General features: G+C 39.7%; 5 protein-coding genes across 8 annotated transcripts in view; 3 read left to right on the forward strand and 2 right to left on the reverse strand.

The window, feature by feature from the left end:
• The first annotated feature begins 6418 nt into the window (after positions 1-6418).
• Positions 6419-53988, forward strand: ptpn23a (protein tyrosine phosphatase, non-receptor type 23, a). Its single transcript, XM_052023984.1, has 25 exons — positions 6419-6561; positions 16204-16278; positions 19314-19441; positions 23429-23505; positions 24313-24362; positions 24456-24587; positions 28114-28194; positions 28925-29056; positions 31071-31118; positions 31246-31302; positions 33501-33559; positions 35368-35447; positions 35793-35907; positions 36102-36161; positions 37426-37571; positions 37948-38244; positions 38382-38536; positions 41251-41402; positions 43308-43487; positions 44188-46705; positions 47735-47919; positions 48412-48516; positions 49567-49705; positions 52392-52505; positions 53362-53988. The coding sequence occupies exons 1-25, from the start codon at positions 6478-6480 to the stop codon at positions 53986-53988; spliced, it is 5796 nt and encodes a 1931-aa protein (XP_051879944.1). The 5' UTR covers positions 6419-6477.
• Positions 53989-73123: 19135 nt separating this feature from the next.
• On the reverse strand, positions 73124-175426 carry scap (SREBF chaperone). The gene is made up of 23 exons (XM_052022768.1): positions 174578-175426; positions 145301-145504; positions 125528-125657; positions 122246-122403; positions 120584-120804; positions 119193-119298; positions 117064-117236; positions 115591-115717; positions 114414-114526; positions 107495-107589; positions 102449-102547; positions 100792-101034; positions 95597-96042; positions 94884-95099; positions 92653-92854; positions 87734-87849; positions 85627-86188; positions 84805-84890; positions 83846-83928; positions 82885-83051; positions 80583-80663; positions 78964-79166; positions 73124-76676 (listed from the first exon to the last, which is right to left on the reverse strand). The coding sequence occupies exons 2-23, from the start codon at positions 145420-145422 to the stop codon at positions 76427-76429; spliced, it is 3999 nt and encodes a 1332-aa protein (XP_051878728.1). The 5' UTR covers positions 145423-145504; positions 174578-175426; the 3' UTR covers positions 73124-76426.
• A 4-nt stretch (positions 175427-175430) lies between these two features.
• elp6 (elongator acetyltransferase complex subunit 6) lies at positions 175431-205940 on the reverse strand. Of its 2 annotated transcripts, XM_052022766.1 has the most exons (7): positions 205795-205940; positions 197909-197987; positions 192350-192420; positions 190542-190675; positions 186648-186840; positions 180783-180929; positions 175431-180474 (listed from the first exon to the last, which is right to left on the reverse strand). In XM_052022766.1, the coding sequence occupies exons 1-7, from the start codon at positions 205846-205848 to the stop codon at positions 180346-180348; spliced, it is 807 nt and encodes a 268-aa protein (XP_051878726.1). In that variant the 5' UTR covers positions 205849-205940; the 3' UTR covers positions 175431-180345. The 2 variants fall into 2 exon arrangements, with proteins under 2 accessions (XP_051878726.1, XP_051878727.1); XM_052022767.1 differs by lacking the exons at positions 192350-192420; positions 197909-197987 and having other exon boundaries at positions 205795-205932.
• A 7321-nt stretch (positions 205941-213261) lies between these two features.
• On the forward strand, positions 213262-219654 carry LOC127574375 (cathelicidin-related antimicrobial peptide Na_CRAMP-like). Of its 2 annotated transcripts, none has more exons than XM_052023347.1 (4): positions 213262-213515; positions 215505-215612; positions 216510-216571; positions 219390-219654. In XM_052023347.1, exons 1-4 carry the CDS (start codon positions 213339-213341, stop codon positions 219391-219393), a joined length of 351 nt encoding a protein of 116 aa, XP_051879307.1. In that variant the 5' UTR covers positions 213262-213338; the 3' UTR covers positions 219394-219654. The 2 variants fall into 2 exon arrangements, with proteins under 2 accessions (XP_051879307.1, XP_051879306.1); XM_052023346.1 differs by having other exon boundaries at positions 213263-213515; positions 216510-216596.
• Positions 219655-246201: 26547 nt separating this feature from the next.
• The window catches only part of LOC127574434 (ALS2 C-terminal-like protein), a 75333-nt gene continuing 33176 nt past the window's right edge, over positions 246202-288358 (forward strand). The window contains exons 1-13 of one of the 2 annotated variants that reach the window (XM_052023442.1): positions 246202-246337; positions 266500-266707; positions 267669-267774; positions 268134-268320; positions 269303-269368; positions 272205-272361; positions 274037-274165; positions 278739-278849; positions 280320-280390; positions 281018-281084; positions 282784-282986; positions 283873-283938; positions 286083-286178. In XM_052023442.1, the coding sequence (XP_051879402.1) occupies positions 266567-266707; positions 267669-267774; positions 268134-268320; positions 269303-269368; positions 272205-272361; positions 274037-274165; positions 278739-278849; positions 280320-280390; positions 281018-281084; positions 282784-282986; positions 283873-283938; positions 286083-286178 (1400 nt within the window). In that variant the 5' untranslated portion in view covers positions 246202-246337; positions 266500-266566. The other variant, XM_052023443.1, reaches the window with a different exon arrangement.

Consider the following 288358-nt stretch of genomic DNA (forward strand, 5'->3'; position numbering starts at 1 on the left):
AACCTTGCAGGATGTCTATTTATCTTAACAGTGACCAGTTAATCACTACCATGTTACAAGTCTGCATTTACAGCCCTGGATCTACCATTGCTTTCTAGGAATGGCCTGTGTGCATGCAGTCCCCAGACCCACACTTGTCATTGCCTTTCCTGTCTTTAGGCACATGTGACCTCAGAATTTCCCTCTAAAGTCACTTATTTTGACCACATGTTACAATGTCATGGATATAGAAGGAGGCAAGGGCATTTCTGATCTCTGCCATGTGAAGTTTCTTGTCACACACACTGGGCTATCCACAGTCAATCTTTAATTCAGCTGCTGTGTTCCACAGTCCTGAGATCTCAGCTTTTACTCTCTCAGCAGTTTCTTTTCAATATGGCATTATTTTGGAGAAATTGGTTTCACGGCCAATGTTTATCCCTCAATCAACATCACTGAAATACATTAGCACATTGCTGATTGTGACAGTTTGCTGTGCATAAATTTGTTGCCAAGTTTCCTGTAGCATACTATAACATACTTTAGGGAGCACTTTACTATCTGTAAAGAACTTTGAATGTGCTGAGATTGTGAAAGGTGATATAAAAATGCAAATTATTCTCTTTTCAATGGGAATGAAAATCATTAGAGAAATATGAATGACTGAATTGATATCTTTTGTTGTACACCGAAGGGGCTGTTTTGTGCTGTATGGTTCTATGGTACACCAAAGTTACAATTACTCCCATTGGCCTTCTGCAATAATAGCCATTGCAAGCCAAAATCCAAAAATGCTCACCAAGTTTTCAACATTTGCTGAATGCTGCTGAAACCTGTCCCAGGTATACCATCATCCCCATGTAATCATGTCACAAATCATTTCTCTTTCTAAGAACATCCCTGCTTCCTACTTCTTTAGTCATCCCTGGTATAACCATTTATTCACCCTTTATAAGTGGAACCCTTTGATGACATTTCACATAAAATGTCTGCCTTGGGTTCTACATAACTAACAACTATGTAGCTTACAGAGACAGAGCAAGATCAATAATAATTGAGAAGCTCTAATAGAAAGGAAGGGCACCTTGGAATTTGAGGCTGGTATGGGCAGAGTCTTAGATTAGGACATTTGCCCTATAAGCATAGCAAATGAAATACAGAGAAGAACATTGAAAATGAAAAAAGTACTTATTTATAATGAAAATGTGATGGAATATCATATTTTTTACAAAACAAAATGCAGAGATAGTCATATTGTCCGGTATATATAGCTATTATTATCATTGAAACCAGAAGCTGATATTGCTCAATGGACCATGTTTCATGGACAGAATCCTGGTACCAAACCAGCATTCATTCTTCATAATTGTGCAAAGACAGAAGTGTCATCACACAGTTCAATTATCTGTGGTATTAGAATCTGATGTTCCACCCTGCTTCATCCTATGTGAACCAAAATTTCATTCAAGTCATCCAAGTTCTGTTTATCCATGCTTGCTGCCTACATTGACTGATAAGCTATTAAAGTCTAAATGTTAAAATTCTCAGCTTTTTCCCTCTTTATATTGATAACCTCAGATATCTATATAACTTTCCAAGAACACTGCTTTCCTGCAATTCTGTCACATGTGTCTGCCTCAGTTCCCTTGCTATCTTACTTCTTAATTGCTGCAGTGGCAGGTGAAGGCTGTAATGAAGATGACCTTCTGATTATCTTTGTGTATCCTTGCCAGTGGATTTGAAATTATTCTTCACCAAGGGTTATTGGTTGTTGCTGCACAACTGCTTCTCCGTGCTATATGAAGTCCCATGTAGATTTCCTGCATACTGCCAAATCACCTTTCCCTTCTACTCCCTTCAAACTACCATTGGCAGCCATTCTTTCAGCTGCCAACATCCTAAGTTCTGGAATTTCCTTCCTTACTACCTCTTTGTATTTCTCTTCCCTATCTCCTGAAAACCTAACTCTTTCAGCCAGCTATGATCACCCAATCCAAAGTTTCTTTACTTTGGATTTCCAATCCAATTCAAAGTTGGCATGAATTTTTGTCTGATTGTACTTCTGTGAAGTGCCTTGGCACATTTTCCTGGGTTATAAGTGCAATATAAATACAAGTTATGTTTTTGGTTAAAAAAGCTGAATCATCCCGGTCCTCACCCTAATTCCACACCTGACCATTTGATAAAAACAAAACAGTAGAACTGTTTTGGAATTTTGTTTTATTCTTCACTGTAGCATTTGGTATTTTTAGCAGCCAACTGCAACCCTGATTGAGAGCAGCTAATTCAGTGAAGCCTAGAACTGCAAAGCCCTATCTTCAAATCAAATTTTAATATTTTTTCTTTCCTTTCAGACTATGGAACAAAATGGTGGCATTTAAGGCGATTCCTACACACTATCAATTGTGATGTCAAGCAGAAATGTGAAATGTATGCTTGATTTATTTTAATCTTAACTTGTCAATAAAAATGGTTTTAGCTGATTTAATCTGCACTTACTTCATTTTGTTTCTCTACTACTGCTTTGCTTTTGTGATATTAATCAGCTTAAAAACAACTCACATGTGGGATTCTATTCCAACTATGCGGCAATGCTGTCTTAAGAAACTGGCTTCTATAGGGCTGTGGGAATATATGACTCAGTTCTGGGCTAAATTACAGGCAAGGGTCATTTGTTCAATTATGACATTGCCCATTGACACCAGCTGCATTAAGGTAATGCAGTACAGAGTATACAGCAAACAAAAGGACTTTTGTAAGGCCCTGTCACACTGCACAGTAATTTATCCATTAAACAGGGGGATCTCACTATTGGCTGCTAGCAACACCCTCAGTTCCACATTTGTCAATTTAGGTTTCTGCTGTCTTTTATTAATTTTGGTCATAACAAAAAAGTAAATCTAATTTTGAGAAAACTTGTGCAATGCTTAGGCTCCCAACTAAAGATTCCTCAATAGAAAAGTAATAATTATTATTGCCTCAAAATGTCCTGTTTTGATGATTTTCTTTTTAGTTATTCCTGGTATGTGGGTTTAATTGAGAACTGGCATTTATTGCACATCATTATTTGCTCTGGGCCTTTTCCTCAAACCACTTATGGTTGTAAAATCTAGATGACTCTTAACTGCCCTGTGAAATGGCCTAGGAAGCCATTCAGTTCCGCTAAAGTAGCCAAACTGAAACATAATAAGATTAAAACATAAAGATCACTCAGCATTGAGCTAGGCACCAGATTCAGATATGGGAATGTTGCTCCCAAACCCATCAATCTCACAAAATTCTCCTCACAAACATCAAGGAACCGGCATTTAAATAGGGAGAACTGCCTGGCAGATTAGTCCAACAGGTTACATAGATGTACTCCTGGATTCATAACTTCGAGCTAACTTTTCAAACATCTTCAACACAGTTGTTGGTTTCAATTTGTCCCACTGACTGGAAAGGACCCAGAGAGGTGGAACAGTGCTATTCAATCAGGAGGGAGTATCTCAATATTGACATTGGACCCAATGAAGTCACATAAAGTCAAACAGGGCAAGGAAACCTCCTTCTGATTATGACATACCATCTGCCTTTAGCTCATGAATCAGTACCAGTACCCACCATGATGAATATCGGCTAGAAGAGGATTTTAGAAACAGAAGACATGCTGGATTGGGGACTTGAGTCCCTCATCAAAGTGTCTCATGACACCATCACTGATGGAGCTGATCAAGTCCTGAAGTAAATGACTGTCAGACATTTGGTAGCTGTAGCCTTTTTCTTTTTGCAGCCTCTACCACCAAGGACAAAGATAGCAGGTGCATAGTAATATCACCACTTGCAGGATTCCTTCCAATTTGCACACCGTGCTGAAATGGAAATAAATCACTCTTCCTTCTTCATCACTGAGTTAAAATCCTGAAATTCCCGATCCACCAACACTGTTACCAGATGGACAGAGGAAAATATTCAAGGTGTTCTCAAAACCACCTTGGTAAGATCCCTAGCAACTCATGGGATCACTGGCCCATGACTGTTCAAAATAGAGAAGCAGCATTCAGAATGGCACTTAACCAGAAGGACCGTAGCAGTTCAAAAGGGAGCTTCATCACCACCTTCTCATGGGCAATTTAGGGATGGGCAATAAGTTGTAGCAGTGCAAGTGACACCCAAATCCCATCAATAAATTCAAAAAAATGTCACATTCCTTGCCTTGTTTTTTCTTACTCTTCTTCAGACTGAAGCCTTTTCCACTTACTGCCTGTCTGACATGTCCAGTTCTTTTATTCATTCACGGAATGTGGACATCACTGGTAATGTCAGCATTTACTGTCTATCTTTGAACTGAGAAGGCAGGCAAGAGTCAACCATCGTGGTCGGTTTAGGTCACATAGAGCCAGCCAAACCTGGTAAAAACAGTAGATTTTCTTCTCTTAAGGAATATTAGGGAACCAGAGTGCTTTTACCAAACCATAGAACCGTACAGCACAAAACAGGCCCCTCGGCTTTCTTTTTCTTGGGCATTCCATTGGAATCAATTTGCTTCTATATTGATTATGTGAGGTCTGAGGTGGCTGAAGAAGCCACCGTGTGACCTGCAAATTCTGCCACAGGTGGGACAGGAGGTGCCTCACAGGGCAGGTGGTGGGCAGTTTAGGAGGTGATGGGCACATTTGTCTGTTTATGCTAGGTTTCTGTGTGCTCCAGATACATGCACTCAGGGTTCTCATTTCCATCCCAAATGCTTCTCTGAGCGATAGAGAAGAGAGGAGGGGAAAGGGTTGTTGCACATTGTCAAGGAGGCTTTGGGAATATCCTTGAATCTTTCTTCCGTCCAGTAATCCATCGTTGTGATGGAGCGCAGAATAGAGTGTTTAATTTGGGAGGCTGGTATTTAATATGCAAATGATTTGACCTGCCCATTGAAGCAGTGTAATTAGGACCTCAATGCTAGGGATGATGCCTTGGGCAAAAGATGGTGACATCTGCTCACTTGTCCTGCCAATGGAGTTAGAGGATTTTAGGGAGACTGGATTGGTAGTATTTTGCTGCAGTTAGTTTCTGTCTCAGAAGCATACAGGAAGGTAGGGATCACTGCTGTCCAGTGGTCCACCAGTTTTGTGCTGGATTTGTAGTTTGATCTTTGAACACTACATTGCTGGAAAGTTGGAGCAAAATACATGTTAAATTTTTCAAAATTCTGATTAATAAAGTAAAAGCAAGCTGTATAGTGAATGAGTCAACATTGACTTGGAGTTCAGTCTCCAAATCTGTGTATGTGCTGGTATCATCTGTGTACTACAGCTCATTGACTGAAGTTACGATGACCTTAGCTTTGGAGTAGAGGTGACATAAGTTGGACAGTTTTCTACTTGTCCTGTAGTTAGCTCCAGTCCAGTGGGAAGCTTGTTGGAAGTGAAGTATGGCACTGTGGTGAGAAAAAAAATTGGAAAATTATTAGGGCAATAGTGCAGTCTTGCTTGACACCACTTTGCACTTAACATGGATCTGCACTGAGTCTCCTGGTTACCCCTGACTGGCAAGAAGTCAGAAAAGGCCATATGGCAACTGAAAAACAATAAAATCATGGGAGCACCCAATATCCCCATTGACGTTTGGCAGTGAAAAACCTAAGTTACCAATTAACAAGTGCTTCTCCCACAACTAGGAGGAAGAGGCAGTGCCAGGGGACCTCATGGAGATCATAATCAGGACCATCTTCGAGAAAGGAGAAAAATACAATAGCAGTGTTCTTCAATATGTGTCCTTGCTGTCTTTCATATTGAAGTCATTGCTAAACTCTTAGTTCTCAACTGTCTCCACCCAGTGGCCAAAGAGCTGCTCCCCAAATTGCAATCTGTCCTTCCAGAGACACAATCCACACTTTCTTTCTGGCACGAAACTCCAAGAGAAATTCAGGGAGCAGCATCAACTGCTATATATTGAGAGAGACTGCGAAGCAGCCTGTCAAATTTGGTTGCCCACAGAAATTCCTGCCCATTTAATGTTTGCACCATGATGGCATGGAAGTTGGCAACTGTTTTGCTACAAAGTGGCTGTTTAATGGCTACATAATACCAGGTTTTCTTAAAAAAACAGTTTTATTAATAATCTGGATTTACTAAAATGGGATTTGGGCTCATCGCACTGGATCAATACCCCAAACATGTGATACTAGCCTACTAACTCAACAACTGCATAACCATATCAATATTATTGTCCAACATTCTCTTTTCTATCAACTGCCTATTTGATTCTAATATTTAAGTTAATGACCATTTTAGGATTTATTATAGTGGCAATTATCTTTCCCATTTCTTGCACAACAAAAATCCACAGCCATGGCAAGGAGACGGCAGTACAGGACGTTGGCAAAAGTGTCCACAAGTAACTGGGCAGGCAACTCATGCCGCTGAAATAAGCATAAACTACAAGTCCCAGAATGCTCGGTACCTTACTAATTTCCGTTGCTGAGCACTTGACTTCCGGTTGGTCGCTGTTTTCTATCCTTTGAACATGGAGGCCGTGCCTCGGATGCCGATGATCTGGCTCGACTTGAAGGAAGCTGGGGAGTTTTCCTTTGCCGCTGCCGTCAAACAGGTAAATAACAAGAAAGGATGAGAATAGCAGAGTGTGTACCCAGCAGTGTTCCTCTGAGTAAAAGTATTTCGAGCACTAATAATGCCGGGGATCCGGGTCAGGCTGCGCCGGGTGGGAGGAGGCTGGTGACACTCGGGCCTCGGGATCTTCCTGCTGAATCCCAGTGGCTCCTGAATCTGACTCTGCTGTTCCTGAGTCTCGTTTGCTCCCTTTCGCTGCAAGCTCTTGATTTTGTTAAATTGTATTATTTCCTCGTTTTATGGATCACTTAAGCAATCTTAACAAAATAATTTACATAATACTTTTATGTGTATAATTTCGTTTATTCTAATTGTACATTTAATAGCTTCTAGTTAAATTTTGGAAAATAGGTTTTTCAATTAGTTTAATGTTCTTGCAATAGGTTTGTCTTGTATGATTTCTCTCTTTGTCAAATCCTTTGTTTTTGAATTGGGATTAAATTTGTTATAACTTGCTGGATTTTGTTGTTGAGTCATACTTTTTATTTTGAGAAATTAGACGAGTGGTTGAAATTTTAGAAAATGTTGGATTTCAGAATGGATTTATAAGAATCTGAAAAGATAGATTAGATCTTGATCAGAATTGAGGTCTGATATATCTCAAAGGTAAACCTTATTTCCATCCTTTTGGAGATAATGGAACTGCTATGTAGTAGTTACAACCATTAATTTAAACAAAATGGTAGTAAAGACTGCTAAATGAGGGTTTATAATATATTAGATATTGTCCAGGATGATATTATGAGATTGCTTCTTGCATTTCTAAGAGATTTGAGAAATTTTGAATGTAAATTTTATTAAAGGACAAAATTTAAATGACATATCTTTTCTAGTTTGCTAAATATTGAACTTGAGTCTACGTGGAATGTTTCATTGTCAGTTTTAAGCTTGTACATTGGACATTGTCTTGGGACTTTCTTTACTGTATCTCTTCCCTGCAGCCCCTTTGCCCCAGTTTTATTACTGGAAATGCATTTAACACATGGCATATTAGTGATGGGTGAAGTGTCAGTCAAGTAGGCTGCTTTGTTCTGGATGCTGTAAGCTGTCCAGCTGGGCTGTACTCCAGGTAATTGGAGAGTATTCCATCGCACTCCAGACCTGTGGCTTATGAAAATGATTTGGGGGTGTTGGGTGCTAAGTTACCACCTCTGTCACTTGTAGCCTGAGTATTTACGTAGCTGGTCCAGTTGAGTTTCCAGTCAGTAATGACATTTAAGATGTTGATGCTGGGGACTCGGAGATGGTACTGCCATTGAATGCAATCTTAGATGGTTGGCTCTCTCCTTGGGGTAAGCCATTGCCAGGTACTAGTGGGGCATGAATCTTGTGACTACCAGCCTAAGCCTGAATATTGTCTAGGTTTTGCTACATGAAGGTGGGGACTGTTTCACCATTTTGTGAGAAGTTATGAATGTAATTGAATGTTTGATGCAGGGGAATTTATTGATAAAGCAACAGTTGATGGTTGAGACTGAGATCTGAACCTGAGTAAGTTTGGCAGCAATGATCTGGGGTTCAGATGATCACCTACCACAGCAATTTTCCTTTTTGCAGGTTATAACTTGAATCAGTAGTCTTTCCCTTCTGATGTTTGTTGACTTCAGTTTCACCAGGGCTACTTGAGACTACCCTTGGTCAAAGGCAGCCACTTTCTCTTTACTTCTGTTATCCAGCTCATTGGTCCATGTTTGGAACAAGTTTTCTTTACGGTCTGCAGCTAGGTGCTTCTGGCAAAACTCAAACTGAGCATTGGTAAACAGGTTAGCAAATAAGTGCTTTGTTGGCAACATCTTCCATCACTTTTGTCTTGACTGAGAATAGACTGGGTGATAATTGATCAGAATGAACTTACTGTATCATTCTTTTTGTGAAAGATATACATTGACAATTTTTCATGTTGTCAGGAAAATATTATTGTCTGACTAAGTTGGAGCAGCTTGGCCAGAGTGGAAGTCATCAGAATTATAGCCAGGATGTTTGTTGGTCCTATGGCCTCTGCTATATCCAATCTTCAGCCAATTACTCACTGAATACTGGCTTTTGTAATAGTTGATTCTCAGGAAGAAGCCAAAATGGGCATCCTCTTGGTGGTCTAAATCCTTCAAACTTGTCTTTGAGTTTCTCATTATAGGTCCTGGCATCATTGAGGATGGTGATATTTTGGAGTTGCCTTCTTCCACAGGCTGCGTAATTGTTCACCACTATTTAGGATAAAATGTATCAGGACCACCAAACTTTGATCTAATTTATTTGTTGTGCAATTGCTAGGCCATTTTTTGCATGCTGCTTTCACTGCTTAGAATATCTATAGCTATGTTGCATTGTTGTTGGAATCTTAATTTTAGGCATGTTTGGTGCTACTTGCAGCTTTCCCTTGTGCATTCATTGAACCAAAGTTAGTCCCCTGACTTAGTAATGGAGTGAAGGATAAACCATATAGACAGTGGTGAAATATACTTTTGAAAGCACCCACCCTAGTTACATTAAACCCCTTGTACCACTGTGTATTGATCAACATTGAGGACTACCTACTAATCAGCTGAGGGAGGATGGTAAGTGATAATCGGGAGGCAATTTCTTTGCCTGTGTTTGAAATTGTACCATGAGACTTCCATGGGGGTCTGGATGACCTCCAAGATGAATTCTTCCTGCTGGCATCGCACGGTACTGCCACCTCTTTAAATGCCAGGAAGATCTTCCCCTCATGGTAAAATTTAGAAATGGGGAATATTGTTTCAAAATGAAAAATCTTCCTTTTAAGAGAGATGAAGAAAATTTTTATTCACTGAGAGCTGTGACTCAGAAATTCTTTGTCCCAGGAACCTGTGGATGTTGGAGCAACAAACAAGATGCTGGAGGAACTCATTGGGTCAGGCAGCATCTGAGGAGGGAAATGGATAATTGACGTTTTGGATCGAGGGTCTTGATCTGAAACATTGACTGTCCATCTTGCCCCACAGGTGCTGCCTGGCCCGCTGAGTTCCTCCAGCATCTTGTTTGTTACTTCAGATTCCAGCATCTGCAGTCTCTTGTGTCACCATATCTTTAATCTGTCGGGGAGTGAAGGGTGGGGGGAAACAGGCAAGAAATTGAAAACATAAGAGCAGACAAGCAGGTGTATACCCATAGAACTTGCAACATTTAATGAGATCGTAGTTTATTTGTATACTGACTCCATACCTTGATTTGCTTAAAATCCAAAAATATATCTATCTCTGTCATGAAGGTATGTAGTGATTCAGCCTCCACGGCCCTCTTGGACAGAGAATTCCAAAGCTTCTCTACCCCTTGACTGAAGAAATATCTTCACATCTTAATGCTCAGGCATGATAGTGTAGCGGTTAGCGTAATGCTATTACAGTGCCAGCGGCTCGGGTTCAATTCTGGCCACTGTCTGTAAGGAGTTTGTACGTTCTCTCCGTGTCTGCGTGGGTTTCCTCCGTGTGCTCTGGTTTCCTTCCACATTCCAAAGACGTACAGGTTAGGAAGTTGTGGGCATGCTATGTTGGCGCCGGAAGCGTGGTGACACTTGCGGGCTGCCCCCAGAACACTCTACGCAAATGATGCATTTCACTGTGTGTTTCGATGTACATGTGACTAATAAAGATATCTTATCTTAATGGCCGATCCCTTATTTTGAGACCGTAAGTCCTGGTTCTTGACACGTGAGTCTTCGGGAAACACTGATACATTCTCTGTCAAGTTCTGTAAGAGTTTTCTATTTTTCAATGTAGTGACTTGTCATTCTTCTGAGCTCTGGAGGAATCTTGATTCAGTGGATGTAAAAAGAATGTTTACTTCTGTAGGAGAATCTAGAAATGGGAGTCACAGATTAAAAGTAGGAGGTTGCCCACTTAAGATGGAGGCTCCTGGGTCTTTGAAACTCTTTTCCTCAAATGGTGGCAGAAGCAGTATTTGAATATTCTTAAGGCAGAGTTGGATAGATTCTTCATAAGGCAGGGGGTTGAAAGATTACCAAAGGCAGATGCGATTGCAAACTCATTTTGCATTCCTATCAGCCAAATGATTGTTGGTGATTGAGCTTGTTACCATGGGGAAATCTCTGGGCTCTGGATAGTTGTGCAGTGAAACAAAGAGTGGTGGAGACAAGCAGCTTCCAACAGAAGGTGATGAGAGAGAGACCACAGGATCTGGGCAGTCTGTCAACGCATGAAACAGGTTCTGCCAGTACTCAATGTGGCCCACACTCACTTGAGTTGGTGAGGTTGCAGCCCTGGACCTCGCATTTCAGCGTGACTGCAGTGCTCACCCCAGCCCACCCGTTCCAGCCCTTGTGGACAGCCTCTCCACACTGGGCTGTGGAGAATCATTGCTGGATTTGTAAAGTTCCTGACACAGCCACGCTATCAGTGACGCACCTACAGTTTTAGCACTGATTCCATTAGCATGCTCTTTCTTGGGAATGCATCCCGTCTGTTAAGCGAGGTACCAGTGTAACTTGGTTTAAATTTCCCAGCTGCCATGATAGTTTTTGTACTTGTCTTGTAATCTGAATTACAAGTCTGTTCAATGACTCCCATAGAAAATAAATCCTTATTGAGTTTGAGCATCTAATCAATAATGCTGCTGTAAGGTCATCGATCTGAAATGCTAACTTTGTTTCTCTTTCCACAGATGCTGCCTGACCTGCTGAGTATTTCCAGCATCTTATGTTATTATTTCCGATTTGCAGCATCTGCAGTTTTCCACTTTTCAATTATATGTCAGGCAAACTAGTTTATAGTTTTTTTTTGCTGGCCTCTTAATTAGTCTTTCCACTCAGTTGCAGAATCTAGGGTAATTTGGAAGGTGATCACCAAGAGATGCATCTCTTATCTCTGCAGCCAACTCTTAAAATACAAGGATATGAGCATATTACCTCGAGGGAGCAAAAAGCTAGCACATATTAGTGTTGGTTTCAGATCTATACTGCAAAATATTTATTTCTTTTAATTACACCAAGCTGCTGGAAACAATCAGTTCAGGTAGAGTCTGTGGAAAATGCAATAGTGTTTCAGATGTTGAGTTTTCATCAGTAGGCAGAATATACTTGTTTCTTTTTGAACAGATGTTGCCTGTGCTGCTTGTTTTTCTTTACAGGATTTTCAGCATCCTTTGTTTTTTAGATTTTTTTAAACTGTCTTAGCTTAGCTCCATTATTCATTATGTCAATTAGACTTTTATTACAAATGTTTGAATTTTCATGAAAGGCTAGGCCATTTTTAAGTATAAGATGTTCTCTGGATATGGGGCATATTATGTGGGGCATAAGATGCTTATTTATTAGTTGTACCTAGTTGCCCTTAAAAGGAATAAGTTATTGCTTTGAACAGCTGAAGAAATTCAGCATATGTCTGCACTAAAAGTGGGAGTATAGTGAAGGTGCTCTTATGGTGCTAATGTGTTTAGAGTTCCAGAATTTCAACCGAGCAAAGATGAAGAAATGTATATCCTTGGTAGGTTCATATGGGATCTGAACTGAAATTTGAGGGCGGTGTTTGTAACCATACACCTGCTGCTTTTGTCCTTCCAGGAAATACAGTTTGAGGGTTTTGTTAGAGAGGGCATTGCAGGATGTAACAAGAATCTTGTACATGATACACAGAACTAAAATGTGCAAAAGGTGGAAAATTGAATGTTTAAGTGGTTACATATGCATCAACTGTCTTTTTGCATTCACAGGCTGTGTTCCACTGTCATTGAGGATAATATGTGCCACATGCAGTTCGTTTAATTGGCCTCTTTTGTGTCAACTGACCTGAGCAATCAGTCATTCCAGCGGTTGATAAATCTCTTTGTAAAAATAATAACTTTCCTGCGTCTGCCTTGATCTCATATTTAGAGGGCTGATGATTTGTTCATTTAACCTGCTGCCTCAGCATATTTTAAAAGGCTGACCTGTAGATTCTGTCCTCTAAATAGTTCTTAATGTGCCCTCTGAGACATCTTCTGAGCTCTAGCCTATCCAGTTTCTTTGTGTTGGCTCTTTTTTTTTGTTATTCTATTAATATGTTTGATCACTTCAGTAAGTTTATTATAAAAGAACAGTTCAGCATTCCAACTGTACCATTGTTATTTTGTTTCTTGCACTGTCTTAAGATTTGGCTAATACAGAATCCACATTGGTCCAATGCATCCTCTTCACATTTTTTTTCCCATAGGGTGAAAGAATCCATCCTTCAGCCACCTCCAGAAGCACGGATACTTCTGCTGAGATCAACCGCTATGTTGTCTTTCCCCTTCCCCAAAGTTGTCATTTTGAGATTGAGGAAAAATAGGTGCTTTCCCATCTCCAAATTCTTGGTAAAAATTCAGACTTTGGAATTATTGAAAAGTAGCAAGCAGGCTGCCCTCCATCTATAAGGCAGGTTTGTCATGTGTTTGATGTAATGCACAACTATTTTAGCAAGGTTTCTGACAAGGTTCCACGTGGCAGGTTGATCAAAATAGTTAAAGCCCAATGAATCCAAGGCAGACTGGTAAATTATCTACTTACTAATAATCGTACATGTTTATACACCCTAAGTTTTTTTTTCTCTTCAAATACACATCCTTGTTTATTGAAGCATGATTTGTTTCTAATTTTCAAATAACTGATAGATCACAAGCTGAATTATTTTGCTTTTGAGTTTCAGAGTTTGAGTCTCTGTCACTGAAAAGCAAAAGGAACTACAGATATAGACAGAATGTTACAAATGCCCAGCAGACCTGGCAGCATCCATTGACAGAGAAACAAAGTTAACATTTTGGTTTGATGTTTCTGTGGTTGTGGTGAAAGGTCATTGACCTGAAACACTAAATCTCTTTTTCTAGACACAGCTGCCTGTTTTACTGACCATTTCCAACATTTCCTTTTTCTACCTCTAAAGTTGAATGAGGAGCAGTGAGATACAAGAAGGAACTGACTGCAGGTCTAATGGACAAATAATCTAAATATTTCCTGACATTACAGATCAATTTGTACCTGTGACATTTGTCCTTTGTGGTTCATATTTAAATGCTAATGCCATGATGAGTCAAGATTGTTATGAATACTTATGGTGCCTGGTAAGATTAACAAATGAGTATAGATAACATTAATTAGGTTATCTAAAGTATTGACCAGATTAGGAATCAAATATTCAATATCTTCAAGAATAGTTGGGGACACAGGATTACTTTCCCAGTCAAGTTACATTGGCTAAGATACGTTGACTCAAAAACAGACTACAAATTAAAACACAGTTCAAGAAACACGATGTGATTTCAGCATGTGATTGGGAGAAATACAAGATAGCTTGTGTGAAAGTGAAATCATTATTGTTTTTCTTTCTAATGATGCCTGGCCTGGTTGTGCCAGCAACTTTCTTTGCAGATTTCCAATATTCACGCACTTTTCTTTTAGTTTAATGTTGTAACTGTTTGAAGTGTGGCAAAATTCATTGTTGTATCTGCATGAGGATAGGAATTTGGGAATGTGAGACCTTGCTTTTTAAGGGTATGTGGTGAGGTAGTATAGAATATTGAAGTTCCAGCTCAGGGGAAGATGTGATGCCAGAGGTTTGGAAGTCTGCGAATCCACTGTTTGAAAAGGGAGGAGGGGATGAACAAAATAACTATCAGCCAATTTAACTCTGTGGCAAATTATAAGGATTAATACTTATGGAAAGTATAAACCTTCATTTTTAGAAAGGCACAGATTAATCACAGGTAGTCAGAGTAGATTTGTTAGGGAAGTTCATGTCTAATCAACTTTTGAATATTTTGAGGTAATAAGGATGGATAATTTGGTGCAATAAGGTGAGGAAATATACTGTGGGGTGTTGGAACAAAGGATATGTCCGTACATGCTTAAGGGCTGTAGGGCAGGTTAATAAGCTGAATAAAACATAAGTAGGATGTTTTACCTTTACTCCCTAAAGAGATCAAAAAGACTTTGCTAGAACTGTAAATAATACCAGTTTGATCACAGTTTATTGCATTGGCTTCTGATCATCACATGATGGGAAATGTGGTTGCATTGGAGATAGTTCATAATGATGTTGTAAGAATTGGAATATTGCAGATATGAGGAAAGAATGTTTGCATTAGGGCCCTAAACAGAGTGAATAAAATGGATGTTTTCCTTAGCAGAGATGACAAAGACCAGAGTACATTGATTTAAAGCAATTAGAAAAATTGGAGGGGTGATGAGAGTTTTTATCCTGAGGGTGGCAGGAATCATTGGATTTCAAAAAGAGCAGTAGAGATAAGCCATTCAACAAGTACTTAGATATGTACCTGAAGAACTGTCCTTAATCTGCAGTGCTGTATACCAAATGCTGAAAGGTGGAATTAGAAGAAAGTTACTCTATAGCTATTCTATCAACTCAAACATGATTGGCTGAATGGCTTTCTGTATCTTAAATTTTCTACAATCTTGTTCTTGGCATCCTGATGACCATGAATAAAATAGCAGTATAGGATAATGTTATCAGTTGGAACAAATTAATTACCAGGCAGAAAGTGCTTAAGGATATCTGTGTGACTAATTCTTAGTGGGTTTGATTTTGGCAGAATGAGGCATCACCACAGCCCTATAACTATTCTTGTTTACATTCCTACCTTGTGCCTGGCAGATTGAGTCACAGAGCAATAGATGTTGAATCTCTGAGCTGAAGAATGGGCATGTGGAGTGAAAGACTCATGAAACTTTGGGAAAGTAGCTGTTCAATCTTTGATAACTGCAATCACATTTAAAGACGAGCTGCATAATTTATAATGTGTGCAAGAAATGATTGGCTGATTAAACATACAAGCCCTTCTTGGGTATTGAGTGCTTGATTTATGGACACCCTTGCATGTGAACAAGCTGACTTATATATTTTTAAGTTTACAAACATTTTCTAATGAATTTTTAAACAATTTTTGAAACTAGTTAAGCTTCCTAACTTTAAAGTGGCGCTTCACAGGTGAGTGTGAGGCGAAGCAATTGATTTGGACTTAGCCGGTGTGGTCGGAGCCTGGCTGCAGCTGTGTGCTGCTGAGGCAGAGGCAATATTTTTGGCGGGAATAAGTGGTTTGACCTGCTGTGCTAGCTGTCTGGAGGGTCTGTATGGGGATGGATTTGCTGGCTGCTGAGGGGTTGCAGGCGGTCTTTATCAGGGTTGTGCAAGATATTTCCCCGGCTTTTGAGAGACCAGCAGGATGGATGGAGATGGTTTTGCTGGCTTCTGTGGGGCTGCAGGCATCTTCTGCTGGGTGGGAATGGGGCATTTCCGTGAGCCTTCTCTCCCCACCCTCTGAGCTGCAAGAATCGGGCACTGGGTCAAGCGCAGCTGAGCAGACTCGGTCAGTGAGGCCAGCTGGTAGCTGCTCTTCCCGTGCCTGCTCACCCTCCTGTCACGGCTGTTTCTGTGATCCTCTCCCACATTGTTTTTGTTTATTTCTGACTTATGAAAAATTAGGTTTACCATCAGTTCTCAGGAATGGAACCCTTTCATAACCTGGGAGCTGCTTGTAATCCAAAAATAGGTGAAAGTTATCATATCGAGCAGTAATGAAGAGATTTTCTATTTGTTAATTGTGGCATAGAGTTGTAATTACGAATATTGTGGAAAATTATTTTGTGGTCCTGAATTTGTTTTCCTACCTTTTCCAGTACATTTTGAAGCATTATGGTGAAAATCCTGACAACTACAGTGAGGAACTGAAGAAACTTGATCAGCTCAGACAAGTAGGTGCCTAACAACTGGCTTTAGCTGTTTAGTACCAAACTCCCTTGTTTCAATTCGAGACATTTTCTGAGAATTTTTATTTTGCATTTATTTTTATTTTCACCCTATGTGACTAGTTTTATTTTGAAATGCTTTCCTTTTCAAAGTAATTAAAGTAACACAATGTTATGGACAGCACATTTTCAACTACATTAGTAACTTATTTTGCATCAACCTAATATATTGTTACAGCTAATCCAGTTCTTCATGATGCTACCAGCCATCATTGTCCAGCAAATATCAGCACCTTTTCCTCCCCATTCCCCTCTCCAATCCTCCTGCTCTAATATTAACATTTTGTGAATAACGCATTCTCTAGCTAGTTCAGTGCTGTCTCATGGTTCCAGTGAAGTGGGTTCAGTCCTGACCTGGTACTATCTATGTGCAGTTTGCATGTTATCGCTGTGTGTTTCTGAATGCTCTGATTTCCTGCCACACCCCAAAGACGCGTGGGTTAATTGGTCACTAAATTATTCTTGGCTTCTAGCTGTATGGTAGAATCTGAGGAGTTTAGAGGAATGTGAGGAGAATAAAATGTGGTTGGCATTTTTGGTGGGCTAAACAGCCTGTTTTCTTGTTGATCAGGAGGAAGAGATGGGCATGTACACGTGTGGCCAGTGACTCCTATACCCGACTTCCTTGGCTTTTAAGAGTTATTGACCCTTCTTGCAGCCTCCTGAGCAAGGCCTTTGTCATAGAAACGTAGTCAGAATCAACAGTTGTGGCAACCAACATCTTGTTTTTTCAGTAACCTGATCGTGACACGCCCAGTCCAGCACTGGCATCTGTTCGGTCATGTCATTCGTTAGGGCAAGGGCCCACACCATAACGAGTACTGATGGACTAACCACTGCTCATTGTTTTATCTGTATTGGCCTAGCCCCAAAAGAATGATGGCAGCAGAGACCCTGCAGCAAATAAATCAATGTGGAAGTTCTCAGACCTCTCAAAGAAATCTTAAAGCTGCTCAGAGCCTTGCAGAAAACCTCATATCCCCATACCAACTGGAGCTGTAGTTTTTTCAGTGTCTGGACATTGCTGAAGTTTACTATAATTAGCATCTGCAAAGACTTGCTTGACTTCTCCATGGTAAAACATGAGGATTGGTTTGATGAGAAGATTCAGGAGCTAATTAAATTCTTGGAGTGGAAACTCCATCATATATTGAGAGTTAAACTGTTAAACAGACAATTGAAAGCTGAGGTGCAACAAAAAAAAGGTGAACTTAACAAACAGTGGGTGAAAAGAGCCCAGCGATTTGCAGGTAACCATGACGATTTTCAGGATTCTTCAGGACTGTCAAAGCCATGTATGGACAAAATACCCCAGGGCCCACCTGCTGAGAGCTAAGAATGCACAGCATAGCTTGTCAAGACTCAGTCATTGCTCACTTGAAAGTCATTCCTGACTCAGAAAGCCTGCTTAAGAACTTGCCCGACCACTCTGGAGGTCATGAGGCATGGTGTCAAAATAAGTTTCTGCCATTATTTAACTGCAGTGTTACAGAATGCAGTGCTCTACATAAAAGGGTTTTTTTTCAGATCAGCAGGACACTGAGTTATTACATCATTGTACTCTTTTGAAGTGGGCATTTTGCTTAAATGGATATTGATATCATGCCAATTTCTTTTAAATAATGGCGTGAATGGAAGCATTTGAAAGGATTAGTGATTGAGCTAGAAATTAAGATATTTTAGCATAAACTGAGGTAGTTTTTTGATGCAGCAAGATAAGTACAACTTGAGGCTGCTTTGTGCAATCCTATGTTTTAATCAATACTATTTTTCTTTCTCCCCATCTATATTTTTAAATTATCCTGCATCTCTTTTAATGCTGTAATCAATGTAACTACATGTGGTTATTTTTCAGTAACTGTATGGTAAGTACTTCTAATCCATTCTTGTGCATGGGATTGTGACTGGTTTTCAAAGTAACATGCTGGATTTTTTATAATATCACAAATATCAGCTATTGAGAAATATAATAACATGAAATATTTTTGTCTGAACCATCTTTAGCAACAAAGACCATCATTGCTGCTGACATGCATATTTTCTTAGCAGTATTTTAATGTAACCTTGCATCTCTGCTGTCTCTTTTCTGGCTTATTATGATGGTATCTGCAGCAGTTACTTGAGCTGGTCTGATTATACATGGTGCTAAAAGAACATGTCCAAGGTTATTCTTCTATAGAAAGGTACTCTTACTCTATCACTTCATCTAGGAATACCACAGCTGATGGAGTTTAGTGTGTTACGTAAACGTAATACAATCCCCACACTGGTGTTCATCCTGTCTGATTAACAATGACACTTCTATTACAATTCTGGCATTTAACTTCCATTTGGATGTATTATGAAAATGGGGCTAGAGCACTTAATTCTGCAAAACTAAATTGCAGCTGTGCTGTTTATACCAGTTACAATCTTAACCATTTTTCTTGGGCTTTGTCTAGGCTTAGTAAGCTCCCCATAATTTTTTAAATGCATTTGACAGAGGAAGATAACTTGATGCTATATTGAAGGTACCTTTGTGATTTTTTAAAATTATTGTTTGTTAATGTTTACGGTGTTTCATTTGGGAAAACTTTTGATGTCAAGTTCATTATCGGCTTTCGTCTGCATAACATCTGTAAATCTTGATCAACATCCATTTCGTAGTTAACTTAAAAAATGATTTGAAAGTACTGTTTTTCTAAGATCAAACTTTCTCTGTGAGATGTTATGGTGCAGGTCAACACCAAAGGAAGAGAAAATAAGAGATATTATACAAGTGACTTACATTTGAGAGGAAAGAAAAGCTTAGATCAGGAATTGCCGTCCCCTGTTGATCTTCATGATGTACCTGGTTACTTGCAACTTAATATTTCATGTGCAGTGAGACTTGATGTTTCTAGGAGACACTTGAGATAAAAGAAATGGTGCATGAAAGCAAAATTGCGTATCTGTTCAAGTTTGTCATGTGTTAAGCACGAACATTTATTAATGCATTGCAGAGTGCTGTGAATGTTACGAGAGATTTTGAAGGATGCAGTACACTGAGAAAGTACTTTGGCCAGCTTCACTATCTGCAGAGTCGCATCCCTATGGGGTCAGGAGAGGAGGCAGCTGTCCCAGTTACATGGTAAGAACAGAATTTTGCTTCTGCTGGGATTTCACTTTTCTATTGAAAGCACTGGGTTGTCACCTGCCCACTGATGCTCAAGACTTTTCATAATATAAGGAAGTGAGTATCTTAGAATTTTACCCTCTGCTTTTCTGCCTTCTGCACCGAAGTGAATGACCTCACATTTTTATCTCATTGCATTGCATTTGCCACGTTTTTGCTGACTCACTCATTTTGTTTTTATCTTTGAAGCTGCTTTACATCCCACTATCTACTTAAAATCCCACCTGGTTTTGTGTCAAATCTTTGATGTAGATCGTGAATAACTGGGTCCCAGCAACCTATCCCTGAAGTACCTCACTAGCATTTTGCTCCAATTCCATGTGCTTTTAGCTTGTGTGGGACTGTATTGACAACCTTCTGAAAGTCTAAATACACCACGTCCTCTGGTTTCCCCCTTATCTATGCTATTGCCATTACCCTCAAAGAACTTTAATCAATTAGTCAAACGTTATTTTCCTTTCAGAAATTAATGCTGACTGCTCAATCCTGGTATTTTCTGTGTTCAGTTGTTGCGTCCTTTTGTAGATTACGACATTTTCCTTACTACTGATGTGAAACCAATGGGACAGTGATTCCCTGTTTTCTCTCCCTCCTTTTCTTAAATACTTCAGTATGTTACCTGCAATTTGTAGGAACCATTCCAAAATCTTGGAAGATGGCAATGAATGCATCTATTATCTCTTATCTTCTTTTCAAAACTCTGGATCTTTGGCTCTGAGATTTATTGGTTCTCAGTTTCATTCATTTCTCTAGTTTTCTTTTAATGGTTCTAATTTCCTTCAGTTCCTTGTTTTTGCTGGACTCTTAGTCCTCAAGTGTTTCTGCAAGGTTTTTATTTGTATCTTCCACGTAGTTAGACACAAGTATTTGTTTAATTGCTCTGCCGCTTCCTTATTCCCATTGCAAATTCTCCCATTTGTCCTGTTCTTTCCCCCTTGACATACCTATAAAGTTATTTTTTTAATGTCCATTTCTTTAATGTTTCATGCCATTTTATTTGTGTTGTATCTTCCCTTCCTTTATCATTTTCTTGGTCCTGTCATACTCTGAAGTCTTACTATTTCTGGTCACTTTATAAGCTTCTTTTGATTTAATACTGTTTAATTTCCCTTGTTAACCTAGGACAGACCTCCTTTTCTTGTTGAGTTCTGTGACTTGGGATTTTTTATTTTGCAAATTGTTGTTTCTTTAAATGTAACCATTATCTACCCACTTGTATGTTTTGGTATAGTTTTCTAATCCATCACAACCATTTGCCACTCATTACTTTGTTTAGATTTGAGATGCTAGTTTCAGTTTAAATTAAATCACTTTCAATCTGCATATAAAATTCATCACATTATGGTCATTCTTCTCTGTAGCACCCAATGCAACAAGCTTATTAAATAACCCTTTCCCATTATAAACAATACCATATCCAACATTGCCTCTTCCCTAGATAGCTCCTCAATAGATAGATCTAGAAAACCACACCATATACATTTCATGTGTTTGTCCTCCACCTTTATTATCACTGATTTGACCTGTCCAGTTTACATGTAGATGGGAGTCCTCCATGATTAGTGTATTACCCATATCTCCTGCCTTTCTAATTTCCTGATTTTTGTTGTGCCCAAAGTTACAACTACAGTTTTGTGGTGGCCTGTAAGTAACTCCCATCATTGTTTTCTGCTCTTTGCTGGTTGGTTGCACAACTCTCCCTATTGTGAAAACTTATCTATGATAAGAAGTTTAATGGCCAACCATCACTCTAGAGTTTGTTACCATAGAGACATCTCTGGGCTGGGGAGAGCCGTGTAGCCAAACAAAGGGAGGCTGTTCTGCAGCTTCTATCACATCCGGTGTGAGGTGATGAGAGACTGTAAGCTCTGGAAGTATATTAACATTCGGAGCTGCTGCTAGTCCCCAGCAATCATTATGCCAGCAAGATGCATCCCTTAGCCCCATTTCTTGGTGCTGTGCAGCCTCATCACTAACAACAGCCTTCACAGGAAGCCTCTGCACGTTGATGTGCTTTATGCCACACAATGCTGTATGATGAGGTGACCACTGTTTCATTTCTGCAGGAGCACCAGGTTCTGTGTATAGCAGTGCACAAGCCATGCAGATGTCATTGTTAATTTATGAGGAGTGCATACAAAGTAAGCATTTGTACTCCCAAGACAATGAGCGGCATAACAAATTGGTATTCTGCAGGGTAGTACTAAGTGGGGACCAGTGTGTTGCTTTTTTCACTTGTTTTCTATCCTTAATAAATTCTCTTTAAGGTTCCCATCCCCCTACCAAGGTAGTTTAAACTATCCTCAAGCCTCCATTCCTCCTTATAGGGCCCAATATGACAAGCTAATTAAATAACCATTTCCCATTATACCAGAGCTAAAATTGCCTTTTGCCTCTGGTTCCTCAACAGGTTGATCTAGAAAACCACACCATGTACATTCCATGAGTTTGTCCTCCACTTTTACTATCACTGACTTCTGACTTGTTCAGTTTGCTTATAGATTAGAGTCCTCTGATTACTGTATTTCCCTCACCCCCTGCCCCTGCCAAACAAGTGGGGATATTGGTTCCACTTCTGCTGAGGTGTAATTCCTTAGATTCATAAAGGTCCCAACTGTTCCAGAAACTATCCCAAAGGCTCAGAAATCTAAAGCTCTCCCTCTTGAATCATATCCACAGCTAAGCATTCATTTTCTCTATAATTCTGTTTCTTTACTTGTTAATATGTGACACTAGGAGTAGTCTGCAATTACTGTCTGAGGTCCGTTTTTATTTATTTCTTCCCAGAGGACCTCATCCTTTTTCCTACCTAAATTGTTGGTACCGATGTAGTCTCGTGACTTCTTGTTGTTCACCCTGTCCTTTCAGGATATTTTGCAGATGATTAGTAACATCGTGAATTTGGCACCGAGATGCAACGTAGCATTCTGGAGTAACTTCTATGGCTACACCAATTCCTCTTATCTCCCTAACCATTGAATCCTCTGCCATTGTTTCTTTCTTGCTCTTCTTCCTGCCCTCCTGTGCAGCAGAGACACTTGTATTGCCATGCTCCCAATTCTGGCTGTACTCCCCTGAGGGATCACAGACTTTACCAGTACTCAAAAGAGAAAATATGTTTGTGAGCAACATGGACTCTAGGGAGTCCTGCACTACCTGTAATGCTCCAGTGGTTTCATGCTCATTTGCTAGTCTTCCTAGTCAGCTCGGCAGTTCCCTCTCTGCCTCATACTCTTTTGCTGTGGTGTGGCCTAAATGTGTTGTCAGCAAACTTCTCAGTGTCCCATTATGTGTCGTGGTGAGTCCAGTTGCCACTCCATCTTTGTAATCCAGAGTTCAAGGCTGCCGTGTCGGGGGATACTTCCTTCACATATGGTTGTCTGGGTCATTGGAAGTGTCCATGTGGCATTAAATGTGCTCTCCACTTGATAGAAGCTATGGAATGGCTCTGTAGCTTATAGCCTAGAAAGTAGGCATTTGAACAGTAGAAAATATTCACCATCTACTTGTCAACATCGGTGAACTCCAGCGTCACACTATCAAACTGCTTTCAGTGTTGGGTCCCTAATGTTGCCCATTTCTGTTATCTTTCACTCTTTATACTGATCACTGTTGCTGCCCATGTCTGAGAGTAACTTTGAGGTCAAGCTTTTTAACTTCTTCTCAGAGGACTTCATCCTTTTTCCTACCTAAATTGTTGGTACCAGTATAGTCCATTACTTGTTAACCCCTCTCCTTTCGAGATGCTTTTTGCAGATGATCAGTAACATTATGAATTTGACACCAAGAGACAATGTACCATCCAGGTGTAACTTCTGTGGCTACACAATTTCTAAGGCTACTCTATCTCCCTAACTGTTGAATCCTCTCATTTTGTTTTTGTATATTTCTAGAGGAATATGTATGGGCAGTGACAACTTAATTTGCTTGTTGAAATTACAGGACTGAGATCTTTTCTGGCAAGGCAGTAACTGTTGATGAGATTTGCTATGAGCAGGCCTGCATTCTTTATAACCTGGGTAAGTAGCCATTGTTCAACTTTTCACCGGAGGGAATTTGGGCACTAATTTTATGTTTACAGTTCTGAATAGATGTTTACTTTGCCCCTCCATTTTCACTTAAACTCATTCTTAAAATGTTGACACTGGCATGGCTGCAATGTATACTCCTACCCTTGTTGCCCATAATAGGATGGTGTGGTTTGGTGAAATCCAGTGGTTTGAAAAGATAGTTCAGAAGGTATTCAAGAGTTAATATCATTAGTGTGGGCATATCAGAAAATTATGAAGCAGTCCTGGATTTTAGCAATGCTCCAGTTGCTTCATGCTCATTTACTAGTCTTACCTATTTAAAAAAAACAGATTCTGAAACTTCCATGCAGAATTTGAATAATTAATATTCCAGCTGTTTATATTTTAGTTGATTACATCATCTCTCATTGCTCTACCTGGATGTTACTATAAATGGTATTGTCAATTCAGAACCATATAAACTAAGTTGCCTTATTCAACCCTGGTGGACTGACTTCATTCTTCCTGTCTGCCCCATGTTAAATAAATGTAATGCAAATTATTTCTTTGTTAAAACTTGGGCCCCAGAAAAATAATACAAGTAATTTAGACTAGTTTCCTTAATTATATTTAATGTTGCATTTTGAGGAGAAATTAACTTAATTTTGTCATTATGATCCTTTTTCAGATCCCAACAGAGTCCTTTCGTGGCTTCTCTCAGGATTCTCATTTAATACACAATTGCGATAATTACATCAGGGACTAGGTTGTGAATGCCTAAGTTATTGAACTGGTTATGCATTGTTTTTCTTCCAGGAGCTCTTCACTCAATGCTTGGAGCTGTGGATAACAGAGTTACTGAGGAGGTAGGCAATACAAGCAAATAATTGCAAAATGAACTCTTCTTAAAGATTGTTCCTTAATGCATAAAATTTTGAATTTGTTTTGAACCTTTGCAGGGTATGAAAGTTTCCTGTACACACTTCCAGTGTTCAGCGGGAGCTTTTACCTACTTGCGAGATCACTTCAGCCACTCTTTCAGTGTAGACATGAGCCACCAGATTCTCAACCTGAACATTAACCTCATGCTGGTAAGGGCAACGCTTCATATGGGATTCAAACGTTTTGCAAATTTGCCCTCTGCCTTCTCGCAGTTGCTCAGCTGGTAAGGTGTGTTTAACAGTGGTGGCATCAAGATGTTCAGGTGTGTTTCCTGGACTGAATGGAGGTAGCTTGCTTTAGTTGGCCTCACTTTGCTGTCAGAGGTGAAAGTCAGACTATATTATTCCTCTTGATTGCTATTCTTCATTTGAAAGTGCATTATGTGGATATCATCTGAGCTCACTTAACCTTGTTGTGGTATCAACCTGCTGAATCTTGCTACTAAGATTGATCCATAAAGAATGCCTATTTGGGACTGGTACTAGAGAACAATCATTGCCATTAGAACTAAGATGAATTATAAACTTTGAGGGGAGGGATTGAAATTAAGTTGCCATTATAAAGTAAATATTTTGTTGACTTTGTCATAGTAGTTCTCCTATAATAATACGAGGCATTTGTGTTCCTATAAAACGGTCTGTATTGTAGTTTTTGTTTCAGTAACACAAAACCACGTCATCTGTGCATGAAATCAAGAAATATTTTTTTCATACAGTTCTGTAAGAGCGAAGTTTATTTTGTATCTCAAGTTTTTGGTTAGTGATTGTGAATTCTGTAAGGGCGATTCTTTAAGAGTAGGAGGTTTGAAAAATAAGATCTGTTGAAGGAAATCTGAAAGAAGAACTAAGTACTGGAAATACTGCTGGAAATACAGTTCTTTCCTTGGTTATCTGCCCAGCCGAGAATGACCAAAATATACTACAATCAGGATTTACCGTAAAACGAACCTGCTGATTTACGTACACCAAATGCCACCTCAGGCTATTACTCCAACGCAACAGCCCTTTGATTATGGCTTTTTTTTTGTAAGGAGGGTGTAGCCAACACCGCCTCCATGAGGTTCATGGGAAGTCTCTTTGGCCACCAGTCGGGTGTTACCAGCGGGGAGGCGTGACTCACTGTGATGCAGAGACCCCGAAAGAACACCACAGCTACTGTGTAACAAGACTCAAACAAATGGTCCTGGTGGTGGGAACCAGGGTTTAAACCATGAGAATCATGTGTACTCCCTTGGGAGTAATCTCTTGACTCACTTCCCTTGAGAGCCACATGCATTCCCCTTAAGAGAGTCATAGTTACTCCCGCCAGGTCAGGCAGCATCCATGAAGAGAGAACTTCTGATGAAGAGTCATTGACCTGAAATGTTAACTCTTTTTCTCTCTCTTCACAATAAATGTAAATTAAGGATTCAGTATTTATATTGAGGCTGCAATGCCATGTGTCATAATTGTATAAATTTGGGACTTTATAATAAAACTAATCCTGGCTGTGATTGCTCTATTAACATGAAAATACAAAAATGTTTGACATTCCTTTTTTAATGTGTTAATACCTTTAGAATATGTAGATTGATACCTTTTTTAAAATGTAGTGGAATATTGTGTTTTCATGTAATAGGCATTTTTTAAAGGGATTACTATAGAGAAGGAATTTGTTCTGAAAACGTTTGTGGAACTCTAAGTCACTGAATAATGATGCCAGAACATTGGTTGTTGAAGGAAGTCTTAAAAGGAGCATAACCTTGTTTAAGGACTGTAAAGGAGTAATCGGAATGGCTAATCTGAGAGATGGCTTTCATTAACACTGACAATGCTGCAAGAACACCTTAATGAAATGCATGTTCAGTGTGTTCTTACAAGTCAGTTGTTGAAATGTTATTTTGGGAGGATGGGGGGGAATATTTAGATAAATCTTAGTAAACCTTGGTGCAATAACAAAAAGAATCACTTTGGAATTAGATAGTTTTAGTTAATTTCAAGTCATAGAGTTGTACAGCACAGAAATGGGGCCTTCAGCCCACCAATTCCATGCCAAGCTTTTTGCCCATTTATACTAAACAATTTATAAACAAAGTCTAAACAAAAATTTGAAAATAACACCTATTAAATGCAGTAAAGCTGTAATTGATTTACCTTTAACCACATCAGCTACCATTTTTTAAAAAAGGTACACTTGTTCTTTACTCACCTTGGATGTGCTTTTAGATCAAGTTTTATGTTTCACATATAGTTTGACATGTCTAAGTTTCAGATATGTTTCAAAAGATTTTTTTTTCACAAAATCTGAAGAAAGGGTAATTAATGTTATTAAATGCATCAAGATGGCAAGCTTTCAGAATGCAAAGATAGATTTTGAGAAAGAATTCCAAAGTAGAGGACAAGGTAGTTTAAAGAATATTCAAGGGAAGAAGAGTGGCACCAGTCACATTACATAAAAGGAGCTATACTTGCCTGGTAAAACAGATTGATTTTAAATAATGCCTTCAGTAAAAACGACCCAAGGTGTAGAGATACAAATAATAAAACAAAAGGACCCATTGCTAAAGGAGTAATAGGTTGATTAGATAACAGTGGTTTAAAAGTGAGAATGGTACATGGAGATGGAAAGGAAATTTCAGATTTTGATTGTTCAAATTGTTCAGATCAATGATGTGGTGAGGGGGTAGGAATGCATTGGAGGACAATCTGAGAAGCTGAATGCCTTGGTGAAGGGCATTAAGATTACGTCATTGGAGGTGGTTGCTCTTCTTAAAATGATATCAGTGCAATCTCAAATGAGGCACTGAAGTGTAAGAAAATAAGAAATAGGAGCAGGAGTGGACCATCTGGCTCTGCAATTTATTAAGATCATGGCTGATCTTCTACCTCAACACCATTTTCCAGCGCTATCCCCATTACTCTTGGTTCCCTTAGTTATTTAGAAATTTATCAATCTGTGTTTTGAATAAATATAATGACTGAGCCTCTGTAGCTGTAAGTCACAAATATTCACCATCCTATGAATGAAGACATTTCTCCTTATTTTAATTCTCAATGCCCTACCCCTTATTTTCAACATGTGGCTCGTGACCCTATACTCCTTAGCCAGGGAAAACATATAGCTACATCTAGCATGCTGTGCCCTTTTTAACAAAAAAAAATTTGTAACTTTCTGCACTATCGCCTCATATGGAAACCTTGCTACTCATGGGACCACTCTAGTGACTCCGCTGCACCCAGAGTGTAGAGCAAGAAAACATTGTTATAACAGTCTGAAGGTTCGAAGCTAGGTGACGATTTTGAAGATGGTTTGAAATAGGAATTGAAAGTAGCTGTAGAGATAAGAACCATTTTTTGTTGACATTGATATTATTTTGAGCAGGGAATGATTGAGGAGGAAAAACTAAACACAAGATGGATTTCCTTTGCAAGTATTAATGTTGCAGTAAGGTAGATGGTGGTTTGTACCATTAGAAATGTTGATTTGTGTCTTTCACTACAGTACACTTTTAAAAGATGTAGATTTTTTGTTAAGAAATCACAGCATCTGCATTACTAGATGACAAACTACAAAGTGAATCTGTTTTCACTTCACTATTTAAAAATACATTTTATAAATGGCTCATGCAGGGTTTTTTCTTAAGTTGATATCAAGTTATTTTTCATTAACCTCATTGTCTGCTGTCATTATATTTAGGGACAAGCTCAGGAGTGTCTGTTGGAAAAATCTATGCTGGACAACAGAAAAAGTTTTCTAGTAGCAAGAATCAGTGCTCAGGTAAGTATATGCTGTGCACACTATAAAATTCTATTTGAGGCATTAAATCCATTCCTGAGTGTACTTAATCATTATTTTCTTCTCCCTGTCCTATCCCAGCTGAAAATCTCTTATCTCTTTGGATCTCTATTTCAGAATTGTTATTAATATGATCTGTTTAAAGCTATCAATTCATTAAATTTTCTTAATTTACCTCCTCTTTTGTAGGTGGAGACCAAAAACATTGATTTTAGGCTTATGAATTTCTTTTATTGTAGTATACCCCCATTTCTGACACATAGCCTCTAGTAAAAGAACCTGCCTGCTTGCCTTTACCTTGGCAGCTGCCCTTGTTGAGGTGACGTCATGTCCACTTTGATTTTCTCCACTCTAAATGAGTTCAATACATTGAGTCTTTATAACCTGCAGTTATTCTCTTCAGTAAATTGAGGTAACTGCACTTATGACTCTTTCTTCTATCCCCTCCCCCCCCACTGGTATTCTTTAGAAATACTGCAATTCATGTTTTGCATTTTTACTATGCAGCCATAGTTAATACTCTGATTATATGGGGAGTGGATGACTTAATCAAGATTCAGACAATGTATCCACTCGACCCTAAACTGTCCCATGGATTCTGAGCAACAGCTTGTACTTATTGGATTGTTGTGCATTGTGAAATTTCATTGGTTTTAAATGTGGTGAGTCAGGAAGAAACATAGTAGATATTTATAGTTTGATATGTTCCCAGGTGGTTGATTATTATAAGGAAGCTTGTCGTGCACTGGAAAATTCAGAGACGGCTTCGCTTATAGGAAAATTTCAGAAAGACTGGAAGAAGCTGGTACAGATGAAGATTTATTACTATGCAGCAGTTGCACATGTAAGTAGCATTGTATGGGGAAAGGTAAAACACCTGAACTTCAATCTGCATTTCTGAAAAAGTACTTACTACAGGGTGATGGCATATTGATGGGTAACTGGACCAGTGATCCAGAGACCTGAACTAATGATGAGAAACTATGCATTCAGATCCCACATAGTTGGGAAATTTAAATTCATTTAATTAAAAAAAAGTATTTAGAGAAAGCTAGCATTGATAATGGTAACTGCAAAGCTACTAGGTTTCTTAACAATCCATTTGCATCTGTAACTAACCTTGGGTAAGGAAATCTGCTTTCCTTGCCCATTCTAAGCCTTTGTGATGCCAGACCCATGGTAGCTGTTAGTAAGGTGATCTAGGAAGCTACTTCATTGTCATGGTGGCTTGCTATCACCTTTTCTGGAGTTATAAGGATAGCCAGTAAATACTGGTCTTGTCAGTGATGCCCACGTCCTCTGAAGAAAGAGAAACTACCCCTTCTCCAACTCCTGCCTTATTGAGTTTTCCTGTCTTTTGCCAAAGCTTAGAAGTACGTAAATCCCTAGTAAACTTTCCGAATTCTTAGAAGTAAATTACTTTTGAATAATATCACTCCAAGCCTTGTTAGGCAAAAGTTCAAAGCTGTCTTTAACTCTGCATAGCTTAGCTCTAATTTGGCAATATCATAGGGTTGCTTCAATTGGATACTAATTGATGCTACTGGAAGCAGAATCAGTTGCACTTAATGTTTCTGTCCAACTAATTTCAGTTAATGTTCAGTTAATTGCTTTCTGGAAAAACTGGTTCCAAGAATACAAAATAGCTTGCTGTAAAAGGTGTTCTTAGCTGTTAACAATAATATGATTTGCAACATTAATTGTTGGATACCACTAATCTTAATAAAACACTGGTTTGGCCTCAACTGGAATATTGCGACTTCATTATAGGAAGGATGAGAAGGCATTAAAGAGGGTCCAGAAAAGATTTAAGAGACTGGTTCCTGGGATGTAGGGCTACAGTCACAAGGATAGCTTAGAGCTAGGATTTGTTTTCTTTGGAGGAGAAAAGGCTGAGGGGAGATTTCTTGAAAGTATATAAGATGATGGGTCTGGACAGAGCAGATAATGGGAAGATGTTCAATTTGGTGGAGGGATAGAGGACCAAAGGTCATGGGTATAAAGTGGAAGAGAATTAATGCCATGAATAAAATCTTTTTACATAATGTCTGACGGAATCTGGGACACTTGAACTGCAGATGTGGTGGAGGCAGGCTTCATCGTGATTTTCGAAAGGAAACAAAATATGGCGAGGAAAAATTTGCAGTCTTGAGGAGGAAAGGCTAGAAATGGAACTAAGGAGTTGCTCTGGTAGAGAACTGGCACAGACATGTTGAGCTGAATGGCCTCCTCTGCTGTGTCCATTGTACGATTCTGTAAGGCAGTACAAGTGCTTTAAGGTCTCCTTTCTAATTAAAGGAACAAGGGGAATTTTGCTTCCTATTCAGTGTGAGTATTCATGCCAGAACCTGATTTTGCAAATGATGTAATCTTTTCTGCAGAGCTTCTCAATTATTTGAAGTTCCCTGTAGTGATTACTGCACTATCATTTAATTGCTTAAAGTGACTATTGTTTAAAGGTCAGTCTCAAGTCAAAAATGTAATAATTATTTAATTAAGTATACAGGTAGAAAAAAACTCTCATGGCTAAAAGTTTAGGAGACTTTAAGGTGGTCTTCCTTTCACCCTTTTAACATTTAAGATCAGTGTAGGAAATTGACAGTCACTTTAAAAGCAATTTATTGCCAGCTGTGTCTTCACATTATAGTATATATGTTATGGTCCAGTTAACAAGAATATTTATTTTGAATTTTTTCTGCTATTGTTACTTCAGATGGGACATCAACTCATTCCATAAATGTAATGGATTTTTACAGTTCACAGCATCACTGATAACTATTTCCTATTCTTAGTCACTGGACCTTTCTTGCGCTTCTTGCTATTTAGCAGTCTGAAGACTTTTTGTACTTTTATTACAGCTTCATATGGGCAAGCAGTCAGAGGAACAACAGAAATATGGCGAAAGGGTGAGCAGAAAATATTCACTTTTTTCCCCTTGATTTGCAAAATGGATCTGACTTTGGATTAAAATTTCCATATCTGTTTGACTGCACTGTAGGACATTTAAGAATGGCTTTTGTTCTGTTGTTGCAGCTTGCTTACTTTCAAAGTTCTCTAGACAAGTTGAATGAAGCAATCAAGTATGCAAAGGTAAGCTCCAGCTTGTTTATTTAAATGATGTCATTGCAGAGTGCTAAGGTATTATGTTTCATTTATTTCTTAAAGGAAATGATTTAGCACTTCAACAACTGAGTGAAGTGCTCACTCATCAGACATTGTTTTACATCCTTTTAGCCAGAGGGACGATGACAGATCTGTGAACTTAAAACACTTTCTGCAATTTTGAGTTTCCATCATTTATTTAAACTTTAAATCTTGCTTTCTTTTTCAGTTTCTAACTTTACTGAATAGTTCCTTTGGCTGGTGAGACTTGGTATTGCATAAATACACTAAGACCAGTATGATCAGGCTGGACTGAAGTCATTGTCTAAAGCACATTACACATTCTAGTTGTTAATTCCTTTTATAGGGATCCTGTAATTCTCCTATGTTCCTTCTCTGTGTCTTCTGTTAAGCCTTCAAGTGAATCTAATTATCAAGAGTTTAATTAAAAATTAATATCAGAATCCTTCAATCTTAAAATTTGTTAAAAATTCTCTCAAAAGCTCAGTGCACCTAATGTTTTAAATTTTGTTTACTAATGGGGAAATTGAATACAACTTCAGTGGAATTGTTGGCACTGAAATCGTGCTCCATTTAAGCCTTTATCGTAGCTGTTTTCTTCAAGAGTTGATGTCTTCAAATTGAAAACTTTGAAGGAATGATGGGGAATAATTATAAGGTCAGGCAACAGGTTTTTTAAAAAAAAAGAGCTTCAAATCCCACCTATTCCTTGAACTATTGTGCCCAGAGAGTGATCTTCAGCTTCTGGTCCTCTCCCAATTTTGTAATTCTTTTCACTTATTGTTTTTTCATTGTCGAATTTTGATGGTGATTGTTGACAAGCTTCCTAATAATAAGGTGTATCTGGCAGCATTCAAACTTGTTCACATGCGTATTCTTTCTGCGAATGAACTAAACGTACCTCTGGCTAGAATTAAGTTATCATTCACTTTCTGGAATCTGCTTTGCTGTGGCAGTGCAATTACTTAAACAGTGAGCATTGTTAAAGACCAAGTTATCTGAAGATGAAAAATAAGCAAGTTTCCTCCAGACAGAATTAAATAATTCAGGATCCCAAGGTTTTTCTACTGAGTTAACACAAGTTATACTTTGGAAAAATGCAGAGAAAGCTTGTGACTGTAAATAATTGATGTGCCCAGATAAATGTTGCTACTTTTCTTGAAAAATTGCTTCTACTTGTGCCTTTTTAACTAAAAGAAAGTCATCTCTATAAATCCAAAAATACTTGTTTTATATTTGTTGATTTTTGCCTATCACTAATCTGACTAACACATCCAGGGTTCCAGCAACTGACCTAAGCATAACATTTTCTGGCAAGTCTTTATCATGGGTATTGTTTGGTCTTGGCTGTTAACATTTTAGATAAACATTCAAGCTCTGGTTTCAGGATGGGAAGAAAGAGCGCGTTATCTGGTGTCGAACATCCATTACTTAAATCTAGAGATTTGATTTTGTTAAAGGATTGGTTAGCAATCAGAAGGACTGTGTATATAGAACATTTGGAGAAAATAATTGGAATTGTTATCGCTATAAGTTGGGTATTGTGGTGCTGGGGGAGCAGGACTTTTTGATGCCTTGGAAGTGGATACAAGTACCTACTATTTCTATGAATTATACATTGATTCAATATAAGACTAGAGAGAATGGAGTCCATATATACAAATGCTAAAGTGGGCAGAATTAATATAAAGAGAATATCCAAGTGGGTATTAATTGATTGAATTGGCAAAAAGGCAGCGAGTGTTTGTAATGAAAGATGGCACAGACTTAAATGGCTGAATGGCCGCCTCCTGCTCCTATGTTCTGTTTTTGTTTCCATGAATCAAGGGATTCAGTCAGTAAAGGGAAATTCGTGTTGAGGCAAAAGAGCAGCTATGATATTCAACAGTAGATTAGATGTAAGAGGTGGAATGGTCTATTTTTTTGTGCTTGTATTCTTTCAGTAAGGTTTATACTGGAGAGGATAAAGGCATGAGAAGGTATAGGTTCATCTTGATGCTGTGTGATATGAGTAAGAATGCAAGGGAAAGAATTATCTAAAATTAGTTTTGAAAATGAGCTATATGTTGGTGAATGAGGAGGGAGTTGTCATTTGTTTTACCTGCATTCAATTAGATACCAGTATCTAACACAAAAGTAGACTGAGAACTTCCCCTTTTTTTTAGGGGCAGCCAGAGACTGTACAAGAAGCGTTGCGATTTACTATGGATGTAATCGGAGGAAAGTAAGTAATCAAAAGATTTGCTTGCTCTGTTTAACTATTGTATTTCTGGATCACTTTGTGCAGTATGGCAGACATCACCGGTAGAAATGGGAAGTGTTTTTTATACCCTTTGTCTTCATTACCTTGGGTATAGTGTATCATGGATCTGATGTAAAGTTTTAATTGCTCCAAAAGAGTCCCTGTAAGAGCACATTGCGATACCAATGATATTCTCGTTCTTGTGCCTTTTTGTGCTTGGCTGCATTTGCAAATTGGATTTAAATTGGCAGTCTTCTGTTATGAAGTTATTTCATGGGAAAATAAAACAAAAATGACAGGTGCTAGAAATCTAAACCAAAAATAGAAAATGCTGGAAATGCTCAGCAGGTCAGGCTGCATCTGTGGGAAGAGAAACGGTCAATGTTTCAGCTCAGAATTGCAAAATGCCGAGCTGGAGGACAAGCCCAACAGGTCAAGTTAGGCATGTCCTCCTCACCCAGAGAGGAAGAAATACCTTGGGGGGGGGGGGGTGGGGTTGGGGGAGGAAAACAAAAAAATTATTTGCTCAACATTGAATTCTAAAAATTTGTGTAACTTGACTTTTTGGTCTGTCTCTGTTATCCATCTGTGATATTAACCCAGCTTACTTCTCTCTGGTATCTTGAGCCCTGTGAAGAAAAATCAATCCTCAGTTATTTTCTTTTCATTGAATGCTTTGATCTGTGTCCTTGATTTCATACCCTAAAAATCTGTAACTTTGGTCTTTGTATGAGATTTCCACTACAGTTTGGTAAAAGTATTTACAATTTCAGTCCTGAATGGCCTGACATAAATTTTCAGATTGCACTGCTTGTTCTGGCTTTCTGTTTATCCTGTTAAATGGCCTTTGACTTTTTTTTAAAAAGAAAGAAAACTAGCACCAGTAATAGTGAAAATGAAACAACCCATTTGTCATTATTTTTTTCATTAATATTTTAATCTAAAAATCAATGGATCAAATCAAATGCTGAAATAACTAATGGAGATGTACATGGAACGTTCTCTTCCTCCATTCAATTCTTAGTGGCAGAGCTCAACATGTGAGTGCAGAAGATAACATTGAAGAGTTTGCAACCATCCTCATTTTGGAGGTGATGTGTAAATAATCAATTTCTGCCTCTCTTGCACTTTTCAACATGCTGCTGGAACCAAATAGAGTATATTCATCTAGTTGTCTTATGGCTCACTCCCACTAGATATGGCATGTGGTGAAAAAAGGCTGACCTCTGCATATTGGTTTTCCATAGCAAAAAAAGGTGTGATTGAGAATTAATTAATCTAAGTAGGTTAAATAATGTGTCTCATTACTAGCACCATCATTTTGATGCTTACCTCAACGTCAGTGTGCCATTCACTGTTGAAAATATTTACTGAAAGTATGTGTCCCCCCAAAAGCATCACATCACATTCATGCAATTGTCAAGGAAATTTAAACAATATTATGCAACCTTTCTCCATAATTTTAACTCTTAAGCCCTTGTGCCACGAGGTGAATCTGCATCTCATCCCCTTGCAATGAATTTGTTCAAGGCTCTGTGTCACTTCCTGCTCTGTATTCCACCTTGGATCAGTTTTAACACTGTTTTGATAGGACCACTGCAAGGACCTCCGTAATTGATGTCTCATTGTTTGCAAGCTCTACAATTTGGAATACTCGCTAGTTCTCTTCACTTCTGTCTTGATTGTTATCAACACATTTTACATATTTTGAAGTTTGGATGGGAAGAAATATGGGGAAAAATGTACTTAGAATGCTTTTCTACAATTTTGATCATCTTTCTTGTGTGTAGGTACACCGCTGCCAAGAAGGATAATGACTTTGTCTACCACGAGACTGTTCCTCCTATTGATTCTCTCACATCTGTGAAAGGCAGGTTTTCTAAGATTCTGCTTAGTATTTTGAGCAATCCTTTCATAGTGTAATGAAGCTGCATAATTTCTTGTTTCTATGTAGGATGCTATGTAGAGGCTCTAGCTCTAACCCAACACGTTTTGCAGGGTTCAAAATGCTAGATTGTTACAAACAATTTTTCCTTTTTCTTGCTATCATCTTAAAAATACTACACCTATCTCATATAAAACCCTTAAAATAAGCTGTTCATTTGAAAAAAAAATGCAATAAACTACAAGAATTACAGTTTCTTCATTAACTGCAGTTTTATTTTTGGAAATAAATGCAGATATTTTAATTCTAGTGATAACCTATTTTTAATAGGAGCATCTCTGGTAAAAGCCCTTCCTGTCAACCCAACTGATCCAAATGTGACTGGTCCTGATATATTTGCAAAATTGGTACCAATGGAAGCTCATGAGGCCTCATCTCTATACAGGTGAGCATGAGACTTGAAACTTTGATGCAGAGCTATGTTACTGAAAAGTAAGCATTTATTTTAAATTTAGTATACTATTGCTTTTTGACCATTGTTTTCTTGTGTCTCACACTTACAGCCGTTTTGTTGAATTGTGTTTCAATATATCTTTGATTGTAATCTGTGCTTGTATTTTGTTTCCTTTTCCAGTGAAGAAAAGCAAAATTATTGCGAGAAGTTGTCGATAAAATAGACACCAAAAATGAAGTCTTAGAGTAGGTATTGTGACAAAATTGATATCTTGACCTGTACAGCAATAGCTATGTTTCCAAAAACATTTTATTGTGCAAATGGTGTTGGGAAGTAGTAACATCTTCCTGCAAGAGTGTGTATACTTTTAGAAGTGGGTAAAGTGGGCACTACTTAGTGGACAGATTTTCTCATAAATAAATAGGTCATTGAATATACTGAAAAACTGGAGTAAAATTTCTCTCAATGTAAAATGTAAAACGCTCATGTTTGCGTTAACTAATGGAAAAGCAAATGTTCATTAGCTTCAATTGCAGAGAAATGCTGGCATCATATCTACTATTGAGAAAAGCTTTTGGCACTAATGAGGAAGGAGTAAAAGTATGAACAGTTAATGACAGATTGCATCAATTTGGAATCCAGGAATGTTATGCAAGAAAGTTTAAGCATCTTTTGTGTTTTCAAACCATGCCTTGACCAAGGTGTTAAATATTTGTCTTGAAGAGAACTTCAATTTTAAAAAAAACTTTCATTACATTCTTATAACTTGACTGCCATTTAAGTGTGTTACCAGAGGTTCCTTCCTACACTTGAGATGTTAAGTTGAGGTTTGTCTACTTTTTCAAATTGACTTGTAGAAAAATATCAGCATTAATATTCTGGAAGCAATCAGTAGTTGTCTTTATTGTTTGTGGTGTAATGCAGAAAAGAAATAGGAGCAGGAATAGGGCATTCAATTCTTTGAGCTAGTTCTGCCATTCAATACTATTGTGGCTGATCATCTATCTCAATACATTTTCTTGCTCTCTCATTTACCCCTCAATCCCTCCCCTTTTTGCATCTACAAATGTATTTAAAATATGAATTTTTGCCTTCTCGGTCTTTTAAATTGGCATTTCTCATCAATTTCAATTGGAAGTATATGGGAGAGAATTAGATTTGTTTTTTATTTGGGGCACATTTCTGTATGACTGGACTGCAGAAGGTGTCAAAAATAATGATGATGTTGCCCTTGACAGTTCTCAAGTTCATTTTTTAAAAGGAGTACAAAATTATTTTCAATCATTCGTATTGGACCCAAATGAATACCATGACTTAAAAGAAGTTATTAGCTGAAATACATAGTTTACTGCCTCTATTTTTATTCACTTATTGCTTTGATACATATCATGATAACTTGTACCTTTTTAATTTTGTGCTTTGAACACATCTTTTAAAGGGGAGCAAAGCATTTATTTATACGCATGGACTAATTTGAAATCTAATTTGTCTTGTATCCTCTTATAACAGACAGTTCATGGATTCTCTGAGGATTGATCCAGATTCGATTGATAATTTAGACATGTATAATCATATTCCTCCAGTCCTGATGGAAAAGTGTGCAGCATTGAGTGTTCGACCAGATACTGTGAAAAGTTTGGTCCAATCTATGCAAAGTACGTTCGTATCCAAATGTAAATTCTTAACTTCAGCTTAAATCATTAAGAGTTTGTAGATCTCCATGATTTTGAAATTTCTGTTCTTGCATAGTTTTCATTTTGTGATGTGTGATGATCTTTACAGTCTTTTCCTTTTGTATGTTGCTTTCATTTTTTTAAAGGAAAAAACCCATACTTATGGGCAAAATAGAAAAAGTCAGTACATGAGTAAAATGGTGCCATAATAGCCACATCTGTGCTAGCTGGCAGTTTCTATTTGACCAACTCTGACTGTTTATTGCCCCCTTCTGGTTGTTACAGTTTCGTGTGATATGCATTGAAGATTGGACCCTGTATGTTGACCTAATTTAGTTCTTTAATTTTTTTCTCGCAGTTCTGTCTGGACTTTACACTGATGTGGAAGCATCGTTAAGAGAATTGAAGGAGCTTATAGACCAGGATGAATTAATGGAGAAGAAATTTCAAGACATTACTGGTAAAACAACTCAGCCCAGCAAAACATTGGAACTCAGCAAGGAATGGTCCAAGTACATGGAAGTGCATGAGAAGGCTAGCTTCACGAATACTGAGCTGCACAAAGCAATGAATTTGCATATCAGTAATTTGCGGCTGCTGAATGGACCCTTGGAAGATCTCCGTGCTGCTCTTCCAACTCCCACTGTCTCAGATGGTATTAAACTTCATTTTCTATCTGTTTTGGTGTATTTGTGTAAAATACGTTTTCTTCTGGTCATGTTTATGGTAGTCAGCATCCCTGTCCAAATGTATGGGAATGCCTAGCAATATTTTTGGTTCTTTGTTTCACAGAGGAAAAGGCTACACTGCAGAACATGAAACGTATTTTGTTGAAGGTTGAAGAAATGAGAGACCAACGCTCATCACTTTTACAGCAGCTTAGAGATGCCATTCAAAAGGACGATATCACTACAACCCTAGTGACAACAGACCATTCAGAGATGAAGGTTAGTGAGCAACTGTATAACACTAATGTCTAAACAAATAAAAGTTCTGTATTTGTGCAGTTCAGGACATTTTAAATGCAGTGATGACTACGGCAAGATGATCAAATGAGTAGCTTTGATTCAGTTCCTTAGCTGCAATTTACAATCTAAACTGACCGGATGTTGCTTGTCACATTATGTACATGCACTATATATTCACTACGTGGGCCAAATATTAGCTATGCTGATTATCAGAAACTTGATCTGAGACCAAAGTAGGACTATGCGTGTGGCCCCTTATGTTGATCAGTACGATCACAGCTGATCCACAACTTTTGGCTCACTTTTCTGGCCAAACTTCATACCATCTGTTTTCCTTTAAATGTTCAAAAAGAAAAATCAATCTCTCTCAGCCTGGAATGTACTTGGTGGATGAGTCCATTGGGTAGAGAATTTTGAACATTCCTTTCAATATGGATATTTCTTTGTTCTAAGTGGCTGATCCATTATCTTGAGACTTCTCTGGTTCTTGACTCTTAAGTGAAAGAATAAGACCTCTTACCATCTAGCATTTACCATGCCATTCCCTCCTAACTTCACTGAAGCATTGGAGTTTAGAAGAATGAATGATAAACACCCATGAGTTATAGGTCGGTCAGTTCACAAGAACATTGGAGCACAAGTAGGCCACAGGCCCCTCAAGCCTGCTCCACCATTCGGTGTGATCATGGCTTATCTATGCTGGCTTCAACTCTTCTGTGCCAGTTCCCTTTAAACCCTCAATTCCTTGATCTTTCAAATATTTTACATCTGCACCTTAGATACGTCTAATGATCATGCCTCCACGACCCGGGTGGGGGGGGGAAGAGAATTCTGGACATTCAATATGCTCTCACTTTTAAATGACTGGCCCCTTATTTCGTAGCTGTGTTCATTTATTTGAGACTCTCTACTAGTTTCCCCAATTTTCACATGGGGAAACCTCATCCCAGGAAACAGTCTCGAGGATTTAGAGTATGTTCCATCCAAGGCATAGATATCTATCTTTTATTATGGAAACCTAATCTGTGTACAGGGAAAATTTTATGCTAATGTGGTACTGTTTATAAAGGAAGAAGGGGATAGTAGTTGCAGGCCAGTCAACCCATTAATAACACTTAAAGAAGTTCAGAGTAATGAAAGACATTCAACATGAATTTAAGGGAATATCTGATAGATGAATTTCTTTGAGGTAGTACATGTTCCTGTATGGGTTTAATCAGTTATTTAAAAGCCATGGTGTTTGTGGGAAAATGGCAAATTTGCATTAAAAATGAGTTCAGTGGGAGAAGGTAATGGGTAGCAGGAATTTTAGTGACTAGATAACTGTATATAATCAGGTTCCACAGGGCTCAGTTCCTTTGCATTCTTGTTATGTATCACTGATGATGGATGCAAGTGTAATGGCCATCAGTATAACATTTAAAGAATACCCAAACTGGAAGTATGGATTGATAGTGAGGAATAAAGTTATGGGCCACTGGAAGTTATCAGTGAATGTAAGGAAATGGGAGCAGAAGGATAGTCTATGTTTCAGGTTGAGAAACTGCCATCAGGCCCATTCTGATGTAGTGTCTCAACCTGAAACGTCAACTATCCCTCTGCCTCCACAGATGTTGCTTGACCTACTGAGTTCCTCCAGCAGTTTGCAGATGCCTAAATCTGGAGCGAAAAACAACTTGTGTTTCTAGGCTAGTTTTAAGTTGCAGGGAAAGGTGGTGGGGATGGATAGGACAAAAAAGTCAAAGTCGAGTTTATTGTCATGTGCACAAGTGCAATGAAAAACTTGCTTGTAGCAGCATCACAGGCACATAGCATCATGTAAGCAGCAAGAAAAACATAAGCATGAATTAAACACAATTTTTACAAGAAAGAACACAATTAGAACAAAAAAAGTCCATTTTAGTACAAAGTGGTCATAGTGTTGCTAAACTCTGATTAGGTTTGTGCTGGTTGGTTCAAGAAGGGAAATAGCTGTTCTTGAACTTGGTGGTGTGGGACTTCAGGCTTCTGTACCTCCTGTCCGATGGTAGCTGCGAGAAGATGGCATGGACAAAGGGAATATTTATGTTTGGTTGAGGTCTGGGCTGTCATGGGAATAAGTTGTAGAGGTTCTCCACTCAAATGGGTTAATAAGGGCAGTTAGAGGATGATACACTACAAACAAAGAAGCATGATGTGTTGCGCATAATGGGGCTTTGGGGCATGCCCAGCAGGTGAGGCTTTACTAATGGAGAGAGAAAATCAGAGTCAATATCACAGATTGAAGAGTTGCAACAGAAAAGGTGAGTTCTGATGCAGACAGAGAAAGCAAAATAATCTGAAGTTAAAAATTCCATGTTGAGTCTGAAAGTCTGCAGTGTGCCAGGACATAAGATGAGATGCTATTTTTAAAGGTTGCATTGAACCTCATTACTGTGTCCTCAATAATTTCTGTTTTTTTCCACCTATAACTGATAGCCATCTAATTCTTGCTGCAATTTTGTTTTTATAGAGATAATTTTCGTGATACTTGCTCAGTTCAGCAAGAATATGTGTGAGAGAATCCATTGCTGATTTATTCATTTCCTTGTAAGAATATAGTTAATGATTGTTGGGTTTTTGATTGGAAGATAGATGAGAGAAAAGCAAGTAACATTCATGACAACATAACCAATACTGCTTGTATCATGTTTTTAAAATCAATTTAATTGCAGAAGCTTTTTGAAGAACAACTGAAGAAATATGACCAGCTGAGAGTTTATATTGATCAAAACCTTGCAGCCCAGGAAAACATCTTGAAGGCTTTGACAGATGCTAATGTTAAGTATGCTGCAGTTAGGAAAGCTCTCGCTGAAGCAGAACAGAAGTGAGTAGCTGCTGTGGATGGTGTATGTTTATTGAAATGGTTTCTCTGCAAACATACCACATGATGCAGTACACATCCCTATCATATCTCTTAATTAGTCCCTGGCCTGTGCACTAATTGGGTTCTGTACTTGGGCATTGGAGGTACACCAGCGGTATGTGGGACCTATTGCATTTGCTATGCCATTGCACTCAATCATGTCTTGCTATCAAGTGATGTGAATATGAAAGAACCATTCCAGTTGTCCCGTTGTGTCAGCTCCATGCTTCATTAAGTTCATGTCTAATCTTTTACCTCAGTGCCACTTTCCTACATTACCCTTGTATATCGATTCATTTAATATCTGAAAATAAAAAGATATTCCTGGAATAGTGGGAACTTCAGGAGGTGGCATTTCTGGCTGAGGATGTTTACAAGCGCTGAAGTTTTGTTCTTAAAGATTTTGTTACTTGGGTCACTGCTGGTGTGACTGTATTACCACAGTTCATCTTTCAGCTGGTGTTCAGCTTGGAGGAATTGATTCATTTGCTGAGGAAAGACATTTGATGGTAATCAGGGGATTTCATTTGCACTGTTTCACCTATCATCAAGAGACTTCAAAGTCCATGTCAGTGAGGATGCCTGGGTTATTTCCCACCCCCATCCCACTGTATACCACTGGCAATGACAGTAGATATCCAGAGAAGATGGTGAAGTCTATGGTGTTGGCTGAAAGGCACAATGCTGGCAATGGCAGGCTATTAAATGTCTAGCGTGGAACAACACTAATTTTTGTACAAGTCCTAATATGTAACCAAAGCTGAATTTGCAGGATTGCTTTTTGGATTTTTCCTTTCTGGTTATTTGTCCATTTTTATTTGCATTTGTAGTGATTGGATAGAGTTTGTGAAGGATTGTTAAGGTATAACCTGTAGGTTTAAAAACCATGAACAAGCAAGACCTTGTAAGAATGGTAACTGTATTCCCAAACAGACTTTAATGTGCCACATTGGATCTTATAACAATACTGTAGTTTGATGGTCACTATTAGGGATACTGACTTCTTTATTCTGTGGTTATCTAACAAACAAAGTTAATTCACCAGGTGAGATGGTGGTACGTAAATTCAAATCTCTAGATCCTGAGTCCAGACCTCTGGAGTAGTAGTCCAGTAACATAACCTCCTGATCCCATGTGGATGAGGTAGTTTGTGCAAAGAATTGCAAATTAACATAATTGTAAAGATAAGATGAAAAAGGAAAATCTTAAATTTATAGTGCACAGAGGTGTAATTACTTGCCATGTAAAAGGAGTAGATAAGAACTTTTGAAATTGGCAAGACTTGGAGGAATATTTCTTACAACTTTTAATTAGGTTGTTTACTGCAGACTTTTTAAGCATTTATTACTGATTTGAAAAGAAAATTACAGAAGTAGTAAATGTACCGCTGAGATGAGGAAGAGACTATCGCAAATAGCATTTTAAAATAACTAGTATCCCATTCCCTTTTTAGATGTGGAAAATTTGAATTATTAATCATCCAGCCCTTTTTAGTTGAGTGACCACTGGATTGATTCATTGCATTTATTGAATGGTTATTTGTGGGGATTCTATCAAACCCACACATAGTGTATTGGACCAATAATTTTAGTATTGAAACTAAATGTATGCTTCATAATTTGGAGTTTCATTACAGTTTCCTATTTCCTGAAATTGATGGATCTTGGTGATTACTAAAATTCTCTGATGGATAAGGGTTATTTGTTTATTTGTTCTATTCCAAATGTAATAAGCATTTACACCTATTTACAGTGGTTTTGTGATCTTATTGTTTACATTGCATTAATGATATTTTGCCCACATTGATGTATTACATGTGTGGTTAAACTACAAAAATGTAATAAGCTAAAATTAACTCTCTTGCAGATGGAATGTTACCATCCAGATGCTTGTAGCATCATTTGAGGCATATGAAGACCTGATGAAGAAGTCCCAGGAAGGAAAAGAATTTTATGCAGATTTGGAAAACAAAGTAACAAGGCTTCTGGATAAAGTTAAAGATATTTGCAAATCTCAGGAAGAACAAAGACAACTGACGCTGGAACAGTAAGCTTGATTTTATTTTTAACCAGTTGGGATATGGTAGTGGATTGATCTAGTAATTCAAAGATATAGATTAGTGAACTGGAGCTAACTTAACCTTAATTCAACAACTACAGCAGCAATCACTTGCCTTGCAGTGCATTAATTCCAGTGGCCATATAGTAGTGCCTGCAGACCTATAACAAAATATACATATTTCCTGTGATAAAAATCAAAAATGCTTGAAATCGTTGAGCAGGACAGGCAGCATACATGTGGAAAGAGAATCTGTTAACATTTCGGGTCCAAGACAATTTGTCAGAACTGGGAAAGAAAACAAGTTAGTTTTCATTTGTAGAGGAGGGATGGATAGAACTATGTCTAAGGTGAGACCAAATATGTTAATGTAGCAGTTAGAATCAGATGCTGCTTTATCTGTATTGTTTTTGATTTTGCATGTTTCCTGTTTTCACCTAATTCACTACTTGTGCTATTCATTCTTGGTTATATCTAGTACTGCCATTTCTTGGCCTCTTCTACAATAAGTATTACCATGAGTCTTAACGCTTCCTATTGCAGTCTTTTACTGTTGGTTCCTGTGTTTCTTGCGAAGAAAAGCTGATGACTGTTGAGAGTAATATGCATTAGACAGGAAAAACAAAACTTTCATTATAATCATGTGAAGAAAAGAATACCATCAGTTATGCACTTTTATATTTTGTAGGGAAATGAAAAAGAAGCCACCGCCAAGGCCTACAGCACCAAAACCATTACAGAAATCTTCTGATGCAGAACTTGAATCCTTGTCAAGTATTGAAGATTTAGATATACAAACACTTAATGCAGCACTTGCTTTCAATGATCTACCCAATGAATTGAAAAGCTTACCACCAAACACTTTGGCTGCACATATAAGTGGAATGTCTGTAGATGGCATAGGACCATATCCTATGGACCCTGCTGGTTTCCCAAGGATAAGGCATTCTGGTCCAGAGGTTTTCTTTGGCGCTAGGACTACTAGTCCACCACTACCACCACCATTACAAAATCAACGGTTTCCAACGGCTACGTCAGTATCTGGCCACATGCTTCCATATTTTCATGGGGGAGCAGTTCCACAGCCGCCAAGTTCAGTTGGTGGTGTAGCCCAACCACCTTATATAGGAATTAGCCATTCGGGGCCTCCTTCAGTCAGTGGAGCACCTGGTTTACCTACTCACGGCATGGGTCCATCCGTCTCCTGTCCTGTCCTCCCTCAACACATCTCTGCCTCTTCACCACCACCAGCCTTTCCTACTGTTCCCAGGGTTAGAGATCCCAGTCCTGGTCAGCCCCAGTTTACATCTGGCCATCTGCCTCCAAGAGGGACTTCACCGCAACACATGCCAAATTCCATATCTGTTCCATCTTCAGTTGGTCATCCTTATAGTACCGCTGGTCCTTATGGAATGGGGCAACAGGTTTCATCAACTGTACCTGTACCAGTTAACACTGGTTTGCACACATCTGCCCCACCTGTTGAGCCTACGCTTGCTTATCCTGGACAGTTCTGTGGTCAGATGCCTGGAGCTAATGCAGTCCCACAGTCAAACGTGGGAATTAGACCTTCAACCACAACGGTAGATAGCATACAAACTCCGATTTCTAGCTTCACACCAGATCCTCAATTAGTGACTGGGCAGATGAACAGGCAGCCAATCTACGAAACAACAATGAGACAACTCCCTGCTGTTTCAGCTAGAGTTCCTCCTGTACCTGGAATAAGTGCCGTTGGCCAGTATCCATATCAGTCTGGTGGTCCAACATCCCAGACCCATTTCACTAATGTGCCGCCATTTGTTGGTCCTGCCCAGGGACCACAGCGCATGTTCCATCATCCACCACAGATCCATCCAGACCATGAACTGCAGCTTAGGCCTCAAATGCAAACTCAACAACCTTACCAAACACAATTCTTTCCCCAGACAAGGCCACAGTTTCAGCCTCAAGTAAGACCTCTCAATCCAGCACAGGTCCCATCCCATTCTCCAGTACCATTGCCGATTCAGGCTCAGCCTCAGATGCAACCACAGTTAAGACCGAACCTATATCAGCATCCTCCACAAGATAAAATTGCTCAGTCTGGTGTTCCACCTCATCCAGGCAATGCTGTTTTTCCAGCAAATCCAGGTAGTGTGCAGCAACCAAGACAGACTATTCCTGCTGCAATGGTTCCACAAGTTCAACCATGCCATGCACTACCATCTGCCACAGAGACACAGTCAATGACATTGCTACCTGGATCTTCAGCTCAAGGGGTTGCAGCTGTGCCATTCGCACCTGTCCCACCTCATCTTCATTCTGGACTGCAACCAGCACTTCTACCAAATCATATTGGAGCACCACAGCCTGTTTCGACTGGCCAACTTTCTTCGCACCCAGTCCAACCCGTGTCTAGCACAGCTGTTGGCCAAGTACAATCCAGTGCATTTGGGCCTGGATCTCCATTGCCACCTCCAGCAACCCCTTCCCCGAAGCCTGCACAAGGACAGGTCAGTACTCTGCCTGCAGCAATGCTGCCCACTGCAATGCCTGGGTCTACTGTCATGCAACAGAGACCACCGCAATCTCTTACACCTGGTGCACCTGCAGCAACCCAACCTGTCTCTGAAGTACCTTTTCAGAGACAAAACTCTTCAACTGATGACCTCCTATCATCCAGTCCTGACAGCCAGCATGGAGGGCCTCAGACAACTGTGACTCAGCCTCTTCTTCTGCCAACCAAAGCTGATGCAAAGGAAGGGCAAAAGCCAAAAGGAATACAAATCATAGAGAAAGATCCATATGAGAAGCCAGAGCATGTGAAAATGTTGCTGAGTGAGTTGGAAAACTTTAAAGTCATTGTTGATTCGATGGATAGGCCGTCATTTGGAACCTTAACTGAATTGGATTGTAAATGGAAAGATTTGCAGGACGCTCAAGAGAAAGATGCCCGACAGTTATCTATTGCCATTGCCCGCTGCTACACCATGAAAAACCGTCATCAGGATATCATGCCTTATGACAAAAATAGGATTATAATCCAGTCTGGAAAAGATGACTATATAAATGCAAGCATGATTGAGGACTTGTCCTCTTACTGTCCGAGAATCATAGCTACCCAGGCTCCGCTGGTGGGAACTGCATCAGATTTTTGGCTAATGATCTATGAGCAGAAAGTGTCTCTGGTAGTTATGCTCGTCTCTGAACAAGAAGTAGAGAAGGTATGTCATTGTGATATTTGGCAACTTATTGACACAATGGGGATTAGTGAGAGTGAGTAAATGTGTATTTGGGGTGAAAAGTCAATGCATGCAGAATGGAACAGTTTTCACTTTTCACACCACTTGTAAGCATCCAACACCACCACTTGCCTTCATTCTCATGATTGTCGACACTGCTGTAATCGGGTTGGATTGGTATATGCAAAACCGTGGGAGATGCATAGATCTTTAAAGTTACAGACCCGCACTCTTAAAATTCTTCACTACATTTTATTTAGTGAAAGCTATCATGCTGAAATTCAGCTGTAGCCAACTGGCCTTCCTTTACACATCCAGTATTTTTTTTAGTAATCAGGATCAGTGATTGTTAATAAAGATCCTTTTCTAATGTCTAGGAATAGATTATATTGTTCTTACTTGCTTCATCTCCACCATCATAAATCAGAAACACTCTTGTGGACCACAGATGAGAAATACCATTATAGTCTCGGGTGTTCCCAGATTTTTTTTTGTATTGATGCGAAGAGAGCTGCAATATTTTTATCTTGCAATGGACAGCTTGAACATTCTTCTGGGAAAACAAAAGAAGATGGTACAAATCTAACTGATTTGCTGAAATCAAGAGTAGTGAAAGATTACTGTTGTTCTTAACCTGATTAGTCCTGTATCAGATTCTGTTCCTGTAGCATTTGACTTGGCTGAGCAATCCAAGCAGTAATATCCAATATTCACAATCTCTAGTCCATGAGGGGCTTGCAATAAATGCCAACCCTCCTGGCAATGACAACATTCCCTTTTTCTTTTAAAGCAGCTTTCTGAAGGAAATTTTGATTAAAACTACAAGCCTTCATTTACCCCCATTCTTTTCCTTTGGCTAACTGGTATCTCCTCAGTTGAACAGTTCAGGGTTCAACCTTTCAAATAAGGATTACATGATAAGATTACTAGAAAAATAGTGGTTAATGGAAGAAATTTAGTTTGAATAGGCTGATGCATCTCACTGTCCATTATTCAATCTCCCTGTTGCAGCAAAAGGTAATCCGTTACTTCCCAACAGAACGAGGCCAACAGATAGTACATGGGCCCATTACTTTGACATTGACAACACAGAAAATAACACAAACTCACGTGGAACGGATGATTGGACTGCAGTACAAAGACCAGAGTTTGAAACGAACGATCATTCACCTGCAGTTTACATCGTGGCCTGAGCTGTGAGTTCACATTTGTTTATACTTTAAATATTAACTAGATGTTTAAAATAACTAGAATAGGCTAAAGCTACTAAACTGCAGAGGTTAGGGATGGCCTAGGTTTGATTCCTTGTCTGTGATGAGCTGTATGTGTAATTTGTTTACTACAGTTGTCCATTGTGTTCCCATCCTCCTTGGCAAGGAGGGAAAATATCTTGGTCACGTGCTATTGGAAAATGGGTGCTTGGGAATAACAGATTTGGCTGTGCCTGAAATCCTACAATCAGATGGACTAATGCTTGCTATTTTGGATTGAAACTTGGGGAATAAGTGGGAGCTGCTGACACCCATGGAACCAAACTCAAACTGGATCTTGCATGTTGTAATGCAGTAATTTGGTCCTGAGTGAGGATTTCCTGCTTTTATTTGTCTTTGCTGCATACCTTGTATAAAATCTCTGAATTTGATGTAAAATTTTAAGCCTGTAATGATGTGACTTATTTTTTTCCATAGCGGTTTGCCTGACAGTAAAAGTCACTTGCTGCGTTTTATTCAAGAAGTGCATGGACATTATCTGCACCAGCGTCCACTACATACACCTGTCGTTGTCCACTGCAGGTAACCCCTATTTCTTGATCTTGCAGTGAAGGAATATGGAATGAAGAATTTAAGTGGTTAAGCCATTGGAAAAGTAATCCAAAGTTCTGAACTCAGTTTAATATATGATGGCACAGTGCTTAAGATACTGAGAATGCACAAACCTAGTGATCCAGAGACGACAAATCAAATCCCAAAAAGACAAAGTATGGTTATTTCAGTTCCCTTAATAAACAAAGCATGAATTTAAATCCAGTTGATAAAATTATAGCTTTAATTTATTTTTTTTAAAAAACTGGAAATTATGGTAGCCATGCAACTATTGGATGTTCTAACAACCCTTCTGATTCATTAATTTACTTTGGGTGGGGGGGGGGGGTGGGCGGAGAAGAGAAATAAACTTGCAGTCCAAACTTGATCACCCATGGGAAAAGAATATTGGTTCATCTGCTCATGACGAACTTACATAGTTTAAAATAAAATAAAACACTAAAGAACTGTTTTGTACCTTGTTCCTGTACCACCATTTTCCTGCTTCATAATCACATATTACTAGTCTACAGCCATATTTGAATTGCATTTGCAAGTATGTGTCATAATAAGAACTACATTCCTATTTTAACTGACTTTTGTGGTTAATACATTTGCATAAAACATTCAGCAGGTCAAGTTTAAAGAGTTGCCTGAACGATGTTGGGCCACAGTATTCCTACATTGTTGGCCTGGCAGTATGGCTCACTGATCGAATCTGAAGTACTCCTATCATAGTGACTGGAACTCTTCTCATTTGTCTGCAGATAACCCGACAAACCAGCACATTAACATTTTATAGCATTAGCAGAACAACAAAGTGGAAGTGACTTTCATGTATTATGCACTTTAAGTTGGTTAAAGTCTGTCTATGCCTTGCATCTACTTCTAGTATGGTTAGAAAATCCTCTCAACCGATACTTTAGCTCTAAGGAAAGCAACTGTACTGCACATTGGTTAAACAAAATTTTAACACTGGGTGTAGATTTCTATGACTTGTGTGATGACTTTAAAGTGTTAATGTCGTATTCGTTCTTTCAGTTCGGGAGTCAGAAGAACTGGTGCTTTCTGTCTTGTCTACGCAGCTATACAGGAGGTAGAGGCTGGTAATGGAATCCCTGACTTGTCTCGGATTGTGAGGAAAATGAGGCAGCAGAGGAAACACATGCTACAAGAAAAGGTGAGACAATGGGGAATATCTTATCACTCAAGCACCCAAGGAGGAAGAACGCAACCTTTTAAAAACTTGTAACATGATCTTGGTGAGTTTTTATGGACGTGAGAACCGACGAGTACTGCACATTGGTGAGAAAGAAATGCTTTGCTCTAGATTGTATCCTCCGTGTATCCCTGGTATATGCTGCCTGGCTACTTTCAGCATTCTCCTTAGTACAGATTTTCAACATAAGCAGAGCTCTGTATCTCACTGTTGGTATTGTGTTCTTTCTCCTCCATCATTCATCTCCTATTTGTATTTTCTCCAGACAGATTAACATTCCTTCCCTTCTCTCCTTTGACCAGCATCATTACAATTTGCATCATTTCATCTCTATACCCCATCGCAAAAGTTTTTTTTTCTGTTCATTCCACCCCATTTCTATAACTTTTTTCTATTTCTCATCAAAAGTCATTAATCTGAAAAATTGTTTTTCTCTTCATAAATGCTGACTGACCTGGGTATTTCTAGTAATTTTTTTAGAACTTAATTTCTGTTATTTAAAAAAAAATTAGGGAAATAAGATTAACGCTCAGAAACTATGTATCTAGTGATTCCCCAATCTTGCAAGTCGGGGGAAAAAAAATTTCACAAGGAATTGGTTTGGAAGTAGTGTACACAAGGTATGTTATTTGTTTGTCATTAATCTGTCCAAGACACAAAAGTTGCCTCTGCATAATTTGCCATTTAGGTAGTTGTTACTTGTCAGATTTATTCTTGGTATTTTTGGTAGACCCAAGGAAATAAGGTTTGAGATCTGGCCTCATTGCATCAGACTCTGGACATGGTAACTTAGGCATGTGCCAGGGACTACTAATGTTAAATGGATGATTTTGTTGCATGTGTGGCACCTTCAGAAGAGGTGACTTACAATAAATTACTTGCCCAAATCAAGGAATTATAATTACAATTACCTAGGAAGTGTGCTTCAACAAAATGGGCTACATACAAAGTATTGTAGTCATTGTATAGTATTTGGACTTGACTTTCTTATTTTGTCTCCATTGGTAACTATTTCTGTGTGAACTCCCAGAATCTAAATCGCCAGATTTGGGAAAATTTCTGGATATCTGCATTCTGGGTAGCAAACTTTAGATGCCCTAAGGGTGTAAATATTTTTTGTTTACCAACAGAACTGGGCACTGCCAGTTCACTCCCAAATGATGGTTGTGAAATATGTAATGATTTTCCAGAAATTGAACATTGTTTTTCTTCAAGATAACTTGTACACACAAACATGTATCTGGGAGAAAGGGTATGAAATACAAAAGGTTTTAAACTTGACAAAATGCCTAAATCCATTATTTATCATCAGACTTGCTTTTAGTTTCTAAAATATGCGTAGATAATTTGACAAATTACCTCATGCACTTCCTAAACTGACACCTATATTAAATAGAAGTAGATTATGTTAAAATAAACTTCTGCATCTGAAAAGATTGCAGGTGGTTAATACCCTTTACACATATTAAAGTAGTAATCCAAAATGTGTTTTGTACAGATGATTTAGACTATTTATTGATGCCGTTGTCCATGCCAGGTAATCCCAGACTAGGCTGAGTTTCTTGTTAATAGGCTAGATGGTGCTGATCCTGGCCTGTGCCTCTTGGTTATTGCTTGTAATAGTCCAGTGACTGCACTAAATTTTTGCAGCTGTGTGGCTACCTGTTTTGCCACCATGACAGTCTGGTGAAGAGCAGTGAGCCACAAGAAGCATTTACATCGTTGGCTGCAGGAACTAAACCCTTGTCCTTGGACTGCTGTGGTTTTCTGACAGCTTGTGCTATGAAAGGACTTTTCACTGTTTCCAAACACCTCTGATTAGTGACATTTGGAAACGGGTTTAAATTTATTTAAAAACACTTCTGTTAACTATATGCTGTGAAATAAAGGAAAAAAGAAAGCATAAATGTTATATTCTTGCCTTATGAATGAAAGTAGCAACACCATTCAAATGAATAGGTCTGTGAAAGGTGTGTCAAATATGGCTAGTATAAAGCTGCTAGGCCTGATATGATTTGGCAATTTATGCTGTGGCTGGACAGAGTGGTGAATACGGGCAGAGCAAAAGGACAATGCTTCTGCTCCAGTGCTCTTCTGACTTCCGCACTACAGTGCATGGGCCCAGAAGTCTGGAATGCACTTCTGCACATGCTGCGGCTAGCCAGCTGTTCCCTACGATGCCCTGACCCAGTGTCTCCCATCTTTTAACCATATTCTCTTTAAAAGGTATATTGGGTGATAATCACTGGCTTTGGCTATGTTCCCAGCACAATTAATAGGCTGCATTGTGGCAGATCTCCGTGGTCCCTTCAATAGTACTAGTGAATGCAGTTTGTGCTGATTTCCTGTGTGCACTCTGCTGGGATAGGATCTTCGGCTCATCTCTCCTCCCAGGTTGAGCATATCAAGTCATTTTATGTGTAGGAAAATCGATATTCTTGTATTCGAATAATATACTTGTGGAGTGGTTTATTGTAGTATATTTTGTAAATCTTAGTAATTTGTGCCTTTATGGTTTAAGGGAAGAAGTGTTCATATACAAGTGTGCTACAAATGTAACAGAGGGAAGGAGTGTTCATGTACAAGTGTGCTACAAATGTAACCGAGAGACAGCGGGTCTTAAATCCTTTTTTGTTTGCCTTTGTAGCTCCACCTGAAATTCTGCTATGAAGCCATCCTCAAGCATGTGGAGCAAGTTCTACTGAGGCATGGAGTTACCACTAACTTTTCCACCAAAGCACCTAGCAGTTCATCTCAAAAGGTGTATAAAAACTCCTGTTTTCCTTGTGTTTCATCCAATTATTAAAACTGCTACACTACATATTGCATTTATAAAGCATCTTTTGCAAAAGTGAACCAAACCACAATATTTTACCAGAACATTACTGTGCTAAGTTTTAACACAGCTATGTAAAAAATATTAGGAATAGAGTTCAGAAATAAGATCCTGGAAAGATTTTTAGTAATGTCAAAAGTGGAATAAGAGATTTAAATATTTTAGGAGGTAATTTTGAAACCTAGGACCTGGACAACTAAATACATGGCCACCAATGGAAAAGTAATGAAAATAGTTAATTTGTAGGAGACTGGATTCAGAGGAGCACAGAGTTCCAAGTGTGGCATGTGAATGCAGTACTGAAAATGTCAGCTTTGGAAGAAGCATGAGCTAGGCTTCATCTGCTTATTAAAAGATTTGATTGCACTATCTAAAGACAAGCAGGAGATTTTCCTATCCAATACTCATCTCTTAGACAACCACCAGAAAACACTTAAATTTTTTTTCTCTCGACTTTCCCTTGTTTTTAAAATTTCAAAGGCCTTCCCACATCCAGATTTCCTTCTGTGTACGTTGCTGTTGATGTTTTCATTCAATCCTCTGTTCTCTAAATTGCAAAATTCCATGCTTTTGTCTCTTCCTCACAATCTACAGACTTGTAAAATTGGTTTGTTGCTCACAGAATGACTGCTTCAGAATTGCCTTCTATTAAGTGATCATTGCTATAGCTTACTTGGGCTTCTGAGGAGGCATAATGAAGCTTAACATAAATGTGAAGAATCAATTTGTTCAGTTGAAAAAGTTTTTCTTTCTGGTTTAATCAGTTTTTCTTTGCTTGCAGATTTATACCCGCCAGGAATCGCAGGATTTGGTACTGGGAGGTGATTTGCCAATTAGTTCCATCCAAGCCACCATTGCAAAACTCAGTATCAAGACATCTGCTGGGACTATCGGAGACAGCAAAACAAACTTGCTGCCTTCACTTGACCCGAGTTTTAGTATGTGGTCCAATTCTCAGGCTGAAGGCTTGCCAGTATCTGCCGATAATCTGCTCCAGCAGGACTTGATAGTTGAGGTTGCTAGTTCAGTGGCAGAATCTGCTGCACCAACACAGACATCACCATCGACTCTACCTCTGGCCACAGAAACTAACCGAGTAAGCTCAGACAATTGTGATTCAACCCAAGCACTGGATAAAATGAAAACAGGTCCAGGAAATCACACGGTTATTACTCAGCCATGTGCTACCAACCATATTGCAGAAGCAGAGAGCAAGGCCACCTCCTTGGATCTTTTGGCCTCCTTGACTGCAGAGGCCTTCACTCTGGACACCAACCCCCGGAACAGGCAGAAAATCAGCAAACACAACTTCTTGCAACCCCAGGATGGCCAAGGCCTTCAGGCCACTCAAACAGGCGAGGATCCCCTGAGCCTTCTGGATCCACTCTGGACTCTAAACAAAACATGATGAATTGGTCTAAGACTAATTTCTCATGGAATGATCATTCACCATTATTGGAATAATTGAGACATGGCTTTCTATATAAGGCTGGGTAAGATGAATCTTGATCAGCCTTTATTGCGATGTCAGCAAAATAGGGCTAGAGTGTAATCCAGTTTGTTCTATTATAAACCAGGAAAAGCGGCGTCAAGTCCTGTATAATACATAGCTCCTAAATGTATAAAAATTAGGAATTGCCTTTCCCTGCCATTAATGCAAACAGTAGTAAATTATTGCTTACACACTTGGGTATGTTTAAACCACTGTCTTTCCAATTATATGGGCAAAAAATCTATTTCCAAATGTCAGTATTTGGCGGCTAGTACATTGACGCTGAAGAATTTTGGTATGTTGCTATTTGCTTCACACTCTGCATCAGATGGTTTTCGGAAATCTTGCATGACAATTTGTTTAATTTTAAGAATACATAAAAATTTACATTCTGGAAAATTACCATGCCCTTTCTGTTTCGCTGTTGATAATGGGTTTGCTCATGCTGCATTCCTGCTATTTGGTTCCTCTGGCAATTGTAAAAAGATTTTGAAGCATGTTTCCCCACAACCTTCTAGATGTGGTCTTTATAAGTCTCTTTCCCTCAGACATCTTAAATGTCATCTTCCTCGTATGTTCCTGTCCTCATGTTTTCCTGTCCTCATGTTTTCCTGTCCTCATGTTTTCCTGTCCTCATGTTTTCCTGTCCTCATGTTTTCCTGTCCTCATGTTTTCCTGTCCTCATGTTTTCCTGTCCTCATGTTTTCCTGTCCTCATGTTTTCCTGTCCTCATGTTTTCCTGTCCTCATGTTTTCCTGTCCTCATGTTTTCCTGTCCTCATGTTTTCCTGTCCTCATGTTTTCCTGTCCTCATGTTTTCCTGTCCTCATGTTTTCCTGTCCTCATGTTTTCCTGTCCTCATGTTTTCCTGTCCTCATGTTTTCCTGTCCTCATGTTTTCCTGTCCTCATGTTTTCCTGTCCTCATGTTTTCCTGTCCTCATGTTTTCCTGTCCTCATGTTTTCCTGTCCTCATGTTTTCCTGTCCTCATGTTTTCCTGTCCTCATGTTTTCCTGTCCTCATGTTTTCCTGTCCTCATGTTTTCCTGTCCTCATGTTTTCCTGTCCTCATGTTTTCCTGTCCTCATGTTTTCCTGTCCTCATGTTTTCCTGTCCTCATGTTTTCCTGTCCTCATGTTTTCCTGTCCTCATGTTTTCCTGTCCTCATGTTTTCCTGTCCTCATGTTTTCCTGTCCTCATGTTTTCCTGTCCTCATGTTTTCCTGTCCTCATGTTTTCCTGTCCTCATGTTTTCCTGTCCTCATGTTTTCCTGTCCTCATGTTTTCCTGTCCTCATGTTTTCCTGTCCTCATGTTTTCCTGTCCTCATGTTTTCCTGTCCTCATGTTTTCCTGTCCTCATGTTTTCCTGTCCTCATGTTTTCCTGTCCTCATGTTTTCCTGTCCTCATGTTTTCCTGTCCTCATGTTTTCCTGTCCTCATGTTTTCCTGTCCTCTATAGTTGTATTGCTCTCTTCCTGACTCTGGGCTCTGATGCAATTTCATGGGTACTGACTATCATTCAGTCTTTGGCCTTTATGTTGAGTCTGGACAGTGAAGGTCTATGGTTGACTTGGAAGAAGGATGGGCTGTCAGGTATTTGGTTCTAATTCTGCTGGAGATTTGCTTCCCACTTGAAGGGCAATTTCAAAGATCGTGACACTGGATCAGTAATTGTGCTGGTTCCTTCTGTCAGGGCTGAGCTGTTTCTACAGCATGTCAAATATACCAACAGTGGCGAGCAATTTTAGTTCACCCTCGAGTGCTCTGCAAGTGGCGAGTTACAAACATGTTTTAAAAGTCCACCTTTTGTGGGTGGGCTGAGAGATTAGTCTTTTTTGAGATGAATGGGCTGTCTGGTTGCTCTTAACAGAGATCTGTCCAATCATCCTTGTGCAGACCCCACATGGATAATTTGATGCTTGTTGCTGCCAAGGATCTTTAGTAGCTTCAGCACCTAACAGCAGAGCCACCCACCATGGGTCTGGAGCCAGGTCAAGCCCATTTTGAGGATTACAATGTTAATTACACCAATTGATGTGTTGAAGAGAGAAAATATTAATAACTTAAAATTTATTACAAAAATTAAGATAGTGTTGATATAGTGACCTTTTCCCACTGGAACAACTCTTAAACCATTTTCAGTATCATACATATCATCAACAATGTTAGCTCGAAGGCAGTTGAAGTTCTTGTACTTTGCATTAAGGTCCTCTAACACCAGCAAACTTAAAGGAAAAGGAAACAAGGCCATCACTAGCCTCCTTTTTGTTAAATAAAAACCTTAAATTTATTAATAATCCAATTAAAGGAATCTGGACTTCCAATTTTGTAAGTCTAGGACCATTGTCCCTAAGTTTGGAATATAAAACCCTGTTGATGCAATTGGGAAGATGTAAAAAGTTTTAGCATAACTCTAAATTATGTCCTCCTAACATGGGATGCTTCATTAAGAATTAAGGAATAGTAAAATCAAAGAATCATTAAAACTTAATTTCCAATTTTCAAGTGGACTTTAATTGAATTTTTTAATTAATGTGACTAGCCTTCAAGGTCGGATACCCACTCTTGTATAGTTGGCCATACGGCATTTTCCTGAGATCATATTTGTTTAGGAATCTACTCATTGGCAATAAGAATGTTAATATTTTTGCTCTCAAATTTAACTGGAGGATCCCAATCATCACTATTAGCCATGCTGTTCTTGGAGAATCCATATTTGTATAGTCAGGCTTTTAGAATTTCTCACGATGGATTGCCTATTGCCATTCATGCTGACCTAAACCAATCTTGGAGGGAAATATGATACTGTACTGAGATCAATGGAAGCACTGGTTTCCTTCAGTCCCATCCCCACTACCATCTATCCTATTACTAACCTGTAATCCAGCAACTTTATTATACCAGTTGCATTGAATTTTAAGATCAACTCCAGCATGAACTCTCTCAAAATGCTTCCCAAAGCCATGAAAAGCAATAAAGCACTCATTACAAATATTGCATGTAAGATTATTGACCAGAAAACTGGCACTAAGTTCCTCTAAAACAATCTCCCTGCTATAATTAACACTCACCGCAGGACCATTATCTTTTTTTTATATATAAAAAAAAGTCCCCTTTAAAATTGGTCTAAACCAGAATCTAAAACCGGGGACCCTAAAATGGCCAAATTACAGTGTTCAATGAAAACATTGAATCTATCTGAGGGCCATCAAAAAAGGTCAATCAGAATTAGAAAAGTGTTGAGCTCTATCAGGGTTAAATCCTTTTATCAGTATCCTTGCCCCCCCATCTAATGCTTCAACACTGGTAGAGGTCCCTGAATAACCCTGGAAAACAAGGAAATTTTCAGTTAGAATAGTCACCCTTGTTTCTTTCCAAGGTTATAGCCAGCCTAGCTTGGGGTAAGATGGTCTACCCACAGTACTGCATTTATTGCAGAAGTCCCTGTGGAAACCTTTGCAGGGGCATTTATTTTCCTGGTAAATCCCACTTGTGCATGAGTGCTCCACTGAGAAGAGCATGCACACACATTTTCTTTATCATTAGACTGTTCAACACCAGAGCTCAGTAATTTCCAGGAGGTCCATTTAGCTGGCCAAAGCTGTTGTCCAGGAGAAACCATGTGGAGGTGGGACTGCCATGGTTACAAAGTGTAGTTCACCATGACTAACAGGTTATCAGTACCCTGTTCAGTCGTTGAGGCCACTGCCTCTACACACTTAACAATTTGCTCATTAACCTCTCAATTCTCTGTTGCTTAGTCATGCTCTGACAATTTACTTAGTGGCCTGATGTGATTGAGGCCTATGCCTCTGATTCAGGGGTGGGTGGCCTAGCTGTGTGCCAATTATTTCACTTTAGCAAGGAGTTTTATGGTCTGCTGAGCCCCTACATTGCATGTAAACATTTTTAATACAACGTGATGAATAAATTCCATAAATGCTTTTCAGGTAGTGGTTTTGCTAATTAGAATGGAATGCTGGCTGAATCCAGTGCAGTAATTTATCTCATTGTAAAAGTATCCAAAGTGTTCCCATGGCCAAAATCTGATGAATTCAAAGAGAGATTAGTGGCGCCAGATGTTTAAAATGTTATGTTCTCTGTTACATCAGGGAATATGCAGTAATGCAGTTGAATGTTTCACATTTTGAGTCACTGTCAGAAACCAGATGCTTTTCTTTCCATAACTAGTGCTACAAATGAAGAAAGAAGAAATTTTGAAGGGAAGAGATGAAAAAGGATTGAACACCTAGTTATTGTATGTCACTTAATTGTGTAGAGAGGTTTGCACTTCTGACCCTATTTCAAATAATGAATTTCAATGAATCTAATAGTGAATATACAAATGTACAATAGATGGCTGTGTGAAATTCTTTTAATGCCAGCACACATTTTGATTTACAGAAACAGAATAAAACATCAAGTCAAAGGGCTTCCATAAATACCTAGATCTATGTAGAGTTTCACAGAAACACCAATGACCCAGTGCCTGGGATACAATGAATTCCACTGAAAATTTAACAAAGAAAATCAGAAAAATTGGGAAACGTTCCTTGGGTTGACCAACACTTGTGGAGAGTGGAGTCTGCATCCAAAATTTAAATGTCTCTGGTCCCTGCAAGACGCTGACTAACAGTAATCCTATGCAGATTTATAGTATCTGTAAGTTTTTGATTTTTAATTTTTGCAGTTTCTGTTGAAAAATTAGCCATGTAGCATTTAATATTAATATCATTAATCTTATAAAAGCCTAAGTCTAATTACAGAAAATTAGTATGAGACAGGTGTGGATTAATAATTAGAACTCAGCTGATTTCACTTATTGGCTGTAGTAAAAATGTCACTGCAATAACTTAATTCACTGCACCTCACTGGTACTGATTTGTGTATTAGGGTTGACTTGAGTTTCGTGGCATTGATTTGTCTGTTGGCCTCGTCGAGTCCAGAAGTATCAAGGCTATGGAAATTTTAAATCTTAAGTTGATGATTTTGTATCCATCTGATCTTGGTGGTAGGAACTTGATAATCTAATCAAAGATGTTTTTCAACCTATTGGCCTTTGCCAAGAATAGTTCATTCTAAATCTCCTGGCTGTCAGCACAGTTCAGATAGGGCTATCAAATGAGTCTTAAATGCATACAAACAAGATTAAATTATCTTGAATTAAAGTTTGAGGTTCTAAGACCTCGAGCCAATGGTGTATTCCCCAGCCCCCACCCAGTGCATCTTATTCTTAATTTTCTAAGGTGTATTCCAGTGTGAAAATCAAAGATACTGCATCAAAGTTTGCCCAAAATTTGAGTAAAATAACACTCACATTTTCAGAAGTGTTTTTGACATTTAATAATAGGGGCAAAGAGTTGTGATTTCTTAAATGAATTTTTTTTTCCAGTTCTGTATTTGATTTAACTTGATTTTTTAGAGGATTTAGTATGTGTATGAGATCAACGAAATGGAAGTTGTTGTATCTACCTTTGTATCTTAGACGGTACACACTAGCCAGACGTCATGGTCTACAATTGTAAGTTTTGCTATGTCTATTTTTATTTAGCCTGTTAAGAGAAAGTTCAGGACATTATAATCCATGTCTTAACTGCAAATGGACTACTTTTTTGAGGCTCCCTTTGTATTCTGTCTAGAATGATTAGACAATGTGAGAATGTTGCAGCCTGGGGTTGGGGTGGTGGTTAACGTTCTCATTGGCTCCACTGGAACTATGAAAATAAACATGCTTAATTCAGATTGATATTTGCCCCCCCCCTGATCTGATCTTGGTTTACCATTGGAGAGAATACTTTCAACTAGATGGGTCACTTTTGCCTGATAGCAGTTTGACAGTATAAAAAGTGCCAATGTTTAAGTTGATTCAATTTTTTGGGGGGTTTGTTTGGCTGCAGTAAGGCCTAGTGTAAAACTTGCAGGTACACAGCTTTCACTGTAGCATTAATGGGCAATTGGGCAAGCATGTCATTGGAATGTTTAAATATGAAATTACATTGGATTTAAGAATACAGTTGAATTGTGCTAACTGCTTTGGCAATATTTCTAAGAGTAATTCCAATCAGTTTGTGCAGAAGATGGATGTAAATTCCAGCTGTTACCAAACTCTCTCTGAGGGGAGGGCAGGGGAGAAGGAACCTATAATAGAATGCAGGTCCCTGCACTATGTTGATTACCAGACTGCAGTGATAACATTGATTTTTGAGCATTTACTTTACTTCTCTCCCTCCCCTTCCCCATATTGTGTCCTACCTCTTGATTGTTTCCGTAGATTCAGCAACTAAAAACAAGGCCAAGAGGGAAGTGGGGAAGCACCTTGCCCTTTTTCTGCCCAGAAATCTAAGTATCTGCTTCAAGTTTGTTTCTAGAATTATCCCTTTGTTTTGGTGACAGACTATCTCGCTCCAAAACTGAAAGGAATCAAAGCCACAATCCTCAAAATTAGACTACGTGCACCAACATCTGACTTTGTTTCAAGGGACTTGGATGTGAGCTTGAGTGTACAGCTACAATTGTTTGGGCTTGAATGTTGGGAAAAGGGAGGAACTCATTCCCTCATCTGAATTTGACAGTTTAGGCTCTTTTAAATTGCTCTTTAAACAATGCAAGCTGTTTGTCATTGGGTTGTCCATTTATGCTCTACAAAGAGGAAATCTTTATTATACAAAGAAATACTAATGAGTTATGGATAAACTAATGATTTAGTTTGATTTTGGTTCATAAATTGTCCTGCTATTCTGAAATAAGCATTTTTCATTCCTTTGTTTACAGATCTTAACCATTTTCTTTAATCCTTGTTCATGGTAATCCTCATGGCCTTTAACTCCTGAAAATTTGTGCCATCACAGTGAGTCACAATTCATTGTGATCCATATTAGTATAGTATATTGTGAATGTGGGGGTGGAGGGGGTGTAAGGAAGAGATGTTGGGTCTTTCATGAGACTGGTCAATCTCCTGCATGTATACATTGTCAAATAACACTTTAATTTCAATGGTACATTCCACTGTAATATAAATTGTGCTATAAATAACTATTTGATTACTTTGTTGTCCCAAGTGCTTCTTTTTGCTTTGCCGAAAGGGAAAGTTGTTTCTTGACTTGGTCACTGATTTAGGACTGGGTTATTACTTAGCTGACACAGGTGGCCATCCCATAAGGATTGAATGTTCCATTCATCAAACTGACCTACCTTCACTTGTGTTCTTTAGTTTTGAAATGGATATCTTGACATCCAAATCTAGGCATTTTCTATCATTATTGTTTGGACTGTTACATAATTTAGCACTTAATTTGTAGTGTTTCTGTTGCAATTACAGAAAGTATCTATCACAACAGATTAACTGAGACCTGATATGTGATGGCTACCTAGAAGTTATTGGGTTAGTGGAATGCTTCGACTATCCTCCAGTTTCTGTCTTCTAAATTTATAATATCTATTGCCTTTCCTAACTGCACTTTCTATATGACATCGATGGTTGTCCTTCAAAAGTAGTTCATTGGCTTTAAAGTACTTTAGAAAATCCTGAAAGGGTTGTAAAAAGCAGTAAGTAAATGCTTTCGATTTGAAATGTTCCAAATGAATATGGAAGATTTGTACAAATGCAACTTTCCTTCATCATGCCACAGACTCGTATATTGCTGTACATCAGGATAATTGATTAAGTCGTTTACCAGGTTGGTATTGCAGAATTGATCTGAGCCACGTAGAGCAATATCCAGCCCATCTCAAGAAGTACATTTTCAATCATATTGCCCTTTCAAACCCAATCCCATCAGGGATGGGTGGGAATGGAGAGTTAAAGTCTGTTCAGCCATGATCCTATTGAATGGTTCAGCAGGCTTGGGAAGCCTATTCCTGCTCCTAATTCATAGGTACAAAGTGCTTTACAAATAATAAAGTTTTTTTAATTTGTAGAATACTATTCCACCACTACTGATTGTTACAAAAGAAGCATGAAGTCCCAGCTAGTATTCTGACATAGAAATTATACCTTACTGGAACAATGAGAAGAAAATGGGTTTAAAGTGTACTTGTGGCCTACTTGCCCATAAATGTGATCATTTTGCTTCTGATTTGCTCCTGAAGTTGATCAGAAAATCTATTATAGTATACAAATATTTCTCAATGAATAAAAATACAAGTCCCCTTCTCTCCATTTCTGTTGCACACTGACCTTGCTATGTATTTGAAATTTTCCATTGTAAAAGAAAGGGCTTTTAATGGCTTGGGTAATACTATAATTGCAACTTTTCTCCCTTGGCTTTGAGTGATGAGGAATGAAGTTCTAGTGACATAAGAGACTGTGGATGCTGGAATCCAGAGCAAAAAAAGCAGATCTGGTGGTTCATCAAACCTTCCCTATACCACTGTGTACATACATTTCCTTTTCTCCCACAGTCATGTAATCCCCTGGTGTAGCAATTGAGAGACAAAATCCAGTTGTAACAAAATTCTCTGAAAATTTTCTCTAACTCAAATAATCTAATTTGGAAACTATTGACAAGTGATTTATACAAAATGTCCCATCATCAAACAGATATCAAAGTTTTATTTACAATTAGTACAAAGTTTGTTAATATTAACAAATATTACAAGCTCTTCTACATATCAATATACAGTTACAATGCTATGACTAGAGGGTTTAAAAATTAGAAATTCTGTACAAGATCACCAAAAGAGGCTTATGTTGTCTAATTTTTTTGTAATGTATTTTTAAATTTTTCCTCCTTTTATTCCCCTGTTCATGGGCTGGCAATATATTACCGAGGTTGTGTTTACCGGCTCTCAAAACAGTAATATCAGGGTTATTCTGAACCAAGGTACTGACATTTGGTGGCAATGCCTTTTTCAACAATAAATTATTTTTTTTAAATTAAGGAACATTGTTAACAAAGCTGAAGATGTTTCCCAGTTCCACATGATTGTATCAGTACATGAATGCATTATGCACATGTACATTAGCAGTTCTTTTAAATTTATATCATTAAGTTAGGATTAATGTGAAACCACTGTTTAAAAATGTTGTTAATTGGCCTGTTTTTGTCTTTATCATATCTACCACTGAGATTACATGGCTCTAGGCCATTAGAGAAGGCTTCCATCAATTCTGAGACGGGCTAGATGAACCAGCTGGACTTGACCACAATGCCATCATACCTCAAAATGTAAAATTATTCTGGACCAACTGGTCGAGACACAAATTCAAATCCTAACTGGGGAATTTAAATTCAAGTAATTAAAAAGAATGAAAAAGCTTAGTCCAGTGCTAGTAACTGTGAAACTACCAGATTGTGTTGTAAAAGCCCATCTGATTCACTAATATTTGCTGACCTTGCCTGCTCTTGTATACGTGTCAGACTCTTACTACCTCCACAGTTCTCAGGCAATTAGGAATGGACAACAGTGGTGCCATTGCTTGCAAAGTCCAGAAACCCAAAAATGACTCTCAAAATTCACAAGTTAACCATTTGAGGACTTGTGTTACTCATAAAGATGTAATTTTCTATGTGGCATGAGATGGGAAAAGAATGCATGATGAACAAAGGGACTTGTCTTAAATAGACCATCTCTAGGTACTTTTGAAATAGCTGCTTTTGTAATGCTAGGAAATCTAGCAGGTGTGCACTAAAGCAGCCCACAAAGTTCAGTAATAGTAGTAGAATTGGTTATACTGCATTGGTTAAAAACTAAGGAAATATCAACATTTCCTTGATTCAAGATTCCAAATTGTAGACTGTGCGTGGCAAGATGTTGCTGTTGTTGCAAGAAAGTCTGACTGTCACTAGAAGCATCCTCAGCTAGACATTTGGCACAAAAAATGACCTGACTTGGGTGGTATATTGGAAAGAAAAACATTAACTGTGAAACTGATTTATTCCACTGACTTGGTGTGAAAATTTGTACTAGTAATTCTCTATGAAAGAGAGTTTAGTTTACCTAGCTCTTGGAGTAGCATTATGGAGGGATGCAGCACACAGAGTCCACATTGACCATCAACCACACTGTTATGCTCATCCTACATGAATCCCCTTTTTGTATTATCCCTGTCTACCAACCTGCAGGTCTTTGAGACACAGGAAGAAACTGGAGCACCCAAAGGAAACCCATGTGGTCACAGGGATAATATCAAAATTTCACACACAATCTGAGGTCAGGCCTCAGGTGCTGTAAGGCAGTAGCTGACTAGCTAAACCACCCACTAAGGGCAGCTCAGACTTGTTATTGCTCAGTCTTGTGTCTTTCCTCCAAGAAGTTGGACACTGAATGCTCAGGGGTTGCAGCAACTATTTAGAATGAGGGAGTCTCATTTGTTATTGGAATTAACAAGACAAATAGCTCTACCAACTAAGAATGGCCCTGCACCACCATCCACACAATCAGGAAGGAGCCATCAATCTGTCAATCCTTCTGTAGCCAGATTGGGTGAGATTTCCCACATTATATTACTTGGCTCGCTGTTTAATTCTATTAATTTTGGTCAAAAATTCTTCAGGGCTAGTGCCTGAGGAATAGATTAAAGTAGAATCTCATGGACAGATAAAGCACAGGGAGAAGTTACCCATGATAGAGAAATGAGTTTCAACAGAAGACCACCCCACCTTTAAGATTTGATAATAAGCCAAACAGCTGTTTTGAATAAATAAGCCTATATTACTGTCAGTATGGAAAATGATAACAATAACAATGGTAAATACTAAAATGCAATTTGCATCCTAAGAGGATTCAAAAGTAAATTCGCAACTAAAGGATGGAAAAATAAATAGGAATGTGGAAGAATGCCGTGGAAGCCCAGTTCCTGTTCTAAATGGTAAAAGATTGAAAGGTATTGATCGGTATGCAGAGAAACGTGGATGTTGTGTACGAGACACTAAATGTTAACATGTAGTTCAATAAGCAATTAACACATTATTTGTCCATTATTGTAAGAGGCGCGCATCTAAGCAATGCTTTGTTACAATTATATAGGCTACTGCTGAAAACACCGGCAGATGCTGAAATCTGGAACAGAAAACAGAATGCTGAAAGAACTCAGCACCTGTGGTACCAGGTGCAGGGAATAGGAGAGGTGAACGAAGGGAGAAGAAAATTAGGTGGACAGGTTAGTGTGCTTGGGAGGAAAACACCAGTGGTGTGGGTTACCTGAAATTGGAAAATTCAATGTTCATGCATAAGGCTATAAGCTACCCAGACAGAACACAAGATGTTCTTCCAACTTGTGTTTGGCCTCTCCATAGCAATGGAAAAGGCTGAGGACAGACAAGTCAGAGTGGGAGTGAGAAGGAGAGTTAAAATGACATGCAACTGGAAGCTTGAGATGGCCGTTGCAGATAGAGTGTGGGTACTCTGCAAAACAGTCACCTAGTCTATGCTTGGTTTCACCAAAGTAGAACAGACCACATTGCGAGCATTGAATGCAGTCCTGTCTAGCCGCTAAGGATAGAGGAAGGGAAGTGAAGGTTCACTCGATTGACACCTGGGATGGTGGGTTTATAGAATGAGGAGAGATTAGGCAGACTGAACCTTTGAGTTTAGAAGAATGAGAGGTGATTTCAATGAAGCATACAAAATTCTTACGTGCGCTTGATAGGATCGAAGGGCAATGATGTTTCCAGCCGAGTAACAGAACTAGGAGTCACGATCTCGAGGTCAGCTATTTAGGACAGTAATAAGAAGAAATTCCTTCATACAGAGGATGTGAATCTTTCCATGGAATTCTCTAACCAAGAAGGCTAAAGCTGCTCAGTCACGAAACAAATCAATAGACTTGGACTATCAAGAGAATCAAGGGCTTTGTGGTTAGTGAGGATAGTAGTGCCTGGGTAAATGATGGGACATGATCTTACTGAATGTAGGAATAGGCATAAAGGACCAAATAGCTTACTATTTCTGTAGAAAAATGCACTAAATAAACACTCATGATTAGGAGAGGCTTGATGGACATGTAGAATTTTGTTCAGCAATGGTCACCAGCTTATGGAAGAAAATTAGCTAGGTCAACAAAAAAAAATTAGATAAAAATAATTATTTAAAAAAAGCCATATGCACGCAGTAAATACCAAAAAGGGTCCAAGATAACAACATAATTGTAAATATAAATCTGCAAGATTAGAAAAGGAATTGTGTACGATAAAGTATGATAATAATGACAAGTTGCCCACTTAGGACTGGGTATCTGCTGAATACAAGGGTGAAGATAACTCTCTCTCATGGGTTTGGGCAATGGAGGGAAACATTTCTCTAAAGCTTAAAAGAACAGCTCAAATACAATGCTAACCACAACACATGGCTTAGGGGAACATATGCCAGTATATACACGATTCCTTGGAGTGCAGAGGGCAGGGAGTCTTCAGGATGCAAAAACTCAAATTGAATTCAAGTCGATATCCATAGAGACATTGTGATGAGAGAACACAGGTGCACGATGGGAATCTGCTATATAGTGACTACACTGCAGAACCAAGGTTACCCAAATCTCAGTTGCTGAGCTGTAGTATGCCGTCAGTACTTTTGCCACGTTTCAAGTCATTGTTGTCACATTGATTAATGCATATCAGCATGGGCATATCATTCCACACCTGCAAGGAATGGAGATTGAAAGTAGGAAACTTTTCCCTATAGCAAAAGGTGTCAAAGACCAGAGGGTATAATTTTAAAGTGAGTAGTAGTTTAGAGGGGACCTGAGGAAGATTTTTCACCCAGAGGATTGGTGCAATCTGGAACACACTGTCTGAATAGGAAGTAGAGGCAGGCAGTCTCACAACATTTAAACAGCATCTGGTAGAGCACTTGAATCGCCAAGGCATAGTAGGCTACAGACCAAGTACTGGTAAATGCAATTAGTATAGGTAGGTACTTGATGATCATAGTAGACAGTCATAGAGTTATACAGCATGGAAACAGGCCCTTCGGCTCAACTGGGCCATGCCGACTAAGATGTCCCATCCAAGCTAGTCTGTAAACTTATAAACCTTTCCAATCCGTGTACTTGTCCAACTGTCTTTTAAAAGTTGTTATTGTATCTGTCTCAACCACTTCCTCTGGCAGCTGATTCCACATAGATACTACCCTTTCTGTAAAAAAAAATTGCCCCTCAAGTTCCTATTAAATCTTTCCCCTCTCACCTTAAACCAATGCCCTCTATTTCTTGATTCCACAACTCAAGGGGGGGGGGGGGGGGGGGGAGGCTGAGTGCATTCACCCTATCTATGCCCCCTCATGATTTTATGCACCTCTATAAGATCACCTCCCAGTCTCTTACACGCTAAGGAATAGTTCTGTCCAACTTCTCCCTATAACTCAGTCCCTCAAGTCCTGGCAGCATCCTTATAAATCTTTTCTGTACACTTTACCACTTAATATCTTTCCTATAACAGGGCAACCAAAACTGAACACAATACTCCAAGTGCGGCCTCACCAGCATCCTGTACAACCACACTATGAACTCCCAACTTTTATAATCAATGCCCTGACCTATGAAGGCCAACGTGCCAAATGTTGCCTTCACCACCCTGTCTGGCAAACTTACTGAACATGCCTTGTACGTTCCTATCCAAATCATTGATATAGATGACAAACAACAATGGGCCCAACACCAACCCCTGAGGCACACCACTAGTCACGGGCCTCCAGTCCGACAAACAACCTTCCACCATCACCCTTTGCTTTTGACCATCAATCCAATGTGTATCCAATTAGCCAGCTCTCCCTGGATTCTGGGTGATCTAACCTTTCAGAGCTACGTACCATGTGGAACCTTATCAAAGGCCTTAATGAAGTCCATATAAACCATGTTTACCACCCTGCCCTCATCAACTTTCTTGGTCACATCAATCACGTTCGTAAGACATGATCTCCCATGCACAAAGCCATGCTGACTATCCCTAATTAACCCATCTTTCCAGATGTGCACGGTGAGCTGAAGGGCATGTTTCTGTGTTGCATGACTCTATAACAAATATCCTTCTTCCAATATGTTCCTGATGCACTATCTGCCCTCTGACAATAAAGGTTCACAGCAAGATCCGGGAAAATGTGACCACTTTCCATATCTCATGAGCCATTCTTGGCAAAGAATGGCATTGCTGATGACATTCACCATTATGGTCTTTGGTCAATTGAGCAAAAGGGTATTTGAAGATCAAGACCTCAGATCTGGTAGGAAACCCAAGGTCTACCTACCCACTACAAGTTCTAGGAGCTGGATTTACCTGCAGTAAACATCACTGAAAAGATACCACCAACACTGCTAAATCCTCCAAATTTACTGGAAGGAAACTAATGTATCCTCCGACGTCCCCAGCACTGAGACCCTTGTCACTCTCAATTAGCTACATTGGTCATGCACCCAGCCCTCTATTCTGAGCTCTATCATGGGAAGAGATTACCCAGTGAACAGAGGAAAAGACTCAAGGATGTGCTCAAAGCCCTCATGAAGCAATGCAAAGCTCCTGGGAATCTCTGGCCCATGAGTGCTCAAAGGGGAGAAGGTGCATTCTGTATGGTATTAAGAACTTTGCATCAAGGCATTGGGAGAAATAGATCAAGGACAACTTGCTTTCATTCCAAGATTGTAATGTACCTTGCCAAATGTAAACACACTTGTGACAGAATGAAGTGATTGGTTTGGAAGGACATGACTAGCTAAATCTATTGCTACCTGTGAGGAGCAAATAAGCATTTTAGATAGGTAATTAATTCATCCAATAAGGTGTTTTGCATCCTGCAGTTACAAACATCTATTTGGCTTGTCGTGAAATCCAATTCTTCGTGGTGACAAATCAGATTGATGATGCCCTCACACACTTCAGAAAGATAAGAACCAATATCTACTACATTCATAGTATGGGACGTAATGGCTTTTGATACATTCCCCTTAATTCAGAAGACCAGTAAGTTTGCCTTTATATTTCAGCAATAACTTTTTAACCTGGACTCGCTATAGGGGCTCCATAATTTTTCAAGTTTCTCCTCAAATTTCCACCAAGAAATGGCTAAAGGTATAATTATCCAATCTGAATATTTCACACAGTATGTAGAAGCTTTGCCGTTTTACATTCAGTATACAGAGTCATACTGTAAGAAATTTAAGGTTAATCTCAGAGGAGCAGATCATACAAGGGGACCTTTTGAGAATAAATATTAGCAAAGGAGGGAGGGCTGTTAAAAAAGTGAAAATAAAGTCCATGCAAGGCTTACTTATATGAACAACTTTAAATAATGTGACTGTTTAGATGCATATGATTGGCAGGATACAGACAGGATTTTATAGAGAACTTTGCAAAGTTGAGCATGAATTTTATGCTTTGTTGATAAAAAGAACACCTAGTGGTAAGGAATACCAGACTGAACAAATGCATTTAAAGCAAGCATTTCTAAGTGCACCATAACCATGATCCTCTGAGCTTACTGGGGACTTAAATGTACCAACGTGAAAAACATCACTGTTAGGGAGAGAATGAAGCTGACACTGATAGATAAATCTAATGCATGAAAAATATATGGAAATTAGTCAATTAAAATGAAAGATATTGAAAAACACATTGCTTTACAGGCAAATATCACTTTTGTCTTCTTGAACAGCAATTAGCTGGCTGTAGTATTTGTAGTAAAAATGCCAGTGTCTAAATCCCTTGTAAAACACAAAGACTTCACGTGTGGTGGAATTCACTAACAGAGTATCTCCCAAAATGGGAAAGTGAGCACCGTATCTTGGAAGACAGGAGAATGTGCATTCAGTTTCATGGATATTTTTTAAAGCAGCAACACAAGTGCTGAAAGACCTAGCAAAACAAAAAGTTTGGGCACACATAAAAATAAACATCAATGAGAAAGAAACCAGAAGTGGATGAATTAGCCAAGAAAGGCGAGACTGAGATCTGGTAAAAATGCCTCCCCCAGATGAAGGCCAACAACTCAAAAAGGTACTCCATTTATTGATCTCAAACAGTTACAGCCTGGAAATTAGAAATAAAGGACTGAAGATAAATCTCTTTCCCCAAAATGTGCAGGATAGATCAGGAAAGAAGTGAGGAGTTGTGATGGCATTGAGAATATGACAATTGAGAGAGGGTCACGGACAGAATATCTATGGTAAAAGAAACGATATGGGGTGTTATTTACGCAGCAGGTGGCATTCAATAGACCACCAAATATTCAGAAGAATATAGAGTGGCTAATCTACAATGAACATGGAGAACTACCAAAAGCTATGGTGGAGTTGTAGAAAGTGTAGAGGGCTGCCTTCGCTGGTCAGGGCATTGAGTACAAGAGTTAGGAAGTCATGTTGCAGTATATATAAAACTTTAGGTTAGGCTGCACTTGGGAGTATTGTGTGCAATTCTGGTCGCCCCATTACAGAAAGGATGTGGAGCTTTGGAAAGGGTGCAGAAGAGGTTTACCAGGATGCTGCTTGGATTAGAGGATATGAGCTACAAGGAGAGGTTGGACAAACTTGGGTTATTTTCTCTGGAGTGTCAGAGGCTGAGGGAAGACCTGATACAAGTTAAAACATTATGAGAGACATAGATAGATAGACCGCAGGTATCTTTTTCCCAGGTTCAAAATGTCTAATACTAGAGGACACGCATTTAAGGTGAGGAGGAAAGTTCAAAGGAGATGTATGGGGCAAGATTTTTTTTTAAATACACTGAGTGATGGGAGCAGATATGATAGTGGCGTTTAAGAAGCTGTTAGCTAGTCACATGAATATGCAGAAAATGGAGCGATATGGATCATGTACAGGCAGAAGGGATATAGTTTAATTCAGCATTGTTTTGCACAGACATCGTGGGCCAAAGGGCCTGTTCCTGTGCTGTACTGTTTTATGTTCTATAGGCTGGAGTGGTTACTCTTTTCCTTGTTTCGAGGGATTGAGGACGATTTACTTCCGTTCTAGTTTTGTGGCTTGAGGTGACTGATGAGGCCAATATAGTTATAGGATAAAGGGCAAAGCAGAGGAAGCACTTCTTTAGTTTCTTTAGGACAGCCTCAGTAAATGAAAGGAAGTGAGATCTAGGCATTACGAATACCACAACATTGCAAGGCTTTAATTTTGCTGAGTTTGCAGCACAATATGGGTCATTTGGAATTGGGGGGTGGGGGGGGGGTAACATTTGGCAAATCAAGCACACAGTGGATAAAGTAATATAGTGATTACAATACTGGGCTAATGATTGAGAGTACTGATTAAAAGATCTGGAGACACAAGTTCAAATCCCAGTAGGGAAATTTAAGTTCAATTAAATAACCTAAAGTACAAAGCTAGTGTCAGTAACAGTTGGCCACTGGGCCATAACTCACTCAAGTTTAGAATGAGAGGCGACGTCATTAAAACTTACTGAATTTATTATTATTATTATTATTTATAGAGCTTGACAGTTTGGATAGATAGGATGTTTCCCTGGCTGATGAATCTAAATAATCCGTTGGTTACAATCTCAGAATAAGCAATAGGCCATTTAGGATTGAGATGAGGAGAAATTTCTTCAGAGAGGTGGCAAATTTTTGGAATTCTCTGCACCAGAGGGCTGTGGAGGCTCAGTTGTTAGATTTCAGGATATTAATATTATTTTTATTTGAACTGATACCTTGTCATTGACTTCACTGCAGCATATGTGAAGGATATGAATACAAAAATAATCATTTTATGTTTAAGAGCATTGACTAGTAGCCAATCTAAGGTAGTAAGGAGATGGGTGATTGGAACGGGATGTCGGAAAGGGAGATGTAGCATAGTTTTTCCACATAACTGTATTTAGACAGAGTAAGATGGTAGGCTTGGCTGAAAGGCATTGGAATGGTCAATCCTGGAGGTGAAGCACATGAATGAAGGTTTTTGCAGAAAATGTTTTGTTAAGCCAGAGGTGATGGTGGAGAGAGAATCCTGTTTGTAGCAGGAAATGAAGATGAAAACCATTTCTTTGCTTTATCCCCAGTGGTAGAAAACTGGCTTAGTCATTATTGAGTGCTATGCAGATAGGCTGATATCACAGAAGCTCCAGAAAGATAAGAGTGAGCTGAAATGGGCAAAAGAACATACACCATCTCAAAAAATACTAGTGGATATTACATGAATTTGCTATTTTTTTGACTTGAGTATGTGTTTCTATCAAAAAGGAAAGAGATGGTCCTTATGGAAAAAGATCCCAGTTCATGACATGGTAATTAGACAAATGTCTTCAAATAGATGGGGTTTGATAAGTCAAATGACCCGTGTATATATTTGAAAAGTAAAAGTTAGCAGGGCTATGAGGAAAGAGAGTGGGACTAATTGACTAGTTGTTTCAAACTTCAAGCACAGGCATTTTGTGATGATTTTTGCTTCCTACACTTTCTTATCCTGCCATCACCTGTAAGATTCTAAGATTCATTCTTCCCATTTTATGAATTTAATTCAGATCCATTGAGTCAGTTCAGAAATGGATACAAGTGTAAATAGGGTCACAGAACCTCGTTGATGCCTGGAAAGGCATGCTAAACAGTCTGTGGGCCAACAAACATTTTGTTTTGGGCCCACAAATTGCAAGTTCAATAGTATACAAGACCGCTAATGAATCAGCTTTCCACACAGTCTTTCCTTTGCATCGTTTGCCAGGCTCTAAGAATCTGACTTGGGCAAGTCTTTGTGCTTTACGTAACTTACCTGGTTCCCAACCCCATTCCTTGATAATGACCTCCAGCACCATTCTATCATCTCCCTTCCCCAATGCCTCAGTTCTTTAGAACTCACAAGTTCAGTGTTTCTGAATAAAACACCTATTCAATTAATTTATCAACCAACAAAACATTAACGACATGGGCTAGCTATAGCTGTAAATTGACCTAAGAGTTCTAGAGATTTGTAACTCATGCTTTCTCTCTTAATCCAATGGCAGGTTCATTAACTCCAAGTACATCTGACAAGGATAATACCCCTTGAATCATACTGCAGTAACAGGGAATACTTTAGTTTCTATAGGAGGGGGACAAAAAATGGGAGAAAAGTGAAAAACAAAAGGCAAACAAAAAATGAACCATTTAGCAGATCTTAGTATAAAAACAAATTAAAACAATATTTGCATGTTTTTTTATTAAAAGCTTGTTCCAAAAAATGATAAGATTAAGAAATATTCTTTGGTTCTGTACATTTTTCTAATTTTGATTTTCTAACAATCTCTAACATTTAAAAAAAACAGAAGAGAGTCTGCAGATAATTTATTTACGTTCAAGAGACCTATTCAGATGGAAACCTGAAAGGAAAACTTCCATTGATGAAAAGGAGAGCAGAGTGTGTTTAGAACGCTCTCAGATAAGCTTTCAAATAATGGTAGTGTGCACAGTATCCAGCCAGAAATCACAATAAACAAATACATTTTTTTTTCTCTTAAAAAATTCTACACACAATTCTGTCTTTAAATATTAAACAATCTCTCTGCTTTGAATAAAAAGAGTCTGTAATTAGAAAAAAAAAACATATGCTCAATGCAGCAGCATTTTGGGGTCACAAAGTTAATTTCCCTACTTGGTTCCAAGGCCCTGAACTCATCAGCACTGTTACAGTGAAGTGCAAAACAGAGGCTAGAGGGACAAAGATTGAAAAAGGGAAGATGGTGGAATGCACAGACTGAAGCAAGAGAAATGGACACAGAGAAACAGATGCTCAGAAAAAGAGTTGGAATAGGATAGAAATATGAAAGAGCAACTAAGGGACTTGCGACAAACTGGTGAAAAAAAATAAAACATATGAAGTACAAGAATACAGACGTGAGAATAACAGAAAAGGCAGAGCCATAGGGAAACAAACAGAAAAAACAGGAAGTGGGTCACAAAGTCAAAAGGTATGATGCCCCAGTGGCTGACTAGGAAGTCTCCTCCAGCCTCCTGGCCACAATTGGCTACAGTACCCAGGCAAAGACTCTGACCAACATCCTATCAGTAGTGTGATATGGGAGAAATTTCCATTACTGTTCATCACCCTTTACAGTTACTCCTTATAAATAAGTGACATCAACTTGATCTTAAAAACCCTGCATTACAGTAAATCTTTAAAAAAAATATACACACAATAAATATTTTGAATTAAGCAAGCAGTAATAGAGAGTTCTGATCAAGTTTTCATCAATACAGAATTTGAAAACAAACTCTGTAATTCTCTCCTCCGCTAATTTAGTATCTTTTCTCTATATGAGTGAAAATTAATTGTTCTGAGAAATTAAAAGTGCAACATAACTGAGCTATGAGAGATTGCATTTGCAATTGGTTGGGGAGAAAACACTGAGCTGTTGGATGTCAGGGAAATTACAAAATTTCAGCAATATTACTCATTTATCCATCACCCACCTCAGCTTTGCGGACCTATCCTGACAAGTTGGTGACTAGGAAGCATGGAGGAGGCGGAAAGAAGATAATAAATTCAGCTTATACCCCCACGATTCACAGACCATCCTCAACCAGGTCTGACTACCTTTATCTGCATAATCAAAATATTATATTTTCAAACACTGTTTGCAACATGCCAGTAATGTAGAGTGATATTCATAATTAGCAAACAGCCATCAATTTTGCATATGGCAACAAAAACAAAATGCACATTGATAATATTTGACTAAATGCTCTGACCAAATTCCTTGATTAAACAACCAAAAGAATCCTTTTACAGCAAGCACAGTATGAAATAATGGTAACTGTTGACCGTCCAAAATGGTATCCCACATGATATTTTTGTAACTGTTAAAATGATTGTAATTGTTTTTATAATCATCTGAGTACAGAGGATTTAGGTGAAATCTAGTGAAAATTCATTGCTTAGAAAAATGGGTAAAGTTTTCAAAATGAACAGTAAAATAGATGTATTGGGAAAGAAATAGGGAAAGGTACTAAATGCATAGCTGTTTTGGAGAGTGGGCACAGGCATGATGTACCAAATAGGCCTTTATCCATTAGATTCTGATCCAAACAGTGTGAATATTTCCTGGCAGTTCCAACTGTTGAAAAGCAATTTGTTGAATTGTAATACTTAGATAATATTACTACTAATGGGCCTGTTAACTGGCCTTTGTTGTGAAGTGGCTGTGTTGTCAATGCCTACAGATATGGTGCTACAATAATGCAGTCTATTTTTAAGCCAGTGCTTGCATCCAGCCAAGCTCTATAAAGACAGAGGAGTGCAGCGATTTCTGTCCCGAAAGACTGCACTCTTGAGCAATGCTGGTCAGCAATTTAAATAACCGAGAAGAGCTTCATTCAGAATGCTGTTTCAAGATCAAAAGTAATGAATAAAGTAAAGATGTGAGCACTTATTAGGCAGCAACTTGATCAAAAAGGGTTCTACGGGTTGTACATGGAGCTGAGGTACAGATTAATAACAATTTAATTAGTGGTGGAACATACTCAAGGGGCTCTTGTTACTGTGAGAAGCAGTGCTGCTGAAGGTTGAGGAGGTGACTACGAGAGAAGTGGTAGGAGGCAGAAACACTGTTGAGTGCTGAACAGCTCTGCCAACTATAACAGGATTATTCTGTTTTAATAACAGAGAATGTCTGACTTACACAGAGGTCATCAGCACATGTAAACAAGCTAATATTTTGGGTTAAGATCATTCCATGAAGTAGGTTGATTGACTAGACAGGTGGTGCCTCAATTTAAGAAGTCTTCAGTTATAAATAAGCTCCCTTGTTCTGTATTTCAACACATTTCATTTTTTTTCTTGAGAGAAAAAAAGGCATTTAATGAAAAGTTGGCATTACAACTGGTTTGATGGTATTTTAAAGAATAATTTATCTCATCTCTTTTCCTTACTGGTGCTGACAAACCAGTTACATATTGCCAGAATTTTCTCCTCTTTGTTTAGCTTTCTTGCAATTTCAATATTTTTCTTCTTACCTACTGCTCACAGTCTGCATGAGTGTGGTTACTTTTTAAACATCTCTTGCACAGCGCTCTCCTTTCTTAAACTTAATTCTTTAATGCACTTTTAAAAAATTAATTTAAAAAATAATATCTCTGCGCTATCTCTGCGTCACAGTTTATGTCTAATTCACATGAAGCAATTTTATAAAATCAGGCCTGATTTCTAAACTTTAACGTGCTTGTTATCTCAATGAAGTGCTTTAGGGCAGATTTGTTGTACCTGCACCATGCACTGCAGTCCTGAAGCTTTGTTACATAAATTATAAAATTAAAATTTTGCTTTGTTTCTGCTCGCTGACACAAAGATCCCCAAGCATATTGTGCAGATTTCTCCCCATGCACTTGAGTTTCTAACCGTCCAGTGTATCACATCTCTAGTCACACAAAAACTCAGGACCATGATTGCAAATTTGCATCAATGCTTCTTCCTTGAAGGCATAGCCTCATTAGATAATACTCCCTCCTTCATTCAGTCTAGTTTCTCCAGCACAGATGGGAAGTAAACAAGGCTAAGTTCACTGCCAAAGTCACACACGATGGCAGCATTGTCCAAGACCAGTAGCTGTCGAACAAGCTGCAACTCATTACTTTTGCCCAGGTAGACAGTCTGAAGCAAGTCCCCGTAGCCAATGTCCCAGAGGCTGACGCAGCCTTGACCCCCAGTCACGAGAAGGTTATCGGATATCACCCCCAGACTAGCTCCGCAACCCATGTCCTGCAAGAAAATATTAAGAGGCAAAGAACTTAACGGGTAAGATGCAAAGAAACTCTTAATATAGACTTATAATGTTGCAAGATAATATTTTTACCTTTGTGCTTCCTTGAATCTGATCCAAAGGTTCCTATATTTGCAGCACTTGCTTTAACTGAAAACATTTCTTCCTATTCCCAGATCCTGGTATTTAGGTTCAAAGCTAGTCCAAAGTAATGGGATAAAAGTCTTTTCTACCTATTGGTTGTAGTGGCTCATAAGTGAAATGAGCTTGACAATTTCAGACTCACTGGCTTGTGTGGAATGTGAAAATCAATTTAGATTGATGCAAGTAACTACTCGCTGCCACCGTCAGGCAGGAGGTACAGAAGCCTGAAGTCCCACACCCCGAATGGCTTCTTTCCTATAATCATCAGGTTCTTGAACTGACCTGCACAACCCATGTCCTACCTTAGCAATGGGACACTATGGACAACATCTTGTGTTACCATGGAGTTGTCTCTGCTTTTCTTTTTAAACACTAATGCCTTGTTTTGCAGTCTTTTTTGCCCCCCAACTGTCTTGTATAATTTATGTACAACTTATGTTCTATGTTTTGTCTGAATCTACGTGCTTATGATGCTGCCACAAGCAAGTTTTTCGTTGCACCTGTACCTCACCATACTTGTGCATACAATAATAAACTTGACTTGAGTAGGAGAGAGATTTACTTTGGAACTCCAATGTGCTGTAATTCAATTGAGAGCACATACTGGTGACAATGGTTTCAGTTACCTTGATCAGCATAAAAATAGCAATGCAGTGTTAGTGGAAGCTGAACCTTGGACTTTCTTGTACCACAAGTAGTATTGAAACCAGCCCCTAATACCACAGAATATGTATCTAAAGAGGTGCATTGCAAATTCTTGATAACTCAAAAACAATGCGCTTTAAATTACAGACACTGCATTCTTGCACAGTTGCAGCAAGGATAAGCTGTTTAGCAGCTAATGAAGGTTACAAATTCTCGGTAAATATACTGTTCTGAAGGTTGTGTGATTCTCGATCATGCTGTCTCCATACACAAGTGTTCTGCAAATATGCAATAAATGCAAATCAAGATTCAAGTTACTTAATTGGAGAAAATTGGGGAAAAAAAAGAACACACTTTAGAGGAGTTTTCTGAATGATCTTCTGGAAAATGCCAGAGACGTAAATTTTAAAAGTTGATTCATGGACCTGGGATATGGGTTATACTTGCAAACATGAATTTGTTACCTATTCCTAGATGTCCAGGAAAGGCAATAATAGTGTTTCTCCATAAATAAATCCTCGTGCACACACATAGGGAATTTCAGAATTGTGAGTTAATGCCACAAGAACAAGGAGTGATGTCCATGTGTTTCATTTTGCCTATATGACTGCTCCTGTATTCCTTAGTGAGAATAGTCAAAAGAATGGGAACTGCCAGAAATGATGTGATTAGTCAGCTCATCCCAGTGCTGGAAGTGATGGAACCAAGCCTGAACTGGATGACTCTGGCAAAGAAGCTGGGTCTTAGCATCTTGATTAATGCCATTAAAACTCAAGCCGTTCTCCAGATAAATCCTTGCTGAATTCATCCTCTACAAACACATTTGATATCTGCATTCACTATCATGGAATAAGTATGGGGCTGGTGACAATGCTATTGACGAGAAGGTTGGAACAAGATTATTATAGAAAAAGATAGGACTGGTCCACAAGTTAAAGTCTTAAATTTGGGCAGATCTAATTTTGATTGCATTAGACAGGAACTTGCAAAGGTTGATTGGGAGAGTCTGTTAGCAGATAAAAGGACATCTGGCAAGTGAGAGGCTTTTAAAAGTGAGATAGGAAGATTTCAGGGCCAGAACATTCGGTTAAAGTGAAGGGAAAGGTGGGTAGAATTAGGGAACCCTGGTTGACGATGTCAGGTTTAGGCAACTGGGATCAAGCAAGTCCCTTGAGGATTTTAAGGTATGTAGGAGTACACTTAAGAAAGAAATGAGGAGGGAAAAAAGGGGCCGCGAGATACCTCTGGCAGATAAAAATAAAGGATATTTTAAAAGATGTTGTTAGTATACTAAAAGGGTAATTGGGAGATAGTAAATCTCTTTAAGCATAGTTATTTATTACGTCATTTAGACAAAGATCAGACCATTACATTTGATATTCTATCCTGCTTAATGGACCTTATTCCTTCAAATTAGCTTTTACATTTAGTTTAGTTATAGGTTACCAAGCAACACTAAAATAGTCAGAAAATGGAACAAAAATAACAACACCTACTTGCTGAATAGGAGTAGAGTTTGATACTAGTACTGCGATCCCATATACAGATGATGTCATCCAGTCCACCACTGATCACACAGCTTGAGGTACAGATGAGAGAAACAACATCACCACGATGACCATGCATGTGACTCATTCGGCTTCCGGTTAATACATCCCAGAGACAAATAGCCCCATCTTGCCCTCCACTAGCCAGTGTCATTGTCTGAAGGGAGAAAGAAGACACTTGAAGAACTGCAACCGTACAAGCTAATAAAGCCGATCGGAAAAGTGACCGGCAGTCCTTCAGCTTGCCAATGCTCATCATGATTCACTCAAAACACATGACATAGAACACATGACTGGGGTGATACAAGCAAGAAAATCAAACATGAGATGGTACGACTTAATCTTAAAAGATGGTACAAATATTGGCAGTTGTAAACTGCTTTTAATAGATGTTTTTTGTTTCTCCAGAAAACAAGTGGAATGCTAAAGCTATTATTGTAAATCACATGGAAAATGGAAATTTCCAAAATGTGAATTTTTCTAGCCATTTTATGAAGAAAAATTACCATCATTCCCATTTTGTTCCTTTCTTGAACCTCTGATCATGCAGTATTTGCTTTCTTTACAGTTGCTAATTGCCGTTCCTGGCTTGTTGTATGGACATGACAAGGCTGTTGAGGATTCACTTTCTTACATTATAAACACAATACTTGCTCTATGACTCCAGTGCTATTGCTATTTTGTTGAAGATGATGGTGTTCTGCTAATATTGTGGATCCCTAAAAAAATGTCCCTATCCCTGCAATGACTGATAATTTCAGGCACCAGGCAAAATTTGATCATACGGTACTTCTCTGCGCTAGAAAATTGGTCTGATCAGAGAGAGAGTATGCCATAACGGACCTCACCTTATCTCCTGGTTACCAACACTTACTAACAGCGACCAGTAGATTCAGGGACATAGCTCAGGAAGAGCACAATTTTTTTTTGAATAGCAACTTAGTCATGCCAACACATTGCAATTCACTACGTGTGCATATGCTTATTTAAGTAAACATATACATGTAGAAAGGAAAAAAAACTTGCTTTCACAAACATTAACAACTACCACAGGATGTCCCACACTACTTCACAATCATTTTGATACTTTTCAAATAATGTCACTTTTGTTTTGAGAGCAAAATTTGAACAAACCAAATTTATAGGCCAGCAAATAAGAATATTTGGGACCATGGCATCAATGTATGATTGACAGATGGTGCCTTGTTTTAATCTCCTTTGGAAGACAAAGCCATCAACAGTTTGCATGTTCTTTGTGTGTTGAACACATTATCTTCTCACTCAAAGACAAGAAACAGGCTTTTATGCAAGTAAAAGCAGAGATTTTGCTAGCACATTAATGCCTCTGTTGCATGAAGATTTGCAGCAATTGTAGAAATTTATCTTCACATACAGAACATTAGTGTACAACTTAACATAAAATACACTAAAGTAATACTATTATTAGACTGCTAATACTAAGAAAAAATGTATTTTGCTTGGAAGCAGCTATAGTATTAGCAGTCTAATAATTGATAGTATTAATTTAGTGTATTAATACTATCAATATAAAATATATTTTTCTTTGTGTTACCTGGTCTATATAAACCGCAGTGATCCCTCCTGAGTGACCCTGCAAAGTATAAAGGCAACAGGAGTCCTCAAGCCGATATATCTGTAAGAGGAAAAGAAGCTCAATAGCAGCATACTGCAACAAAGTGCAACTATTCTTTCAAATTACTGAAAATGAGCATGGGATCACACTACACAGTTAAACTATGCCTTAGTGGGTTGGCAGAGCAGTAGTAAATGGAATTTTAATTCAGACAAGTGTGAGCTATTGCATTTAGGAGGTCAAATTCTGGTAGAACATATAGAGTAAATGGCAAGGACCTTAGGAATGTTTATGATCAGAGAGACTTTATGCTGCAAGTCCATTGTTCCTTGAAAGAGAGACAGGTCGATAAAGTAGAGAAAAAGGCATTTGGCACCCTCCACTTGTTTCATAGACCACGATATTTAGTACAGGACCTGGGAATGTCATATTGCAGCTGTACAAAACGTTGGTTAAACCACAGAGTATTATATAGAGTTCTGGTCCCCGTACTACAGGAAGCTGTGGTAGCAAGAGAGTGAAAGCACAGAGATTCACCAGGAAGTTGCCAGGATTTAAGAATTATAGTTATAAGGAGAGATCGGATTGGCTGGGTTTACTTTCACTGGAATGTAGAAAGGCTGAGGGTGACCTTATAAAAAGGTTTGTAGAATTATGAAGGGCATAGATGAGATAGATAGTCAGAACCTTTTCCTAGAGCAGGGAAGCCTAGAACTGGAGGAAACAGGTTCATTGTGAGAGGGGAGAAATTTAAAGGAGATCTGAGGGATAAGTTTTCCACACAGAGGGTGGTGAATATCCGGAACCAGCTGCCAGAGGAGGTAGGTAGAGGCAGATACGATTACAATGTTAAAAAGGTGTTTGGACAAGTACTTAGATATGAAGAGAGATACAACCTAAATTGACAAATGGGATTTGTGTAGATAGACATCATGGTGGGCATGGAAGAAGTGGGTCATAAATGCTCATTTCTGTGCTGTATGTTTCTATGATTCCTATTGTATCCTAATATTACAGACTTGTCTATTTCACATTTGTTAAGGAACTGTAATTTCTAAAAATGTGGAGGTTGAAGCCACCCCAGTCCCATGGACTCCACAATTATTTCAGCTTTCTCTAGGCAGATAGCAAGCACTGTGGCTCTGAGCAGCAAAACAATGTTAACATTAAATGTGTGAATATTATCTCCCCAATCAATAGACTGAGCAGTACCAGTCAAATGATGGTACAGCTGGTTGGAGTGAGCTTCAGCAGCATCTGTTTTTCTCTGGGTCCCAGTCAAGATTGGATAGGAAAATGCAGCCTCACATAACAAATCTCATGCTCACTTATCAGTTCTCAGCAGTTTCTCATTGGGAACATAATGGAGAAAGAACTTTTTCTGTGTGTTCAATATTTATCAAAATAAGTGAAGAGATGCACTTCCCTCTAGATGAAGTAGAATGTTTTGGTAAATCAGCATATAAAATAATAGGTTAGTATTTCTGATGGCTCCCTTTATTAGCACTGACATCCAAACATTGACTTTTGTTTTAGATTCATGGAGTTATATAGCATGGAAACAGTCCCTTCAGCCCAACTCAACCATGCTGATCAAGATGCCTATCTTCACTAATCCCATTTGCCTGCGTTCAGTGACGATGTTTCTGAGTTTTGCTTCTTTTATTTATTTTACTTAAATTATATTCTCCTTAGACAGTCCCTCCTGATTGAGGATGACTTGTTTCCACTCCAGATCTATGATGACCAACTTGAGATCTACAGAGGACAATAGAAAATGCTGGAACTATTCAGCAGGTTGGGCAGAAACTGACTTTTCCTCAACTGGACATGTTGGCACACTGGAGGAGGTGGTAAATTTCACCACGGATTCCTGTCTTTGCTGAAAGGTGGCTTCCAAGAGGTGTTCCAGGTTATCAAAGACCTCAGTGTGGATCTTCATTGTCAGTGACAGTGCAATGGGGGCAGTTGGTAGAGGGTCTTTGCCTTGTGACTGTTCTTACCAATTAAAATCACAAAAAAATGTTTGAATGAAGGCTAACCTTTGGATTATTTGCCTTCATCCTCCCGGTTTGCCAGTTCACTTGTCCTGAATGGGTACAACAGGAGTGTCATTCAAAGCATGACACATCCCATATAATGGGCATCTTCTGCTGAAGAGTAGTGCCAGCCCAAATTATGCATTCTAGTCCTTCAATGTGGCATGAAACTTTTATCCAGATCTGAGATTATTACCAACAGAATACCAATGCCACTTTAAAGGCAGCTGAATTATACTCACTCTCAGCGTGTGATCTTGACTACCAGTTACTACACGGCCAGCAGCTGCTTTCAGTACTGTGATGGGCTTTTGATGTGCACAAGGAACCATGTGGGTCAACTGACAAACAATGACATCATCACTGTTGAAAACTGGCGATGAGGGGATGCTGCACCTGTTGGGTGTTCCTGAACAGAAATGGAGTTAATGCTCCAAATATGAAATAACAAGTGATTTAACAATTTGTATGTAAACAGCAACTTTAACACAGCAAAATGTCTCAAGTTTCTTTACAAACAAGTTGTTTGAAGAATCCAGCAGCTTTTTGACAGTAACATTAAAGGAAGTGGCTGAAGGCACATCTAAAAAAGTAATTTCGTTGAGATTTTAAGAAGTGTAGCGATCTGTCAAGGCATAGAGATAATAAACTCCAGAGCACAACAGTTGGTCTGCCACTGACGGAGGAATAAGAGATGGAAGGACATGCAGAAGAATAAGGTCATAATAAAAAGAATGCTAAATTGGAAACTCAACTTATTTCGCGGTTCATTTCATTACTGATTATATGTATAGTATGCAGGTTTTATGCTGTTCATTTATAACAGACTTAAAAAATGCTTAGAAGGCTATGAATTTAAGGATAACAATTCTGTAAGTATAATACATATCAATGAGCTGTTGGAAGTAATTTAGCAAAGATTGGAATAGTTGGGCTATTTTATTAATTTGTTAAACATCAAATGGTAATCATACAATAGAAATAGAACAGTACAATATAGTATAGAAGGCAGCTATTTATGTCTGCTCCAGCTTTTTTGAGGTGCAATCAAGTTAGTCCCACACCTACTGCATAGTTTATCAAAGGAAATCAGGTTTAGGATTAGTTAACATGCTCTCAACCAACAGTTAACAATGGGAAATGGACAAGCAAGGTCAGAAACAGAAGGAAAATAGCCACTTAAAATAAATATATTTGCCATACCTCGGTACTGTAGCTGGTTAAAAGTCTTATCGGTGTCTAAACAATAGAAATCTAATGAACCATTCAGTCTTGCTGTAACAATTCTGTAAAAGAAAGCAGAGTTACTTTACTAAGCAGTTATTATTTATATACAGACATATGACAATTTCCACGTTCTGGCATGGCAGCCACAAATGCATGTTTCCAAACTGGCCCAATCAATTTAAAGACAAATTTTACATTCATTAGATATAACAATCATAGCTGATTTTACAGCAATGGTATGTATTAACAATTGTAAAGAATATGAAGTAGCTCTTAAGTACTTTGAAAAATATAAAAAAATAACTATGGCTAAATCTCAAACAATAAAAGCACCTGTCAGCATGGAAAGAAGTTCCATAGAAAGTCTACAGATTGCTGCTTTTGCAGCAAATAGGTTAAAAATTCACCGCAGGATCTAGACTTTCAATTACACTAATCATTAATACTGCACCCAGTTGGTGCCATTTATCATTTTTCACCTCAGCAGGTGAAAACATCCTGCTGAGTCTATCAAAGTTTTATGTTTATTTCCTTATAATATAGCAAAGATCACACTAAAAGAAAAATTGATAGTAAAGCAGTTTGGATGCTTGAAAGATAATGATAGTCAAACTGAAGTTTGTTCAAACGAGTTCAATCATTTGCACATTTCTTTTTAAGGTGGGTGGCTAATATGTAGTTAGAGAAAACATTCAATATGAAGCTGAGAGTAAAGTAAGCCATGTTTCAGTCAAACCATCAAGGTTCATCCAGAGTGCATCCTTACATCATTAATAGAGATCATGAAAATATCAAAAGACACCAGAGCACACACAATCCTATGAAACAGAACCAACTTGAGCTAAAGAAAGGATTTGGCTATGAACTTCAAATGGGATTCAGGATGTTATCCAAGGATTCATGGGGTACATCCACGCCATATATCCAATTTCTACCTGTTTGTGATAAATGCCAGTGCTGTTATCCCTGACGAACCCTCTTCACTACTGCAACGTAGCATTCCATCTGCAGCATTCCATATCTGAAATAAGCCAGAGTCAGGTTTAGATATTAAGACTAGTTATAATTTATACAATAAATCTGGATTTAATTTTAATACTAAAAAGGCCCATAATATTTTTCTCTCCATTCTTCTCCCTGCTTTTCTGTAGGTTCAGAACCACCTTTAAGGAAGAGTTCCATTCACATCCGACACAGTTTTAAATCTCACCCAGTATGCTTCAAGGCAAAACAATAAGTGATTTAACTCTATTAGAACATTTTGGGCAAGTCTTTTGCTCTTCATAACACTCATCTGGTTAAGACAGCTTTGTGGTGTACAGATCAGGGAAACCAGTGTCAAGTACAGCATAAAATACAGAGGATATAATGAAAATTACTAAACATGAAAAAATCCTAATCTATCAGATTACGGAATAAATAAATACTGAAACCAATTAAACTGAATCTGGTGATGTCAGACTCCTGCACAAGTTACTAATGAACCTCTAGGCAGAAACAGCGGTGCGAAAATCTCGGAATCATTCAAGAAACGGTTGCAAGCTGTACTGAGAGTGAGAGTGGAGCTCAACGGCACTAGTTGGATAAATGATCGCTTAGTGGGATTCTACCATGTATTTAGCTGTAATCTACTAATTAACATACAAGGAACAGCATCTCCAATTTCTCCTTTTCAATACTTCTTGGAAGAATTTCCAAAAATAATTAAAGCTTCAATTTATGAATTCCGCAAAAGTTAAGAAGAATAGAATTTTTACCTCAAGTCGCCCATTGCTTCTTCCTGTTACAATCAGGTTGCCCTGTATACCTAAACTCCAAACAGAACTTTCACAGTCTCCACCCCACATAGAAAAGGGTGAGGTTTTCTCACACACAGGAAATGGCTCATCTCCTAAACTCCGCCTCCTGTGGTTGCGGCAGTCATCCCAGCCTTGTGAGTTTAGAGTCACTGATGTTTGAGAAGACTTCAGAGGTGCTGGGCGAGATGGATAACTCCTCAGGTTTTGCACATTCAGCATTTTATGATCCTCATACGCTTTATCATAAGCTCGACCAAAGTCATAGCCAGTTTCTTGTGAACATTCAGAAATAATTCGCTGCCTGGGAACTGCAGACTCTCCTTTCATCTGCTCTGCAAAGTTGGTGTCTATCAAACTGGATAGATCTGGCTGATCGGTGAAAAGAAGGGGTTGGGTCGGAGTCAGTCTCCTCTGGTAGTTGTATCCATTCTCGTATATATCATCTTCTCCATTTTCAGGATCTGATATATACTCCCGGCTTTCTTGCCGCTCATGGTAAATGTTGCTGTCCCTCCATTGCCTAAAAATATATGATGGAAAAGATCAACTTTAAAGCATTTTCTAACTTGCCTGAAATTCAGAGCACCATAGTTCCGAAGCAGAAAGCAGTTTTCACATACAGAATACTTCCACAATTCTAATGTTTTGGAGTACAGTGGGCTGTTTTGGTCCAGAGAACCTATTTGCTTTGCAGTCAATGCAGTGCAGATTCAGTGGGTTCCTGAGATGAAGTGTTTATCCTTAGGGCTATGGGTGCTTGGTCAGGGTATATTCAAAGCTGAGATCAATAAGATTTTGAGCACCAATAGAATATAGGAATCAGGCAGAAAGGGAGGACGAGACACCCAACTTTAGTTATTAGTGATGCAGGCTCCATGGGCCACATGGCTGTTGTAGAGTCTGTCATAGAGTCATACAGTATGGAAACAGACCCTTCAGTCCAGTGTCTGTACCAAGCATCAATTTACACTAATCCCATTTTAGTCTCGCCACATTCCCATTAACCCTCAAGATTCTACCATTCACCTACACATCAGGTGCAATTTACAGTGGCCAATTAATCTACCAACCTGCATGTCTTTAGGATGGGGGCACCCAGCAACAGGGAAAACCTTAACCCTAGCTCCACACAGAAAGTACCCGAGGTCAGAATTGAGCCCAAGTTGGTGACACAGTGAAGTAGCAGATCTAGCTGCATCACAGTGTCACATGTGTCTGCTTCTATTTCCTACGCTCTTATGCCTGTTCTTATGTTCCTTCACCCTATATGGAAATTTGACTTCTTTAAAATATATATAAACAAAAGGTTTTATTTGCAAAACAATAGTTGAGTACATTAAACAAAAAAGATACTCTCCCTTATAAAGTACAGCTCTATGTTTAAACATACATGTACTTTGGGAGAAGCACTTAATCCATGATCACATTAATGTAAAAACATAAAATTAAATTCAACCAATATGATCAACTTGTAATCAGTTCATTAATTAGTTTGGAGCAAGATTTTGTTTCTGATTTAAAACTGGCAGACATTAACTGCAGGAACACAAATGTTGTCCTATTAAACTTGCTCATAGCATTCAATTCCCACTGGACTTCCCTTGTAAATCATTCTACAGTCTGTATCCCTTGGATGTAAAGTCCCTTCTGACAAGGGATGACATCACAGTGTGACACATAAGAGAGACTGCAGATGCTGGAAATCTGGAGCAACACACAAAATGCTGGAGGAAGTCTGCAGGTCAGAAACATCTATGAAGGAAAATGAACAGTTGACCTTTCAGGTCGAGTCCTGATGAAGGGACTCGACCCGAAACGTCGATAGTCCATTTCCCTCTATAGATGCTGCCTGACCCACTGAGTTCCTCCAGCATTTTGTGTGTTGACTCACGGTGTGGAACATTGTTTGATTAAATCTAACAAGCAAATTACACTACTTTGCACCTAGCTTATCTGCTACAATGCACCAAGTGTAACACTTCCTAAGCACAAGAAGGTTCAAATGAAAACTTGAGGTTCAATGGTAGAAATCTAACAATTTGAACTGAGTGAATGAATGCTTTACCTTGAGTTTGATATGATAGTCAGACAATCACCGGTCTGTGCATCCCACACTCTGATCTGTCCAGAGAGGCAGGAGCTGACTAACAACATCCCATCACTGGCCAAGCATTCAATATCCTAAAGGAGAAAAAGCATTTAAAGAAAATAAATAAATAAATAATGTGCTAGCAGGAACGTTACGGATAATGCGAACAGGGCCAAGGCATATACAAGTTTTAAGTATTTCCAGATTTCAGTCTTTGTGTTGAATTTTATTTCAAAACAATAAAAAAAGCACAGTGGACACAAGTGGAATATGAATTTCTAACTCAATATAGTACACCAAAGATTATTCTTTTCTTTCAAGACTCTTCCATAAATGCTTCAACTTAAAAGTAAAGAACTACAATAACGGAAAAACCCTGAAAGATTCAGGAGATCACGCAGTATTTATGGAGAGATTAAAAGGTTAACTGATGAACTTTCCATCTCTGCTGATACTGCCAAATTCAATACTTTGAGTAATTCAAGCATTTTCTTCAGTTTAAGTCAGCTCTGAAACTCTAATAACAGCTATTATGATTGCATTGCAATAATTTTGGTAGCAAAAGCCAAAACCTGAAAACATACCACATGAAATGGGTCAATGGGTTGAATTAGCATTTAAGTATAGTCTTCCCAAAGGACTGATTTATTTATATTAAATTGCTAATAATAATTTAATGCTTTCAGTTGAGCTAGTATATTGCATGCTTAAGCTAATCTTAAAACTGTAAGAGCTCTGTAAGTTTTGAAACTGTATTAAATTAACTAGGTCATATATGTGCACTAGAATGTGAAAAATGCCTACAAAATATGCCAAATTGCTTTAAAAATGTAAATGGTTTATAAATGTTCTTCACAGAAACAAATTTTTCATCCTTACCCAGTCTGGATGACAAAAACCACATTACGTTAGGGCAAAAAGGGGCCATGTAAAGTCTTTGGCGAGTTGGAGTAAAGAGAATCCCAAAGCATTTTAGACATACACTAAAAACAAGAGATAACTAGGGAGAGGGTATGACCAGCCAAGGACAAGAACGCATTTATACCTGGAGCCAGAGGAAGTGGGCAAGGTACTAAATGAGTGCTTCACATCAGAATTCACCAAGGAGAGGGACATGAAAGCCAGAGATCAGAGAGGGTATGATGATATTCTGGGGCAAGTTGATATCGACATGGACGTGGTGATGGGGCTCTTGAAAAATATTAAAGTGGCTAAATCCCCAAGGCCAGATGGGACCTCTTCTAGGTCATTGAGAGAGGCAAGAGAGGAGATTTCTGGGGCCTTAACAGATATCGGTGTATACTCTTTCGTCACTGGCAAGGCCCCAGAGGACTGGAAAATAGCCAATGTTGTTCCTTTGCTTAAGAAGGGCAATACAAACAAATCATGAAATGATAGCCTTACATCAGTGGGAGGGAAATTATTGGAGAAGATTCTTAGGGATAAGATTTACTCGCATCTGGAAAAGCATAGACACATTAGACATGGCTTTGTGTAGGGGAGGTCATGTCTCACAAACTGGATTGAGTTTTTTTTTGAGGAGGGGATGAAGATGATTGATATGGTTAGGACAGTGGATGTTGTATGCACAGACTTTCGTGAAGTTTTCAACAAGGTCCCTCATGGTATGCTGATCCAGAAGATTAAGGCACATGTTATCCATGGAGACTTGGCACCTGTATAAAAGTTTTGTTAGGCCATATTTAGAGTATTGTATGCAGTTCTGGTTGCCACATTACAGGAAGGACGTGGAGAGGGAGCTGAAGAGGTTCTCCAGGTTGTTGCCTGGATTAGAGAGAATTAGCTATAAAGAGAGGTTAGACAAACTTGGATTATTTCCTCCAGAGCGCTGAAGGCTGAGGGGTGATAGAAGTACACAAAATATTAAGTCTTTTTCCCAGGGTAAGCTTTAAGGTGAGGGGGGAATGTTTAAGGGAGATTTACAAGTTTTACTTTACACAGAAAGTGGTAGGTGCCTGCAATGCACTGATAGGGGAAGTAGTGGAAGCAGATATGATAGCAACTTTTAAGAGGCATTTAGAAAGGCACAAGAACAGGCAAGAAATGGAGGGATATAGACCATATGCAGACAAATGAAATTAGTATGGATTGGCACCATGGTCAGGACAGTCATTGTAGGCCAAAGAGCCTGTTCCTACATTGCCTTTTAATGTTCCTTGAAGTAACCTAGCTAACAGGACACTAACATTTACCGTAAGAGGATTTGAATACAAGAGAGAAGTTTGCTTTAGATATAGAACCCAGGTGAGACCATGTAGGGAACATTGTGTGTAGATCTGGTCTCCCTATTTAAGGAAGTATTTCCATGCGATAGATGGAGTGCAAAGGTTCACTGGAAAGCAAGATTTGATATATGAGGAAAGATAAAGCAGACCAGAGTTATGCACTCTTCAGTTTGGAAGAATGAGAGATTATGCCATTGAAACCGACGATATTCTTAAGGCACTTGACAGAATAAATGCCAAGTTGATTTCCCTGTGGCTTGGGTAGAAACAGTGGTCAAATTTTCAGGCTGGGGATGAAAAACAATTTCATCCAGAGGGTAGTGAATCTTTGGATTTCTCGAGTTCAAGAGGCCCATGAGGCTCAGTTGCTGAAGATATTCAAGACAAAGAGTGACAGATTTTTAGTTATTAAAGGATATGGGGGTTAGTGCAGGAAAAATATCAGCTACATTCTTACTGATTGGTGGAGGCAGCAAGAGGGCTAAATGGCCCACTCTTGCTTCTAATTGTTAAGTTATTTTTGTTATTTGTTAAAGAATTTTTTTTAGGGTTAAGCAATAAATATGGGATTGTGAGCTATGAGAACACATAAAAGAGATAGCATGGATGGCAAAGAAGCAAACACATGATTGTTGATGTCAATCTGATGTACATGTACACCATGTAATAAGGAAAAAAGAGTATTATATCTTAAAATGGAGCTGTTTAAAATGTAAGTTATGGTGCAATAATCAACATGTTGGGAATTTTAACTTAGCCACAGGCAGGACTGAAGTCAATCTATAAATGCACTTCTATCTGTGGGAGAAGATGCTTAACAGATGCAAATATGAAGCTGGAAATTAAGTTGCTCATATATTTTTAAATTACTCAACATACATTAACACTGATGGAAGCTTACAAGTAAATTTCTTGCCTGCCCTTTAAGTGCAAGTAACAGCTGTGCTCTGACATATCAAAGGAGAATTTAAGTAAATTCGAAGATGTTGACTTAGTTCTTGGTCAAATGCAAACTCAGTAGCTTGCAGCAAAATTACAATTATACTGAATGAAGCTTATAATTTGGACTGTATGCAAAACCAAAGGATGAGAATCATCTACCTGATGAGACAAAAATACAAAGTAGCATTTTGACACAATGTTAGTTATCCATTCTGGGACAATGATATATTAGACACATCAATGAACTTTGCCAAATACAAATAGCTTCACATGACAATTTAGCCAATAATGAAAACAATTACATTAATGTAGCATCATCACATTTCTCATAAACACATCAGGGCTTCACAAATTATAAGGTACTTTGAAATGAGTTGTTATTAGGTCATGGGTTTCCTATTAAAAAATGCTTTACTTTTAATTCATTCATAAGGTCACTGGCCACCTCTGTGTGCTCTCAATAAGGTGATGGTGAGCCAGCCATTAAATTCTGCACCATGCTGTTTGGTAAGGAATGTTGAGGATTTCAACCATGTGAAAATAATTGAATATATTTACAAGTCAAGAGTGGCAACATTTTTACAAGATAACGAATAACCTGGAGATGGTGCTGTTGGCATGCATATGCTGTTATTGTCCTTCTAGATACTAGAAATAACAGGTTTGAGAGGGCTATAGAAATCTTGATATATAGTTGTAACATATCTTGCACATAATACATTCTGTGGTCATGGTGCAGCCAGTGTATCTTTAAGCTACTAAACTTGATAACGTGCTGCAATACAAATTATTGTGGGATATAAAAGCTCATTTTGAAGGAAATCTACCACCCATAAGACACTTATTTAGTTGAATTTTCTACACTTGCCTAGATGAGTGCCACTCCAATTATATTCCTTTAGGGAGTCTGCAAGTGAGGCATTTGCCACAGAACAGTGACTGCAATTTTATGTGGTCATTCCAGTTTGGTTTCTACTCAATGATAACCCCACCACAGAATGGTGGGAGTGTTCAACAATGGTACTACCATTAAATGTAATAGAAAAGTGATTTTAAGTACTTTTTAAATTCATTTTCAGGCTTCACTGGCAAAGCCAACATTTTTTCCCATCCATAATTTCCCTTCAGAAGCTGCAGTGAGATGCCTTTTTGAATTGTTGTAGTCTTTCTGGTTAGGCTTACTCTTGTTAGAGATGGTCATCGTCTGAAATAAATGCAGTGTAAATGTGACTTGTCACTTAGCAGGCGAAGCCTGAATGCTGTTCATGACTTGTTGCCTGTGGACATGGACTGCTTCATGATTTGAAGAATTTCAGGATTCTGATGAAGGGATTCTCTCTAAATTTTAGTACAAATCCCAAGAGAGCAGGGCACTGGCCGACTATGCATTGTGTGTCTTTGTTTTGTCCAAACCCAACATACAAACTGGTGGCAAATCCCATTTTATTTTACTCTGTCACAGTGGTCTGGTGCAACTAAATTTTTTTTAGGCTATTTCAGAGGGTCAAACAATCCAGTGATTTCAGGTCAGATTTATCTACCTAACTGAATTTAAATTCCTTCTAATCTCCAGATCATTAGTCTGGGAGTTTGGATTACTAGTCCAGTAGTATAACCACAATGTTGCTGCACCTCGTTGAAGATATTCATCTACTAGCAAGATCACAGTTTATACTAGGATACACTGGTTTCCAAACATTCGCTCACCATTAAATGTCCCTTCAAAATTAGTGGCAGGGTTTCACTGATGGGTGGTGAGTAACCATAGTCATCACAGGGTAGGTCTCCACGTCGCCTTCTCCCATGAGAGAGACCACCCTGGCCGTAAGTTTTTGGACAGAACACTTTATACAAGCAGAAGAGCAAAATTACAAGGAGGACTCCAGATGCCAGCCCAAGTGCTCCAACTCTACAAGACAGAATAGAGCAAAATCCAAAATTAAAAATAAAATATCAGCACTTGATTCAGTAGTTATTAATGGTCAAGTTTTCTAAATTTAACGTCAGCAAATTTAATACAAACATTAATGTCTGGCCAATATTATACCAGCAAGAAAAGCATCAGTCTGGTGCCTGCTCAAGAGCACAAAGTATTTACACTTCCAAGTTAACTGCAATCAGACACAGGAAGTATCAATCCAACTAACTGAATCAATTCTTTCACAGTTCTTTACCACGAACAAAATGCAAAATGGGAAAGCCAAGAATTTCACTTACAAAAGCCTAAAAGATCAAATGAAAAGTGTTACAAAAAGATCCCAATTTATTGAGCGAAGTGACTTCTCAAGGATATGGCTACAGCCTTCCAATCCTTCCTTGGAAATGATGGTAGTGCCAGAGGACTGAAGGAAACCAAATGTTACACCCTTGTTTGAAGTGGGGTAAAGGGATGAACTTGAAAACTATAGACCGTACGTTAATTATCTTTTTTTAAAAAAAAGTATGTATCGTAAATGAAAGGATTTGTTAAAAGCAAGAAAGGTTGACCAAACTGAAATAACAGACAGGGTTATTGAGTTGAAATGCAGTTAATGTTTACATCAACTTTCAAAAGTTGTTTAATAGTGTATCGTGCCATGGACTTGTTAGTGAACTTGACGCTCATGGGGCAATAGGGACTATGGTAGCATTGGTGCAAAGGAACCAGGGAGTAATGATGAATGGTTTATTGGAGATGGATAAGGTAGCTGAGCAGCAATGATCATACTGAATAGTGGAGTAGGCTTGAAGGGACAAATGGCCTACTCTTGCTCGCACTTTCAATGAGTCCATACTTCTATGACTAAAGGATATAGATCAGTATTTCCCAAGGTTTAGTATTGACCCCTTGAGTATACAGGACATAATTTCAAAGTTTGTAGATGTCCCAAAACTCTCAAATGTAGTAAACAATGAAAGCAAAAGACTTCAGGAATGCCTAGATGTAAGAAATGTGCACACATACAGAAGATGAAATGTAACACTGAGAAGTGTGAAGTAATCTGTTTTAGTAGGAAGTATGAGGAAAAATGTGAACAAAACAGTATAATTTTTAAGGGCGTTAGAACAGAGCAACCTGAAAGTATGTCCTTGAAAATGGCAGGACAAGGTTAGAAAGCATTTGGGATGACTCCTTAAAAAGAATACATACAAAAGTAAGGGTTATCTATAAACTTTTGTAAATACCTTAATAATTTTATTTCTAATTCTGGCATCATACTTTTAAGATATGTTCAGAAAAAAATATTGGAATGATACAGGGATAAGGGATGAAAGTAGTTTGTAACTTAGAATGAATGAAGATGAAGTTGTTCAAAGCAGTTGAGGCTGAGCAGAGGTGATTAAGGGAAAATTTGATAGAGATGTTCAAAATCAAAGCTGTTATGATGTTCACAAATAAGGAGAAACAGTTTCCAGTGGCATAGGTCAGAAAACAGATACTCAATAAACGAAAAGTTCATGAAGAAAAATATTTTTTTTTTGCAGTGAGTGGGATTTGGAATGTACCACCAGAAGATAATGGTTAAAAAACTAGATTCAATAGTAACATTTATAAAGTACCATATTAATAAAATTACAGGGCAATGGATTCAGACTAACTGGACTGCTTTATCAAAGAGTCTTTATAGACATAACAGGTCCAATGACTGTATGAATGAAGACTTGTAAACATCTGTTCATGCTGATATACCAACACTTCAATCATATGAAGCTGACATGTCGGGCAATTCCTACATAGAGGATGTGATTTCATCCACATATCATAGCCAGACTACTGAACTTACAACACACTTTCAGTTTAATAAAACCTGCATGTGCTAAAAACCAGAGATCACAGCTACCATATGCCATTACAATACATACAAAACCAATCCTAGCATTACATATATTTAGTGTGGTTTAAGAACACTAAATAACCGTAATAATGGTAATTGTAATTAAGATCTCCAAGAGTTTACTTGTAAAGTGTGACATCCAAATGAACATGTGATTTAGAGGAAGTATGCTGCTTATTTAGATCCTTTGCCCAGTTTCCATCAATGTTTTTTGCCTCTCCGTAATCTGCTGGGAACATGGAATGGTATCGCTTCGCATCTTGAGGGTGTCTTGCATCCAGTGCATCTTGCAGACTCAGATGGAAGGAGACTGGGATGATGGGAAGAATACTGACATACCTGTTAAAAGAAAAAGCATCAGTTAAAATGGAATCTGTTCCAAAAATAGTAGGTAGCTTTATATTTTCAATATAATCTTAAATCTTTTTTGGGGGATACCCATTAGAGGTGCACAACTCATTTTAATAAACTCTGCAAGATCTTGTAAAAAGGGCAGTCAGCTATGGTTGTTGAATCAAACAGTTTGATGCATCGAATGTTAATAAACTCATAACTATACCATAATAAATGTTATAAATTATCCTGCTCAATGAGAGTTGAAATTATCAGCCTCACTCCAGGCTCTTGAGAAAAATGTACATTATCAAGCACCCACCTCCCATTTAACACATCCTTGTACATGCTGAAAAGTTCCTTGGCTCTTTTACTATAGCATTCCATGTTCCTTTAGAATATTGATTTTATTCAAGTTTATTTCAATTTTGCCTCTTAAAAAGGCTGGTCTCCCTCTTCATAGAGGACTATATTAACACAAATGACAACAGCATTCTACTTACTTCCTTGCCAAAGTGTTATTGTAATAACTGAAGAGTGTTGGCCAATGTCGGAAAGAAAGCTTCCGCCACATCTCCTCATCTTGAGCTCCCCATGTAATCTCCACTTTGAAATCATTTTCTGGGAGATTGGCCTCACTACGGACCTGCTCTTTGCCATCATCAGTTATATTTTCAGGAGAGATCATGGGTAAGGCATCAAGAGGATTTGAATTCTTGCTCTGATCTGTGTCACGTGACTGGTTCTCCAGTGCTGGGCTGACATCTGATGGGAAGCCAGGCAAACCATCCTTAGCATCTCCCCTTTGGAAAACTCCTGGTGGTACCGCAATGGATGCCAAGCCATTCTCCCCGAGTGGGCTCTGCTCAGTCACCTGTGCTGTTAGCAATGTCCTGAGGCCAGCAGGATCAGTGTATACAAGGATCCCAATCCATATGACAGTCCCCACCTCAAAAAGAAGAACAATCAGATAAAGGCACTATCAAATCCCAATACAGCAATGTACTAATGCACTGAAAATAAATTCTCTTTCAGACAGTACATCTCAGTTTCAGCAATAAGGAACTTCTGATACAGCTTGTTTACTAAGTAAACAAATAAAGGAAGCATTTTAAACATGCATGTAAATGTACTAATTAAGAGCAGGAATAAGCCACTCATCCTCTCAAGCCTGCTCTGCCATACTATAATATTGTGGCTGTTCTGATTGCAACTTTAACTTAGTATTTTTCATCCCGTTGCACTGCAAGAAATCTCTGTTAAAAATATTCAAAGAGTCTGCTGCCACCACTTTTTGAGGAAGAAAGTTTTAAAGACCTACCTACAGAATATTTTTTTGCCTAATTTCTATCTTAAATGAATGACCCCTTATTTTTAAAACATTGACCCCTAGTTCTAGATTCCCCAAAAGAGAAATCATCCTTTCTGCATCCAACCTGAAGATCTTGTATGCTTAACTGAGTCACCTTTTATATTTCTAAACTCAAGTGGATACATGCCTAGCCTACTGAACTTGTCCTCATAAAACAACCTACACATTCCAGTTGAATCCCAGAAACAGCAATTTTATGAACAACTCAACTTTAGTTGAGGTGGAATTCTAACCATGAAAGAGAAATACCTATTCTTTCTGAACTGTACAATTTGAATCACTCAAATATTATAACCCAGATCTTATTTACAGAACAGCTCCTCTAAAAAAAAAAGGTGTTTTGATTACAAGCTCATCCTCCCAACTTGAAGCAGGATCCTCAACTTTCTGACATGTGAACAAATGATTAACGAAGTTCACATGCATTATAAAAATATAATAGGAATGGATTGGTTGCATACAAATTACTATGAATGTGCATTGCTCCATCAAGGTGGACACTGCTGTGGTCTTTTTCTACATTTTTGTTTCTTCTTGAAGATCTTTAATCAAGGACCCATAATTTTTTTTTAAGTAATAATCAAAACTGCCAGAAATACTCAGGTCAGGCAGCAACTGTGGAAAGAGTAAGAGAGTTAATGCTTCAGGTCACTGACTTTCAACAGAACTGAGAAAAGTTAGAAATTCCAAACATGCTGCAAGTTGCACACGAATCACTAGAAGTTAACATGTGGGTTCAGCAAGCAATTAGGAGGGCAAATATTAGTCATTTTTATAAGAGGATCCGAGTACAACGAGGTATCTTGCTCCAATTACAATAGAGCCCTGGTGATACCCCCTCTGGGATACTGGGCACAGGTCTGTCCCAACTTAACAGCGACAGAGGGAGTGCAGCAATGTTTCAGTAGGTTGAGTCCTGAGATGGCAGGTTTGTTGTTCGGGAGAGAGTAAGCAGACAAGGCCTGTTTGCACTCCAGCACTCTGCAGAATCTAAAAGCGATCTCATCGAAATACACAAAATTCTTAAGGGGCTTAATAACAGATTATGTCATGGAGTAGGCATGAGGGATTGGATGGCTTATTTCTTGCGTTCTCAGAAGGCTGAGCAGTGGAAAGAACAAAGGGAATGTCTATGATAAGATGGAAGACCAGGAGAGACTGCATGATACAAGTGCTGGTGGTATTTTCTGAAAGATCATAGCTAATCTGACTGGAGGAGCAGTAAATAGTAGACAAATAGAAAATAAAAAAATGGTGGAACTAAGAGAGGAACTGGAGAACCACAGCGATGCAGATACTAGTAAATGCAGACTGAATGGTGGTATTCTGCAGAGCAGTCACAATCTCAAAGTTCTGATGAAAGACCATCAAAATGCTAACATTATTTCTCTTTCCATACATGCTCCCAACTTCCAGACCATTTCTAGCATCTGCAGCGTTTTGCTTCTCTAAATCTCTCAGTTCCAGTTTTTTTTAAATCTTCTTTACCTCTCTCATCTTCTTGTTTTCATTTGTCTCCTATTTATATCTCATTCAGATAGATTATCTGTGAGCAACAAGCCATCACCATCCCCTCTCTGCTGTTACCACCCCCATGTCACTCGGCCTTTCCCAGTATACACTCTATCACAGGCATTCCAATTGTTCTCTCCACCCTCCCTTTTCACTGTGGCTTAAGACGTTTGATTTCTGACTTTTCTCAGTTCTGAAGAGAGATCAGTTTCTTTATCCACATAAGCTGCATCATCTGATATTTCTAGCATTTTCTGTTTTTATTTCAGATTTCCACTATATATACTTCCTAATTTATTTTTAGTACTTGCATTTTATTTGAACTCTCCACATTCCCTCAAATGTTCTCCATAATTCCTACATAACCCCAATGTAACCGTATAAACAAAGTATAGCAAGTCCTCAATATTGGAGAATTTTTATAATCGTAACTAATGTAATATTCTTATGACCCAACAAATGGTGGTCCAGAGGAAGAGAGAAACTTCTGATGTAAAGTTAAATGCAAATTGGCCGTTCATTGATTATGAATAATGCAGACCACACTAGCCTTAAGGCGGCTCTGCAGTGGTGGTGAGACTAATCATGTGTCTTTTTCTGGAGTGTACATTTGCCAAAAAGGTCTGGAAAGGGATACAGTGTTCTTTGTTGAGGCTCATCCTGAACAGTTGCAAAGCACAGGATTCTGTGCTCTACTGGCTGTTCCCAAGGACACAGAGACAAAAACTGACTGTTGCTAGAAGATAATTAACTCGGTGAAAGATATACTTTGGTGCAGGACCACATGTTGAGTGACACATTGAAGCTTGGCGCAGCTTCCACAGAGGCCATTGGGGAAGGGCCACAGTTCAGGGTCAGAATATCAAAGGGATGGATCTCATGTAAAAAGCTCTCTAACTTACCACTGGTAGAATATCTAATATAAATATCGTCAGCAACTGAAACGATATGCTAGGTATAGTGAATGATGGCAAATGGATGCTTTATATTGTACAGATGCACATTTTGTGAATAAAGTATACCTTCAGGGTAAAAAAAATGCAGATTATTTGCATTTTCTTTTGCCTTGGAATTAATTTGAGTCACTACATCTTCCAATGAATAAAGAATCATTCCATTTTCCACTAAGAATGGCAAACAGCAGCCTATTTAAGAAGCACTTTACATTTAGGAAAGATGCAAGGTAGGAATGAAGAAGAAAGAAGTCCCTCATTTTATATTTGTTCGTTTTTACACATTTTAACAACTATTATGATGTAGGTAGCTCACTTAAGCACACCAAATGTCCTACTGGAGCAAATTAAATGCAACAAATTTGCGGCTTCCTCAGAAAAGGTAAGTGTCTCCAGAGAACTTCCTGTGGGCCAAAAGGAGCTTTCCTACATCCCTCCAAACTCCTCATCATACTTTACTCCATTCATAGTCCCTGAGTTTGAGGATTGCACCTCCACACTCCCCCCTCCCCTATCCTGCATTCAAAGCTGACAGAAATGCTAAGGAACTCAAACTTGTTTCCTTTCCAAAATCCTCCCTAACCCTCTACCTATATTTCATGGCCCAGCAAATATATATTCCAGTCCCAGAATTGCAAAGCTAACAATTTTTCCCCCTTGAAGTATTAATAACATTCCATTTTAAAAGTACTGAATCTCTTTTCATCACCTTTTCAGGCATTACATTCCAGATCATACCAACTCACTGAGTAATAAAATCTCACCTCACGTTTTGTCATTTTACCAATTATTTTAAATCTGTTACCTCTAATATTGACCCCAGAGTCAATGAAACAATTTTTTTATCTGTCAAAACTCTTCATGATTAATACTTTAAGTACATGAAGGTGTAAAATGAAGGGGTATATGTGGGGCAGTACAATCATTTAACAAATCTCCAGCACAAAGCTGAAGATGAACATGCCAATCCTGCTGCAAAATGAGTCATTGTCAGCTCATTATTGTAAAATCCAGTAGTATCATTACTGCAGGTTCCTCCACTCTCCCCCAAAATACACCCAACTCAAAACACCAGAGCTTTTACCCCTGTATTTCAATATTATTATTGCCTACCCACAAATTGATCATGAAATCTTTACAGAGAGTTGGCGCGCCAAAGGTCTTTATTGACCTTGTAATCGATCTATACAGCAACATGACAACGGTTGTTGAAGTTGGTGCGAGGAGAACTAGTAAGATTGGTTTATAATCAGAGAAGTATCAAGATGACAATTATACAGAAAGTTACAATTGTAAAATGTATGAATATTGTAAAAACTGATACAACAATGAAAATATTATATACATTTTCTGTAAAATATTCATCAAAAACAACATTTGCTATTAACATTCTACAGTATTCTCAACATCCGAGAAAATTCTGAAGATGAACGAACTACATAGTATCTATTGCCTTCAGGCCTCCTTATTCCTTCCAAATAGATGCCTGAGTGACATACAGTATTTGAAATGTTATCTTAATTCTGTTTAGGAATGTACCTTCTCACCACCTATACTATACGTCTGTCAGTTTGGTATTTTCCTGAAGTACATAGTGATAAAAAGCAGAAATAAATTCATTTCTGATATATATCACATATTTAATCAAGATTATTTTTTTTTTTACAATTTGCAGGGTTTTAAAGAAATCTTTGAGTGATGTTCCAAAGTTTTGTAAGCAACATATTGTAAGTTTTGCAGAGCCTTTGTATTAAAACGGACAGAAATCCAACATAAAATGTGAACCAGGAGGCCACACACTGAACTAAACAAATCTCTGTGGTTAAATCACACATGTTCACCATATCGAGTCATTTCCTACCATGATAATCCTCTGTGCAAGTCGCGTCCTAGCCAAGAAATATACTACTCTCAGTCTCTTCGGTAGCCGTAAGTTTCTAAAAGAAGAAGGTTGCAGGGAGATGGTGTAAGGAGCTGAAGGCCGCATTGTAGGCTGTCGCTCATATCTCTTCTGTCTTGGAACTGACTTGGAACGAGACAGCCTCATTTGATCGGAGATTTCTTGCACAGCCTCTGCAGGAAGGCGCTTATTCAGGTCAGCAAGCTGGTGGGAAATAGGAAAGTCAGAAAAACTGCAACAATTAGTACGATATTATTATATTTTCTTATGCTATTTTCTCTCAGTGTTCATTAGTCACTTGTGGTAATATACAAGCATATCTCTACATTTAGATTGTATTTTAAGTAACATCAGACAATTTTTGATGCAAACTCTTGATGTTAATAGCCTATTTTTGTTCATAGGTCAGCTTTTATTAGAACCACCAGTCAAGATATACTATCTAATCTACTACTTGCCCTATGTTCACCTCCCCTGGTCTTCAAGAACAATTTACCAACTGCACTTGAAGTCATATCGCTAACTCACAGGCATCGGGATATGCATCTACATAGAGATAACATAGTTTTCACAAGCAGAAAAAAATAATGAAGGGATAATGTGAGCTGTATCCCAACAGGCCTGGAGTGCAAGTAATATTGCATGATAAGATGCAAGTTTAATTAAGAATTGGAATACAAGTACATCAGCAGCATAACTAAGGGAAGATATTCACAATGAACTACTGTATTTATATTCTAGTGGAAAGATTCATAGCCAGTGCCCATTTTTTGACTTTACACATCAAGAACCCTCAATATACTTATAACATTTTCAGATTTTATTTCAGATTTTATCAATGCAAAGACAAGTGTAAATAGGCTCACTTCAATTCTTGTCATTAACAAAAATATATTTTCTAAACCCAAAATAATGTAAACCAGCTTGGAAATATTACAGCTTTTCAGAGCACAGGTCAGACCAGTAAGGTACTGCAATCAGTTCTAGCCAGCACACCTTAGTAACAGTATATTGGACAGAGGGCTTGCAGTGCAAATTCACCAAAATTATACTGGTTGAGGCATGGAGGAGAAGTGGCTAAAGGGTTAAAATACAAGGGTAAGGTACAAAGATTAGGCTTGCATTCTTTTCAATTGTATTTTAAGATTTACAGATTGGATGGGGTGGACAGACAAAAACTTTTAGATTGCAAAAACAATGGAATATAAATTAAGTCTTTGCAGGGTGATGTCAGAAAGCAACTTTTTCCACAGTAGAAAACTGGAACCCATGCTCCAAAAGCACATCAGACCAGGTCAACAGAAATTTTTGAAACTGAGATAAATTTTTGTTGGGCAAATTCATTAAGGATTAGAGAACCAATGTAGATTGGTGGAGTTAAGATTCAACAAAGACTTAAAGTGAATGGCAGGACAGGCTCTAGGCAATGAGTGGCCTATTCCTTGTTCCTGGTTCAGAAGGGAAAGAAAAGTAACGGACTGTTGGAAATTCCAAATCTTGGAATGATCCTTGAATCCTCACCCTTCCAACTCTAAAGTAATTTGCTATCATCTTATTTAAGCTAACATGCCAGAGACAGAGAGAGAATAAATTTAAATTCGATCATATTAAATGTTACCTCCATGCGGCGGATATCAATGGACAATACCGTTGTGAAGAAACACATCTGCAGAAAGAAGTCGGAAACGAGTCCAACCACAGCAAATAGACAAAATTCCTGTAAGAAATTTTGAGGGTAGGGAAAGTCACAAAACAAAACAAAGTTCAGTAAATGCTACAGTTTCAGACATTACATAAAATGATAAGAAATGTTAAATTAGAAGAGGAATAACAGCACATTAAACAGCAAAAAAAATGTATTCTCAATAAGATTTTATAATTACATTCTGGTGGAATGATTTACACTTAATCCCCTTACAAATCAACCACTATGTATTACACTTTCAAAATTTTGCTTTCAATTTTATCTACTTAAAGACTAGTTTAATTGGGTTTTTTTCAGTTCTTGCTGTTACAATGTTTCCAAATCCCAAAAAGACTCTCAACATCTTGGAAATCAAATTTAGATTATAAGTTATAAATGGAAATAGAAAAGAGGCAAACACATAATTGAATCATCTCAGTTCCTATTCCAATTATATATTTCACCTGCCCTTCAAATTCCTGGTTTCTCAAATAGAAATAGAAAATGCTGAAACTATTCAGATCATCAGGCGGCATCTGTGAGAGAAAAACTGAGGCAACATTTCAGATCAATGAGCTTTCATTAGAACTAGGAAAAGTTAGAAACTGAACATATTTAAATTGTAGAAAAGAGTGGGGGTGGGGGAGCAAAAAGATCTATGAAAAGGACCTAGAAGGACTGAATTACACCATTGGTGTTAATGCAAGGTGAGCAGGGATAGAAAATGGCAGCAAAGGTGATGAAACTTTCAGGTTCTGCACGATAGCAGCACCAATACTGTCAGCAATGTACCAGAAAAACAGTGAGGAACTCCTTTTAGAAATACTGATAGGCAGGAGTTGTTTGTTTATACATGGCATGGGATTGGCTTGGCTCAACAGCAGAAAGCAGGTGCTGGAAACTTTAAAAATTTTAATTTCCTCATTTAATAGGTGCTTTCATTGTAACTATTGAAATTGTATTAAACAGCTGAGACAGGTATCAAAGAGGTGAGGGGAAGAGAATTGAAGTACCGTCAATCTGCCAGCAGGGGAAGGGGACTATGAAAGCAGGCCGAGATCAGAGGGAATTCTGCAGTTTTCACTGGTTGTAGTCGTGAGATTTTTACCTTAAAAGTGGCCCTCTCAGAGAGTTATTACAACCAGAATAAGGTTTGTGGTCAGAGAAGAGTCATTACAGTCAGCCATAGAGTTACTGAGTCAGAAAATGTAAATTGGAGATTCATCAGCAAATGTTGGTAGGTGGACCAATGAGATATGGAGTGCAGTCAGGGAAGCGAACTGCTCTTTCAGTGGGAGTCACGTCTCATTGGATCATTGGCAGACTGACCCCTGAGATGCTCATGTTATATGCAAGGTTTAGCTTGTAGCAAGGAGGGATAGAGAGAAAGGGAAGGGTAACCTCTCGTGTCAATTTATATTAAGATTACTGTAATCCCTCAATTTCAAATAAAGGGTATTTCACTGCAGAAGGAAGAATTGTAATTTGCTACAAAATAAAAGTCAGGACTTCTGCAGAGTTGGTAATCACATTACCAGCCTATTGTAAATGACAGGGTAGGGGAAGACTCCAACCATATACAAATCCACTTGCTTCCACTCTACTTTCTGTAAGGACTCCATTCCATACTCTCAGCTTCACTAGATCTATTCTGAAGATTACACTTTCTAAGATAACTTTATATTTTCTTAACTATGGTTTACATTCCACTTTACCTGACAGGACTCTCAACCGTGTTCCATTTCCTGCACTTCTCTTCTCATCCCCCTCGTCCCACCCAGATGAAGAACAGGACTCTTGTAACCCAACAACTTCCACATTCAATGGATCATTCTCTGTGATTTTGCCATTAACAACACGATGCTGCCACCAACACAAATCTTTGCTACTCCTTCCAGTATTCGAAAGGGACAATTTCCTCTGTGATTTGCTAGTTCACCCTTCTATCTCTACCAATACCTTCTCTCCTTGTGGTGGCTCTTTCTCAGGCAATCACAAGAGATGCAACATCTGCTCTTTTACCTCTTCCCTTCCTACCATCTGAGGACCCAAACACTTCTTCCAGGTGAAGCAGCAATTCAGTTGCACTCCTTCCAATTTAGTGTATTGCATTCAATGGTCATGATGTGGTCTCCTCTACACTGGAGAAATCAAATAGAGATTGGGTGACTATCTCGCAAAGTAATTCTGTTTATCCACAAGGTGTCTGAGCTTTCAGTCGCCTATAACTTTAACTCTTCAAACTACTCTGACTCGTCTTTGGCCTCCAACTCCATTCCAACAAAGGCCAACATAAGCTTGGGGAACATCTCATCTGCAATAACAACAGTGAATTTACCATCAACCAAGTCTGTAGAAAATTGGGTTAGAATGTGTTCACTATACAATGAATGAAAATTAAAACAAAAACCTTCAAATGCTGGAAATCTGAAATAAACAGAGAAAATGCTGGAAACACACAGCAGGTCAGGCAGCATCTGTGGAAAGAGAAACAGAGTTAACGTTTCAGGTCCAAGACCCTTTATTAGGTGGATGTGTGGCAGAAGTGGCCAGTTCAGATACAGGCACAAACTAAGAGTGAGTTACCTAAACGGCTCAGTCTACAGAAATGGCTCTGAGCTTCAGGTTACCTGCTACTTTAATTCTCCAATCCATTCCCATTCTGAATCATCAGTCTGTAGCCTTCTGCACTGTTACAACAAAATTTAATGCAAGCTTAAGTTATAACAGCTCATTTTCTGTCTGGGTACATTCTGGACTTGATAACAAATTCTTCAATTTAGGTAACTTGCTCTTTTTTCCATTTGTATCAGAACTGGCCATTTCTGACAGCCATCCATTTGTGATTTTGGCTCACGTTTTCTTTCTCCATTAGTATAGCTCAACCTGCTGGACAGGCCCCACAGCCCTGCTATTAGCAATACATAATACAAACAGGGAAGCATAATCTCATTCTAACTGCTTGGTTCTAACTAATTGGTCTCACTAATCAGAGATATTCCCTTTGTCTATCCACCCCACCTTTTAAGCAACTGAAAATTAACTTGTTTTCTATCTTTTTCAATGCTGACGAAGGCTCTTGGACCCAAACGTTATTATTTTTCTTTCTGTAGATGCTGCCTGACCTGCTGATTGTTTCCAGCATTTTCTGTTTTTATGCCCACCATACAGGACCACAGGGCTGAACCTAAATTCTGAAATATAACAGTTTGAGAAAATAAGAGGTTAAGATGCAAAGAAACTTTGCTACAGGGTCCATAGGTATCCATTTCCAGCTTTAGTGGAGGCAGGATGAATGATAGTGGTTCTAGGGAAATAGGATGGCTTTTTAAATGCTGCCTACACTTTAATAATCATTCTACTTTGAAACACAGGCATGTTCCCAGACCTCAGGGAATATAGTGGTCGAAAGCAGGCAAGGAAGTGCTGAAAAGTGCAAGTTCCTGTCATGAAGAATATTTCTCCCAGGCCAGGCTGTCTAGTAAACCTTGAAAACCACAGCGATATCTGATCCCACCAACCACCATCTGCACTGTACCTTGACCGATACATGTCTCACCCCAGCAATCAGCACATCTCCATACCCATCCACACCCCACTTTCCCACTGGATATTCTCCTATATCCCAGTCCTTCCAACAGCCTTCTGAAGGGCCAAAAAGTCTTCAATGGTAGGTGGATATTCTGCATATACGTTCCTCAATCCACATCACAAAGATCTGGTCATTATCACATTGATGTTTGAGGCAATTTGCCATATGCAAATTTATTCCACAGTGATTATACTTCAAAAATAGTTCATTGGTTGTAAATTGAGGAAAACAACTAGAGACAGTGATAGGTGCTATTAAAAGTTCTCATTATCGTGTTAACTCTAGCAACAGGTCACTGCCATAATATCAAAATGCCCAATTATCTAAACTTAACACAACAAAAAATTAAACACTTTGGATATTGATAATTTGAAATAAAAATGGAAAATGTTGGTCAGCGAGCCTGACCTGATGAGTATTTTCAGCATTTACAATGGTACCCCACTTAGCGATACCCCCCAGAGCGTTATTTCTTTATCGTGCTCTTGATCCTGGAGATTGAACATGCACAGGTACTTATGCATGGTATTTTATAAAAGGCATCTGATTGGGTTGCGTGTTGTGCCTGGCATGAACCTCTGCCCTCCATTGGCACTCCCACAACAACAAAACAGTGATGTCACGGCTGCATGGCTTGGCGTGGAGTGATGTACTGTGTTAATGTGCAGTAGCTGTTTGCGAGGACTGGTGTTCTGTGTGCTGGGGCAAGTGGTGCAATTGCTCAATGCTAAAATGTCGGTCTCAAGGATGCACCCTCACCAGCATGGCAAGTGTGGGCCATTGCTGGGGACTGGAAGCAACTGCACCACATGTTGACAGACCACCCAGATCTTATAATTTCTCATAAGCTCCTCTTGGATGTGATGGAAACTGTGGTCTCTCTCTCTAACTTTACTTGGCTGGACATCTCTACCTAACCTGAAGATTTCTCTATGGTAACAAGCCCACTGTCGGTGACTGCTGTTGAACTTGTTACCATAGTGTGCTAGCAGTGGGCTGAGCCTCAATCTGATTCCTGGCATTAATGCACTTCCATGTCCACATAATGCTATAACAACTCCTTTTAGCGTTGATTCCACCAGCACTTGCATTCTTAAGAACACAAACTGAGTGCTAAGTGACAAAACAGTACATTACTTTTTTATTTCTGGTTGGTCCTGTCATCCAAGTTCCTGTCACAATCAGGAACACACTACAAACTCGACAGAAGAACGATTTTGATATTCATCTGGTGGGTAAATTTCAGTATAACAATTACCGGCCCAGCTGTCACTTGTAGTCAACTTTTAAGTGAAAAAAAAAATCACTTCCCAAATCAAACATTCAAGTATTTTTATTCTGTATTAAAAGAGTTTTGACTACGTACGAAAACAAGTGACATGAAATACCTGAATAGCTGGAACCAGGGTGAAGTAACCAATCAGTATGATAATGAGTTCAGTAGCCATGTTCTTCATTATGGACCAACTTTCATTGCTCAAACCTAGATAAGTATAAATTACAGGTTTAGTGATCTATATCCCAGATTTTTGAAGGAGGTGGTTATAGAAACAGTGATGATCATCTTCCAAGATTCTATAGATAGGAGGAGGAAGAAAGATAGCAGGATATTGCCAACTTGTTAAGAGTGACAACAAATTCAGGAAAAATGCTGGAAACTTTAATAAACAATGTCATATTAAGACACTTATAAAATAATAATTTGATTGAGCACAGTCAATATGGATCTATGAAAGGAAAACCAGGTTTTGCTAATCTTTTGGATTTCTTTGAGGATGCATCTTGTAGAGTAGATGAGAAGGAACCAGTGGATGTATATATTTAGATTTTCAGAAGGCTTTTGATAAGATCTCACACAGGAGATTGGTGAACCAGGTTAGAGTACATGGAACTGGGAGCAATATTCTGGCATTGATTGAGACTTGGTTAAAATAATAAAATTGGACCTGAAGTAGTACAAATAAACAGGTCTTTCACAAAACAGCAGGCTATAACTAATGAGGTGCTGCAGGAATTGGTGCTTGAAACCCAACTATTAACAATCTGTATCAATAATTTGGCTGAGAGGACCAAATGTAATATATCCAGGTTTGTTAATGACATGAAATTAAATGGGAACACAAGTAGTGATGGGGATGCAAAGAGACTTCAAGGGGTATAAATAAACAAAGCGAGTGGGCAACAACATGGTAAATAAAGCAAAATACTTAGGTGCCCTTGTTCACAAGTCATTTAAAGATCAGAGTCAGGTTTATTATCACTGACATATGTTGTGAAATTTGTTGTTTTGCGGCAGCAGTACAGTGCAAGATATAAAAATTATTACAAGTTACAAAAATAAATAATTAGTGCAAAAGAGGAATACAAAGTAGTGTTCATGGACCGTTCAGAAATCTGATGGTGGAGGGGAAGAAGCATTGAGTGTGGGTCTTCAGGCTCCTGTACCTCCTCCCCGATGGTAGTAACGTGAAGAGAGCTAACATGCAGGTGCAGCAGGAAATTAGGATGGTAAATAGTATGTTGGCCTTTACTATTAAAAGATTTGAGTAAAAAATTCTTACTACAATTATACAGGGCCTTGGTGAGATCGCACCCGGAATACTGCGTATAATTTTGATCTCCTTACATTAAAAAGGACATAGTTGCTCTAGAGGGAATGAAGATTCCTGGGATGGTGGGGGAAATAGGCTAGACCTCTATTATCTAGAGTTTAGAGGAATGAGACTTAACCTCACTTAAAAGTATGAAGTTCTTAGAGGGCTCAATAGGGTAGATGCTGGGAGGATGTTTTCCTGGCTAATGAGTCTAAATCTACAAGTCAGACTCATATATGGGTAGGCCATTTCTGATTGATATGAGGAGAACGTTCTTCACTCAAGGGGTTGTGAATCTTTGGAATTCTCCATCAAGGAGGGCTGTGGAGCTCAGCCATTGACTGAGTTCAAAAATGAGACTGAATGATTTTTGTATGTTAAAGGAATCAGGGCTAAATGTAGAAAGTTGGTACAAGGTAAAAGATCAACCATGATGTGGGTGAATGATGAAGCAGGTTCAAGGGGCTGAGTAGTTTACTCCTGTTCTTCTTGTGCTTTTATTATCAATAAGTTAAAGATATAAAAATTCACTCAACCTCGCACTCAATGCCAGCAAGATCAAGGAGCTGATTGTGGACTTCAGGAAGGGGAGGTTGGGAGAAAACACACCAGTCCTCATCAAGGGGTCAGCAGTGGAAAAGGTGAGCAACTTCAAGTTCCTGGGCATCAACATCTCAGAGGATCTATCCTGGGCCCAATGTATTAATGGAATCACAAAGAAGGCACACCAGTGGCTCTACTTCATTAGGAGCGTAAAGAGATTTGGTATGTCACCGAAGACTATTACAAATTTCTATTGATGTACGGTGGAGAGCATTCTGACTAGTTTCATCACAGACTGGTATGGAGCCTCCAATGCACAGGATCGCAAGAGGCCACAGAGGATTATAGACCCAGCCAGCTCCATCAGGGGCACAACCCTCCCCACCAGTGAGGGCATCTTCAAGTGGCGTTGCCTCAAGGCGGCAGCATCCATCACTAAGGACTCTCACCATCCGGGACATGCTCTATTCTCATTACTACCATCGGGGAGGTGGTACAGGAGTCTGAAGACCCACACTCAATGATTAAGGAGCAGCTTCTTCCCCTCCGCAATCAGAGTTCCGAATGGTCCATAAACACTTCATCGTTATTCCTATTTTTTGCATTATTTGTTTGTAATTTATAGTAATTTTATGTCTTTGCACTGCATTGCTACCGCAAAACAAATTTCACATCATATATGTCAGTGATAATAAATCTGATTCTGAAAATAAAATTTCAGTTGTTCACCCATAAACTTATATGGTTCCCCCCAAACTGAAATAGTAACGCGGAGATCATGAGTAAACAAACTGAGGGAATAACTTACTTAATCCAATAATAGATGAGCAGGGACCAGCAAAAAAAAAACTGGCACATAAACTACAGGGTTGGCAAAACAAACAGGCCTATTAATGTCTTTCAAGATAGGAAAAATAGTGCCATTGCCTTACCCTGTCTATGTGTATGTCTATTTCCACAATGTGGTTGGCTCTTAATACCCCTTGATGTCATGATCAATTTCTTAGTGCAATTAGAGATGGGCAATTAATAGTCTTGCTATTCCCATCTCCTCAACGAATTAATGGGGGGAAAAAAGTCTTCTGCTATTTCATAAAAATCATAAAGTATATACCATTGTGTATACATAAGCATAGGTGAATTGGGGTCGGGGAAAGGAATAGAAGATTATACCAAATATCTGCTCAACACCACATCAAGCCATTTAACAAATTAATTTATTGAGCCAAGTTACAACTCTACCCTAATCACACAAAACGATCCATTGGAAAAATAAGATTAAGTTGTAACAATGAAAAAAAAACAAATTTCAGCATCCACAAAATTTATTTATGATGCATTTTAATGCAACATTTATATAACAGATGCCTTGAAATGAAAACAGATATATAAAAACATGTTTTCCTTGTTACTGCACTCAACATAATCAGAAGGAATGTGAGATTTTGTATTTCAAAAAGGAAACAAGATGAGAGAACTCATCTTAAATTATTTTAAGTAGTAGAGAATGGATCATTTTGGGAGGGCACCACCACATGTTCTTGAGGGTACCAGGGCACATAGACGAAATGGTAAGAAGACATATGGGATACTTTATCCGACAAATCACTGAATACAAAAGCAGGAATGTCATGTTAGAACTATATAAAATCTCTAGATAGACCACAGATGGAAGACTGTATCCAGTTCTGTCAACCTCAAAATATGAAAAATGTTGCAACATTTTAGAGGATGCAGAAATTAGGAGAATGTTATCAGGTCCTAAGAACTATAGTTCTAAGGGAAGACAGACTTTAGGCCAAGTTTGTTTTCTTTGGATCGAAGGACACAAAGCAGAGGTTTAACTAAAGTGCACAAAATTACAAAGAGGACTAGACAAAATGAAAAAGGAAGGAGCAATTTTGTTTGGCAGAAAGGTCAGTAACAAGTTGAGGAAAGATTCTTTTCACCCAAAGTGAAGTGGATGTCTGGAACTCTGTTAGAAACCATATCAACTTAAAATGTATCTGGATGAGCATCTAAAGAACCTCTAAACTAACGTAGGCTTCTACAAGGTCACAAATCGAGAGTTCAGAAGTATCACAGAAACATACAGCTCAGGAACAGGACTTAACGGCCCACCTCAGCCATGCCAACCATGATGCCCATCTACGCTAGTCCCATTTGCCCATAGTAGGCCCATATTCTTCTGCGTCTTTCCTATCCAAGTACCCGTCCAAACACCTTATAAAAAAATTGTAACTGTATCAGCCTCTACCACCTCCTCTGGCAGTTTGTTCCAGATATTCACCACCCTTTGTGTGAAAAATTTACCCCTCAGATATCCTTTAACTTTCTCCCCTCTCACATTAAACCTGCACCCTCTACTTCTGGACTCCCATGCACTGGGATAAAGATTCTGACCATCTGTCCCATCTGTCCCTCATAATTTTATAAACCTCTATAAGGTCTGCCCTCAGTCTCCTACATCCCAGTGAGATTAAACTCAATCCATCCAATCTCTCCTTATAATTACAACCCTCCATCCCAAGCAACATTCTGATGAATCTCTTCTGCACTCTCTCTATTGTTACCATATCCTTCTAGTGGTGTGGCAACCAGAGTTGTACACAATGCTCTCAGTGCAATCCAACCACTGTTTTGTGCAAATGGAACATGACATCCCAATTCTTGAACTCAATGCCTCGACCTATGAAGGCAAGCATACCAATTGCTCTTTTTCACTACCCTATCCACCTGTGTCACCACTTTCAGGGAACTATAGACTTGGACTCAAAGTCTTTCTATACATCAATGCTCCCAAGGTACCTGTTAATTACTCTATATGTCTTATCAGAATTTGACTTACCAAAGTGCAACACCTCAGACTTGTATGGATTCAATTCCATCTGCCAGCATTCTGCCCAACTTTCCAGCGCATCTATGTCCTGCTGTATCCTTAGATCACTTTCTCCACTATGACTCTACCAAATTTTCATGATTTTGGCAAACTTACTAATCATACCACCTAAATGCTCATCCAAGTCATTTATATATAAAACAAAGTTCTCAGAACCATTCCCTGTGGTACACCATTTGTTACCGACCTGCAGTCAAAAAATATCCATCCACCACTACCCTCTGCCTCCTATCACTAAGTCAATTTTGGATCCAGTTTGCCAACATGCCTCGGCTCCCTTGTGCTTTAACCTTCTAGACCACCTATTATGTGGGATCTTGTCAAAAGCTTTACTAAAGTCCATGCAAGCTACATCTACCACTCAGCCTTCATCAATTTTCTTAGTTACCTCCTTATGAATTCGAGAGTGAGGGGGCAGAAGTGAGTGTAGTCGCTATTACTAAGGAGAAGGTGCTTGGGAAACTGAAAGGTCTGAAAGCAGATAAGTCACCTGGACTGGATGGACTACACCCCAGGGTTCTGAAAGAGGTAGCTGAAGAGATTGTGGAGGCATTAGTTGTAATCTTTCAAGAATCACTAGAGTCAGGAATGGTTCTGGAGGACTGGAAAATCACAAATGTCACTCCACTCTTTAAGAAGGGAGGGAGGCAAGAGGTAGGAAATTATAGCCTGACTTCAGTGGTTGGTAAGATGTTAGAGTCCACTATTAAGGATGAGGGTCCGGGGTATTTGGAAGCTCATGATAAAATAGGCCAAAGTCAGCATGGTTTCCTTAAGGGAAGATCTGGCCTGACAAATCTGTTGAAATTCTTTGAGGAAATAACAGGCAGGATAGACAAAGGAGAGTCAGTTGATGTCGTTTACTTGGATTTTCAGAAGGCCTTTGACAAGGTGCCGCACATGAGGCCACTTAACAAGATAGGAGCCCATGGCATTACAGGAAAGGTAATAGCATGGATAGAAGATTGGTTGACTGGCAGAAGGCGAAGAGTGGGAATAAAGGGGGCCTTTTCTGGTTGGTTGGCAGTGACTAGTGGTGTCCCACAGGGGTCAGTGTTGGGTCTACTACTTTTCACATTATATGCTAACGATCTGGATGACAGAATTGAGGGCTCTGTGGCCGAGTTTGTGGATGATACAAAGATAGGTTGAGGGGCAGGTAGTGTTGAGGAAGCAGGCAGTCTGCAGAAGGACTTGGACAGGTAGGGAGAATGGTCAAAGAAGTGGCAGATGGAATACAGCGTAGGGAAGTGTACAGTCATGCATTTTGGTAGAAGGAATAAAGGCGTAGGCTATTTTCTAAACAGGGAGCAAATTCAGAAATTGGAGGTGCAAAGGGACTTGGGAGTCCTAGTGCAGGATTCCCTAAAGGTTAACTTGCAGGTAGAGTCAGTAGTAGGGAAGGCAAATGCAACGTTAGTAATCATTTCAAGGGGACTAGAATATAAAGGCAAAGACGTAATGCTGAGACTTTACAAGGCATTGGTCAGACCACATTTGGAGTATTGTGAGCAGTTTTGGGCCCCATATCTAAGGATGGATGTGCTGGCATTGGAGAGGGTCCAGAGGAGGTTTACAAGAATGATCCTGGGAATGAAAGAGTTAACATGCAAGGAGTGTTTGATGGTCCAGGGCCTGAACTCACTGGAGTTTAGAAGGATGAGGGGGGATCTCATTGAAATCTACTGGATACTGAAAGGCCTGGATAGAGTGGATGTGGAGAGGATGTTGCCAGTAGTGGGATAGTCTGGGACCAGAGGGCACAGCCTCAGAATAGAAGGACATCCCTTTAGAACAGAGATGAGGAGGAATTTCTTTAGCCAGAAAGTGGTGAATCTGTGGAATTCATTGCCACAGACGGCTGTGGAGGCCAGGTCATTGGGTATATTTAAAGCGGAGGTTGATAGGTTCTTGATTAGTAAGGGTGTCAAAGGTTACGGGGAGAAGGCAGGAAAATGAGGTTGAGAGGGAAAATAAATCAGCCATGATCAAATGGCGGAGTAGACTCAAAGGGCCGTATGGCCTAATTCTGCTCCTATGACTTATGGTCTTAAAATAATAATCTAAATACTTCCAGTTTTGGACAACATGGAAAGAGCAGGCCAAATGGCTTCTTTATTTGCTGTAAGCTTATATGATTCTATGGATTCAACCAGCAATAAAATGACTATTTTGAAACACACTGGGTCCAAATGAGGAAAGCTGCCAGGTGTTAGTTCAGAACAGATAAAACAAGGCAAAGTAACAAAAAAACTGTAATTTCTTTTTTACCTTGTGCTATTCGTAGTTTGACTTCAAGATCCACAGGAGTGGAGACAACTGACTTGGTAAGTACAAGCACATTCTCCAAACCAATGACCACAACAAGATAAGGAAAGATCTCTCTTTGAAAAGCAAAGACAAATAGATTAAAAATATCATAAAAGGTCTTACATATCTATAACTTGCAAAATTTCTTGCAACCTCAATGTAATACTGAATTGATTAAACTTGTATAAAATCTTTAAAGAACAGATAATCCCCCATAATTGTAGATTTGCTTTGTTTCCTTCAATATCATAATATTGAACCAATAACAAGACAACTTCCCTTCTAAGTTGCTGTGCTAGCTGACACTGTACATTTTCTTGCTCTTCAGTGTCCCCTTTTTATTTCCCCAAACACAACCATGGTCCTAATCTCAATAAACACCTTGAAATGCTGTTCTGTTGGAAAGTAATTCCCACCTACAAATTCTCTTCAATGCATGTGCATCCCTCCACAGAGTTACATCTCCATGCACATCATTGCTCTGAAATCATAATCAAAGTTACAAATGAAAGTCACAAATTACATCTCGTGTCTCTGTTATCCTCTTGTGCTTGCTATAGTGTTTCAATAACTTCCTCCATTGTCCAGTTCAGAGGGTACACCCTTACTTTGTTTACCTTTTCTTTATCCAATCATGACTAAAGTTTCTCTCTTTTTGGTTCAAGACCTTGATTTCTGAATACTACTTATTTAGTACAATTTCATCCCCTTGCATGGACAGTCCCATACCGATTTGGACTATTTTGCAGTCTCAAACAGTCCACCTCCAGTCCCTTGAACCTCCTTGAATTTAACCACTTCATAATTGGCTCCAAGCCTATAGCTCTGGAATTTCCTCTCTGTCTTCCTACTTTCTTCTTTAAGGTGCTCCTTAAAACCAATCCTTTATGACCAAGCTTTTGGTCGTCTGCCTTAAAATACACCTGAGGTTCGGTGTCAAATTCTGTTTAATTGTGGGCCTGTCAGGTGTCAGGGATATTATGTCAATTTCAAACTGCTATATAAATACAAACTGTTGTCTCCTTTAGTATTGCTCCTTACAGTGCAATTTTGGCACATTTGAAGCTGGCAGTATTCATGCAGTGATGAAACGATATAAACAGAATACTATTAATGAAGTTTCTTAATTGACACTTACCCTCCATTCAAAGTAGGTGTAAGGCCAAAAAGTGTGCATAGACCGACTGACATAAGAAGGGAGCTAAGAACAGTTGCCACTGCTGCAAGTGCAAGACCCCATTTTGATTTCACCATGTCAATCTTCCCTGCAAAATTACAACATACGACACAAAAAGAATAAAACAAAAGGAAAAATAATTGATTTAAACTTCATTCTTTTGAAAGGGAGAACACCAAGGCTACATGATGGCTATTTCTACAAAAGATGATGCGATTTAATGTAATTTCTACAATGAACTGAGAACTAAATGATAATCACAGAGCTCAGGTTCAGAAAAAATGATATAAATACATTGGTACCTTTGAAAAGAGTTGAATTGATATCTTTTGAGGAGAGATTAAAACATACAGAAGTACTAAAAATATTTATTTTTGGGGAGTTGGGAAAAAACATTTCATGGGGTGATACATAAATGATGATGAGAAGGCAAATGTGATTTGAAAAAAAAGATTTCCAGCACATGATTTTTAAAATTTTCATTCCATCCAACCTAAAACAGAAACAGAAAATGCTGGAAATATTCAGGTCAGGCCACATCTGTGGGAAGAGAAACAATGTCAATGTTTCACGTCAGAGACTCTCTACCAGAATATTGTGACAAAGGGTCCACGACCTAAAACATCGACTCAGTTTCTCTTCCCACAGTTGTGGCCTGACCTAATACTTCCAGCATTTTCTGGATGGAATAAGTTTGGTGAAACAAATGCTCTCATCTCAATCTGAATTTTGTTGCTTTTTAGATTAGGAAGCAGTGAAAGGTTAGATACACAAGCAGCTTCAGAGCACTTAGTCATGGAATAACAGGTTCCCACCTGCAATTCTCTACTTGACATTATTCACCTCAACCAGTCTAACTCATTCACTGGAGGAACTGGATAGAAGGGTAAAATTAGGCTGAACTCTCTTATATATGGCCAGGGAACCACACGTCAGAACTTCACAACAAATTCCAAGCTGTTTTGACCTGGATGTGAGAGTTTTGCTTACGTACCCCATCTTATTTTTCAATTTTCCATCAATGGTTTCAATGCTTCCAAAATGCCTGGGTCTGTGCTCTGCAAGCAGTAAAGCATCTGCGATGAGCATAACAGACCCAATGTCCAGCTACAGGGGTGAGATCATGACCATCATTAGAGTGGCTGATTCATGTCTGCAGGAGGTTTTGTCAGGACCAGTTGTAGACCAACCAGAGATAAAGTACATGGAAGTGCAGAAAAAAAGCACAAAAACAAACAAAAAAAAAAGATTCTGGAAATATTTAAGCAAGTTAGGCAACATTTATGAAGAAATAAACGTAACATTTCAGATTAACTCTGATTCTCACACAACAGATGTTCCTTGAAATACTACATATTTCTGGAAGTTTCTGATTTTATTTCAAAGTGATGAGCTTATTAAATTCTCCCAATAAGATTCCAAATCACAACTTACTGGTAGAGAAGTAAATGTATGCAAAAAGAATGATGTACGTCGTGACCAGAGGAATCAACTCAGCAATGCCAATTTCTTCCTTAAAATGGACATGGACTATCTGATCTTCCCTCAACGTGCTGTTAGTACTAGGATGAAGCTGCTTTAACCGCAATCGAAGACTTTTTAGAAATCTGAAAAAGGTCAAAATAAGACAAATTGGATTTTGTAAAGGACACAACATTTTGCAAAGTGCACCAATTATTTTTTTCTTTAGCCAAAAACAAACAATGATGATCAATAACTTTTAAAGATCTTAATTTGCATCAATGGTAACAGCAACATTTTGGAACTCTGAAGAAGGCTCATGACCATGAAATGCTGAGATTTTTGAATATTGTCCTCTAATTACAATCTAACTCAATGATAGGTTAAAATATCTTATTTGAATGATCAAAAGGATCTCAAGTAAGTCTGGCATGACGTAGTCGACAGGAAAAATGGAAATGCATTACTGAACACAAGAGACTGGGGCCTTTTTTTTAAGCTATCAAGTATTGGTGCTTTATTAGGGCAAGTATTTATCATGAATTTAGTCTATATTAGTCCTAACCCTGCAGAACATGATTGAAAGATCCATTTCACAACTTTATCAAACAAGGATATTTATTCAGAATTGACAAAATTGATCTGAAGCCTCAAAATATTTTAGAACAAATATACAATAATGTGTGGTAACTGAGACCCAATTCCCAAACTGGAGACCTAAATCTGAATGCCAGTTTCAAAGAATATTCATGGCTAGCACATAACCAATGTCACCCAGGAAGGGAGAAAAAGTACCATGTGTGGAAGTTGCATCAAAGTATTGGAGAAAAGACAAGATTAACACAGGATTTAGAAACAATGACAGTCAAAAATGTTCCATGCATTCAAGGGCAGGTATTTGCCTAAATTACAATATCGAATATGCTTCAGAAGTATTTCATTAGTTGCACAACCTTTGTAATACTCTGAAAGGGATACAAAAGGGTTTTATACAAAAGCAAGGCTCCTTTTCTGTTACAGGACTACCCCAGATTCACATAATAAATCTTTGCTACAATGGAAGGTTTTACTTAATGCAAATTGTCACCTAACAAAGGTTTAATTCACTACAATGAATAGGAGGGAACACATATGGACACTATTCCTTTCAAACACAGGTCTGAAAAAAACAGTAACGTTCAACAGGTTTTTTTTGATTGGGTTAATGGGAAGGAATCTGAAAACAAACAAGTAACAATATATTTAAAATGAAAGGAGCTCCCAAGCACACACGGGTTGGCAACAAAGGACACAATGAATGATTTGCAAGTTTCAGCTTGTGAAAGCAAAGTGTGGTTTGCTTTTGATTTTCTGCATCCTTGGTGAGACGAGTTTGACTACCTGCTGAGTTTCCTTACTATCCACAGCCACTGATAACTCCATGATATACTGCAGCTCCTCCTTCACGAATTTTTGTGTTCTTCAGGAGTCTTTGAAGTCTTCCTTAACCAGAGGATGTGCTTGTTAAACAATTATTTGTTCCTTAAGTACCATTAATACCTTAGATGATACTGATGCAACTTTATCATCAACGCAATTTCTTGACATTCACTCGAAGTTGTTAAGTCATCACACAAAGTGTGCAGAAATATATTTAAGAGTATTTTGAAGCTTTCATTTCTGTTTGATAACATGCATGTGGGTGATTATAATCTTTTGTGTCCAGCTTCTCTCCCATTGCCACTCCTTCCCTGCAAAAGTGGATCTTATCCCTGAGATCCACTTTTTTCACCTTCCCCCATTCTCACAAAATTACTAAACTGCCAACTTCACTTACTGGTCTGTACGTTAGCTGTTACTATTAACAGTTCTCTCTCTTTCAGTATTGTCCTCTATTCACCAGAGATACAATTTCTCCAGTCGCCATATCTTTCATATTAAGCAATCTCCATGCAAAACACCAAAGTTATTGAGGGAATTATAAATAATATACAACATTTTGCCCAAAGAGAAGTGCATACAACGAATTTAGCTCACTTCCATACCCAATCATTCTGAACTGAATTTTGTTAGTAGAGAAAAATCAAACACAAGCTCTCTGAATCTTTTAACAATAACCTCACCTCGAGTGATACCTATGCAGGATGACAGTGATGGCATAGGAGACTACCCTTTTGCGATTGTGCAAGTTGACTCCACTGTGCTTCCCAGGCACTCCAAAGAGCAAATCTGCACATAAATTAATTATAAATATTATTTCTGCTTTTATCATGTACAATCCATTCATTATATATGGCCTTAAACTAAACAATTTCCCAGTAGCCCAATTTTTTCAGCTTTTAATATTCAAGATGGCCTAAGCTAATAATATTTCCTAAAATAACTTATCTTCTGATCTGACCTTTCACCATGCATCTCTCCATTGGGCAATGGGCTAACTTTGTTATGGTGAAGGCAGATACAAAATTTATTTAATGTTTCGGCCATTCCTCATTATAATTTCCCCTCAAGTCTCCATAGGGGACACATTTACTTTTGTTGCTTTTTCCCCCCCTTTATTCAACTGTGAAATTCTGACAAATTCTTTATATATTTCTTGCTAATTTACTCATATAATTTATTTTATTGGACTTAGTCATCCTTCCAAAAGCTCCCCTAATTCTCATGCATATTGCTCTTTTTGGTAACATAATTAGCTTCTTTTGATCTAATACTATTGTTAACCTTCTTAGTTAGCCATGGGTGGATCATTTTTCCTTTGGAGATTAGTTTAGTGAAATATATATTTGCTGATAATTTTAAAACATTTCTTTAGATGTTTGCCATTATTTATATACAAAGCAATGTAAAATTATCAGCCTGAAACAGTAAGTCTTTTTTTCTCCTCAGACGCTACCTGATCGGTTGAGTACTTCATTTTAAGTACTCTATTTTTAATTTCAGATTTCCAGTATCTGCAGTATTTTTCTAATCTAATTTTCCAAACTACATTCGCCAAGATTCTAATGGATCTGTATCTCTCTCAAAAAGTACATAAAATTCTACCAGACTGTGATCACTGTTCCCCAGAGTTTCCCTTAATACAGGCTCATTAATTGACACTACCAATAAACATTAATGATAAAACAAAATGAGCAGGGAGTTTTCCTGGAGAGCTGACCCACATTGACTTTCAATCAACACGATCAAAAATTTATTCGCAATTTACCTCAATATTTTGCATGATTTTGTTATGTACAAGATGACTATTATGATGCCATGTAATGCTGTAAAGGGTAAAAAGAATGAGGTGATTGTTAGGCAGGAAAAGATATTAAGGGAAGTAACTGAAGGCATCAAAATGCTCATGGTTGTGTCCTTGATGGTGTGGCTGACCCACGGAGGTAGAAGTCCAGAATTCCAAGACAAGGTGGCAGATGATACAGTTGCAGGATTGCAGACATAGGAATGAGCCATGTAATGCATGGTTTGAAGCCAAAGAACAGTACACTACGTTCTCAAGAATCTAAGCTACCTTTGAGTGAAGCAGATGTTTGCAGAGTCTTAGGCTCATATTGGTGGATGGTGCTAATAATATCTGGATCAGAATCAAAGCGATCCCGACTGTTTTTCCAAAAGTTAGCTGGAGAGATGAGGAGGCAGCCATGCTCAGGAAGTAGACCCTGCAACTTCTTCAACCCAGGAAGTAGATCGGTGACCTGGAGACAGATATTTTCTAGGCTTTTCATGCCAGTACTGTTAATAATGGAAGAATAGAAGTTACTATCAGCTCCCAAGATTTTTTTTTATATACACAGTATATGGTTTGGAGTTCTGTTCACATGGTGATAAACTGTGGCATTTGTGTGAATGCTACATTTATGTCATAGAAAAGTACAGAACAGTGAGACACCATTTGTTCACTGACTTTGCATTGGCTCTTTTTAGAGCAATCCAGTTAGTGCCATGCTCAGTAGTTTTCTCCATTTCCTTGCAATTTTTTTTTCACAAACTATTTACCTCTCTTATTGCTTTCTACTCATGCAACTTGTAGTTGGGTATTTCTTTCCTTATACCACCACTGGTTCTTTCGCCATTTACTTTAAATGTGCCCTCCTTTTATCAACTTTTCACCCATTAGGAACTTCCATTTTGTTATAGAAAATGAATAGATAAATACTGTGTGATTTTATCTGTCAAAACCTCACATCTTGGCTTCCTCTGCTCTCAGTAGAACTGTCCCAGCTTCTTGTGTCTATTCAGGTAACTGTAATTCCTGAGCCCTAAAATTATGCCAGTAAATTTCTTCTGTATCTTCTGCAAAGTTTTCAGTTCAAGTGTGGAATTGGAAACAATCCTCTGAGGCCAAATTAGAGTCTTACATTATTTCAGTTAAATTTCTTAGCATTTGTACTCTTTGCCTCTGTTTATGAAATTCGGGACTCCATTTGCTTTTATAATTGTTTTGTTAAATTATTCCCCCAATCTCAATGATTTACATAAAATGAAACCATTCGGCACGTATAGGTTCTTTTCATTCTTTCTTATAGAATGTAGCATCTCACATTACAGTAGTGACTTTCATCTGCCATTCAGTCACTCTTTCCAGCAGCCTGACCTTTTTGAAGTACATAGATAACTTCCTTAGTATTTAGTATACCTCAAAGTTCCATGTCATTTATAAATTTCAATATTATGTCCTGTACCCCATAGTCCTTGTCATTACTGTATGAAATAAAACAGCAATCATAAAATTAAACCCTGGGAAACTCCACTGCACAACTTTCTCTAGTCCAAAAAGCCATTCACTACAACTGCCAATTTTCTATTTCTTAGTCCAATTTGAATCTATGCTGCTAATGTTCTTTTTATCCTCTTAATTTTCTGAACAAACTTAACGTGGTACAATATCAAACTCCATTTAAAAGTCAATGCTCACAACATCAACTGCAATCTTCTCATTTAACCACCAATAACTCATCAAAAAACTAAGAAAAATTTCAGTAGAATCGTGTTCAAGTAGCACTATTTACCAATAAGCTTTAGATAATATTAACAAAAAACACATCAACAACTGTTTATTGGAAGTTAAAATCAAAAATCAAGGTAATGACCCAATTTCACATTCATATTATTTGCTTTGGTTACAAAAAAATAAATTAAGGCACAAACTATAAATAAACAAATCCTTTCCTACCTGTCTTGAAAGACATGATTTCTTACTTCTTCCACCAGCTGAAACACTTTTGAGAGTGGGGCACGGAACACATCAACAGCAATTAAGTTTTTGTTCCAAGGGGACACGATGGCTTTTACAAATATCTGTTGTATATATGCAACTGGAGGTCCGAAATACTACAAAGAAAAAAGCAGAAAATCACGTGCGGATTTGTGGACCGAGTCAAAAATAGATTTTTTAATGGCATGATCACTGCTATACAAAGAGATCAGAAGGTGTTACTCTGCTGCTCTGCCATTCAACAACTTGTGCATTTTCATGCAGAGAGTTAAAGCCCTGAATAGTTAAGCAATATATTTGTTAAGGAAATCTGAGAAGCAAAGAAATGTGAATCTTCAAAATGACACTAGTCTTTTATTTGATGGGAATTAAAATCAAAAGCAGAAAATGCTGGAAACACTCAGCAAGTCAGGCAGCAACTGTGGAAAGAGGAACAGAGTCAATGTTTCAGATTGAAGTTCATTAGAACTTCTTTGTAATTAGAATGCTTCACATATACCATGTTCACATAATAGATTTAAGAAGCTTCAAGCTAGACTATAAAGCCAATGACTGGATTGGTACTTATAACTCTGCTGATCATCGAGTGTCAATCGGGTGGGCAGTTTCTATTGGGTACATTACAACACAGCAAAGTAACAGTGAATTCACCATGCAGCATGTTTAATCAGACCAGTTATATGAAAATGAAGATGCTGTGCTATTCACTGTCAAGGTGAAATAGGAACTGCTTTGGAAATCCATTCTTTAATATCTACTTCAAGAGAAGTGACTTTATGGCAGTAGCTTCAAACAAGCTGGAGGAACTCAGCGGGTCAGGCAGCTGAGTTGAAGAGGTTGACATGCTGGAGATCATCTTTTGTCTCTAGAATTTTGCAGAAGTAGGGTATAACATCAGTAGGATTGAAACCACTTTAATATGAAATCCATTTAATGCCAAATCTGATGGTGGTGCAAACAGATGTGTTCTTTCAGGGGATCATAGTAGGAGACATTAGGATGGGGAAAGAATCAAGTTTACACTTATGAAAAGGGCATAAAGGTGGTGAAATTGTTGGGTGTATCAACAGCTGTATCTGTATGGTGTCAAAAACTGCAGCAAAGAACAAGGTGGTATAGTTCACCACTATCATTATCAAAAGAATATCATTCACAAGTCTCCTGAGGGCTAATGCTAAAAGAAAACTGTCACACAAGTAATGGAGACAATAGGCCACCTGTTATTTATCAATGAAGGTGCATGCTACTTAATTCTTAATACAGTGTGTGTTAAATATCAATGACTACAATTTCTAGAGCAAGTTAATAAAGCCTAATACAAAATCAAAATGCTGCAGCTGTGGTAAATCTGAAATAAACTGGAAATACTCAGCATGCCAGGCAGCACTTGTGGAGAAAGGGACAGAGTTAAATTTTAGGACAATGACTTTTCACGTTGCTTCATTATTTTGTTTTTGATGAGCAGATGGTGGAAAAGGCTTCCGGGTATCAGGTGGTGAGTCACTCACCACAGGATCTCCAATATCTGACCTGCTCTTGTCCTCACTGTATTAATGTCCAGTTCAGTTTCTGGTTAATGGTAACCACCAAGGTGTTAATGATGGGGGACATGGCAGAAGTATTAGCACTGAATATCAGAAGTAGGTGGTTAGACTTGTTGGAGATGGTCATTGTCTTCACTTCTATGGTGCATATGTTACTTGCCAACACGTTGTTTAGATCTTGCTGCATACAGGCATAGAGCGCTTCATTTGGAATGCACAAGTGGAATTGTACATTGTGCTATCATCAGCCAACATCCCCACTTCTGACTTTGTAATAAGCAGGTCAGTGATGAACCAGCTGAAGATGGTTGGACCTAGGATACTGCCCTGAGGAACTCCTATAGCATGACAACTGTGTGTCAACGGTATCAAGTCACTGGAAGGACTGAAAAAGTATCTATGTCCTAAAGAAATAATACCTGATAAAAATGACTAAAATTTAAATTAATAATCAGTATGTGCAAGTACAGTAGGTTATAATTGAAAACAAGTAAACCTGTCATCAAAAATGTTTTAATTAAAAGTTCATAACATGTTCACATTGTCATTATTGTAATGGGAATTTCTGGAGAGTGAAGATTAAAAAGCTACATAATATATCCAATGACTTATGAGGTAAAGATACTATAAATAATGACAAAAAGGTAAGCAAAGATTTTAGGTTTAATTTCTTGAAATTTGTATTCTAGAATTGGTTTGGCAAAATGGCAAAAATAAATTTAGCATCTTGGGTACAAAATCTGCGATAAGAAAGTACTGATTGGTAGTGAGAGTGCTGCTGCAGGCGGATGCCATTTGAGAATACAGTTGTAACTCATGAATGTCAAGAGAGGAAATCAACCAGTGAGAATCAAAACCAAACCCAATTCTTCTGTCACCTTACATTTAAATAAGACACAAAGATTAAAAAACAGATATTGATTTAGTCCAGTAAACAGTGAGACAACAGGTAACATGAGGAAAACATAAAGGCCAATCCAGTTAGAAATACTGAAACCGGAATAATGAAAAGCAAGAAGAAGAGCTCACAAGCCAGAAGACAGACAGACACAGTCAGAAGGAACACATTGCAGGTGAAAAGAAATCAATGCTACTCAAAGATGAGAGGCAACTGTGCTATGTTGTGTTCTCAAACTGGTGAAGTATCAGCAGCAAGCTTGTCCATAATATTTGAAGCTGAATGTTTTGTTCAATCAAATCTTATTCCAAATTTTAAGCAAGGAAATATTTATAATTTGATCTGGGAATTCAAACTGTTGTCGTTTTATCAGAAGGACAAAATGAATTACATGAGATATCATGATCACAAACAAATCTTTCATGCAAGGATTTATTTTTCCATACCACTGAGCATTATCCTGTGTTTCCCATGGTCTTACAGTTAATTCTTTTCCTTTTATATGGACACAATTTTAAATATTCCTTTAGCTACTGAAATTGCCAAATGCATACACAAGTAGTCCTGATTATATTGACAGCCATATTTTTTTCTTCTGATGGTCCACAAAAGCTTTACAACATAAAATAAATGCTTTCCCGGTTTTCCTTACAGGTTAATTACAGGGAAGAAAGAGCAGTTGGCCCATTTTAATTCATCTAAACAAAGTGTAATGAGAGAGAATATATTATACTGAAATGCTAATAACCTCCTTACAGGAGCTGTAATTGCCAAGTAATTTAACAGTGTAGAACTTACCCAATCCGGTCTATCAGACTGCTCGGTGTGTCCTGGATTTGCTTCAACTGGGGGTACAGAGTAATCCTTTATAGGCGTTGTAAACTCCACTGGCCCTGTTCCTGGCAGAGGTAGCTTCAATAAGGGATAACTGTGAAAAACCAAAACCAAACAGTAAACATAAATGTCCCAGAAAAGTGGTGTACAGTTCTTTCCATTCTCTCTGCCCCCTTTTTAATGATTATTCATAAATTATGAATTAACAGTACAGGGTTAACATAATAATTGACATTTTTCAAGGTCTGAATTCCAGTTATACACTGCATAACAATCCCAAATACTGCAACTTTTCATTATCATTAGTTTATTAAACTAATGCTGTGCAATATTAAGATACATTTACATACATTCTTGAACTTCTGATCAAACAGGGACTGCCTTAAAAAAAATAGCTAACTCGTGAAGTTTTGTCTGATGCAATTAGCGTAGTGGTTAGTGTAACGCTTTACAGCGCCAGCAACCCGGGTTCAATTCCGGCTGCCCGGGTCTGCGTGCATTTCCTCCGGGTTCTCCCGTTTCCTCCTACATTCCAAAGATGTACGAGTTAGGAAGTTGTGGGCATGCTATGTTGGCGCCGGAAGCGTGGCGACACTTGCGGGCTGCCCCCAGAACACCCTATGCAAAAGATGCATTTCACTGTGTGTTTCCATGTACATGTGACTAATAAAGATATCTTATCTTTTTCAAGTGTAGTAACCAATGGCTTAGTAAGAGTATTATAAAATGCTTTTTTGGCCCATAAATCTGGACAGACATTAGTATTTGTCCACTTTCATCAAACTAAAGGTTTCACTAAGATTTCTCTTCAACATTTGGCATTCAGTAGCTACTCCAAAATCACGACTGTGTTTACCACCAAAAATGTATTCATTTGAATAGTCAAATTAACAGCAAGCTTGGTAAATAATTAACATATAAATAAGCATAAATGCTGCAGCTAAGATCAAAAGTAACATTTTATTTGCAACTATTAATTCTCCTATGCAACCATCACTTTACTTTTTTCTACCATCCTCCATTACATACAAGCAAAGACAAATATTCTAGACAACTGTTGGGTATTCAGCTAAAAGTGCTCTCCAGAGATATCAAGTTGCAAGGTTGAAATCTAACACAATTTAATTTTTTTTTGTAGCCTCCAAGCTAAGAAGGGGTTTGTTGAGAACATTAAAAGGAAATAAAAATTCAAATTACCCCACAAAAAAAACTTAATTTCTATTACTCTAGGAACTGAATAACAATAAGGTGCATTTTTATAGTGCCTTTAAGAGCAAAGTGAACAAAAGCATCAAATTTGGTAATAAGCTACAGCTTGAGATATTAGGGCAAGATAACTAAGTCTAGATAAAAAGGCAGAGTTTAAGATATAGCTAGAAGGGGAGAGACAGACAGAGCATGTGCACCAGAGAGAGACAGAGTTGATGAGAATGTGGGGAAAACTAAAAAGGGATTATTGTAGGATTAAAGTCAGTGTGGACTTGGTGGGCTGAAGGGCCTGTTTCCATGCTGCATCTCTCTATGACGAGATGGCTTTTTCTTCATGATTAGAAATGGAATTAGGTCACTGAACTTCCAAGTAATACATTTTAAAAGTGGATTTTTTTTGTCATTGTGTGATGCTGGACTACAGATACATGTATCAAGTTCCTGCATACACTAATGCACAATTGATATTTACCTTTTAATTCTGCCCTCACTTCTGTCATTATATTGTTAGCTGTATATGAGCTACAGAAATAATTTTTACCACTTTGACATTTTTGGCAGCTAACTGTGCTTCAGCATACTCCTAACATTTTTCTTGCCCCAATATGCAGCAGTTTGGAAAGATCTGCTGAAAGCAATAAGAGGTCACTGATTGTTCATCAACTTGACTATGCTAATGACATTGTCCTGCTAACCAAGGTTCATGAGGTGTTATTCCTTGCACTGCGATTCCTTGCATACTCTGCTTTATGTCATTTCAGAACTCCTCTATCCAGGCTACTATTTTGCCCTCAACCCTGTGAGCCTTTATTTACCACAGTAAGTTAGCAAACAGGACTGATCAAGACTGAGTGGAGGAGAAATTGGACTGAGCTGAGGCGAAATTTCTTCACACAAAGGGTCATCAAATTTTGAAATTCCCCACCCCTGAAGGCTGTAGAGGCTCAGCCACTGAATTTATGCAAAACAGAGATCGATAGATATCTTGATATTAAGTGAATCAAGGCATACGAGGTAATGCAATTAAAAAGGAGCCGAGGATGATCTTGGTGAAAGGTGGAATTAAGACTCAATGGATTAGATAGCCAACTCCTACTCTTGATTGTTATGTTTTTACACCTTTTGAAAATCCAAACATATTACATCCACTTGTTTCTTCTTATCTGGACAAAATATCCCATTAAATTTGTCAAACACAATTTTCCTTTCATATTGAGTGCTTAACCAAGTTTTAATTTTCTTAGTATTCTGTTATCATCTTCTTAATAATGGATTCCAGAATTTTGTTGATAGCAGTCACCAGTATAAACATTAGATAATTCCCTATATTTTTCCTCCCTTTTACATTTAATACCTTCCAATCTGCTAGGACTGTTCAACAATTCAGGTAATTTGAAGATCATCACTGTGGCTGTACACTATCAGATTCATGGAATAATCTTATTTCAGTTCCTTTAATTTTTCCAGTACTTTATTTTCAGTAGTATTAATTACTTTAAGTTCCTTCCATTAAGGCTCTTAGTTTCCCAACCCCCCCCCAATTTCTTCTACATTTATGTCTTCCATTGTGAAGACAGATCTGTAATATTCCTCAGTCATTTCTTCATTCTCCACTATAGTTTCATCGGTCATTATCCGCATAGGAGTCACATTTATTTTTTACTTTTAACATAGTTTTTAATATAGATTTTTATATAGTTTTAGAAGCCCTTGCTTTTTATTCCCTGCTAATCTACTCCTATTATTGACTTTGGTTTTACCAATTTTCTGGTCATTTTTTGATGCTTCCATAAACACCCCAAATCCTCAGGCTTACTATCCTTCTTGGCAATATTATAAGCCTCTTCAATTAATCTAATGTACTCTCTTTGATCTCCACAGTTGGCTACGGTTGGATCACTTTTCTAATTTTAATCTAATTTAATCTAAATTTTTAATCTAAATTCCCAATCCACTCAGTCATTGCTCCTGTTACACCATTATTATTGGCTTCAAATTCAAGTCTAATTTCTATGTCTCTCTTGAACTGCACTGAAAATCCTATCATATTATGATCACTTTTCTGATGGTATTTCCTGCAATTATTAATTAACCATGTTTCAATACCCTGCCTGAAATTCAGTGGTGATATTAAAAGAGGACATGGAACTTTCTTTAGGTACAGGTCACAATTTCCCAAGGCCAGTTTGTTTTGTAAAACATTTGATGTTGAGACCACCAGGCTTGAAACCCCATTCCCCAGCTCACTGTCATCAGAATTAATTAAACAGAGCAACTGGAAGTAAAAAGTGAATTGCTTTGCAAAAAAATTTCGTTGGGATTACTACCTCACTCTAAAACTATACTTCCCAAGATATCGTGTGATTTTCAATGCCATTCACACTGTGCTGACAGTTTAAGAGTTTCTTGAACGGTAACCTCAGATTCAATACCCATGTTTTTTCCTGCAGATTATTCTTGTGACCTACATTAAATGTATATTTTTTTTTAAATTGCAATAGTAGAATAACAACTGAATTTCCAAATTATTGTTCTGGATATTGGTTATATTTTTCTATCCCCATTAAACAGTTAAATTTACAAAATAGCTATACAGAAATGTACAGTTCCAATATATGCCACAGTTGAAGATATTGATTTGTATGTGACTTTCCATAAAATGCATTTCCTTTCTCTGCCATTTTACACTTGTTAATGTCTTTCCATGTAAACACAGTAGAGCTCATAAAATCAAAAAGAAAAATGACAAATCAATCCTTGCATTGCAACCATTCTGAACCATGCATTTTTAAAGAAACATTCCCACTGATTTCTATAATAAAAATATACAACAAAAATAACACTCCAGTGTATTTTGCTACATCATTGAAAGCCAGTTACTTTTTACAACACAGAAGAAGCCATCAAACTTATGAGGTCTGTGTTACTCCCAGCTCCTTATATTGTTGATCCCCTACAAACAATCCCTCTCGTGTGGCTGTTAAATCTTTTTGATTCTCTTGCCACTTAGCTATGCCAATTGGCAATTTACAGTGGCCAATTAACCTATCAGCATAGCTTTGGGATGCGAGAGGAATGCGATGGAATCCCAAGAAATTATAGGGAGAATATGCAAACTTCACACTGACAAGACCCGAGGTCAGCATTCAACCCAGCACTACCATGCCACATTCTGCTGAATTTGTAATGATTCCAACAGTTCCTTTAGAAGAAAATGCTGTGTGAGAAACTAAAATCCATTTTAGATTTTAAAAAAGTCATCTGTAATTTATCGCGATGGTTCCTGTGCTTTCAGAAGTAGAAAAACCGGCCACAAAATGCAATGCAGACCTTTAATGAAATACCCATTATTGTTTCACAAGGAAAATTGGATGTAAAGGAAGCACTGCAACATTATTGAAAGCCTGGTAAAAAGATAGTTTTGAATATTGGCTTTTCCATTACCTTACCATAAAGAACTTGCATTAATTTCCCTCATGATTTTAACAACCTGAATACTTTTTCTTGTTAACGCCAGAACTAGTATTTTAACCTTCACTCTTAACTCAATTACTTGAGGCTTGCTTAAGTAAATTGTTTGGAATGTTTTTTTGCGACATCTCTTTATTTGTAAATCTAGGAAATAAACACTTTACTTCATGAAGGGTCTCGACCCGAAATGTGCATCGTCCATTTTCCTCCATAGATGTTGCCTGACCCACAGAGTTCCTCCAGCATCTCATGTGTTGCTTCAGATTCCGGCATCCACAGTCTTTTATTTCTCCACTTTACTTCACATGTGCCCTTTCCAACTTGATTTTGATACTGGATACTGTTATGGATTAAGTTACTATTGGTGAATGCCCCTTTAAGACATAGTACAGTTGTGTGTGTGTGTGTGTGTGTGTGTGTGTGTGTGTGTGTGTGTGTGTGTGTGTGGGGCGACACCACGGCAACGAGATAACAACGTGCTGACGTTTGTTCAGAGAGTCAGAATCAGAGGAAAAGAGAGAGAGAGACGGAGAGAGACACCCTGCCTGCTGGTCTCTGTATCGGTGGATGAAAAACAATTATTGTGTCTGTCAGTACAATCCACGTATGGATTTTTGGAATAACCCAGTGGAGTCCACTTCATCGTTAAACCTGTAGAGGGAAACATGTATTTGTGTGGATGGCCACATCTCGAATGCCTTTTTGGGATGGCAGATACTTCGGAACAAAGCGGTGAAGATCATTAGTGATTGAGGTGTTGGATGGGTTCCATCCTGGAACATTTGAATTTCGTAATTACTCTCTATTTTCTCTCTACATCTTCTCTTCAGTCATCGGTGGTTTTGCAGAAGCCTTTGCTCACGTTTCAACTTATTGCTTGCTGAACTGAACTTTGAGAACCACTCCTGGACTTGAGAGTTTGGGAATTTGCCACACACACTTTGGGTTTAGTTTTTGGGGTTAATATTTGATATCTAACATTTTTACTTCTAACATTTTTACTTTTATTTTTCTTATTATCATAAGTAATTATTAATAAAACGGTTTCCAACACTCATACATGACCCGGTGTGTTTCTTTTGTCGCTGGTATGTAACAATACCAAAACCTATGCACTCCAACGTTTAAAATGACTCCTTAAAATGCCATTTCATTTGCTACTGAAATATTCATCCTCTGGCTAACATTCTGAAGAACTGTTATTTCAACTGTGGTGCCCCAATATTATTATACAAGAACCAAAACACTACATTTCTAAGCATTAATTGCTATTTGCCTCTAATCCAGTGATCAGTTTCTATCACCTTAGAGAATTTTGCTTTCGCATCTGCTAATGAAGGTAGTCAAAAATATAAGTAAATAATTGTCAATAATTTAAAGGTATGGTGAGATGAAAACAAGTCAGAAGTATTACAAAGAGACTGGACTGAAGATGGCAAAGGCAGAGGGAAGGTGCATCATTACAAGATTTGTTAATGTCCCAAAAAAAAACAAATGGTCAACTTCTATTTAACAGCTTCAAAAATGAACACAAAATACATCCTACACTAATGCATTAACTAATCTAGTAAACCAGTTATTTATAATGAGGTTGTCAACAAAATTGTATATCACATATAACTAAGGCACTATCATGACAGAGACACCGATAGCAATAAAAGTGATATTATGCAAAATGTCAGATCATTATTAAAGCCAAAAAGTTTATCAATGTAAACATGCTGGCCTTTAATTCACTCTAGTCTCATACTACTTTCCAAATCAAATGCTTTTTCAAATAGCTTAGCAAGTTACCAGTTGTATAAAATGGCTGAAGAAGATGGCCATTACCTTTTCAAATCAACAAGAGGATAGGAAATAAATATATCAACTGCCAGAGAATGAAAATAAGATCAGTGTCAATTAGCAGGCATGCTGCAAATCCTTCAAGCAAATATACAGTACAATTTGAGTAATGACCTAAGAAAAATAATAACCAAGGTAACTAAGAAAATTGATGAAGGCAGAGTGATAGATGTGGCTTACATGGACTCTAATAAGGCTTTTGACAATATCCCACATGGTTGGCTGCTCCAGAAGGAACCACAAGGGATTTGAGGCATGTTGGAAAACTGAATGCACAACTGGCTTGGTGATAGGAAGCAGAGGGTAGTGGTGGATGGGTGTTTTTCTGACTAGAAGTCTGTAACAAGTGGTGTACCACAGGGATAAGTAATATACATGAATGACTTGAATGTGAATACAGGTGTTCTGGATAGTAAGTTGCAGACAGCAAAGAAGGCTATCTAACAATACAGTTGGAATCAGCTGGAAAGTTGACCACAGGCAGACAAATGTGAGGTAATGCACTCTGGGAAGTCAAATTCTGCTAGGACATAAAGAGTAAATGGCAGGGACCTTAGGAGCATTGGTGTACAGAGAGACCTTAGGGTGCATATCCATTGCTCCTTGAAAATGGAGATATAAGTGGTTGGGTGGTCAAGAACACATTTGGTATGCTTGCCTTCATAGGCTGAGGCACTGAGTACAAAAGATGAGATATCATACTGCAGCTGTACAAAACATTGGTTAAACCACAGAGTACTGTGTACAGTTCTGGTCACTACACTACAGGAAGGATGAGATAGCAATAGTGCAGAAAAGATTCACCAGCATGTTGCCTAGAATAGAGAGCTGTAGTTATAGGGAGAAATTGAATTATCTGGGTTTATTTTCACTACAATATGGGAGGCTGATGGGTGACCTTATAGAGGTTTGTAAAATTATGAGCAGCATAGCTAGGATCAATAGTTAGAGCCTTTTGCCCGGGGCAGACAAGTCTAGAACTAGAGGGCCCAGGTTTAAGCTGAGAGGGAGAAATTTAAAGGTGATCTGAGGGGTAAGCTTTTCACATCTGGAACGAGCTACCAGAGGTGGTGTTAGAGGCAATTACGTTTAAAAGGCATTTGGACAGGTACTTGCATAGGAAAGGCCCAGAGGAAAATGGGTATAATGCAGGCGAATGGGATTAATATAAATAGGTATCAAGATCGGCATGGATGATGTGGGCCAGAAGTGCCCATTTCTGTGCTATATGATTCCATGATGACACAATGCCGATGAGCAAAGTGCAAGATTTTATATTTATGTCAGACATGTTTTAAATGTGGATTGTTGGGTAAACTACACAAAAATATTTTTGCAAAACAAATGAATTAAAAGCAATACACATTTTGTGGGGAAAAAAATCAACAGAAAACAGAAAAGAAAAATCAACTCCATCACTTAATTTGACTGCAGCTACAGGAAATATAACACAAATTAGCACAAATCAACTACTTCTCGAATAACCACCTGCAGTATCTCTGACTCTGAACTCATAATCAAACCCTACAACACTAGGGTTGTGAATGTTTTATCACAAATATTCAGGCAAATGTCATAAACACCCCAACAGAGTAGTTTATTTTAAAGCATTATTTTTTTTGAAGATTCTCAAATGCTGCCTCTAGAATGCTAAAAACAGTAGAAAAAGTCTGTCAATTAATTTCATTTATATTAACATCCAACTTTTCGAATATTGCCTCCAATATTATATAATTGCAAACATCTACCATCTAAAGGCAGTATCAGGAGTGTTTCCTGCTAAAACAGGACTTTTGAGTTTACTAATAAAAGCACATTTGAGTGTGCTTTCTCAGATGGACATAAGAAAAAATTCAACAAGAGGTGACCTCGGCCAAGTATATTAATCAACATTAGGCCATTAACATTACTAAACAAAAAACTTGGTCTTTTTCACAATGTTGTTTTGGGAATTTGCTGTGCCTAAATTGCCCGCCATTTTTCATATAATTACAACAGTGAATAAATACACTTCACAAGTTTGGATTACTGTCACAGAGGAGAGCATAACAAAGTACTATGAAACACAACTTTCTTAGCACCCAACTTGTGCACTAATGTGTCTACTTTCTCAGGATCATGTGACAGTTTTAGGAATTGTACCAAAAATCATTTTTCCCCCAAAATCTTTCTTATGTACCTTTTCTTTTCACTTAACTTTTAACTAGCACTAGCAGGGCCTTGCCTCCTTACTCTTACCTTATGCCCTTAATAAAAATGGACAGTTATATAAAAATGAGAGAAAGACAGAAACACTGAGTAGGCCACGCAGCATCTACAAAAGAGAAAAAGAATGAACATTTCTTGTCAGAACTGGGAATAAGATAAAACAAATTAGGTTAAGAGAAACTAACTTGCTTTCTCTCTTTTGCAATTCTGATGAAGTGTCTTGAACCCAAAACATTAACTCTAACTCTCTTACTGTTCATGCTGCCTGATTTACTCAATGTTTCCAGCATTTTCTATTTCAAATTTCCAGCATCTATGGCCTTTTGATTTTCATCAGGTATTTAAAGTGGATGCTCAATCAGTATAAAAACTAAATTATATTTCCCTCTATTTGCAGCACGTTGTTTTAAATTTGAAACGTTGGATAGGCGGTGTTTGTTCCACATAGGAAAATTACCTTCACATGATTAAGATGGCACTGCCAGCAATGAACAGTCAAATGAACTGATTCTGCAGAAGTAGAGGAAGTCACTACAAAAATCACTTATTTATGTGGCATAGAAATCTTCACATAACTTGAATATAATTGGAAGTGTAATACCAGCTCAGAATTTATAAAAATTATAAATTGTTTCCACCATTAAGAGTCTTTGTTAAGCAGATATGCTCTCAGGTACTCATTATAGAAACCAGCTGTTGGAATCACCTACTATTATTTATTATGTGAATAATTACTATTGATAAATGGAGGCAAGGAAGGCAAATTAGAGTCCTAATCCATAACACACGAACAAATAACCCTGATAAAATTTTAATGTAGCTAGTGACCCATGCACATTTTTTGTATGCCTTTGTAAATGATTTATGGACATCCACTAAATCTGTTTAGCAGCACACTCACCAATTATTTAACTCAAGTTTTTAATGGTTACTTAATTGTGAATAAAACTTCAAGAAAGAAATAGCCACCACAAAATTAGCATTAACAAAATAAACTACTCATTAAAACATTAAATACTCTGAACCAGAATGGCAGGAATAAATACTGAATATATCTCATGTGACTAATCTACACAATGAAGTCTTGTTTTTTGAAATGGCAGATGGCCGTGTAGCCCACTTCTAGCAATTACTCACTGTTTTAAGGGTCAACTGACACTAATTCCTTACTTAAATGTTATTGAAGTGATGTTTTGTATTCAAATCTGTACTTTTTCTTAAGATAACTTCCTGATCGCATTCAGTTAATATTAAACACTTAATGTTGTCCATTCTACATTCAACAAAATAAAAACAGAAGAAAAATAAACATTTTTGTACTGATTTTGCAAATATAGTTTATGCTGTATTAGCAAATATCTAAATGTGAAAATGACCATATCATTTGGCAGATGTAGAAGGTGAGATTGTGGTAGGATTACAGAGAATAAGAACCATATTTTTCTGAATGTCAATAACATTCTTCTGTAGCAATATATATTGTTATATAAATGGGTAGGTGGTGGCAAAGTAGTTATCAGACAAATAACTGAAGACTTGGACTAACAATTCAATGATGCGACTCCAAATCCCACAATACTATAAATATACTCTCACCAATGTGGTTTTAATATTGCAAACTTAGACATAACCATCACAACATTTAACTCGATTATTTGTTTCTGTAGAATGCACTGGTTAGCGTAATGCTTTACGGCGCCAGCAACCTGGGTTCAATTCCGGCCACTGTCTGTAAGGAGTTTGTACGTTCTCCCCGTGACTGCGTGGGTTTCCTCCGGGTGCTCCAGTTTTCTCCCACATTCCAAAGATGTACGGGTTAGGAAGTTGTGGGCATGCTATGTTGCCGCCAGAAGCGTGGCGATACTTGCGGGCTGCCTCCAGAACACTCTACGCAGAAGATGCATTTCACTGTGTGTTTCTATGTACGTGTGACTAATAAAGGTATCTTAATCTTAAATCTTACAGAGTTATTTTAGTTTCTGAAGTATTGCTTACTTTCTCTGTGGTGTCTCATTAAATAAGAACCAATGGACTTTCAACTTCTAAACATTACATGCTGTTTGCCTCCAATTCATTCATCAATTTCTATCCCCTTCGGAAATGTTGCTTTTGCTTTTGTATACAGATCTGTCTTATTTGTGAACTCAGTATGGAAGTTGCCAAAAAAAAATGCTTGAGGATAACTTTTAAGGCAAGATACAACAAGGCAAAAGTTTTAAAGAAGTTAGGAAGGATTGGAAAAAGACTGTTCCCACATATGTTAGTTCCCAAATCAGCTTTGGAATTTAAATACAGTAAATAATCAGGAATTCCCAAGAAAAAAAAACTAACATTACTAATAGTGACCACAAATATACATCTTATAAAAACTTATAATTCACCAATACCTCTCAGGGAAGGTCATCCTCTATTTCAACTCAGTTTGGCCTCCATATGATTCCAGACATCTCTTAAATGTCCTCTGAAATGGCCAAGCAAACCATTCAGTGCACTCATTGCTGCCTTGTAAAAGCAATAAAAAGGTAAAACCGGGCAGACCACCCAAATGACTGCAGAAGTGAATTTGGAGATGGGAAAGTTGCTCCCAGCCCAGAAAAAATTGCATTCCTTCCTTACAAATTGGGAAAGCTGTCCAACAAACTAACCAAGCGGATAGTCCTATTCACAGGGGCTGGCACAGTGGCATTGCCAGTAGAGCTGCTGCCTCATAGCTCCAGTGCTAAGGGCTCAATCCTGACCTTGGGTGCTGCCTGGGTACAGTTTGCACTTTTTCTCTGCAACTGCATAGATTTCCTCTGGGTGCTCCAGTTTCCTCCCACATCCCAAAGAAGTACTGGTAGGTTAATTGGTCATTGTAAATTATTCCTAGAATGAAGTTGAGTGGTATAATCTAGGGGGAGTTGATAAATCTATGGGAAGAATAAAATGAGATTAGTGCAGGATTACCATAGATGGACGCTTAATGTTCAATATAGACTCAGTGGACTGAAGAGCCTGTTTCTGTGCTTTTTGAGTCTATCACACATGCTTCACAAACAATCCCTCCATCATAATCTTTGGGTACGTCCTGTCCCATCTGCAGGACACAGATCCACCTAAGTTGAGGACGAAGGGATTGGAGATAATATACTGACTAGCAGTCTCCAAGAAATTCCCATCCTCAACAATGAAAGGACCAGCAAATGGGTACTAAAGACAATAATGAAGCATTCACAATCATATTCGGCCATAAATGCCCAGTTGATGATCCATCTTGGCTTCCTCCTGAGATACCCACCATTACAGAAACTAGTTGTCAGCCAATTCCACATATCGTGAAACGGCCGAGAGTAAAGGACATAGCAAAGACTATGGGATAAGATGTAGTACTGAAAATCTGTATCCAGAACCACCCATGGCCCTAACCAAGCTGCATGCAATCCTAATAACATTCAAAGATATCAACACCATTCGTGAGAAAACAGCCCACTTGATCGGTATCCCAACCACAACCATGAACATTCACTTGCTTCACCACTTGAGGTACTTGCACAGACTACTACAATTCCCAAACTATAGCGTCTATCACTTGAAGAACAAGGGCAGCGAGTGCATGGGTATACCTCGCCTGCAGATTTTCCACCACATTGCACATGGTTAAGTAGGGGTACATTGGATGTGAGCATTTGTCTGTGGATGTTGAGTACAAGGCCCATCTTCTGATATACTCCAGTAAATCAATTGACAATAACTTGGAGCTCGTCCACCGAATACATATTGCAGCTCAACTACCGAGGTGCGGGTGACATTGTTTCTGGAGAGTAGTCGCCCTTAGTTAAACTGCTTCCCATTAGTACTGAAGGTTAGCTCCACACCAATGGGAAGCTCGTTGGAGGGACAGCTCAAGATTCATGCGAGAAAGATTAAGAAAAATGTCGGGACAATGATGCAGCTTTGTTTGACACCAGTCTTCACTGAGAATAACTGTCGTTGACCCATTAGTTAGTTTCATGGCTTGTCCGCTGGCATGGAGTGAAAGTAAAATGGACTTGAGTTTCTATGGGCAGCTGAATTTGCGGAGAGTGTTCCAAGGTCCTCTGTGCTTCAGTGAGTGCTTAATAGCACTGTCGGCAACAACACTTTCCATTGCTTTGTTGATGATTGAGTTTTAGATTGATTTGGCATGAACTGGATATGTCCTGCTTTTTGTGTTGAATTGTGGCTTGCCCAATTCTTGATATATGATGTTCAGCTGACAAGGAACAGATGAGTAGACTGTTCTCTAGAGTTAAGAAGAATGAGCAGGAATCTCATTAAAATTTACAATATTGTTTAAGAGCTTGATGTGTTAAATGCAGGGAAGATGTTTCTCCTGAGTATAGGACAAGGAGGCACAATTTGAGAATAAGAGGTAGGCAATTTGGGATCGAAGTGAGGAAAATTTCCTTCTGCCAGAAGATGGTGAATATGTGGAAGTTCAGTCACTGAGTTTATTCAAAATTGCTAGCAATAGATTTCTGCATATTAAGGGAACCCAAAGAGATGGTGATAGTGCTGGAAAATGATGCTAAGGTAGAAGATCAGCCATGACCTTGAACAGTGGACCAGGCTCAGAGAGTCAGATCACCTACTCCTGCTCCTTGTTCTGATGTTCTTATTTTACTATAAGCCAAGATCTAACAACCTATTAAATATAAAATTAATGGAAGCCTGGGGAAAACTCTCCATTGGCGAGAATCATAAAGAACTGAGCACAAAGGTAAATCATTTGGTTTGTTGGAGGTCAATCATTTCATCTTCAAGATATCATTACAAGAATGCCTCAGGACAGTACCCTAAACCCAGTCATCCTGAAAAACCTTCCTTCTGTCAAATGGTCAAAAATAGGGATGGAGACACAAGAGACTGCAGATACTGGAAACCTGGAGCAACACACAAAAATCTGGAGGAAGTCCTGCATGGTGACAAAATCCAATCACAAATCCACAGGGAATGAAAGAGCCCATGTCTGGATGCAGCAAAAAGAAAGCAAATAGTAATGAACAGGTCCTTCTCAAGTGGACAGCCTTGAATGGTGGGGTGCCACTGACATTGCTCCTTGAACCCTTTCATCTTTCAATTATCATCTTTCTAAGTTCATGAGGAAATGGACAAGCTAAGTGGGTGGTTGAGAAGATGACTGATAGAATACAAGGTGGAAAAATCCAAGGATCAACTTTGGTGCACAAACCATAAAAGCAGAGTATCTATTAAATGGTGACAGATTGGGAAATAATGATCAAAGGGACATGGGTGTCTTTGTACACAAGTCACTAAAAGCTAAAAAGCAGGTGCAACAAGCAGTCAGGATATAGATGATATGTCAGCCTTTACAGCAAAAGGATTTGAGTATAGGAGTAAACAGGTCTTAGCGCAACTGGATAGGGCCTTGGAGAGACTGGACCCTGAGTACTGTATACAGCTTTGATCTGCTTATCTAAAAAAATGCTTGCTGTAGATGGAGTGGAGCAAAGATACACAAGACTGATTCTTGGAGTGTGGACTTTCAGTATGTGGAGAGACTAAGTGGAGTAGTAGACTTTTTTCTCTGGAGTTTAGAAAGAATGAGAGATGATTTTATTGATACTTCTTACAGGATGGGTGCAGGAAAGATGCTTCTCTTCGCTGAGTAGTGTAGAACTAGTATCAGAATAAAACTGAGATTATGAAAAATGCCTTTATTCAAAGGTAGTGAATCTTTGGAATTTTCTATTCAGGATCCTTATTCATTAAGTTCATACCAAGAGGAGATCAACAGATTTCTGGTTATTGAGGTATTGGGAATAGTGCAGGAAAACAATGTTGTTATAGATCAGCCATGATCTGCATGAATGGCAAAGCAGGCTTTAAGGGCTAGATGGTCTAGTGCTTAATCTAATGATTATGTTCTTTTGTCAAAGCCTAAACAACATCCTACCTGGACCGCTAAGTGGCAAATAAAAATCAAGCCACACAATTTCCAGGCATTGATAATCTTCAACAATCACCTCTCCTTTCCATTCAATTTCACTTCCATTATCGTATCTACTGTTATCAAAATCCTTGGGTTCCAATTGACCAGATTGAGCCATTTGCATTAAGTACTGTGGCAACAAGAACAGTGTGGAGGCTAGATTTTTTTTTGCAGTAAATGACTTTACTCTTGCCTCCCCAATGCCTTCAGACCACCTGTAAGGCATGTCAGGTAATGCAATAGATTAGTCTCCCCTTGCCTTGATAACTGCAGCTTCAAATACTGACAAAAGCAGAATGCATCCAGAGAGACACTTCACGATACACTTCAGCAACGTGTCAAGGCTTCTGTGACAAATACTTGACCCAAAAGAATAATGCAGGAAGAATATAGAATACCGATACCTCCAACTTCCTCTCTTAAGTTGCACATCATCCAAGGTTGGATGTCTTCCTTGATCATTACTTGGGCAAAATCTTCAAACTCCCTACCTAACATTACTTTTCGTAGAACATAGAATAATACAGCACAGGAACAGGCCCTCTGGCCCACGCTGGCTGTGCCAAACACAATGCTAATGTGAACTAATCCCATCTGCCTGCACATAGTCTGTATCCTTCCATTCCCTGCCTGTCCATATGCAACTGGATCCTCAACCTCCTTAACAGGAGACCAGTCAGTGCGGATCGGTAGTAACATCTCCTCCTCACTGACAATTAACACAGGCGCACCTCAAGCATGCATGCTTAGCCCACTGCTCTACTCTCTCTACACTCATGACCGTGTGGCTAGGCACAGCTCAAACACCATCTATAAATTCGCTGATGACACCACTGTTGTTGGCAGAATCTCAGATGGCGACGAGGTAGCGTACAGGAGTGAGATAGATTGGCTGGTTGAGTGGTGTCACAACAATGACCTTGCACTCAACGTCAGCGACCAAGGAATTGATTGTGGACTTCAGGAAGGGGAAGTCGGGAGAACACACACCAGTCTTCATTGAGGGGTCAACGGTGGAAAGGGTGAGCAGCTTCAAATTCCTGGGTGTCAACATCTCAGAGGATCTATCCTGGGCCCAACACATTGATGCATCATGAAGAAGGCACGCCAGCGGCTCTACTTCACTAGGAGTTCGAGGAGATTTGGTATGTCACCAAACACTCTTGCAAATTTCTACAGATGTACAGTAGAGAGCATTCTGGTTGCATCACAGCCTGGTACGGAGGCTCCAATGTGCAGGATCGAAAAAGGCTGCAGAGGGTTGTAGACTCAGCCAACTCCATCACGGGCACCACCCTCCCCACCATTGAGGATATCTTCGAGAGGCGGTGCCTCAAAAAAGCGTCATCCATCATTAAGAACCCTCACTACCCGGGACATGCCCTCTTCACATTACTACCATCGGGGAGGTGGTACAGGAGCCTGAAAACCCACACTCAACCTTTCAGGAGCAGCTTCTTCCCCTCTGCTATCAGATTTCTGAACAGTCCATGAACACTACCTCGTCATTCTACTTTTGCACTATTTATTTTTGTAACTTATAGTAATTTTTATGTCTTTATGTCTTGCACTGTACTGCTGCCTCAAGACGACAAATTTCACGACATATGTCAGTGATAATAAATCTGATTCTGTCTGAATGTCTCTTAAACGTTGCTATCATAACTGCTTTCACTACTTATGTTGGCAGTACATTCCAGGCACCTACCACTGTGTAAAAAAAAACTTGCCTCATAATCTCCTTTAATTTTTCCCCCCTCACCTTAAAAGCTATGCCGTCCAGTATTTGATATTTCCACTCTCAAGGAAAAAGACTTTACCTACCCTGTCTATGCCTCTCATAATTTTATATACTTCTATCATCACCCTTCACCCTCCGATGCTCCAGAGAAAACAATGCAAGTATATCCGACCTCTCCCCTATAGCTGATACTCTCTAATCCCGGCAATATTCTGGTGAACCTCTTCTGCACCCTCCCCAAAGCCTCCACATCCTTCCTGCAATACAATGACCAGAACGGCACACAATACTTTGAATTTGGTCTAATCAAAGTTTTATACAACTGCAGCATGACTTCTCCACCTTTATACTCAACACCCAACCAATGAAGGCAAGCATGCCATACACATCCTTTACCACCCTTTCCATTTTCAGGAAGCTATGGACTTGCACCCCAAGATACCTCTCTACATCAATGCTCCCAAGGGTCCTGTCATTTACTGTACACTTTCTTCTTATATTTGCCATCCCAAAGTACAAGACCTGACACATGTCCAGATTAAACTCCATCTGCGATTTCTCTGCTCACATTTACAACTGTTCTATATCTTGCTAAACCTTTTGACAACCTTCCTCATCATCCACTTTTTCAAGCAACTTCACATATCATCAGCTTCTCAGAGGCATTTACGGAAAGGCTATAAGCCCAGATCCCATGCCTTAATAAAATGAAACATCCCATTCTCCAAAACAGAGGCGAGTACCTATGGCTCAAGAGTTTGGAATTGGTTTATTATTGTCACATGTACCAAGATACTGTGAAAAACTTGTCTTGCATACCATTCATACAAATCAATTCATTACACAGTGCATTGAGGTAGTACAAGGTAAAACAATAACAGAATGCAGAATAAAGTGCAACAGCTATGGAGAAATTGCAGTGCAGGCAGACAATAAGGTGCAAGGTCATAACAAGGTAGATTGTGAGGTCACGAGTCGATTTTATTGTACTAAGACACTGTTTAATAGTCTTATAACAGCGGGACAGAAGCTGTCCTTGAGCCTGGTGGTACGTGCTTTCAGGCTTTTTTTAAATCTGAGGTGGGTAGAGTCTTTGATTATGCTGGCTGCTTTACCGAGGCAGCGAGAAGTATAGACAGAGTCCCTGGGAGGCTGGTTTCTGTGATGTGCTGAGCTGTGTCCACAACTCTCTGCAGTTTCTTGCAGTCATGGGCAGAGCAGTTGCCATACCAAGCCGCGATGCATCCAGACAGGATACTTTCTATGGTGGATTGATAAAAATTGGCGAGGGTCAACGAGGACATGCCAAATTTCCTTAGCCACCTGCAGAAGTAGAGGTGCTGGCGACCTTTCTTGGCTGTGGCGTCTAAGTGTTGGACCAGGACAGGCTATTGGTGATATTCACTCCTAGGAACTTGAAGCTCTCAACCTCAGCACCATTGATGCGTACAGGAGCACGTGCACTGCCCCTTTTCCGGAAGTCAATAACCAGCTCTTTTGTTTTGCTGACATTGAGGGAAAGGTTGTTGTCATGACACCACGTCACTAAGCTCTCTTTTTACTTCCTGTACTCTGACACGTCATTATTTGATATACAGCCCACTATGGTGATATCATCTGCAAACTTGTAGATGGAGTTAGAGCAGAATCTGGCCACAGTCATGAATGTATAGGGAGTAGAGTAGGGGGCAGAGGATGCAGCCCTGTGGGGCACAAGTGTTGCAAATAATCATGATGGAGGTGCTGCTTATCCCTACTGATTGCGGTCTGTTGGTCAGGAAGTCAAGGAACCAGTTGCAAAGGGAGGTGTTGAGTTCTAGGTTTCATAGTTTGGTGATGAGTTTGCTTGGAATTATTGTATTGTAGTCAATAAACAATAGTCTAATGTAGGCATCTTTACTGTCCAGATGCTCTAGAGATGAGTGTAGGGCCAGGGAGATGTCATCCCTAGTAAACCAGTTTCAGTGGTAGGCAAATTGCAATAGGTCGAGGTTGTCTGGGAGGCTGCAGTTAATGCGTGCCATGGCCAGCTTCTTGAAGCACTTCATGATGGTGGATGTCAAATCCACTGGGCTGTAGTCATTAAGGCAAGTTACTTTGTTTTTCTTATCCAAATGATAGTGGTCTTCTTAAAACAGGTAGGAACCTCAGATTGAAGCAGGGAGAGGTTAAAAGTGTCTGCAAATACCCCTGCCAGCTGATCTGCACAGGATCTAAGGACATGGCCAGGGACACCATCTGGGCCAGATGGTGTCCCTGGTTCACTCTCCAGAAGACTGATCTTATGTCCGCTATGATGACTTTGGATTCAGGTGCATTATTTAAACAATAAGTCATAGCTAGTAAATGATCATGGCTGTTGTTGTTTCATGGTTAAGTATTTTTGTCAAATACGAAATTGGTGAAGATGGGAACATTTGAAGGCCTTCAGTTGATATCATTCATGTTCCTACATGTCCTGGTAGGATTTAAGGGTTTTCCTGCCAATTTTGATTTTTGATGCTCTGCGAGGTCACTTGACATTTCTTGTCATAAAATATTTCAGGCTTGCTTAACAAATCTGACTAAAATTGGGCTTTCATTAATTGTTGGTTAACCAACTACTGATACAAGCAAGTTGAAAACCAGGTTAAATTTCAAGTGATTCTACTTCATCTTCTGAGTCACTGCATTTAATAATAAATTTTCTCAAAATGAAAAATGGTAACGCAAATCAGGTACAATTCAATTCAAATCTGACAATCAATTTAACCACCCTCTGACTTGCTTTTTAAAGGCTTTCTCAAAAGCATTGGAGTTGCACCTTGTGTAAACAAAACACATTGAAAACACTGCTGCTCACACCCTAACATGTCCAGCCCCACCTGCCAATCACCTCTGTTATTACCACACTCTATTTGTCATCCCTGTTTAGCAATAGACATTCCATACTATAAATCTCAAAAGAGCTGTCTTTCACTGTCATTGACAACATTATCCAACCACAACCTGTATCTTCTGCTCTGATCTGCTTTACATTCACCCACTGACAAACTATGGCATCAGGTGTCATATCCTATAATGGAATTCTTTATCAGTGCATTCCATCTCACTACACTTTTCCTCATCTTCAAAAGCTTCCAAACAGCCACATTTTGGGGTACACTACTAATTACACTCTGTACTTTTCCAGTTTCTATTCCTCATCCTAAACTGTAAGATGCTGAGATTTAATACTTTGAAGTCACCAAATAAGGTTAAGTTATCGCTGCTAGTGTTCACCAGTCACTGATGTAATTTTTTTTAAACTTACCAGCATGTTAAAATACACATAGCAGTGAAAAAGATAATGGGAATCGGGTAAGATGCACAGAAAAGCCCGTGGTTATAGAATGCCTGCGATATCTTTTCACGCAGCCTTTCAGTAACGGTCATCCTTGTCACCTTTTATCACATGACTGCCTTTAATCAGATTCGGTCACAGCGTACAATGACAGTGTTGGTCACATCAACAGATCTGTAAGAAAGAAGTCAATTAATTGAGTTAGACATATAGGCCTGGAAAATCTAACAGGTAGCTTATTACTTCATATGGTATACGACTGAACTTTATCAAAACAAAACCACACACAATGCAATAATGTACCTCTGAAAATATGTTTCATATGCTATGTATAATGCACATGCATACTGAGGCTACTGTTATCAAATAATGTCAAAATAGAATGCAAGGTAGATTTCATTGCCACTTGAGTGGGTTTGTGAAGAATGGAGCTTCACACACCAAAACAGATTTTAACTATTGAGGCCTGATCCAGTGTTAGTTGAAAAGGTCTTGACATTATACAGCCCACTGCCAGGGAGTCTGGAGTGACCATCATCTTCTTTGTAGATTCTCCCTTAATAAAGCCACTCCTACACATATATGTCATATCCTGCACATACTGTATATGATCATAATGTGTGGAAGAATATATGAATTAGGAGCAGTAGTAAGCCACTTGGGCCCTTAAGCCTGCTCCACCATTTATAGAACATAGAACAGTACAGCACAGTACAGGCCCTTCGGCCCACAATGTTGTACCGACCTATATAAACATTATCCTCATTCTATCTATCCCCCTCTCTACTTCACTCCCCCATAACCCTCTACTTTTCTTTCATCCATGTGCCTATCTAAAAGTCTCTCAAATGACCCTATCGTATCAGCCCCTACCAATGGCCCACCACCCCCGGCAGTGCATTCCAGGCACCCACCACTCTTTGTGTAAAAAAATCCTAGCTCTGACATCCCCCCTGAACTTTCCTCCAGGCACCTTAAACGGGTGACCCCTAGCATTGGCCATTACTGCCTCGGGGAAAAGATGCTGGCCGTCCACTCCGTCTGTGCCTCTCATACTCTTATATACCTCTATCAAGTCTCCTCTCATCCTCTGTCTCTCCAAGGAGAAAAGCCCTAACTTGCTCAGTCTCACCTCATAAGATGTGTTCTCCAATGCAGGCAGCATTCTTGTCTCCTCTGCATGCTCTCCAAAGCTTCCACATCCTTCCTATAGTGTGGCGACCAGAACCGAACACAATATTCTTGATGTGGTCTAACCAGGGTCTTACAGAGCTGCAACATTACCTCTCTGCTCTTGAACTCAATCCCCCGGCTAACAAAGATCAGCACACCATACACCCTTTTAAACACCCCATCAACTTGCATGGCAACTTTGAGGGATCTATGTACTAGAACCCCAAGATCTGTTTCTCCACACTGCTAAGAATCCTGTCATTACCCATGTACTCTGCCTTCAAGTTAAATCATCCAAAGTGTATCACTCCACACCTCTCCGGATGGAACTCCATCTGCCACCTCTCTGCATCATGTCAATATCTCGTTGCAACCTACAACAATCCTCTGCACTATCTACTACACCACCAACCTTCATGTCATCTGCAAACTTACTAACCCACCCTTCTACTTCTTCATCTAAGTCATTTATAAAAATCACAAAGAGCAAGGGTCCCAGAACAGATCCCTGCAACACCATTAGTCATTGACCTCCAGGTCAAATATTCCCTTTCAACAACCACCCTCTGCCTTCTACGGGCAAGCCAATTCCAAAACCACTCAGCCAATTTTCCATGGATCCCATACCTCATGACCTTTTGGATGAGCCTACCATGGGGAACCTTGTCAAATGCCTTGTGAAAATCTATATACACATCCACAGCTCTACCTTCAATCTGTCTTGTCACTTCCTCGAAAAACTCTATTGGGCTCATGAGGCACAACCTGCCCTTCACAAAGCCACGTTGACTATCCCTTAGAAGACTAGGTGTCTCCAAATGCTCATAAATCTTGTTCCTAAGTATCCTCTCCAATAGTTTGGCCAGGGAGGACTCAAAGATCATTGTTAATGCTCCAGCAATCTCTTCCCTTGCTTCCCATAGTACCCTGGGTAATATCCTATCCAACCCTGGGGACTTATCTATCTTAATGCTTTTTAGTAGCTCCAACACTGATTCTTTCTTAACCTCGACATGCTCCAACGCATTTGCCTGTTCCACACTAATGTCCCCTTCATCTGAGTCTCTCTCCTTGGTGAGCACTGAAGCAAAGTATTAGGACCTCCCCTACCTCCTTCACCTCCAGACACACTTTTCCTCCCTTATGCCTGAGCAGTCCTATCTTCACCATCCTCTTGTTCCTCACATATGTGTACAATGCCTTAGGGTTTTCCTTAACCCTACTTTCCAAGGCCTCCTCGTGCCTCCTTCTAGCTCTCCAAAGTCCCTTCTTAAGCTCCTTCCTGGCTACCTTATAACACTCAAGAGCCATGACTAATTTTTGCTTTCTAGATCTTAATTAAGCTTCCTTCTTCCTCTTGACTAAACCTTCCATCTCTCTTGTTAACCATGGTTCCTACACCCTACCACCCTTTCCTTGTCTCAGTGGGACAAACCTATCTGGAAGCCCATGCAAGTGGTGCCTAAACAATCGCCATATTTCTGCAGTGCATTTACCAGAGAACATCTGTTCCCAATTTACATTCCCAAGTTCCTGCCTAGTACCATTGTAATTTGCTTTCCCCCAGTTAAATACTTTTCCATAACATCTGATTCTATCCTTATTCATCGCTATGCTAAAGGTCAGGGACTTGTGGTCACTATCCCCGAAATGCTCGCCCACCGAGAGGTCTGTTACCTGACCAGGTTCACTGCCTAGTACCAGATCTAGCATGGCCTCTCCTCTAGTCGGCCTGTCTACATACTGTGTCAGGAATCCTTCCTCTACATACCTAACAAATTCTGCCCCATCTAAACCTTTTGCACTAAGGAGGTGCCAATCAATATTAGGAAAGTTGAAGTCACCCATGACAACAACCCCGTTATTTTTCCACCTTTCTAAAATCTGCCTACTTATCTGTTCCTCAGTGTCCCAGTGGCTATTTGGGGGCCTACAGAATACTCCCAATAAAGTGATTGGTCCCTTCCTGTTTCTGACTTCCAGCCACACTGACTCAATAGACGATCCCTCTATGATGTCCTCCTTTCCTACAGCTGAGATATTATCCCTAATTAGCAATGCCACACCCCTACCCCTCCTACTTCCCCATCTCTTTTGAAATATCTAAACCACAGAAGCTCAAGCAGCCACTCCTGCCCTTATGACAGCCAAGCCTCTGTAATGGCCACAACATAACATTTAATAAGGCCATCGATCATCTGGTTGCAACCTCAATTATGCATTGCTGTCTATTACATAGAACAGTACAGAACAGAACAGGCCCTTCGGCGCACAATGTTGTGCCGACATAGCTATTCCCTTCTACCTACAGGATGTCCATATCCCTCTATTTTCCTCTCATTCATGTGCCCATCCAAGCCCCTCTTAAAAGCCCCCAATGAATTTGCCTTCACCACCCTGTCAGGCAACGCATTCCAGGCATCCACCACTCTCTCAGTAAAAAAAACATACCCTTCATGTCTGTTCTGAACCTATCCCCTCTCATCTTAAATGCACACCCTTATGCTGAGAAAGTCCTGAGGAAAGCTTGGTTGTTGATATACATTAAATCCCCAAAATCCTGCACCTGGCCCTGAGGTTCTTTATTTAGAACTTGTACTACACAAAACAGAGGGTTATCAGACTAGCTGAAGTGGGTTACTCGGTCACCAGTAATGAAACAGTTAACCATGGTAATTGGTTATATTATGTGCATTGCATATCACACTCACCTAGGTCATGGTTGTCTAAGTTTGACATAACTTTGTTATACACTCTGCCTGTTTTATTATTCAGGCCACAACTGTGGTGATGAATTTTTACCCATTCCTTTGCACTTGAGTATCTTTGATGGTTCCCTCTGCCAGAACAGGCTCTGCTCATTTTGTGCCATGAAATAGCTTCATTCAATGATCAGATCTACTGAGCGAGCTGGCTTCTCTGGACTTATTTCCCTCAATGTAACATAGGTGAGAGTATGCTATTCACAGTCTTCAATTGATAAAGTGACTCCTATTGTATTCCTGGTAATTTAAGGGTATGACAGTGAACAATCATTGACAAGCATTTTAAGAAACTATACATGATTTACAATAAATCTAGATTTAAGGCACAAAGATGTAACAAAAAATGTCCAACCATGAATTACAGAAGAAATTAAATCTAAGGAAAAGGCTCACCAAGTTGTCAGAAAAGGCAGCAAGCCTAAGATCTAATAATGTTTTAAAATTTAACAAAGAAATGACCAATTGATAAAGAAATGGAAAACAGAATATGACAATAAAGTATCAAGAAATATGAAAACAGGGTCACCCAATTTCTCTGACTCACATCGGAATGAAAGGTAGAGAAGTAAGTTGTGAAGAGGACACGAGTAGCCCTCAAAGGGACACATGGGTTAAGCAAGTGGGCAAAGGTCTGGCAAATGGAGCATAGTATGAGAAAAATGGAATTGCCAATTTTTGCAGGAAAAAAATTAAAAAAGCAGGTACAGCAAGTAATTAGAAAGATAATACAATGGTATTGTAATTTAAATGGTGAGATTGCAAAGATCTTAGATGCAAAAGGACCTAAATATCTTAGTATATGGTCCATATGCAGGTAGAGGAAGTAACTAGGAAGATAACAGAACGATATTGCTTATTGCTAGGGGAACCGAACACAAAAGATTTTGCTTTGGTTATATTGGGGACTGGTGAGACATTATCTGGAGTACAGTGTACAGTATTGCCTCCCTAGCTAATGAAGACACTTCAGAGGTGGTTTACAAAGACTAATACTGGAATGGGTGGATTATTTTATGAGGAAAGGTTGGATAGGCTGAGCTTACATATAGAAGAATGAGGGATTTTAAAAGTTTTGGTAAATTCAAATTCCAGGGCAGAAGAAACACTTAATTAAATGACCATTCCCCTTGTTAATAAAGCCTCTTTTCCATTGTTAACAAAATACTACACCAGGTTTATTATGAACAAAATGCTTGCTAGATGTAATAGCAAGACAAAACACAAAAACTTTGCTGACACTGTATCAGAATTTAAGCAACCAAAAAACAAAATCAGTAAGTTACAAAAAGGTAACCATCAGCTGAGGACAACTTAGGCAGCGTAAAAACTGCCATAACAATTATCACAAGAAGTAAAACAAATCATTTCAAAACAGAGAAACCAAGAAATGTGGGCTAAAGAAAAAGCATTGAAATTAAAAGTCATGTGACAAGTAAAACAATTTACTCCCTATACCAAAGAGAGTAATGAAGATTAAGAATTATAAACAAGAGAGCAAGTACAAAACTATTCTAAAATCGTTCAATTCTCAAGATGTTGCCTGAGACGAGAAGAAAAATTTCCTCAAAGCAAGTGGCTGGGACTTCCAGAGTGAAATTGCATGGAAAACAAAATTCTGAACAATATTTATTCACACTCAAGGATGGATAGTGATTTTTAGTTGCTGATTGACCATGGATAAGTATGGCAAATTGATTCAGTATATAGATGAATGCCTAGGCTAATCTGCTGGGTTTGTTCTCCTGCTCTGCATTTTGCAACTCCCACATTCTTTTATCCTGATTCTTTTGTCTATGTCCTCACCCTGTGCTTCCATTCATTCATTGCCTGGATAACCTTATCTACAACTTATCCCCATGGTCACTCCAATTTTACCCAATCAGGGACATGCCCTTTCCCACACCTTCCTTGCAGCTTTACAAGCTTCGGTCTCCTTTGCAGTTCTGACAAAGGGTCTCCAACCTGCAACATTTTTTTTTCCCTACAGATACAGCCAGACCTGCTGAATATTTCTGGATTTCCAATTATTTTGATTTTTGATCATCCGCAGAAACTTGTGGGAATTCTTGGCCCATAATCAATAAAAATGACTGAGTAGCATTCAGAATAGAGTCGAGAACTCCAAATGACTCAGCAGGACCATTTCAAAACCCAACATAAACATGGGACAGAATGCACCCAATTACCCACTCCCATCGAGCACCTCCTGCCCCACCTGTGGCAGCGTCCAGGTCCTACACTGTCCACAACAGCCATCTGAATTGGAGTGAAAGCAAGTCACCCTCAACCCACAAGTGATTGCCTAAGAAAAAGACAAATCAGATGCGGACAAAGGGAAAATCTAGCTATTTAATCTATAAAACTCTTATTATGTGTCTAAACCATAACAGTTTTGAAACAAGTTGTGATTATACTGTGCTGAGTAAACTTTAAAATGTTCCTCTAGCACCTCTCCCATAATAACTACTACGTTCTAAATACTTTGGAGCTTTTGGATAGAAAGTTAGAAAAAAGCCTTTTGATTAAATAATTAGCATAAATGGTAATCATGTTCAAACAAATCTTGTCAGGGATTAATATGATCTTCCAATTTCTAGGCAAATGATTACTGGTTTAAAAATACCTCAGGATAGCTTTTTCTGGAAAAATCAGCTGACTTGAGTCCCCTGGAATTGATGAGTCAGTTAAAAAAAATTATGATAAAGAACTTAAAACTGGATTTTTCTTTATGTTTTTACTATTATACTTTACCAGTAACTTCAAAATGTAAATTCACTTGCCCTAGAATCGCTGCTCATAATTTTCACCTAACTTGCTCAATCATGAATTATTCTCACTGCATTGTGTGAAAGGTATACCATTATGAGGATCTTGAGATACCATAAACTTCAGATCAAAAATTATAATTACCCAGCATATTCCAGGCATCTACCACTCTGTGTAAACATTCCCCCTCTTATCTTAAAGGTAAGCCTCTCACCTTTAGAATCTGATATTTCCATCTTGGGAAGAAGACTCTGTCAACCCTATCTTTGCTTCTCAGCAGCATCAGTAACTTGGGGAAATTAGATTGTTTTTTCGGTAATTTATAGGATCAATGTATTTATCAATCCCTAGTGGTTTGTTGATAAACAAATTTACTGTGCTGCAGCCGTTGGCACATGACGTTGTTCATCTGCATGGTAAACAGCAGTCGAGTATGGTATTATATTGTGATATAGGGCATTTAATTGTGTATCATTGAAGGAAATGAAACTCTTCATGTCACATTTAAGATTTCCAAGTTGTTTCAAGATTGGATGGAATGACATTGATTAATTTCCTTCAAGACATATTCTACACTAATTATGATTTTGTTTTGTTACAATCCTTATTCTACTATTACCATCAAACCAGGAATTGAACTCTGGTTTATTGAGGACTGTAGAAGAGCAGCAGCACGGGAATACCTAAAAACAAAGTGCCAATCTAATGAAACTACAGCAAAGGGCTATTGCATGCTAAACAACAGAAGCAGCATGATGCCAAGAACTAACCAAACCTCCAAACAAATCAATCTGTAACCCATCAATATCTAGTTGTCTCAGTAAACAATTATTCAGTTAACAGGAGGATGAGGGACTATGATTATTTCCCCCACCCTTCCCCCCCAGCATCCTTTAAGGAGGAACTCATTGTGTGGGAGCAAAGGAGAAGGCTGAAGTGACTAATACAGCCTGCAGCTAGAAGTGCCAAATGGATATTTCATTTGTAGCTCCCACCAAAGAAACCAACCTTCTGAAAATTCAATGTAGAGTCACAGAGCACAGAGCCAGAAACAGACCCTTCAGTTCACCATAATCTATGCTAACCATCAAGTACTTACCTGTAATGATCCCATAATTATACTTCTGGAGCCTACTATGCCTTGGATTTATTCCAGATGACAAAAAAAAATGAATGGGTGCATTAGAATACATGTAACTGTACAGTGCTGAACACTTGTGCTCCTAAAGTAACTGGTAGCCAATTCCTCCCGCTTGAATGAGGGCTCCACTTGTGTCAGGTTATTATAACACTGACTTTGTAGACAGACTTTCTCAAAGCTGGAAAATCTGTTTAAGATCACCCTGCCCTGGTGGGATTCCATAAGCAGATCTGTCATGGATCATGGATCTTAACAGAGGATTTGCCCCCATTCATTCATTCCTAAGCATTGAATCAACATAGTCACTATGCCTTGAATTGTTCAAAACCTAAATACATCAATATTCATCTTTTAAGGCAACCAAATAGCATGGCCAACAGATGAATAATATTGAACAGTTGGCCTCAACATTAGTTGGCATAATGTCAATGTAATTTATGATCATTTGTATCTTTCATCTGAAAGGACTGCAGTATACAGCACATTTAGTCATCAATCACATTAAGTTAGCCAATCATACTTTAAAAATTCCCTGCTTCTTTACATTTGCACTTAAAACCATTTTTTAAATAACTTCTTTCTTAGCAAACTGGGAATACACATTAGGATGTTGCAAAATACAGGTTAGGTTGCAAGACATGACGCCCTGTAACTGTCCTTTCCCAGTTGCAATGCTTCTTTGCATAACAAATAAATTGAAGATCAAGTGTACCACAAAAAAATTGTTTACCTTTTCCTTGTTTGGAAATTCCCAATTTTTAATATAGTGTTATACAAGACAACACGAGAGATTCAAAAGCAGAAGCAGCCTTATGGTGGAAATCATGTGTTAATGTGCACTTGCATCAGTGTGTGCATGTGTCATTTAGACTAGAAACTGATGCAAAGCTTTGTGCATTTAAGCAGCAACAAGCATATTACTTTTCCTCACTGGTGCACAACAATGGGGGAGGAATTTTGAAAGTTCCACACACCAGCTGAATATTCTACACTGATTAAAGTCATGTCAGTGCCTCTTAAAGGGACATGCTTGCTCCCTATAACCATTGCAAAAAGTCACTAAGCTTAACAACCATTGTGAGAAAAACACAAGGATGGACATCCTGAATTTCAGGTAGTGCCATTGAAAAACCAGTCGAAGGTTAGTGAATATTAGTGAATACATCAAATTCAATCTATCGGCAACTATAGAATTACATACTAATCCATTCAATACACCTCCACTTATAACCAAACAATTGATGGGTGAATCACCACTCAAATTTCATATTCTTATGGCCCAATGTGCATCTTACAATTCAACCAGGGCATGCACTGCAAAAGGCAGTAACCAGTCACAGATCTCAACAAGCTGTGGAAGTGCCTAATATGCTCACATACTCAGATAGAGTCAGAGTACTACAGCACAGTAACAGACCCTTCAGCCCATCTAGTCCATGCCGACCTGATCTTTTGCCTAGTCCCATCTACCTGCACCTGGACCATATCCTTCCAAACCACTCCCATCCATGTATCTATCCAAACTTCTCTTAAATGTTACAATTGAACCCGCACCTACTATTTCCGCTGGCAGCTCGTTCCACACTTGCACCACCCTTTGAGTGAAGAAAGTTCCCCTCAGATTCCCCTTAAACATTTCACCCTGAACCTATGACCTCCAGTTGTAGTCTCACCCAAACTGAGGGGAAAATGCCTGCATGCATTCACCCTATCTATACCCCTCATAACTTTGCATACCTCTATAATTTTGTGTAGATCATTCCCTGGAGCACAGGAGAATGAGGAGAGGAGTCCTAACCTATTTAACCTTTTCCTATAACTCAGGTCCTCAAGTCCCGGCAATATCCTTGTAAATTTTCTCTGCATTCTTTCAAGCTTATTGATATCTTTCCTGTAAGCAGGTGACCAGAACTACACACAATACTCCAAATTTGGCCTCACCAACTTCTTGTACAACTTCAACACAACATCTGAACTCCTGTACTCAAATGTCCTGATTTATGAAGGCCAATGTGACAAAAGCTCTCTTTACGACCCTATCTACCTGTGATGCCACTTTCAAGGAATTATGGATCTGTATTCCCAGGCCCCTTCATTCTACCACATACCTCAGAGTGCTACCATTCACTGTGCAAGTCTTACCCTGGTTTGTCCTCCCAAAGTGCAACACCTCACACTTGTCTGCATTAAATTCCATCTGCCATTTATCAGCCCATTTTCCTACCTGGTCAAGATCACACTGCAAGCTTTGATAGCCTTCCTCACTGTCCATTATGACCCCAGTCTCGATGTCATCCGCAAACTTGCTAATCCAGTTTACCACATTACCATTTAGATCATTATTATAGATGATAAACAACAATGGACCCAGCACCGATCCCTGCGGCACACCACTAGTCAAAGGCCTCCAGTCAGAGAGACAACCATCTCCTACCACTCTCTGGCTTTTCCTGCTTAGAGAATATTGAATCCAACTGACCACTTCATCCTGAATGCCAAGTGACTTAACCTTCTGGAGCAGCCTCCCATATAGGACTTTGTCAAAGGCCTTGCTAAAATCCATGTAGACAACGTCCACCGCCTTCCTTTGATCAAGCTTCTTGGTAACCTCCACGAAAAACTCTAAAGTTGGTTAGACATGACCTACCATGCACAAAACCACATTGAATTTCCCTAATCAGGCCCTATCTATCCAAACACTTATATATCCTGTCCCTTAGAATACCTTCCAATAATTTACCCACGACTGACATCAGGCTCACCAGCCTATAATTTCCATCTTACTCTTAGAGCCTTTCTTGAACAACGGAACATTAGCTATCCTCCAGTCCTCTGGCACCTCACCCGTGGCAAAGACGTTTTAAATATCTGTGTCAGGGCCCCTGCAATTTCTGCACTAGCTTCCCACAAGGTCCAAGGGGATACCTCGTCAGGCTCTGGGAATTTATCCACCTTGATTCGCCTCAAGACAGCCAGCACCTCCTCTTCCATAATCCAGATATGGTCTGTGACCTCATTACTCTTTTGACTCAGTTCTATAGTCTCTGTGTGTCTCCAGAGTAAATACAGATGCAAAAAAATCAATCAAGATCTCCCCCATCTCTTTCAGCTCCACGCACAGATGACCACGCTGATCTTCAAGAGGATCAATTTTGTTCCTTGCTACCCTTTTGCTCTTAATATAGCTATAGAAACCCTCGGGATTCTCTTTCACCCTGCCTGTCAGAGCCAACTTAATGTCTTCCTTTTGCCCTCCTGATTTCTCCCTTAAGTGTTCTCTTGCATTTCTCATACTCCTTAAGCTCCTCATCTGATCCTAACTGCCTATACCTGATATGCACCACCTTCCGTTTCTTTACCAGAGCCTCAATATCCCTCGATAGTTAAGGTTCCCTAAACCTGTGGCAGATTCTGTTAGTGAACATGGGATACCCAAGAAATATCAGCTGCACAGACCCTAGCTGATGAGCTGCTGGAAATTGAAGGTGACAACACTCTATCACATCATCTGCCACTCACATCCACCAGCTACCGAGTCACAAACTGGCATTCTGCAGTGATTAAAAATCATGAGTTGCCACGTCGTAGCCCTCACCTTCTTACTTTGGAACACAACTGATGGCTGATCTCTAAGTCCTGCGAATGGACACACAACATACCCTTTCCCTCTTCAGGAGAATTTAAAGGCAAGTAGGCTGTCTTGCAATTGACAGGTGCATTGCTCTAAACTTATCCTACATCTAAATAGTTCTCATTTTAACTGACTCACTGTTGGACTTAAGATATTTGTATTCACTAACAGAAGAGGGCATCACTAGCAAGGCCAGTTTATATTTCTCATTCCTAATTGCCAGTGGCAAGCCACCTTCTTGAACTGCTACAGTTTTTCTGTTGAAGGTACTCCCAAAGTACTGCTGAGTGGGTGAGTGGGAAACTTCAGGATTTGGACTTCACGGGGATGGAAAGAAAGCTATATTTGAAGTGGGATAATCAGGGACTTGGGAGGCAAATCTGCAGATGGAGCTCCCAAGAGCCTGCAACCTTTATCCATCTTCATGGTAAAAGTCGGAAACTTAGGAGATACAAGAAAGACTGCAGATGCTGGAAATCTGGAGCAACACACACAAAATGCTGGAGGAACTCAGGAGGTCAGGCAACATCTATGGAGGGAAATGAACAGTTGACGTTTTGGGCTGAGACCATTCATTAGGACTGGAAAGAAAGTGGGCAGAAGCATGAACTGGTGGGTGATAAGTGAATCCAGATGAGAGGGGGAAGATAGGTAGGTAGGTGTGCTGGGGGTGGGGAGGACGGGGTGGGAAGAAAAAGAGTGGGAATGATGCTAGAAGCTGGGAGGTGACAGGTGGAAGAGGCAAAACGCTGAAGAAGATGGATTCTGATAGGAGAGGACAGTAGTCCATGGAATAAATGGAAGGAGGTGGGGTTGTTACAGTAGCTTTGGAGAATAAATGCAGTGCAAATATGGCACATACTGTAGTTACAGTGCACTTGTAGATAGTAGATGGATGCCTGCTTTGTTCAATATAATGTTGAGTTTCCTGAGTGTCGCTGGAGCTGCGCTCATTCAGGAAAACAGAAAGTAGTTCATCACACACCCAGCAGATACCAAAAACCGCTTGATAGACCTCTAAATTCATCTTGTTAACTTCCATTAGCCTGGATACAATACAATGTTGGCAACAGAAACACTAACACAAGAAAAAAAATCACTGAAAGTCACAAGGCCTCTACAAAAGAAAGTTCTTTTCATACAGCACCTCAGAGACATCCTGTTGACTCCCAACTAACAGAAGCCATGGAGTATTCAGAGTACCAGCACTGCCCTGAAGTGAAATACTTAAGAGACTCTTGGCTTCTCTACCAGAAAACACCAGGACTGGTTTGTCAAGAATCATTAGAAGATCCAGAAGCTACCACTTTAACCAGGATATGTTTCCATCTATGTGCAGATTCTTCAGCACTGTCAATATATTCGGCAGTCTAAATAACCAGGGATCCACCATGCTGAGAGCCATGAACACATGCAAGCTTATCAAGAATAGAGAGGAGGAGCACTTTGAAGAACTTCTCAACCAAGACTTTGTCCTTGGAAGTGATTGTCCTCCATTCCATCCCACTGCACACCGTATAGTATAGTGGAACCATCCAAAGGCCAAATGTCCATTGAGAAAACAAGGTCTCTGCAACAGATGATATACTTGCTGAAGTTCTGAAACATGGCAGAGGAACTTCAAACACAAAGTCACAGTCGCATCTCCCACATCTCGGAAAAGGGGGACATGCTAGAGGACCCAGTGACACCATAATCATGACCATCTTCATTAAAGGAGACAAAGATGATTGTGGCAAGTACCTAAGGGTTTTCCTACTGTCTGCTACAGAAAAAGTCATTGCAAGGTTTGACTCAACTATTTCCCAAAGCCAAAGAAATGCTTTCGAAGTCGCAGTGTGGCTTTCATCCATAAAATAACACAATGGACATGATGCTCAATCACTTGGCAACTTGAAGGAAACTGCCCGAAGAATTAACCACTACATATGATCTTTTTTGACCTTACAAAAACTTTAGACTCTGTCAACCAAGAAGGATTGTGAGGAATCCTTCTCATATTTGGCTGACCTCAGAAATTCACCTCTGTACTACATAATGGCATAAAGCCATGATTCTAACCAATGGGTCCAACACAGATCAAATTATAGTGCACAATGGGTCAAGCAAGGCTGTGTCATTGTTCCAACCTTCTTCCTCATCTTTCTCACCACAATAACCGACTTCACCTCCAACAAGCTTCTCACTGCAATGAAGCTAACTACTTATCAAGTGGGAATATGTTCAGTCTATGTTGCCCCTACTCAAGAACAAAGGTCACTCCAACCTTAGCTGGAGTTGTGGTACATAGATGATGCCTGTGTTGGAGTACTGAAGCCAATTCCCAGTCATCATCAACATGACTGCTGAAGTCTCTGAGCGAATGGGTATTCCATAAAACATCCACAAAACAAAGGTCCTCAACAAATTTGCTCCCACTGTGCAACAAAGCCTCATCAATAAAGATATATGACACTTTAATGAAAAAAAATGGACCATTGTCCATATCTTGGGAGCCTCCAGACAGATATTAGTGGTGAAATTCACCACAGTATTTGGGCATCTGATAAAAGAGTTCAAAGTCAGGATCTCAAACTCAGCACAAAGCTCATAGTTTATCATACAACTCTGATGCCTCATCACACATCCACCCTTCCTAACCTTCAGAGACACGGACTACTTAAGCAAGCACGTACAAACATTGCAAAACTGTGTACTATCTGGCAGGATATGCAAACTAACGTTAACATCCTCTCCAGACCAACATCACCAGCATCAAGACTTTAATTATACAGTATACAGCCAGTCCTTAAGAGTGGGCTGCATTGTTCACATGCTCTCGAAGTCTCCTTGAAAAGATGTCCAATAACTCAGGAATCCCTGGACCATGCCCACTCAAAGTAGAAAAGGAGTATCATGGATAGCACTGTGAACCACGCATCTCATCTTCAGAAGCATATGAAAGCCAAATGAAGCCTGCAGCAGGAGCACACAGACTACCATGCCACCAACCCAGTTGCTGCTCAGACCTGTCTTTTCCTCACCTACAGCAGAGTCTGACGATTTCACATTTCTCTCAGAACTCAAAGAACTGAAATGGAAGAAAGTCTTCCTTAACCCTGGAGGAGTGCCGAGGACTCATCCTGGAAACTGGATTAGGTAATTGGCAATTGGATTATTATTGTCCCATATACCAAGATACAGTGAAAAGCTTTGTTTGCAATGCCAACCAGACAGATCATTCCATACATAAATACACTGAGGTAATACAAAAGGAAAATAACAGAATGCAGAATATAGTGTTAGTTACAGAGAAAGGTACAGAAATAAGGTGCAAGGGCCATGACGAGGTAGATTGAGTCATTAAGAGTTCAGCTTTATCGTATGAAAGGACGGTTCAAGAGTCTAAAAACAGCAGGATAGAAGCAGTCCTTGACCCTGGTGGTATGTGTTCTCAAGTTTTTGTATCTTCTGCCTGATGGAAGAGGGGAGAAGAGAGAATGACCAGGGTGGGAGGGTTCATTGATTATTTTGGCTACTTTCCCGAGGCAGCGGGAAACGTAGACATAGTTAATGAAGGGGAGGCTGGTTTTCGTGATAGACTAGCCTGTGTTTACAACTTTCTGCAATTTCTTGCAGTCTTGGGCAGAGCAGTTGCTATACCAAGCTATAATGCATTCAGGTAGGATGTTTTCTATGGTGCATCTGTAAAAATTGGTGAAGGTCATTAGAGGCATACCAAATTTCCTTAGCCTTCTGAGGAAATAAAGGCACTGCTGTGCTTTCTTGGCCATAACTTCTACATGACTAGACCAGGCCAAGTTAGTGGTGATATTTAACCCTAGGAACTTGAAACTCCCAACTATCTCCACCTCAGCACCCTTGATATAGACAGGGGCATGTACTCCACCCTGCTTCCTGAAGTCGATGACCAACTCTTTTGTTCTGGTGACATTGATGGAGAGGTTGTTATTTTGACACTATGCCACTAGGCTCGCTATCTCTTTCCTGTACTCTGTCTCGTTGTTGCTTGAGATCTGGCCCATTACGGTGGTGTCACCTGCAAACTTGTAAATAGAATTAGAGCAGAATCTGGACACACAATCATGAGTGTATAGGGAGTAAAGCAAGGGGCTGAGGACACAGCCTTACAGGATACCAGTGTTGAGAATAAAGAGCATTCCAATGCATTTAAACTACTTTGGGGAATTAGGTGGTGAGTCACTCAAGATACGCAGTTTCTGAACTGCTCTTCTGTTCCTAATCCAGTTAAATCTTTGTTCAATAGACACCCAAAAAGATGATAACCATTGATTTTAGTGATGGTAATGCCATTGAATGTTAGGGATAGCTTGTCAGAACATTTTCTTGTTGAAGATGGTCATTGCCTGGCACTTAAGTAGCACAAATACTTAGCAATCCATGCTGGCTGCTGTGTAGGTTTTGTTGCAAGCATGCATATATTTTTTTGACTATCTGTGAAATTTAGCTTTTGCAATCATCAACGGACACTGCCATTTCTTTAACTTAAGATAGAAAAGTGACAATTTATCACTACCCCTTTGTCTGCCATCAACCGCCAAGTCTCTAAACTCTAGAATTCGCTCTCTACCTCTACTTCTTCTTAAAAGCTATTTTCTTTACCAGGTTTTTAAATCATCTGACCCAACACCTCCTGTGGGCTGTGTCAATTACTTTTTGTTTGGCAATGTTCCTCTGAAATATTTTGAGATGTTTTTGCTAGCTTAAGGGCACAATTTAAATGGAAAATATTGATTCTGTTGCCACTATTGGGGATAGCAGGCATAGAACAGTAACATTATAAAAGATATAAGAGCTGACCAAGCAATGGGAGACTATCTTTGAAACTTCCTGTTGGGCATCTCCTGACCAGTACAGGGACCAAAATCCATTTGGACCCCCTTAATGATTCCCTTTAATTCTAGTTGCAATGTAGCTTTGACATTACAGGTATCCAGCCTGGAGTGAAAAACCACACGTTCAGGCAATTGCTATTGACACCAGAGAACCATGGATCTTGAGTTTGCTGAGTGCATAACAAAAAGAAACACTAATGATGATCACCTAGTACTTGTAGTTTCAAGTTGGGATAGCCATTTTTGTAGTGAGAAGCTCAGGGTTGATTTGCAAAGCTCCTAGCAGCACACTTATGAGTCGATCACTGCTTGAGCATTGGAGATACCTGCATCCAGGCAAATCCATCTGCCTGAGCTGCCTGCTAGAAAACTATTCTCTCCTTGAGCAGAAACTCTCCTTCATGTCTTAATTGCAGCCAGCAATAGCTGAAGACAGCAAGATCTGGCCTATATCTGATCCAAGCCTGAAACTTTCACCTCCATGATGACTGGGGCTCAGCCTGCAGCACATGGCAAGCTGAAGAGTCCACTTGTTTTGAAAATCTGTTATTGTGGAGATGGGAGCAACACTGCTCAAAGACTGGCAGGGTTAGGTCTGTTGGGCCAAATCACCTGGGCTCTCCTTCACTGGCTAGGAGCCCTTACTTTTTGGTCCTCTCCTCCTGCTTCTGCTAGAAGTACACCGGGCGAGTTCCATAGCATTCATACTTTGGAAAAACTATGGAGACAAGAGACTGCAGATGCTGGAATCTGGAGCAACAAACTAAGTGCTGGATGACCTCAACGAGTCAGGCAGCATCTGTGGAGGGAAATGTCCAGATGAAGGGTCTCAACCCGAAACATTGACTGTCCATTTCCTTCCACAGTTCCTCCAGCATTTTGTTTATTGCTTTAGAAAAAAATATAGCAGCCTTCGTCCCTATAAATGAAAACAAAACCATGATATCTGCAAAGCGTAGCCATGTGGAATGCATTGAGCTCTCCTGCAAGTCAATGTACAAACTACTAGTAATTAAGGATCAATTATACAGCAAAAGTCTGGGGATTCTCACCACTGTTTAGAACTGCTCTCCTCTGCATGGGTCACAAGTTGTTTTGGTTGATAATGCACACTTGATAGGGATGGGCAGACATCATGTGAATATTGCACAAAGATCAGCTGCATTGCTGAGAGACTGAAATAATTCGAATTAATGTGGCAAGTTGTTAGAACTGTGCATTATATTCCAGTTTCAAATCATGATTAACACTGTGCATGAATGGTGACCTGTTGCATATAAAAAAAGTGATAGATGAACAAATTAAAATCCTTAGATCTTCTCTCACAAAAAACTTGAGACATGTCATTTTGGAAAAACAAAGCCGTAGCTAATGACTTCTAGAATCACTGCCCTTATCCAAGAATGTTTAATCCTAGAATATTCTTCAAGTTCATATTTATAAAACATCTTCTGCAACCTCAATACATCCTTAGACAATATATGAAATCCTCGATATTGCTAAATCAATGACAGAACTGTGTTCAAGTACCTGGAGTGCAAGTTGCTGACTCAGAGGTAAGACCCTGAGTCACGACCAGCTGTTATGTACATGTTTCAACAGCTATTTCATATTTTGATAACAAATTTCATTTTCTCCTTGGATGCGAGAAACAGGGAGGTTATGGTATTTAGCTTAGTTTAAAAAAGGAAATGTCACAGCTATTACCACTAATAAATTAAATGCCATTTTGGGCAGGTTGATGAGTTATTTATACAAATTCAGCGATTTTATTAACAAATGTGGCAACCTAATGTGGCAGAATTTTGTGTTACACAAGCATTACATGAAAGGAGCTATATAAACATAGCTGAAAGATTGTTGACCTATTTAAAATGCAGTGCTTGGAAAAAAGGAAAAAATATTTGTAATTATTTGAGATGAAATAAGAGTTACAAGATTGTTATTTTTCTCTTGAAGACCTGGACAACAAAAAGTCAACACTTCATGCAACTATTTCAAAATTAACTGTACATTCATAGGAAATATAGTTAGAAAAACAAAGTACACCAAAGATAAACAAAGTGGGTTATAAACCATTTAGAAAAGGTACCCACTGCAAGTTACTGGGCGATAAGTTATGTGGTAGAAAAACAATCTGATTTTCACTAGACATATTTAGTGAAGCAAAAAGGAAAAGCCATACTCAAGCCAATTCACTTCATTAATGGGCCAGTGAATATCTTTTGTTTTCCAATTAATGAACAGAGGTTTTCAAGTACCTCTGAACTCAAAAATGTTCTTCCAAAATACTATCAAGATTTAAAGTGGCACCGAAAAATGTTTTTCCAGAGTTAAGGTGATCATATTCAAATATTTTCCACATCCTCAATTATGCTTTGCTGCAATCCTAGAGGGATAAGTTTACAAATTATACTCGTAATATTTTAATGGGAGTGCACAAGAATTTCACACTTTGATTTACATTCAACTTCCTTTTTAAAAATAATTTTCCTCGATTTTGTCAATTAGATGCTACTAACAGTGTTTGCTTTGAACCTCTCTGCTCCGTTATTTGGACTCTAAGTTAACAGCAGGCTTTCCACAAAAACTTCGATAACTAATGCCATAAAAATACAGATTTTACCAAATCAGTCAAATTCACATAGACTAATTTATTGAATGCAACAAAAAAATTAATATCTAACAATTATTATTTCTTCAGGCTGCAGATTAATATTGGACATTAAAAGAAAATTTTGATGCAAGCATCTAACTTCCTGATTAAAAAGGAACCCAAGTAACTGTAATCAGTCAGCATTGCTCAATCCAGCGAGTTTATCTCTGTTCCCCCACCCCTCCCCTGGTTTCTTCCCAACAGCCATACCTACTTTCAATGGTTCAGTAGTGTCCAAATGATTTACAAAGCAATATTTTAAAACTTGTCATCAGTTTAAGGCTGTACATTTACTTTTTTTCAAAACCTTGTTTACCCCATCAGTAAATAAACCAATTTTTATTAAGTTTAATTTAGCATCTTATGCTCAATGATTAACATTCAAAAACCATATCTCCGTGAGCCATGCAATGGTTGGTCATCATATTATTTTTACACAGCCAATTTTTAGAGAAGCACACAAAGATGCAAATAAGCAACAATACTCTCCTCCTCCACCACCACCACCTCGGATCAAGGGTGACTTACCTCCACTCCAGTAATGTGATATTTGAGGTGACTGATGAAGCCAATTTGGCACCTGCATACCCTACCACAGATGCAGCTGGAAATGCCTTACAAAATGAGTGGGTAGTTTGTAAAGTGGTGCATTCATTCTACTGTTTGCACTGGGCTTCCATGTGCTCCTGAAGCATGGACTCAAGGTTCTTGGTGCTATCTCGAAAGCTCCTTCTTTGAGCTGTCGTGGACTAGGGATTCCCAGCAATCAGTGTAGAAATTGCATTTTTTCCCCCCATGGAGGGTTTGAGAACACATTCAAATCTTTTCCTCTATCCATTGTTAATCTCTGACAGAACTCAACAGATTTTCTACTTCAGGAATCTAATGTCGAACACACAACAGATGTGGCTGGCCCAACCAAGACTACTGATAGTAATTAGAGTCTCAATGATGGAGATGTTGTCTTGGGAGAGGTTGCTTATCCTTCCAGTGGATTTGGAAGTTTCTGCTGAGATAATGTTGGTGGTATACCTCCAATGCTTTGAGTGCCTACTGTAGGTAGCACAAACCCTAAGCAGCATGGAGGAGAGCAAGAACCATTGCTACCCAGTAGACCACACGGTTTGTGATGGGTTTGAGCTCTTCATACACCCTTTACCTCAATCAGCCAAAAGCTCTGCTCACACACTGAAGGCAAATTTCATCACTGATGTCTAGCTTCGGTGACACTGGCTCTCAAGATATGAGAATTGGCCCCAATAAACTTTGTACTGGAGTGTAACTAATCGGCAGAATCAAGGTCACCCCAATCTCCATAATGGAGCAGCAGTAGGGAGACGATATTGTGCTTGCACACATTCAGGGGCCAAGCCATTGTCAACTCATTCACTGAAGCATATGAGAGGATGGGCCTTACATTCAACAACTGCAATATAAAAGGTCCCCTACCAACCAGCCCCCACTTTAAAACACTGCCCTTCAACAATAAAGGTTCACAGCAAGATTATGTAGAACACATTCAACATCTACACACAAAGGAAAAAGGCATGTTTGTTTCATCTCCATTGCATGTACAGAAATCATTAAGTGCTGTAACCCTTGTCGTCACTACACCACTGCTATCTGGAATGTTTATTATTAAAATCATATTGCACTACTTGCTCACAACTCGCCCTCAAATCTCCTATCTTAATCATTGAATGTATGCTCAACCACTTCCTACATTTATTCTTTCTATTTTTCTTACCATTGCAACAACAAGGAAACTTTTTTTTAAAGTGGTGTAGAAACCTGAGCAGTTGTTGTTGATAAACATCAAATATTTATAATTCAAACACTTTGGAAGTTCTCAAAATCTGATGAGAATCATCTGGGAACTGGGTTGCTAATTCATTGTTGGTTCATTTAATCATTTAAAAATATTTTAAAGCTTCAGTAACTACTTTTATCAAAATTGATGGCATATTAAAACTCAACTCGTACAAAAACTCAGTTGTAAACTTGTAGGAAAAGGAACAATTATAAATCTCATGGAATTTCTGGTTCTTAAACCATGCTTTCCTGCAGTTAATACCTTTGAGTCACTTCCATTCTTATAGATACATATATACACACACGCGCATATACACACACACATCTCAATTTCCTGCATACTGTACATTGCATCATTTTAACTATTTAACAGGCTAATGCCAGTGATTGGAAATGATACTGAAAAAAATGCTGTCAAATTCAAATTCTAAAGTGAACTCCAAAATGTAAAGCATTTATTACTTCCAGTAAAAAAACTTAAAAACCAAGACATCAAAATTCCTCTGCTCTTACTCTTAAAGCCATTTTGTAATATTCCCAACACAATAACTTAAAAGAAAATCTTTTAGAAACACACATTCTGACACAACCTTGTGTAGGAATGTTTGGTGATTAATTTAAAAAGTTTTAAGATATACTAGAGGCTCAGAAGCCAACGTAACATTCTCTTAAAATCCATATTCTCACCTTGCTATCATGTCCAGGTCTGATTAGATCAACCTTCACTCTCTCCTGCTGAGTTAATCTGGTTCTCTTAGATCAATCTGGACAACAAGGGATATATTCTACTTCTAATCCATATTCTCAGCTTGAAATTGTTCTCCATTTTCACCAGCAAATATGAGAAGCCATCAACTTCTTTGTTAGCAATAAAAGACAACCTATTCAGCTGGCACCTCCTTCCCCTTGACTGTTATTCTATCTCTTGCCATTTCCCCCAAACAAACCACCTCGCATAGGCTTCCTCTGCATTTTATCCATTTCTTACCATCCTCGGTTCATCTGAGATGAATCTTTTACTCCCAACCCAATTTTCACTCAACTGCTGCTCATACAACATAAATGAAAATAAAAAATTCCAGATGCTGGAAAACTGAAATGAAAATAGAAAATGCTGGAAACACTCAGCAGGTCAAGCAGCATATGTGGAAAGAGAAAAAGAGATCACATTTCAGGTCAAAGACACTCACCAGAACTAGAAAAGAGAGGAAATATGTTAGTTTTAAACAGAGAAAAAGTAGGGATTGGGGGAGATTGGACAGAAGAATGTTTTGGATACAAAAACAGAAAATGCTGGAAATACTCAGTAGGTTAGGCCATGTGTGTGGAAAGAGAAACAGAGTTAACTTTTCAGGTTAGAGAACTGAAAAGGTGACAAAAGCTTGTAAAGTTGCAAGTAGGGTGGGGGATGTCTCTTTTAGGGTGAAACTAGTGTGGTCGTGGGAATAAACTACAAACAAGTTATCTGGTCAGTGATTGAATGGGAGCTGTTAGAGAGCGAGAACATAAACAGAAGAACATAAAATAACGGGAGTTGCGAAATGTAGAGCAGGAGGACATGCCAGTGGGTACGTCCTCCACTCCCAGAGAGAGACAAAAAGGGAGGAAAAGAACTGAGCTAATATCATAGATTCATACAGTCCAAGAAATCAAGTTCCTTGTACAGAGAGAAAAGAAATGTAATCAAAGCTATGAGATGAGCAGTTAGACAGTGAGAATACAGGAAAGGAATATAAAAAGGTGAAAAATGAGGGGCTGTAGGACAGGTCCAGCTGGTCAGCCTGTACAAATGGAGAGAGAAAAACTAACCCTATGTCACAGGTGGATGACTTACAGCAGAAAGAGCCAGATCTAATACTGACAGAGAAAACAAGTTACCTGAAGTTGTAGAATTTGATAGAGTCCAGAGAGCCACAACATGCCCAGATAGCGTAGCGGTTAGCGTGACGTTATTACAGCGCCAGTGATCGGGGTTCGATTCCCGTCGCTGTAAGGAGTTTGTACGTTCTCCCGCGTCTGCCTGGGTTTCCTCCCACATGGCAAAGACCTACGGGTAGGTTAATTGGGTTTAAAATGGGCAGCGCGGACTAGTTGGGCCAGAAGGGCCTGTTACCACACTGTAAATAAAATTTGGCCGGCATGGTAGCGTAGCAGTTAGCGCGACGCTATTACAGCGCCAGCGATCGGGGTTCGATTCCTGTCGCTGTCTGTAAGGAGTTTGTACATTCTCCTGTGTCTGTGTGGGTTTCCTCCAGGTGCTCTGGTTTCCTCCAACATTCCAAAGACGTATGAGTAGGTTAATTTAGGTTTAAAATGGGCGGCGCAGACTCGTTGGGCCAGAAGGGCCTGTTACCACTCTAAATAAAATTTTTTTTAAAAATTTAATTTAAAGAAATGAGATGCTGTTTCTCAAGCTTACATCAGTCATTGATGTAACAGTGCTGGAGACAAGTCTGAGTGGGAGTAAGATGGAGAATTAAAATAGTAGACCTTTGAGAATCTTCTTCAGACTAAACACAGGTACTCCACAAAGCATTTGCTTTCTCTAACATATGGGACACTACATTGTGAATAACAAATGCAGGGGAAGAAGTGCAAATGAATTATTGCTTCACCTGAAAGGAATGTTTACATCCCTGGATGGTGGGAAAAGAACAAGTAAAAAGACAGATATGGCATTTCCTGTGGTAGCACAGGAAGGTGCATTATGAAGGGAAGTGGTTGGTGGGTATGGAGAAATGCACCAGAAACACAGAACAGTCCCTTCAAAATGGTGAGTGGAAAGTGGAGGGGAAAATGCATTGGTTTGGAATCATGTTACATCTGGCACACATTACAAAGGATGATTTGTTGAATGCAGAGACTGATGAGGCAGAAGGTGAGAATCACAGAATCTCTATCCTTGCACAATTTAGCAGTGAGGGGAGAGAGCAGAGGTGTGAGAAATAGATAGGATGTGGTCAAGGAATCCCCCAGCATTAAGACCCTAATTCCACTTGAATTCCAGAACTTCAGGAATCTTTTTTTCCCTCTGCGTATATCACAATAGGCAATTTTTGCTCTAATCCATCTGTGATATCAGCTCAGTTTTTCTCTTTCTCCATTCGCCCAGCCTGACCTGCTGGGCATGTCCCATAACCTCGCATCTTTTCCCATTCCTTTGTCTGTTTTTTCACTCTTTAACTGCCTTCATATCATAGCTTTGATTATATTTTCCTCTCTCTCCATCAACCTATCAACCAAATGACCTCTGCAACTTATCTCCCTGGCAATCCAAGCCTCATCCTATCAAAGATATTCCTTCTGTCCTAACCATCACACTTCACCTTCTCTGCTATTTAAAACTAAATTGTTTTCTCTCTCCCTCAGGTCTTCAACCTGAAATGTTAACTCTTTCCACAGATGCTGCCTGACCTGCTGTGTTTCCAGCATTTTCTGTTTTTATTATAGTACATGTAACTTCTCTTCACGTCCTCACTAGCACACCAGAAAGTTCTCTTCTGGACCTTTAGAAAACCACTGCTATCCACACTTCTTTAAAATCCACTCTTGATGACACCATCCTTGCAAACTCCCAGTCAATCTCAAATCTTTCTTTCTTATCTATGCTCATGTCTTCTACTCCAACTCCACTTCAATCCTTTCAAAGCAATAGTCAACATTGGCTGTGACTGAATTATTGCCCTCTGTGGTATTCAATATCACCATCATCCGCAATACATTTCTGTTGCTCAACTCCATCATACTGCTTTCACTTGTCTCCATTCTTAATCAACTAATCACAGCTGGGCATCTCAAGCAATGACTTCCCTGCCCTTCATCACATTTTCAGAAAACCCAAAAGTCTTGCCTTGCCCCAATCCCTTCTCATCTGCACAGTGCCCCATGACAATATTATCCGCTTCTATTGATGTATTAAGAATTTATGTGTTGCAAACTGTAACTCTTCCTCAATTCTACCAGTCTGCATTAGTCATGGAGAAGCAAAATATTCTCCATGTGAACAAGAGGAAGACTTTCTTCCAAGATCCATGCGAGTACTTCCCGGCAATTTATCGACACACCATAAAAAGTACCCTATCTGGATACCTCACAGCTTGGTATGGCAACTGCACTGCCCAAGACCGCAAGAAACTGCAAAGAGTTGAGGACACAGCGCAGTACATCCTGGAAACCAGCCTCCCCTCCATAGACTCTGTCTACACTTCTTGCTGCGTCAGTAAAGCAGTCAACATAATCAAGGACCCCACCCACCCTGACATTCTCTCTTCTCCCTCCTCCCATCAGGCAGAAGATACAAAAGCGTGAAAGCATATACACCAGGCTCAGAGACAGCTTATATCCTGCTGTTATAAAACTATTGAACAGTCCCCAAGTATGATAAAATGGACTCTTGACCTCACAATCTACCTCATTATGCCCTTGCACCTTATTGTCTGCCTGCACTGCACTTTCTCTGCACTCACTTTATTCTGCATTCTGTTAATTGTTTTCTCTTGTACTGCTTCAATGCACTGTTGTAATGAAATGATCTGTGTGGATGGCATGCAAAACGAGGTTTTCCGCTGTACCTCAGTATACGTGACAATAATAAACCAATTTACCATCCTTGATATTCCATTCAACCCTACCTGTTCTCCAAATAAAAGACCCACCTGAAACCAGCACACCACAATCACACCACCTCCATCATTGAAGAAAGGGATTTCTTTTAGCTTCCTTCTCCCATTTAATTGATGATCATCATTCATGATGAGTGTGATGGGACTGCTAAGATGCTGGAGCTGCAACATAAGACTACATGGATGCTGAGCAGCAGAAAGTGTGTGCAAAAACAAAAGATATATACAATTTTACAACCAATGGATCAGATCAGGGCTGAAGGGCCTCTTTCCATGCTGTATGACACTATCAAAGCTCGGCAGTCCCTTCACACTAGTCATGAAGGCTGATGAACAACTAAACAGGTGGAGGAAGCTTCAAGAAATCCCCATCCTCAAATGTGGCAGGATCCAGCATCTGAGTGTTAAAAACCAGGCTGAAGCATTTGTAATCACGTTTGGCTACAAGTGCTGAATGGATGACCCATCTCTGCTTCCTCCCAAAATCCCTAATATCAAAGAAACCAATCTTCAGCCAATTTGATTCAGTTATACACCACAGGCTACAGGAATAACCAACATCCTGGTAGCAGGACTGAAGACTTGTACTCCAAACATATCATGCCTCTATCCAAGCTGTTCCAGTATTGCTACAACATTGGCCTTTACCCAAGGAACTTTCCACACTGTTGGTTCTGAACAATCCACACAAGGAAGGAAAAATCCAATCTTGCTGATTACCATCCAATCAATCTACACTCAATCAACAACAAAGGAAAGTAAGATGTCCTTGACAATGCCATCAAATGGCATTTATTCTCAACTGATGTCCAGTTTGGATTTCCCCAGAGCTACTTCCTCATCACTGTCTTAGTTCCGAGTTCATAGAGGCCAAAGAGTTGAATGCTGGAGGTAAGGTATGAATGACTGTCCTTGATATTAAGGCAGCAGTTGACCAAGTATGGCATCAACAAATCCTGGTTAAAAACTAAATCATTCAGCATCAAGGGAAATAAACTCCAATGGTTAGACTTCGTCCTCACAGAGAGAAAGATGGTTGTAACTCTTGGAGTTTAATCATCCTAGCCACTGGACATAGCTGCAGGAGTGCTTCAGGGCAACGTTATTGACCCAACAATTTACAGGTGCTTCATCAATAAAACAAAATGCTGGAAGAACTCAGTGGGCCGAGCAGCATCTGTGGAGCCAAAACACGAATGTCGACATTTCAGGTCAAGATGCTGCATCAGGACAGAAAGGGAAAAGATTGTCAGTATATAGCAATACAAGGGAGGGGTGGAATAGAGGTGGACAGATGATAGGTGGAATCAGGTGAGGGAGAAGTGGGACAGAGGATGGCAGGTAATAGGTGGAAGCAGATGGGGAGGGGATGATGGGCAGATGGAACCAGGTGTTCAGGATGGGGGGGAATGAAAGAGAATGGGAAAGGTGAATAAAGTGAGAAGAAAACTAGGTGGACAGGTGAGTGTGGAGCATGTGTGAGAGGAGAACAGGATGTGTGTTACCTGAAATTGGAAAATTCAATGTCCATACTAAGAGGGTACATGCTACCCTACAGAATAAGAGACGTCATTCTTACAATTTGCACTTGGTCTCTCTGTAGCAGTGGAGAAGGTCGAGGTCAGCTTCCAACATCTGCACCCAAAACGTCGACTTCCCTCTACACTCTCAGTCCTGATGCAGGGTCTCAACCCAAAACGTTGACCATCCTTTTGCCTCCACAGATGCCATGGAGTTCTTCAGCATATTTGCCTCCAGCATCTGCAGTCCCTTTTGTTTTCTTGATTCACTGATGATTAACTTTCCATCAAAAGTTCTGACAAAGGATGATAGACACAGAAAGTCCTGAAAGTACTCATCAGGTCAGATAGCATTTGTGAAGACAGAAACAGAGTTAATGATATGTTCACTCTGCTTCTCTCTCCAGTTTCTGCATTGACTTGCAGAGTATTTCCAGCATTTTTTCTTATTTATTTCCAATTCTATCCTGCAGGCTTCTTTGTATACTAGTTCAACCAGAATTTGCTGCCTGTATTCTGCCCACATCAATTCCTATTCAAACATCGAACCTGTTCTCTGACTAAATACCAGTGCACGTGCAACCAAAATTTTAAAATTTTCTTACTCATGAGAGTAGTTCAATATTTATTTAAGATAATATGTCTTTTAGATCATATTTCAAAATACCTTTCTACCAGTTTATTAAAAGCAGCAATTACTTGGTATATGCATTCCATGACCCAGGAATCTGATGGGCCATAAAATGCCAAAAATCACAAGGCAGTTACTGCTTCCTTCCTTCCAATGTTGTTCATGCTTTATACTGGATTTTCTTGACCATTCCATCTACCTGTTCAACCCTGAACATTATGCATTCTTAAATTGAGAACCTTCCTACAGGATTTTTTAAATACTGATGTCAAGTACTCCAACATGCAGTATATTCATTAATTGTAACCAAACAACAAATAATTCCTTTGGTCAATGACAAAAAAATCTTGTCCAATAATATTACAAGTCAATGAGTGTATGAATCTTCTCCAAAGGAACAAAATGATGATATGTAGTCTTGGTAATGGTGGATATACGTAAAGAAGTGAAGACAACATATTAATCTTATCACAGTTTAGCCTAAGTTGAAAGCATCAATATCAATCCAAATACATTTAAATATAGTTTTGACAGATCTAAGTGACTTTAATCAACAAGGAGTTGAGCAAGTTTGATAAACCTTTAACAGACTATCCCGCACAGAACATAAATATTTCAATTATTTTTGAAACAAAGGCACTTTATGAGGGGAAAAACAAAGCAGAGTTTAAATAAAAACATTCAAAGGTTAAGAGGTATATTCTCCCTAACAGATGTGCTTTTGGTTCACTCCACAAAATATTATTTGGAAACAGATTAGTGTTGTCATTTGGAAAGATTAAAATGCAAAATTTTATAACAAGTAATAATACTTTGTACTGCTACCCATACAAAAATTGTTGATATATTCCTCCACTGTAAATTATGCAGGGATCTGATCATTAATATGTTTTAGAAAAATGGGGCAGAGCATAAGCAACATAAACACTGAATTCAGATCAAAAAAATGCTCTTTTATTAAAATTTGGTAAATTACAAGGAAGAAACAAGCAACACTCCATAAAAGCAAAATCTGAATTGTATAGAAATCAAACCTAGGTATGTACATGTGAAAGGTAAGAAGGATCAAAATCCATGATAAGACATGGACATTACAAACCTACAGAGGAATATCTAACTTTGAAAATAGATAATATATTTTAAACATCAGCAAAGAGGTTTATTTGACTGAGTACAGTTACATAGTATTTTTAAAACCAGTAACACATTTAGCACACATTTCACTGCAGAAAAACTTGTTATATTTGAAAGGTCCCGATTTTGACTAAAAAAGTGGAAATAAATACAAACTTCTATAAAAAAAATCCTGAATGTTTTGGGATTCGTGCTGTATAAATGAGGGTAACTGACAAATGCTGATTAAAAATTGAGAGTAAAGATTAGAAAATATTTAAGAAAAAATGCGGAAACTAACAGAACAAGGTACCCTGACAGGCGTGGACGCAGAAAGAAGCCGGGTTTGTGTTCAATGACGAGTAAAACCAGTATATTTTTCAAACAAAGTAATAGTGTGAAGTGTAGCAGGAGGGTGCGAATGCTCGACCCGTGCAGCAGCCATACAGCACGGGGATTGGGCCTAGCTGGGCTACTCACACTCGCACACAACACGGAGCCGGGAAACTACAATACACCAGCGGCGTTAACCGACCGCTTGCACCGCGGTGCGCCCCTTACCTAGGACCGCTCGTAACCGATCCTCGATCGCTCTCGTAACTGGAGTAAAGTCCCTGAGTTTCAGCGGAGCCGCCACTCGAGCACGTCTCCCCAGTAACACGCGGGGCCCCGCCGCTAGCTTTGTGTGCGCGCATGGCAAACCCCGCCCACATCCCCGCGGCGCGCCCGCGAGACGCGTCGAGGCGGCGCGCAGACGCCGATCCTCTCCTCTCATGGCCGGTCGTTGGAAGTTTAGGTTGCACCGAAGCTGCAGTTAATTCCCACTTGTTTATTTTGCAGTGTCCGTTCACACTTAACTCTAAAAAATGTAGAAATGGGGCAGCAAAAAAAAAAATCAAAAACAAAAATAACTGCCGATACTGGAAGTCTGAAATAAAACAAAATTGCTGGGAATACTCAGCAAGTCAGGCAACATCTCGCTTCAACTCAATATTCTTTCATCAGAACTGGGAAAACAGGCGTACGACCTAGGGGCAATAGTAGTCTTCTCGGCCTCTTGAGTGTACTGCACCATATAATGAGATCATGGTTGATCTGACGGTAACCTCAACTCCACATACACATCTATCTCCAAAAAAAGTTATTCAAAGACACTCTTCTTCGAAAGGCAGTGGAAGCAGAGTTCCAATGACTCAATTCTCATAAAAATGCCATTTCATAATGGCATGGAAGGCTGTTCAGCATATCGAGTCTGCTGGTTCAGTGCAATTCTCTTTCACAAACCCATTAACTCCTTCCTTACCTTACTATCACCCACCTATGCATGGGGTAATTTACAGTAGCCAACTAGCCTACTAACCAACATTCCTTTCAGATGTGGGAGAAAACTAGAGCACCTGGGGGGGGGGGGGGGGGGGGGGGGAAGAACCTATATGGCCAGAAGTATAATGTGCAAACTCCACCCTAACAGCACTGGAGGTCACGATCAAGCCTGGGTCACTAGCTGGTTGAGGTTGTGCTGTGCTATTGTGCTGCCCTCTTAATTGGACAAATCTTTATTACACATATATAAGCAATGGGGCCTCATTCCAAATCCTCTCCACATCCACTTTGTCATTACCATACAGGATTTTGTACATCTTGATCAAGTCCCTTTCACCTTACTGAACTCCACAGACAAAACCTTTCATCAGAAGACAACACATCCATTCCTGGTATTAGTCTAGTAAATCTTCTCTGAACTGCTTCCACCACTTTAACATCCTATGTGACTGTGTGGGTTTCTGTCTGGTGTTCTGGTTGCCTCTCACATCCCAATGACGTACTGGTATGTTAAATGGCCACTATAAGTTACCCTTTATTTTAAATAGCAAGAAGTTCCCATTGAACTGTGTTGGGAAAATGGCAACTTCCTACTATTCTGACCCTTAGTGTAACTGGTTGGCAATAAAGAATCAACATGGAATTTATAGGAGAATAAGTAACAAGGTTATAGGGAAATAAGGAGGGGGAAATAGAACTGATGGTATTGCTTTTTTGACAGCTGGCATTATGCCTCATACAACCTCACTAAAACAAGTTCTCAGTGGTGTATTGATATTCATAAGATTTGCTGTGCATAAATTGATCATTCTATTTAGAGAATAATAAATTGTTAAAGCACAGGTCATGCAGATTATTAAGTCTTTGCCAGTTTCTATCAGAGCAGTCCCACCACCTCTCTGCCCTCTTAACCCACAACTCTGCAAATTAATCTCACAAGTGCCCATCCAATGTCCTTCCAAAAAAACTGCCAATGATATGAATCTGAAATAGAAACAGAATGCTGGAAACACTCAGCATCTGTGATAGCAGAAACATAGAAACTTTTTCTCTACCCGACCAACTGAATATTATTCTTCTGAAGGTATTAATCATTTTCATTTCCACCAACTGTATTTTCAAAATGCATTTGCTCTTGTTAAGCAATAGTACAAACAGTGAACCAAGTGTTCTTGAGTTGCAGTCTTTAACAGAATAACACAAGAAAAAGGTGGAAGAGTAGGCCATTCCACTCCTCACACCTGCTTCCCATTCAACAAGATCATAGCTATTAGTCTTGAATGAAATAAATCACTGACCCTTCACAACTCTGTTGAGTAGAAAATTCCAAAGACTCACAAAACCTCGAATGAAGAAATTTCTCCTCATTTTAGTCCTAAGGTTTAAACCCTGAAGTAAAGCCAGTATTCAAAAAAAGTATATAATTCAGCCAACCTTGAGATGTTGCTCTCCTTGTGAGGTTAACATTCCCCACAATATATCAGTGAAAATGAGGCCATTCAGAACTGGAAAATTTAGGTTCAGTTTCATTTGTATTCTGCACCTAATGAGTTCATATCAACTGGAAGACTACTGAAAAACTTGCATTATGGCAAACAAATTTGAAGCTAGTAAAAATTAAAACTGAAATCTTTAACCTTTACTTTCTCTTGTCTCACAGAAACATGGTTTCGATATCATGTAAATCTGCAGGGTCCTTGTTCAGTTCTTGGTCTGTGCTCAGTAATTGGGCCAAGGTTCAAGTGCTCTACAGCTTATATCATTTGAAGTCAGGTCATTGCACAACCTTGAGCACCAGGTATGATTTAAAGAAAATCAAATAAATAGCTGAAAATTTTCAGCAGGTTCAACAGCAAGTGTGGAAATAGAAATAACATCTTAGGTCTTTCATCAGAACTGTTACTATATTATTTTGTTTTATTCATTGGAGTTGCTTTGTATCAAAATCTTGGAAAATCCCAGTCCTTGTTTCAATATTAGTTTCCTTAGAATTCCTGATATGTTATTCTTTCTTCTCGCAGAGGGTTGCGAATCTCTGGAATCCTCTACCCCAGAGATTTGTGGAAGCTAGCTCACTAGAAGTATTTAAAGAGGAGGTAGATAAATTTTTGAAAGATCAGGAGATTGAGGGCTAAGTGGATCTGGCTCAGAGGAGCTGAGGCCTGGGATAGATTAGCCTTGATCATATTGAATGGTGGGGTAGGCTTGAAGGGCCAGGGGACCTGCTCCTATATTCATGTGTGCTTGTGTACCAGTACAAAATAATTATTACATTTGTAATTTCCTAAATGACATTGTAAATAAAAATTTGTTGCACAGTGCTCATATTGCTTCCACCCACTCTCTTTTCCCCTCATTGTAAAAATTGTGCAGAGTTTCATATTTCAACTTTTACCACATACTTTTTTGAAGCTCTTATTCTTTGTTTTTTTTTCATCTTTTCCTGTCACCAGGATGTCTGGCAGTTTTTGCAGTTCTGTATACTACATCATTCAGTTTTCTGCTGCCCCTTACTATTTTAGTCATTCACAAATGCATTCTTTGGCAAACATAATTCTTGCCCCTTAAGGGTACAAAATCCTTCTGTACCATGAACGTACAATTCTGAACACCTCGTGTATTATCATTAATGGAAAACCATTTAAAGTCAGTATCACGCAAATGTAGAAGCTTAGTTGCCGTTTTGCATTTTCCCTTTTTGCAACACAACTCCAAACAATATTTTGTGATAGCTATTGAATTATTGTTCCCCCAGTTAGGCTAGTAACTAAATTTGGCTAATTGTATTATTAAATATAACAATTTTTTTACTCCCTTGTTGGCTCTAGAACATCCTATTACAGCAAACTACTGGTGCACAGTTTTCCAAGGAACAATGAATTTCAGTCAAGACTTCAGGAAATCATATCAACTTTGCTACATCTCTCACACTTAGCCCAATCCATGAGAAAAGTAAAAGCCCATCAAGTATCACAAGTTTTGCTACATCATTATACATTTCTACATGGAAACACTCAAATGCCTTACAACAAGTTATCCATAATTTCTATCTTCCATTGCTCCCAATAGTGTCGAGTTTCCCTCCAAGATTGGATTGGGCCAACACGTGCCTAACTGTTTTGAGGAATTTAAAAAGAGTAGTCTTTGCTTATATTGATTCATGTACAAGTGACAGGAAAGGGAGACTTCCGTCCATTTGGCCAGAAGTGGAGGTGGATGTGCTCTTCCAATTAGATTTCAGGTTCCAGGGCAAGAAGAATAGCAACATTGTGGTTGCTGGTGAGCATGGTACAAAAACAAATAAGCAGGTCTCAGACAAGCACTGCCTGAGGATAGAGCTGCTCTTTGGAATGCTGATGTGGACAAGGATAAGGTAGGTAATGGTTCTGGTGAGGATGCTGTCATCGCAGTTGTTGAGATTAAAGTTGTGGTTAGTGATGATACTATTGGCTCTGATAGAACAGTCATGGATGATAATTATAATTCTGATTATGGCTCTAATAAATATGGTGTTGATGTGGGTTTTAATAGAAGTGACATATGGCGTGCTTTTAGCCACGGTTGAAAAGATGGACTTCAGTATTTTTAGAACAGCTCTATTCCTCTTCGATTAATTGCAGTAAGGTTCCAGCAAATGTTAAAAACAGCCATACTGTCCTTAATCCAAAGTCGGACGAGCCAATTAAATTGAAAAATGTCAATAATCAAAGGGCTATTACTATTGGCTTAATAATATTTTGGGCATTTATGAAGATCTTGGCTAAACAACCAGCTGACGCAATCACCCTTCACTTTCCACGAGTAGAATCTTTGGTGGCCGCTCCCAGTTTTAACCAAATCATTCCAATTTTGAACAATATATTAACAGGGGCCAAAAGGAATAGAAAGGAAATGGCTGTAGTTTTTAAAGACCTTGCCAAGGCCTTCAACTCCTTGGGTCATAAGCTATGTTGTTAGCAAAAACCAAGGCAGTACAATATATATTTCAGTCCTCAGTAAAAAAAACACAACCATCGCTGTCAAGGGAACACATAAAATGTCTATTACAATATTGAAAAAAAAGGGGGACAGCATGTCACCCTGCTTAACAGTCCTCATTATAGGGATGGATCTGGTTTTGACTTTGCTGTTTTCAATAAAAATGGATGGATTAAATACAGGTTCCCCCACCCCCCACACACACATCAGAACCCCAATGAAAGGTCATCAACCCGAAACCTCAACTGTTTCTCTCATTTTCATGCCACCTAATCCATTTAGCATTTCAATTATTTTTTAGTATCAGACTTTGGTGTCTGCCATATTTTGTGTTTTGCTTACCTTGAAGCCCATTTTTGTTTACATGCATAAGTTTTTCTTCAAATATGCTATTAAAATGCACATTAAACACAAAACAGATGCCTGGTGCTTCAGAAATTCTCTTTGATGGTGATTTAGTCTTTCCTTACACCAGATTACAGGGTTCAGTCAGCTGAAGAAATCAGCAAGAGTCAGTTGTTCCCCAGCAATTTTCAATTGTTACAGCAACCTAATTTATTCCCTTTCTATAAAATACCAGAAATCCAGATAAATTAGAAAGAGGCATTTACCTAGAAAAAAAATGTTTATAAAATAAGGAGGAAAAATAGATGTTCAAAAAGCCCAAGGGAAAGACTTTCTTATTGATCACAATTTGAACTCATGATCGCTGCTGCTATGTGGAGTGGTCTGGATATAATAAGCAGCAAATGGAAATAAAGCAACATCATGTTACAAAGTTTTAACTGGGCAATACTGTCAGAACATCTGGAAGTTGGTTTGTTGTGAATAGTTTCATATCTTTATAAATGAGCAATATATATATACACACACACACACCAGAATACAACTTTACACCCTTTTGAAACAAAGTTATTAAACCGATGTAAATCAAAGGACTGCATAGTTCCCAGATGGTAATTAAAACCATGTCCATTTCAAAAGAGTAAGTGTCATTCACACTCAACTATATGAACCAGAAGAATTTCCTAGAGTACAGCAGATGAGGTTCCTCTGGCAAAAAAGGCAACGTTTTTGTCTTGTATTTTGTACTGAAAAATTTTTGTAACATTCTTTTCTGCCTTCACTGGTGAGAGAGTGCGCCAGGTAATCTTCAGCTACATGTAAAGAAAAAAATTGAGAAATATGATTGCATTTGTTGGAGTCAAAACTGTCAGTAAATGAACATCTGTTTGACATGTTTTTCATTAAAGCTTACTATACACTAAACTTGCAGCAGCAAAGCAGAGTTAGGGTCAGGAGCTTCAGGGAGTCAGGCTGTATGAGTATGTATTCAGTTCATTGAATAGCTCAGTTAATCACAGGATAATTAGCTGCAAGATTTTGCTTCAGTGAAATTTGACTACATCTTATCAAAACAGATATAATCTTTAAGTCTTTAAAGTTTCATCAGAAGCAATCATACCTGACCATGGATATCCTTGCAGTACCCCGTGGCTAATCCTTCTGCCTGTAGTATCAGGTGAGAGTGGTAACTCAGTGACTTGACCACAACATTATTTTCTTCATCTTCCAAATCCTCTGTGTCATGCACCAATGCCACTAAGTTTCCCTGCAATACAAAAGGTTTTTTCCCCCCTCAGAAATGCAATATATTTTCAACACACCTACAAATATGTGCAACTTTAATGGTAGAAAAGTCACCTGAAAAAATATATTAAGGCAAAAGTTAACAATAACAAAAAACTATAGGGTGTGGAAAAAAAAACCTGTATATGCCGAAAAATCTGAAATAGATGTAGAAAATGCTGAAAACACTGAGCAGGTCAGGCAGCGCGAGTGGAAAGAGAAAAAGAGTTAATGTTTCAGATTGCAGAACCTTCATCAGAAATGGGAAAGCGAGAAAACAATTTAGTTTTATGTAAAATGTGGTGGTGTGCATGTGTGTGTGTAAGGTTGCATAAGGGTGAGGCCACAGTTGTGAGGTAATTCCACTGTTTACAAAGTTTTGTGGTTGATAGCTTAATGAGGACAATTAGAGAGACAGAGAGAAAATCAACAAAGGAGCATGTCAGAACTGTTGTTGAAACCAGAAACCAGAGGGAGAATGCTGGGAATGTCCAAAACATCAGGCAGTTTCTATGAAGAGGAACAATTGAGTTAATATTACAGTTGGATAACTGAGTCATACACCATAGAAACAAGTCTTTTAGCCCACAATATTCATACAGACCATCAAGTATCCATCTAATCCTTTAAACCATTCCCATTCACCAGCACTTTCTCCATTGCCTTCCATGCCTTAGTCATTCAAGTGTTCATCCAGACACTTTTTAAAATACTGTGAGAGCACCTGCCACCACCACCTTCTCAGGCAGTCCATTTCAGATGGCAACCACACTCTGGTTGAAAAAAAATCCTCCGATCCCCTCTAATCCTCATTGTATAAAGCTAGGCTTTCTGGTTTTACACATCTGGTAGGAATTATAGGTTTAAGTTGGGGAACAGTGATTGCAGAGAGCAGTTTACAAAGACAACAATATTAGTAGTTTCTACAAAAGTAGTATTAATTTCCAAGAAAGGAATGAAGCAAGTATGAAAACTGAAAAAACAGATGGAACTGGTTATAGACCCAGGGGTCAATTATTGTGCCAAGCATTTTCTGTTTTTGCTTCAGTCCCTTGTGATTTGCAGTTTTGGATTTTCATGTTAAATGATGGAGCAGGTTGATGGGCCAAGTGGCCTACTGCCGTTCCTAATCCGTATGTTGGTAGGTAAGTTAGCCTGAGGTCTGTCAAACTAAGATGTGTATGAAATCATAACCCAACTTCTAAGCTTCAGTAATATTCTGGTAAGACTGGACCCTTGCCCCTCTAATATCAATATATCCTTCCCAAGGCACAGGGTCCAAATTTGAACAAAGTTCTTCAGGTGGCTATGCATCTATGCAACTGAAGTAACACTTCAGATCCTCTGTAATCCAGCCTCCCTGAGACAAAGTAAGCTGTCGTAATACAATTGAATACATATCTGCATTTTCTAATAATTCTTTTAGTGTAAAATGCTTATATTACATGTGATCAAAATTGGTCTATTTGTATAATACTGTGATCTTTATTCCTTTATGGATTTATTTCATTATGTATAATCTATTATATATTCACCACAGTTATGCAAGATGTTCCTATTTGTCATAGGAAAATAAATTCATAATAATAAAATAAATTCTAACTCATTTTTCTCCAGCATGATATTAAATATCAGATTTTCAAAACAATACTCAAAGAGTTGCTCTGAAATAGTGATATCTCACGAATAGGAGTAAACCATCCGACACTCCAATTCACAAGATTATGTTAATACAATTCTCAGGATAATATTCTTTGATCTGAACTTCAAACAGTTGTCTGGCAAATTATTTTCAAAATTACTACATTTTACCTTCCACCTCCCCTACTGGTAAAGTCATAGAGAAATACAACAGAGCAAGAGGACCTTCAGCCCACCAAGTCCATGCCATTGTCCATTAGTCTGTTCTAAATGAATACTGCAATTAATTGAAATGATCTGGTTTAAGTTTCCCCAATTCCCTTTGCCACCATATGATTGTAAAACAAAGTTTAAAGTAGCGGCAAACAAAAAGAAAAATCTGCATGGCTGTGTGCAAAGAGCAAGGGAATGGGATTACTTTCATAATTTTAAATAACCACGCACAGATTGACAGATTGGCCTAATATCATATGATAGTACATATTATGCCTCAATTTGACAATCCTCCTTAACATAACTTCTCTCAGTGTGTCAAACAAACTTAAGTTGTACTCTAAATACCTACCAGCATTTAGCAACAAAAATTATATGCTATCAAACTATCAAGTACAAATAAATGCCAAAATATGCTCGGTTTAGGATCAACTGGAATTCTCCTTAAGGATGCTAGGGAATGCAAAGATTCCACTGTGAAAACATGTTGTATTTTGTTGCAGATTGCTGGGAATTGGCAGCACTGGATTTGACACCATTGTTTAATAACAGGAAAGTTAAGACAGTACATAAGGTTCTTTGGATGTCACCCAGGTTTCAAGAACAAATAATGCACCAAAGGCAATGAAGCTGCAGAAGCAACACTTTTTGCTTAACAATTACAATCCAAAAATTCAACTAGACTACTGATAGAAGTTAAACACCTAGAAAAACAAAAGGATTGATGCCAGGTACAGTTCTGGTCACCACACTGTAGGAGGGATGTGGTTGTTCTGTACAGAGTACAGAGGAGATTCACTAGGGTGTTGTCTGGATTGGAGGATTTAATTTATGGGGAGAGGTTGGATAGGCTGGGTTTGTTTTCCCTGGAGCAAAGAAGAATGAGGGGTGACTGACAGAGCTATAGAGGTACATAAAATGTTAAGAGGTTTATAAAATTATGACGTATAGAGCCTATGACAACAATAAACTTGACTTTGAAGAGGCATTGATAGGGTAGATAGAATCATTTTCCCATGGTAGGGTTATCAAAAACAAGAGGGCATAGGTCTAAGTGAGAAGAAGCAGCTTCAAAGGCGATTTGAAGGGAACGTTTTGTTTTACACATTGTGGTTGATATCTGGAAAATGTTGCCAGAGGTGGTGGTAGACAGGCACTTAAATAGGCAAGGTATAGAAGAATATGGACTTCGCGCTGGAAAATGGCATTGGTGTAGATGGGCAAAAAGATCGGCATGGGAGTGGTGGGCTGAAGGGCTCCTTTTTGTGCTGTACAATTCTGACTCAAACATCAAAAACAAAAGAGTTCTTTCTGCAACTAAAGCTTCTTTTAACAGACATTCAATACTGATCAGGCATCAGACTTAATAAAATTAAATAAACAGATTATTTTAAGCATCATAAAGCTGTGAATCAGACAGGCTGGAATTCACAGAGTTCTACAGCATATATTCAGGCCTTTCAGCTGACCAGGAGGTCCCATTTATACTAATCCCATTTACCAGCACGTGGGCCATAGCCTCAGTGATTCAAGTGCTGATCCAGATAGGTTTTAAATGTTGAGAGTACCTGCCTCCACCACCCACTCAGGCAGTGTGTTCCAGATTGTAATCACCCTCTGAGAAAAAACTATTTTCCTCAGATTTCCTTTGCCCCCTCACTCCTCATTTCAAACCTAAGCCCTCTGGTTTTAGATCCACCCTATCTTTGTCCCTCAATTTTGTATACTTCTATCAGTCATCCCTCCGCCTCTTCCCAGTCTAAGGAAAACAAGCTCAGCCTATCCAATTTCTCCTCATAACTGAAATGCTCCATCTCAGGCAATGTGGTGGTGAGTCCCCTTTGCACCTTTTCTAGTCCAATCATATTCTTCTTAGTGTGACGACCAGAACTGCACACAGTACTCCAGCTGTGGCCTAGCCAATATTTTGTAAAGGTCTATTATATCCTCCCAGCTCTTATATTCTATGTTCCGACTAGTGAAGGCAAGTGTTCCATATGAAGACACAAAAGACTACAGATGCTGGAATCCAGAGCAACAAATAATCTGCAGGAGGAACTTAAGTGGTCGAGCAACATCTGTGGGGCAAATAAATTGTTGACAATGGGGGGGGGGGGGGGGGCCAAAGGAATTGATGCAGGGTTTCGACCTGAAATGTCAACAATTCCTCTCCCTCCCACAGATGCTGCTTGACTGCTGAGTTCCTCCAGCAGATTGTTTGTTGTTCAAGTATTCCATATGCCTTCTTCACTAACTTTATCTATCTGCGATACCTTCTTCGTGGATCCTTTGTCTTGTACACCGAGGTCTCTCAGTTCCTTAATACCCCCAGGGCCCTACCATTCACTTTAGTCCTCAAGATGCTTCACCTCATACTCATCACGATTGAATGCCATCTGTCATTGCTCTGCCTATCTTACTGACTGATCAATATCATCCTATAGCCTACAACTATCCTCGTTACTATGTAACGTTATTTAATTTGTTGAAAAAGAATACTTTTTTGAATACTTTTTCAATTTGAAGAATTTGGGGAAAAAACAGGAAATATCATTGCTAACAGGGATCTCGTGTGCTGGTTTATGACCTACAGAAAGTAAACATGCAAGCACAGCAAGCAACAGGTAAGACAATGCCCTTCAATGCATAAAGGTTGGAATACAAAAGTGAGGAAGTTCTGCTGAAATTGTCTTGCCTTCTTATCAACTTGGAATTTTGGTCTCCATATCCAAAGAAGGGTATTTGCCTTGAAGATAGCACAGCATAGATTCACCAGGTCCACTTCTGGGGATCAGGTGGGTTATCACGAGGAGATATTGAATGTATTTACTGGAGTTTAGAAGAATGAAATGTTCTCATTGATGCATACAAGATTGAGTGGAATAGACAGGTGAGATGTAGAGAGCATGGTTTCTTTTGATCAGAGAATCTATATTCAGAAAGCAGGGGTGGAGTACATGCCTCTGTCTGAATCAATGGTGCCAAGGTGGAGGTGGTTGAGAGGTTCAAGTTCCTAGGTGCAAATATCACCAACAATTTGTCCTGATCCAGCCACATGGACACTGACCAAAAAAAAAGCATATCAACGCCTCTACTTCTTCAGTAGGCTAAGGAAATATGGCATGTCCCCAATGACCCTCACCAATTTTTACAGACGCACCATAGAAAGCATCCTATCCAGATACATCAGTTTAGTATAGCAACTGCTCTGCCCAAGGAATTGCAGAGAGTTGTGAATGCAGCCCAGTCCATCACGCAAACCAACCTCCCCTCCATTGACTCCGACTACATTCCTACTGCCTTGGGAAAACAGCCAACATAATCAAGGACCCCTCCCACCGTGGTCTTTCTCTCTTCTCCCTCCTCCCAGGGAGGGGATACAAAAGCCTGATAGCATGAACCAATAGACTCAAGGATAGATTTCCCACCCCCACTGTGATCCAACCCTTGAATGGACCCCTCCTTGCATTTTATTTGCCTACCTGCAATTCACTCTCTCTGTAATTGCAACACTATATTCTGCATTCTGTTTTCCTTTTTACTACCTCAAATGTAATATGTATGGCATGATCTGTCTGGGTGGCATGCAAAACAAAAGCTTTTCACGGTACATGTGACAATAATAAACCAATCATGAATAACAATTACGTAGAGGAAATCAATGAACAAAAATACAATACAAATTATCAAAAACTGCTGGAAATATGCAGCAATTCAGGCAGCAACTGTGGAGAAAGAAACAGAGTTAACGTTTCAAGTCGATTATCTTTTGTCAGAATGTGAAGCATATATAACAGTACCAAGCCTAAGAAATAAAATGTGCTATGGAAACTGGCATAAAACTTACCTTAAGCTTTGAGCAAAGTGTGGCTCTGCAGTAATGCACAAAATTCAAAATGTTTTCGGTGGTCACTCCAAGGCTAAGCAGGACACTCAAATCATCAATGATCAGTACTGGAAATTTCCAAGCTGCTTCGCTGGTCTCCTGTATTGATGTACAAACAAACTCATAGAGTGATCGAAGACTGGCACTGGGAGAGCTGAAAAATAAAGTAAAATATTCACTCAAGAAATGCAACTGTGGCAACCGAAAATATTATTATCTCTTAGCCTTGCATGCATCCTTTTACAAAACTGATCATTCCGACCCAACACAACCTAACCATTATTTTGGTGGGAAGGTTAAAAGTGGGGGGGGGTCTCAGCAATCCCTATTACTGATTATGTTCCGTTCAATTTATGATTTGCCAGATGTCAGAGATGATAATTCTCTCCATTATCAGGTATCACATTGACACTTCATTCACTACTGAGGAGCACCAGCAAGTTCACAGAAGTAGCTGATGAATGCAATATATATCCTTAAAGTCAGTGCATTTAAAATTGTAAGAATTGTAGAAAATGATTCTATGAGCAGCAGCCTCCTCATAATTGTGGAATTGATAAACAAAAGCCATACTAATTCTTTGTAAAAAGGAAACCAAGTGAAAGCAAAGGGATCAATTTCTTGTTTAACATTTACAAAGCCCACTATATTCATCCGTTGTATTAAGTGTTCTGTTTTAAAGACTGACAAAAGTTGTGTATTCTTACATAACTTTGTAGGGTTCCAATCTTGTGAGAAAATAACTAGTCAGAATTGGGCAAGTTTGGAATTGTTTCCCATCATGTACGACTGTTGGTAAATCTAGTTCAAATGTTAATTTTAAAATGGATGTTGACAAATTTTTGTTAACCAAAAGGGATTTAGGGCAAAGGCAAACATGTGGAGTTAGATCACAGATTTGCCATCATCCCAGTGAAGAGGCTTGGGAGATGACCTCCTCTTGCTTCCAATCTGTTGGGCAACTCTTCCAATTCTTGCAAAACCCCTCAATTTAGTGGCGAAAACACTGTGCCATTGCCATGACTAATGCTCAGCAATCCATCCACTTCCATTATTTTCTTTTACCTCAATTTAGTACAACTGGGTGGCATTTGCAATCAATTCAGCATACACTTTGCTGTGGGGCTGGAGCATTCAAAGTACAAACCAGGGAATGGACACAGCTTTCCTTCCCTGAAGAAAATCTGTGAACTTTTTATTTTAAAAGCAGTAATAGTTTCATGGTCTGCATCACTAATACTATTTTTTTTTAAAACTTTATAAATTACTTGAAGTCCTCCCCCTCTCCTCCACCCCCACCATGGCGTGATATGAAATCATGACATTGAATCATTAGTTCAAGCCTCTCGATTACATAACCACTGTGCTAGCAAACAGAGTCAGCCAGGGCAAGGCTGTTTTACAAACTTCGGTTGACTGCAAAGCTATGTTTCAATTGCCAGATAAGAGCTATCAAAAAAACTGTTGAAAATCCAAGGCCAATAATGCTGTCACAAAAAAGGACAGATATTTCAGGTGCAAGTTAACACTGCAATGAAGTTGTGAGCAAGTTTAGGAGGTGCAAGGTAGCAATGAGGAGGAAAAAGCAGGGTGGGGAGGGGAGAAGTAATTTCATTATTCCTTCACATCTCCCTCATCCATGCACTCAGAGTTAGGAGTCCACAGTTATTAAATATTTACTGGAGTAATATTTCTGATAATCTGAGCCTTGAGGTGGTCTCTGCTGGGGAAACTTCTTGCACTCACCTGTTATCCATTGAGTAATTGTGGCAATGATTGGGGGAGAATTGTACATTGGATTGAGAATGGTGGATTTTTACTTCTACTTTTACCCACACTTCACATTCATTAACTGAGAACTACTCAATCTCTCGCTTTAACAGAGTTTAATTGGCCTCCTTTATCATGGCAACAGCAATACCTTTCTCTTTCCAATTTAGGATGGTTTCCAAACACACACTTATTAAATGAAGGAAGGCATTCACCACAGACACCCTTACCAATGTCTTGAAGCACCACTGACATGACCATGTGCCTTCTAATCCTGGAAAGCCACACAGTGCATCTACCTGGAATGCACGCATGACCAACAATGGCAACACCGAAGCACAACATGGTGGGCCGAAGGGCCTGTTTTGTGCTGTATGGTTCTAATGCACCAACTATCACCTTGTCATCAGCATTGACAAGGTTCCGCATGCTAGGGTGGTTCAGAAGGTTAAGGCACATGGAATCCAAAATCAACTGACTAATTCAATCCAAATTGGCTTGCTGATCAGAGGCAGAGGGTAGTGGTGCGGCAATACTCCTCTGATTCAAAATCTTTTGACCAGTGATATTCTGAAGGGATGAGTGCCAGGACATTTGCTGCTTGTGATACATAATAACAAACTGGATGTGAACTTAGAGGTAGAATTGGTATATTTGTGGCCAACAAGGAAGTTGGTGGCGTAACAAGGAGGGTTGTCTAAGGCTACAGCAGGATATAGATCAGATAGAAAGTTGGGCAGAGAATTGGCAGATAAAAGTTAATCCCTACAAGTGTGAGGTGATGTATTTTGGGAAGCCAAATTAGGGTAGGGCATATACAGTAAATGGTAGGCATTAAGGAATGTTGATGAACAGAGACCTAGGGGTTCAAATTCATAGTATCCTGAAAGTGGCAACACGGGTCAATAGAGTGGTGAAGGTGGTATATGGCATGCTTGTCTTCATAGGGCATTTTGCAACTTTACAAAACACTGGTTTGGCCACACTCTAGGAAGGATGTGTTTCTGCTGGAGAGAGTGCAGAGGAAATTCACCAGGATGTTGCCTGGATTGGAGAACTTCAGTTATGGGGAGAGATTAGATAAACTGGGTTTGTTTTTCTGGGAATGATAGAGATCGAGGGTGACCTGATAACAGTATGCAAGATTTTGAGAAGCATAGATAGGGAAGAAGATCAGAATGTTTTTCCCATGGTAGGGATATCAAAAGCAAAAGCACATAGGTTTAAGGTGAGAGATGAGTTTTAAAGGGGATCTGAAGGGTAGGTTTTTTTTGTTACACAGCAGGGGTTGTTATCTGGATCATACTGCTAGAAGAGGTGGTGGAATCAGATACAGCTACTACAGTTAAAAGACATGTGGACAGGTACTTGAATGAGCAAGAGCATAGAGGAATATGGAATTAATGCAGGCAAGTGGGATAGGCATGATGGTTGGCAGAGACATGGTTGGCTGAAGGGCCTATTTCTATGCTGTACAACTATGTACATGATATGGTCATAATGCAGGCAAATTGCATTAGTGTAAATGGGCAAAAAGACTGGCATGTACGTGGTTGGGCGTAGAGTCTGCTTCTGTGCTTTACAACTCTATGACTTTGTAACTGATCTGTGGGGAAATATTTACTAGATAAATGAAGCAGAGAGCAGCTAAGACAGAGCAAGAGAAGGCAGGAGGGGCAGACAGAGGGAAACTGACATAAAGGAGCAAAAGATAAGAAAAAGGAAGTTCAGAGCAAACTAAAATAAATATATGGCATGGTTTGATGTAAATTTATGCTGTGAAGGCTTACCAGCAGCAGCTTAATAGCTGCCATGAGATTGTTATCACAGACCACTAAAAATTGTTTGCTTTCTTCCCTTAAGAAAAACTATTTTTCAGATCTAACAAGTGGACTATTTGAAAAGCATTTCAAATCAGCTTTTTTTATGCACATATTATCTGATTTGTGCGTTTCTTAGTCTTGTATCAGAAAAAGAAAATTTAAAGAAACCCAGAAGAACTGGTTAATCTACATTCTCCAGAATAGATTCATTGCATCTTGCATTTTATAATTATTTGTCTAGGGCAGACTGAAGTTACAGTACCTTAAAAATTGGAGAGGGGATGATTTGTGCAGTGTACTGTCCTGCTTATCATCAAGCAAGAGGTCAAGGGATGAGCGGAGTCCTTCCAAAAACACCAGCTGTCCCTTCTCTCTGGCTGCAGACAGATTAACTCCCTGTTAACATAAGGCACAAATATGGACACACAAGCAAATATAATAAGATATATAGAACAAGAAACCTATGGAAAGCAAAATTTTGCAGGACAAACTTTTTCAAGAATGCTTCAAGAAAAAGAACCACTGATGATTAAACACAAGAAATGGCAACAATAGTCCATCCAGCCCTTTAAGCATGTTCTGCCATTCATTAAAATCATAGCTGATCTTCTACCTCAGCACCATTTTGCATCACAATCCCCATTTCCTTTGATTCCTTTAATTCCTTTAATAATGTTTTGAATGAACACAAAACCAAGTCTTCATGGCCCAGAGGGGTAAGGAATTCCCAAGGTTCACCACTTTCTGAGTGAAGGAATTTCCCCTCATCTCAGTACTAAATGCCCTACGCCTTATTCTCCAACTGTGCCCCTTGGTCTTCGATTCCTCAAACACGGGAAACACCCTCCTTCCATCTAGTCTGTCAAATTCTTTATGAATTTTATATGTTTTGATGAAATATCCTTTCAAATTTCAGAGGTTACAATCCTAGTCTACTCAATCTTTTTTCATATGCAAACCTGCCATTCTTAGAATCAATCTTGGTGAATCTTCACTGCATTTCCTCCAAGGGAAGTATATCCTTTCTTAGGTAAGGAGATCAAAACGGTACACAATCTTCCAAATTCAGTCTCACCAAGGCCTTATACAATTGCAAAATGACTGCCTTAGAGGTTAAGGAGATTTGACTTGTCACCATAAACACTAACAAACTTGTACAGATGTACTGTTGAAAGTATCCTGACTAGTTGCATCGTGGTCTGGTATGGCAATTCGAAAGCGCAAGAATGCAAGAAGCTGCCTAGAGTAGTGGACTTAGTCCAATACATCACAGACACATCTCTCCCCACCATCAGTAGCATCTACCAGAGGCAACACCTCAACGTGGCAACATCCATCCAAAGATCCCCACCATCTTTTCACAAATACCATCGGGCAGGAGGTACAGAAACCTGAAGACCCATACCACCCAGTTAAAGATCAGCTACTTCAACCATTCAGTTCTTGAACCAACCAGCACAACTGTAATCACTACAATTTAGCAACACTATAACCACTTTGATCACTTTGCACTAAAACTGACTTTTTTTGTTCTAATTGTGATCTTTCTTGTAAAAATTGTGTATAATTTATGTTTTTCTTGTGAATGTTGCTTATCCAATGCCATGTGCCTGTGATGCTGTTGCAAGTAAGTTTTTCATTGCACCTGTGCATAATGGTACTAGTACATATGACAATAAACTTGAATTTGACTTTACCTGTATTAACATCCTCTCGTAATAAAGGCTAACATATCTGCCCTATTAATTGCTTGCTATACCTCGCATGTTGCCCTTCACAATCTGTGTACAAGTACAAACGTTACTAATCTCTCACCATTTAACAAAAACTCCACTTTTCCATTATGTGCACCAAAGTGGATGACCTCACATTTATCCACATTATATTCCAGTTAAAAACTAAAACCTAAATTTATTGACTAAGTGAATTAGAAGAGGAATAATAAAATCAAAAATATACAGAATCAGGATAAATGGTCAACAAACTTAAAAACAAAACACACCCATTCATATGTAAAAAGGGAAACCTTAACATTTTAAAACTGTTGCCACAAACTTCATCCAAACTTACCAGCTTTTGGGCAACAAGACTGTAATGACTGAAAGACTGCAGCAGGCCAAGAAAGCAAACTTTGCAACCTCCTGCAAAATAAGTTAATATTAGGCTCAATACTAATGAGAAAGCTTCTTAATTCAAACTTTTAATTTCCACTTTACTCCCTCAAAATGTTTTGACTTTGTTCCAAATCAGCCACAGCTTCAGACTCCATTCCGACAATTCTGCTGAAATTGAGTCACAAGCTGAAATAACAGAGCCCAAAGGAAATTCCACACTCCACCAAAGTCAGAATCCCATTTAGCCACACCTAATATACATACAAGCTGTGTGAAATACCTGCACATATGTGTTTTTATTAAAATATTAAGGAATATATAGTTACTTTTAAAACAACAATTAAGATCGGCCTGTTCCTCACGCAAATTCTCCTGTAATATTGTCAAAATAAATAACAAAAGTCCCATTAAAAGTCTTAAAAGCTATGTGGGGATTTGATTGGGTTATGTCGAAATATTCATGCATGAATCCAGAACAAAGAACCGCAAAAATATCAAATTAATTTAAGTAACTTCTTCACATGTGGAGTGGTTGAATTTATTACTTTCAGGGAGGATTGGTACATAAACAGGGAGGATGACAGAAAGTTATTCATGAGGGTAAGAGAAGGGTAATTTGAGTGGGAGTAGGCTCTAATAGAGCACAATCATCAACAGTTTGACTGAATGACCAGCTTTCATGCTGCAGCTTCAACATAAATCTGTTGTGCTTGTCACAGGGCTTAAACTTTACAAACTTTCCAGTTTGTACAGCACTCTGAAAAGAGCCAAACATTCTAGTAACGTTGAACATCAAAAAACTGCAGATGTCAGAAACCCGAAACAAAATAGAAAATGCTTGAAGCTCAAACAAAAACCTTTGAATAGCAATATGATCATCTAGTATTAAAACAGAAAAACCTGGAAAAACTTAGACACAAGAGATTCTGCAGATGCTGGAATCTGAAGCAATATGCACAAAATGCTGGAGGAACTCAGCAGGTCAGGCAGCATCTATGGAGGGAAATGGACAGTCAAAGTTTTGGGTCGAGACCCTTCATCAGGACTGGAAAGGGAGAGGGCAGAAGCCAGAATAAGAAGGTTGGGGGGGGGGGGGGGGGCAGGTGAGGCAGCATCAGTGGAAAGATAAACAGAGTTCATGTTTCAGGTCAAAGACCCTTCTTCAAAACCGGGAAAGAGAAAAAAAAGAAGTTGCAGAGAGTGGGTTGATGTAGCGATAAACTGTTGAAGCAATCTGGCTGATAGATTAGCAAGTGTAGTTAGGGAGGGACAACACAACCAAAGGAACATGTAAATGCTGTGAAATGCAGAGCTTAGAAAATGCCCAGCCGGCAATGTTAGTGGAGAGAGAAAAACTCAGCAAACATTACAGATGAATAACCTGCAGCAGAACTGGCCAATTCTGATATAAACAGGGAAAGGAAGTTATTGGAAATTTCTTTCAATAGCTGCTATCCAACTGGAGTGTTTCCAGCATTTTCTGCTTTTATTCCAGTCGCCTTCATTGGGTGATAATTGGTTGTGAAAAACACCAACACTATTCTTTTTGAATTTATGGATCTCAATGTTAACAATTGTAGAAGCTATCCAGGCTGGAATAAGCAACCTCACTACCAGAAGAAGGTATGTAAAGACAGACGACACATGAAAGGCAGTGGACACATGAAAGAGAATTTGTCAAATCTACCCTTTCAGCAGTAAAATAATCCATCAAGGACTCTTCCCACCTTCCTATCAGAGGCGAAATTCTACTTAGGTATGCGCTTAATACCAGTTTAGTCAAACTTTAAGTCGTCCAGCAGAATTAGCATGTTTTAGTATGTAGCTAGCATGTTTCATATTCTAGTCACTTAGATCATCATAATGTTATTGATCAAAAAATTCTAATTTCAATTCCATTACCTTACAAGACAGTAGCTAAATTATTTAATGTTTCCATGGATCATGTAATAGGTTCAATTAAAACCAAATGTACAAAGGCTTATAGCTGGTCTGAAGTGACATATCAGCTTATAGTTGATCATGTCATTTATCAAAAAAAACATAAAGAGATGCATCCATTTTAAATGGAATCATTTTCATTAAATGCAAATGCACAACAGTATACAATGAATATAATTTCCCAAAGACAAATAAGCACAAAAATCATTATTTGCTCTATTCACACTACCAAAATTTTTGTGCAGAATCTTGCGAAAACTTCCAAAAGCTGAGTGAAACAACAGAACCAGTACAGGATTCTTTTGTTTTGGTTTGCCTCCCCAATCAGTATTTTCATGTGTTGTATTTCTTGCTCTGATCCTATTTTGCTGAGGTGCCTTCGCTTTGGCCTCTGATGTTGAGGGCCTCACATCTTAGCTTTATCCGTCAATTCTACCTTCTACTCCCACCATTCCACCAGCAACAATATTAGCTCTGCTAATCAAATATCTCTCCATACTCTTCCTTTTCAAAGGACCCGCAAATTCTTATTATATTCTGTTCTCTACCATATATGATAAAGGCTTGCATGATACATACACCTGAGTGAGGAAGGAAGGAGATAGACAGCAATGAAAACCTTCAAAAACATTTCTATTCACTTACTGGTTCAAAAGAAAGCTCAAATACACTTGGCTGAGGACAAAAATAATACCTCGTGTGGAAGAATCACACCCTTCACATGGCAAGGTTTTGTAATAAGTTGCTGCTGGACTGAACAGACCCCAGCTGCAATTATCCCCCAATACAGTTGCTTTATTCTAATGCTGTATTCGTTACAAGGAGAAACTATACTCTACAGGAATGTTTACGTTAAAATGCGACTCATGGAAAATCTGAAGAGCATAAACAAATTTAGGCCCCTATTGTATCCAATCTTCCAACAGAAGGGATGAAATCATCAACAAGGCTTTAAATACATCACAAAGAGCAGGTCTAATTTTTGCAGCTGACTTCCTTAAGAAAGTAACAAAAATGTGGATAAGTGAATGAAGGAGGGAAAGGGACCACAAGATTTGTCTTGGATGTGTTTGGAAAATGTAATCATCAGTCAAGACAACACCAATGCTAAATGTATAAAAATCCTTACCAGGGATAGAAAGTACCAAATCCACAATCCACAAAGTTTGCTGATGACACCAATATTGATGGTATAATGGACAGTGAAGAGTGCTATCTAAGATTACAACGAATAGTGATAGGATATTCAACTGCAAGGAAGACAGACAGGCATTTCTGTAGCCACAGACAAGATTCCAAGATAGTATGTTGTGTCTCTGGTGTCAGGGTCAAAGATGTCTTTAAGTGGCTGCAGGGGGAGGGTGAACAGCCAGTTTTTTTTAAATGGTGCAGATCCATACCAATGGCACTTAAAAAAAAAGGATGAGGTTCTACAAGTTGAATTTAGGGAGGTAGAAAGTAAATTAAAAGAAAGACTTCGAAAGATAATAATCTCAGGATCACAGTGCCATGTGCTAGTTAAGAGTAGAAAAAGGATAACAAATCAGATAAATACACGGCTAGGGGAACAGTGCAAAGGGGAGGGATTCACATACATTGAACAATGGAACTAGTTCTGGGGAGGTTGAACCAGTAAAAGTCGGACAGGTTGCACTTGGGCAGAAACAGGACTGATGCCCTGGGGGGATTGTTTGCTTGTGCTATTAGGGAGAGTTTAAACAAAATGGCAGTGGAATGGAAATCTATACTTGGAGGCAGAGGAAGGAAAAACAAGGATAGAAACAAAGGGGAAAAGCCAAAGTGGAAGACAGAGAAATCAAGGATGAAAATCAAACAGGAACACATTGCAAAATAATGCCAAGGGAACCAAAAATGTTTAAAAGGCAAACCTAAGGCTTTGTGTCTTAATGTGCATTGCACTTGCAATAAGGTGGGTGAATTACTCATCAAAATGGGTGTGATATAATTGGGATTATGGAGACATGGCTGTAGAGGGAACCAGGATTGGAACTGCTGCAAGCAAGTTTTTCATTGCACCTGTGCAGATAAACTGGTCTTTGACTTTGAACTGAATATACAGGGCTATTTAATATTTAGGAAGGACGGGCAAAAAGAAAAAGGAGGTAGGGTAGCATTGCAGGTTAAAGAGGAATTTAACACAATAATGTGGAAGGATACTAACTCAGACAGTAGAGAACCTGTAAGGGTAGAATTAATAAAATACCAAGGGACAGAAAAGATTAGTGGGAATTATACATGGATCTTTAAACAGGAGTGGTGACGTTGGGGATGACATTAAAAATGAAATTAGAGGCATATCCAAAAGGAAACATCAGTAATCATGTAAGACTTGAATCTACGCATATATTAGCAACAATACAGTGAATTTTTTTTTTGAAAGACAAATACATGGAGGAACCAATAAGAGAGCAGGCCATCCTAGATTAGGTACTGTGTAATGAAAATGGATTAATTAGCAGTCTGGTGTAAAGCCATTTGAAGAAAAGCGACCATCATATGAAAGAATTCTTCATTAAGATGGAAAATGATGTGGTTGATTCTGAGACTAGGATTCTAAGTCTAAATAAAAGAAACTATGATAGCATGAAATAGGTCAATAAGGAGAGATTGGGGAATTGTATTTAAGGGGTTAATGGTGGACCATCCATGGCAGAGTCAGAATGGATGAACTGCAACAATTGTTCATTCCTGTCTGGCACAAAAATAAAACAGGAAGATGGCTCAACCATTGCTAACATGGGAAATTAGGTTTGTATTAGATCCAAGAAGGAGAATGTATAAACTGCCCTGGAAAAGTGACAAACCTGAGGACTGGGAACAGTTTAGAACTCAGCTAAGGAGGATCAAAGGATTAATTAAGAGGGGGAAGGTGGAGTATGAAAACAAGCTTACACGGAATGGATTGCAAAAGCATCTGTAGATATGTTAAGAGAAAAAAGATTTGTGAAGACAATCAGAAAAAGTGGAATTCATAATGGGGGGGAGAAATGGCAGACCAGCTGAACAAATAAAAATAGAAAAGCTGAAAGAACACAGCCAATCAAGCAGCACCTGTGGTCATATCTTTTATCATTTAATTCCTGCCTGCCTTCCACCTTATTGCAAACATTCCCTTTCTGTCCTTTGTTACTTTCTCCTGCCCTCTTCATTCTAAAACCTACTTCCAGTTATTCTCAGTTCTAATGAAAGGTCATTAACGTGAAGGTAGAAATCTGCATGCAGATAATATAGAACCTACTAAGTATTTCCAGAATTTACTGTTTAATCATAAATATCCAACAACCATAATATATTCTTCTCAGAATAAACAGAGGCCATAGACATCTGTAATCCCATATGACCTTGGATACTCCTTCACAAATCAGCCTGTGAAACATCTATCTATCCATCATAACACATGATGACATGTGCTTACAAAGACAGCAAGATGCCTTTTCACTAAAAGAACCTGCATAACCTCCAAAAGCTTAATGCATTCAGGAGCACAAGATCTCTGGCACTCTGATACAATGATTCAATACAATGCTGCCCCAAAGCAGGCAACGCCACTCACCTTTGAGATAAAAAGAAAGGAAGTGATGTACAAGGAAACCTCCATCGGTCTGCTTGTCACACAGGAGTACACCTATTCCCTGTTTCAGAAAAGGAAAGGAAAATATTAAGAGCAAGATTTCTATTTGTCTTTCCTTCTACACACCCCCTGCAATATTTCACCACTAGAGGGAAGTTTATGCCGATGTTATTAAGAAACCAAAGGGGTGGTTGGGTGGGTAGGGAGAGCAGGGGCTGTTGGCGGGGGGGGGGGGGGGGGAGGGTTTATAATTGTTTCTTTTTGTAAAGTTGTACGTAACAGATTTCAAGATAATGTTCACTCAGCGTCTGAGGCATCCCCTCCCTGCCATGATTAGATTGTGATCCTCTACCTACCTATGTTTGCTCCATATTCTTTGTTGCATTTTTATAAAGAGAATCAATCTAATTCTTAAAAGCTACACTTACCCGAGGTCTACATCATTTTGCTCAGTTCTAAACTTCTTTTTAAACCATTTGTGTGCAGAAAATTTGGTTACCAATTTTATTGATGAATGGCTCATGGCTCATCTTTAAGGTTATGTCCCCAGTTCATGATAACACCCCCCCCCCCCCCCACAACAACAGAAAATCTCAATCAGATCTGTCCTTAGTCTCCTGTCTCAAAGAACAAGAAATGAATAGAAAATGCTGAAAATACATCAGGCACCATCCACAGAAGTAGAAACAGCTTATGTTACGGTAGTGTAGTGGTTAGCATAACGCTATTACAGCACCAGCGACCCGGGTTCAATTCCCATCACTGTCTGTAAGGAGTTTGTACATTCTCCCTGTGTCTGCATGGGTTTCCTCCAGGTGCTCCAGGTTCCTCCCACATTCCAAAGACATACAGGTGAGGAGCTGCTATGTTGGCGCCGGAAGAGTGGCGACACTTGTGGGCTGCCCTCAGCACATTCTCAGTAATGCAAAAAGACGCATTTCACTATGTGTTTCAACGTACACGTGACTAATAGATAAATATCTCTTAATAAGTATCTTATATCTTACAGGTTGAAGACCTTTCATCAGAGATTAAGATGTGCTCTTGGCTTCTCACAGCATCCTGGCTGGCCAAAGTTTATTTCTCAACATCGAATGGTGCTGCCTGTGAGACTTTTCCATGCACAGTCACTCCCATTCCCAACATTTTAAGTGACTATATTGACTAAAATAATACCATTATGGCTGTAAAGTGAGGCAGTGAGAAGCACTGTAACCCCATTCCTCCCTCTCCCACTGCCCAATTTACAATGCTAGTTACACATAGCCCACCAGCAAATAAATTTAAAATTATTCTCTTCTCTTAATCCCATCACCACCCATCCACCTAGCCTAAAGATTACAAACAATCATCCCATTTTACCTCTGAAACACACCTGTAACAAGCCATAACTATCCAGCATATATTACATCCTCAGGACAGTGTACAGTTGATCATCATTGAAAAAAAAATACAGCTTACAAACAAGTGCTTCAATTCACCTTTGGGATTTCAAGTTAAACAGAGCTAAACATTACTCACAAAGAGTTCCAGGCACTATTCTGTCATAAGTGCACACATGGACTTTTTGGAATTGAGCTCAACTAAGATGCCTCACAGCTGTGCAGGCACTCATGTAATTAATGGTCGCTTGGGCCAAGCTTACTTGCCAGTAGAAAGAGTCAGTTCAGATGGGAGGAGAGAAGTTGACAAAATATAAAACTGTTCTTAAAGAGATGGACAGACTCTGCGAGCAAAACTGTAAATAGGTTACTGCATTTCATGTAGAACGCTAGAAAGAATAATTACGTCAATAGCCAGATGATCAGTTTTAACAATAATGGATGCAGAATAAATATTAATTAGTAAAACAGGAAAATTAACTGCTCTTTAAAACAGCAGCATGCCTCACATCATTCAGAAAGTAGGAACAAGGTCAGAATTAAAAAATAATTAGAAATGGAAAGCTAGAAAGCAAAATTATGCCAAAATTTTGATAACAACAAGTTGTTTTAAAAATGATTTTGTTTCTTTAATGAAAGAATTTTAAACAGTGCACAACAAGGAAAGTGGGATGAAAGAACTTTTAAAGATAACAGCAAAAAGCAGGTCAAGACTGTGACCCCTTTTATTCTGTCACATTCTATGCCATTTGGCTATCCAACAGGTCTTGCTCACAAAACTATGATATTGTGACTAAGAAGATTACAAGACCAGTAACAAAGGTAGCAATTGAGCAGCTTTAAGTTCCTGCGCATCAACATCTCTGAGGATCTATCCTGGGCACAACACATTGATGCAATCATGAAGAAGGCATGCCAGCAGCTCTACTTCATAGGAGTTTGAGGAGGTTTGGTATTTCACCAAAGACTCTTGCAAATTTCTATAGATGTATGGTGGAGAGCATTCTGACTGGTTGCATCACACACTGGTACAGAGGCTCCAATGCACAGGATCACAAAAGGCTGCAGAGGGTTATAGACTCAGCCAGCTCCATTACAGACACAACCCTCCCCACCATCGAGAACATCTTCAAGAGGGCGACATCCATCACTAATGACCCTCACCATCCAGGACACGCCCTCTTCTCATTACTACCATCGGGGAGGAGGTATAGGAGCCTGAAGACCCACACTCAGTGATTTAGGAACAGCTTCTTCCCCGCCATCAGATTTCTGAATGGTCCATGAACACTACCTGGTTATTCCTTTTTTTTTTGCACTATTTATTTTATAATTTATAGTAATTTTATGTCTTTGCACTGTACTGCTGCCACAAAACAACAAATTTCATGACATACAAGTCAGTAATGATAAACCTGATTCTGATTATTCTGATCTTGTGAAACAAGTTCTTGACAGCTATCTACAGCAGCACCAAGTGGCCAGAATGGAATGCCACAACAAAAATCAGTATTTAAGAATATTGTAGACTCAGAATCCAAAACAAGAGCTTAAAACCAACCAAGTCACGAAGAGTAGAATTAGAAGGAAGCAAATACAAAATAAGAATTATATATTGTGCTAATGGAGTTTTGTTTTTAACTTCTCAAATTTCTCTTGGTGTACTTTCGTTGGTCTTGACCTTTTCTGTCAATCAATCATCTCCCTCTCTACATTTTTCTCCTGTTCCACCTTTTCTCATCCTCTCAGTTGATCTGTAATTTTTCATAGTTTGATAATGAGGAACGTGCCTGAAACATTAACTCTGCTTTTCTCAACTGATCCTGGTGTTTACAGATTTTTGTATTGCTTTGTTTCTTTATTTTAGTAAGAGAGTTACAAGGCACATTTTTCCTTTAGCATATCCAGTCATTTTGATGCAGCTTACAGAGGGCTGGCTAGACGCAGCAAAGATTACGAGCCAAAGTGAGGTAAGAAAATAAGTAATCAAAGGAATTTCATGGGGAAGATTTGGAAGAAAAGAATTCACAACAAATAGAAGAGGGGATCATGGTTAACCAATATTTGATGACCTAGGAAAAGAGTGGGGGGGGGGTAGGGTGGAGGGGTCACCTGTGATGTGGTTAGTGTGATAAAATCTATAATATACTAGATTTGAAACTGAAACAAAACATGAAGATGGAGGGAACTGAGCAGATTTGAGGACTGAAAATTTCCTTCCATCCATCGTCACTAAAGATGAAGATGGAAGACAAAACAGTGTCTATCGTTAATCTTCACAATAATCCTGGATAAGGAAATGTACGGTAATAAATCAGTTACCTTTTGGGAGGAGCAATCTAATCAGAAGCACACCATATCCTAAAAGTAAATGGGAACATAAGTAGCGATGAGAATGCAGAGGCTTCAGGCAGATATAGACAAGCTGAATGAATAGGCAAAAACATGGCAGATAAAGTACAATGTGTAAAGATACAAAGCTATCCACTGTGACAGTAAAAACAGAAATGCTGAGTTTTTTTCCCCCCAAATTGGTCAAAGATTGGGAAGTGCTGATGTTCAAAAGAACCTTGATGTCCTTGTACACAAGTCACTAATATGCAGGTACAGCAGGGTTAATGGTATGGTGGCTTTCGTTGCCAGAGGATTTGAGTACAAGAGTAAAGGTGCTTTGCTACAATTACGCAGGGCCTTGTTTTCTCACCTTTCCTTTTCTGATGAAACATCAACTTAAAACATTAACTGTTTCAGTTTCCACAGATGCTGCTTCTCCTGCAGAATAATTCCAGCATTTTCTGTTTTTATTTCACTATTCATTTTCCCCTTGTTCAGTCTCTTCCAATTTACATCTGTGACACTTCTGACACCCTTCACCATTTTGATAGTTTCCAGTTTCTTGACTACAACAAACTGATCCTCACCATGGACTTTCATTCCCACTACACCTCCATCCCACACCAGGATGACCAGAGGCCTTTGTATACACCTTGATCAGAGGTCTCTGAGGAAAGGCCATTGACCTGAAACATTAATTCCATTGGAGACACAAGAGACTGCAGATACTGAGCAAAAGCAGATTGCTGGAGGAACTCAGCTGGTCAGGTAGCATCTGTAGAGTGGAAGGAATGGTTGACATTTCAGGTCGAGACCCTACATCAGGACTTGACCCAAAACACCAACCATTCCTTTTCTTCCACAGATTCTGCCTGACCCGCTGATTTCCTCTGGCAGTTTGTTTTTTTTTAAAACATTAACTCTGTTTCACTCTTCACAAATGCTGCCTGGTCTGCTGAATGTTTCCAGCATTTTCTGTTTTATCACAGTTACAAAGTTGCAGAAGATTCTGGACACTCCGCATATAAAAGCCATGGGGAGCATACAGGGTACTTTAATTCAGATTAGATTGAGGTGATGAGTAATTAAATTTAGTTATGGTAACAGAATAGCAGAACTACTGAAACAAAAAAAATCTTCACATCAAAATTAACTCATGATACAAATTACGACGAGTTAAGGAAAATACAAGTAAATAAATCTATTTTGTGTAGTTCATGGGCCAGTTACAAAGATAAATTTAAATTACTGCCAAGACTGAAACTAGGGAGATATGGAGCAACTTCATAATAGAGTCAGGGCAGAAGATGCACTTCAATGGACAGTCTTGAGGAAAACACCATTGTACCTTTTAAATGATCTGCCTGTGTCCTATAATTCTATAGGAAACATTGATAAGTAACTGAAGCAGAGGAGGATGAAAGTTATGAGAAAGAGAGCAGGACAATAGAAAATAGCCTTGAAATTTCTAATCATTTGCTGTATTGTAAAATTTTATATTTCAGGATCTCTTAATCTTAAATGAGGCTCACAGCTTGTATCATTCTGTAACCAAGTGTAAAAATAACATTCAGATTCACACAAAGCATAATAAAAACACTATAGCATCCCAGAGGTACATTATTAATTAATTTTGACAAAAATCACAGCAACAGCTGAACAGGTGACCAAAAGCTTGGTCAAATGCAGCAACTTTAAACACAGCAGTATAAGTACAGCAGTAACACAGAGGTAGGTTGACAGTAAATATAATTTAGGGAGTTCTTGAGGTCAAGAAAGCTGAAAGAACAACCACCAATTATGGAGTGAAGTAAATTAAGGCAATAGTTGGGGGAATAAAGTTTTCAACAGTAAATTGGTTTATTATTGTCACATGTACCGAGGTACACTGAAAAACTTGTTTTGCATGCCATCCATACAGATCATTTCATTACAACAGTGCATTGAGGTAATACAAGGGAAAACAGTAACAGAATGCACAATAAAGTTACAGTTACAGAGAAAGTGCAGTGCAGGCAGACAATAAGGTGCAAGATCATCAAATGAGGTAGACTGTGAAGTCAAGAGTCCACTTATCATACTGGGGGACTGTTCAATAGTCTTATAACTGCAGAATAGAAGCTGTCCTTGAGCCTGGTGGTACATGCTTTCACTCTTTTGTATCTTCTGCCCAATGAGAGGAGGGAGAAGAGAGAATGTCCGGTGTTAGTGGGGTCTTTGATTATGTTGGCTGCTTTACCAAGGCAGTGGGAACTGTAGACATGGCCATGGATGGGAGAGTAGTTTCTATGATGTGCTGAGCTGTGTCCACAACTCTCTGCAGTTTCTTGCAGGCTCGGGCAGAACTTTGGCTTCTACAGCTAGAGGAGCTACTGAGATAGGGAAGGTCATGGGGTTCAAATATAACTTTAATCTTAAGTTTGAGTTTTTGCTCACCAAAGAGTCTATGTAGATCCATGACCACAGGGATCATAGCTGAATGACATTTGGTATAAATTAGAATACAGGAAAGAGGGTTTTAAATTATCATGTTTATGGAAGAAAGATGAGGCTTTAGCCAGGAAGCTATTTCAACTGTCGAGTCCCAACATAACTAAGGCATGAATGAGGATTATACTAAGCAAATAAGGCAAAGGATAGACTTGTGTAACATTAGTAAGATCATGGATTATCCAAGCTTGCCCTCAACTCTCAATGTAGTTAAATATTTTCAAATGACCCTACCTACTTAGCTCTCTGGGATATAGAATTCCAAAGGCTCAAGACCCTCAAAATAAATTATTGCTCCTCACCATTGAAATGGGAAAACTTTCATTCTGAAACTGTGCTCCCTAGTTATAAATACCGCCACCAAGAAAGACGTCCTCTCAGCATCCACCCTATTAATCCCTCTCAGTATTTATGTTTCAATCTTTCCTTCTTCTATAAACCAATGAATATAGGCCCAACCTTTCTTCCTACATTAACCCTGTCATCCCAGAAATCGACCTAATAAGTATTCTCTGCACTGCCTCCAATGCAAGCACATCTGACCTCCAGGTGCAGTCTCACCATCAGCTTGTGAAGATGCATCAAAACTTCCCTACTTCCATTCTCCACACCCCTTGCAATAAAAGCCAACATTCTATTAGCCTTCCTATTTACCTTCTTTACCCTTCATAAATTAGGACCCCCAGACCTCATTGTACAGCATTTTGCAGTCTCACTCCATTTAAATAATCATTTACATTTTCATTCTTTCTTCCATAGTGGATAACCTCACATTTTCCCAATATTTGCTCCACCTGCCAATTTCCTGCCCACTTATTTAACCTACTATGCCTCTATGCAGGCTTTTCTCATCCTCCTCACAACTTGCTAACACATTTCTTTATATCATCAGCAAATTTGGCTACTATACTTTCAGTATCTTCATCCACATCATCAATATAGATTACAATTAGCCGATCCCTGTGGCACCTCACAAGTCATTGTTTGCCCACCTGAAAATTGCCTTTTTATATCAACTAGGTCTTCTGTTAATTAATTACTTCCTTATCCATGCCAATACATTATTCCCAGTCCAGTACACTCTTATCCTGTATCGTAGCTTTTTAGGCGGCATTTTATCAAATGCTTCTGGAAATCCAAATACACCCAGTCTATCGGTTTCCATTTATCCTCCCTGTTCGTTACATCCTCAAAGAACCTTAGCAAATGTATCAGTCAATTTTCCTTTCATAATACAATACTGGCTCTGCTTGATTGACTTATGACTGTTTAAATGTCTTGCTACCACCTCCTAAATAAGGATGCCAACATTCTTCTTATGACAGAGGTTAGGCTAACTGGCCAATAGTTTCCTGCTTTCTGTCTCTACTCCACCACATTTGCCGTTTTCAAATCTGCTGGAACCTCTCCAGAATCCAAGGAATTTAGGATGCAAGGATCAAATGAAGGGCCCAGGAAGCCTTTGCGTACTCTATCTCAATTCCAATTGAAACTACTGAAAGCCTCTCCACAAACCCCCAACAAAATCCACGTGGTCCTGCATACTTTTCCTGACTCCCACCGCGGCTCTAGGGAACCTCTATTCTGCTGCCAATCCCGGCTAAATCAGTGGAATCCCAGCACACTCTGCAGGAGGTCTTGAACAGGAAGCGAACTCATTACCTGCTCGCACGTTTCGGGAGTTGTATTGAGAATATTATTCAGTTCTTGAAACATCTTTGCACCAGTTGGACTCAGCCTCAATTGTCAACTACTCCGGCCCGTGGAGCACACACATCAGCCTGACAGAGAACTCCAGCTCTGCGTCAAGCGCACCACGTGATCCCAGCAATGTATCCAATCGCCGAGCCGGCGTAACCCCGGCGACCAATGTAGCCGAGTTACGGAATTCCATGCGTACTACGTAACGTGGGTACGCACCCACGCGGTCATTCCGCCGGTGACGGGCGGTGCGCTTTAACTTCAAGTCCTGGAGAGTTCCTGAGGTGGGAATGTGGTTTGAGTCCTGGTTCTTTTTTACGGAAAACGAAAAAGTTTTGCCAACCGGGCCTCGGCAACTTCACTTCCACCCCCCCCAGCGCTAGCGAGCAACTATCTAGCTTTCCGCTATGTGTAAACCGTGAAAACCTCTCTTCCTGCTCAAATGAAGACATTAAAACAGAAACATTCTGATAGTCTCCAGCAGGTGAGGCAGCATACGTGTTAACATTTCACGTAGAACTACTTCTGATGGAAGTCATCGACCTGCACTCATCAGCTACAGTGTCACACTGGGGCACAGAGCAATTTGTTGCTCGCCACCTCAGTCTCAGTGACACTTTTGAAATTCCATCTATCTCATCTTCTGCTCTCCATTCATAACAAAACTTTACTAGTTGCTTCATTATATATTCACTACAATTCCTTACTTTCTCCCAATGTGATTGTTCTCTGTGCTCTGTTCACCGTAACACTAGGGTCAAGGACAGCTTCTACCCCTCTGTTGTAAGACTATTGAACGATTCCCTAGTATGATAAGATGGACTCTTGACCTCACAATCTACCTCGTTATGGCCTTGTACCTTATTGTCTACCTGCGCTGCTCTTTCTCTGTAGCTGTGACACTTTACTCTGCATTCTGTATTGTTTTACCTTGTACAACCTCAATGCTCTGTGTAATGAATTGATCTGTATGAACACTATGTAAGACAAGTTTTTCACTGTACCTTGGTACAAGTGACAATAATAAACCAATTCCAATTCCCTACTTTCAGCCCATCACTACTGAGTAATCTTGCTTCTTCATTCCTTCCTTTAAGTTGAGGGGATGCAAATTCTAAAGTATATGGCAACACCTAGAAAAAGTCTGAAATATATATATAAAAAGTCCTGGAAATACTTAGCAGGCCGTGCAGAATCTATGGAGAGAAAAACAAAGTTAACATTGCATCTGCTAAAATGTCATTGACTTAAAGTGGCCTCATTTGACTGGTGTATGAGAGTCTGTCTTTGTTTGTCACAAAGGCCACTGTCAGTTAAGGGTATCCACTCTGGGACTGCTCCCATCCAAAAGGTGCTGCAAGTAAATGTGGGTATTTTGAACAGTGATCATCGGAGGTTCAGTTATCACCAGGTGGGCTGTTCAGCACAGTGCCATTGGCTGGATTTGGCCCATGGGACATCCATTCCCCTTGTTATGAAAGTGCAATACAATTATATACTATTGCACATCTTATATGAGGAATGCAGTTTCCCTCCACAAGCCTTAGTACCAATGTCATTTCTGACAATTTATGTAATTGTATGTTGCTGTGTCAATATTTGTCATTCAATTTTGTGATGTGAATTATCGTTCTAGTTAATGGCATCTGCTACTTATGACTGTAGAACAAGTACCTGAAAACTTGCGACCCTTGTGCAAGAAGAAATATGTCCAGTAATAGTCTGTCAGCAGTGACTCAAGCAATTTATTAGTAAACAAATAAGTTACATTGTAGATTATAAACCTACATGAATTATAAAATAAGATCTTAACAATTAGGAGAATGATGGTTTGTTTCAGGCTGTTGTTCATATCTATGGGTAACATAAATATTTCAAAGAATAATTTTGCCCAAATAATCTTCAGGTATTCAGGTAGAGGAATGGCATAATAATATCTTATCTCTCAGGCATTGGGTCCCCTTTTCACTATGCTTAATGCTGCTCCATTGTCTGCTGGAAGAGTTATACAAGGCTCCTGTCTCACTCCTGAAAAACACTATGATGCTGGAAGAACTCAGCAGGCCAGGCAGCATCCGTGGAGAAAAGCAGGCGGTGAACATTTCTGGTCAGGACCCTTCTTCAGGATTGAAGATAGGAAAAGGGGAAGCCCAATATATAGGAGGGAAAAGCAGAGCAGTGATAGGTGGACAAAAGAGGGGAGGTGGGGTGGGCACAGGGTGGATGCAGGTAAGAGATAGTGATAAGCAGGTGCGGGGGAAGAGGGGAGAGCAGATCCACCGAGGGATGGGTCAAAGGTAAGAAGACAGGGAAAAAAGGCTAGGAAAGGGAAGAAGAGAAGAAGCATGGTGGGGGGTGAGGTTGTGGGGAAGGGGGGGGTGGGTTGTGGGGAAGGAGGGGGTGGGGATTACCTAACGTGGGGGAATTCAATATTCATGCCGTTAGGCTGCAAGGTTCCAAGACGGAAAATGAGGTGCTTTTCCTTCAGTTTGCGCTTGGAATTCTCCTGGCAGTGGAGGAGGCCGAGGACCGTCATATCAGTGATAGTGTGGGAGGGGGAGTTGAAGTGACTGGCAACAGGGAAATGCAGGTCGCAGTTTCAGACAGATTGCAGGTGTTCTGTGAAACATCTGAAACATTCTGATGCTGCCTGGCCTGCTGAGTTCCTCCAGCATCATCGTGCTTTTCATCTAGATTCCATCATCTGCAGTCCTTTGTTTTTCCTGTCTCACCCATGTATTAGTCTCCTGCTGGAGTTTCTTGCATGCCCTTATAAACATTGATTTTCAGAGCCATGATGGCAACAGTCTGAAGTTGGCTAACTTGCTTGAATTACGATGTTAAATCCAAAAATGTTGAAGTAGGATGGATCACCAGTTCCAAGCTGAAAAGAATGGGCTGCAAGCCAAGTTAAAGACAAATGCCTGAACATGCCATCCTTCTTGACATTTCATTACACATACCAATCAATACTCCCCTCCAGCCTGTCTCATTTAAGTATTCATTTGAGGTTCTCTGCATAAAAATTCAGATATGATACAGCCCTCGTAGGTTTCTCTATTCCCTTGTTCTGGATGCGGACGACCCGCAGAGTGCTTCCAGCATTTTACTGTGACTGTGTTGGCACAGGACAGATTTTCCTGGCATTCTTGGCCGCTATCTCCATAGAAATCACAATCCTGCAGATCAAATCAGATATAAGGCTGTTTGTGCTTGATACGCTCAATTGAATCCTTTCATTTTTTAGACCACACACAGGTCTGTCTGCAAGGAAACAGAGCATATCGGGTTAGTGCAGGAAAGTGCCAATGAATAACAGAGCAAGCCTGAGGAGTCACATGGCTATTCTTGCTTCTATTTCTTAAATTCTCATAGGTACACAGTCCAAGAGTTACAATACTTCGATAGTTCTTTGCATGTGACAATGTCATCATTCACAGTTTCTCCCACTTTTAGATTGTATATGCTGAATTTGTAGCTCTCTATGACCTCAAACAAATGTGGGTTAAAGCATTCTTCTAACCTCCAAAAATGAGATACCTATAGCTTTCTGTAGTGCTACTAAGTTAGTGAGTGTGTGATATATCTTGGAATTGATTTGTATACCTAACATTCCTTTTTATGTTGTTTCACTATATTATTAATGCCAATGTATTTCCAGTACCCACTTCTAACTCAAGAAGCTTTATCACCCCATCCTCCCATGTAGGGTCTGAATCATTCTCCAGGCTGCCTATAAAGCCTGCTTACACTCAAGCCATCATTTCTCTCCTTCCCTCTGAAATAGATCAAGCCTCCTACACTTTTAGTTTCAGTTTGTTCCATGATGTGCATTGTCTTCCTCAGAATCAGGTTTATTATCACTGACGTATGTCGTGAAATTTGTTGTTTTGTGGCACCAATACAGTGGAAGACAAAAATTACTGTAAGTTACAGAGGTAAATAAATAGTGCTAAAGAGGAATAATGAGGTAGTGGTCATGGACTGTTCAGAAATCTGATGGCAGAGGAGAAGAAGCTGTTCCTGAAATGTTGAGTGTGGGTCTTCAGGCTCCTGTACCTCCTCCCCGATGGTAGTAACATGAAGAGGGCATGTCCCGGGTGGTGAGGGTCGTTAATGATGGATGCCACCTTCTTGAAGCACCGCCTCTTGAAGATGTCCTCGATGGTGGGGAGGGTTGTGCCCGTGATGGAGCTGGCTGAGTCTGCAACCCTCTGCAGCCTCTTTTGAACCTGCGTATTGGAGCCTCCATACCAGGCAGTGATGCAATCGTACATCTGTAGAAATTTTCAAGAGTCTTTGGTGACATACCAAATCTCCTCAAACTCCTAATGAAGTAGAGCCACTGATGTGCCTTCTTCGTGACTGCATCAATGTGTTGGGCCCACGATAGATCCTCTGAGATGCTGACACCGAGGAACTTGAAGTTGCTCACCCTTTCCACCGCTGACCCCTCCTTGATTTAATTGTACTTTAAAATTAGTTGTTATGCTTTTATAATTGAGTTCTGCTGTCTTGCCTGGAGTTTTCATGGTTCCAACCACAAAGCTTTCAGATTGTGACACTGACTTTTATTTATTTTGTTTTAACTTCTACAAGATAATAAGGAAGATTGTCAAAGGATTCAGCAGGATATAGACCAGTTGGAAATGTGGACAGAGAAATGGCAGATGGAGATTAAAACAAATGTGTGAGGTGTTGGACTTTGGGAGGCCAATTGTAAGAGGAAAGTATGCAGTAAATGGCAGGGCCCTTAGGAGCACTGATGTACAGGGGAATCTTATGTTCAAGTCTATAGTTCCCTGAAAGTGGCAACACAAGTAGATAGGGGGTTAAAGAAGGCATCATTGGTAGGCTTGTTGAGTATAAAACTCAGGAAGTCAAGTTGTAGCTGCATAAAGACCATATATGAAGTACTGTGTGCAGTTCTGGTCACCACATTACAGGAAGGTTGTGGCAGCTTTGGAGAGGGCGCAGAAGAGGTTCACGAGGATGTTTCCCAGATTAGAAAGTAGTAGTTATAAGGAGAAGTTGGACAAATGATAGCAAATTTTAAGAGACATTTAGATAGGTACATGAATAGGCAGGGAATAGAGGGATATAGACTATGTGAAGGCAGATGGGATTAGTTTAAGTTGGCAGTATGGTTGGCACAGACATCATGGCCTTAGGACCTGTACCTGTGCTGTACTGTTCTGTGTTCTATGGTTGTTCTTAATGGACTTGGACTGTTAGAGATCTGGTAAGCTGAACAATGACTTGGACTGCTGGAGATCTGGTAAGTTATACAATAAAAGTCACATGACGTAGAAATTTAAAAAATAATGCTTACTTTATCCAACCTTTTCACTTTTCATCCATCATTGGATTGTTAAGTGTTTTCTTTCATTTGGCTTTCAGATGTCTACAGATCTTTTTTTTCCTTTGTGACATGACAGTGTTTCCAATCTAATCCAAACCTTGCGTTTACAATTATTTCCTGCATTCCTGGCCACTCTCATCAAATCAACACAGAAGGCAGCCATTCATCCCAACAGAGCAACCCCATTTCCCTCTTACCTTATTTCTCTGTACTCCTGTAACTTATTCTCTTTCACTTGCCCATCAATTTCCCTTTGATTCTTTTTGCCGTTTATCTATGCCGTGGGGTAATGACTGCATCCAATTAACCTCCCAGCACACCATTAAAATATGGGAGGAAACGGTGACACCCAGTGGAAACCCACGTTGTCATGAGGAGAACATGCAAATTCCACACAAACAGACCCTGAAGTCTTGATTGAACCTGAGTAATTGGAGCTTTGTGGTAGTAGTGCTAACTGAGCAGAGCTTTTTTGCGTGTGTGCTCCTTGAACCATTTGACATTGATTTTCCTGCAGCAGTGTTTCTGTTGCTTTTGCTGTTTCAGCACCAAGCTGATGGAGATGACTGATCAGGTTGAAGTTGTTGATCCTGCAGTTATTAAAATCTGTCATAGTCGAAGTGACATAAAATCCCTACAGTCCCTCGCATAGACAATGATGTAGTTTAGCAGGTGCTGATAAAGTTTGGGACCTTGAATGTCACAACCTTGAATGTCAGGGCCTTCATGGACAACCCTAACTACAACACAGCTGAAAGTTGCACTGCTATAATAGCCCAGGGATTCAAAGACTTCAACAATCACCTCACTGCACTGAGTGTCACATGACTGGCAGTAGAAACCCAGCACAGGGAAGAAGATGACGGGTACACTTTCCCTGGATGAGGTAAACAAGAAGGAGACAAGCAGGCACGATAGTGATAGGGCAGGCATGGTAGTGTAGCAATTAGCGTAACACTATTACAGCGCCAGCGACCTGGGTTCAATTCCAGCCACTGTCTGTAAGGAGTTTGGCTGTTCTCCCGTGTCTATGTGGGTTTCCTCTGTGTGCTCCGGTTTCCTCCCACATTCAGAAGACATAAGGGTTAGGAAGTTGTGGGCATGCTACACTGGCACTGGAATCGTGGCGACACTTGTGGGCGCCCCCAGAACACTCTACGCAAAAGATTCATTTCACTGTGTGTTTTAATGTAGATGTGACTAATAAAGATATCATATCATGGGGTTGGTTTTGCAATCAAAAAAAACTTTAGCAAATGTGCCTCAACTCTGGGTTTCCCTAATGGGGAACCAGCACTAGCGTCATCAGTACATATGTCTCAACTGTGAAAGCAAAAGGAAATTTACTTTGGCCTTAAGCAATCCCTGGCTCATATCCCAACCTGAGACAAACTTATCTTTCTTCGTGACTTCAATGCCAGAGGTGGTAAGGACACCAACCTGTCAGAATATGTGATGCCAGGGAGGGAGCAGGTAAAGTTAACTCCACAGCATCCTCCTCCTTATAAACTTATTGGAACCCAGACCGTCAAAATCAACAACCTTTTTTTATCAGGGAAATAAATACAAGGTCATGTGGCAACACAAATTTGTATTGCATAAATGTGCTCTTACACATATGTACACTCCCTGTTAATAATTATTGTTAATTCTATTGATTGCCAATGAATGCATTGGTATCATTACTTCTAACAGCAGTCTTCCTTTCCTATGAAAATTGCTAAACAAGTGACTTTATAATAATCAAGTGGTTTCAAGGTCACTTTTACTGGTACCAACTTTTTAATTTAGATATTTTCAACTAAATTTAAATTCTCAAACCATCATGGGTGTGGCTTGAAATCACATTCATGTTATTTGTCCAGAGTTAGCTTGAGAATCATTTCCACATTGGAAAATATGATAACAACTGTTTAAAAACACAAATGCAAATGTTAGGATCTAATTTAAGTGGCAGAAATTCAGAAAAACAAGTTTTGCAATCAAATGGCCAAGTTGACAACAAAAATGATCAGCAAACTGAAATATTAATAATTAACCATTTTCAATTGACATTTGAAATTTTTGTGAGTTAAGCCACTGGCTTGCTTCCCGTGCATCAGCGTACATACACTTCTGTGGTCTGTGAATACATAAGGGGATTATGAAGATTTTGAGGAAGATTATTTTGTTTGTTGGATTCCTTACTTTGGCTGTCAGTGGTTCTGACTCCAGGTACACCGGTAGAGATGTGGCTTCTCTGGCTGTTGTGCGTTACAACACGCGCTCTACATCACCTAACCTATTTAAGCTGCTTCAGGTTACCACTGCAAAAATTCAGGTAATGTGTGGATCTCGATAAATGGGTATTTAATTAAGCATTCATGACTGGACAAGTCCGATAGAACCTCTGCCAGTGAGTAAAAGCTTGGTATCAAAATCATGGAGATATTACAATCATGGGGCCCAATTCAGTTCCTGTTGAAGCAGTATAGCTCTAACTGAAGCATAGAAGCACCTCTTAAGTGAGAGGTGTTTTGTGTCTGGTGTTTGAGGTCCTCTACCCACAGGGTCCAAGAAATCTCCCAGTGCCATAGTCAGGTGGGAATATGAAAAGGTTGCAAGAAAGCACCAAATGATACCTACACTGTATTGCAAGAGAGGAATAACCTTGCAAGCATGGTACACGTAATGGAAAACAACACAAAATCTAATCTCATAAGCTTCACCACATGTCTACACCAAAGAGTCTACAGCCAGTCGGGAGTTCTTAGCTAAGTAAATGAAGAAAGGCACATGGGATAAGTGTAAGCCAGAGACCATCATTCCATACGCAGTGCACAGGTAGTTTAAACTTTCATCATGCTTGCACTTTTCCCTTATAAGACAAGATAAGGTAAGATATCTTTATTGGTCACATGTACATCGAAACACACAGTGAAATGCATCTTTGCATAGAGTAGTCTGGGGGCAGCCCGCAAGTGTCGCCACGCTTCCGGTGCCAACATAGCATGCCCACAACTTCCTAACCCATTTGTCTTTGGAATGTGGGAGGAAACTGGAGCACCCGGAGGAAACCCACGCAGACATGGGGAGAACGTACAAGCTCCTTACAGACAGTGGCCAGAATTAAACCTGGGTCACTGGCGCTGTAAAGCGTAATGCTAACCGCTATACTACCGTGCCCATGCCATTCTTCTGGCAAGGCAGCAGAGCTGAGCAAAAGAAAGTAGTGAAGAAGGAACCATTGCTCAATTTCACACTAATTGCAGATTCTTGCAATTTGCACATCCTCCTTAACCTCTGAAACTCCATTTGTGACCAGTGACAATAATTGAGCATTAAGCCTCCCTCTGATCAACCACGAATCATTAAAGGTTCATTTAAATTAAGCAGATAATGTGAAAACACTGCTTCTTCCTGCTGCTGAACTTCAGATTGCCCGAGTGCAATAACACAAAGTGTTACTGAGATTGTCATGGTCTGATTTCAAGTTGAAGTTCAAATTTAGCAATGATTCTATCAAAACAATTTTGTGTGAGGATGGGACATGCATACTTCTGGCATGTGGCTATGACCTAGGTCCTACTGTTCTAATCAATTTGCCAGATGCCATGAGTAGCACTATAAATGTGCATTTGCCATTCATGCACAAATTTGGAAGCAAATTGATGCCCAGACTGCTGGAACAATTGGTACCATGTGCCAAATTTTGCAGCTGTTCTTCTGACAGAAGCAGTACTTTGCAACTGCACTGAAGTGTTAGCTTTAATTATATGCTCATGCTTCTGGAGTGTGTGTTAACCCCACAATATTTAAAATGTTACCAATAGGTCTAAATATTAAATAAAAAGAAAATTAAGTATCATGATTTTGCAGTTCATGTGTCATGCATTTGAGTTGGTATATCAGGAGTGTATATGTGAACTTTAGGTATTGGCATCATGGAAGTGTTATCTGGGAAGATTTTGGGGTTAATTTTAGCTTTGGGCAATGGTAGAACTACCAACTATTAAATTAATTGTCCATTAAACTCACCACGTAATTTTCCTCTCTATTAAATTTTATGGAAAATAGAATTATACATGGCAAATAAAGGCAACCAGGACATTTCCCAGCATCTCCTCAAAACACTGATATGACATCAGTAATCAATGTTGACAGACAAAGATTAGATGAGTTGGAGCTTTGATTAATGCGGACGATAAAGCTTGATGGTAGTATGGCACTAACCTTGCCATGTTTCATAATGACCTTTTCCGGATCTTTCCTAATGTACTAACTCTTCCTTAGTTACTGGTAAATTTTTGCTATTTCACTTTGTCTGCAGGGTGCAGTTCGAAGGACTCTCTATAATGTTAGCTTCCTTATAAAGGAGACAATCTGTAATCGAGATGAGGGAAATGATGTAACCGATTGTGCTTTCAAGGATGATGGGGTAAGTGAATTTACTACTGTCTTCCAAGTTCTTTTAGATTGTCTACCTATAGGACTCCAATCCTAAAAGTGCATTTGGTATTTCAATTTAATAAAATCCTTTTGATGCTCAGGCCTGGTTAAATCAAATGTAGAGGGGAAACTGCCTCCATAAATTCCACAAGTGTGTTCCCAAGTTTCTATTTGCTTGAACTTTTAACTCACTGCCCTCTTTCTATTCTGTAGTGTATGCTACCTCAGGATGCAATGCAGCAACCCACCATAGCTTTTTGACAACCCCTTCCAATCCTGCAACCTACACCATCTAGAAAAGTAAAATTAACATTTTCATGGAACACCTTCAGCCTGAAGTTCCTCTCCAACCTACACACCATTCTGACTTGGACATATAATTTATATTCCTTCATGTTTGTTGGACATCCTTCATCCTTGTAAGCTCCTCCATAACTGCAAAGTAGCAGTACCTTGACTGATGAAGTGCAGCAATTCAAAATGCCACAAACTTCATCTTCTCAGGGCAATAGAGATGGGCAATAAACTCCGACATCTCAAGAACAGAAAAAGATACTTGTGTGGCAGTGGTCACTGAATTTTGATTAGAAATGGCAACATGAAACAAAATCTGTGATTTAGTTAACTGAATAGGAATTAGGATAGGAACCTTGGCCTACTTTATCTCCAGCATTGATGGATAAGAGCTGAGACATATTAATAAAGCTGAGAATGTAGAATAGGAACAAGCATTAGGTTTATGTTCTTGTAGGACAATGGGCTGTCTTGTTATGCACTTAACCATTGCCATCTCCTAATTAAATTTCAGGTTGCAATTTAACAATAATTTCAGCTACTCAGAGGATTCCATTAAAATAAAATAATGCTTTAATTTTCTCCACACCAGATGGAGATGACATGTAACACAATGGCTATTCAAAGTCTTTCCTTCACACAACTCAAATTCTGGTATGTCCATTGCAAACCTTTTCAGGTAAGACTTATGCATCAAATCAAAGAAAGAAAGTTTGCATTTTTATAGCACCTTTCACAGCTTCAGGAAATCATGATGCACTTCACTGTCAATGAAGTAATTTTGAAATGTGGTTATTGTTGTAATGCAGAAAAAAATAATTCAGCTTGACAATAGATTTTGAACACCAAGCTACGAAGTGCACTCCTTAACTCAAAAAAGTAAAGCATAACGTGCCAGTTGTCAGTCATTCAAGGACCAGACCCACCATCTCTTCCAAGGGATCCATTATCATTAGTAGCACTCTCACCTTTGAATAGTAGGAATAGGGGTTTGTGATCAACTTGAACTAAAGTTAACAGTCCAATGTAACATCATGGGGGATCTATACTGCAGAAGGTGCCACATCTAAAGTATGACAAACTATAGCTCTGTCTTCTCAGCTGAAATTAAAAGATAGCATGATATTATTGTCAAGAAGAATACAGGGGTTTTCCTTGATACCTTGGCTGATATTTGTCCCTGAACCATTATCCTCAACCATAAACAGAAGAAACATGAAAACAAGATACTGTGAAAGCTGAAATATAAACTGAAAATGCTGGAAGTACACAGTAGGTCAGGGAGCATCAATGAAAAAGAAACAGGTTTAACATTTCAGGTTGAAGACCCACAATTTTCTCTCTTTCTCAGTTCTGATGAAGGGCCTTTGACCTTAAACATTAACTTCTTTTTCATAAGTGCCACTTCACCTGCTGAGTGTTTCTAGTGTTTTTATTTTTATTTCAGATTTCCAGTATCTACAGGTTTTTTTATCTTCATTTACCATGAAATCATGTATACTGGAAATGAAAGCTGGGAAGCGCTGCAAATACTCAGCAGGTCAGGCAGCATCAATGGAGAGAAATGCAACGTTAGTATTTCAGCTGGATGATTATTCTTTGGAATAATTCTTCAATACGGGGACAGTGCTAGATGAGGAAGGAAAACAAGGAAAATCTGTGGTACAGTGGAAAGCAGAAGAAATTAAATCAAATTATCCTGTCATTATTATATTAGCATTTGTGCGATCCTACTGTATGTAAATTTTTCCTACAATACAAAACTTTTGAAATTCATTAGTTGTAAAGTAGTAAATGATATCCTGATTTAATGGCTGGCAATGTTTGCAAACTGTGTGACGTAGATGCCAGATTGCAGTGGTGCTACATATGTTACATTGCAATAGACCATCAGAATCAGATGCGAGTCCTGACCAATAGAAATTGTTAGAAATTGATTTGGTGAATGGTTGTAGCAAGTGGTACGATTAGTAATGAAAACAGAAACAGCTTGGAATATTCGGTGGTCAGGCAGCATCTGCAGAGAGAGAAACAGTCATCAGGTCTGTGACCTTTCATAAGCTCAGTTTTTTTGATTTTAGAGTAAAATTAGTAGTTGTGGTATTTGCATGTGCATCAATGTGGATCACCTCATGTGAGGACATGGAGCTACTTTCAGTGCTGTATCCAGACTCTTGGGATTGACTGCTAGTATATACTACCATGGGTATTTGGTTTCACTGTCTTCCTTGGTGTGGGAAGTATACAACACCACCCCACCCACCATTCCCTCTGGATACAAGACCCTTCCTCTTTACTGCCTCTTCCATCAAGACCGCCACTGCAGTGTCTAAAGTATTTTGAGTCCCACTCTCTCCCAAAATATGTCATTTCTCATTGTCTCCCAGATCAGAATCAGAAGCAGATTTATTATCACTGACTTATATGACGTGGTTTGTTGTTTTGCAGCAGCGGTACACTGCAAAGACATAAAAATTTATTATAAATTGCAAAAGTAAACAGTGCAATAAAAAAGGAATAACAAGGTAGTGTTCAGGGACTGTTCATAAATCTGATGGCGGAGGAGAAAAAGCTGTTTCTGAATCGTTGAGTGTGGGTCTTCAGGTTCTTGTACCTCCTCCCTGATGGTAGTGTTAAGAAGAGGGCAAGTCCTGGATGGTGAGGGTCCTCAGTGATTGATGCTGCTTTCTTGAGGTGCCACCTCTTGAAGATGTTCCCGATGGTGGGGAGGGTTGTGCCCATGATGGAGCTGGCTGAGTCTGCAGCCTCATATTCTATGGAACTGCTACTATCTGATCAGCCACAGTGTGTCTCCCCTTTTAAGTAGTGCCACTTAGCTTTAACTGGAATATTAATAGAAAATGTTGGAAATATTCATCAGGTCAACATCTGTGGAGAGAGAAACAGTTAACAATTCAGGTTGATGACCTTTCATCAGAACCAGGAGAAGTCAGAAATCAAGTTGCAGAGAAGGGATGGGATGGAGGGAACAAGGGGAGTATCTATATAGACATGAAGATCAAGAAAAAGTGAATAACACGGCATATCTCTCTGGAGGTATAAGTAGAGGGAGATGAGGAAAAAGCAAAGAGTGCTGATTCTGTGAGGTATAAGACATTGCATGTGAGAAAGCTGAAGTAAAACTGAATACTGGGAATAATTAGCAGGACAGGCAGCATATGGAAAGAGAAGAAATAAAGTTAATGTAGTAAGTTTCCATGGAAAAATAAAACTGGAATTAATAGGTTTAACTGCAGTTGGAGACTCCAATATTACCTACTTGCAATATCCTTACAGTGAGCAGTGTAGTTAGTGCTGGCTGGATGCTAAAATCATTGTAATGTAACATAGAGTACAAGGTTTAGATGTTGTCAACATTCTAGTCAATAGGTTAGCTAATTGCACGTTGTAATTCCTTTGCTCTTTTTTGTTTCAGGCCATTTAAATGCCTTTTTTGTGTTTCATATTGCAGGTGACAGTTGAGGAGCATTTTGAGATGCCAATATTGGCGAGACAAATAGGCCGTTCTTAAAATTTTCCAGATCCTCATGTGAAACTTGGAGCAGGTTATTCTACAGATACAATCTCAGTTCCTTTGTGATACTTAGTTGGAAGAGGAGGTTCCAAGGAAGAAGATGGAAAGAGAGGTGACCCTTGAGAAAAATAATTTCGCCTTTGAAAATTCTTCCAAATTTTTCTGTAATGCTTACTTCAAATAAAAAATGTATTTAAATTGAGCAACAGTTTTGGTTTCACAAATGACAGTTTTTAACTTTGCATGAATTGATTGAATTTTTTGAGGCAATAGTAAGAAGAATCCATATGGATTTAGCAAGGCCTTTGACAAGTCCCCTCTGGCTGATCCAAAAAATAAGAAGTCAAGAACACTCTATGCAAAAGATGCATTTCACTGTGTGTTGGCAGCCTGCAAGTGTCACCATGTTTCCGACGCCAACATAGCGTGCCCACAACTTCCTAAACTGTACGTCTTTGGAATGTGGGAGGAAACCGGAGCACATGGAGGAAACCCACACAGTCACAGGGAGAATGTACAAGCTCCTTACAGTCAGTGGCCGGAATTGAACCCAGGTCACTGGCACTCTAATAGCGTTATGGTAACTGCTACACTACCGTGCCTTCCTCTATCGGGTCTCCTCTTGGCCTTCGCTGCTCCAGAGAAAACAACCCTAGTTTGTTCAACTTCTCCTTGTAGCATACGCCCTCTAATTCATGCAGCATCCTGGTAAACCTCTTCTGCACCCTCTCCGTAGCCTCCACATCCTTCCAAAAATGGGGCAACCAGAATTTCATGCAATACTCCAGATGCAGTCTAACCAGAGCTTTACAAAGCTGCAACATAACTTCCTGCCTCTTGAACTCACTGCCTTCACTAACAAAGGAAAGCATGCCAGACTGCCAGACACCTTCTTTATGACCCTATCAACTTGTGCAGCCACCTTCAGGGAGCAATGGACTTAGACCCCAAGATCCCTCTGTACATCAATGCTGTTAAGGGTCCTGCCATTAACCGTGTACTTTACATTTGAACTCTCAAAATGCAACACCTCACACTTGCCCAGATTAAACTCCATCTGCCATTTCTCTGCCCATACCTTCAACTGATCTGGGGGGGGGGAGTGGGGGGGGCAGGGGGGAGGGAGAGAATGAGCTATATCCCACTGTATCTTTTGGCAATCTTTTACACTATCCACAATGTCACCAATCTTTGTATCGTCTGCAAACTTACTAACCCACCCATCCACGTTTTCATCCAAGTCATTTATAGCTATCACAAACAGCAGAGATTCCAGTACAGATCCCAGCTGAACACCACTAGTCACGGACCTCCAATCAGAGTAAGACCCATTGACCACTAGTCTCCGTCTTCTATGGTATTGGTATTGGTATTGGTTTATTATTGTCACTTGTACCGAGGTAAGGTGAAAAACTTGTCTTGCATATCGATTGTACAGGTCAATTCATTACACAGTGCAGCTACATTGGATTAGTACAGAGTGCATTGATGTAGTACAGGCAAAAACAATAACAGTACAGAGTAAGGTGTCACAGCTACAGAGAAAGTGCAGTGCAATAAGGTGCAAGGTCACAAGAAGGTAGGTTGTGAGGTCATAGTCTATCTCATCATATAAGGGAACCGTTCAATAGTCTTATCACAGTGGGGTAGAAGCTGTCCTTAAGTCTGGTGGTACGTGCCCTCAGGCTCCTGTATCTTCTATCTGATGGAAGAGGAGAGAAGAAAGAATGACCAGGGCGGATGGGGTCTTTGATTATGCTGGCTGCTTCACCAAGACAGCGAGAGGTAAAGACAGAGTCCAAGGAGGGGAGGCTGGTGTCCGTGACGTGCTGGGCTATGTCCACAACTCACTGCAGTTTCTTTTGATCTTGGGCAGAGAAATTGCTGTACCAAGCCGTGATGCATCCAGATAGGATGCATTCTATGGTGCATCGATAAAAGTTGGTGAGTGTCAAAGGAGAGAAACCGAATTTCTTTAGCCTCCTGAGGAAGTAGAGGCGCTGGTGAGCTTTCTTGGCCATGGCATCTACGTGATTTGACCAGGGCAGGCTGTTGATGATGTTCACTCCCAGGAACTTGAAGCTCTCAACCCACTCGACCTCAGCACCATTGATGTAGACAGGTGCATGTACACCGCCCCCTTTCCTGAAGTCAATGACCAGCCCTTTTGTTTTGTTGACATTGAGGGAAAGGTTGTTGTCATGACACCATTCCACCAAGCTCTCTATCTCCTTCCTGTACTCCGACACATCGCTGTTTGAGATATGGCCTACAACGGTGGTATCATCTGCAAACTTGTAGATGGAGTTAGAGCAGAATCTGGCCACACAGTCATGAGTATATAGGGAGTAGAGTAGAGGGCTGAGGATGCAGCCTTGTGGGGCACTAGTGCTGAGAATAATCGTGCCAGAGGTATTGCCGCCTATCCTCACTGATTGCGGTCCGTTGGTTAGAAAGTCAAGGATCCAGTTACAGAGGGAGGTGTTGAGTCCTAGGTCTTGGAATCTGGTGATAAGTTTACTTGGGATTATTGTATTGAAGGCAGAGCTGCAGTTAATAAACAATGGGCAAGCCAATTCTGAATCCAAATGGCCAAGCCATCATGGATGCCATGCATCTTAATCTTCTTGATGAACCTACCATGAGGGACCTCATCTAATGCCTTACCAATGCCTTGTTGAGTTCTTTGATCCTGCTCCAGCATTTAATAAGATCACGGCTGATCTGATTATAGCTTTAATTCAGCATTTCCTCTGACGCCCAATAACCTTTTACTGACTTTCTTGTCAAGAATCTTTCTACCTCTGCCTTAAAGATATTTAAGACTCTGATTCCACTGCCCTTTGAGGAAGAGAATTCCAAAGCCATGTCCTCTGAGTAAAAAAAGTTTGCCTCATCTGTCGTAAATTGGTGACTTCATCAATGCTTTACTTAACTGAAGCATAACCTCCCTATTTTTATATTTAATTCCCCTGATGATCTAAGTTATCTAAGTTGTCAGCATGTGGAAGCATTCTTTATTTGGAAGAGGCGCACTGACAGTAGTATAGAATGGCAGCAAAGTCTATGCTGTTCTAGTCAGATATGTGCCCTGATTGTCTCTTGAAGAGCTGGTCTCCACTTTCATGGTCTTTCTGTTATGTGGATTCTAGCTGGTGAGTTTCACTTCAAGCAGTTTGCAGTATTTAAGTGCTTTTCAATCATTTATCATTCTTAACCATTTATAATGCATTTTAGGTATCATTTGGAGTGATTTTTTTTACAGAAGCTATAAATCCAATTGCTTCTGTACAAGTTGTGCCTCTGTCCAGTACTCAGTGCCAGTTAATCTAATTTACGGAAGGGTTCACGTAACAACTCTCAGCATGTTGCTATTCATTTAACCTTCCAGCAGATATCCTATGCTGTGGCCTGCTCTTGTTAATCTCCAGTGGCTTTTGTCTGGCTCCATTTGTTTTGGAATGACATGATGATGACGTTTTACCATCAATGAACGGCAGTACATGTTTGCCTTTTTTTTTGCAGCAAGACATCTGCTAATCAGAGAAAAAGAAGGATCAGGAGCAGTGAGAGGAAATTTGGCCAAATGATAATTTTACACAGGATGCCCTATATAAATTCCTCCATAAGTTCCAATAACTACTTTTATATTATCATCATGCCTCTGAAAACTGCACTTGCAGTTCTAATATGCATTTTTCTGCAGAATTTGGTGTAATATGTTTTGTGACAATCAAAAAAATGATTGTGGATGCTGGAAATCTGAAATAAAAACAGAAAATTCTGGAAACGTAGTTCCAGCTCTGAGGACCTAATTACACTTTGTCAGCTCCATAAGGCAGACCGTATCTATTGTTTGCGTGCTATGCAACTTTGGCCTCGGCCCCACCACAGAACCCACTTTCACAGATTTTCCACTTACTAACTTTTTTTCTCCCTTTCCCATTTCTGATGAAGGGTCTTTGAACTGAAACATTAACTCTGTTTCTCTTTCCATAGATGCCACCCGAACAACTGAGTGTTTTCAGCATTTTCTGTTTTCATTTCAGATTTCCAGTATCTACAGTTTTATTTTTGATTTAGCTTTCACCCATACTGTGTTTGCACCACAGAATCCAGTACACAAGAAAAGACAATCCTATGAACTGCAGTGGCACAGCATGCAGAGACTGCACTTTTGAGTCACATTTTAGGTTCCGCATGAAGTTGTACAGTCATATTGATAGTTGCAATCATGCAGAGCATAAACCCCAATGTTTTTATTTAGTTTTGGCCCCATTCAAAGGGTAAGTGCACTCTACACTAGTCACGCCGATGCACAACTGAGTTCCATTCCTGGACTCAGTGCCAAGTCCAGCAGTGGAGTGGGAGGTCATGTGCAACAACATCTGACCTCAGCATGTAACAACGGTATTATCCATGATTCTCTTTGGAGCCACCAGTTGTGGTTGTAGAATCCAGCTAATGGGTGAAAATTTAGGACCTAGATAGTCATCCCTGGTTTGCTAAACAAGATGGCAATGCACAGTCAAAAATCGCACAGATGTACTAAGCAATTTTATGCATGTTGCTAGGTGTGTTAACACCAGCTGCTATCATTAAATGCTCTTTTGTATGATATTTTCTTGTACCCTAGCATTGTATTCTGACATCCAGCTGGTCCAAATGACGTCAACAATAATACAATGTTCGAAATTTGTCTCCAGTGGGATTTTCAAGCACCTTGGTCTGAATCACAACAATGCTCTTCACTCACAGAAGAACTAGCTTTTACTAATGCTAAAGTCTCACATAGACAATCACTATAAACTAGTATTCTTAATCAGACTTGTTGCCTATTAAATGCAGCAAACAATAAAACACATCAGACAATAACTTTGTCCAACATCTCTTCTTCTTTATTGATTCTGATTAGTTTAAACAATTGAAAGATCCACTATGTAGTTTCAAACAAGATTCATTAACTCTTTAGTTTCACAATTCTTTTAGTTACACAACTCTTCAGGTTTCTTTCCACCTTCCAAAACCCATTACTCGTATTCATATATTAACCACTCTTGATGAAACTGGCTGGGGTTTGATCTTGGCGAGTTCTCTGAGACCCTGACTCAGGATTTTCTTTTTCATTGGTTGGTCTCTGGAGTCAATACTGCTGATTAGAATCAGAATCAGGTTTATTATCACTGACATATGTTGTGAAATTTGTTGTTTTGTGACAGCAGTACAGTGCAAGACGTAAAAATTACTATAAGTTACAGAAGTAAATAAATAGTGCAAAAGAGGAATAATGAGGTAGCGTTCATGGGTTCATGGACCATTCAGAAATCTGACAGCGGAGGGGAAGAAGCTGTTCCTGAAACATTGAGTGTGGGTCTTCAGGCTCCTGTACCTCCTCCCAATGGTAGTATCGTGAAGAGGGCATGTCCCAGATGGTGAGGGTCCTTAATGATGGATGCTGCCTTCTTGAGGCTCCGCCTCTTGAAGATGTCCTTGATGGCGGGGAGGATGGTGCCCGTGATGGAGCTGGCTGAGTCTACAACCTTCTGCAGCCTCTTTCAATCCTGCGCATTGGAGCCTCCATACCAGGTGGTGATGCAACCAGTCTGAATGCTCTCCATTGTACATCTATAGAAATTTGCAAGAGTCTTTAGTGACATACCAAACCTCCTCAAATTCCTAATGAAGTAGAGCCACTGGCATGCCTCCTTCATGATTGCATCAATGTGTTGGGCCCAAGATAGATCCTCTGAGATGTTGACGCCCAGGAACTTGAAGCTGCTCACCCTTTCCACCGCTGACCCCTCAGTGAAGACTGGTGTGTGTTTTCCCGACCTCCACTTCCTGAAGTCCACAATCAATTTCTTGGTCTTGCTGATGTTGAGTGCGAGGTTATTGTTGAGACACCACTCAACCAGCTAATCTATCTCACTCCTGAATGTCAACCATTTGGTTCCTTAATTACTACAGTGTTTGCCTGAGCTTTTGTAATTTATCAAATTGTCCTTTCAACAAGATGTCATTTCCCAAAACATCCCCATCTGCTTGTTCTGTCCTCGGGATAGCTCACGGGGGGATGGTTTACAGTGGGATAGTTCAGAGAGCTGCAAAGTTGTTCCAGCTATGTTCTCAATTGCTATTGACCAGTGTTGACCTTCCTTCACTGTGCTCCTTTGTTCAACATCTTTTCCTCACCAGTAGAATGTCATCCCAGAGTCTGATGGGATACTTGACGTTTCTTTGGCTGCTGCAGACAGCTGCACACCACTCTACATGGCCATGGCTTCCTCTACACAATGCTCACACTCAGTATTGAATTATTCTTTGCGCCCTCAGACACTTCTGCAAACAGAGCTAATTTCCAATGCCCATTTTCTAAACCTAACACTCTTCTTGATGGATGACATGGCTGTATAAATGACTCCTTCCAGGCACCACACCCACCATCACTCTCACCTTCCCGATCTCAGGATCATTCTAGAAGGCTGCTGCTGTCCTCACATGTCAAAGTTTGAAGCCAACCATTGCACTTGGTAGATCATACTCAAGGAATGAAACATTTACTTTTTCTTCAGTCCACAGGAGCAGACAGGCACTTGCTGCTGCTGTATGCTGCCCTTAGTGTAACCATGCATGTTCTCCACCTATAGGCATTATAGCTCCCATTTTCAACACACAGATATTCATTAGCAGGAAGGGAGTGCATTCTCTCAATCTCCAGCTGGTGGCAGAGCAACAGAGGCCCCTTCTACTGCTCAAGTCCAGGTATGTTTGCACTTTCCAGGACCCATTCATACTTCACCAGTCACAGCTGCCTCATCTGTCAGGAACCACTTTCCCTGAAAGATGCATTCTGGGGCAAAAGGGTTAACCTCTGCTCAGACCTCCAAACATAGCCGTTGAGAATGCCATATTGACACCACTACCAAGAGCTTCGTAGAGACTGCAATAGGGCTGCTGAAAATGCATTTTTTCTGCCCACACCACTCTCAGTATTCTGCAGTATTCAGCAGCCAGAGTTGCTTTCATTGCGTTAGTCTGCTGTGCATAATTTAGCCAGCTGATATGCTCGGTCATCACCTGCCAAGATGAAGTAACCAACACCCAAGACACCAGGAGCTCCAGGGTGGACCAGTACCAAGCAAATAAAGAGGAGCTGGAGGAGGGGTAAGAAGGTGAGGATGGGCTTTCAATTTGTCTCTGAAGAACAGGAGACTAATGGCTGGATTCAAGGTATACTAATAGGCCTCAGAGCCAATTTCCATGAATAGATTCAATGCTTTATGCTTTCTTGATGATAGTATTCAGTGCTTGCATGTTTTCAATACAATCCTCTTTTACTAATGTATTATTTGCCATGGACAACATATCCATTTAATATGCTGTAAAAGAGTCGAATGCTTGATTGTGCACTTCCAGGCTGTCTTTGTATGCTGTCTGTGCTTGAGCTGCCATTTATCCTGTTTCCCACCTAAACAATGACATTGCTTCCCTCAAGCCTTCTCAACATTGGGTTTAATTGTCTGGTGTTTAATTCTCCAGTGCTTGATGTGTTTGATAGCATCTCTTCGTCCATGAGTACCTCTGACTATCCCAGACCTTTTTAATTACTGCTGTCTGAGTGTTAGACGCAGATATAGTGACTCATTCTGCACCAAAGATCATCCAAAACTTTAACCTCCCAGCTGTTTTCTCTTTCCTGACGGCCATGTTTTGAAGCCCTGGCAGTTTAGCTCTTAAGCTGACTTTATAATGCTACAAGCATTTAAAATGGATACAGAATGGGAAACTTCAACCACCATGAAAAACTTTGGGGAAATATGAAACACAAACAACAAAAGCATTTAAATGTGATTTCTAAAGAAAGTTGACTGTCAATTCTGGGAAAAGTGTGTGCTGATGAAGACTGGCAGAGTTGGAAAGGGTGTTAGGCCCAAGGCTTGTGGTAAGATTGATTCCCAGAAATCAGGTAAACATTGTTGGTGAGTGGGGGAATCCAGAATGACTTCAAACATTGACACTCTAAAAATGGAGCAAACCAATTTCTAGCCAGTCATGTCAGGGACATTAAAAAAAAGCAGAAAATAATTTGACTTGTTAATGTTTTAATAAATATCTGATCACTGCTCACCTGTTCTTGTGTTTGTCATTCCATCTACAGTCATTCCAACTATGCATTTTCAGGAGAAGGGAGTCAAATCTCATTCTGAATAGCATCCTGTCTAGCATTCTCCAGCATTTGGTTGAGTGTGAATTCAAAGAAGCAGACTTAGCAGTATGCTTATCAAGCTGATTTTAGTTATAGGTCATAGAGTCATAGAACAATACAGCACAGGTACAGGCCCTTCGACCCCACCAGTCCATGCTGACCACGGTGCCCACCCAGCTAGTGCCAATTTCCTGCATTTGGCCCACGCCCCTTGAGCCCCACCCCTATTATTGTACCTGCCTCAACCACTTCCTCTGGCAGCTCGTTCCATATACGCACCACCTTTTGCATGAAAAAGTTGCCCCTCAGGTCCCTTTTAAATCTTTCCCCTCTCATCCTAAATCTATGCCCCCTAGTTTTGGACTCCCCTACCCTGGGGAAAAGACTGTTACCATCCACCTTATCTACGCCTCTCATAATTTAAAATATTTCTATAAGGTCGCCCCTCATTCTCCTACGCTCCAAGGAATAAAGACCTAACCTGGCCAACCTTGCCCTCTAACTCAGGCCCTCTAGTCCTGGCAACATCCCTGTAAATCTTTTCTGCAACGCTTTCCAGTTTAACCACGTTTTTCCTATAACAAGGTGAACAAAACTGTATGCAGTACTCCAAGTGTGGCCTCACCAGTGACTTATACAACTGCAACAAAATGTCCCAACTCCTATACTCAATGCCCTGACCAATGAAGGCCAGCGTGATTTCAGCTAATTCCAGTAAATTCCAGCTAAATGCCTTTTTCACCACCCTGTCTACCCGTGATGCCGCTTTCAACGAACTATGCACTTGTACTCTCTGGTCCCTCTGTTCCATTATACACGCCGGTGCCCTACCATTCATAGTATAAGTCCTATGCTGGTTTGACTTTCCAAAATGCATCACCTCGCACTTATTTGTATTGAAATCCATTTGCCACTCCTCAGCCCACTTCCTTAACTGATCAAGATCCCCCTGTAATCTACGATATAACCTTCCTCACTATCAACAACACCTCCTAATTTCACATCATCCGCAAACATACTGATCAAGCCTTGTGCATTTGCATCCAAATCATTTATACAAATAATGAACAACAAGGGTCCCAGCACCAACCCCTGTGGCACACCACTAGTCACAGGCCTCCATTCCGAGAAACAAGCTTCAACCACCACCCTCTGCTTTCTACCTCTGAGCCAATTTTGAATCCACCTAACTAGCTCTCCCTGGATTCCATGGGGCGTCACCTTTCAGACCAGCCTACTGTGCGGGACCTTGTTGAAGGCCTTGCTAAAGTCCAAACAGACAACATCCACTGCCCTACCCTCATCTGCCTTTTTGGTTATCTCTTCAAAAAAACTCTAAAAGGTTTGTCAAGCTCGACTTTCCACACACAAAGCCATGCTGACTCCTCCTAGTCAGACTCTGTCTATGCATGGTAGCATAGTGGTTAGCATAATGCTTTACAGCACCAGTGACCTGGGTTCAAATCTGGCCACTGTCTGTAAGGAATTTGTATGTTCTCCCCGTGTCTGTGTGGGTTTCCTCCGGGTGCTCCGGTTTCCTCCCACATTCCAAAGACGTACAGGTTAGGAAGTTATGTTGGTGCTGGAAGCGTGGCGACACTTGCGGGCTGCCCCTCAAATCACTATGCAGAAGATGTATTTCACTGTGTGTTTCGATGTACATGTGACTAATAAAGAGATCTTATCTTATCTTAAAAGGCTGGTAGATACTGTCCCTCAGAATTCCCTCCAGTAACTTCCCCACTACTGATGTCAGGCCAACTGGCCTGTAGATCCCCGGCTCATCCTTACTACCCTTCTTAAACAACGGAACAACGTTAGCCACCTTCCAATCTTTGGGAACTTCACCAGTGGCTAACAATGAAGCAAATATCTCTGCAAGGGCCTCCGCAATTTCTTCTCTAGCTTCCCACAAAGTCCGAGGAGGCACTTGGTCAGGCCCTGGGGATTTATCCATCTTAATGCGCTGTAAGGCCGCAAATACCTTCTCCCTGGTAATATGAATGTCCTCCAAAACATCTCCACTTGTTTCTCTTAGCTCTTGAGCAACCATGATTTTCTGCTCAGTAAACACTGAGGAGAAACATTTGTTAAAAATCCCACCCATCTCCTGCGGCTCAAGACATAAGCGACCCTGCCGATCTCCAAGGGGACCTACTCTCTCTCCAGCCAACCTTTTGGTATTGGTATTGGTATTGGTTTATTATTGTCTTGCATACTGATTGTACAGGTCAATTCATTACACAGTGCAGTTACATTGAATTAATAGAGTGCTTTGAGGTAGTAGAGGTAAAAACAATAACAATACAGAGTAAAGTGTCACAGCTACAGAGAAAGTGCAATACAATAAGGTGCAAGGTCACAACAAGGTAGATCGTGAGGTCAGAGTCCATCTCATCGTATAAGGAAATCGTTCAATAGTCTTATCACAGTGGGCTAGAAGCTGTCCTTAGCCTGGTGGTACGTGCCCTTAGGCTCCTGTATTTTCTACCTGATGGAAGAAGAGAGAAGAGAGAATGACCCGGGTGGGTGGGGTCTTTGATTATGCTGGCTGCTTCACCAAGGCAGCGAGAGGTAAATACGGAGTCCAAGGAGGGGAGGCTGGTGTCCGTGATGCCCTGGGCTGTGTCAACAACTCACTGCAGTTTCTTTCAGTCCTGGGCAGAGCAGTTGCTGTACCAAGCCATGATGCATCCAGATAGGATGCTTTCTATGGTGCATCGATAAAAGTTGGTGAGTATCAAAGGGGACATGCCAAATTTCTTTAGCCTCCTGAGGAAGTAGAGGTGCTGGTGAGCTTTCTTGGCCATTGCATCTACGTGATTTGACCAGGTCAGGCTGTTGGTGATGTTCACTCCCAGGAACCTGAAGTTCTCAACCCTCTTGAACTTGTAGATGGAGTTAGAGCAGAATCAGGACACACAGTCATGAGTGTATAGGGAGTAAAGGGCTGAGGACGCAACCTTGTGGGGTACCAGTGTTGAGAATAATCGTGCCGGAGGTATTCCTGCCTATCTTCACTGATAGCGATTTACCCTTTATATAGCTATAGTTGGTTGATCAAATGAGGAATTTATGGTAACAGTGCCCCCTTGTGACTGGTGGAATTAAATACTTTTTACTGCGACTTTTTTATTTTTGAACTTTTATCCATAACAGGTCCCAGCTGGGGCTATGATATTCTACATCTCCCTCTTGTGGACATTTCATGCATAATCATGCTCAACTTGAATTGGCCATTTGATTCTTGAAAGATTGCAAGTAACTGATCTGTAAGTGCTGGTCCCTGCTGTGATACAATGTTGGTTGGACTATTGTGTATGGGGATTTCAAAGTAAGAAGTTGATAAGTTACCCTCGGGAAGTTGCATCTCATATCATCACAGCACCAAACATAGTCATATCATTCTGCACGGTACGGTCCCGTAGTGTAGTGGTTAGCGTAACGCTTTGCAGCGCCAGTGACCCGGGTTCAAATCCGGCCACTGTCTGTAAGGAGTATGTATGTTCTCCCCGTGTCTGCGTGGGCTTCCTCTGGGTGCTCCAGTTTCCTCCCATATTCCAAAGACGTACAGGTTAGGAAGTTGTGGGCATGCTATGTTGGCGCCAGAAGTGTGGGGACACTTGTGAGATGCCCCCAGAACACTCTATTCAAAAGATGCATTTTACTGTGTGTTTCAATGTACATGTGACTAATAAAAGTATCTTATCTTATCTTATGTTATTTGGCTTACCTGTTTAGACAGCCACCCAGAGAGTGGTGACTGACAATGCACAGGCTCCTCATAATGACATCAGAGATTCCAAATGCCTGAATTTGTACAGGAGCTGCTATGTGGAAATAGTGAACACAGGGAGAACATGGTAGATGTGACCTGGAGACCATGGCACTGGGGTTAAAGTAAGCATCCCAGTGTCATGGGATGTTTACTTTAACCTCAGCTTGCTGCAGGGCCAGAGATAGGGTGGGCCACCTAAATATCTCCTGCAATTAAGTTGGTAGATCAACATGGAAAAATGGGTGTATGCTACTTGCTGCAGCAACTGAACGCCGTGAGAGACAGACCATGTAACACCTTGAAAGATCCTTATCAGCCTCTTTGAAATGTGCTAGTCACTGGTGGGGACAAGAACGAACAAGAGCAGCCACTTGGTTGTAACCCTGCATTCTTCCATTGAGTGCGCTCAGTGATATCCATCATGTCCTGAAGCTGTTCATTGTCCCATAATTCACGTTCATCTAATTTCTGATTGAATCTCATTATAATGTATCCTAAAGTGGACCTTAGATAATGTTGGAGTTTTGGTAACTTCTATTTACAGTAACAGTTACAGGATATGGTTTTGAACACAGATATCTGTTCTAACTAACAGCAGGAATTCACTAAATGTGGTTCTTACCTGATATATGTGACAATGTCACATTGTACTTTGATCTCATAACCTATTTACAAAACGATATGTAAACATGACTCACTGCTTTCCATCTTCGATGAAAAAATGAGTAAATACATTTTATAATTGTACAAAATCAATACGGACTTAGTTTGTTGATTGGTTTCCTTGTAGATTTGACTGCAGTAGTGGTGTCTGAGGGGGTATTGCTCTGCATTGCTGTTAGACTTTACACACAGATCAATGATGGGCCAATGCACATAATTCATGGCAATGGCTTTCATATTGCCGAACCCAGCACACTTAGCATGTAGTTCGACTGCAATGCATTCCTTGAAAACACTTGAAGTGATTCCTCAATGTATTCATAGAACATAGAACATAGAAAACCTACAGCACAATTCAGGCCCTTCAGCCCACAAAGCTGTGCCAAGCATGTCCCTACCTCAGAAATTACTAGGCTTACCTATAGCCCTCTATTTTTCTCAGCTCTATGTACCTATCCAAAAGTTTCTTAAAAGGCCTTATTGTTTCCGCCTCCACCACCGTTGCCAGCAGCCCATTCCACGCACTCACTACTCTCTGACATCTCCTATATATTTACTCCCCAGCACCTTAAACCTGTGTCCTCTTGTGGCAACCATTTCAGTCCTGGGGAAAAGCATCTGACTATCTACCTGATCAATGCCTCTCATCATCTTATAAACCTCTATCAGGTCCCCCCTCATCCTCTGTCGCTCTAAAGAGAAAAGGCCGAGTTCCCTCAACCTGCTTTCATAAGGCATGCCCTGCAATCCAGGCAGCATCCTTGTAAATCTCCTCTGCACCATCTCTATGGCCTCCACATCCTTCCTGTAGTGAGGCGACCAGAACTGAGCACAGTACTCCAAGTGGGGTCTGACCAGGGTCTTATATAGCTGCAACAATACCTCTTGGCTCCTAAATTTGATTCCCTGATTGGTGAAGGACAATACACCATATGACTGCTTAACCACAGAGTCAACCTGTGCAGCCGCTTTGAGCGTCCTATGGACTCGGGCCCCAAGATCACTCTGATCCTCCACACTACCAAGAGTCCTACCATTAATACTATACTCTGCCATCATATTTGACCTACCAAAATGAACCACTTCACACTTATCTGGGTTGAGCTGCATCTGCCACTTCTCAGCCCAACTTTGCATCCTATCTATGTCCTGCTGTAACCTCTGACAGCCCTCTATACTATCCACTACACATCCAACCTTTGTGTCACCTGCAAACTTACTAACCCATCCCTCCACTTCTTCATCCAGGTCGTTTATAAAAATCACAAAGAGTAGGGGGCCCAGGACAGATCCCTGAGGTACACCACTGGTCACCGACCTCCATGCAGAATACGACCCTTCAACAACCACTCTTTGCCTTCTATGGGCCAGCCAGTTCTGGATCCACATTGCAATGTCCCCTCGGATCCCATGTCTCCTTACTTTCTCAATAAGCCTTGCATGGGGTACCTTATCAAATGCCTTGCTGAAATCCATATACACTACATCTACTGCTCTCCCTTCATCGATGTGTTTAGTCACATCCTCAAAAAATTCAATCAGGCTTGTAAGGCAGGACCTGCCCTTGACAAAGCCATGCTGACTATTCCTAATTATATTATTCCTCTCCAAATGTTCATAAATCCTGCCTCTCAGGATCTTCTCCATTAGTTTACCAACTACTGAGGTAAGACTCACTGGTCTATAATTTCCTGGGCTATCTCTACTCCCTTTCTTGAATAAGGGAACAACATCCGCAACCCTCCAATCTTCTGGGACCTCTCCCATCTCCATCGATGATGCAAAGGTCATCGCCAGAGGCTCCACAATCTCCTCCCTTGCCTCCCCCAGCAGCCTGTGGTACATCTCATCCAGTCCCAGTGACTTATCCAACTTGATGCTTTCCAAAAGTTCTAGTACCTCCTCTTTCCTAATATCCACATGCTCAAGCTTTTCAGCCTGCTGCAAGTCCTCATTACAATCACCCAGATTTTTTCCGTAGTGAATACTGATGTAAAGTATTCATTAAGTACCTCCGCTATTTCTTCTGGATCCATACACACTTTCCCACTGCTGCACTTGATAGGCCCTATTCTTTCACATCTTATCCTCTTGCCCTTCACATACTTGTAGAATGCCTTGGGGTTTTCCTTAACCCTGCCCGCCAAGGCCTTCTCATGTCCCCTTCTGGCTCTCCTAATTTCCTCCTTAAGCTCCTTCCTGTTAGCCTTATACTCTTCCAAATCTCTAACATTACCAAGCTCTTTGTACTTTTTGTAAGCTTTTCTTTTTGACTAGACTTATTATAGCCTTTGTACACCATGGTTCCTGTATCGTCTCGTGACTCCCCTGTCTCATTGGAACATGCCTATGCAGAACTCCACCCAAGTACCCCTGAATATTTGCCACATTTCTTCCGTACTTTTTCCTGAGAATATCTGTTCCCAATTTAAGCTTCCATTTTCCTGCCTGAGAGCCTCATAATTCCCTTTGCTCCAAGTAAACACCTTTCTAGTCCATCTGCTCCTATCTCTCTCCAATGCTATCATAAAGGAGATAGAATTATGATCACTATCTCCAAAATGCTCTCCCACTGAGAGATCTGACACCTGACCAGGTTCATTTCCCAATACCAAATCAAGCACAGCCTCTCCTCTTGTAGGCTTATCTACATATTGTGTCAAGAATCCTTCCCGAACACACTTAATAAACTCCTCCCCGTCTACACCCCTCACTGTATGGAGATGCCAATCAATGTTTGGGAAATTAAAATTTCCCATCACAGCAACTCTGTTATTATCACATCTTTCTAGGATCTGCTTCCCTATCTGCTCCTCGATATCCCTGTTGCTATTGGGTGGCCTATAATATACATCCAGTAAAGTTATTGACCCCTTCCTGTTCCTAACCTCCACCCACAGAGACTCCATAGACAGTCCCTCCATGACATCCACTTTTTCCGCATCAGTGACACTATCTCTGATCAACAGTGTCACTCCCCCACCTCTTTTGCCTCCCTCCCTGTCCTTTCTGAAACATCTAAAACCCGGCACTTGAAGTAACCATTCCAGTCCCTTAGCCATCCAAGTCTCTGTAATGGCCACCACATCGTAGCTCCAAGTATTTATCCAAGCTCTAAGCTCATCTGCCTTGTTCATAATACTCCTTGCGTTAAAATAGACACACCTCAAACCGGTCTGAGCACATCCCTTCTCTGTCACCTGCCTATCCTCCCTCTCGTACCTACTACTAGCTTTCTCTATTTGAGAGCCAAGCACCTCTTCCCCAGTCTCTCCAGTTTGGATCCCACTCCCCAACAGTTCTAGTTTAAACTCTCCCCAGTTGCCTTAGCAAACCTCCCCGCTGGGATATTGGTCCCCCTGGGATTCGAGTGCAACCCATCCTCTTTGTACAGGTCATACCTGCCCCGAAAGAGGCCCCAATGATCCAGAAATCTGAATCCCTGCTCCTTACTCCAATCCCTCAGCCACGCATTTAACCTCCTCCTCATTCTATTCCTATACCCACTGTCACTTGGCACAGGCAGTAATCCTGAAATTACTACCTTTGAAGTCCTGCTTCTCAACTTCCTTCCTAACTCCCTATAGTCTTTTTTCAGGACCTCATCCCTCTTCCTATCTATGTCGTTGGTACCGATATGTACCACAACCTCTGGCTGTTCTCCCTCCCCCTGCAGGATATCTTGGATGCGATCTGAAACATCCCGGACCCTGGCACCTGGGAGGCAAACTACCTTCTGTGTTTCTTTCCTGTGTCCACAGAATCACCTGTCTGCCCACCTAACTATAGAGTCCCCTATCACTACTACCCTCCTTTCTCCTTCCCTACCCTTCTGAGCCACAGGGCCGGTCTCTGTGCCAGAGACACTGCCACTGTTGCTTCCCCCATTTTAAACATCCATGATCTGTGATTATAGAATTGCTGTAGAATTTCATTTGCATCCAGGTCTCGGCTGGTCCATCCTCTCAAAGTCTTTGTAGACCTGCTTCAGTGTTAAGTTGCTGGAGTAATCTCACTGGCTGTTATCAGGAAATATTCATCCACAAACTGCAATGTGGAAATTGAACTTTCACTACAAATATAAGAAAATTGTGCAGTCATCTGGACAGGGCGGCATGGTAGCATAGCGGTTAGTGTGACGTTATTACTGCGCCAGCGATCAGGGTTCAATTCCCGTTGCTGTCTGTAAGGAGTTTGTACATTCTCCCTGCAGACTTGTTGGCTGGAAGGACCTGTTACCATGGTGCATAAATAAAATTTTAAAGTGTTTAGAACATCAACTATTGGGCAATAATATTTGGCAAGAATCTGGAATGATATTGAATCAATCAAAAACTATTAAGTTTATTAGACACAATTTACCTTTAACAAATCCATACAGACTTCATGTAATTATATCCACATGACTGACAATACTGTGCCCGACTATTGTTTCCGCACCACCCCTGTGGGCAGTGACCCTTGAATTTCCTCCCTTAGTCCCCTCAGCAACTTATGAGGTATCCCATCTGAAAGTAGATACAATTCATCTTTAAGTGCAGCTAGGCTTTCTACTGTCTTCTCTTTTTCAATTTTTAACCCACTCAAAATCTCAATTAGCTGGGACCCCATCAGTATCTTCTCCAATACAGACTCTATTCTGCTGCAAGGTCATCAACCTGAAAAATCAGCTCTGTTTCTCTCTCCACAGATGCTGCTTCACCTGCTGATTATCTCCAGCATTTTCTGTTTTTATTTCATTTAGTACCTCAGCCATATTCTCTGCCTCCAGGAACATATTTCCTGTTTGGTCTTTGATCAGCCTCGCTTCCCCTTTTACAGCTCTTTCCTGTTCATACGCCTATTGAATATTGTAGGGTTTCCCTTTATGTTTAGATGGGTCTTTTCTCATGCGCCCCCTTTGCCTCTCTTATTTCCTTCTTGCTTCCATTCGGAAGTTTCTGTAATCAGGCTGATCCTCCTTTCTTTTAAACCACCTGGCATCTATTTGCTCTTTTTCCTGTTGTACGCTATAGGTTTATGGTTACCTGTGATGCTTTGCCTTTAATATTCCTACCCTTTTATCTCATGAGACAGTAGTTAGATAGTAGCCGGGGCACCTCCACCTTAAAATGGCACAGTGGAACAGCTGGTAGAGCCACTACATCAACATACCAGTGACTTGGGTTCATTCCTGAGTTTGTATGATTTCCCTGTGACCACCTGGGCTTCCACCCACATCCCAAAGACATGTGATTTGGTAGGTTAATTGGCCACTGTAAATTGCCCCTACTGTGTAGGTGAGTGGTAGAATCGGTGGGGGGGGGGGGTGGGGGGGTGGAACTGAAGAGAATATGGGGAGAATTAAACAATGGGATTAATGTAGGATGAGTGTAAAATGGGTAGTTGATGACTTGTGCGGAATTGACAGGTTGAAGGGCTTGATCCTGTGCTTTATGACTCTATGACTCTATGATTAGGATAAGATTTCTTCATTAGTCACATGTACATTGAAACACACAGTGAAATGCATCTGTTGCGTAGAGTGTTCTGGGGGCAGCCCGCAAGTGTCGCCACGCTTCCGGCACCAACATAGCATGCCCACAACTTCCTAGCCTGTATGTCTTTGGAATGTGGGAGGAAACCGGAGCAACCGGAGGAAACCCACGCAGACACATGGGGAGAACGTACAAACTCCTTACAGACAGCGGCGGGAATTGAACCCAGGTCGCTAGCGTTGTAAAGCATTACGCTATCCGCTACACTACCGTGCCAAAGGTCACCTATTGTCAATTACAGTTTTGCCTATCAAGCTTTGATTCCATATTTACATTCATCCTATGGACGTTGACCACTTTTGACTTAACGGTATCTTTGTCTTTAAATATTTTAACCAAAATATCTTGATTGCAATTTCCTGGATGTTCCCCACTGAAATTTGAGCCACTTGGCCTGGATCATTTCCAGAGTTCCATAAAGGGCCCATTTCTGTGCTGCATGATTCTATGATTCTAAGAGTTAATTGTAAAAATGTTGCCTTCCTCAATGGATTAGAGACATAATCATCAAGGAAGTTCTTTGAACACATTTCAGAAATTCCTCCCCTTCTTGCAACACTGCCCATCCTCTTGCTAGGCACAGACCCTGTTGTGTAGGCTGTCTCAAGACCTGACCAGGAAGATGAAATCCATGGTGCCACAGAAAAGTGTGACCTTCACTTGAGGAATACAGGCCCTCGGAAAAGTCTGAGCAATATGTTGCCACCAGCTGCTTGGAAGGAGCTGTGTAAAAAAATTCAGTGCAGTTGTTGCCATTATGTTGATGGTCAGTCCTGTGTGTGCCATTGAGCAAGGTTGAATATTATGTCTTGATCTCAATCAACTGCGTAATTGCTTGTTGGAGGAAGTGCAGCCTTTTTGCACAGAGTTCCTCCTCAAAGCAGCTTGTGTAATGTGCTGAAAAACACGATGACGCTAGAGGAATTCAGCAGGCCAGGCAGCATCTGTGGAGAAAAGCAGGCCGTGAACATTTCGGGTCAGGACCCTTCTTCAGGATTGAAGATAGGAAAAGGGGAAGCCCAATATATAGGAGGGAAAAGCAGAGCAGTGATAGGTGGACAAAAGAGGGGAGGCGGGGTGGGCACAAGGTGGTGATAGGCAGATGCAGGTAAGAGATAGTGATAGGCAGGTGTGGGGGAGGAGGGGAGAGCAGATCCTCTGGGGGATGGGTCAAATGTAAGGAGGAAAAGGGGGGGGGGTAGAAAAAAGAGAGGCTAGGAAAGGGAAGAAAAGAAGATGCATGGTTGGGGGTGGATGTGTGAGGTGTGGGGATTACTTAAAGTGGGATAATTCAATGTTCATGCCATCATGCTTCACAGATGATGCCTGGCCTGCTGAGTTCCTCCAGCATCATGGTGTTTTTCATCTAGATTCCAGCATCTGCAGTCCTTTATTTCTCTTGTGTTAAGTGCTGCATGTAGATATGCTTCTTCTTCCTTTAATTGGCCCTGTGCCTGTGGAACTGAAGGTACATCTCCTCCTGCCAGCCCTCCAGTGTGCCATGGGCACTGTAACTAAAGGGCCAACTTGTCTGATGTGACATCCACCCCACACTCACTCTAGTAGTGGCTCAGTGATCTTCGACCTGTCGAACTGTTGACTGAATTCAGGAGATTAACCCTATGGTAGAGTCCACACCACCTGGTAATCATTGGCATGTGGGGAATAACCAGCCTTTCTGTGAGCTGATGACACCAGCCTTAAAGATGCAGCACCCAAAACATTCTTTTCAGGTTCTTCATGAATGGCCTGCAGTGCTGTGGCTTTCAAGGTTGCTCCTGTGGCTTGGGTAGGCTTTAAAACTACTCCTCACTTTTGAGGTCCCAGTTTCTTTATTTGTAAGCAGTTTCAGTGAGGAGCATATAAAGAGCATATAAAGAGCAATGCTCATCAGTTGTTGTTAAGCCGCAGCTGTGCCCAATGGCTCATGGAAGCTGGAAGGGAAGCATCTAGATGACCCTGTTGGAGGATGAGGAAAGTTTAGCAAGTGCAACCAGAAGTGTCTCGCTCAGGGTGAAGCAACTGGCCCTGCGACACCGGAGCCACAGAGACCGTCAACCCATGTATTGTTTTCACCAATAGTATTTTCCTTTGCATGTAGCTTTAAGCAGTTCAGTGAAGTCCTCCCCAGGCAGGCCATGGGTCAGATCTTTTTGTGTCATGGAATTATGGAGCAACAGACCATAACAATTTGGTGCATCAAGGGCGAGTTCTGGAGTATCCCACCCCACCAATCCAACAGACCCCGGGCTCTTAGCACCAAGTCTGTAGCCCTATTATTAAGGAAGTGCCATGGATACAATGGCCTCCTCTTGTGTGATAAATCTTCTATAATTTTATGATCTTATGATTAATTTGCAGTAGTCAGCTAGTAACCTGCCATTTAATTAGATAATCAGCTAAAAAATATTTAACAGAAGTCTCTGCCAGCTAAGGTGACCGTGCATGACTTCTTTTCACTTGGGGTAGTCACACCAGCTACCACATGAGCAGTGGATGTTGTCTATATGGAATTTAGCAAGGCCTTTAACAAGGTCTCATATGGAAAGCTAGTCTGCAAACTTAGATCGCATGGGATCCAGGGAGAACTAGCTAAGTGAATGCATAATTGACTTGATGGTAGAAAGCAGAGGGTGATGTTTGAAGGTTCCTTCTTGGACTGGAGACCCGTGACTAGTGGTGTGCCTCTGGGGTTGGTGCTGGGTACATTATTGTCCATCATTTATATAAATAATTTGGATGAGAGTGTGCAAGGCATTGTGAGTAAGTTTGCAGATGACACTAAAATAGGTGGTATCATGGACAGTGAATAAAGTTATCAAAAACAATGAGGGACTCTTGATCAGCTAGGTAAGTGGCAAATAGCATTCAATCCAGATAAGGGCAAAGTGTTGCATTTTGGGAAGTCAAAGCACCATAGAATTTTCACAGTGAACTGTAGGGCCCTGGGGAGTGCTGTAGAACTAAAGGAGTATAAGAACATAGTTCCCTGAAAGTGATGCCACAGCTAGGCGGGTGGTGGGGAAGGCATTTGGCATGCTGGCCTTCATCAGTCAAGGCACTGGGTATAGGAGTTGGGACATTATGTTTCAATTGTACCAGGTGTTGGTGAGGCTGCACCTGGAGTATTGTGTTCAGTTTTGGTCACCCTGTTATAGGAAAGATGTCCTCAAGCTGGAAAGAGTCCAAAGAAGATTTCCTGTTGCAAGGATTCAAGAGCTTGAGTTATAGGAACAGGTTGGGCAGGCTGGGACATTATTCATTGGAGTGTGAAAGACTGAGGGGTGACCTTATAGAGAGGTATAATATCATGAGGGGCATAGATAGGGTGAATGCACACTGTCTTTTTCCCAGGGAAAGGGAATCAAAAACTGGAGGGCATAGGTTTAAGATGAGAGGGGAAAGATTTAATAGGAACCTAAGGGGCAGCTTTTTCATGCAGTGAATGGTGTGTAAATGGAACAAGCTGCCAGAGGAAGTGGTACAATAACAAAACACACTTGGACAGGGACATGGATGGGAAAGAGGGATAAGGGCCAAACACAGGCAAATGGGACTAACTTAGATGGGCATCTTGCTCAACATGGACAAGTTGGGCCAAAGGACCTGTTTCTATGCTCTATTATCTATGACTTTATGACTGTGGGCTTGAGGGAGACTTCAATTCAGTGCCCAGGGTGACCAAGATGACTGAATTTGAGGCTCTGAGACATTGGTGGGCAGTCAACACGTGTGTTTGTGCACATTCAGATGCTGAGCTCCAACTTATCATTGAATCACTTACTGAAAAAGTGAGCCTTATAATAAACATCCACAAAAGAAAGATTCCCTGCCAGTTTGCTTCTCCTGTACGACACTGCCCTCTGACAGTAAAGGTTCATTGGTCTTCAAGTACACATCTAAGCATTTTTTCAATGTGATAAAGGTCTCTGGTTCTGTGATCTTTTAAGGCAATTAATTCCAGATGTCTACAATATTGTGATTGCATTCCAATTGGTCTGGGCACAGTTGAGCCTGAGCATTCATCTGTCAATGCACAGTATGAGCACTTACAACAGCAGTAGATAGCTCTTGTACTCTGAATCAACCCATCCCCAGCCTTTTTGCACTGATGCTTTCAAAAAGATCCAAGCTCCAAGCAACTAGATACAATGTGATCTCTGCTGGGGTTAACATAAGAGAAGGTCAGATTTGGATCAGAGAAGGATGTGACATTCAAAGAGTGGAATCCTTCACAGTGAATGAAGGAGACAGGCTCATCATCTGGCACTTTCAGGGCAATGTGAGCCATCCACTGCACCGGCCACCTTTGGGAACTAGGCAATCGGTGAAGACTGGTGCTCATGCTGTGTGGGGAACATGTGGGATGAAATGCTTTGCCTATGGAAAACTGTGGCACAATCTGATAAATTCAGATTGTTGCAGGATGCAAAATGCAGGATGAAAATATTAGGACAGGTAAGTCCCCGGGGCTTGACAGAATATTCCCCAGGCTGCTCTGCGAGTCGAGGGAGGAGATTGCTGAACCGTTGGCTAGGATCTTTGAGTCCTCGTTGTCCACGGGAATGGTACTGGAGGATTGGAGGGTGGCAAATGTTGTCTCCTTATTCAAAAAAGGTAGTAGGGATAGTCAAGGGAATTATAGACTAGTGAGCCTTACGTCTGTAGTGGGCAAGCTGTTGGAAAGGATTCCTAGAGATAGGATCTGTGGGCATTTAGAGAATCATGGTCTGATCAGGGACAGCCAGCATGGCTTTGTGAAGGGCAGATCATGTCTCACAAGCCTGATGGGGTTCTTTGAGGAGGTGACCAGACAGATTGATGAGAGTAGTACAGTAGATGTGGTCTATATAGATTTTAGTAAGGTTCCACATGGTAGGCTTCTTCAGAAGGTCAGAGGTCATGGGATCCAGGGAAGCTTGGCCGTGTGGTTTCAGAATTGGCTTGCCTGTAGAAAGCAGAGGGTTATGATGGAGGGAGTGCATTCAGATTGGAGGGCTGTGACTAGCTGTGTCCAACAAGGATCGGTTCTGGGACCTCTGTTTTTTGTGATTTTTATTAATAACTTGGATGAGGGGGTAGAAGGATGGGTTGGCAAGTTTGCAGATGACACAAAGGTTGGTGGTGTTGTGGATAGTGTTTGTCAAAGATTGCAGAGGGACATTGATAGGATGCAGAGCTGGTCTGAGAAGTGGCAGATGGAGTTCAATCCGGAGAACTGTGAGGTGGTACACTTTGGAAGGACAAACTCCAAGACAGAGTACAAAGTTGATGGCAGGATTCTTGGTAGTCTGGAGGAGCAGAAGGATCTGGGGGTCCACATCCACAGATTCCTGAAAGTTGCCTCACAGGTGGATAGGGTAGTTAAGAAAGCTTATGGGGTGTTAGCTTTCATAAGTCGAGGGATCAAGTTTAAGAGCCACGAGGTAATGATGCAGCTCTATAAAACTCTGGTTAGACCACACTTAGAGTACTGTGTCCAGTTCTGGTCGCCTCATTATAGGAAGGATGTGGAAGCATCGGAAAGGGTGCAGAGGAGATTTTTTTCAGGATGTTGCCTGGTTTAGAGAGTATGCATTATGAGGAGAGACTAAGGGAGCTAGGGCTTTACTCCTTGGAGAGAAGGAGGATGAGAGGAGACATGATAGAGGTGTACAAAATATCAAGAGGAATAGATAGAGTGGACAGCCAGCGCCTCTTTCCCAGGGCACCAATGCTCAATACAAGAGGGCATGGCTTTAAGGTAATGGGTGGGAAGTTCAAGGGAGATATCAGAGGAAGGTTTTTTACCCAGAGAGTGGTTGGGGCATGGAATGCGCTGCCTGGGGTGGTGGTGGAGGCAGGCCAAATTCAAGAGATTACTAGATAAGCACATGGAGGAATTTAAAATAGAGGGATAGGTGGGAGGAAGGGGTTAGACAGTCTTAGGCGAGGTTTAAAGGTCGGTACAACATTATGGGCCAAAGGGCCTGTTTTGTGCTGTATTGTTCTATGTTCTATGCTATGTAATGTTGTTTATGTTTCCAATTGTTCCCTGGAAGGATCCCGACAAGTAAAAGCTCAGTTCTTTGGTTACCTTCATGAAGGAACTCAGTGCGTTGCTTGTGTGTCATTGAATGTGGGTGAAGGGGTGCCCCCAAGATCTCAGTGACCCAACCAACTGTACCCCTTGGGATACCTCTTGGTATATGTGATCTATGTACCCAATCATAGGGGTTGAGAATCCCAGGCTACACCCTGCACCACGCTACATCAAACTCGTATGCCTTGCACTACTAGGGTAACATAACCCCAATTCCCTGGCTCCCACCACATCATTTTCAGTTAGAAATGAAAAGGTCGAGAGAGGGCAAAAGGCCAGAAGGGGGTGTCCAAGAGGAGGAGGAGGAGGGTTTGAAGTGGGAGAAGTGGTCATCGGTTGAGGGTGGGGAATACTTGCTGAAGAAATAGCCATGGAGGAGGCAGAAAGAGAGCTTTTATTTTCAAAAGCTTTTATTATAGACCTCAATGAATTCCATTGCAGGCCTGGAACTCATTGAGTTCTATAATAAAAGCTTTTGAAAATAACAGGTAATAATAAATAATAACTCTTCCCTACCAGTGTGCTATATTCAGAGATCTCTTGCTGTTTTATCTTTATTCCAAGAATCAGCATTGCAGTTGCCCTCTCAGACAATCTCTCTGCACATCATTGCTTGGTGCAGCCTTCAAGTTCACAGAAGAGTGCAGGGGATCCCTAAAGAAGACCCATTTGAATTGCTACATTGCTGCACAACATTGCAATGCAGAGTCACTTTTCTGGTGGACTATGTGAGCACAATAAGCAGTGCAGGTGCTTCTAGTCTGTGAGTGAACATCAGTCCCCTGATACAGGATTACACCAACACTTCACAGTCATTTTTAGCTGAACATGGACTGAAACATCAGCCCCCATATTTATGTTCCATTTCTTCATTGCAGGCCACTGCAGAACTGAAACGGGTCTCGCTGTTGCAAGATGTTGAGAGAAGGAGTTCAAAAAACCATATCAATTGTGGGTTGCTTCTTTGTAAATTTGAAACTCAATTTCCCAAATGTTGTAGACACTGTGTTAACTGAAATCCTCAACATCAGATTATTGGATTTGTTAATAGCAACAATGACTTCTTGCATTTGTGCAGTACTTTTGTTACCGCTATCTCAAGAGAACATCATCAGACTGAGATGAGATGGGTGGGCATTCCTACGACTGGCACTCTGTGGACTGCATGATGGCTCTGGTTTGACCCTTCCCACTGGTAGAAAAGCCATGATCTCTTCTCTGTACAGTTTAAAACTTGAGTTGAAAGCTGTTGCTGTTGGAAGGAATGGTAAAAATAAAATGCCTGATTCCCTACATGTGTTCTTCCCACTTGCTCAAAATAGTTGATAATAAACAGGAAATGTGGTAAGACCTCAGTAAGCCTTGGTGAATTTGACTGCCTACCACGGGGAAGTGCAAAATTAAAATCGGAGCTTCTGTCAATATTTTATTAAGTGGACCTATCTGAACAATGGAGAAGAACGTTCCTGCTGTTGCAGATGAATTTCATGGTTGAAGTACATCTGGCACCATTAGTAAGGAAAAACTCTGATGATCGGCATCTGATTGTTCGAAAGTACTTATGGTCTGGAATCCAGCTCACTCATTAGCCCAGAACATGGGGTCCAGACTGCAAGCAGGGTGTGTGGCCAGATCCAGGGGTTGGAGTGCGGCCAGGGCCTGGGTCTGGACTATGGGCCGGGTGTGCGGCCTGAGCTGAGGTTAGGGTCCAGAAAAGCAGGGATCAGGAACGTGAGTAAGTTTGCGGTTAGAGCCGGGGTCCAGAATGCTTGTACACTTCTCGTCCCTCTTAAACTTACGGTGTTCACTGGAAAATTTACTACACTTCTGTATAACATGTTAAAAAGGTGAAATAGAAGTATAGACACCAGAGACGGTGGATGCTGGAATCTGAAAAAAAGAGCTGCTCGAGGAATTCAGTGGGTTAGAAAGCACCTGTGGAGGGAAATGGACAATTGACTTTTTGGGTCGAGACCCTTCATCCAGACTGTATAATTTGGATTTAATGTGAGTAAAATCCAATAGTCCAGATAATCTGCTAGTCTAGTACTACCAAGGTCCCAAGGATGCTGGATTACTTACTGTATCATCATCCACAATTTGTTAGCTAGAAAAGGGTTGGGAGAGGTGCTCATCTCTTGGCACTTGAACTCCATTGTGATACAATCAACAGCATATATATACTCGAGCAAACACGACATTTACTTCTGTGTAGATGCCCCTGTACAGAGATATTTGTGCGATACATTGCGTGAGTACAATGTCTAATTTTGTGGAGAATTTATGCATCAAATTTATTCCTATAACAGTAGATACATATAATCCACATTTCAGTATATATAAAGCAAGGTAAACCCGATGGGGGTTCTGTATTTGACTCTTAATTGGCTAGAGGGAGATATTGAGCCTGGAAAGGTGCACCAGTCATCACTATGGTTACTTGGAATTTATGCAAAGCAACATGGGAAAGGAGGAGCTTGTTTGCTGAACTGTACTTCCTTATTGAGGCAGTTTACTCTACAGTGGAATATTCTTGGTTTCATAACCTTGCACTGTTGATGCTGGCAGATGTGAAACATTAATCCTTATAGGACAAATTAAGCATCACTGCAACAGTAGGTAAGACAATGGAACCTGGTTTGCTTATAAAATCTGTGTTTGCTGTAGAGTAAATGTTTCTTGCAAGAACTTTTTGATTCTTGAAAAAAAAGGGATTAGCTTTGTTCTGAAGAAAGTTAATTCTGCTTGACAGTTGTTTTATTTAAGAAAATTCTCTGTCATGCCAGTTTGGCATGTTTTCACAAGTGCTGTTTTGTTTTCCTGAGCTGTGTCTTTCAATTGCTTGGATAGTCTGTCAGTGACAAACATTACTCTGCCACTGAATCAGCCTCCTGGTTTTGTTCGGGTTCTCTCTCCTCCTTAATAGTTGAACTGAAACAATCAAGACTTGTTGCAAATTAAATCTGCGCACTGGCTGAGAAATGCAAACCAGTATCGCTGACTACAGAATAAAATGAGTGTAGGAGGGGATCAACATCCAACTCTTGGTGTTGATGATTTTTCCCCGCACCCTGCCTTCTTCGGTAACTCTTTGAGCATATCTTACTTTTAACTTATTCCACAATCCATTGAAATAGGGCTTGTGTCCAGCAATTATATTTGACCTTTTTTGTATGAAACATGCAAAGCTGTAATGTGGACATAATTTAGCATGGTGGTAAGATGTTGGACTCCACCCAACAGTAGTGGAATAGCCTGGCATAATCCCAAGAGACGGCAAAATGCTCAATGTACTGCACTCAAAAATGTATGGACATAACATTTGGCTCCTATTACTAGCAAGTTGAATCCAGCAGCAAAAATCATTTCTCTTGAATAAGGGACTTCCTTTTTTCCTGCTACCGCAATGTAATTACTTGCTGATATTTTCCAAAGGATATGTAGGGCCCTTTTTTTTCCCAAAGTGGAAAAACTTCACTGGAGCACAATCATGCAGTATGAACTGCCATCATATCTTAAGCTCAGTGAAGAACCGCAGTCTCCAAATGTTGAAGCAAAAAGCCAAGGATACTATTTCAGTGCTGTTCTGAGGAAGTATGGCACTGGTGAAAGAGCCCCTCCCTGCTTTATAAGGTGCACATAAAATATCTGTTTCAGAGTTGCAGGGCAAACCATTCCTGTGTCTTGACCATCAACACTTGTCCGTAAAGTTATTATCAAATTGTTATTTTGGAACCTTGTGATAAATTGGTTGTTGTGTTTATATATTACATATAACCACACTTTTGTATTTTAATTTCTGAAACACTTTGGAAGTTTTCCCAAATCACCCAGAATGTTCCATTGTCACCGATTGATCGCAGAATTGTTTGATTTTGTTTTAAGTGGTTAAAAGTTATTAGGAACAATTAAGGAACATCAAAAATAAGTATTTGAAGTGGTAAATGAACATAACATATCTTTTAAAAATTATGCAATCTATTCTCCATAATCCAAACAACCAGATTGCAATCACTCAGTACAACTTCTGCTTTTTTTTTCCAATTGCACAAGATTCCATTCTTTTTTCAGTTAAAGCTGAGCAATACAAATGAATGTGACTGAGTTCAGAGATGTGGTTTACCATTTTGTAGGTTGTGACTTCATAATATTCATCGTCCTGATTGACAATCTGGTTGTTCATCTTTTTTGGATGTGAATGGGTTTGTTTACCGTGGGATGTTAAAGGTGATACATGAATGCACATTGTCTTCCTTGTCTCAGTCTCTCCCAATCCACTTAATGCACTAGATTGTTATTTCCCAATTTCAAGAACCTTTCCACTGCATTACTTAGGTGACCTTCACATCATTTTATCCGTTTTATTATTTTCTTCTAGCAGTGACTGAATCATTTATCCATCACTTTCCTCTTTTTGTTAACAGTAGCTTATTGCCTTTGTTCTTGGCTCCAAAGAAATACACGTCTCATGAGGCCCCAAGGTTCATTACGTTTGTGTTAGTTCCTTAATTGCTTTTCAGATAGTTGCACCCCCACTGCCCTTTCCATATTGTCCCTCATTTTTTTCTTTAATATATCCAATTCCCTTTTGACGTTTAGCAAACTTCCTTCCATCATCCTCTCAGGAAGCAAATTCCAGGTGTTTTGCCAATTTGTGTCTCCTCATTACTGTTTCATTAGCCAGTAGAAATAAATTCTCCACATTTATACTACTTAAAAAAAATGTACAGCCATTGAATCACTTTTTAATGTTTTCTGCTCTAAGCACAGTGGCAAGATGTTGGACTCTGATCTGCTCTCTGCTCCGCTCTGCCTTCTCTTATAGCTGAGGCCCCTTGTCCCTGAGGAGTTCCATATGAAACATTAACACTTCTGTTCTTTACATCTTTTCTGACAAAATGACATCAGATTTCCTGAATTTATGGTGTTTTTCTTCATTTATCTTGGTTGTATTATTTATCTGGTGGTTTCTAAGATATATACAAAAGACATATGATGAATTGACATTGACGTTGAGTAAAAGAGAATGATTAAGTGAGAGACTGTGCCTGCCGTGTTGCATTAAGATCACAATTGAAAATAGAAATTTTAATGCAACCTTTTAGAACCGAGGAAGGGCACTGCACAGGACTATTTTAACACTCCTTTGTGGGAGCAAGTGAATTTCTGGGTCAAAGTTTATGCAGCTGGTCCAGTTAAGATTCTAATCAGTAACCGTATAGTTTAGAAAATTGCCAAGTCTGGCACCATTAAAGTCCGGAGAGTGTCAGATTATTGGAGTTTCACTGTGCTGCCCTTGTTGATCATGGTAAATGCCAGTTAATGTCTTGGAAAGTTAAAGCAAATAAAACTGCAGATGTTGAAATTTAAAACAAGAATTCTGGAAGAGCTCAGCCAGCTGGTTAACATTTTGGGTAAGGGACTCTTCTTTGGTGTTCTGGTTTCCCTTTCCACACATGCTATTGGCTGAATTTTTCCAGCATTTTCTGTTTTTGTATCATGGAAAGGCTTTCTGGAGATATTTATTACATGGCATTTATAGAGACATGAATGTAACTTAGACCTTACCATCCCTGTTTGCAGGGATGGACTCATTCATTTATTGAAGAACTACTATTGGATCTAAATGACCTGCAGTCATCAGCGAACTTTGCCACTTTTGACTTTACAAAGGAAAGTTAATTGATGACAAAACTGAAGTTGATTGCTCCTCGGTCACCACCCTTGGAATCTCTAACAGTAATATCCCGAGGAGTGAGATGCTTGTCTTCTGACAATGACCTGTGTTCTTTAGTCAATGATGGGTCTGAGCCTTGATTCACGTTGACTTCAGTGATATGAGGTTCCTTGATGAATGTTAGGTTCTCATCGCACCTCTAGTTTTCAACTCTTCTATCTATGTTTGGACCAATGCTGGAATGAAATCGATGAGTGGATAGGTACACCAACTCCTAGGGAAATATAGGCTCCTTTGGATGTGAAGATCAAAGCTCCATGAATTTTTATTACATTTATCTTATCTTATAATGACACAGGAGGCTATTTGGTGCATTGAGCTCTTGACACCTTCCAGCAGAGAAATCCCATTAGTCCCATTTCCCTTCTCTTTATTTCTCTAAACCCATACAAAGTATTTTCTCTCACATATGTCCTTTTGATTCCCTTCTTTAATGCCTCAGGTATTTTTTAATCCTCAGTATAATATCTGTTGTCTTTATGGGACCTTTATTTCATTTGACACTCTTTTACACACATATAAAAACTCTACCAATCTTAATCACCAATTTACTCTCTAATTTACTCAGTTTTTTGGACATTCATAAAACCCTCCCAATCCTTAGGTTTAGAATTCTTCTTGCAACATTAGTAGCCTCTTCTTTTAATCTTAATCTATCTCTAACCTTTATTGCCACAATTAGATCACTTTATCTTCTGGAGTAAGTTCTCAATGGAATGTATATTTGTTTGGAATTTTGAAATATTTATTTAAATCCTTGCTATTGTTTATCTACTAACAGACTTTTAATCTAAGTTCAAGGCTTTTGTTGTGAGCTCTGCTGAGAGACTTTTGAGAAGTTGGGGACAAACTTAATAGCTTTGTGACTCTCACTTGAACCATCTATAAATTGCCATTAGGATCAATGTCCAGAATGCACCCTGTCAACTCACCTTCCAAACCATGTTTACCAATTTGATTAGCCTAATCTATGTGAAGATTAAATTTCCCCATAATTATTGTATTATCTTTGCTAAAAGCTTTTATTTTTTGATTAATACTCTCTAACAGTATGACTGCTTTTAGGGACATATAAACCATTTCAATCTTGCACCTTGTTATTCTTGTACTTCAAACATAATATATTTTCTATTCTTCTGGATCATACATCAATACAGTTAAACACCAATAACATGCTGTCCAATTGTTTAGAAATCCTTGTGGTTTGGCACCTGGCTTAACTGGTTCTGTGTCCTGAGCAGTCTTTTAAACATACTGGGGCCCCTATTCCAGCATTCCCTTTAAACTCACCTGGATGTTTTTTCCCTGCTACTTTTTACTACACCATGGGTCTGTTTCCCACACTCCCTGTAGATGCAGTGGGTTCATTGGAAAATGTATTCTTCTAGTGTAAAAAAAGGTGAACTAAAAGTGCTTCGGGGTATTAATAAGAGTTATATACAATAGTTCAGTAAATCAGATAATCTGGCTCAGATCAGTGCCAGATTATTAGTTTTACTGTACTGCCCTTGTGTTATGCATTACATGGCTATTACAGCTAACTTCCCATTTGTCCTTTTTGAATATCGTGCCCTTCAACAATAAATGCCGACCATGCAATGAAGCCCCTGTAATAGACATTAAAAGCCCATTTATCTCTTCGTATTATCATTTTGCCTCTGTTGCCACAAATGTTTCATGCAGACAGATACAATGTATTTTGTTTCAACTTTTTCCTTGAATCCGATGTTGTTTACTGATGCAAACTTACGGTTAAACTTCCTGTCCCTTCCTGCCTCACTGTGCTTATCCTGAGCTAAGCTTCTCCACGGCCCCCTCTTTCCCTTCATATCTCTGTCCTTTTCCCTGCCTGAACCTTCCTCTCTCCCAATATTGGTTGAATGCTCTATTCATAGCTTATGTTATCAGATTTATTGGGATGCTGGTTCTAGCCCAGCTCGAGTAGACTCATCCTTCAGTACGAATGGCAGTGACTCAAGAAGTGAAATCCCTCTGTTATGCATCTCTCTGAGCTGTATGTGTAACTTTCTGTCCATTTAAATGCACGGAAATGTGTACACGCCCCATCCTGAAATTATTACAAGCCCACTGATTCTCACAGCTATATTGACCACTCCTCCTCCCATCTGTAAGGACTCCATTCCATTCTCTCAGTTTCTGCAGCACCACTGTCTCTCTGCGATGATGAAACTTTGAGATATCTTGCTTTCTCCTCAGCTGCGACTTCCCCACTGACTGTGATTCTCCTCCAGCCGTATCTTCTCCATTGCTTGCTCTTTAGCTCTTAAACCCTTTCCTTCCATCTAGAGCAAGAATCAGGTTTCCCTTGCCCTCAACCTCCACCCCACCTGCCACTGCATTCAATGGATCATGCCCCTTAACTTTAGCCACCTTCAAGGAGGTTCTGCCACCAAATACATCTTCAATTCCCTTCTGCCTTCAGAATTCTGAAGGGCCAGTTCTCTCCACCACTTCCTTGTCCACCCTTCCAACTCCATCAACTACTCCCCTTCTCATGGCACATTCTCTGGGCACATTCTCGTGGCAGGAGACACAATGGCTTTTACTTTTTTTCTACCTGTCATCCAGGGATCCAAATAGCCCTAGCAGTTAAAGCAGTGATTCACTCACACTTCTTCCGATTTAGTGTATTGCATTCGGTGCTCGTGATACAGTCTCACCTACATTGGATAAACTAAATGCAGGTTGGGTGACCACTTTGCAGAACATTTCTGATTAGTCTGCAAGGGTGATTCTGAGCTTTTGTCGCCTGTCACTTTAGGTCTCCATTCCACTTCCATTCAGACCTCTCTGTCCGTGTCCTCTAACACTGTTCCAATGAAGCCCAACATAAGCTCAAAGAAGAGCGACGTTATGATGCTGGAGGAACTCAGCAGGCCAGGCAGCATCCGTGGAGAAAAGCAGGCCGTCAACGTTCTGGGTCAGGTCCCTTCTTCAGGACTGAAGATAGGAAAAGGGGAAGCCCAATATATAGGAGGGAAAAGCAGAGCAGTGATAGGTGGACAAAAGAGGGGAGGTGGAGTGGGCAAAAGGTGGTGATAGGTAGATGCAGGTAAGCGACGGTGATAGGCAGGCGCAGGGGAAGAGGGGAGAGCAGATCTACCAGGGAATGGGTCAAAGGTAAGGAGAGAGAAAAAAAGGAGGTAGAACATAACGGCATGAACATTGAATTCTCCCACTTTAAGTAATCCCCACACCACTTCCCCCCCCAACATCCCCCCCAACCATGCCTCTTCTTTTCTTCCCTTTCCTAGCCTATCTCTCTTTTTTCTACCTCCTTTAACTGATAACTGATTGCTTAAGGACAGACCTGGAAGACCTGGAGTGGACTCACCTGGACTGGAAGGTAAGTGACTGCTTGAGAACAGACTTGGAAGACTTGAAATGGATTCAGCTGGCCTGTGAGGTAGGTTGTTGTTCCCATACAGGTCTGAAGGTCCTGAAGAGGAGTAGTCTGCCCCAGCAGGTAAGTGGGGGTGTCTAGAGGGGTCTCGGCATCAGGACTCGGCCCTGGGTGCTCCGTAGGGTCGGGCTTCTGATCCAGAGGGGCCCTGGCATTGGGCCTTGTGGGACATGAAGACTGAGCCTGTGTTGGGCCTCACATCAGGTTGGTTCTAATCCCTTCATATCCTTCCTTTAATATGGTGATTTGAACTTAACATTCCATTTGGGGTTGGACCAACTTTTACAAAGGTTCAGCATGACTTCCCCGTTTTTAATACACTGTGCCTCTATTGATAAAGCTCAGAATTGTGTATGCCTAGTTAATTGCCTTCTCAACCTGCCCTGCAGCTCTGACTCCAGTGCAACAAGTACACCAAGGTTCCTCAAGGTTCAGACACTTCAGATGCATTGCATACATCCCCACAGGTGCCTCTACTCCTGAACTTCTTTTAGAACAATATCCTTTGTTCTATGCTGCCTTTCCTCAATCTTCCTACCAAAATGCATTAGCTCACATTTCTCCATGTTAAATTTCAGCTGCAATATGTCAGCCTATTGCACCAGCCTGTTTATATCTTGCTATAGTCTATCACTTTCCTCTTTGCAGTTCACAATATTGAAAATTTAATCTCACCCACAAAGTTAGAAATTGTGCCTTGAACCCCCAAGGCTAAATCATTAATATAGATCAAAGAAAAATCGATGCCTCATGTTCATTCATTCTGAAAAATAATCATTCACAATGTCTCTCTTTGTCCGTTACTTAGCACCTTTGTAACAATGCTCTCAATATCCCTATTATGCCATGTGTGTCAACTTTGCTGCTACTTTGTGGCATCTTATCAGAAGTCTTTTGGAAGTCCATATACACCGCATCAAATGTATTACCCTCATTAACTTTGTGCATTGTCTCATCAAAAAATTCCAACAATTTGGTTAAAAACGTGCATTAAACAAATCCTTGCTGGCCTGCTTTAATTAATCCATTTCCCTCTCAGTGACTATTAATCCTGTTCCAGATAAATGTTTCTAAAAGCTTTCCCACAAACAAAGTTAAATGAACTGGCCTGGAGTTGCTGGACTTATTCCTTTTGTTTTGAACAGGGAAGTAACATCTGTTACTCTCCAGTTCTCTTGAACCACTCCCACACCTGAAGAGTATTGAAAGTTTATGATCAATACCACTGTGATTCCTCCTCAAAATCTGAGGATGCATCCCATATGATTCCGGTGATTTACCTACTTTAAGCTCAGCACCTTTTCTTGTACTTCCATGTCATCAGTTTTTAAACATTGATTTTTGAGTTGAACATTGAATTTTCCAATTTTAGCTAACCCACACCCCTGGTGTTCTTCACCCATACACACTCACCTGTCTACCTGGGTAACTTCTCCCTTTGTCCCCCTCTTCCACCCCATTCCCTCCCCTCCCTCTCCCTCACCTGGTTCCATCTGCCCATTCTCTATCCCCCTCATCTGGTTCCACTTATCACATACTAGTTTCTGTCCCACTCCTCCCTTGTTCTGCCATATAGTGGCAATCTTTCCCTCTCCCCTTCATTCATGATGCAGGGTCTCGACCCAATGTGTCAACAAACACCTTTTGCCTCCATGGATGCCGTTGGACCCACTGAGTTCTTCCAGTATTCTGTTTTTGGTTATCAATTATTAAAATATCTATTGCCTCAACTATCTCCTCATTCGCTGTTACCATGGAAGCACCTCTTCTCTGGTGAAGACAGATGCAAAGTACTCATTTAGTACTTTAAAACTGCCCACAGCATCCATGTGCATGTTCCAACTTTGTCCTTCATAGGCCTCATTCCGACATGCATTAATCTTTTACTATTCAGTGCTCATATCACTTTTAAGAGCTGTAGCCATGGTTAGGTTAACCTCAGCTGGTGCACAAGGCTCCTGAAATTGCTTGCACATAACATGAGCCAATGGGTAAAATATCATGATTTATACCTCCCAAAATGCACAGGTTATTTCACAAGGTGCACACAAAAATCACATACTAGTGATTCTTGGCCAAAGTCACGTGAATTTTTTGCTCATTGATATTTAAATACAATTTTCTCGTGCATGAATGGATTTCACTTAAAGCATTGGGATGCACTTTCATGAGTGCATGGATTTTCCCTTTTCCAAAATCTTTGTTGAAGTTGTAGACAAGTTCTGGAAGGAAAGGTGCAGATTGCATTTTCAATTTTCCTGACCCTTCCACATCACTTTGGGTAGTACAGATGAGTGGGGGAAACATGCGAAAGTTTATTTGAAGGTCAGAGTGCTTACGTGATGACCTGAAAATATTGTACTTTCAATCAGCACCGCCACTAAGAAAAGCACATTCTTTCCTGTTTTTGAGAATTGATTTTCCACTCATTTGCCGTCATATTTGCCTATGCAACTGTGGCTCTGTTTTAAAAACAGTGCTTTGAGACATCCTTTGATTTGAAAGAATGCTTTACTTGTGAAAATATGTTTTCCTTCACTTTTGCCTTTTTTTCTCCTGAAGATGTTGATTCCCTTAAATGATCTTATTCTACATTCAGTAACCACTCTGTTACTTCATCTGGATAACTACTAGTTGTGGTGTGTGGCCCTACCTTTTGTGTGTGAGCACTTGTTTTTTTGAGGTAGAGGGGATTACATCAATAGTGGAATTTATAGTCTGGTTCCCATTACATGTCAATCTTGTTTTTATCTGTCAAATTACAGCCCAGAGTATTCCACTAAAAGCCCAAAATATTGACAGTGCCTTAAATTGGAAAGGATAAATGGCAATTTAGGTTTTATCCTTTTCATAGAATCACAGAACAGTTCAGCACAATACAGGCCCTTCGGCCCACAATGTTGTTCCTTCATGAAGGTAACCAAAGAACTGAGCTTTTACTTGTCGGGATCCTTCCAGGGAACAACTGGAAACATAAACAACATTACATAACATAGAACATAGAACATAGAACAGTACAGCACAAAACAGGCCCTTCGGCCCACAATGTTGTGCCAACCTTTAAACCTCGCCTGACTATCTAACTCCTTCCTCCCACATATCCCTCTATCTTAAATTCCTCCATATGCTTATCTAACAATCTCTTGAACTTGACCAACATATCAGCCTCCACCACCACCCCAGGCAGCACATTCCATGCACAAACCACTCTCTGGGTAAAAAACCTTCCTCTGATATCTCCCTTGAACTTCCCACCCATTACTTTAAAGATGCGCCCTCTTGTATTGAGCAATGGTGCCCAGGGAAAGAGGTGCTGGCTGTGTACTCTATCTATTCCTCTTAATATTTTGTATACCTCTATCATGTCTCTTCTCATCCTCCTTCTCTCCAAAGAGTAAAGCCCTAGCTCCCTTAGTCTCTCCTCATAATGCATACTCTCTAAACCAGGCAACATCCTGGTAAATCTCCTCTGCACCCTTTCCAACACCTCCACATCCTTCCTATAATGAGGCAACCAGAAATGGACACAGTACTCTGTGCGATCTATTCCAGAATTTATAGAGCTGCATCATTACCTCGCGGCTCATAAACTCGATTTATGAAAGCTAACACCCCATAAGCTTTCTTAACTACCCTATCCACCTGTGAGGCAACTTTCAGGGATCCCTGAATATGGACCCCTAGGTCTTTCTGCTCCTCCACAATGCCCAGAATCCTGCCATTAACTTTGTAATCCGCCTTGGAGTTTGTCCTTCCAAAGTGTACCACCTCACACTTCTCCGGATTGAACTCCATCTGCCACTTCTCAGCCCTGCTCTGCATCCTATCAATGTCCCTCTGCAATCTTCGACAATCCTCTACACTATCCACAACACCACTAACCTTTGTGTCACCTGCAAACTTGCCAACCCATCCTTCTACCCCCTCATCCAAGTCATTAATAAAAATCTCGAATAGCAGAGGTCCCAGAACCAGTCCTTGCAGGACACCGCTAGTCACAGTCCTCCAATCTGAATGCACTCCCTCCACTACAACCCTCTGCTTTCTACAGGCAAACCAATTCTGAATCCACACGGCCAAGCTTCCCTGTATCCCATGCCCTCTGACCTTCTGAAGAAGTCTACCATGTGGAATCTTGTCAAATACCTTACTAAAATCCATGTAGACCACATCTACTGCACTACCCTCATCAATCTGTCTGGCCATCTCCTTAAAGAACCCTGTCAGGCTTGTGAGACATGATCTGCCCTTCACAAAGCCATGCTGGCTGTCCCTGATCAGACCATGATTCTCTAAATGCCCATAGATCCTATCTTTAAGAATCCTTTCCAACAGCTTGCCCACCACAGATGTAAGGCTCACTAGTCTATAATTTCCTGGACTATCTCTACTACCTATTTTGAATAAGGGGACAATATTTGCCACCCTCCAATCCTCCGATACTGTTCCCGTGGACAACAGAAACTCAAAAATCCTAGCCAATGGTTCAGCAATCTCCTCCATCACCACGTGGAGCAGCCTGGGGAATATTCTGTCAGGCCCCGGGGACTTATCTGTCCTAATATTTTCTAGCAGCTCCAACACATCCTCTCTCTTGATAGCAACGTGCTCTAGAACATTAACCTTACGAACGCTGTCCTCAGCATCATCAAGGCCCCTCTCCTTGGTGAATACTGAAGAGAAGTATTCATTGAGAACCTCACCCACTTCCACAGCTTCCAGGCACATCTTCCCACCCTTCCCTCTAATTGGTCCTACCTTTACTCTTGTCATCCTTCTGCTCTTCACATAAGTGAAAAATGCCTTGGGATTTTCCTTAACCCTACTCACCAAGGCCTTTTCATGTCCCCTTCTTGCTCTCCTCAGCCCCTTCTTAACTTGCTTCCTTGCAACCCTATATTCCTCATGAGCCCTATCTGATCCTTGATACCTACACCTTATGTATACTGCCTTCTTCCTCCTAACTAGATGTTCCACCTCTCTTGTCACCAATAGTTCCTTCACCCTGCCATTTTTTCTCTGCCTCACCAGGACAAATTTATCCCTAATATCCTGCAAGAGATCCCTGAACAATGACCATATCTCCATAGTACATATCCCTTCAAAATTGTTACCCCAATTTACACTCGCAAGTTCTAGCCTTATAGCCCCATAATTTGCCCTTCCCCAATTAAATATCTTCCTGTCCTCTTTGCTCCTATCTTTGTCCATGACAATGCTAAAGGTTAGGGAGCGGTGGTCACTGTCCCCCAAATGCTCACCCACTGATACATCTGTCACCTGACCCGGTTCATTACCTAATACTAGATCTAATATGGCATTCCCTCTAGTCAACCTGTCAACATACTGTGACAGGAATCCATCCTGGACACACTTAACAAACTCTGCCCCGTCTAAACCTTTGGTACTAAGCAGGTGCCAATCAATATTTGGGAAGTTGAAGTCTCCCATGATAACAACCCTGTTATTCTTGCACCTTTCCAAAATCTGCCTCCCAATCTGCTCCTCAGTATCCTTGCTGCTACCAGGGGGCCTATAGAATACTCCCAGTAGAGTAACTGCTGCTTTCTTGTTCCTAACCCACCCATACTGACTCTAGAGAGGATCCTTCTAAATTATCCAAATGATCCAAAAATCTAAAACCTTGCTCCCTGCACCAACTCCTCAGCCACGCATTCATCTGCCATCTCCTCCTATTCTTACCTTCACTATCATGTGGCACTGGCAGCAATCCTGAGATTGCTACCCTTGAGGTCCTGTTCTTCAGCCTTCTGCCTAGCTCCCTAAGCTCACTTTTCAGGACCTCATCCCCCTTACTACCAATGTCGTTGGTACCAACATGTACCACGACTTCTGGCTGCTTTTCTTCCCGCTCAAGGGAACTTTTGCTGGAACAAAGTTTCTTTTGAAAGGCACAGATAATATGAATTGAAAGAGACCAGATCTCGAATATAAAACTTTTGTCTCTCATGACATTGACCAAATTAATTCAGTCAGCATAATATTGAGAATGTAAGAGTAAATAAGGTCTTCAGAAGTGAGGAATGTAAAGTCAAAGCCACTATATACACTTGCTATAAAACTACTGTCAAATCATCAATTTGCATCAAGAAGAAACAAAAAGGTTATTTACTATGAGGCCCATTATTTTCTGTTTTAAATATTTTCTCATTTCAATTTTGTATATATCTGCCCTTCATTGTGTGTGTTTATCCTGTTGAGCCATATGACTGTTGCACACAAAACTTTGACGTATATAGCTGCCAAAGTTATACAGGTAGACTTCTGTATAAGTTTGATTCAGGATGCAGTGTACTAATTCAGATTGTTTGGCAGTGCCTCCACCCAGACAAAACCCATGTTTTTACGTTGAAGAGAAATGATCACAGTTGTGCCCAAAGGAGTTAATACATATTGTATTTTTGTTGATGAGGATGAAGAAAAGGGAAGTTGTGAGCCTGTCATTAGTGCTGTGTTATATTCTGAATTGAGGAAGTAGTATTTAAGGTCAGTCAAATTACAAGAATAAAAAAATCAAAAAAATTCATTTGTTGGAAATCTAAAATAAAAGCAGAAAATGCTGGAAACAAGCAACATTTGTGGAAAAAAGAAGTTAATATTTCAGATCAAAACTCCTAGAACTGGGAAAGGTTCAAGAAAGGTGTTTAGAGGTTATAGTATGCAGGTTCAAGAAGGTGGAAGTAATCACAGAGCTATGAGGCTTTGATTCATCAAAGATTGACAACATTTCCCCCAGTTGCAGCTTTTTGCAGTTTTGTCTGTCAATCCTATGTCTTTTCACTGTCTGCTATTTCCACATTCATTTCTTATCAAATTTTTCTGGTTTGCTTTTTAATGTGCATGTTTCCTGGTCATTTAACATTTCACCTTTCTCTCTCTTTTCTGCTTATTCGCTTGTGCCACCCTCCTTGTTTCATTCTCTGTGTGCCTGTCTCTCTTCCTTTGAGACTCATCAGTCAGCAGAGGAGACATCCAAATCAATCAATACAATGTTTGAAGTTGCTTTGTGATTTAAGAGCAGCAACAAAGAACAACATAGACAGCTTGAGACTGGACCCATCTCTTACTCTATCAAGCCTACTTTGCTGTAGGTTGGCTATTACCTGACATTGGTTTGAAGTCTTCAGCTCAGTGGTGACATTCTGGAGCTTCAATCCTAAGAATGGCTTAGGCTGGCAGGAAGCAAGTTTAAATATGACACTGCATGCATCAAGCTTTCATAGAATTATATAGAATCTACGGCACAGAAATGAGCTATTTAACCAAAGCAGACCGTGGTAGCACTGAGGCTCCACTTGAATCTTTAACCCTTCCATTTTTATTTCAGTTCCCATCTCATCCATATATACCTATAAAGTCTTCCTTGAAATTCATCAATACCTTCTGCCTAAACTCTGTGATTGCATGTTCTTATCACTTCGAATATTAAAGCTTTCTTTTGGAGTTAAAGAAATGTTGGAAATTTTCAGCAGGTCAAGCATACTGTTAATTTTTTTCAGGCTGGTGAGCTTTCCTCAGAAAACTGAGGTCGGAGATGTACTTTCCAGAGATCAGTGTATCTGGGGAATGATGATCTGTGGTTTGGTAGAGGGTCCTGAGGGAGTATGATGAAGTATCAGAGTTGGAGTTCAGCCCCAGCATGGTAGAGGTTGGTTCGCCAAATTATATCAGCACAAGTTTTATCACCTCTTTTCCTGAATCCTCTTTCTGATTTCTTGATGTTTTTATATTTATATTGATGGCCAGTAGTTTTGCTCTTTCCTACACTTTGTAATACACTCTGCATTTACACCATCAAAAACTTTTATAATTTTGGAGATCTTGACTTAGTCACACTATAGCTTTGTCTTTGAGAAAAGATGCCTGGTTTGCTCTGGTGAAAGATAATTAACCTGATAAATTAATGCCGTTTCCCTCCCCTTTAATGCTACTCGACCTGCTGAGTATTTCCAAAATTTTCTGATTTATTGCAGATTGTTCATCATTTCCTGTTCATCACAGCTGCGCGTAGACAGGACAGCCCGGAGGGCTTGTCTACTGAGGCCATATGGGTGGAGCTGAGGAATAGGAAAGGTGTGGCCACACTAATAGGGTTGTATTATAGACCGCCCAATAGTCAGAGGGAATTGGAGGAACAAATCTGTAGTGAGATAGCAGACCGATGTAAGAAACAGGAAGTTGTAATAGTAGGGGATTTTAACTTTCCACATATTGACTGAGACTCCCACACTGTGAAAGGGCTGGATGGCTTGGAATTTGTCAAATGTGTTCAGGAAAGTTTTCTAAATCAATATATAGAGGTACCAATGAGAGAGAATGCAATACTTGATCTCCTATTAGGGAACCAGACAGGTCAAGTGACAGAACTATGTGTAGGTGAGCATTTTGGGTCCAGTGACCATAATGTCATTAGTTTCAAGTTAATTATGGATAAGGACAGGTCTGGTCCTTGTGTTGAGGTTCTAAATTGGAGAAGGGACAATTTGGTGGAAATGAGAATGGATCTAGGAAGAATGGATTGGGATAAGTTGTTTTCTGGCAAGGATGTGCTCAGTAAGTGGAAGGCCTTCAAAGGCGAGATTTTGAGAGTGCAGAGTCTGCATGTTCCTGCCAGGATTAAAGGCAAAGTTAACAAGCATAGGGAACCTTGGTTTTCAAGAGATATTGGCGATCTGGTTAAGAAAAAGAGAGAGGTGTATAGCAGGTATAGGCAACTAGGAACAAATGAGGTACTTGAAGAGTATAGAAAAAGTAAGAAAATACTAAAAAAGGAAATCAGGAAGGCAAAAAGAAAACATAAGGTTGCTTTGGCAGATAATGTGAAGGTAAACACGAAGGGTTTCTACAAGTATATGAAGAGTAAAAGGGTAGTAAGGGACAAAATTGGTTCCCTAGAAGATCAGAGTGGTTGTCTATGTGTGGAGCCTCAGGGGATGGGGGAGATCTTAAACAGTTTTTTTGCATCAGTATTTACTCAGGAAACTGGCATAGTGGATATGGAAGGAAGGGAAACAGGCAATAGTGTCATGGAACATATAGAGATTAAAGAGGAGGAGGTGCTTGCTGCTTTACAGCGAACAAGGGTAGATAAATCCCCTGGGCCTGATAAGATATTTCCTCGGACATTGAGAGAGACTAGTGTAGAAATTGCAGGGGCCCTGGCAGATATATTTAAAATGTCCTTAGCCACGGGTGCGGTGCTGGAGGACTGGAGGGTAGCTCATGTAGTTCCGTTGTTTAAAAAAGGATCTAAAAGTAAACCAGGTAATTACAGGCCAGTGAGCCTGACAGCAGTAGTGGGTAAATTATTGGAAGGTGTTCTGAGAGATCGGATATACAAGTATTTGGATAGCCAAGGGCTGATTAGGGATAGTCAGCATGGCTTTGTGCGTGGTAGATTGTGTTTAACGAATCTTGTAGAGTTTTTCAAGGAGGTTACCAAGAAAGTAGATGAAGGAAAGGCTGTGGATGTTGTCTACATGTACTTCAGTAAGGCCTTTGACAAGGTCCCACATGGGAGGTTAGTTCAGAAGGTTCAGACACTAGGTATCCATGGAAAGGTTGTAAAGTGGATTCGAAATTGGCTGAGTGGGAGAAGACAGAGAGTGGTAGTGGATGATTGTTTCTCAGACTGGAGGCCTGTGACTAGTGGTCTGCCTCAGGGATCTGTGCTGGGGCCATTGTTGTTTGTTGTCTATATCAATGATCTAGATGATAATGTGGTAAATTGGATCAGCAAGTTTGCTGATGATACTAAGATTGGAGGCATAGTGGACAGTGAGGAAGGCTTTCAAAGCTTGCAGAGGGATCTGAACCAACTGGAAGAATGGGCCAGAAAATGGCAGATGGAACTTAATGCAGAAAAGTGTGAGGTGTTGCATTTTGGAAGGACAAATCAAGGTAGGACATACACAGTAAATGGTAGGGCACTGAGGAGTGCAGAGGAACAAAAGGATCTGAGAGTTCAGATACATAATTCCCTGAAAGTGGCGTAGCAGGTAGACAGGGTTGTAAAGAAGGCATTTGGCATCCTGGCATTCTTAAATCAAAGTATTGAGTATAGGATTTGGGATGTTATGGTGAGGTTGTATAAGACATTGGTGAGGCCAAATTTGGAGTATTGTGTGCAGTTCTGGTCACCTAACTATAGGAAGGATATTTGCAAGATTGAAAGAGTGAAGGGGAGATTTACTAGAATGTTGCTGGGTCTTCAGGAGTTGAGTTACAGGGAAAGAACAGGTTAGGACTTTATTCCTTGGAGCGCAGAAGAATGAGGGGAAATTTGATAGAGGTTTACAAAATTATGTGGGGTATAGACAGAGTTAATGCGGGTAGGCTCTTTCCACCTAGATTAGGAGAGATAAGTACGGGAGAACATGGCTTTAGGGTGAAAGGGGAAAAGTTTAGGGGGAACATTAGGGGGAACTTCTTCACTCAAAGAGTGGTGGGAGTGTGGAACGGGCTGCCATCTGATCTAGTGAATGCGGGCTCACTCTTGAGTTTTAAGAATAAATTGGATAGATGCATGGACGGGAGAGGTCTGGAGGGTTATGGACTGGGTGCAGGTAAATGGGACTAGTGGAATACCATTTCGGCACAGACTAGAAGGGCCGAATGACCTGTTTTCTGTGCTGTAGTGTTCTATGGTTCTATGATGAGTGTAAACTTGCATCCTTGTGAATTTTTGCACTCTTTTATCTTTATTCAATCCTTACAACAGAACAACCTGAATTGGTGTACAAAAGTAGCCTAACCAGACTTTTCCATTTTAAAATCTATTCCTCCAGATATATACCTTCAAAGATTATTTTGTTTTCTTTTGTTAATGGCCAGTTAGCATAGAGATATGTATATTTGCACTTGACATTCCTTTGATCCTTTATCCCATTTTGATTTTTTCCAACTCATGTGACCTCTTTTTTCCTTACCAAAATATTTGTTCTAAAATTCAATTGCCAATTATGCACTCTGCAAGCTTATTAAAGTTTTTCTATAATTTCTTGCAATCCTCAGAGTTGGATTTCCATTACAATACTCACTTACAGATTGAGAACTTGTGGTTTTGATCCTGAGGTCTGAATCATTGACTTAAATTGTGAACACTGGAGATTATGGGAACCCATTTTCCAACATCTGCAATACCTTCAGTCTTGCCTAAGGCACACTCCTCTGCCTTATCCACATTTGTGCAAACATCTGTGTGGGAAATGGACACATTAGATGTTGCTATCAATGCTTGCTGAATCCAGTTGCTTTCATGTGCAATGCTAGAAAGTTTAATCATGGCAAAGGAATGAGTTAATTGTGATGGTGAAGGAGGAAGTAATGGTTATAAGCTTCCAAGAGGTCACATGTGACATGAACTGCATCGGCACAGTTGATGTATTGAAAAGTTGAAACTGGAAGTACTATAAGTCTAGTTGCAGGGCAACAGTACATTCCAGGGGTATTGAGACAGATTATAACATTATAAACTGAAGCAGATGTTTAGCAAACATCTTTGAGCCTGCTTTATCATTCAAAAGATCGTGGCTGATCTGAAATCTAGCCTCATGTCCATTTTCCTGCCTTTTCCTCACACTTCTTGATTCCTCTGTAGTTCAAATGTTTATCTCTCAGGTTGAACATATTTAATGACCCAGTGTCCACAACCCTTTGGCACAGAGAATTCTGAAGACTCACAATCCTTTGCAAGAATTCCTCCTTACCAGCCACAAGTTCTCAACCCTTTTTGCTGAAATTATGTCCACCAGCTCTTGATTCCCCACCAGCAGAAGCATTCTCACAACATGTTTATATATGTGTATGTATGTATCGATATTTGAGAAATGGAAAGATAAAAATGCCGTGTTATAGGATTAGGATATTCAATTCCAGTTGAAGATTTGCAATGAAATCACTGTCATGAGTTGAATGGAGGCTCTACAGCATTACAAAGGTTTGTTCAATCTTTCCATTCTTTCCCTAATTGGTACATTACTAGATTTGCATCATTGCTACTTGTTTGAAATCACTTAAGATCTTGTCTGAAACATTAAGAGAATTAATCCTTCAGACATGTTTTGAGAAGTATACTGTAATGGTGTTATGTAAACTTTCAAATGCCATTCTTATCGTCCTGCATTTCTCAACTTCCTACAACCCAAAACTTCTTTTCGCACCTTCTGCCCTTCCATTTCTGCTCTACTTGTTCTCACTTGGTAGTACCAAGGGTAATGATATTTTCCACTGGACAGTGAGGTGCATTTATCCTTTATCTTGCTAGCATGCCTTAAAATGTACTTCTTCAACAATACGCTCATTCAGTTTTCTTAAACTGCTTCCTGTTCCCACCTGGGTGTAACCCACTTGACAATGAAACATCTCAGGAACTGCATGAAAAACCATCCCCAGAACACACTACGCAAAGATGCATTTCACTGTGTGTTTCAATGTACATGTGACTAAGAAAGAAATGTTATTTTATCTTATAATGGCTGAATTGGCACAGACATCTGGAATCAGGTTGTACTGGAATGTGCATGGAGGTAGAGGAATAACCAATAGATTATGATGTTAAATAGGCAGAACACAGAAGAAATTTAATATCCACTTCTCTTTAATGAATTCTATAAATCCATGCATTTTCCTCAATTATGCTCATAAGTAGACTACATCCTGTAAATCATTGTATGCTTTTTCTCAGGTGCGATGGCATTGTAAACAAAACTTACATTCATTCAGAAAAGTGCAGACGCTGGAAGTTTGAGAAAAAGAGCTCTCAACAAATCTGGTTTTTGCCTGTGTCATAGAGTAATAGTGCATCACGGCATGGAAACAAGCCCTTTAGCCCAATTTGTCCGTGCCAACCAAAATGCCCATCTAAGCTAGTCCTATTTGCCTCTAAATCTTTCCTTTTCATGTAGCTCTCCAAATATCTTTTAAATGTTATTATTGGTGGTTTGAATGCACTTCTGCAGTAATGCAAAAGATGTCCAGAAGGTAATGGTGGCTGTGGAAACTTGCATATCTTTAGTGAGTAGGTAACGAGTTTGTTCACTTGGCTGTAGAGTGGTGGACCTGTTAGTGAGGACTATAATTTGTCCTATTTACCTCTGTGAAACTTTATGTGTTTATGTGCAGAGCAGTGATAGCTGGTCAAGCAGAAGAATGGTTAATGGTATTTTGTTAAATATTCATTATCTAAGACATTTAAAGTACGTTGGTAGAGACCTAAGCCTTGACTGTCAGGCATGTGGAACTAAAATGACTTTGGTAAGTCAAACACGATCCTGTATAATGAAATTATAACAGCATACCCAGGCGAATGCAAACTTTACTGGATTTGCACACTGTTAGGTGATGTGGCATGTTTCCAAGATTGTTAAACAACCAGCACACCATAACTAAATCAATGAAAGAGAACAGTGAACTGGGGAGCAGCAAAACGTTTTGGAAAATGTCACTCTCCAAAAGACGTCATAAACTGAGATTGGGAAATCCTGCACAAGTGGAAGCAAACTTGTTGAACTACATTGAAAAATATTGAAAATTGGATAAAACGAGAAAGTTAGAGCTTGTTTGTTTTGACATACACATTTTTTCTCCTTTTAATCAAAGCAATAAACTAAACTGAAAACAATCTGCTGAACAAGATGGAAATTCTGAAACTCACTTGAGCCACAGAATGGACCCGAGTTGTCCAGTCCAGCGGACTGATTCAGATGTACTGCCGCAAAGGTCAAGGTTTTCTGTTAATTGGATGACACCTTGCTCGAAATCTGTGTCAAGCACCAGGCAATCTGCCAATATAGGGCCAGATGTTAAGGTAAGAACATAAGGAACAAGAGCAGGAGTAGGCCAGTATACATCTCCAGTCTGCTCTGCCATTCAATATGACCATGGCCGATCCAATTTAAACCTAAATGCCATTTTCCTTCTTTCCCACTTTCTTTCAGACACCTGGACCCCCTTGTAGTTTAAATATCTGTCAGTCTTTGTCTTAAATATATCCAATGATTCCACTTCCACAGCTCTCTGGAATAGGGAATTCCAAAAATTCATGACTCTTTGAGAGAAGAAATTCCTCATTATCCCTACTAAAATGGGCAACCCCTTACCTTGAAACTATGTTCCTAGTTCGATTTATCTACACTAGAGAGAAAACAAATTCTTTCAGGATTTTCAAAACCCCTCAGAATGTTTAATAAGGAGTTTGTACGTTCTCCCCATGTCTGCGTGGGTGTCCTCCGGGTGCTCCTGTTTCCTCCCACATTCCAAAGACGTACGGGTTAGGAAGTTGTGGGCATGCTATCTTGGCGCCGGAAGCGTGGCAACACTTGTAGGCTGCCCCCAGAACGCTCTACGTAAAAGGTGCATTTCACTGTGTGTTTTGATGTATATCCTCAAGGAACTCTAGTGAGATTGTCAAACACAATTTCCTTTTCGTAATAATCATGCTGATTCTGCTTGATTGCTTTATGACTTTCAACATTTTCTGCAGTTACCTGCTTAATAATAGATTCTAGCATTTTCCCAGTGACAGTTGTTAGGCTAATTGTTTCTTGCTTTCTGTTTCTCTCCTTTCTTGAACAGTGGCATTACAGAGTCATGAAGAATAGGTCTTTTTACAGGTTGGCTCTCTTATGACCATCTGCAATATAATGTCTAGCTGGGTATCAGTCCATCTACTCTTACTTCCCTCTTTAGACTTAGTGTGGATTTCACTGTGAACCAAGGCATCTCTGTGATTATTGTTACTCTTATTATTTTTGTTTGCATTGCTAAAGGAGAAATACCAAAGGGAAGCTGCCTACCTCTTCAAGTTGGAACAGTCCTTCAAGAATTTGTTGACTGACATTAAAGCTCAGATTCTGCAGCCTCTTGTCAAGGCTGGTAAGTGACTGTCAGGTGTCACATTATTCTGATTGAGACTGGTCCAGAAAAGAAGGACCTGACTTCACATGCCAATGGGTCGAAATATTATAAAAAGATGGTGGATGAAACTAAAATACAGTGCACTGTGAAAGAAATAGGCAGCATATATACTTTGTAAATCATGTTGACTAACTAGGATGAATAACCTGCCTTTTTTTAATTTCCTTATTCTCACTCCCATTGACCAGCTCTACTGAATATCATGGTGTGTGGTTTTGTGGACTGCTGATTCAATAATGTTTACCTTCCACTACTGACAAAGGCAAGCTTTTAGTTTACCTTCTCAAATTTATTCTATGTGTGTTTCATTTCTGCAGAAGCTTCTGATCTAAAGTCCCGGTCACAGCTGAAAGAATCTCTCTTTGTCTTGGAGGAAAGCTTGGAGGCGCTGTGCAATCAGACAGAAGAACACTGTTTGCACCTTAGTGAAAGATTCAACACTTCAACCCACAAGGAGCTTTACCTGCTCAAAAATGCACAGCAGCTTAAGGAGATATACGTTATGTAAGTGAGCAAGCTGAACATTTCAGATGTTTGGCAGTGATGTCCTGACTGGCAAGTCATTACAGGTCAGTGTATGCTGATCACAAATGAATGTTTAACAAGGTCCCACATGGTAGGCTGGTCCAAGTGGTTAGGGCCCCATGGGATCCAAGACAAATTGGCAAGTTTAATCCAAAATTAGTTTGGGAATGGGAGACAGAAGGTGATGGTGGAGGGTTATTTTGGGATTGGAAGCCTATGAGCAGTCATGCACTGGAATCTTACTGTTTGCTATATACAGTAACAACTTAGATGTTAATGTAGGAGGTATGACTGGTAAGTTTGCAGATGACACAAAAATTGGTGGTGTTTTGATAGTGAGGAGGATAGTGTTAGGCTAAAGAAAGGTATTGATCGACTGGTAAATTAGGTAGAGCAATGGCAGATGGAAGTTAATCCTGATAAATGTGAAGAGAGTCTCAAAAAGATTTAGAAAATACCTAGACAAGCACTTGAATCACCAAAGCATAGAAGGCTACAGATCACTACACATGGGATGAGTCTAAATGGGGACTTAATGTCGGCATGGAGGCGTGTGGGCGGGGGTAGGGCCTGTTTCTGTGCTGTATGACACTATGACTCTATGCACCTAAAATTGGATAGATTAGCCTGGTGATTCAAGTCTTGGTCTAGCAACCTGTAGGTCCTGAGTTTGAAACCTACGGCATTGCCCTGTTTTGTCCTGCACAGCTCTGCACCCCTAACCCCCTCCACCTGTCCCAATTCCTTTGCTCTCTTGCTTCATCCACAACCCTCACCGTTCTTCCCATTTGCTCCCCTGCCTATCTCCACTGTCCCCTTATCCCACCCCCCCAATACCATTTTCTCCAGCCTGCCTCTCCCCCACCGACCCAGTTCTCCCACTGCATCCTCCTTCTGGTCCTGATTTCTCCAGATTTGTGACTCTGATAGTTCAATATTTGTTTATCTTTCTCTCTTTCAGGTACTTCATGGCTTTCACAAACTATGTTGTCCTTTGTGGCTTTGAGCACATTGCAAAACAAACCAGGTACAACAGCAATGGAAAAACAGCTGTGTTTCAAAAATGTTGTGTTTTTAAAAATTGTGATTAAAAAAGCTGGGGTAACTTTACAGTTTGAGATATTGAATCTTATTTCACTCAGCAGGGCTTTATTTATCTATTTTGGGAGTTTTGGTTCCTGAAGAACAGCAATGTGGATCATGGAAAATGAAACTCTTAGGTAATCAAAGGTCAGGTGCAGTGTGGGATAAGTACGAAGTAAAGACCAGATCCATTGTTTTCAGTTCAGGTGCAGTATTGGTTTGAAGCTCAGTGCATCCCCTCTTCTCATGCTGGTGTGACTTCATCCTGTTTCCACATCAACCAGTTTGTAGCTTGAGCGTTCACACCTGAAGCAATCCTCGGAGTGTTGACTATGTAACCCCGGCTATAGATCACATCCAGTGACCTCATCACACTTTATCCTACCACCAATACTTATCACTATCCTTCTTATTGATCAGTGTTGACACTCACTTTTCTGCTGAACTCAACCCACCTCCCCACCCCTACCGTCTCCACCAGTGCCACCTTTGGACCTCTTTTCCCCGTGCCCCATGCCTTGAATCTATCTGATGTCCTTTGCACAGACCTTTCCCCATGTGCTATTGCATCAGTCTTGTACAATGACCTGGACCTGATGTGCTACTGAGCTTCCCAGCTGCACCTCCACAAACAATTGTTGGCATATTGTGAACTGATTGAATGACATGCCTTGAAGGGTGTTGCCCAGTTTCTAGGCAATACTTGCCACATGTTTAATTATAAATTTACTCCCTACAAGCACAGGTTCTGTCTTCTACTGTTCTGGACAAGATGAAACAATTTCCCCTGGTCCACATTACCACATTCCTCTGGAATCTGAAAATCAGTCATGCTATCACCTCTAAAACTTCTTATTTCTAGTTAGAATGTCCACAGTTTAAATAATAATTTGTCATTGTTCAAATCCCTCCCTCCTTCTATCACTCTGATTGCTCTCCTGTTCCTTTCAAAAGCTTCAGCAACTAGAACTGTACCTAAAAGTATTTTGCAATAGGAATTCATCAGATTTGCATTTAAAGATATCAGCAGTGTCTCCTTCCATCATCCCCACTGGAATTAAGTTGATATTCTTGCTTGGCCCAATCTTCAGTGTAAATGTAAGGGAAAGGGAGGGGTTTCAATTAAGGAAAATATTTGGAACCAGTCTTGTGAATTCTGCCTGAGCTTGTGAGCCTGCTACAAGTGTGGGCAGGAACTGCACATTGCTTCAGCAATAAAAGCAGCAGCTGAAAATCCAATGGTAGATTGTGTCTCTAACAAAATAGCAAAATCTTTAAGCTTTGAGTTGAATAGCTTCCTGCTTGAGTCTTTACATTTTTGATATAACAATGCCTCCCTAAACAATGTTGAATGCTTGTGCACTCTTTACTTTTTCTTATGGCACTAAGAAACAAGTAATAATTTATAACTGAATATTGAGTTTGGTGATCCATTCAATTGCACAAGAAGTTGCTCGATGTACGGTAACTGCATAAGTGTCAAGTGGATGATGGTCATTTATGTGATTGGATGGACTGGACTTTGTCATGTTCTGAGTAGGGATTCCTTTTCATTTTCTGTTTGTGATACAGGTTGCTATGCCTGTCATGCACTAACTAAGCTCAACCCACTCCACTAGAAACTAATTAATTCCTATGTGAAGTATTCCATTAAATGTTTGTTCAGGATGTTGCAGATAACCTAGCTTTCTCACCACCAAATGCTGAAATTTGCTTGGCAGAACAGAAGCATAACTGCATGATTCTAGAAAGGTCTGTCTGCCTTCAACTGAATTGACAGCACATCTTTGAGATTCAGGTGTATCGGGAGAAATTAGTTAGCTGGAGCACACTAGATCCTCAACTGAAACTTGATGGTGGGATTTTGGGCAGAATTGGTAGCCATAATGGTGGAGTAGAATTAAATGCATCACTGATTTATAAGTTGATGAGTTTAATCTTTGAATTACTATACCAGACTGGTGAGAAGTATATTGATAAAACCAGGACTTGTGCTGACACCCAGAGAGTCTGAGCATTGCTTCTTCATGTTCCTGTAAAACTTCCTTATGATGTTCGCCCTCAGCCCATTATTGCTGAAGCAACATAATGAAGAATTTGGTGCTTGATGGTATTCCGAGCATTATCTCATCTCATTGTGGTCCTTACCTTAAAAAAAAGGAAGGTTGTGCATGACCTTTGTGGGTGTACATGTGGGTGGTGATCCTAAAAGGAGGATATTGCCCTTGGCCACTTCCATAATGTCATAAGACTGCATAACCCAGAGAGGAAATCTTGTCCATTTTTAGCATTGCTGGACAATGAATCATTGTTAAAACAAAACTCCCTGCTGTACAGGAACTGACAAGAACAAGAAAGAGAGCATACTATAAAGCACAGAATTTTGTGATCTGATTGTGCTACCTCAACTGTGTTGTGTAATTCTGGTGGGACATTCTGACAAAGGTCTTGGACCTGAAACATTAGCTCTGTTTTTCTTTCCACAGATGCTGACCTCCTGTGCGTTTTCAGCATTTTTTGTTTTTATTTCAGATTTCCAGCGTTTGCAGTTTTTTTTTATTTTTAGGACTAATCCTAGGCTTTATCTGCTGTGGACCATACATGTACTGTATAAGGTCTGTTTATAAATCAAGATTATAGAGAAGGCAGTAAAGGAAAATCCTCATTATTCAATGTATATTTAATGTAGAATTCTGAATTTGGTGGTAAATTTTGTACTGAAAATTCTGTGATTCATATACATTCTAATTTTACCACCCAATTATTTATAATAAATACAGTGACTATTGGAAAAAGAACAAGAAAACTCTGAAGGGTTTTCACTTGGATTCAACCTCTCTTCCCATGAGCCTGCAACGAATCTTTCATGAGCCCATACGCCTACAGGTCCAGAAGTATATCGACGTCCTCAGGAAACTCAGCTGTGGCTTGATAAAGGTCTGTGCATCGCAGAATGATTTTAATTTACAAACTGTAATACAAACTTACAAATTGTGCTGAGGATCTGGAACTGCCGTAGATAAATACAGGCCCTGGAATTCAATGGGAATTGCATGGTTACAGCAGGATAACCAAATACTGAAAAGATATCCATATCTTTTATTGTTGATTTCACTAATGTTACCAAGAGATGCAGGAACTCCCAATGAATTTTGAAGCCTTAATGAACATCATTGTTATTGGGCTGAATCAATATGACTGTCAAAGCCTGCCAGGGGTATTTTGAGGATGGACCCTCAGGACTGTGCTGCCTAATCATTGCTGAGGTTTTGCTCCACCTAACCAGGTGCTTCAAGCATACAGAGGTCCAGCCAGGTTCCAACAAAGCCTGATGCAGGGTCTTGACCTGAAACATCAACTATCCCTCTGCCTCCGCCGACGCTGCCTGACTTGCTGAGTCCCTCCAACAGTTTGTTTTTTGCTTCCAACAAAGCATCCATGCCAGTTAAGTACAAGCAGGCAGTGTTTCACTGTTGCATTTCCAAATTATAACTATGATCAGTGCAGGGAACACATTATAAAACTGTTGAAGTGCAGCTATTTTATTGTGTTTGTGATGTTAAGAGATGGCCAGCTATCCTGTTTATGCTTTGGAGTTAAAAACAAAAGCAGCAATTCAGAACCAGAACTGACACACTGTTGATGAGGACTAAACAATATTACCAGGATCTGCTGCTAAAATTCACTGGATCAGATTTGAACCCCAAATCAATATCTGTACTGCTAGCTCTGTATATGTTAGTATTCTTCATAACTTGTATATCTAGAGTTAATTGTTACAATAAAATCTGACCAAAGCCTGTAATAATAATGAGAGATGATCAATTTTATAGTAAAATTCCTTAAATGATTGTTTCTGAACATATCTGATTAACAGTAAATCCAATGCAACAACTCTCTTTCCTTAATCATTATTTGTTTCTCGCAACAAGTTTAATAATAACATCTGACCTTGTAACTAGAAATTACCATCTGATATTAGACAATGAATAGTTAATACATTAAATTCCTCTGCCTGAATTTGCCAAGGTTAACATTAAATTTAAAATAATTTTTTGCTTCAATTAAAATAGTGGACAGACAAATGTTTATGTACACACTAAATCTTCAAAAAACAATATCATTCAGTGATTTTCACTTTTCATTAAGTACCCAATTGAAGGAACTAATTATATTTTATGTCCTTTGATTTATTAGCTGTCAATCTTTTCTTCATTTAATAATCTACAGGCCATTGAAATCCAAGCTTGTTGACCCCAAATTGTGTCTTCTGAATTTATGAACTTTCCCTCCTAAGCTAAATCTTGGTGTGATCCTACACTATAGGAATTGGACATGATTGAATTTAGGAGCAAGTCATTCAGTTCAGCATGCCCCGTTCCCCTGCCTTCACTCTCTTCTTTATAAGCTTTTGTTCTTTTACTGTTTATCCACTTCCACCTCAACTTTTTTCTAGAATCTGATCTGGAAGAGAAATACAGGATTGCTTTGTGGAGTTAACAATCAGACTGATGATGTTTTACATAAAGTGAGATCAGAGTGGGGGGATTATACAAATGAGTTAAAGGGTCAGTTCAATTTTTTTAGGGTTTATCCTCTTGGTCATTTTCAGAACCCTGAGTCAAAACCTACCACGGATGCTCTTGTGACTTTCATAGATCTTGACAAGTGGATTCAACAGACACTGGATGTGGCATCTTCAACCAAAGCTCTCTGGAGCTCTCTTGGAAGCAAATTAACAGTGAGTAGGGAGTACATTATGCTCAATATTTTCATTATTGTAGGTACTTCTTCTCCATTATTGTTGTCAATCGAGAAACCGTTGATCCATGTTACCTAAGACTAATTCCGTTTAATAACAATTCACATCACTTTAGGTTTATACAAGTATATTTCTGCTTTGGCTCAGTAGTATCAATCTCACGTCTCCTGGAGTGATGCTTCAATCTGTGCCTTCTAATTCTGATTTGATCACAATCATATGATGACTTGAGATCATCAATACTGAATAGTTATTACCAACAAGAAAATAAAATAAAACTCCCCTCAGTAATTAGAATGTAGAATAATCTACTTGAGTGCTTGAGAAAAATAGAATGAATGAATTCACAGGAAAGCTCAATACATACATGAGTGAATGTGGTGTGGTACTAATTGCTGGAAGCAATATTCTAGATGGCTCCTGACCAAGTCTCCATACAACTGTAGACCAACTTCCTAGTCTCTTTGAAATGAAGGCTAAATATTCCATTAAGCTTTATAATTGTTTTTATCTATAAACTTTACTTAATTTATGTATGTTGTCATCTAAATTGATTTGTGACTCAAATTCCTACATTCATGCCATCCAGAAACTATTCCATTTTCCTTCTTTGATCCAGAGTGAATGCTGTCATATTGAATTATAATCATTACAGATTTCTCTTTCACTTAATTTGAATGGTCTCTTTTTAATGTACAACTTCTGTAGATACATAATACTCTTTCTTCATCGAAGCCATTAATAATTGGTAGTTGGTTTATTATTGTCACATGTACTGAGATAGAGTGAAAAATTTTGTTTTGCATGCCATCCATACAGATAATTTCAAAACGTAGTACAGAGGGAAAAACAATAACAGAATGCAGAATATAGTGTTACAGTTACAGTTTACAGAGAAAGTACATTGCAGGTAGAAAATAAGGTGCAAGGGCCACGATGAACTGGATTGTGAGATCAAAAGTTCACCATTATTGTAAAAGACGTCCATTTAAGAGTCTTATAACAGCAGGATAGAAGCTGCCCTTGAGTCTGGTGTTGCATATTTTCAAGCTTTTGTATCTTCTGCCTGATGGAAGGGAGAATGATTGGGGTGGGAGGGGTCTTTGATTATGTTAGCTGCTTTCTTGAGGCACTAGGAGTTGTAGACAGAGTCCATGGAGGGGAGGATGGTTTTCATGTTGGACTGAGCTCTGTCCACAACACTCTGCAACTTTTTGAGGTTTTGGGGCAGAGCAGTTTCCACACTGATGCTTCTGGATAGGATGCTTTCTATGGTGCATCTATAAAAACTGGCAAGGGTCAAGGGGGACTTGCTGAATTTCCTTAGCCTTCTGAGGAAGGAACGGTGCTGGTATGCTTTCTTGGCTATAGCATCTATATGGTTGGACCAGGACAAGCTATTGGTGATACTTAAACCTAGGAACTTGAAGCTTTTAACCATCTCCACCTCAGTACCATTAATACGTACAGGAGCATGTGCTCCACCCTGCTTCCTGAAGTCAATGATCAGCTCTTTTGTTTTGCTGGCATTGAGGGAAAGGTTGTTGTCTTGACACTATGTCACTAGGCTCTCTACCTCTTTCCTGTACTCCATCTTTCATTATTTGAGATTCGGCCCACTATGGTGGTGTCATCTGCAAACTTGTAGATGGAGTAAGAGCAGAATCTGGCCACACAGTTGTGAGTGTATAGGGAATAAAGTAGGGGGCTGAGGACGCAGCCTTGCAGGGCACCAGTGTTAAGGATAATCATGGCAGAGGTATTGCTGCCTATCCTTACTGATTGCTGTCTCTTGGTCAGGAACTTGAAGATCCAGTTGCAGAGGGAGGTGTTGAGTCCTAGGTTTAGGAGTTGGGAGATGAATTTGTTTTTTTTTCCTTTGGCACTAAGATGATAGTAGTCTTCTTAAAGCAGGTGAGAACCTTGGATTGTAGTAGGGAGACATTAAACTGCTCCACACAGAATCTGAGGACACATCCGGGGACTCCATCTGGGCCAGATGTGTTCTTCAAGTTCACTCTCAGGAAGGCTGATCTGACAACTACAATAGTGACTGTGGGTACTGGTGTGTTGGAGGCTGTCGGGGTGGGTAGCATCATTTTTTTGCCCTTTGTTCAAAATGTGCATAGATTGCATTATCATCAGGGAGTGATGCATTTTTGTCAGCAATGCTGCCTGACTTTGTTTTGTGTCCCGTTATAGCAGGCAAGCCTTGCTACAACTGATATGGGAAATACATGTTGATGCTCAGCACTAATCCCTCAGGAATATCACGTCACATCCTGTTATTAAGAGCATAGTTCCATCATCCTTACACTCTTTCTCTAACCTCTGGATCCATTTCTAATCCAATGCACCAAAGTTGCCTCCAAACCCAAGCCTTTCATATGTATCAATTGGTTATGCAGGCAAATTTCAGAATTTAAACATTTCCTCATGCAGTCATCTTATTGGTACTTTCGAAATGAAATGTTGAGGAGAAAATTCCTCATGCTTTGTTGAGAATGTTTTGTGAGTCAGGGAGCAGCATGCTGTCCTTCAACTGTCACAAGTGTTTCAAATCAGGAGACAAGATGATCAAATGACCGCATTGCTTCTTTTGGAGAATGGTAAAGATCAGGCTGACTTTCTCACTTCCCATTCTCAGCACAATTGGCTAATTCTGTTGCTCAAACTTTCAAATTATGCAAATCAAGTTAAAAAAAAACAGTTATTTTTCTCTCTCTGCAATTCGAAGTAGAATTCTATTGCTTGCTCATAAGGTCATGCAAGCTTGTGATGACTTATTCCATTGATACGTATGCAGTGGAGTTTATGAATCTCGAAGAAGTGCTTTTGGAAGGGGGATTGGAAGAAATCAAAATGGATGGTGGCATGGAAATCACATTTTTTCCTTTTCCCTCACACCCACAAGCGGTCACTACCTTCAAATTACTGAACTGTCTGGAAGTTAACTGTTGAATGGTGTGTGGAATTCTGGAATAATAGAACAAAGAAGGAGGCCATTGGGCCCACTTTGCCTGTGCTGAGTGTTTGAAAAAGCTGTCCAGTTGGTTGACTGTTCATTCCTCTTAAACTTGTAAATTTCTTACCTTTAGGTATTTGTACAATTCCATAAAAGTTATCGCTGAATGTACTGTCCACTACTCTTCCAGGAATTGCATTCCTGATCCACTGCACAGAATTTTTAACTCTTTATCTTGCCTTCAGTTTATTTGTCAATCATCTTAGATCTGTATCCTTTGTTTACTGATCCTTTCTCCAGTGGAAAAAGCTTGCTCTACTAATCATCACGAGCTTTCCGAGACCTTGATAGTCATAATACGGACAGATAGGAATAGTGTAGATGGACCAAAATGTCAGCATGGATGTGATCGGCTGAAGTGCCCGTTTCTGTGCTGTCTGAGTCTATGATCTTATGAATACCTTTGCTAAATATTTATTAAATCTCAATTTTATTTCTGTTTCAAGGAAAACCAAAGTTTGTCCAGGATCTCTACTTTCATTCTTAATTGCATTCTATTAAATCCCTTTTTCTGCATGCTATTGAAGGCCCTGACAATTCTCTCCAAAGTGTGGTTTTCAGAATTGGAGAGACTACTCTAGCTGGGCCCAAGCAGTGTTTTTTTTAATGAAGATTGGCTATAACTTCCCTGGTTTTATATTCAACCTCTTTATAACCCAAAGGTACTGTATATCTTTTTGACAACCTTCTAAATTTGCCCTACACCTTCAGAGATTGGTGTACATACATCATCAGATCCCTATGTTTCTATATTCCTTTTAACATTATACTGTTTAGTGTGTTGGAGATACAAAAAATTCTGCAGACGCTGGAATCTGGAGCAATACACAAAAAGTTCTGGAGGAACTCAGCAGGTCAGGCAACATCTATGGAGGGAAATAAACAGTTGACGTTTCGAGCCAAGACACTTCATCAGGACACTATGAAGGATCTCAGCCTGAAACGTTGACTGTTTATTTCCCTCCGTAGACGCTGCCTGACCTGCTGAGTTCCTCCAGCACTTTTTGTGTATTACTGTTTAGTGTGTATTGCTTTCTATTTTCAAAATGAATCACTTCATTTGTCTCTGCATTAAATTTTATTTGTTATATGTCTTCCCAATTCATAAGTCCTTGTATCACTTAAGGCACTGCAGTGATGCAGCAGTTAGTGTTGGTGCCTCACATATCAAGCCAACCTAGTTTGGTCCTGACTTTGGTGCAGTCAGTGTGGGGTTTCCACATTCTCCCCATGACTCTGTGGGTTTCTTCTGGGAGCTGCAGATTCCTTCCACATCTCAAAGATGTTTGAATAGGTTAATTAGCGACTCTAAGTTATCTCGTAACATAGGTTGATGACGAAAAGAATCAAAGGGGAGATGATGAAAATGTGTGAGAGAAAATAAGTTGCAGGGGTACAGGTAAATAAGGAAGGTGGAAAAGACATCCCTGGGAGCCGGCATGGATCTGATGGGTGGAATGATCTTCTTTTGCATGACTATAATTCTGTTACTTTTGCTGGTTTCAAACCTAATTCTTCTCTTTTTAGGACCTCTTGTTTCTTCCAGAGCGCCGGTTATGGGAAGACAGCAACAACATCCCAGCATCCAGCGGCGATGCCAGGCTCTTGCTTTTTGATGACAGCCTGGTGATCATTCAGGTAAAGATCTCTGCATTCAGTAACTGAATCTTTGGTTCCCTGGTTTGGGAAAAAAAGTAAGGAAAGCTCACATGTATGAGGAATATTGAATACTTGAGTGAACTGTAAGCTGGAAGTTAACACAAAGGTTCAGATATTTATTGGAAATTGGGTGCATGCAGAAGGCAAGAATAACCATGGTCCTGAAGACCTGATGAGTGAAGGAGATAAGCAGAGGTTTGAAAATGGTGAAGACAATTTTAAGATTTTGTGGTATTCATGGACCAGGACATCATAACAAGTACAAGGATAATGGATACATTGGCTACAGACTTTGGATTAGCTGAAGTTTAAGGAGTTTGGAAGATAGATGTCAGACAGAAGAGTATTGTGATTGTAGATTCTGGAGGTTTCAAAATCATGCTTTAGCCATTCAGCAGGAGAAGAGCAGAGACAGAGGACAACATCGTAGAGTTGGAAGTACATAGCAGTCCTTGAGAAGGTATATAATTGAAAGCTCAGCTCAAGAAACAATATTAAGATAATTTAGCTCAATCTGTGATACAGACAAGGAATGAAATCACCATTTAGGGAATGGATGATAGTTGAAGATGACATGTACTGAGGACCCAGAAACAATTTTGCGAACTAGTAAATACTTGAGCTTTCAACAATCAATTTTCCATTAAAATTCTACTGTGTAGTGCACTTCTAGGCTTTGTGTTTACAACACATTTTTAATTTAATAACATGTCTCAAAGTGCTTCAGAAGCATCATCAAACAATTTGACACTGTGGTACATAAGGAAATATTGTATCAGTTGAACAAAAGCTTTGTGAAAAAGGCAAATTTTAGAAGGCAGTCTTTTCCCCCATTCCCCATTTCTCATTTCTATTTCCCTTTCCTTGGAGCAGACTCGATGGGCCAAATGGCCTGCTTCTGCTCCCTTGTCTTGTGATCTTGTGATCTTGTGAAGAGAAGAATTTCAGGGGTAGATACCAGTGATTAGGGCCTTTTCAGCTGAAAGCACAGACACAACTGGTGGTGTTTAAAAATGGAGATCCTGAGTAGACAGAATTGGAAGAGTATACACATCTTGACATATTGTTAAGCTGGCGGAGATTAATGAAAGAGCAGGCAAGGTAATGGAAGGATTTGAAAACTAGGGTGAGTATTTCATTATTCAGATAACAGGTTAGGTCAGAAAGTAGAGGGTGATTGGGAATGGAAGGGTGCAAACTGCAACATTGGCAGCAGATTTTTTGATGACCTTACACTTATGGATGTTGGAAAATGGGAGAACAGCTAGTTATGGATTGTCATAAGGAGTGGTCGGGAGTTTCAGCAGCAGATGAGCTGAAGCAAGGTTAGACGAAAAGAGGCTGCACAAGTGACCACAGCTGTTGGCACATGGGTGCTGACTTTGATAGTTTCTCAGCTACCTGTGGCTCATATGTTTGTTGTGCAATGACCTACTTCTTTTTTGCTAGGGTTCAGAAGCCAGCAGCTACAAGCTCAACATAGTCTGGATGGAAAGACTTATTGACACCAGCTCTGAAAGGTCAGTAGGAAGGGTTAAGTGCAATGTAAATAGAAACAGCTCAATGTATTCACAGGGACGGAGAATGAGGTAACTGGAGCTAAAATCCCCTTTCTTCCATTCACACTCCATCAATTTTATAGGCAGTATCTCATGCTGGTGTGCTGCAATGTTATTGGCAATGTACTCCTTCATGTATATTTATAATCCTTACAAGTGCTCGGCTACATGATTGATTGTGTGGATAATTTTTATAATAAAAAGTGCAGACTCCAATCACATTCTTACCATACATCAATACAATTTAAAGTTCTATTCAGAAGCAGAAATGGTTTTGACAGATTTGACAGGCAGCTAAATCACAGGTTTGGCTTATCCAGCTATCATTTCTTCAGCTATTTCTTGAGCAGTGTTTATATAGCACCACTCCACTGCACACCCTACACACCTCACCATCGTCTTCCCTGAAAATTTTAAGAGGAGAGACCCTCTTGTGGGTAGAGAGAGGGCAAACTCAGTGCAAGGTCATTGAAAAACAGGAAACTCCAGAGCAATTGTGGGCTTATCAGAATGGCCTTCTGGAGACATCTACCTTGGTAATTGAGAGTAAGCATCCCTGTCAACAAAATGTATTTTTGTTTTGTTCAGGAATCAGTTGAAGATCATTGTTCCAGAGGAAGAATTTATATTCAACATGCAGGATCCCAAGAGTATGGTAAGCATAGAACTTAGACTCTGAAACATATCAGGAAGTGATGAGGGCCTTTTACTTTTGGAGATGAATCCTAAACAGGGCTAAAGGTTCATGCCCTGTTCAGGAATTTGAAAGTGTGATTTAAGCTAATACTTCAGTGCAAACTATTCTTCATTGGTACTTTATGTCAAGTGTCAACCCAAATCTGTCTGCTAGTTTAGTGTATGTTCAAAGAAAATTTGGCTGGTGTTTCTTTACCAAACAAGAACAGATTAACTAGTTATTTATCTGCTGTTGCTTGTGGAGGGTTGTGACTTAATAGAATCCCTACAAAACAGTGACTACAGCTCAAGTAATTCTTCAGCTGTGAAAATCATTGAGACATTCTGCAGATGATTGACAATGTAAATTCTTCTCTTTATTTGATATTCCTAGTGAAATTCTAAACTTTTGGAATATTTGAATCTAGCATTAATTTGGAATGCTCTTCTAGCATTAATTAGAATTAATGTTAAAATATGCAAGTATCTGTAACCAAGAAACTGCTGGGTTGCCATAAAAGCACATCTGGTCCTTCAGGGGAAGAAATCTGCCATCTTTACTTGGTCTGATCTGTGTGTGACTCCAGAACCACCAGTGCAGATGATTCTTAAGTGTCTCCTTGTTTCTGGGACAATTATGGATGGATAATAAACGCTGGCTTTGCAAAATTCATCTGTAAATGAATTATAAAACAAAGAACTCTTTCTAGAGCATGATCAGAAAGGAGGGATCTACACGATGGGACTAATTTTAACCCACTCTGCCTGTCTGACGTGGGAGGTGCAGGTATTAAAACGGGACATGCTCAACCGGATTGAACCAGGGACTTAATAGGGAAATAAAGATTTGTTTTAATGGGACCCTGAGAAACCAGAGTGTGATGCCTGGACCTGCCTGCCACTAGTGGACTTTTTGAGCCAACAAATGTAGCGTAAACCTGAGTTGTAGACCTAGAGAAGGGATACCCATTTGGAGCAAGTAACACACCAGCAAGATGCTCATTAGAACTGGCCTCAGAAAAGATCAGAGCTTTCTGGCTTGGTCAGGATCAGTCCTCATCTGCTCACCAAAGTAAGATGATCTATTTTCATGTTGAATCCTATGCAGCCTCTGATTTGAAAGTACTGCATGATATCCACTGTAAATATCCCCCAGACCATTTATATACTTCAATGAATGCATTAGTTTAATTGAAACTGGTGCAAAAATGACAGCAGCAGCTTTCCATCCAGGGATGTGTCTGATAGAAGCCTGGGTCATCTTTGATTCAATGGCAGCACTCTTGCTTCCCGAGTCTGAAGATTCCACAGTGAATCCTCACTCGAGCTGATTCCTTGTTAAAGGACTGAAAATGTGCTGCATTGTCAAAGCTGCTGCCTCCCAGATCAGACCTCAAAACATGCTTTTGTCTCCCCCCTCAGATACATATCAAAGGTCCAACAGCGCTATCCAAAGAAGAGCGGGGCAGTTACATGGTGCCCTGCCTCACATTTCTCTCTCAGCCAATATTGGTAAAATGAAATGGGGAAAAACTCTGCAGTTTTTATACTTTACAACAACAACTGTATTTCAAAAAGTAATTTTTTGCAAAAACAATGTGGAGCATTTGTGAAGTCATGAAAGAAGCAGTGTAAACACAGATATTTATACTCTCCTGTTCTGCTCTTTTGATTCACAGATGGTTTGGTTTTGGAAGCTGAATCAAGCCATTCGACAGTTCTTGGATGGGAAGCTGGATTTCCCTTTGTGGGGTGAGGGCAGCACTGAGAATTCATACAACGTGCCTGCTTGCCGTTTTGCTGCCTATACTTTTGTCAACAATCCTCGATTTAAGGCTGCCATCTATGAGGGAGACTGGTACAAGGGGAAACCCCAGGGCAGGTATATTTTGATTTGAAGTTTAACGTTTTTAGACAAAGTCTAACAGTAAAATACTGGTTAGAAAAATATCCTCAAACTTAGGTGTTTATTGTGGAATAATATGTTCTGAGCAAAATTAAGCTATGCTACCTACTGGCTCTTACCCTCACCGATCTACCCTGTGTAGAATGGAACCTCTTTTGTATATGGTTGAATTAACAGTCCTTATATTGAGCAACTCACTATAAGAGGTAGACAGAGAGGAGCATTGATCAGATGATAGGACACTAAGAGAGGTGACCAATGATAAACTGTAGGGGTCACTGAGAGTCTGGCTATGAGGTGAGAGAGGGAAAATTTCTGGGGCAACTTTCTTACACAGAGAGTGGTGGGTTCCTGGAACGCACTGGCATGGGTGGTAGTGGAAGCAGATACAATAGGGGCGTTCAAGAGGTTTTTAGGTAGGCACATGTATATACAGGGAATGGAGGGATATGGATCATGTGCAGGTAGAAGGGATTCATTTAATCTGGCATCATACTTGCACAACATTGTGGGCCAAAAGGCCGGTTCCTGTGCTGTACTGTTCTATGTTCTAAATCAAATAGTCTTTCCAAGATTGTGCTCAGATATGAGAAACCAAATAGGGATTTCTATGCTGTAGATTTCTAGCAACCGAAATGAAGGCTTCTTTCTGTTTTTTACACCCTTCCAGAGAGGGGATATGAATCCCAGGGGTGTAAGTTGTGGATTCCCAACTTTCTGATCCATGCAAATTTTTCCTCATTGAATAACACAGTTGTGGATTAAGCTCTTTCATTCCAGTTTTGCTATAATCTTGAATTTTCCAGAACAAAGTTTAGCATGTTGCTGCTGTGGTTATTAACTAATATTTTCATTGCTTCAGTGGAATCATGAAATGGCCAGATGGGCGAAACTATGCTGGACAATATGAAGGAGGTCAGGAACATGGGTAAGTATTGCTTAAACCATCCATCTGCACTGACATATTATCAGATGGCTCAACTCCTGACTTGCTTTCATTGTAGTGAGAACCTTTGTTATTGCTCAACTTGATTATTCTCCTTTCTTCTGTATACCTTCAATCTTTTAACCTCACCTAAAATGATCCAAATCTTTGCTGTTTGTGTCCTAACTATTTTCTACTCACTGAGCATTCTCCTTTGACTATACATTCAGGATTCCACAAACTTTGTGATCATGTAACATCTCCAAACTTGTATCATACTAACAGTATTCAGCAATTTATCTCAATTGTGCAATAGAGCCCAGTGAAGTTTCACATGGAAACTAAATATTTCATTTAGTTTTGGGATTAAGGTGAGTCATTCATACTGTTCAATGAGCTTTAGTTGTCCCATCTCTGGGTTTGGCTGGAGCCAGCAAGAATTTTATCAACTGGTATGTTTTAGCACCCGCAGATATGAATAGAATAGATTTCTTTCCATCAGCAATGTAATTTGTGATAAAAATCATTCCATCTTTTTTGCACATTTAATCCCCCAATCGATTGAAACTATTAAAAGAGTCTAAATAACCATTTGTGATCATCTTCATCTGATCCAACACAAATGTTGAAAGCACAACACACAAACTTAGTGAAATTAGTTTGATCTCCTCAGCTCCAGAAAAATAACTCCAAAACCTCAATAAAGGCAATCAGCATTTACTCCTACCTCGTCTTCTTTAGCTTAGTCACCAATTATCACGATGCCATCATTCAATGTATTCAAACACCAAGTAAAAAGAAACATTCATGATTCAACAGTTTAACAAGTGGGGCTCTGTATGTACAGAACCACTTTTACTTCTTGTGCATTCCTCTGTAGAGGGCACTGAAGACAATAGGTTCATAAGTGACCTCATTTCTGAAAGTGTCTTTATGTTATTATAATCCTGGTACTGCTATTCTCTTTCTACCCCCATGCTTTCTCCTTGAAAGCATTCCTTAATGAGAGCTTTTTGACTAAATTTTAGCATCTGTCCTAATACTCCTTTACTTGTTAATGCTTCTATATAGAGCCTTGGATATTTTATAGTTTTTATGTTGTTGTATAAATGTAAGTTCTGCAGTCATGGTCAAAAACTGACAACTTTCCCAAAATTGGCGGTGGCACAAAATTGTGGTCAGTGTGGTATATAGAAGGGTGCTCTCATCTCCCACACACACACACACACACACACACACACTCTCTCTCTCTCTCTCTCTCTCTCTCTCTCCTCTCTCTCTCTCTCTCTCTCTCTCTCTCTCTCTCTCTCTCCTCTCTCTCTCTCTCTCCCCTCTCTCTCTCTCTCTCTCTCTCTCTCTCTCTCTCTCTCTCTCTCTCTCTCTCTCTCTCTATATATATATATATATATATATATATATATATATATTCTCACTCCTGGAATTCCTGTTAATGTGGACATTCTCTTTTTAAGTCCAGATGAAGGGTCTTGACCTGAAATGTCAACTGTCCACTTCCCTCCATAGGTGCTGCCTAAGCTGCTGAGTTCCTCCAGCATTCTGTATGCTTCTCCTTTTAAAACCTTTTAAAAAATCTATCTCGTTGAACAAGCTTTTTATCATCCATCCAAAACTCTCCCTTTGGCTTATTGTCAATGTCCTTTGATTACACAGAATGCCTTGAAGATTATTGCTGTGTTAATGGTGCAAGTTGGTTTTTCCCTATTTAAATGGGAAAGGCAAAATTTGGAGGAGTGGCTTCCAAGCTGAACAATGGAACACTTTTTGGAAACAGCTCTAATAATTTGCTGGAGTGGGTGGGAAGAAGTGAGAATCTGCAGGACAAACGTAAATGGTCCACATTCGTGCTGCCATTTTGGGTGATCCTTTCTGACCAGTTGAGTGGGAAGATGGGTTGGCTGTCTCCCTTTAAAGCATTCTTATGGCTGCAGAGTAAGAAAGGGAGAGGGAACATCACTGAACTCTGGTTTAGTTAGCATTGCATAACTCTGAAGCCTAACAAGGATATTACTGACCACAGCAGGTGAAGCAAAAGTAGCCCCTGCATGATAATGTGAACACTACAGCCACACTGATGCAATGATTCAAATATGTGTTTGAAATCCTAGCCTATTGGTGCTTTGTTCCAGGTTTGGTGTATACATCACTCCTGGAGGGCCGGAGAGTTTTGACTGTTACAAGTGTCACTGGAAAATGGGAAAGATGCATGGTTACGGCATCTGTGAGTAAGTACAGCAATTCTTGATTCTTCAAAATGGTCAGCTCTCAGGCTATAGTACAAGACGATCAGCTTGGATTACTCAACCCCTAGCAATTTGTATAATCTGTCTTTAATTAACCCACATATTTCACACTGTGTACTAATTGATTGCCCAAGTTATGAATGCTAAAAGTTTACCCTCAACTAAGTTAAATTATCTGCTCCATGGTTGCCTTGTTTTCCATTCCCACCTCTCCTTCTCTTTCTTAAACAGGGATCTTAGATATATATTCTTCTAATCCATGAGCGTAATTGACATTAAACAGGATGATTGACAAATTGTGCCTGAACTATTTCCTGTCAACCCAGTGCCGGCTGCCCTGGGTTCTGCTCAGTTTATGCTGATCCAGTCTGCAGTCATCTCTGAATGTTGTTCTACTTCCTCCTTTTTTTGTGAAGAAATATCTTCTGTGATGCTTTAATTAGCTTAGTCTAATTTTATGATCAGGGGAATAATTTTCTTAATTAGTGCACACAGCTGACACAGTCCAATATCTGGAAAATGAAATTGGAAAATTATCCCTTCTGTCCATTTGAAAACATTCCTTTATATTCACATTAATTGCTGACGCTCGGAGAATTCAGTCCTCCTATCCCAGTGAATCATCATTGGACTATTTCCAAGAACATTCCATGCTTTCCTTTGGAGAGAAACTATAGCAAAATTGCCACCTGCACACTCATTGTGGAGCATAATTTGTAAGCACAGAGCAGAAAATAGCACAGACAGGTTCAGGGCTCTTTGTGCATTTGACTTTTGAATATTTGTATAGGGTGGGTGAGAAAATGTGCCAAAAAAGCCCGATGGGACTTGTTATTGACGATTATTAATACTACTAATGCTGGACCCTCTCAGTTGGGATCTCTTTAAATGTGATTATCTCTAAGTGGGTCTCCTAAATTTAATTTTTTGTCTGAATTTGATGGCATGTTATTCTTGGCCAAATACAGCTGGTTGTTTGAAAAGTTAATACTTTGAGGGAATTCTAACTCTTCATCCTTGTTATTGGCTGAGATGTATCTATCAGCAATACAGGACTACAACCTGGTGGCTGGGTTAAATCCAAAAAACACACAAGTATTTAACTAGTTGCCTGTTGAATGAATTCCTAGCCTCGATGTGAGAGATGATTAACCAAGTCAAATTAAATCTTGCTTATGTGAATTAGCTTCAACATGAGGGAGATGAACTTCAATGAACTGAATGAAAGTTCAGTCACAGTTCTACAAAAAAGGAATTTTGTTTATACTTTGTCTCTAATAGATCTGTGTGAAATTATTTCACATTTCCTTACAACATAGAAAGAGGCCATTTCAGCCCTTTGAGACTATTCCCCTACTAATTTTCCATTTAACCTATTCTCTCCCATTTCCACCAACTCTTCCCAGATTACTCACCTACCTACTGGGGGCAATTTATAAAGACCAATTAATCACAAATATTCTTTGGAACTGTACTGTAACTTTTTCCGTAATCAAATGCCTTTTTTTGTAGCCTGCAGTGATTTCTGTGCTGTTTAATTAGCTGTCAACTTGTACTTTCTTATGACTGTGTGACTTGCTACAATGTTATTTGATTTCTTTTCCCCTCCTGATGTGGTAATACAACAAATGTTTCCATTCATTGATGGAGTTAATAACCCCAGAGTATCTCACTCTCCTAGCTGGCAACAGAAGCTCTTGTCTTGAGGTTGAAACAAAAAATAAAATTCAAAATGGAGCAGGAAGGATGTGATGAATTTTCTTGGCAAAATATTCTGCCACTAATGTTACCAGACACTTATTTTAGTGCACCTTGAGCCTATTTGAAGGCAACAATGGGTATGTTATTTTCCATTAGTTCTCAGGTACAGGTCCTATTCTCTCTTTGACTGGATTTATAAATTTTTATTGAGCAAGAGAATTGGGAAAGTTTTTCCTAACCCCACCTCCCGTTGACTCCACTTCTGTCTAGCAGACAGTTTCCTGTTGTGCAAATGCAGGAAGACTATGCTGCTTCACATAAGCAAGTGTCGTTCACTGTCAATCCAGTTTGTTCACCAGTGGTCTGTTATTTGATCATAGGGGTCATTTGCCACTGATCTACACCTGACATTTCCTGATCTCTCGTGATTTCAACAGGACTCACTGGATAATGATTAAAAA

This window comes from Pristis pectinata, chromosome 9, assembly GCF_009764475.1.
Source record: "Pristis pectinata isolate sPriPec2 chromosome 9, sPriPec2.1.pri, whole genome shotgun sequence".
Taxonomy (NCBI): domain Eukaryota; kingdom Metazoa; phylum Chordata; class Chondrichthyes; order Rhinopristiformes; family Pristidae; genus Pristis; species Pristis pectinata.

Excerpts from the sequence above, each read along its gene's own strand:
- elp6 (XM_052022766.1), bottom strand. The coding sequence starts at position 205,848 with ATGTTTCAAGAACTGAATAATATTCTCAATACAACTCCCGAAACGTGC. Across the intron at positions 190,676-192,349 it reads GTCTTGTTGCCCAAAAGCTG|GGAGTTAATCTGTCTGCAGC; the intron begins GTAAGTTTGGAT and ends TTATGTTAACAG. Across the intron at positions 186,841-190,541 it reads TCCCCTCTCCAATTTTTAAG|CTCTCCCAGTGCCAGTCTTC; the intron begins GTACTGTAACTT and ends TTTATTTTTCAG.
- LOC127574375 (XM_052023346.1), top strand. The coding sequence starts at position 213,339 with ATGAAGATTTTGAGGAAGATTATTTTGTTTGTTGGATTCCTTACTTTG. Across the intron at positions 213,516-215,504 it reads TTACCACTGCAAAAATTCAG|GGTGCAGTTCGAAGGACTCT; the intron begins GTAATGTGTGGA and ends CTTTGTCTGCAG. Across the intron at positions 215,613-216,509 it reads GTGCTTTCAAGGATGATGGG|ATGGAGATGACATGTAACAC; the intron begins GTAAGTGAATTT and ends TCTCCACACCAG.
- scap (XM_052022768.1), bottom strand. The coding sequence starts at position 145,422 with ATGACCGTTACTGAAAGGCTGCGTGAAAAGATATCGCAGGCATTCTAT. Across the intron at positions 83,929-84,804 it reads CTGGCATTTATCACAAACAG|AATTGTTACAGCAAGACTGA; the intron begins GTAGAAATTGGA and ends TTTCTTTTACAG. Across the intron at positions 79,167-80,582 it reads CTGCGGTTTATATAGACCAG|ACAATGACACTGGCTAGTGG; the intron begins GTAACACAAAGA and ends TTCTCCCTTCAG.
- ptpn23a (XM_052023984.1), top strand. The coding sequence starts at position 6,478 with ATGGAGGCCGTGCCTCGGATGCCGATGATCTGGCTCGACTTGAAGGAA. Across the intron at positions 16,279-19,313 it reads AACTTGATCAGCTCAGACAA|AGTGCTGTGAATGTTACGAG; the intron begins GTAGGTGCCTAA and ends AATGCATTGCAG. Across the intron at positions 47,920-48,411 it reads TTTACATCGTGGCCTGAGCT|CGGTTTGCCTGACAGTAAAA; the intron begins GTGAGTTCACAT and ends TTTTTTCCATAG.